Genomic DNA, 288,358 nt, shown 5'->3' with positions numbered 1-288,358 from the left:
ACAGAACTTCATTTAATGGAGCAATCTCCAGTTTATCAGTTATCCTGAACTTTTTTTGTAAGGTCTACACAGGAGATATTTCTTGTATAAATAAGCCACTGGTATTGCAAAAAAGGAAAGTAATTTGATTCTGCAGTATTGAAGTCAAAGGGAAAATTTTCCATCAAGTTGCTTGGAAAGAGAATGAAATGACAAATTTGCTTTATCATGTTTTCCACATTTTCTGCAAATAAGCCTAAGTAATAATAGACAAGGATGATGTTTTGTAGGACTGTTAAAGCTAATAGATTTGTAGTGACTGATCGTAATACCTGAGCTGCCATCTCTATGCTCAACTCAGGACATGCTGATCAAGAAAGACACAGTGTAATGAGATGTAATTTTCTGGAAAAAAAAATCTAATTTTAGGCTAATGTTTCTGTAATTATCTGTTTCTGGAGGGATTCCTTTTACTTGTATAAATAACACTGCTACACTGCTTCTCTGGGATAAAGCTTTTCTAATCACTGATTACTCAAAGGAGATTATGAATATGTTGGAAAAGAAGCATCATTGATTATGATTTCAAAGGCAATAATAAATTTGTGGGAAAAGCATCAAGAACTCTTAAAAAGGGAAGGAAAGGTGCTTAAAATTATTGATCCTATAATGATATTAAACACTTTACTGGTGTTACTTGGTGTAATGCAGGGATGTAAGAACAGACAGGAGTAAGGTCTGTAACGGCAGCAGATGGAATCAGGCTGTGAGCTGCAATGCTAGAGGCATGAGAAGCTGAGCTAAGAGGTGTAACAGCAGTCACAGTGACATCTACACTTTGGATTCTTTACACTACTTAAAACTGTCATGATCAGGATGAATTATACATGCTTTTGGAACAAGATCTTTTCAATTTGAAAAACCCACCTGCTTCTATATCAGTGACTGGCTGAGACATAGTAGTGGTTCATGAAGATCTAAACTGTGCTTTGCCTGTGGGCTACATACGTACCAGCTCATGCCAAGGAATCAGGACTAGCCCTGGTCCACAGGTTCGTTCATATGACATCTGTTGTTTCAAGAGTAGCATCCATATGCCTGCATTCCCCCTTAACACTGTGTATCTCATCGAGGCTATAAACAAAATGCACAGAAATAAAAGGTATTATGGAAATTACCATAATATTGTAGTTAATGCAAAACTTGACAGCATCTCAGTTTTAGATAATGAGTCAAATCCTATTTTCAGAGCAGTGCCAATCTACTGAATTAAATGCCAAACTGGCTACTAAAACTTGTGTTAGAAACATTCGTTCTCCTCACAAACTATGCAAAGAATAGCTTAAAAAACTTTTCTATTCACAAAGGTTATTAGAATTAATAGCCTAAGAAATACCCCCTAATTAATGTGCATGTGTGTGTCTGTCTTTGGCCATCTCCTGAGTCTGTGCATTTTCATCCAAGAATATGAGTCAATTTTTGGATAACACGAAGCTAAACATTGCCTTCTTTCCATGCAGGCCATACTATAGAACCATATTTCACTCTGAGACATCTGGATTCAAATTTTCTGAGTTTAATTTCTCTGTCAGACACACATCAAGAAAGAATTAGTTTCAAATCCACCAGACCTTAAAGTAATTAACTTGAGCAGAATTAGTACTACGGGTCCTTACAGAATTGTTAAAATCCCTGCACAATAAATTGTCTTTTATATTTTTTTAAAGGGTAATATTCCCTTGAACAACAATGAGGAACTAATCTGCTGGAAGGGTGAACCAATGAGTTTAAATGAAGTAAGAAACTGGATAAAGAATTATGTGCAAAGAACAGTCCTTGTAGCAGTGGAATGTAATGTATCCAAATAGCTTTGGATAAGGTTCTTTGCCCTAAAGTTATGGGCACAGTTCAGCCCCAGATTTAAGCCTGCATAAATTAGGCTCTGGAGATTTACTCCCAATAATTCTTGTCTAAATTCTTATTAAGGACAGCAGTGAAGGACATAGAAAACATATAAAGTAAGGCTGAATGCAAGAAAAGCCAGGGGTTCACTTAGGCTATATCTACGTTAGATCTGAATTTTTATCAAGAGTGTGATTTTGAAGCAAGTCCCTGGCTGACCCTTGTTCCTGTTCTTCAGTTCTTCCCACTCAGGGTGGGCCTGGGCTCTGCCTTCCAGCTGAGGCTGAGCTGGGGATATGATATGCTCCATAGTACACACCGTGTGCGGCAGCAGCTGATGGATATTCAGACTGGAGTGGGGTCAAGGTAAAACTGCTGGAAATGTGTGTATTGTAGAGTTTGGGTCCCCAGCACTAACTATTTGGTTTGACCAACCAGCTCCCTTTGTGCCATGCTACTTGGTCCCGTAACACAGCCAAAATGTAATTCTCGCCTGAAGGCAGGACGAAAACCATCATTTTAGAGCAGTAAGTAGTCAAAATCACAGTTTAAATAATTTGTTGAATTGGGCCAAAGTTAGGTCCCTTAGGATAAATGTGGGTACATGTTATACTAAGTAGAATAATTGCAGCAAGTTTTTGTTGCTGTGCTTGTTGTGAACAAGTATGCAGTCACTTAAGCCTTTGTTTACAGCTGATATTTCATTAGCCCATGTATCCCTCCTGAATGGCTTTGTTTGGGGTAATGAGTGTTACACTTGCAGTGGATCTGCCCTCATATCTCCTTTAGTGAGAGTAATGAGAAATAGTGAAATGAAAATTGAAAAATAAAGAAGCTTTTGCACAAATAATTTGTAACTTGCATCCTTATTCAGTTGATGACACTATTATTTGATGTGTAAAAATAACAGTAATCAGATATATCTAGCCCATTCCAGTCTTTTGTAATAAAAGCAGTTTCATAATAGTAATCTTAGAGTTCTGAAGTGGTAATTAGAGAGGAATTCATAAGAAAAACAGATTTGAGAAGTGCTTGCTTGAATCTCCCTATTAATCATCCCTGAAATTCACTTAGGAGTCTGGGCTAAAGAAACACATCTCAGTGGGAAATAATAGTGTTTAGCTTCTTGCATTGCTAGATTCACTTAATGAGTTATTAAAAGTCAAGACTTTTCATACCAAACTTTATTAATTACATACAATATAGATACAGCAAGAAACCCAGATACTATTTACTTTGAACTCATAATGGCTTGCAATAAGCTTACTTCTTCTCTGAAAAGTAATAATCAGCTGCAGCTGTGGGTCTGGGGTTTTTTTAAATGACAAATTTATTCCCTCTTTCCTTCACATGAATCATACAAATGCTGTAAAGATGCTTAGAAATAATGAACAGAATGGGAAATTATTCAAATTAACTTCTTTGTCAGCTATATAAAGAAATTCAAGTCTAGAAAGGACCTTTCTAGGTCAGTGTATTGCAGGCAATCACCGTGTAAAGATGACAGTCCTCTTAATGTCACGGAGCAGCAGGAATTTCATCATTATTGAAGTACTGCTTCTTTGAAAACACCCAATTTTATTTGCCTTTTGCTTAGTCCATGGTTTTCAGAGAATATTGATTGAAAAAAACCCCACCAAAACAAACAACAAACAAACACTTTTAATCTTAGATAACACTTAAAGAATCTAAACTTGCTGTATCAAATCAGTTCTGAGATTCTTTACCTGAACTTCGAAACTTCTGGTTTCATATAGTTATTTTCTTTACTAGCATTTTGGGGACAGAGAGCTGTTTCTGTAGGCATGTATGTGTATGCATGTACAGATGTACCCTTATTTTTCAGTCCAGGAACTGGAAATGTTTCAGATCACATTAAACACCATGACAGAAAAATGTTAATAAGGATAAGATGCTAGGCAGTATAAAATCAAATTCATGTAAAAATACCTTTCAGAAATAAATATGAGGAACCAACGGCCATGGAGGTCTGGCTGCTTTGCCAAGACTGCTGTCCAGAACTCAATCACCAAGTGAAAACTTCACTGAGTACTCACCTTACTTGGCAGCTGTTCACCAGAGTAGATATCACCTATCTAATTTTCCTGTTAATTAATAAAGCAATTCTACATTTTTATGACTTCAGTTTTAAAAATTCAGGACTTGGGAACTAAAATTTGATCAGTTCAGGCACCCAGTCTTTATTTGCAAGCCTCCCATTCATATGATTGTCCCAAATTCTCACATCATGTTGGTTTTCCTTCTCAAGGAATTTAAATACTGACCCTTGATAGGCATCCTTTGGATCCGAACAAAGGGCGGAATCAGCAGCAAAGGATGCCATTCTTTATACATCACCTCATTACTCATATGAGTCCATCTAACAGGTAAAGTGGGTTAGAAAAGCAAATATTTTAAAGACACATATTTAAAAGATCTTCACAGTAATTTATATGAATGGGAGTATTCTCATAAAGTACATCCACATGTACTAGTCTATGCTCTGTCAATCATTCTATTAATTTTGTAGGAATTAGTCATTACAAATACGGTAACCAGGTAAAGTTGCTTAAAAGCTCTTGCTGACTTGCTCACCTTGACAGAAAGAGATTAAAAGCAAATTCTGATGAAGATCTCCACGTACTTATGAGATCAATATATACTATTGAAATTTTAATGATACAGCACTTTTTTAAAGCTTGAGAATGACCTAATTTACGTGCCTTCAACCAGGAAATCTAAGCTCCATAAGTAAACAAAAGACAAAGATGAATTTAAGTACTCTAAAATGCCTTCCAGAGGTCAACTCTCTACTGACAACCAAGGACAACTAGACTACTCACCCATGTTATAGCTCTACAGCAAATGACGGTATGCACCATACTGAGAAGTAAAAACATAAATAGAAAAAGACACTCTCAAGTTCCCTGAGAGGCTGAAAACACTGTTCAATCCAATTGCTCTCACATACATCAAAAATCAGTGATGGTTTCTTGTAAACACACAGTCTACTGGAAAAATGACACACAAGTTATAATTAGAGTGTATTACATGGCTCGATTCCAGACTGCTTCCCTACTCTGTGTGTTTGCTTCCTGTGATGTGATATCTGAAAATTAACAGAGCCATCTTTGAGATTAATCTTCTTGCTTAATTTACCAGCAAAAATTATTTCTGGAGGGTAACTAAGAAGTAAAAAACCCAAATAATAATTAATTTTTATGACTGGAAGAACTCAGTCCCATCCTGACAATGTATATACGAAAAGAGTAAACTTTTCACTTTTTCAGTCAGCCCTAGCTGAGCTATACTGAGGTATATGGAAGATTTTTGAAGAAACCGCCAGTAAAGTGTTTGGAGCACTAAAAAAACAGGTAAAACATCCTCCAAGAAAATCCATGTTTAGCTCTTATTTTCTTTTTCTTTTTCCTTTTTTTATTTTATACACCCTTTCAGTTGTTAGCAGTCCCAGGGAACTTCATATTTTTGCTGATAAATGACTTCTGTTTTGTACACACCATTCTGATTTTCACACTATCCGAAATAATAGTATTCACATAATTGTCTACTTCCTAATAGATATCAGATTAAACTTAGTCTCCTAAGTTTCTAATACATGTACTCCTGCTCTGTTTATCCAATTTAGCTACATTGGCCCATATCCCACAAAAGACCAAAAGGTGACCTGGGGTTGGCCTTCTCATCAAGTGCATCTTCTTGCAAAGATAGTTGAGGAACGAAGGAGGGAAAGCTCGCCCTGGAGAATGTGGAATTGTGCAGGACTTGGGAATCTTTCTGGCAGGAAGAGGCAGCCCTGTGTTCGGTCCCAGCACTGTTCAGTTAGCAATGCTGAACTACGCTGATAATCTTTTGATCAACAAAATGTTTCCATACAAATGGGTGACCTCTACAACCAAGGTTTTAAAGCATTTCTTAAATAGCTACAAACTACTGACTCCAGTACTTTGGATACAAAGCTCGTTATCAACTTACTCCCAGGCTGTACTTGTTCAATTCTTTGAGAGAAGAGGCAAGAGCCCACTGAAGAGTCACGCTTCACTGTTTCAAACCAAGAAATTAGGATTTAATCAAATCCATGTGAAAATAAGCAGTAGCGTAAATTTACTTTCTGCTTCTCTGATGCATTACATGGGGTTTGTTCCAAAACATATTTAAAGAATTGGTAGTCTGTTACTTTTGGTTTAAACAGACAAAACAAGCTTCTTGAATTCCACATTAACTGATATTTTTTACATAGATGTCAACATAGTAGCAGTGAAAAAATGCTGTAGCCTTCTGTGCTCGCAGCTGGATTCTCATCAGACAATAAACAAATATTTTTTTCTGAAAGAAATTTCTGGGAGAGAGTTCTTGAAATTGAAGAGAAGGTGGATGTGACACGGGAGACTTTGGTATGAGTCCTTTTTCTGCTTTCTTTGCATTCAAACCCCAAGGAGACTATTTTGCCACTGATTAGCTGACTATCCACAAAGCTGGCAGTGAATCTTGATCCAAAGTTTTGAAAATGTTGTATTTGAAAGATGTTGAAAATTTGAGACCAGACTTCATGTTCCTAATTTTGTTTTTTACTCTGAGCTCTTTTGATAAATCTGATACATATTTTTTCCTTGGAAACTTCGAAGAGCACTACTCAGAAGACCAGCACATGAACCTGTTTTACTTAGCTAATGGAATCACTTGTCTGTGCTAAACAAGTGGAGTGCCTGTGTACTTTATCAAATTTTACAAGTTATTTTGCAAGATTTTTTTAATATAGAATCTATATATGTGCCTATATATAAAAAGAGAGAGAGAGCGCAAGAGCGCACACTATTTTTGAATGATACCAGATGTGTTTTAAGAGGCTGCTTGAATTTGAAAGCCAGGTTACCATGAATTGCCATTCATGAAATTAATTTTCCTGTTTATTCTATACTACTTTACATAAATGGTCTTCACTGTTTGCTTTTGTTCCTTCAGACATGCATGTATCTGTGCAGGTTGGAATCATAGTGACATTTACAGTATAATCGTCTATTTCCATATTCTTATTCTTCCATTTTTTTTCTCGCTGGGACTCGTTGAAAAACAGTAGAGTTCTATGGAGTTCCTTGAAGTTTCTTGGAACTTTCTTAAATATAAAATATATATAAAAAAAATAATCTGAGGCTTTTGTAAACCTACTGCCTCAAACAGTGAGAGTTTTGTGTTTTAAAACCTCTAAAAATCTCTTTATCAGGGAGTATATATGTTTCATCAGTTATGTCCATTGAATGGCACAAAGACATGACAAGAGACATCAAAGTCAGTATAACTCAGTGATATTTCTTTGGCAAGAAAAACTATGGGAGCTTTTCAGTTTATTGTCAAAAGTACAAACTTTCATTTGTAATTCAAGCATAACCTCATAACTTCAAGTGCTGTTTTTAACCTAGCTTTTTTTGCATAGCTATGCAATGTGTATCTCTGGAGTATAATGCAAAATTATATTTTTTCAGGTTAAAGCAATGCTGAAGAAAAAAAAAAATTGGAAGCCAAGACTTACAGTTATTTATAACAATTCATGCTTTAAAGAAGAGAAGTTGTGAGATTTCCTCAATCAGGAAGTATAATTGGAAGATTGCCTCAATTTGTCCTAGCCTTCACCTTGCAGTGTAGTAGAAAGCTGTTGAAAAACTATACCTCCCTTGTGTCTTGTTTTACAACTCTTGGCAGTAATATGAAAATAATTTGTGAAGTATGATCATGCATTTTCTATTTTATTCAAGCAAAACATTTGTGTATGTGTAAACATTGCTATGTGCATGTCTAATACTGGTGTCAGCTGTGGGTAACAATTCACCAACTGAAGCCCTGTGAGCAAATGTGTGATTACTACTCGAGAGCTCTGAGATCTGAACGGCAATTTGCAGAAGTCACTGGCCTTATTTCTTCTTTGTCATGGTGCTGCCTTCTGGCTCCACCAGTCCAGTTGTCTTTCACCTACCAAACTGAGAGCAAAACTAGACCAAAGGTGATATTTTGATGACATTCTTCCTCACCATACCATCTCCTCAGCTTTTAAAGAGTTACATTTTTTTAGAACTTGTACCTAAATTGCCTGTGCAGTTTCCAGTTTAAAGAATTTTTCATGAACATTAATTATATCAGCAGCAGTTGTGGTTGCAAAATACCAATTTCAGCTTGTTCTCATCTTGATAATTACTTTGCTCAGTCTTGTTTGTTGGGTTGCAATAATTGCATTATTAATATGCTTATGCTGATCCCTTATGCTGCTTAGTGAGCTGCCTTCTCTCCTCAGGCATGATTTATCTTAAAATCAATATATTGCCCTCAGACTGAAAAAGAGGAACTTCTTATTTGAAATTCAAATACAAAGTTCATGCTAACACACCTAGTGTTTTATGTCAAATTTGGAAAACTTTGGTACCAGTGAGTTAATTCCTCAGAGAAACTGCATATGCAGGAGTTGTCAGCCTTCTAAAATAACATGTGCACAAGCCAACTTATTTGTTCTTCTGAAAGTTTTGTCTTCATTTTCTAAACTTAAATAATAACTCAACTGAGATGAAGGTTGTTCTTGATTTTTTTTGGAGCAAGCTGCTCACGGGGTTTGCAAGCACAGGTTGCTCAGCACAACAAACCCAGCCGTCCAGCATAGGATTTTAGGGTTTGGCAACTAAACCTAACAGTCCCTCTTTATCCCAATGGTAAATTCAAAAGGAGTTGAAAACACAACAGATCTATGATGCCTGGAATTTCACGAGTCTGTTGTAACCAAAGCACTTGTGGCTGCCTTTCTGCTATACCTGGTCTGTGTGACAGCTCTAGATATGCTTGTGAGGTAGTAAGTGATTTGAGGACCAGGCAACTGGAAAGGGTTATTTTTCTAAAGAAGTACTTGACCTCCTTTTATAATCTTTGAAGTGGGCACTTAAGAAAAATATAGAACTATTGAGAAAATATTAATCATACCTATGAATGTCTATGTACTTTAGAATCTTGGTTCCTTTTAAGATCTGCTGACCTCCAAGGAAGTGGTCCTACTAAGTGTAGTGAGGTCTTGGGTCAGAGTTACCTAAGTAAGCATCTTCCCCTCTCGGTGTCATACTATGGAAATCAACAGACCTGCTCCCAGATAGCTGCTCACACAGATCCACTTAATCAAGCAGAGAGCTATTGGCAATACATTCCAACTAGGAGTACTTCAATTTTCTGGAATTATTTTGCCCTAGGTTTCTTAATCTTTTAATCTTACTTTCCTGGTAAAATGCAAGAGTGAGCTTTGGAAGTATAGTTAAAACAGTTTTACTGGGCCTGTTATGAAAAATTATTTATGGAGCAGGAGGAAGGGGGGAAGGGGAAGAGGAAAGAGAATGGTAAGGGGAAGGGAAAGGAAAAGGAAAAGGAAAAAAAGGATGGAGAGAGAGCTTGTAGGGATCCGTCTGCTGCATTTAAAATTGGTTAATGTGAGTCATCTTTTTAATCTCACTCCCTATGGAGAAGACATGATGTGAATGACCTGTAGAAGGACTGATTCTGTAACTAATACTATTTCATTTTTTAAAAATTACATTTATGTAATTTAAATTATTAAATTGCATTATATATTTTTAAAATTATATTATATATAAAGCATTATATTAGTTGATTTCTGCTCTGGGTCATGTAAGATACCAGAAATGGATCTTTCTGCTTATGCTTTTTAAAGTATGACAAGTTTATACAGTGATTCCTTTTATTAAATTTCTTTATGTATCTGAAGAAGGAAAAAGAGTCCAAAAAATAGCTTATATATCCTGTTACCACAGTTTTTCGAGTTCATCTGAACATTTCAGTCAGCTGCTAAAGAGACATGGAAAAGGCATAATAAAAATTTGTAGTTATTTTACTTAGTTGAATGTCCTTGAACATCAAAAATTGTGCAGTACTTTTGAAAGAGTTTTGTACAAGTTATTCATAGAAGATAAGATGGGTAACTTTATAGCTACTAAACAAACAAAACAAAAGTACTAGTGCATTTCTTCTTTATTAATTATCCATTTCTTTTAAATCTCCATGTTGCTAGAAAAGGGTTTTATATGATTCAGTTTAGAAAGACTGTTGAGCAAATCTCATCCCCTAGTTTGACTGAAAAATGTGTTGGTATAATACACCAACTCAATTTATTTTGAAAAGTATCTAGTCTACTAACTTGACAGCTCTCAGTGAAGTTCTATTGTTACATGTGGAAGCAGAATGAAGAAATTTTCCTGTATTTGACAGTCCAACATTTGGTGTCTCTCTGGGGCTTGGGCAAAGGAAAAGGAGACACTTAACCTGTAAAGTTAACTACTTTCCCCTACACTTGAATATTGGACCTCTTGTTAACTGATAATATAAATGGTTGTCATCCTTGTCTGGAAGCACAAAAAAGGGCTATGTAGAAAAAGAAAAAAAAAATGTCTTTTTGTAGGTAGAAGCAGACTAACTTCTGCAGACCGAGGAGCAGCTGCTATTGATTTTCCTTGTGAGTCTTTCTGAAATATAATTCAGGAGCAGTGGAAGCATTCTTAGTGAGTAGGAGAGGGAGGGGAAGATCCTAGCAGGAACTGTAGTGATGTTCTCTTTCAAAGCACGAGAGTGAAATGGCCTAAATGGAAGAGACAGTGACTTTTAGGACTTTTAGCAGTTTGATTTCTAGAAATTCAGAAAAATAATCATTATTGATACTGTTTAATTGACAGAACTATTCCAAAGAAGCTTAGTTACAACAAATTGCAGTTTCCTTGTTTAGACATTCACACAAATGCTGTGCTTTTGTCTATACTGAACAACTCTCCAAATCTTTGAAACAAAAGATGAAGCATGCAATTATGTATGTCATGGGTGTTTTTATCCTTATCTACTGACAGGAGTAAACTGTCAGCATCAAACAGCCTGAACACTCAGCATATCAAAAAAAGATCCCAAAACCAGTTTGATATCTGTGTATACTTCAGCCATTAATTCTGGATGTATCTCAGTTGTATGACATGCTGAAGGAACACTGTTAGAGATGTATTTTTCTGCAGCTTGATCACTTCAGAGTCAGCTCTGGTTTTCATCTCAAAATTCCCATGGCCACCTGCCTGCTTTATTTCCTTTTGAAATCAGAGCTGGGTCACGTGCCTAACTGCAGGTCAATAGGTTATCTGAACAGTTCCAGGTCTGACAGATAGATGACTTGTTTATCTAAAGGTATTGTCTAAGGTAGCCTTTGTCTTCAAAAGATGTAGCAATGCAAGTGTCAGACTGTACTTCCTCCTGCTGGTTTGTCTATGTCAAAAGTTTTATGTAAGTCAAGACAGCTATTACCAATGCTCACAGACAAAACATTTCTTTCTGGAAAAGTATTCCTGATGTATTTTAGCTGTGAACATTGTGCTATCACCTTCAAAGACAGATGGGATTTTCACTGCTTCCTTTCTACCAAGAAGCAAATATAGACGAAGACTAGAAGGGAGTGATACAGAAGTGTGGCAAGTTTATGGAGGAATTATGTTGCAGAAAAACCCAGGTAGCACATCTTAGCAAGACATTGCTTAAAGGTCCTTTCAAAAAAGGCTTTGAACAAAACCTTTGAAGATTTGAAGTAAAACTATGCAAATCTATTCTATTCATTATATAATGTAATAAACAAAAATACGGTTTCTGGACATCAGCTTTCCTTATGTTCCTATAAAAGGAACAGCAAAAAGGCCATGAGATTTCCCAGCAAGGGTGTGCTGGGTGAATTGTGCTGTACAGTCCTTCTTAGATGTGTTCAAGGAAAAAAACATCTTGTGCAACCTCCTACACTCGGAGTCTTCCTTATGAGAGATGACAGGATCTTTTATATGGTCCATGTTTTCATGGATTGCTGATGGCTGCCTGCGAGGATGCATGAGTGTCAAGACCAGCACTCTGCCTTCAGCCCTTAATGCACTGAAGTTAGGGCAAACTTTTTTAGTAGCTTCAGTGGTACACGGAACACCAGAAGCTTTGCTCAAAGTCTTTCACTCTTGCACCAAAACTTATCCATGGGTATCAAGCTAAAATTTTGCCCAGTGCCAAATTACCTGATGCTGAATTCTTTTTTCCTTCTCTGTATACTTGTCATCACACAACCAAGGCTGCAAAGTAATCCCTAAATCATATCATATTTTTCATTATTTCTATTGGTGTGTTTTTCCTACTACAGATCAAATCAGCAAGAAAAGAAGTCTTACCATGTACTATTCAACAGAGTGTACAAGGTAGCTGTTTCTCTGATAGCATCAGCTGCCTCGTGTTCAACAGTTGCAATTTCTTGTATAAAAAAAAATGAGTCTGAAAAAATTTTCCAACATGCTATTAATTAATATGCAATTGGTTAATTGCAGCACTATGTGAGCTGAAAAGTATTTAAGATGTAAAGCATGCAGGGATGATACTGTATTCTACAGATGTTCAAAGAAATTAGCTTTTGTAGAGGAAATGGCTTTATAAGGAACAGCACAGTTCTCATTCAAAATTGGAGTAATCTCATATGGTCTATGGCTCTTAATTTAATCTTGTTTATAACTTGAAATACCTGTAACAACTTGTTTTGTTTCCACAGAGCATTAAATCTTTGTCTTTTTTTTCCTTTGTTCATTGAAGATAACATTTGGGAAACAGTCAGAGGGTTTGTTCAAACCCTCAAGTACGTTAGAAGACTATACATTGATTGAAAGTGCCTGTAACAAAAACATTTCCTCTGAAGTCCTGATGGGAATTGCAGTAAAAGAAATCTTTTTTCTTTAGCTCCAGAGATATTATAAGGAAATCCATTGATAAATGATGGGGGACTTCTAAAAGAAATGTTACAAGATGAAGGATAATAAAATGGAAAACATTCTTCACACTAACATAATTTTTTTTTAAATGTTCTAACTGAAATAATAATTTTCACACAAACTAGCAGCCCTGGAATGTCTTTTTGTGTTCATATATATATGTGGATTGTCGTTTCTTTAGGAAGAATAATTTTTCTTTCAGAATGGCACTTAATGCTAGAAATAAACTCTTACTTTTAAAGCAAGCATCACTTAGTGCAATTACTATAACATTGTGAACCAGTAACATGTCATATGCCTGTATTATCTGGGAACTTCATGTTTCCAGAGCTATTTGCACCAAATTTTTTCTAGCTTTCAGGTGAAATCCCAGGGATTGGTCATGTTTGTTTGATAAAATAAGATTTCACTGTCTTACTTTCCTTTTGAATAAGGATAATATTTTTAACAGAATATTGTGGGGCTTAAGTTGGCTTTTCTATATAGTTATCCATGAATACTCTTTTTAAGGATTATTGGTATTAGAACCAGTTAAAAAACAATATTTTTTTTTCATAAAAAATTTAATGTCAATTTCTTTGTAAATGGAAGCAAAGCCAATTTTAAAAACACCTTTCTCACAAAAAGTATGACATATTTTCACCCAGTAGTTAAAAAAAATTAATTTAAAAAGAACCATTACACTTTTGATGTACTACTTTGTTATATTTCATACCATGCCATATTACCTACTGCTGTTCCAAATATCTTCATGAAAATTATACCATGTCATGCAATTCTACATGTCATCATTTAACATAAGAAAGTAATGAAATTTGTTTTGATAAAATTTTACAAGTTTTATAAAGCAAATACACTTTCATTCAACGAAGCACCATTTGTAATTTCTTTGTTGTTGTTTGTGGGAAATTTTGCCAAAACTGGTGTTATTTTTTTGCAGAAAATGACTTAATTGAAATGGCAAGTTCAGCCAAAGTCTGCTTGGAGAAGCTTTGCTGACAAGGTCAATTGCTATGCATGTTCTCTGACAGCATGGCTTGATGCTTTCCCCTCAGCTGCTGAGGGAAACACATGGTGCAGCACAGCAGGTCTGTGTGTATCTAGCAGATACGGAGTGTGTCAGGGCCCTGCAAGGCTGCTGATGGCAAGGCTGTTGCCCCTCTTTTATTTGTCAAATGCACAGTAAGTGCTATCATTTATAATGACCAACTGTTTATTTTATAATCCTTTTGCATCTTTTGCTACACAGTATTTGTATTTATTTAGCATGTGGCACCACAGCTCAAGGCTGAGTAAAGGTTGTTATTGCAGTTTAGCCGGTTTCCAAGCAAGGACGTCATGCTTTTTCCACATACTGAGCTTTGTTTGAAAGAAGTCAAGTGAATTCACACGTTCTGTAAGCACAAAGCACAAAGGCTAACATCCATTTTCAGAGTGTATCATCACAGAGAAGAACAACATGTTCTCTGTTTAATGTGACTCTACTGCTTGTACTAGAACATAAAACACTAAGTATTTCTTGGGAGCCAAAGCTCTATTAAAAGCATCATAAAGATAGCCCACATAATTTTATTCAAGTTACCAAGTATTTCAGGCATTACAAAAATCATTCAAGCTACAATGAAGATTATTTCTACATTGTTTAAAATCACCTGTTCCAGTTGTGAGTGAGGTTTGTAAGGCCTTTAGCTCCACAGATGTCACAGGAGGTGGATCAAGCTCCAGGTCTGTATCACATGAGACAGGAAACATCAAACAGGAGGGAGAAACTTTCCGCATCTGACACGACACATGCATGCAGGTTTATTCTGCAGAATAGTCACCTGCACATACCAGTGATAAAGAGAAATGGTGATGATTAATTTCTCTTCCAATAAAAAAATCGTTTCCCAGTGATTTTCCTAGAAGGTTTGCAAGACAGTTTATTTACAGCATCTGCTTTTGATGTTTATTTACTCCCAGGAAAGACAGAATTTTATCTAATGAAAGCAAATCTCCCATAGCTATGTTGAAGGGTTATGCACTGAATATTCCTGGGTAGTCTGCAGCCATAGCTTACAATCCTGAAATGGCCCACACAGAACAGTATTTTCTTACGCAGAATTCTTTCATCTGGGAATTTTTGGCCTGTTCCTAATGAAAGGGCAAATTCTTCCTGCCAGCTGCAAAATTATCCTCATTCCCAGGGTGATATAAACAGAGTGTCTCTTAGTATGTCTCCTTCAATAATGGAGAATAAAAGATTTGGTACAACATTAACTTCCCATTATTGCTCCTACTGCTGCCACAGTCTCTGCATTGCTTCTCTAATAAATCCCATGTGCAGTACAACTGCACTATTTCTTCTGCCTGAGAAATCCAATACCCCATGAATATGGGAAGGGTGGTGTTAGTATCAGTCAGTAGAAAAGTCTCTGATATCCTAGTGTTTTTCAACCTGCAAAAGTTCCCAGGTTTCTTTATTACTTAAAGAGGACATAGGAGTATTATATAGTCAAGAACAACATGCACCGAAGTGTGAAATTTGTATCTAAACCGGTGGACCCACAATTATTTTTGAGTCCTATGCTAAACCTGTGCCATGTCAGCATGAGTGTTTATGTGTTGATGTGCACAAACATATACTAGCCCTATATTTTGGTGGGTTTTTCTATATGTCAATAATAAGGCCATGCTCAGGCCAGGAAGGAGCTACAACATGTTCATCTATCATGGGTCAGTCCCAGTTCAGCCCAGATTTTTTTTTTTTTTTGTTAGTGTGCCCAGATGGGCTGTTGTATAGAGAACTGATGCAGAGAAGGAGAATGATGCTGAGCCAGACAAAGAGAATAGGGGTGGCTCTTGCCTTGGGAATAGTGGGGTCTAACCCAGCAGAACTTCATACATCTCACTGAAACCTTTAATCGTCATTCTGTCCTACTAGTAACAAGCATGTAGCAAAACAGAAGTTGTAACAAGGAGGAAACCTGCCTCAGCAAATGTAAGATGTCATAAGTTACAGTATGTACTAACATAGGTTTTTTGGTTTGGGTTGTTTGGTATTTTTTTCACTAGTGCTTCAATGCTTCATAGAGTTTTCACACATTTGCCCAAGTGCATAGTATCCTCTGTAGGGAACCTTCTGGCTATTCCCAAACTTTCAGAGATGAGCATGTGGCAATTCAGTCTTCATGTAAAAATTAGGGGCATATAGCAGAAAATTACAAGGTCTTTTACGAGGTAATGGCTATTTTCTCTGTTTTCTAAAGTGTAAAATCTAAGTCATCTTGTCTTCTTAGTATCATTGTGTTACTGTTAGGAATAACAATAACATACTGTTCCTGTTTTGTGCTGTGCTGTTCACTGAAATACCAGTTGTGTTACACATGCACGGATTTGTGCTTGTGCACAAATCTACTATTAAGTTTCCTGCTGAGACCTTCACCAGTCATAATGTGTTGGAGTTGCCACTGATGATGCTTCATACTAACTAGCCTCTAGTGAAACATCATTCTTTTCTTCTGTTAGAGTGGTTGATAGGAATATTTTTTTCATAGCCTCACTGAAAAACTTTTTTTTTTAGTTTTAGTTTTCTGTGTATACTATTTACACCTAAGAAGGTAACAAATCAGAAGGGCTAAAGTAAGGGCTGATGCCTACATCCAGTTTCTTAGTAGTTGCACACATCCTCTCATTGCCATCCTTCATGGTACAAAAGAGCAGGAGCAGGAAGTGTTCTGTTGGCAATCATATAATGAAGAAACCCAGCCCAGTATCAGGGAAATGGTCCAGTTTCTACACTGTAGCGGTGCAGATCAGCCGCTGCACCTATGTCATGGTTTAACCCCGGCCGGCAACCAAGCACCGCTCAGCCACTCGCTTGCTCCCCCTCACCCAGAGGAATGGGGAAGAGAATCAGAAAGGAATGTAAAACTCAAGGGTTGAGGTAAGAACAATTTAATAGGTGAAGAAAAAGCCAAGCATGCAAGCAAAGCAAAGCAAGAAATTCATTCACCACTTCCCATGGGCAGGCAGGTGTTTGGCCATCCCCAGGACAGCAGGGCTCCATCACGTGTAACAGTTACTCAGGAAGGCAAACTTTATAATGCCAGATGTGTCCCCCTTCCTTCTTCTTCCCCCAGTTTATATACTCAGCATGTCAGCATATGGTATGGAATATCCCTTTGGCTAGTTTGGGTCATCTGTCTTGGCTGTGCCCCCTCCCAATGTTCCGTGCCCCTCCAGCCCTCTTGCTGGCAGGCCCCAAGGAACCAAAGTATTTGACTTAGTATAAACATCACACAGCAACAACTAAAACCATCAGTGTGCTATCAACATTGTTCTCACACCAAATCCAAAACACAGCGACGCACCAGCTACTAAGAAGAAAATTAACTCTGTCCCAGCTGAAACCAGGACAACCTATAACGCAAGTACAAGGAACAATGAAAATGGCAGAAAGTCAGAGGAAAGGGAATACAGCCAGTGGGATTTCACATGGCAAATGTTACTAAATATGTGAGTTTAGTTGGCTGTGGTCATTACCCTCAGAGGCATTAATGGGTGACTTAGACTATACAGTGCCCTTCTGTCAATGGCAGATTGCAATTCAGCAACGTAGCCTTTATAGCAGACCGCAGAATAAAAGAAAAAGTATAACAAACATTAAGGAGAAAATGAAACACTTCAACAAACAGTGAGTGTTGTCCACAATGATCTCTTTTTTTCTGAACATGACAAAAATGTGTACCCAGAGACCCAGGCTTACGAGATGTCCAGTTTATTTTCTGTACAAGGATACTTACTACTTCTTGCCATAGCCTCTCCCTCATCCATCTGCCTCTTAGCCATCAGGACATACAGAGAGATACCATGTCATCAATTTGTAAAGTGCTGAAGTTCTAGCCTAGTGTTAATCACCCTTTACCTAAATTAGCAGACATTATAAGAGCCTTGTCTGTGACGGTTTTTCCCTCCAATAGTATTTGCTTTTGCTGACAACAATTATTTAAGCTGAATTTCTCCACTCAAGCATCCGTCTCAAGGGTAGAAGTTTGGGTAAGGGAAATTTCAGCCCAGGTGGTTAAGCTGCTTTTGAGAAGATGGAAACACTTGCTGTTAAAAATAAATCTGATCACCTCTCAGAATGGTGCCATTTCTATACCTGATCAGGAGATAAGAGGAAGATCTCTGGCCACTACAAGGCTTTCTGAACCCTAGTGACTTCACACTTGGAACAGGTACAGGCAATGAATAGGTTGATTTTACCTAAATCAAATGCATAAAAATTTCACGTTTTCATACCACAAGAGCTGACCCTGGCCTGTTCTACAAGTAGACTTGGTACGTGGCTTGAAGGGTCTTTTCTGGCATTCACTTAATCCAGCTCCTGTGCAAAATTAATTAAGAAATAAGAATAAAATAAGAATAAATAGATGTTCTGTCCTTTGCATTTGCAACTAAGTAACATGATTCCAACAGAAAATCACCTTACTCAAGAGGAAGTAGCAACAAGATGGTGGCACCAGTGGGCACCCGGGGGTGTCGCTGAGGGGGGGGGGGGGCACACTGAGACCCGCCGTGGGTGGTGGGCAGCAAGAAGGGGATGGAGAGACTGCAGCTCTGCAAGCAGAGGCACAGGCCATTGGGATCCCCATCGGGGCTTGTAAGGAAGGGATGAGGTGTGGGGACTGGGCTCTTCAGGCCTGCGACAGAGACTACCTCCTCCCACAGGGTCCCATGCCAGCACAGCTGGGTTGGGGCTGAGGTGGGAAACTCCTCACAGCTGTGGGGGCAGGACTGTGCCCCGGGCTGCCCGCAGGGGCTGAGCGCCAGCCCTGGAGTGACTGGGGGGCCAGTCCTGGAGCTAGGGGTGGGAAACATGGGCACTGCGGCACCAGGGTTTGGGTAGAAACACCGAGATGCCTCTGTGGGGGCAGCGACAGGATTTAAATGAGAAATGCTGAGGTAGAGCAGGTGTATCAGCAAGAACTGAGACATGATTTGTGTGAGAAACGTGGTGACCCCTCAGGAGGACACATCAAGGTGCCTCAGCAGTGACAGCCAGCCCCTGGTTTCCTCTTGTACCTTGTGTATACAGTGACTGTTGTCCTCGTCCTACTGTTCAGGTCTCTTCTTTTATGCTTCTTAATACTGCTCTCCAGATCTGGGGACCTTGTAAGCAGAGATGCTTAGCTTCACAGTTGTTTTCACTCCCACCAGCATTTCATTAGCTTAGGTGTCACCACTGTCCCCATCAGTCAGTCCCCAGTCCCACATCTAGTGGAGCTTTGCAGGCAGGACTTGAGCTTCCTCCTCCTGCTGTAGAAGACATGAGATTTTTGCTGTGAAAGAAAAGTAGGAGCTGACGAGTATAAAATTTCTTTAGTGGTGGCCTTGGCAAGAGTTAGATTTTACCCTGCTTCTACATATCAATGCTTACATTCTCATTCTACTGTACAATAGTTGGAAGACAACAGTTCTAGCTTTTCCCATCACAAAGTATTTGCTGTACAGTTACGTTATCAGGAATAAAGCACTGATTACTCAGTAAAATACTATGTCAATCTGCAAAGAATGCACTTCAAAATTCTGAGACCCAGTTCTGCTTTAACACATGCCAACAAAATTGCACCACACGTTCATGTTAACTTTGCACCAACCATTGGAGTGTTTCGGCGATTGCAGACCTAGCATGTTTTTGTTTCCCTGTACAGTTTATTGGCCTCCCGGCAGAAACGTGGAAGTCTTCATGCAGGAATTTTTAGATATGGAGTGTTATTGTAGGAGGAGTAATTTATTTTGTGATGGCTTCTCTTTGAGATGCAGTGGCAGGAAAGAAGGACACTAGTGGCAAGTGGTTATTTTTATAAGGGACAGTTCAGCACCACGTAGAAGGAAAAGTGGAGGATGCCTGAGCAGTGCAATGGGATAGCTGTGGAAAGCTAATGAGAAGGTGGGCTTCTGAAGGCAAGGAGCCTTCCAGACCTTCCCGGCTACCTCTGCCTCTTTTCTTCTGCAAACCAACCTGAGGGGATCAGTGCTGGAGTCTTTCCCACCACAACAAATAAACTGAAACAAGAGATTTAATAAAGAGGTGGGGAGGAGGAGTAGTAAACCTAAACTATATTCACCTGGGAGAAGGGTGGGGTCTTGAAACTGGGGGTAATCACACCAGAGCTGGATACCTGGGAAGAGAGGACTGGGTAGAGCATAGCTGCTAGTATGGTTGGGTTTTGTTTGGATGAGCTAAGCTGTAAATTATAATAAAGGTAGGAAGAGTGTAAATTTGATTTTACTGTAAATTAGAGCTGCATTTTTCAAGTTCAGAGTTAGCCTGGGTTCGTTGTTCAGGCCCCTTTTATTTAGTATCATGGTCAAGAGCCACTGTTAGCATAACAGCTAAACTGAAGTCTTTGCTTCGAGGCGGAAAATGTACCTAGGCACTAGTTTAAGAAAAGAAATCATGTTGATGGATTGCTGAACTTAGTATTTCTTTAAGTGCGTGAGGTCTTCAGTGCTTACTGACTAATAGATCCACAAACTTATTACTGTAAATCTGAAATAAAAGGAACTAGAAATAAAAGATAAAATAAAAGCACATAAGTAAGTGGTAAAATAATATATTATTTCTAGATTTTTGAAGCTGAGTAGTATTCCAGGTTTTTCTGCAGTCAGAGTGCCAAGTTGAAGTAGCATGGTAGTAGAAATGCTAAAAGAGATACAAGCTACTTGGGGCATAAGGAAGCTGACAATACTGGCCTGTTGCAAGGAATTGGTGGTTTGTGTAAGGAAGAAAACTACACTGACGGCATCTAGAACATGCAGGATATTGCTGTGCTGTCAAAGGTGATACACAGACATTATAAGCAATTTGCTATCAGTTTTAATGCTGATACTTTGATAACCGAAGTGAGAAATACTAAACCAGGTTCGAGTGTCAGCACAGACCTACTAACACTAGGTTACTTCTCTCCCTGCTTGGTCAAGGCATCTGTGGTATCCTTGAATTACCTGTCTGCAACTTTTTTGTTTAGAATCTCCCTGCTTTGTTCAATGAGTGTTTCTTAATACTAACACAAGTTATCTTGAAGGGAAATAATTTCTTTTGGAGTTAGAGAAAGTTTCTTTCTCTGGGAAGAGAAATGACTGCAGCTGTATAGTCACAGCTGTCTTGAATCACACAATTCCCCCAGCAAAGATAGAAGTCTGGCCTGTGTAATGATCTATAAAAAACATTAACATGTTCCTTGATTTCTGTGGAATTAGGGGACAGTCCTTGGGAGAATCAGCAGTGTCAGAAATAGGCAGATTTTTCAATGAGTAGCAGAGAAGTAGTATTGCTGGCCGTGCTCCTTTCCTAATTTTGTGTGAAAAGGGGGTTTTTTTGGTCTGTGCTTGTACATAGATCAGCCTGCATTCTCTGAGTTAAGGAAATCTGCTCAACTTCTTGGTTTACATTTTTACTATGTAGAATTATTTTGTGCCGTTGGTCTGTAAGGCTCAGTATCCCTCCTTTTACTGAGCTGTGAGTAGGATGTGAATATGAGATTTCTCCTGCCTACAGAAAGGAGCCCACAGAGCACCTCTTCATTAGCATTGGCCCTAACAAAGTACAAACAAATCCAAAGGGTTCAAAAGTCATTCAGCTAACACAGTGCAGTTAAAAAATGAACCAGTTAATGAAATTTTAAAGGTCTCATATGCCTAATTATTTGAAACTCTATCCTGCTTATAGACTGATACTGGAGGAAGTTGAACAAAGTTAATTAGCCTATATTTTGTAAGTCTGCTCAGTTTAATTCTCTTGCTGCATCCTGCTAGGTCAGAGTATTCAGAGGTTAATAATAAAAAAGCTTTGGAAAATTGTCTTGGCCAAGTGGCTGTACATCATGAGTAATTGCTCTTATACCCTTGCTGCATGTATTGTGAAGAGTAGATTTTGCTGTTAGAGGTGCAAGGGGACACTTACCAACATTGGTAAGGTCAGGAAATAGAAAGAACATTTTTTCTTGATTCAATTATTTAGAGAAAGCCACAATAAAGCCACAGGCTTCAGGTGGTACTCTGTTACTTGACTCACCTCAGACTCTTAAACTGAGGAGGTAGAGGTGCTTGCAATGACAGAATACCTATCAGGAGATGGCCCAGATCCTTGGGCCAGATCTGTGGTCCCAGATAGAATAATAGTGCTGAAATACTGGCTGAACAAGTCACAGGAGTGATTTCTCAGGGAAAATGGAGAGATCACAATTTGTATGCTTTACATATATGGTACTTGGAGCAGATAGCATATTTGGTAAAAAGAATTACTGTAAATCCAAAGTATGATCTTTTGGGGATCCAAAATCCATCTTTCTGTAGTACCAGGCTTCCAGGGACATGACTCCCGAATCAGAAACTTTCAGTAGCCTAAACAAGTAAGCTTACATTGTAAAAAGCCTGAAGCACCAGATAGGTTTGGTGCACATGGTTCGTCCATATTTCAGTTTTGTAAGTAAATGGTGTAGAGCTGTGCTTTTTCCAAACATGTATATCCATGCAGTGGGAGAGCTCCCCCAGACAACAGGTTCCCATGACCACACAGGTGTCACCAAATCCCTCTCTACTTTCCCACAGCAGCAAGCCAGGGGGCAGGAAGCTGTTGTTCTGTACCAGCAACATACGGCAGTTTCTGGACAAGTCCTTCACTCGCATGTTCTGTGTAAAGCCATGTTGTGCTTGCTTAAAATTTTTCTTTAACCCTGCTGGATAAAGAACTACACGTTTTACCAGTGATAGGTGGGTAGGGCCATGCTTTTACATCTCACCCAAAAGCCAAATAAAATTTGCTTTGGCCGATAGGACAATGTTTCCCATGGGACCAGCTGCTCAGAAGACAGCAGCCTTCCCCTCATGCAGCAGAAGGTTGTTCCTTCTCCTAACCTAACTTGCTTCTACCTCTCGCTTGCCCTTAACAGTGGCTGGCTATTCCAGATGCACAATGAAAACCAAAGCATCCTGCAGAAAGCTAAACCAATGGAAAAAATCCCTGATTTGCAATGCAACTTCATGCCCTGACAATATTGCACCAACTTCCAACTCTAGGGTCCAGTGGGGCAACTGCTTCTTGCAGGATGAAACACCCAGCACAGCAACTCCTGCAGTCTTTTTCATTAATACCAATGTTTTGTGCTGACTGTGCATCTGGCAACTCCGTGGGCTCTAGTGGAGCTGTGTTCTTTGTTCCAAGGAAATGTCCCTTCTGCTGTACATGCTTTTTATTTTCTTGTCAGATGGAAGTAGTTCCTACACGAGGGGCAATGGGGCTCCATTCCAACTGGAACTTTGCAGATCTCACTAAAACTTTTTCTGTCATTCTGTGTTAATGAACGTTGACATGCAGTGGCAACATAACACACTGTATGGAGGTAATGTGTAATTACAGAGATAACGTATAACAAGTTTTCATGTGTGTGTGTATATATAAATATAACTTTTCCTAATGCTTAAATGTGTCACAGAGTTCTCCTGCATTTCACTGCCTTCACTAGGGATTTTGCTATCCCCGAGCTTGCAGAAGGCAGGTGTATTGCAACTAGGGCTGATGAGGAAAAGGAACATGTGGGAGAAAGTCACAAGATGGCTGGTCTTTTACACATAAACAGCCTTTTTTTTTTCCTGTGTTCCAAAGCATAACAACTAATTAATTTAATTTGGTTAGTATTATCTTGATGATAAGTGACCCATACTGCTCTTATTTTCTATAATGTTCTCTCCAATCTCCATTATTTGCACACATATGCATGACTCTACTGCAAAAATGTATAAGATCAGGTAAAAAGTACTAGAACTGCTACCAGAGCAAATGAAATCTAGGCTGGCAAGGTGTTCAAATTTAAATTTTCTTGAAGTACTGATTAGTCTCACATTAAATTCCGGAAGTTAATTATTGTACTACATGCCTTTTGAGTGATGTACTGTATACAGAGAATAAGCATATCTTGGGGTCTGTGGTATGTTTTCTAAAAAAGTAAATATTGCATAGTACAATCTTTGGATCTGCATAATGTTACCAGAAACACCTGCAGATCTTCAGTTGCCTCTGATCTTACTACTTTCCTGACAGCTATAAACTGATGCCTCAAAATGCAACATTTACTGTAAGCAAAACATTTCTTCTCACCAAACAGAATTCCTCTGCTAGAGAAACAGTCCAGTGACAACAGTAGCAGTAAGCGAGGGTTTGTCCTGAAGAGGGAATGGAAATCATTCACAATTCTTGTTAAAGTTTCCAAGTCTCAAACCCCTACCGTGACCCTTCAGATATTAGTGGGATTTTCCCTTAAATCATCAAAAGTTCATGTCACTTGACTGAAACCTCTGAAGAGTTATTTTCCCTCTGCAGCTGACTCAAAAGCCAGAATGCAGTGAGAAGGTATCCACACTTCCACTGTTTTAACAATTTTTAAATCAGTTTCATGGTTTTAGGTGCTAGACAGGCAAGATTTGTTCTTTTTAGGATATTTGGGCTTCGCAATATTTTAATAATCAGAAAGCAGGTGCAGGCACAGTGCGATAGCCTGCTAGCCTTTCATCAGTACATGCTTGTATTTTTACACGTGGTTTGGAATGGCCACCAATGACTTCGGCTGGTTCAAGAACTGCTAATTCTGTAATGAGAAGAACAACTTGGATAAGTACTACCCAGTGGTGAGATGAAGTTTGCATACATATTCACAATAGATAACTTAAAGCTCTCTATTCTATTATGTACTGTAATCTAACATGACTTGTGTTATGCTTGTGTTTTCTGAGCCTCTTTCTTGCCTACTTTAATCAGAAGTGACATGTAGTTTCAGATATGATGTAGTGATGTGAACAGCTCCTGCTTCATGAAGCTGTTGTGTCGGTTGGCAAACAGAAAGGTTAAAGAGATTGCACTGCTTCACGATTAGTCCAGACTTTGAAAGGTTCCTATCTAGTCCCAGAACAAGAAGCTTTAAAGCATTGCATGCCATGCACAAGTCTGCTGAATCACTGGGCTGTCTCAGTCTGGTGAAACCATATACATCAGGTTTGTGATACAGGTGAAAGAATGAACAGAAGTTTGTACGTGGCTCTGTTACTTTCCAGAATATGTTAATTCACTGCTTTTAAATAAAAGGTGTTACACGTAGGAAAGCAAGTCTCCCTCTTTTGCCGACATCACCAGTTACTATTTCAGTCTCACAGTGCCAGTTCAGAGGCGCATCTCAGTGCACAGGCATTGCCTCCTGAGCGCAGCAGGAGCGTGTGTAACCCTATCAGCCAGGGGTTTGACTTTGCCTGGGAAATGTTCACGTGGTTGAAGCTCAGTAGCAGAGTCAGCTGGGTCTTGTCTGTGTCCTTACCTTCACCCTTTGTTCCTTGTACCAAAACACTGTGGCTTCTGACCAAAAAGACAAAATAGTAAAACTGACTTTTGGCATAACCCCATGTGACACAGTTATTTTGGAAGCAAAAGATTGTGGATTTGTTGTCACAGGTTTATTTTTGGTACTATAGCAGGTTGGGAAATAGCCATTAGCATTGTCAGAAGGATTATTTGACAAAGGCATGAAAAATATCTGGCCACCAGGCAATGAAGGTACCAGGAGAACCTGTAGAGAAGGAAAATCTCTGCAATCCAGACTGAATGGATCTACTGCTCTATAAACAAACCTTGACTACCTGATCTAAAGTTGTTTAAAGACACAAAAGCAGTGAAGAAAACCATGAAGATTTAAGACCATTCTATTCAATAATGGCTCTTAAGTGTGACTTCTTGCAACTTGTATCATTTTCAGGAATTTGAATACATTTTAATTTTATCTTGATGAATTCTGTTGGGCTAACCGTTATAATATTTGTTAACTAGAGGTTGGTTTAATTGAATCTAAGAAGAAACTGTGTCATTATATTAAATCTTTATCCATTGAAGTCAAGATTCTAGAAACACGTATAGAGAGGTTGCAACTGGTTTTAAGGGGTGGAATTAATGCTATGGGCTGAATCTTATGCAGGAGGTAAAACCAGATTATTGCAATAGTCATTGTCAGCCTTAGTCTTGAAAATTAGTCTTTCAGTCAATGTATAGTGAGACAGAGGTACAATTATATGTGAAAGGCAAGACATTAATTGGGCTGGAATTTGAAAATTCATCAACAAACCTTTAAAAATAATGCAGGTTGAACACATCCAGCAGATCAGAGGAAAACTGAAGTAGGATAAAACTGCTGAGTAAAGGTGCATACTAAAAGCTAGTTTTACAGTAAGTAGTTCAGTTCCCTGTAAGCAGTTCAAATGTTCTGAAGTTTGGTAGCACAGCTGCAACCATCCTCTGCAACACAAGGAAATGCACTTTCTGATACTTTCAGTCCCCATAAAAAGGTTGTTATTACATTGTCTAAACATTCCTTTGTGAGCAAAATGGATTCTGACCAGGCCACTGATTTGCAAGGTTCTAGGGAAAGGCAGCTAAAACCAAATGTATTTCAGAGGTTTGTCTTACATTTCAGAAGTGAAAGAACTCTTTCTACATTCAAGGGGAAGATGAGCAATAAGTATGGGAAGCCGAAGTATTTTCTGTATTTCTTTTATAACCTTTTTAAACTTATTTATCAGTGAGGATATCCTTTTCTTATCAGATGTAATGGCTAAAACTTGAAAACGTGAGAAGCAGATACCATGCACCATTGAAGAAGTCTAAATATACTTCAGTTCTGCTGATATAAATGGTGTTTATCTTCTGTGCTAGCAGCATAAAAAGATTGGTGGAAGAAAATGTTGGTTTATTTGAGAAGAAATTTTTATAGAATATATCAGGCCTGGATGTTCTATTAGATTAAATCTACAAATACCGTACTGTATATTCACACCCATAATTCAAGTGTAGACAGGCCTTTCTTCTAAATTCAGAGGCTGCTAGGTGCAGATGACAAACATGAAATAGTACAGTACTTGTTAAAAAATGTGAATGTGCTACTTCGAGGTAACATTATTTGACCTGCATGTGTTAGATAGCTGTTCTCTGATTTTTGAAACAAGTAAAAATTCATTCTGTGAACAAAAAGGCCTCTGTTACTTCCTGCTACTTCACTTGTCTGATCAAGTGAATTGTATTTGTCCGGTTTGGTATTGTGTTATATATAAGGTCCCAAAAATGTTGCAAATTTCATGCCATAGACGATTGCATCATTAATATAGTTCAAGCTGTAACTGTCATAAAGCCAATTTGTAGCTGCCATCCCTGTTGTGCATGACTGCAGTTATATTAATCTTGTCTCCGATTTCAGCAGTATAAACAGTTGTGGAATAAGAAGAGTTTTTATTTCTTGTAATCAAACATTAAGGCAAACTGCACTTCAGCTTTAGAAAATACAGGCTATGTAGTTACAGTGGGGCTTACAGTATCATCCTGCATTGAGGATAAGAGTTTTAATCTAAATTTAACACAGCTCACAGGGTAAGAGGTAGCCCTGGCCCAACCTGGGGCTGCACAGCAATGTCCATACCATGCATACTAACACTCAAGCTAAATTTTTGCATCTTTACTATCAAAACTCTGGGTGGATAACATTCATGCAGCTGACACTGGAATCCCTCTGGTTACCTTACTCCCTACCTTGTTGAGAGCTCCTTCTGACACAAACTGAGATCTATGTAAATGCAAAATCCCAAGAATAAATTCCTATAAGGGCGGAATCAAAATTTAAGGGACCGTCTTGCAGAAGAACTCTTTGCTTAAATCTAGATGCCATGCAACAGAGCTGCTTAAATCTTAATGCAGTAAAACCAAGTATGAAAACAAATCATATGTTCATATCCTCAAACTTAGAAAGTTTCCATTGGAAGAATGAGAATCTTCTTTTGTGCTGTAGGGGCACACATGCAAACTAATAATGTCATTGCAATACTGAAAAGCAAATGGAAAAGGCCTGCAACTTGTGATTTTAGGTCTATCTATAAGCTTTATTATAGTTCTTTCTCGCTTTTAGAAATGCAGGACTACAATTTTACATTCCTTGCTAAATTCTCTTATGCCCCTGCTCTACCAACAAACCCAAGAAGAACTTGGCTTTCTAGGCAAGAATATGACAATTATTAGATTTATTAGATTCTTTGAAACCAAGCTGCAGACATTTCAGACTGGGTATCTAATTGAATAGAAACTTCTGGTTTTAATTTTTGGCTGTATGTTTCTCTTCATGTATCAAGTGAGAGTAGTGGAACACTCTAGTGCCATGTTTACAAGCAGCCTAAAAGATTATGGGATTACGCAATTCTGTCTTCAGATCAGCATTTCTGCAGTTTAGGGTAAATATGATAAATAAGGCATAATAATTCATTACCTGCACATTGTGGGGAAAACAGAGCCAAAATACTTAATAGCTGTCTATCTATAAAATGCTACCCAGCTGTGTGCTGAATGAGGCAGGTGTCCCACTGAAGAATATTGTTCACTTCCACAGTTAAGAGAGTGGTGGCCCTTATCTTTGCATTTCTTAACTTTAGAAACGTTGACTTAATACCCTTCCTGTCTTTAGTTAGTTGGTTGCGTAAGTATTATGTATATTATGTATTCAAGTAATACTGAAGTTCTTGTAACGTGGTAAACAACAGTCAAGATAAACTTCACGTTTCCTTACTCAGCAGTCATAAAATAATGACTTCTTTCATGTCACCTAATAATGCTCCTAAAGGAAGACGTAAAAGGTAGAGGAAGGTTCATAAATGTCACAGGAAAGTTTAATAACTTTGCAGTGTTATAGCATTTTTCTATTTTTTTCCCTCTTTTTCTTCTTCCTGCTAACATTTCTTCAGACTCGGTCTTTCCTTCTTGTCCATCCTGTGCTGTCACTGCATTTCAGCACAGTTACTGCTGAAAATATGCATGAGAATGACTATTTCCAAATCCCTTTTTTATTTTGATATTACAATAAAAATATAATGAACTTGCAGCGAGTGATTCCAACATCAGAACTCTGATTTTCACTATGTAAAATGTACTCAAAAATGCCAAAACTTCACAAAAAATTTTAAAGGAAAATAAAGAAAATTTTAAAACTGTCCGAAAATCTATGCTGTACTAATATTTAGAAGGATGCTTTTCATTCTTACATTGCTATTTTTTAATTATTTTTTTTTTGTCAAGTTCTGTACTAAATCATTGCATTAATTCTGGCCAGTTAATTGCATATCTGCAATAAAATGGAAGAAAGTGTAAATCAGATGCAGTATGAATTACTAAGATAAAGTTAGTAATAGACATGCAAAGATGTATGTAAAATAAACTGTTATCTCTAGCAACAAGATCCTGAATTTTTTCTGTTCAAATTCAGAAGCAAGTGCAAGTATTGCTCTCAGGATTGAATTGTTACCCAAATTCTGAAAAAAAAAAAAATCTATGTAAAATTGCTCATATCCTAAAAAAATCAGTAATGTCTCTTTTATTAATTCTTGTTATGTTTTCAAGTAATTTCCTACTGTAAATTTAAATACTATACCATTCAGATGTGACAGCAATAACTGTTGTAACCTTCCCATAGATCAAAACTAAAAGTCTTATAACAGACAACTTGACAACATCATGAACATTTGTCATTAGTTTGTCAGCCAGGTTCCCCTCATTTCTGTGTTGTCATTGCTATACATTAAGTAGACTCATTCAATGCAGAGACAAAGGAAAAAGGTGTAGAGCTGCATGAATATTCTATTACTTGAAATTGTTTAAAGCTAATAAACAATTACCTCGCTTTAGAGGAATTTATGCCATATCTGCTAAAGATCATCATCTAACATATAATTAAATTGTCCTGTAAGTCTAATGTGTTAGCAATGCACAGTAGGTTTCCATGTTTTACACAGTTTATATTTGAATCTGTTCAATCTGCATAACACCGACAAGTTGCCACAGCGATGTCGGTTTTCCTGACATGGCAATGGCATGCCAAGGATAGTGCATGACCATCGGTGCAAGATAGAAAATTTGAGAGGATGAGACTTTAATAATGCCTGTATAGGTTGCTAGGGTTTTTTTCTTTTACTCAGGAAGAATAGTACCTTCACCACTGTTAAGCTGAGGTGCACCTTTCAGGATAGTGTGTACTAGCATTTTAATATTTTGCAGAACTGATGTTTCATTTGTCTTCATATGCCACCAAATAGCATAAAATTGTTTAAACCTTTGGAGAAAGGTTCAGTGGGTGTTTTGGATGGACAACGAGGTCCAGAAAAGGCATGCTGGCACTAGATGGCTCAGACAATAAAAGAATTATTTACTTTAAAGAAGAAGGAAAAAAAAAAAAGGAAGAAAAGGAAATATGTAAATATCTATAGCGGAAAAACAAGAAAGAATTTGAAAAACAGAGGATGTTACAAATAGTTAACAAGACATGGCCTTGGGAGAAGAAATAGACACCAGAAATACATCTAGGTGTGACATAACAAGATAAAGTCAAGGAGAACCAAATGGTTAATGAGACTAAACAGAAAATTAACTATGTGTGAAAGATCCTAATTAGCACACTAAAAGATCCACCCTCGAGCAAAGAAAGCAAGCAAGCCCCCCCCCCCCAACATGTGCTGTGAAAAAAAATAAATAAGCTGTACCTTTAAATGGAGATAAGGCTGGTAAGAACCAATGAGAATTAACTGAAACAACTCTTCAAAGTGTATAAGATGTTTTACTATGTGTTACGAGGTGTGCTAGCCAAAGCTACCACCTAGGACCCACCTCTGCGCAGGCATGCCATAAACAAATACCCGGCCTCTGCAGAACGCAGGTTCTGAATAACGCAGGGATGGTTCTGGAAGGCAGTGTGGAGTGGTAGGGAACTCGGGGACCTAGTGCCACAGCCGTGCTTCACAGCATTGCAAACTAATCCTTTTTTATGTCATTTGCCATTGCAGACATTTAAAACTGCAGTACTGATGTAGCAGGAGAAAATTGCTCATCATTTTTAATCTTGAAACAGAGGATTCATGAAAGAAATTTACTTCCTTGGCAGACATCAGGGATCTGTGAGGTTTCCGCTTGTGTTCCTCTTCCTTCCTGCTCAGACTGGGCCTTCTCAGCCTTTTCACAGGAATTACCCAAACGCTTTGGAGTTACATCTGCTAATGGAACATACATGCCTATGATGAAACCTACAGTCTCCCTAAGGTGTAACTCTGACAAGAACAATTGCTGAAGATTATTGTAGCAAAATGGTGTTGTCTTCACAATTCCTCCCTAAATCAGCTGTTGGGGGAAAGACCAGCAGGTCTCCAGGTTCTTCTGTCCAGAGGGTCCATGGTGAAAATTTATTGAATTGATTACTGTTTATGAAAAAGTCTTAGTCTTTAATTAAGAATCGTTTAACTTGGCCAGTGAGCTCAGGGAACTCAAGGACAACCTTAATGAGCAGGTGGTGTTTGCCTTGAGCCCCCGGAACAAGCACGGTATGAAGTAGGGCAGTGCAGACAATAAAGGCTGTGTGCAGCGGTGTCACGAGGGTAACCCCACCACACTCGGGCACCTGGCCAATGTCCCAGGTGTATGTGAACCTTATGAATCGTGAGATAGTGCACGCCTGCACTTAGCCAAAACTTAGAAGTTTTCATACAATAGGTGTGTAAACTATTTTGTTTTTCACTGAGTATAAAGGCGAGCAGGCTCCAGGACTGGGCCCTAAGCCTCACCAATGGGTGGACACACTGCGTAGGAATTTTCCCAGTTACCAAGAGACTCCTGGCACCAGCTGCAATGGGGCTTCCCAGCCAAAGTGTGGTCCTGGGTGAAGTTAAGGTGGCAATTGGTGGTGTATTCTTTTCTTAGTCTCTGTAACTCTTTGCAGTAATGATTTGATGCTTCGCTCCTATTGCTCTTTTATCATACTGTGCATAATAACAAGTACTATATCCTTTTATCATATTGCATGCTATTTTCCTTTATTATATCATAATAGGACAAATTGTATTTGTTCATCTATCTGATTTGGAATTCATTTTTGCTTGGTATCCAGTCAATCAGCAAAACAGGGTCCTCCTTTTTGTTATGGTTCGTTTAGTTTCCTGCTCTGGGGAAATGACTGACATTAAGGATAATGAATGTACTGACTCACACTTCTGTTAACAATTAAGTCATATTAAATATTCTCCCTCTGTGTGGGCAGAGGAAGCTGGGCCTCATTAAGGGTTCAGAAGGAAAGATCAATGTACTAATTAATGTGCTAGAAAATGAAAGCCAAGATCTCTGGATCTGATTTCAGGTTGTGTTCTAGCTGCAATATTTCATATGACACTTCTCCTAGATTTAGTCAGATTTCTTCCATTAGAAGACTGTTCATACTCACAAATTTGCATAGGATTTTCCATTGTTAAGTGTCAATATTAATAGCTCATATTCCTCCTAAGAAAAATAACTTCTGTCTGTTCATTACTGTGTATCATTGTCATGGCTCTAGTTAACTCAGTCAAAATTGAAGAAGAAACCCAGACAGAATTATTTCCCGTATTCTTGTAGTATTGTAGCCAAAATAGTGAAAAATGGAAATACTAAATTTATAGTGACTGTCTTTGTTCAGGAAAAGCTCATTATCATCTTTTGTGGCCCCCTAAATCATGGTAACTTAATAGGATAAGTAAGTTTGTAACTCCTGGCTCTGTAGCCAGACAAAAGCTGCTTTTTTTTATTACCAATTTTCAAAACCTTAAAAACATATATGCACGAAGATGCTATTTTTTGAACTGTGAAATTTCCTAACACATGATAAGTAATGCATGTATTAAGGATTGGGTTTGGATTTTGGATCCAGAAAATTATTGTTTATACAGGCAGCAAGAATACAGAAAGTTATGTGGCTATTAAAATCTACTATACTTAAAGCCTGGTGCATCTAAGCTATTATGTCAGGTAATTTTCAGTGTTGCAACAAGACCTTCTTCAAGATGGGCTATCTAACCCAGCTTGATTCATATTGTATTGTAAAAAAGTTTTCATCTTCCACTGAAACATTAGGAGGTGGGTAACAGAAAATACAGTAAAATACAGGCAATGGTAGGTGATCCAGCATTCCTCCTAGGTGCTCAGTTTATTTTCTGGTATTTGTTTTACATTCTGTCATTTTTCAGGGGTCAAATCACAGCCGACAGCTGCCAGCTAAAGGAACAAGAAAGGGTATCAGAAGCTACCTGGAGACTTTGCTGTATTCAGCCATTCTGTTGTTCAGCTTCTGTTGAGTGCTACTGACTTTGCTCCCTCTCCCCCAACCTTTCTATTTCTATGTTTCAATTGTTATCAAATACTGTTTTAATGCACAGGGTTTAACTTTCTGACTGGATAACGAATGATCAGAGTCCATAGAATATGGTAAATACAGTTGCCTTTCACTTGTTTTTGTTTGCTTGCTGTATCATCCATTTCTTGCCTTTCTATTATCTATTTAGATCATAAGTTCTTCCAGGCAAAGGCATTATATTTTTCCATATATTTGCTTGGTTCATTTTCTCTAGGTTCCCTTTAAATGCATTTTAACTGGTAATCCCCAACAAAAAAATTTATCGGTTGTACCTGTAGTTGTAACTTGTTTGTCAAATACTTAGTTTAATGTTTTTAGGAGTTTTTCCCTATGCATTTTTTTTTTGTCATATTAGAGAGTAACTGCTCAAACTGCTGCTTAGTCTTTGCAACCACTGACAGTCTGTCACGCCTTTTCAGATGTTGCTAAAATTCAATCTCATGTTTAATGATTCTCATTAGAAAAGGAATAATTTTTTAGATCCTTTAATTTAAAAGTACTTTGGCAAGAGCTGCTTATGACATACTTATTCATATTCTGTTCTCATTGATCATCTCTGAGTGACTGCAACTACCAGCAAATATTTTGGAACACATATAATTAATGAGAACCAGGAGAATGCTTGGTTAACTAAAAAATATGAAAGGAAGAATGAAATGTCCTCTGCTGAATAATACTCTTTAATCCAAGGAAAGGACAGCTGATGGGTCTGGATGGTGTTCACCTTACATAATTTAATTCCTTGCATTTGGAAGGGATCTTGCTTTTCGTGTTTGAGGCAGGAGGGGCAGAACATTTTGTTCTGTGGTGTGCCACTCAGGGTCCTTTCTTGTACTTGCTATCCGTTACAGTCAATTTTTTTTCCATCCTTCCCCTTCAACATTTCAGAGTATCACAAACAAGCAAGTAACCAAGGTCCTTGGTTGAAAAAATGGACACAAACTAGAAGTCTAAATTGTTCTGGATAAATTTCAGATGGAGAGAACTAAATTTCATACTGAGCCATTTTCTGTGTCTAAGTTGGACCAAGAGCCTCAGAAAATACACACCCATCCCTCTGTTCAGTAAAGGCAACTTGAGTTCTTACACTATTGTGTAAGGGGCCGGGGAAGGACATCCAGGCTGGCAGTGTCTCATGGTGCCACCCCATTACATTGCTGTTAAAAACAAATGTATTGTTTCAGCTTCTTCCCCACCAAGAGGAAAACACTGTGTGTAAACAAGACCAAGAAACTATTTGCATTGCTTGGGATGTTCCACTGCAGATAACTCTGGTGAAAAGGTGGGAGCACACGCAGGTGGGACCTGTGGTGGAATAGTATTATCTCTTCCAATGTTGCAGAAGAATTTATTTCTGCAATAACCTTATATTGGAGTGAAAGGGATATGTTAAATCATGGGTGAGTTTCCAGAGGAAGAAGAGATTTGGCCAGTATGCAACGTTTCTGTTGACACAAGTGGTCTTCTTTAAGGTTGTCTGTGCTTGCTTGTGTACCAGTCACACTGTGTTACTGGCAACAGCACAGAAGTGTAAACAGTTGAGGCAAGGTGAGCATTTTTTGACTTTGCTTCTTCTGTGCTCCGTTACATTAATATCTTATATTGATTTTAGTTTGATTAATGAGGCCACTTTTTGGATTTCCAGTATTTCACTGTTAGCTAGTCTACTAAGAGTGGTGAAGGCTGAACTTGTTATCACACATCTAAGAGGAAGTCTTAAGCTATTGAAGCAGATCATGACTCTCAGTGTAGTCATCACGTGCTTCAGAACAACATATTGGAAAAGTTTCCTAAAGTGAAAGTGTCAGAGTGCTGATTTGTTCCAAATCTTGTCCAGAAGGTTTGGCTAGAGCTTTGGTAACCTGCCACAGCTGGATGCCACTGGATGTAGTAATAGTAGTATGTTGACTACAGAAAGAAAAAAAAATAGATTAGGAGAAAGAAAAAAAATAGATTAGGATTATGCATATCTACCTAACAGAAAAAAAAAGACATTTTTTTTCTGTTGATCTATTTTGAAGACTAAAACCAGATGTTGTGCGCCAGACAGTAGAGAGTATACAATTTACGTGGGATAAATATCTTCAAAAAAAACCCAATACCTGTAATAGATCTTGCCTGTCATTTATTTCTTTACCTTTCCCTCCACTCTTCTAACAGTAGTATTGGAATTTTAAGAAAGAAATTCCATCACAGTTGTCAATAACTGCTCTCCACTAGCAGACTAGAGTTCTTCATGTAATAAGCATGCAGGCTTGCACTATCTTGTATTTTCCAGTTCATAAAGCATAAAGAATGGAGTGAGCTATTCTCTTATTGATGGCAGCTCCATGTCTTTCACTCTTCCATCTTCATAGATGCGCAAGCCACATACTAAGACAAAGATGCTAGTTTTTGACTGCTTTCTGGTGAAATGCATCTTTGCTCTATCCCTATTGTCTAGGACTTAAAATTAAGTGGGGAAACAATTTCTTGAAACCTCTTTAAATTTATCTGCTTTGTTCACAGAAAGTACTCAACCATATGCACTGTATGCTAAACATGGTGTAGGGATTGCTACCTCAGACTTGGATATTTCAGATGATGTAGCTTCAGGTGATATACAGGCAATCTAGCAATTGCCTTGGTCAATTTTGCTGTTTATGAAGATTGACTGACTCACGTTCCCTACACACACAGATTTGCTCAAGTTCCTTATTACACTTTAGCCAGTGTCCCACGGTGCCTTCTTCCTGATTTGAGGCATTAACCAACACTTAAGGATTATGTAAGGCATGATGTTTTCTCTTCACCACTGACCATGTCCCTCAGGGGCAATCTGCTTATAAAGAGACAGATGATTCTGTCTGTAAACTCATTTCTGTACAGAATATTATGCTTTTTTCAAGATCTGGGGACAGATATCAGTAGGCTGAAGGGAACTAATGAGGAATGGAGAAGCAGTTTAATAAAACACATAAAACAGATGAAGATGTGTTGTTTTCATGGTTTTAATTTTTCCCAAAATAGTTCTTGTGTAGTACTTTGATCTGTGAAATTTGGGTGAGATTAACTGAAGATTTCAGATGTGTGACCAGACTTTTTCCAAGTTGATAGACTGTTAGATCTGAGAGTTTTGTTTCAGTAAGATCCAGGTTTTCTGCAGCCACTGTCACAGATAGACTTTGTGGATTTAAGCGATTTCTTCTGTCTTTGCATCCATTTGCCTCTTCATTTGACTTGTCAACCTAGGCTAGCTTTTCTTCAGCATGATGGCCCTTACCTTGTTTTTTGGCTCTGCTGTTAAGACAAGCAAATATAATCTTGGCAGGATCTTGCAAGAAATGTTGTAATAATAATAATTAAAAATAAAATAACCAATATATACCTGGAGACAAAACATTGATTTAAATAATGATTACTTTGTTTTTATAAATTATTGTGGAACATAGAAACGTTAAAGAAAAAAACCTTTTCTTTTTGTTTCTGAGCATCAGAGACCTACACTAAAAGCCTATGCTTTCAGAGAGATACAGAAGTAAAGCTGAGTAAGAGGACAGAAGAGCAATTTCAGACTATGGACACCCATATCTGAAGATAAACACAAAGTGTAAATGTCAGATAAATACAGTAATTTTCCTATTTTGGTTTTGAATGAAACATCTTCTCCCCTCCCTTTGGAATTCATATCATTCCGCTGTTCAGAAAGGAGAAAACCCCTGAGGGAAGCAAGAGCAATGCACGGTAAAGCTTTAGGAAAGTAGCCTGCTGCATTGGAAGATGATATTGTAGGCTTACTGGTTCATGAAATGTTTATTCCTTTTCTCCTATATAGTTTTTCACTCAAAAGTTATTGAGCACCTTGTGGAGCATGTGGCTTTGTTCTATTTTTTAAAAGATTCTTTCAGCCTTTAATGTAGTGGAAACCAATAATGATACTGATGTTTTCCCTGCATGCCTCATATTTTACCATTGCTATCTCCTGATGTCTGTGGTATGAACCTTCCACCTGACTGGTGTGACTGAAATGTAGTCTGTTCTGTTACCCTCTGAGTATAGAAGCATGTACTATGGAGACAGTATTTTGTTGACATAACCCAGTATATAGATATTTTTAGATGAGCAACGTCACAGTCTTCCGGTTAGGTTAAATGCCACTCAAGCTCAATTATGGTAGAATGTAAATATAATCATTTATTCACAACAACCCAAACCATCACAGTTACAAATCATTACAAAATAAGATCTACATGCAGAAATGAAAGAAAAACTTGCCTAGTGTACTTTAAAAAAGGTTATGTAAGAAAAGTCTTTCTCCCTTATTCATGTAATACTATGTCTGTTTTGAGAAGTTATCATTTGGGCTTGGGTCTTTCCCTCCTGTCTCAGACTGCCTCTGCTTAGTAGTCTCCAGCTGAAACCTTGCTTGTTACAGCTTCTTTAACTTCCAACAGAGAAACACCCTCACAGTGCATCTTCAGGTAAGCTGACATCTCTGCCTGCTCCCCTTCCTACCCTTTGGTGGTGTGTTAGCTCCCCCCCGCTTCAGTCTTTCAAGGACACCCAGACAGACCTATTCTTTTGCTCCAAAACTCATGTTAATACATGCTTATGCAGGAGATAATCAGGCCATTCTTCTTAATGAAAACCAGAATTGTTTCCCCTCCTTCAATATGTGTATATTGCTTTGTTAGCCAAGGGGTTACTGCCTATATATAACTAGCTATCAGACAATACTTTCCTTCAGTGAGTAAAATTCTTTCCTCCTCTCTTTAGTGACTGCTTGCATTGTTTCAGTGTGGGATGTAGCTTTCACTGCACTTTATATTCTGTATCAATCTGTACATTAAAACCGTAGTTGAGATACTTACACCTAGGTGCTTGTCTGCATCCTACTGGCTGAGTACTGCCTGGACTGACAATGAGTTTTGGTGACTGATCTCCAACTTTCTGTGCCAAAGCATTCAATTGTACATACTAATGGTCTTAGGATAGCAAAGCTATAAGTGCAATTTGTTTTTTTAAGCATAAGAGCATGACTAGGAGATTAGGAGAGATTTAAGACTAACTTGTGCTTTTCAACACTATAACAATATAGTGACTTCTGTTCAGGTTAAAAAATATTGAAAACTTGAAATCTTCGTAAAAAGCTGCATTTTGAAGACTGGACAGACTGACTACCATCAAAACCACACTGAGCAGAGGTAATTCAATCTTGTATTTCAGATGTGGAAATGGTAGGTTTTCTCTGAGGTGATGCTGGTATTGTTGAATAACAGCTTAAGATAGGAAAACAGTGTTTGAGAGACAGAGCTGAAAGAATAATTTATACCAGGGACTCTGATGAACAGGAAGTGACATTAAACTTATCAAGTAGTTTCCATGATTTTCCAGTATTTGTTTAAGTATTCTAAGCAAATCTGGCTTGATCTTCTACCTAGTCAGTAGCATCTCAAAATTCATGCTTTTTGATGAGCCAGAAAACTGGTCACTGTGCAATCACTTGAGTATATACACTTACTAACCTTGATTCTTCCAAGCACCATTGATATCTAGCTTAGAACACGTGACAGAACCCACTGGAGTTGCTGTAAGGGTGTGTTTAAAGGTCTTTTGTGAGTAAAGATGGACAGAAATCTCATAGATCTGCTTTTCAGATATTGCGCCTTCTTTCCATCCTTCAAAAGTTAAAATACCCACGATTGTTTCAGCCCTCAAAGGGTTAAGAAGCACCAGAAGAAGCTTCATCTAGACAGTCTTTGCTTTTTTGGGGAACGTAAGTCCTCTACCTGAAGCATAATTTCTAGAAGAATTAAGCTCCTGACAGGATAAGTGGCTGAATGCAAATTTTAATTTTCTCCTGTCATTGCTGGGCAATCCACTATATATGCATAAGCCCTCCCAGCAGTGAAGAGAAAGGTTTGATTAATGGCTGGGTTTGTTAATTGCCTCTGTACCAGGGCTTTGACAAGGCTTAAAGAGCCCTATTCACTATTTCACTACCCTGAAAGGTCTCTTATCCAATATATATGCTGCCACAAAAATGAGTAACTGTACAAGCATTCCACTTTAGCCTTCTTTGCTCCTTGAGATACTTGTCCCAAACACTTATGACAGGAAGCCTCAACCAGTAATGTCTTTTTCTTCATGGGAACTCAACATAAACATAGAGAGAAATATGGAAAATTTAAGATGTTATATTTTTAAATTTGATTGAATGCATCCAGAAAGCATTGGCTATATTGACACAATTCCACTACCATCTTTTCATCTTATTCTGTACAAAGATCAAATTTAACAATTTCATGGATCTGGAGGAGGGAAAACAGTTTCATAATAGATAAAACTGATCTTCTGCATCAATATAGCTAATGGGCACATCAGGTACTAATTGTTATGCATGAACTTTGTGTGAGGCATCAAGATGATCACATTATCCTTTCCCAAATAATCTCTTTATTTCCTAATGACAGTTGTCTTCTTTTCGTTTAACAGTAGGAAAAATTATGGAAAATACCTGGTGTTTTTCCTCAATGAGACTCATTTTTCAAGAGCAAAAGGTAAATTACATTTTTTCTCAAATAAAAAAAAAATAATTTCAGAATATATCAAATTAAATGAGAATCTTCTATCTCTTGCCCCAGAAAAGTTTAACATCTACTCTTTTTACCTCTTTTCAGAGTAGTTCAATCTGAAGCCTGTTACAACTGAAAAGTTAATTATCAGCCTCAGCAGAAGCTAGACATTGAACCGGGCCACACAAGCTGGGGACTTAACTCAGAAATAGCCTTGAAATTGAATGACTGTGACAGTTTATGTGGAAGAAGACAGGTGGCAGTGCACATATATTAGATACTTTTCTAATATGGACAGACTACCCCACTTTTATAGACCTATTAGCACAGCACGTCTCTTGAGCAGTACATGCACATGTGTTAAAGGGTCTTGATAATACAGATCGTAGTACAAAAGGCAAATTCACCTATCCCAACACCTTATATAGTAAATAACTTTGCAACTAATGTCAGTGTTTTTTAATAGGAGTGCTTGTAAAAAAACTATATTTTTTTACACACCACATTAAGAAGTTGCAAGATTTAATCATAAAGTGAGATTTTTTCAAAGTACAGGCACGTAATAATGGTGCACTGTGTCACTAATTCTCAGTGTTACTGGATAAAGCAGAATTATTTATTGACTTTGTAATCTAATATTTAACACATGGATACAGAGAGAGAGAGAAATTTACAACATAGACTTTTCTTCCAAATTTAGTATTTTGCAAGAGAAATAATGCAGAATGTAAAATTGGAAAATATTAATCTATTATTGAAGAAACAGAAGACTTCATTAATAGACAGTGCTGAGTGAGAGACATGTAAAGTATCCATAAATATTAGTTGATGCTTGATATGTTTCATTTTAACCTAATATTTCACTTAAACAGAAGCCTTATGACAGAAGTTATCATTAAAATACTCTTCTCCCTACTTAATAAAATGGTTTCCAGCTTTTTTTGTAACTACTGTTATCATCCTGAATGAAATCTCTGACAGCAGGCTGGATGCCACACATAACAGAAAATTCAATTCCTCCCCCTGAAGAGCTTACACTCTGATTACGCTGACATTAAAATCAACGTAGATCTGTTCATTAACTTAAGGGAAAGGGACTGATTACATCGGCCCAGATTTAGAGTTAAGGATCACAGTCACATAGTGCTTTGAATAGGCAGCTTCAGTGCATCTAAGTGCAAGATGACATTCAGCAAGCTGTTCTTTGCAAGTGGAACACCCATCAAAGCACTTCTCTTCCCCCACTCAAAGATGCTTTCCACTGAAAAAGTGGGATGTTTTTCAGTGCTGCTCCCAGCACTCAGCACAAGTAGAAGAAAACACAAGATCTCAGTGAGGCTGGAGACATTCTGCTCAGCTTGTTAAGCCTTCAGAATCAGCAAAAGAGGCCCGATCGTGTAAGGAATCCTTTAATTTTTGCAGTTTAATTTCAACAAAGGAAGTGTGGAAACCTATTCTAGAAATACATTACTTCTTACATTTATTGACAGGTTTGAAAGACATGCATAAGATTTGCAAACAGCAATTTGAGTAATTTCTGTCTTGTTTGATGGGAAAAACAGGAGCTAACTAATAACTATGAACTAAATAGGTTTGCTCAATGTTAAAACAGATTTTTTCCCCCCATCCAGCTATAAATTAGATTGTATTGAAGCCCTTAGTTTGTGCCAAACCAGCAGTAAGTAGGCATTTTCATTAAAAATGTAGGTAGTACAGAATTCTTCAAAGATCTTCATGAACTACAATCCTGCAGCATAAGAAACAGATGTAGTCAAAAGGAAAAAAAAAAAACCACACGCTATAAGAGAAGTGTCCTAGCTGTAATAATGTTTATTAATGCCACGGTGAACTCAAGGCCTTTTTGTGTTAAATGCTGTTTTGAACAGGAAAGTAAAAGATGGTGACTATTAAAAAAGATTTTAATAGACAAGACAGCAGATGGACACAGGCAGATGGGAAGGAGTATAAGGAGGCAACAAATACTATCGGTCAGCTTGCCTGACAGTTCTCTCAGTACACCAAGAGCTTAACCACAGTCATGCTGCGGGTGGGTGTTTTTATTTGGGGAGGGGACTGTGTGTGGTTTTTGCATCGTTTGGTTTTTTTTTAATATATACATTATTGCAATTGAAGGCATTAAAGCAACTGGAAGGAGGATAAAGAGATAGCTCTGCAGATGTTTGCAGGGAGGATTAAGGGCACGGATAATCTCACAATGTCATCCCTACCTTGCCCTTTAAGGATTTGTGTCAGTTTTACCAGGTTATATACTCAATAAGCAAATAACTGCCTTCAGACCTTTTAACTTCATACTATAAACCTACCTTCATTTTGGTGAAGTTCAACTCTCCAAGAATTTTAATCTGAGATATTTGTAATGTGGGTGAGGTATATGTTACCTGTAAAACCAGATATTGTAATATATAGAGGTGTTCCATCTAAGGGTCTGTTATGGTATTAAATACGTGCCTGATTTAACTTGGATTGATGGGTCATTACTGTCATCAAAATCACATTTTCCCTTAATAGTCTTTCTACAGTAGAACACTTTAATATTCTTCACTCTGTAATATGTCCTTTCTGAAGACATCATTTTCTCATGCTGTGAAATACTGACACTTGATGTAAAAATTATGCACCAGCTATATTACTAATAAAAAATTACAACTATCTTCTGCTGTTCTGGATAGACTGGTGGTTCCACGACATGCTAATTTACAGTAATACTTTCACAAAACTTATCTTTCAACAAAGTTCAAAATAGAACAGTAAATCATGTTGATTTCCAAGTGTGGTGAATAAATTTTTTTTCTTATCATCTTAAAATGGCTATTTTAAAATTATTTTAGCGGTTTCTTATTGCATTCATTAATTCAAATATTGTTTAAAATATAACTAGAAAAACACTTTTTGTTTTGTTAACTTCTAAGATTTTTTTGAATTTTTCAGGTTTTCAATGAGCTTGATGGAAAATTGCGGAAGAGAAACCAGCCCATGGCCTACAATCACTCTTGTACCAAACCCAAAATTTAATGAAAGATATGCAATGGTTTATGACATGGGAAGGAAACATTACAGAAGGTAATCTGAAGACAACATATGTAGTGTTAGCATAGTAAGGATGACTGAAACTGAGCTATTTTCAGACAAAGACTTCCTTGGGATCAGGCTGAACCATAGATAAACCTGGTCTACAAAAAGCTTCTCACGTTGGCATTTTACTGGGATAGTTTCAGCCACTGGCAGCTGTTCAGCTGTGATTCATTTTTCCAATAATTTACAACTATCACTATATAATTATAAACTATAACTATAAATGTTGGCCTTCACAGGTTTATTAACTTACAAAGACTTTTCTGAACATATACACAGAACTGAATGCTCTGGGCTGAAACATCAAATTTTACTATTTTTATGAAATTATTAAAATATACTACAGTTTATGAATATACCCACGCTAATTCTAAACTCATTGACTCACTGAATTTGGCTGTTCCCCAGTGGAGGTGCTGATAGCAAATTTAAAAAATATCTTGATCTGTTTGTTTTCCAATTGCTTTGTTTCTTCTTGGAAATTCAGCTTTGTAATTCAGCCATCAATCAACTAGCATTTTTTTTCTCTTTTCCCTGTTAAGTATTTTTTTCCCTTGAAATGCCAAGTTTCTAGTTTACGTCATCTCTCTTGGTGATGCATCAAACTTCAGTCTTTCCACAGCTGGGTAAGCAGTACAACAACAGTATACTTCGCATTTTCTTCATTTTAGAAAAAGGGCATCCTTCTAAAACATTGAACACTAGATGTTTCATCCCAGTAACCAAAGACAGTACATAGTCAGTCATTTATGCAATATTTAAGTAGATAGTGTTGCTCCTTCAACATTGCTGTCACCCCTCTGCTTAACAGCATTCATTTACATACACAAACATCCTTGTTTTAGCTACAACTAGTACTGGAGCAGAGATAGCATAACTGTGCACAGTATTTTTTTTCCAATGCTTAGTCTTCACCTCATTTTGATTACCAGTTTTAAGAAAAATCTTCAAAAATCGGTTCTACTCAAGAAAAAAATGGTAGAAAGAAGACACTTAATCTGACAAATAGCTCCTTCAGCTAGTATAGCTAAAACCTTACCCTGGACTTGCATGAGAAATTTAACAAAAAGATTTCTTCCCAATATTTGATCTTACAGAAAACTTTGCCAGCTATTTGGGCCACTCAACATTGCCTCCGTACTGTCACAGCTGTAAGTACCAGTAGTAAGCTGGGGGCTCGCAGCATGGTTGCATTCCTTAATGCAGTGAGCACCACTGTGCCTTTTGATTAGTCCTCATCAGGATATTTTGAACTACCAAAAAGATCATTTGTGTCACTTTTATGGCATGCATGCCATCAGCACTGCAGATGTCAGAGTTTGAGAACTACAGAGGCATCAAGAAGCAGCCCCAGGGGAGATCATGGACTGTACCTGCGCATTGCTGCAGGCAGAACATGTCTGCGGCCACAGGAGCTCATTCTGGTACTTCACCCCATGCTTTTCAGTAGTGTTCCCCAACTCTAAACTCCTTTGCTGCAAACGAAATTACTGTCTTTCTGCCCTTACTTGTCCTGCTTAGAAAAATACTTTATACACAGGAGGATTTACAGGTTCACCCCCCAAGCTTCTCTGAGGAAGTGAATGGTGTAGTTGTACACCCCAGTCATTTCCTACAGTACTGCTGCCTATTCCCCATTTGTGTTAATACCTTTGTTCTCCCTTTCCTAAAGGCACTGCCCAGGAAAGTTTACAGTTTAATTTCTTCAAGTTTTTCATTTTCATTGTGTCCTATCAAATTACTTGCATCCTTTCTCAATTGGCATCCTCCACCTATTTTATGGGCATCCTTTTTATCTAGCTCATATTAAACAGGAAGGAATCCAGACATATAACTGTAGGGTGTGTCCCTGTTGAAACGCATCTGAGTCCCAAATCTTCCTTTGGTATCTACACATTCAATAATCCCCACTGATACCACACTGGATGTTGCTGAAGTGCACTGCTACTGCAGATCAGGTCATTTATGCAGGTGGCCTACAATGGACTAAAGAGCCCATTTTAAGCTCCTACTCTCAAAACCCCCTATTTAACTACTTGTGCCAATGACCATTATGTGAAGCAGTGGACATGTACAAATCGTAGTAGCTTATATGTAGAAGAAAACACCTCATTTAACTGGATTATGAAAAAAGTGAACTTGCATAAGCATAGCTCTTCCTCTTGCTCAGTCTGCAGTATAGAAAAGTTTAGGGTTTCTTCCTTGAAACAAATTTGCACCAACAAATACAGTCACTCTCTGCTTCACCAAGTCATAACTGTTAATTAGTCTCATAATATTAAAGTATTCTTAGCAAAAGCTGCAAAACTAGCTAATAATAAGTAAAGTTTTAAATTAGTCTATTTGTCAATGAACAGTAACAGTAGCTAAAAATCAGATACAGCTCATCTGACAAGATAAATCCAAGTAATCACTGGCAATTAATTATTTTTCCCACAGAATCAATTAACTCTGACCTATGAATTATTTTCATTGGCAATTATGCTCAAGCAAATCTTAATTCCATGGAATAGACACTAAGCCCTCTATCTTCTGTTACCTACTCAATTCAGTTGTCTCTGAATTAAGTGTTTTTTTTTAAATGTTTTATTTTCCTTCTCTTTTTTTGTGTTATATAACTTCTCTTTTTTAACTCTACCTCGTCTTACTGCCACCTTCCTTTGTACCACCCAGTTAATTTATTTTTTAATTTCCTATGTATTAATTTTTTTTCAGGGTAACTGTTAATGAAAATGAAGTTTTGTACTAGTAACTAGAGCTTATCAGGAATGGAGAAATTTACCAGGAATATGGTAGACTAGTGCTATCTCTGAGCTGCCTATTCATTTTCTTTCAAGAGGAAGCTTTAATATATAAGACAACTAAATATGAAGAAACTGTATGGTTTGCATCATGACAGAGATTATATAATCTCTTAAAAACTATACAATAGTATGTTTTGGGGAAAAGCTGGATACTTTCACTCCTGTTTCCAGACTGCATATATTTTTTTTTACAATACATTAATATCAAATATATTGTGAAATACCTGATAATTAGCAACAGAGAACATCATAGACACACCTTCAAGTATTGCTAGGTGGTCAACGCTACCCATTGGAAGACTCAGCTTTGACAATCTACCATTTTGCCAAATTTCCATTATTTGGGAAAAGAATTTATGTGGGCTATACCCTTAGACCACTCCAAAATATTTTTTGAACTATTTCTTATACTAGGATTGTACAGAAGGTTGTTTTCTGTATACAAAAACAAACAAGCAAACTTAGGTTTTGTGACATACATCTAAAAATCCACAAGGGTTAGTAGTATTTAGAATTTAGATCTACCATGCAGGTTAAAATGAGTATCTGGTAGCATTGGCCTATCATACCTTACATTTGTCTTGGCCTTGTCTTGGCCAAGAAATCAAAAGTTTGGCCTAGTCAGCTCCACAGTTGATCTGAGGTGAAGTTTTCAGTATTGGCTGTGGAGGCAAGATAGTAATTAACCTGCTCAAGCCCCTTTAAAACTTCCAGGATAGTCCTGTGTCATCTGAATGTTTGGAGGCCTTGGCTTCTCAAAGTTGAGTCTTGTTGCATTGTGACTGCAAAGAAAGCCTCCCGAAGACTGGTGTGTGGAAAAAAATCATACAAATAATAAGGGAATTGAAGACAATGCTATCCAATCTACCACTGTTCATGAAAACAAGGATTATTGAATATTATATCTGTTTTAACAGATTCAGACTTCTCCGTTGTTCTTATTTCCACAGCCTTTTTCATAGCCAGTCTAAATAGCAGTCTTTTATTATGGTTAAATTTATCAGGTGTATAAACCTGAAGCACTTTCTGATTGAGGTTTGAATCATCCTCCTATCCACCATCTCTGAATTTGCGATAAACTCTAGGATTAAGCAATGTGCAAAGGAATGAACTGCTACTGAAAGCCTCTTTCACTGCAGTGACACAAGACCCTGCCAGGGTATTGTATCTTCCTTTCCAAAAACAAACTTGCCAGGTGCAAATAATTTCCTTTTGTTGTACACCTTCAATTTGTTAACTTAAACACTCTACAAATGTAAAATTTGGGGGAGGGAATGTTACACATTGACAACTCCAGCTAAAGTCAGTAGCAGAACAAAGTTATGGGCAATTCATTAACAAGCATTGTAAGCATAGCTGATAGAATTCCCTCTTATTTACATTGCACTAGCTATTTAATCTGCTCCAGCTGAAAGAAAAGATAAGAGACTGGTTAGCACACTGCCATGTATGAGAGAGAAAAGTATTTCCCAGTGGAGAAAAAGAGAAGGCAGTGCAAGCAGGTACATGCCCTATAATTGTGCACTTTGCATAGATTTATACTGAAAACTGCTTGTTGTTTTCAAATCCCTCTAGACTATGCAAAACCAAACTAGAAAAAAAGGCATGATTTCCATGAAGCTGAAGCCCAGCTGCAAAATGTGATTGTTTTTGTAGTAGGAGAGGAAACAGTGAAAAGGGGAAGGCCCCAGTTCAGTTAGTAGAAATGTTTTCTGGTGTTTCTATGCTGATGCTGCCGCAGCTGTCTTCAGGCATTCTGGAGTATGTTTTACGTGTGCGACTGGTTGACTTCCTCTCATTGGAACCGCGCTGAACAGCAATAAAGCAGAGTTTTGTAGATGTCTGCCCACACAGGGACTGTAACTTCTCTCTTCAACAACAGCAGAAAACATAATGATGGCTACAATGTTTCAGATTTAAAGAATATGTTTTACTTAGTGTAAAACTGATCTGAGCACATATTAGATTCTCCTGTAAAGACACATCATATTTCATCTGCATTCCGTGGTTTAGTTTCAAAATGCCGTGAATTCAAGAGCCAGATGATCACAAATTTCATGTAATACAAATCTTAGACTTTTCAAATTTTCATTTCAAGAATTACACTGTAACAAACAAATTATATTGTCATATTATATCACATATTTTAATACATTGTTTATTTCCCTTATAAAAATGAATTTTTAAATTCAAATATAAGAATCTTATGATTATGTAAAGGATAACAAATAAGCTATTTCATTGTGCAAGCCAGGCAATCATTCTTACTGGTAAGTACACAAAATCCATTTTTATGTTCTAAAACCTGGTTTTTTCCAATTACTTTTTTTGGAAACTTTCAGCTGGAGACTTGTAATTCTTTTTTAAAAGAGAGCAAAAGCATTCTTCCTTTTTTTTATATGGAAAAATAAAAGGTCTTCCAAGTGGACAGCCCCACATGTAACATTTGTTTCCAAGTTCAGTGCAATAGGCAGTTGAGCTTTCATGCCTCTGGAATAAAGATGATTTATCCAAATGGCTCCCATAAACTGGCATTAGAAACAAATCAGCACTTCAACACACTACAGGTGCTGGATTCAGAAAATAGATATTGCAAATAGAGAGACAGACAGTCAGAACTTCCTCTGACACTGAGCTGCCCGAGGACTGCTAATTTAAAAACACTGAAACAGAGGAAGTGTGCTGGTCATCCCTCAGAGAAGCCTCAGTTCTGAAGAACATGCAGTGTAAGAGCCAAAGTGTAATATGTGGAAAAGGCAAAATGAGAACAGAGGTTTAAAGTAGGTAAAGTCCTGGATATATCCATTTCTGTCCCTCTTCAAGTTAGCTTTCCATCTGCCCACAGAAGCCTTTACCACACTGTATCATGGCTTAAGAAAAAAGGGATATACATGCATCATATGTATGTGTGCATGCATCTGTAAGTAATTAGCAAGAATACAGTCACTTTAATATGTGTAAGTGAAGAGGTATTTATACACAGACTTGTTTTCCATTTATTCATTTGTAAACTAACTGCACACATCAAGCATGTCTTCTCTACTGATTAAGTGCTAGTGAAAAACAGAAACATGCTTAATAGCACCTATACACACAAATATTTTCTACTAACTTTTCCATTAGTTGGAATGTTTGTGTCAGAAGAAGCCGAAGAGCAAAACCTCCTTTTTTGACCAATATTGCAGCAGAACATGGGATCTGTTTGAAATATCCTGTGAGATGATCAGTTTTACAGAAAACTGGGTTGTCAGAGGCAACGATTAGACAGAGATGAAAACCCTACAAAATGGAGAAAACGAGTTTTTAAGTCTGCTGTGTTCATCTTCACAGTCCTGTGCAACTACAACCATTTTTTGATCATTTTTTTAGCAAATAGGATATTGATGGTGTCATAAAAGTAATGCTAATCTCTTGAAAAATGCTTTAGAATTTGAAGATAAAATATTTAGGTAACAATTATGTACAACAATTCTTGTTTGATCATTGTTAGGTTATTTCTAGTCTAAAATGTAATATCACTCAGATCTTTAAATGCCAGTATTTCTGTAAACTATTTCTTTCTCATTCAGGCAAGGATATAACATACTATTTGCAAGGACTGTCAATATCTATTACATTGTCATTCATCCACTGCTGTCTTCATCCAGCAAGGAATCATAATTTACCAGGAGAAAGATTTTCTTTCCCATGAGTATTTACAATGAGGTCATATGCTTTAATACCCACAGGCAGTAAGAAACTATGAGTTCTGGCAAGATTTCTGGAGAGGATCTGTCCCCTTTTGGTTGAAGACCTCCTCGATTCTGAAGGTTCATTTAGAAAATAAGAATGCAGCTTTTTTAAGACTCAAAGGCTTCAGAAACAGTGGCTTTTTCAGTGCCCCTTTCATACATATTTGCTGAGGAAGGACATATTTTGAACCATTTTTTTAAATATTTGGCAGAGATCTACAGTTTAGCCACCACGACCATATCAGAAATTCTCTGCAACCAAGTCTGCTTTGGGATTCATCAGTTACTAACACATAGTTCCCAGTTTGTGAGACATCTCAGCACCTGCAGATAATGGTGTTCTGTTTGCCTACATACATAGTCTGAGATTACTCAGACAAGCACATTCTGAGATGATGCTCTTGGAGTCTTCTTGGAAGAAAAAGCATCAAGAACTCATTTTGATTCTGCTTATAAAAGTATAGTAAGCATTGTGTTGTTATTTTCAAGAATTCATACATAGTAAAAGCTTTTCTGAAATACAGCAATTTCATAAGTCTTTATAAGGAAGACTTGATTCTAAGACTTAAATGAAAGTTTTATCATCTGGAGTTCACTAAAGGTCCATTCATGAAAAATGTCACGAGTTCATAATTGGGTCTAGAGTATGTTTCCTCTGCAGGTAGGTCTTGCTGTTGTTAATCTTGCATCAGCAATCACTGCTGTCTGAATGATGGTTCCTCATTACAGCATTTTGCCGTTTGCCAGTTTCAGTTCTTGAGATTGAATAGCTGTTCTTAATTCAGTGGCATCCTGTGAATTTCAGTTAAATGATTCTTTGAGTTTGTATGACATTGGTCTGGTTACCCATGATGAGGCTTTCACACTCAAACCACAGTTTCCCTAATAAGTCTAACCTGTTGGCCAACCAGGTCAACTGTTTCTCATTAGGAATAATAAATAGCCAATTACAGTACAAAAGTACATATGAAATATTGTGCAAATTCTGCTTTCCTTCCATTCCCTTTCTCTGATTCGCATAAAGAAACACTTTATACTTGACTCATTTTTACTGGACAGTTAATTAATTGTCCAGCAATTTTTACTGGACAGTTAAATAAAAAAAATCAAGATCAATTTCCCTGTGTCATTTGTTTTCATACTGTTGTTCATTCAGGTAGAGCTCTTTACAGTGGCCCAAAGAGTAGGGGTGAAATAGTGTTTGTGTAATGTTTTAAAAAGAAGACAACATTTTTCTTTTCTCTAAGCAACAGGCAGCAAACAGAGGGAGAAATGATACTGGCTTTGCTGGCTTTGTAGACCTGAACTGGACACATTGCTGCTGAACATAAACACTTGCTTTCTTTGTGAAGAGTCTCCAGGAGCTGGCATTCATCAGTAGCAGAATTATAAGGGGCAAAGCAGAATGTCTACATTTCTAGGTACCAGTGCTGTCCAGTGATTCTAGTGTTTTTACAGAAGTTTAATTTTTTTGAGAATACATAAATGAATGTACTGACATCTGCCTACATATAAAAATCCTGAAACAATAAGGGAAGCTACATTGTTCAGCACATTGAAAGAGCTGATGCAGCTATGCCATATAATGCAGCTGTATGAAGGCAATAATATTTCCAATTCTTTTTTCCCCCACATACCTTATGGCCATTCACATTCTGCAGTTGTGACTCTCCTCACACCTTTAGGCCTCAAAACAGTAACTGTGCATAATTGTTTGTAGACACACACATACACAGAGGTATTTATATATATATATATAAAAATGTATAATTTATGTATCCACATCTGTATGCCAAGATATGTTCACAGTTTAAATATGTGACCTGCTGCCTGCAGGATAATTATTCTATCTCAAAGCTACACATAATATGAATAAAGTATGTAAACTTGGGGTTCTAGTCTCTTTAACATGATTTATTAATCTACATTCTGAGAGGGCAATCAGATGAGAATTTGCATCTAATTTTCCCCTGAGATTTTAAGCAAAAAAGGAAGAGATGACCACCTGAAGACTGAAAAAGTGTTGTCTTTTGAAGTTGATAAATATTGGTTTCTTTCTGTCACGCTTTGTATGAAAGTTACCATTTAAAAGTAAACACACACACAAAGCTTAACTATCAAACTCATTTAATGTGCTAATGTGCTCCTCAAATTTCCAAGAAAAGAAAGCGATCTCTTTTTGCCAGTGGAGTGTGAGGAAAGAGACTGATTCAAAGCAGTGTTTTCTGCATTCTTCATCTAAAATCTCCAGACTTTGAATTGCTCATAATGGCGATATTCCATTTATTCTTTTCCTCTGCAATACTTCCTTCCTTCTGTGATCTTTTTTAACTCACACTTCAGCATTTCATCTTCAGGTTTTAGCATGATGTACGGTAGGTAGTCTTCATACCTACAATAAAGACCCACACTACAAACTTGTCTCTTCCACCATAAAGAATTAATGGTAGGATGTTCCTTTCATAGGCTGGAAATATTTATCCAAATAACTGTTTAGCCATAAGAACATAGCATTTATAATCTGGCCCAAAATACTTTTCTGAAACCTCCTCCACCTTCAAAGATAAACAGCAACCCAAAAAAGACCATATGTATTGACGAAGTAATGGCTACCTGATGTAGTAACCCTCCATCTGTCGAGGTTTGAACATGAGATACACTTGACAGGTGCAACAGATAAACACAGTAATCACCAACGAACCTTCCAAATGAAGTGACTTCTTAAAAAAGCAGTCATCTATACATTTACTTCCTACTTTTGCGTTTTGGCCCTCATAAAAGCGAGCTGCCCCCCCGCCGCCCAGAATGTCCGATGAAATTCAAGAGACGGTTTCTCTTTGCTCTGAACCCCGAACAGCCCCTGCCCCGGGGTTCATGCTCTCAAACTTGCTCCCACGGAGGCGGCCGCAGTTCGCCTGCGTCTCACGCTAACGCGGTACCGAGTCGCGGGGCTGCGGGCGGCCGCTCCGTAGCCGCGGTTCCCGGTGGGACAGCGAGCTATGCCCCGGGGGGCGGGCTCTGCCCCGGCACGGCACGGGCGGCGGGTGCGTGGCTTTGGGTATATGTAGGAATATATTATATGTTATACAGGAAAGCTTTTCCTTCCCAGGAGTCGGGTGTCTTAACCCGCCCCAGGCCAAGTAATAGGGGCGAGCTACCGGCCCGCGGCAGGCAGGTTGCCACCGCTCGCCTCCGCTCGCCGGAGCCGTGGCCAAACCCGGCGCCCGTGGGCCAAACCCGCTCGCTTCCCTTACTCGGCAGGAGAGCGGTACCCGTCCGGCCCGGTAACGGGCTCTCGTGTCCCCCCTCGCCCTCGGGGGCCCCCGTCCTGCCGCCCCCGCCGGCGGGGTGCGGGGCAGGGCGGCTGCCCTCGCCGCTGCTGCTTCCTGGTGGGGGGCGGCTGCCGGGCGGCGCTGCAGCCGCCGGGGCGCACCTTCCGCGCAGGTACCGGGGGCCGCTGTGCTTTCACGGGGAGGGTCGGGGGCAGGAGAAAGCCAGGGAACAAACGGCACCGCGCCGACACCGAGCGGAGTCGGGGGAGCTCCGCGCTCGCCGGCGGGCGGAGGCAGCGCGGTGGGGCGGTGGCGGCCGGGACCCACGCGCGCTCCTCGCCGCGGGGGTTGTGTTCCCCCCCCCCCCCCGCTCCCGGCTCCGTCCCTGCCTCTCTCGGTGGGTGGCGGGGATCGGGGCGGGTGCTGCACTCTCGCACCCCGGCTGCCTCCGCTGCACGCAGCCCAGGAAGGACACGCCGGGTGCGTTGTGATTTACTGTTTTTATTATTTGGTGGTTTTTTCCCCCTTCTCTGCCGGCGGCTTCGCGGAGGGGAGCCGTGCGGGGAGGGGAGCGGGGCAGGCCGTGCGGGCCTGGCGGGCCTCCCCCCCCAGCGCCGCCGGCTCCGGGGCCGTGCACGCCCCGCACGCCGGGCTCCGCCGTGTTTGTTGTTGTTGTGCTCCGGGGAGGGAGGCGGTAGAGCCAGCGGCTCACCCGGGGCGGGGGCAGCGTTTCGACTCGCTTCTCTTCCTCTTCGCCGTGTGTGCCTCGCCTCCCCGCCGGCGGGACGGCCGCAGGGGGCTCGGCGAAGAGCGGGCGGCGCTGCGGGACACCTGGAGCAGGTGGCGCCAGCACGGACGGGCAGCGATAGGTAGCCCCTGGGCTCCCTTCTGCCCTTGATTCCGCCTCCGGGACAGGTAACTGCGGATAGGGCGAGCGGCGCTCGGGGCGGCCCGCCACCATCGGCGGGACAGCTGGGGAGGGGAAGGGGGGGCAGGGTAGAGCCGCCCGGCCCGGCCTCGCGGGGGGTCTCCTCCTCGTCGCCGCGGCGGAGGGGCGCGGGGCGCCCGGGGCGGCGCGTTACAGCCGGGGCGGTGCGGAGGGGCGGTGTGCGGCAGCGGCAGGCCCGCAGCGGGTACCGCGGGCTTCCGGTTTCACATCGTGGCCGTGCCCGGAGTTTTAAACAGAAACGGCCAACTTCTCCTTTTTCATTTTTCTTCGCCCCCCCCCGCCCCTTCTGTTTTTTACCTCATGGTGCGAAGAAGGCGGAGAGCTGGGGGAGCGGGGCAGGTGCTGCCCCGCCGCCCGGCTCCCGCCAGGCGTTCCCTTGGAAGTTGGTGTGAGGAAAGCGCGGCGCGCGCCCTGCGGGAACCGGGCGGCGGCTGCGGGGTGCCGCTGCGAGGCTTCCCGCCCCGGCTCCTGTCAGCGCCCCCGGGCCCGGCCTGCCCCGCGCCCCGCCGCCGGGGCCCGCCACCTGCGCCCCTCACCGGCCCGGCTCGGCTTGGAGCTGCCGTGCCGCTGGCGCCGTGTCACCGGCTGCGCGGGGCCGGGGGGGTGGCAGTGCTGACGGTGACCCGGGCAGTGTGCGGTGGGCTGAGGCGGCGGCAGTGCCAGGTCCTTCGTGTGCCCGTGGGGACTTCTGGAAAATCGCTGCACGATTTGTCTTGGGAAGAACGTAAACATGTATTTTTGTAATTTTAAGTAGGTCAGTCATGATAGTATTTCCTGTGGGCATCACATTTGTCCGTCGGTGTATCAGATGCTACGTTTGGGGTTTTTCCGTCAGTATATCAGAGGCTACTTTTGGGGTAATGTTGGTTTAAAAAAAATACATGCAGAAACTGTGAGAATAAAGGCTTTCTCGTTAAGAAGTTTCCCCCCTTTTCAGAATTGAGTCTGGGGTGGTCAGGAGCGACAGCATGTATATTTCACTGCTTTGTTTCTGTTAACCCCCCTAATTATTTTTGGAATGTTGAGATTAAGAAATATAATTTTGTGTCTGTGGAGTGCTGCTGGATCACAGATGCAGACAAGTTAACCTGTAGATTGAGGGGTGGTTATGTCTGAAGCCTTGAAATACCTGGCTGGAAGGATGATGAAGCTCCCTGTCAGTCAAGGTAAATAATAACAGAGTAAGAGAACAGTCCTCTTTTGTGTTAATGACTTGATTACTTTGGGCAGTTGAGTAGGAACCAGTTCTCTGAAGTCTTTAAATGGGCTTAGGGTAGTTAGTGGTAACTGGTTTGACTCTGTCAAAGCTCTTGGAGCTTCATGGATTGTATACTTTTTTGTGGTTTACATCAGCACTGCCTGTATGCATCCTGAATTATTCCAAGGAGCACCTATGAGAATATTAAAAACTCCATACCAGGATATACCAACATTTCTACTGGCAGCAGCCAAGAGCAGGTGCCTAGAGAGGACCACGATAGGGAAGGATTGCAGTGATGCTTCCCCAGAATACTCTCTCCAAGTAGCTATGGCTCAAGGATTCCCTTGGGTAGAAGCGCTCCCTTTGTGCTTGACAGACACAAAGATTGTTGATTTTTTTTATTTTGCTCTTACACGGTAGTTCTTGAAGCTATGTAGACTTTTACTAAGGTAATAGAAAGGTATCTGGGGACATACGTAACCAGGTGAAGAGTTTTACAGGTGTTAGTGATCACTAATAAGATGGTCAGAAGGAGATTTCTAGTTTGCGGAGGCTCGTGCATACATTAATTTTCCAAGCAATGTTCATGCACTATGCTCTGAGATAATCCACCTGAAATAAAGCTTGATATTTATAACATAACAAACAAAAAAAAAGGCAAAGAGTTGTTATGCTCTTCTAACGTATCCTAATGAAGTGGATTCAAATTCATTTTCACTGAGCTGGAAGAAAGGCATGAATAAGAAGTCATGTCTTGTCAGTTTCCCTGGATTTATAATAAGTAGAGAATTAAGAGTAGAAATTGAGAGTTTATGCCATACTGTGCAACTAAAGAATGTACACAAACTTTCAAAGCCCCTGTTTTACAATGATAATTACTATGATTAAGGTAGTGAATGTTATGGTCGTTATTGTAGTGATAAATTTTGGCCAACTACAGACCCTTTTCTTTGCGATAGAAATTGCAGCACATTACTTAAAAATAGTTTCGTATTTTTCGTTGCTAAATTGTGTGTGTTCATGAACATTCTCATGTCAGAATTGTTCTTGCATTAGATTTTATTCTCCAAAAGGTCAGCTCCCGTATGATACTTGGATTTCTAGCCAGCTAAGGCCTTAGATCCTTTTTAAAGACAAGTTTGTCAGAATTATAAAAATCATGGACTCAAAATACCCTGCACATGCAGAGAAGGATTAAATCTGTTTTCAAGGCATGACAACCACCAAAACATGACGTCAGTCACCCTGTGAATCAATGACATAATTGGGACATGCGTCCAGTTCTTTCCAGTTCTGAGAGTTTGAGAAGATGAATGTTAATGTTGTGTTGGATTACAAATGAAGGTACATGGAGTGGTAGTGGTAGGATCAGGCAAGAGATCAACCCATCCTAGGGGAATGACAGTGTTCTCTTTTGGTGTTGCCTTGAGAAACTTGGAATTTGGGAAATAGATGCTTGAGTCTCAGTACTGCTGAGCATGCACAAATTTCCTGTTCACTCTTTTTTTTGATGTTTTTATTCAGTACTCAATATAAATTACCCATATGGTTGAAATAGCCACTTCAGTTATTTATTCCATCAAATAGAACATATCATTATAGTTTAGGCTTTAATTACTCTGCTACGTGATTGTTAAGACTAAAGAAACACTTTCATTATAAACGGTTGAGAGAAGGCAGTTTAAACTGAAATCCACGTCTCATACTTACTTGCAGCATAAGTAGCAAAAGTTGTTAAGTGTTCAAAATGGTATGCTACCTGTTTTCTGTTAACTTCTTACCTGCGAAAAGGAATCGCTGTGAAAATAGATGAGTGCTCGTCTATTAGAACTTGGGCAGTTTGGTTCAGATTTTTATTTATCAGAACTACATTGATTTAATTGACATGAGAAAGTAACAAGTTTTGACAGTCAGCACAGTATATGGACTACTGTGCGTGAAATCTAGTATTCTTGGGCTAAAACACTGAAAGTGTAACCAGTGTTTAATGGGGAGAAGGCTGGAAAGTTTGCTGTTTAAGACTTTGGTGTTGCGTGCAGGTGGTTTGAAGTGTAAACTGCATCATGGATTAAAGAATAGCACAGTCTTCTGGATCATTGATAAAGTGCCCAGTCCTGTGGTGTTTAATTACCTGAATAATTTTTCTCTCAGGCAAGATGTCCCATTGAAGCTGTGATCTGTGTTTTCTGTGCTGAGGCTCTTACTTAAAGGACACCGGTGATGAAGAGCAGTAGGTCAGGAACTTCTAGATGCAGTTTTGAATATAGCCAGTTGGTAGTCTTTTGTAAAACAGATGTTTGTCTGATTTCTTTAAAATGCTCTGTTGAAGATGGAAAGGGAAAAAGCCATTACAGTTGTCCAGAATTGTTAGGTGCTTTTTTCCCAAGAAAAAATCAGTGGGACACTGTCATTTCTGAAGAAGCCTGAATTTATACATATTTTAAAAAGAAAGTTAACAATCAGTGGAAGAATAATCAGAAAAAGAATATGTACTTTAGAGCTTGACTGCTCGAATAACTTACACAACTGGAGTTTCAGACAGATAAAACTAGGCTCTGGTACTTTATTTGCATATTACTTGTGTTAATACCCATTTTCTGGGGCACCCAGCCTTCTGCACAAACTGCTTGATTTGGACCTAATTAGATAACCGGCATAAAATGAACAAGTTGATGTCTGAGAGACCGATCCAATTGCCAAAGGCAGTGGCTGACTTCAGTGGATATTACATTAGAGAGGTATTATTGTAGCCTTCAGTTGTACTTCTGGGTCTTGCTGTACTAATCAGTCTGCAGGCAGACTCTTCTCACCCCGATGAGAGGACACGCGAATGCTGCGTTCCAACTAAAGGAGCACAATATGGTGAAACTGACTAAGTTATAAATTAAAATGCCGACATTGTTATCTAGTTCTCTAGGGGGTTTGCCCACCTGAGAATTTAGAGAAAATGTTCTTAGGTATGCTAAGCATTGTAGAATTACCTGCGGTTGGAAAGAGTTGCATGAAATTTTATAGGTGGGTCTCACCCAGCGAGAGAATGATATTGTCTAATCTTACGTATTCCGTGACATTAAAGGCTATGTCACACTTAGTTTTAGATTTCTTTTTACTTAATAATCTCATTCTAACTTCTGTGGATTTTCTGTATTTGTTTCTCTGGTTAATTTCATGTAATAGTAGCACATGAAGAAAATTCTCTCTCCTACCATCTCATCACCACGCAAATATCAAATGTAATCCTGATTGAATCCTTGTGTCACGTGGCCTTTTGGGTAGTAGTAAATATATAGTAGTAAATAAACAGTCGTAAATAATTGTGAAGTTAGTTATGTCGATAATTAGAAACTTCATTAACTTCTGAAGAACAAATAGCACTTACTTAAATTTTCTGGCTTTGCCAGCTGTTTCCAAAGTTTGGGTTTTGTGTTTGGTTGTTGCTGGTTTGGGGTTTTTTTTAAAGAAATTTTCTTTTTGTCCAGGAAATATCAGTCACTCTCATCTCAGTTTTCTACGCCTCATCATCTCAGATGGTTGAAATGTTTGGAGAGACTGATCCTTTTGTAAAAGGTTGACCATCCTTGCTTTAACTTTTCTGCAGAGATTGACATACAACTTCCTACTGTTTTCTTTAAAGGATTCTGAATCTATTATGAACAATTTTATGCGGCTAAAAATTTGTGAATACCAGATACTTGTACAGTTCCTGACAACAGTGTTAGGATTTTAACGTTCTGGATTTCTCATATTAGGAAAAAAGCTTTATGCTTCTTAAAATGCTCAGTTAAAAATAATTGGAGAACTCTTTGGCTAATAGAAAGTGAGACTGTTCCTATGAGGATATTTGCATCAGTTGCAGTAACTGTGAAATCCCTGCACTGTTGCTTAGAATAGCTGTAAATCTTGGATGTATCCCAGGGAAGCCCACGCAAAGGGCAAGTGAGAGAAAACCAAAAAATAACAGGGAAGTTTTCAGCCAGGTTTTTTTCCTTCTGTCCTGAAGTGATTTGGAAGTAACTCACTAGGGAAGTTTAGTTTTCTAAATCTTTGCTGCACTATTGCTTTTTGTTTTCCCCTGAAGCTTTTGTAAGACCTTTCGAAGAGCAGAAGCAAGAAAAGTAATAAATCTGAGAAAATGGATCAAATCAGAGTTTATCTTTTGTTGTTGTTTTTTTAAATACACAGTGACTGAAGGTACAATAGTGATTATTTTTTTTAAATTTCAACAGTTTTTGATGAGTGTATCAGCTGTACTAGGTCTGTTTTGCACATTGGAAGGAAAGATTTTTTTTAAATCTTACTTTTTTGAATTTTGTTCCAACACTTGCAAAATTTATTAGTGTATAATTGCAATTCTTAGTATTTAGTTACTTAAACTTTTGGGAGAGCTTAAATATTTTGGAACGTTTAAAGTCAAGCCTTTCCAGATTGGTGAAATTAAGAACTGAGGTCATTTAGCATCTAACTGTTACAATTTGAAAGTGAGAGGGAAAGGAAAACCAAAGCAAATAAACATCAACATATATTCCTAAAATTAATTCAGGCATGTGGTGTATTTTTATACATTTACCTGGCATTACATTTGGCTACTGCTAAAGAGTTGAAATCTCTGGATCATAAGTGAAAATATGTGTGTTCTTAGATGCTTTCTTATTTAGAAGTCACAAAACTCAGGTAAAACAATGTAGTTGGACAAGTTACAGCTGTATTTGGAATTCAGACACTTGGAAAAAAAGGGCTTGGCAGCATGAGAGATCAGTACTAACAGACGCACATAAAGCTGTTCTGCAGAACATTTATGTATTGTTTACCCCGTATTACCTGGTCTTAATGTTTGCTTTTAATCCTTGACTTTCTGAAAGCAATTTTTCAAGAATACAGCAGACAGAACATTGTTGTCAAAGACACTGATAGGTGCATTGCACCTGGCTGCATTTTTCAGTTCTCTGGATTGTGATCTTGTGATTACATGCAAGACCATGAAAAATAATGGTTATATGCAATGGATTAGGTTTGTTCAAGGACTTGTATAGCACAACAGCAGCCTATCATCTCAATGGGAATATGTTTGTCCTCCAGAGATTCAGAAGGCCCTGAAATACAGCTATTCTGTAGTTGTCAGTGCCCTGCCAATTTTTTTGCAGTTATGAGTTGGGCCACGATAGCCTCCAGATTGGAAGGTAATTAAATATTCTGAGTATATATATATATATATATATATATTCTGTTGTGTCTAGGAATCTACTGTCAGCCCTTTTGGGGCATGGTATTGCTGAAGTGTGGTACGGTGAGAAGAGGCCAGCCATGAGGTAGGTTCACCTTTGGACATGAGGTGTTTCAGTAGTAAAACCATCACAGTAAAATCATAGTTTCCAATGTAACTGTAGCCTCAGGGCCCTAAGGACAGTTGTCATGTACCTTCTACTTAGTATTCACATTCCTAGTTTTCCTTCATAGATTTCAGACAGATGAATGGAAGTAAGGTAGAGTGACTTCAGGTTTGCAATACTTGTTGGGTGCATTAAGTAGTAGAGATGGTCTTTGCTGTCTCCTTAAATCTTCCTCAACAACCTAACAGTATCACTTTCACCTTGTCCACTACAACTGACCAAATCTCACAGATTCCTCGGGGTTTGCATAGGCTGAGTTAGTATCTTGAAGGTACAGCCTAGACTTGTTTTTTTAATGCAGCAATTCTGCAGATCCCAGTGACAGCTGTTATTGTCCTCTGGCCTTAAAATCTGTGCATAAACCTGAGTGTCACCAACATATCCCTAACTTACAGTCATTTTCTTCTGACTAATATATTTAATAACATCTATATTTAGAACTTCCGTTGGCTTCTCATAGTACCCACTCTCAGGAAGTGTTCTTGGAGTTCGTGACAAATTCCTTGAGTAACCGAGACTCTCAGCTCATCTTAAAGAGACTCATTAGCTTCTGGGATCACAGTTAAGTCTACAAGATGTCATAGTTAATAGTAAAACATCGCTTTATGATGTTCTGTAATGTATTGTAATGCTTTTCACTTACTGTTCTCCATCATTTTTATTTCCTAAATGTCAGCATTTCTGTTCTCTTCTAATTCTAAAAAACCCAAAAATCAGTCCTTAGTTAAACTCTCTTATCAAATCTTCTTAATACTCTGGATGAAAAGTAGTGTTGGAATATAGGCAGAGCTTGCAGTATTTAAAATAAAATCACGTACTTGTCCCTTTGAGTGTTAAGAAGGTACAGAAGGAATTATGATGGATTTGCACATCTGCTGTTTTTTTGATAGCTGTACAACTTTGTGTCCAGAAAGGACCTGTTACAGTGAAAACTATGGCAGCAAAGGGAGAAGCCACACCAAGGCTGATGTTTTCAGTAGATTTGTGGTATGGGATAAGATACTGATGAAACAATACAAAGCAGTAACTTTGGAGACTGGTGTGTACCTTGAAGCTTTGTCCATAAAGAACAGTATATCTGTCTTTGTAATAGGAAACTTTCTGACCCTTACTGTGTTGCATTGGTAGTGTTTTGACAGCTAAAATAGGAGCAAAACCCATATTCCCTCAAAATATTAAAATCCACTGTCAGGTTATATAGTGATCCCATTTTAGTTTGGCTCTTTAGTGAAATGGTCACTGAAAAGTAGTTAGCAATTCGATTTCAGGCATTTTCATCTTTATGTTGCTTGGTTCAGAGGAGAAAAACCACAGTACCTGAAAGAATGCCCAGAAGACAGTGGTGAACTGTTGTAGAAATAGTTGCCTGATGTGCTTCATATATTAGCAGAATTAGTGATAGCAAAGATGGGCAGAACCTTTTTGCATTTCTTAAGTCAGCCTTGAAGTTAATTCTTTTGGTTTTGTGAAAGTAGAAAGAAAACAAAACCATAGTGTTTTATTCATAGTTGTTTCTTAGCGTAATATACATGCTGAAATAATTGGGGCTGACTTAAAGGAAAACAATTGCAAATATCTTTTACTTTGGCTCCTGTTGGTCCTTTTTCTCTTAGACTTTCTCCAAATGGCGGAAGTTGCTATATCGAAGGACTTCTTACTAAACAGAGTTGCGTAGCTTCTACAAATAGAAACTCCCTGGCTTGGTTTTTCATAATCTTTTATCTGTACTACTACTTTGTCCTGACTTGTTTGTGGAAAAGAGGTAAGTATAAGCTCCTGCATAGCTTTCATCAGCGTAGTCTGACTTGGCAGTGTTCACCTGGAGGGTAGGCAATAATTTTGCTGTGTTTTTCAGAAAGATACCCTTGTCAAATGGGAAAGAATCCGTAATAGGCTCACAGGGAAAAGTTGTTTTAATGGAAATTTTAGTAGGTGCTTTAGAGCTGAATGCAGGACTGTTGGTGCTGAAAAGTTCATCTTAAATTTTGGCTGACTTGTAGAGTGGGGCTGGGAAATTACTCCTGTTGTAAAAAGCTTTGTATGTGGTTATTAGGTTTGGGTTTTTGTTTTGGGTTTTTTTTCCCCTCCCTTAATTCTAGCTCCTGAACACCACAACTTTCTTTATTAATGAAAGCACTATAGGAAGAATTTTGGTTCCAACTAAAGGCTGGAATCGTAGCCACAAGCAGTAATTCTTCACGCCCCTGGAAAACATGAGAAAGAAGTAATGAAAACTATTTTGCAACCTAATTGGCCTTGTATTTTAAATGGTTTGTACATTTCATCTCTGTGAGTAATATTTTGTCCAGTGGTTAGGCCTTTGTCAGGCCACAAACAGCACGTAGCAACAACGAAAGTACGCTACTTGACTTGGTGGTGTTACCTCGTACAATGCTGACTAGCATCATATTCAGGATTCTTAACTGCGGTTTATATTCTACCACTAGGGACTGTTGTATCAGCTATGAGGCGTATGCTGTACCTGTAGGCTCTTCTTATTTATAGTCAGCTTTTGGTTTTGGTGGCTTCCTCCCGCCCCCCCCTCCCCCCCCCCCCCAGCTTCAGTGCTACTAAGTGAATTAGGACTAATTGTGATTAAAGTTGTTTGGTCTTCCTAGCTCAGTGAGTCAAGTAGCTTCGTAGAGGCTTTTGACAGACATGTTCTGTGGGGACCTTGTCAGTCACATGACTCAATAAATACATGCATATGCAGTTCTTTTGATCTGCTTAAGTACATACAATTCAGAGAATAGTGAAGGCATTCTATTTACTGCACGTACATAGATGATTTATTTGTACAGCGTGTTTCAAGTACGCCTGAAGTTTCTTGTGTCTTGCTGGATGCATTGTGCCTAAATGCGCATGCTCTGCGTAATGTATGTACATGATTCCAACATAGATTCGTGCACTCATTCAGATCAGAAGAGACTTCAAGAGGTCTCCAGTCCATCCTTCTGTCCAAAGCAGGGTCATTCATAAGGTCAGACCAAGCAACTTAAGGTTTTTGTTTAGCTGTGTCTTGGAAAAGACCAAGGACAGAGATTCCACTGTGTTTCAGGGCGTCTGTTCCAATGCTTGATTATCCTCGTAGTGTATTTTTTCCCTTTATCTAATAAATATTTATAACTTCCCTGGTTTCAGTTGACATTGTTTTTCCCTCATGCGTCTTGGTGAAAAGCCTGGTTCTACCTTTTCAGTAATTTATTTTTAGATACTGGAAATTTGCTATTACGTGCTTCAGAGCTTTCTCCAGGCTGAACAATCGCAGTGTCTTTAGCCACTCCTCACAGGGCATGTGGTCCAGCTGCCAGATGTCATTGTGGCCTTTTCTCTTGCTTCAGTTGGCTGATGCTTCACACTGGGGATCCAAAAGTAGATCCAGTAGCCCAGATACCAGAGTGATGGATTGTGCTTGAAGCAGAACAGTTGCTTCCCTCAGTTCACTGGCTGTGCTTTTGTTGCCAAAGCCCAGGACACTGTTAGCTCTCATCGCTGCCAGGTGGGCTTCTGATTCATGTCTCGCCTCTCTTCAGGACCCCTTGGGTCATTTTCAGTGGAGCTGCTCACCAGTAAGTTAGTCTTCTGGCTGTGTTCTCATGTCAGCCCTATCTAAGTCACGCTGAATGGCAGCCTTCCAGTGTATCAGCTCCACCCCTAAGTCCAGTCATGTTTGCAGACTTATTGAATGTCCTGTACGCTCTGCCAGGTCACTGTTTAAGATATTAAGCAGGATAGGGTTCCTAACCTATCTGCTTGTAACCAGGTTATGAGCTGGTTGTGAACCATTAACAGTGACTGTTCAAGCCTTATGATAGAGATAGGGGGGTTTATCACCTAGGCTGTAACTTAGATCAGGTTAGGTAGAGAGATGCTGTGGGAGACATTGCTGAGGCTTGCTAAAATCAAGGTAGATGATACTACTGAACATTTTATGACAAAAGGCAATCATATTGTTTAGGCATGATTGAACCTTGGTAAATCCATGCTGGTGATTTCCAGTCACCACCTTCTCCTTCATATGCCCAGAAATGACATCCAGGTGGGCGTATGTCTGAGCATACTGTGGGAGTAAACTAACAGACAAGGAAAGTAGGCTGGACTGTGATGCTTGCTTTGCCAGTGATCCCAGGCCTGGTAACCTGGTGTAATCCCTTTCCTGCTGTTCTCTTCTGGATGCCCAGTTGTTGTCCATCTGTAGGTGACTTGAGTGCATGCTGGTCACAGGATGGAGCACCTGCCATCTTGGGAATGTGGTGATAAATGAGTGACTTCATGTGACCAGGGGTTAACAAGCTTGCTATGAACAGGTTGTCACTGCTTGAGTGATTCTGGCTCCCTGTGTGTGAGGAAGTTGCCAGAAAGGAGGGAGGCAACAAAAGTAACAGTAAGTTTAATAATGATATTGGTTTGATCATTGTATCTGCTTACAGCCGGTGGGCTTTGTCTTGGGTTCTCTTTTGTATTGATTTAGGTCCATAATCTTGCCATTAGCTTGATAATCAGAAGAAATCCATATGTAGGTGTCGGTGAGAGGGCATGTGAGAAACTGGTTTTGGGGGTTTTTTTTGCGTTCTAATATGCATTTAAAGCTTTTTGGTTTTGGTGTTTTGGTGATTATTGGTTTTTTGATTGTTGTTGTTGCTAATAGGCACTTAAAGCTTCTCCAGTCATGTGGTGGCTTTTTTTTCTTCTAATCACCATTTTTGTATTCCCTTATTACTAATAATTTTTTAGGTGGTATTTGGAAAACACCAGCAACCCTCAAATGCAGTAAGACCCACAGTAAAACTGAGGCTTCTTGATTTACATGTAGTAAGAAGCAAACAATTTTAACCTGATTTTATGGTGCCTGAGTGCTTAAGTTCACAATGACTTACTGGGGAATTCAGTATTTCTCAGGTCTTGTAATTGGCACCACATGCCTTACTGTTTCAGACATTTAATTTTCTAACTTTTTCTGTTATTGATGAATTACTCTGTGTGTGATTACTCTGTGTACTTAATCATGTATCAAAATGATTTTGTCATGTGATGATAGTTGTCCTTAGTTTCATGTAGTACAGAACTATACGTTATGTTTTAGGTATTTGTTTTTATTCACTGCATTATTATTTAGGATCTGGAAAACCTCTTGGGAGTAAGGTTATAAATAAACTTAGTGAAACATTTCTGCAGGGCCAGTAGCTGAACTGATTGTAAGAGTTTAATTCTACAGTTTAGAAATACTCTAGTAACAATGCTGTCAGCAGTGAACTAATCAGAAATACAGCTTTTAGAATATGTTTTGAATGGCATGTGTAATTGATGATTTTCCAATAGTGTTTAATTACAGTAAGATTTTAGTAGCTCAGGAAAAAAATCATAATAGATTGCAAATTGTTAGTACTTTAACTCAGTCTTGCATGTACCCCAAAATCATACCGATGCTTTCTAAATTGAGACTGAGAAATGCATAGGGGAAAAAGTCAGATGCTAAGAGGTAAATAGAACCTCCATAGTAAGTTTTAGGTACGTAAGTTCTTTTATCTCTAAGTCTCTCATATTTTAGGAATCTTTTTTTATGCTTTAATTATTTGTGAAGTGTAAAATCACATTTTCCTTTTGTCCACTTCAGTAAATTAATCACTGCAAATAAAAGAAGAGCATGCAAATATGAGATTGGTAGAATATTACAGTTGAAGATGGGCAAATGATTAAAGATAAAAATATCTCATAATCAGCCAGCTCTTTACTTTAACCTGAGAGAAAACCCCAGCACTTTGGAAAGAGGAGGAATTAAATAATTTTGTACTCACTCAAGCAGTACAGCAATAATACTGGCACACATAAGCATGAAAGCTGGTTTTGCAGCACCTTCCTGATGCAAAGCAATACGAATGTCTTCAGTGGGCTTGCTTGTATAAAAACAGACTGCCCAAATAAGTAAAATCAAATGAATGCAAGAAGATTTGAAGATGTTATTGTTTGTTGTCACACTGATTTTAAAAACATAATAAAGAGATAAAAAGGTTACTCTGCATATGTCTTTGTGGTATTGAATCAGCTTGTGATGATTTTTTTTATTGAGAGGGGCATTGACTTAGAGATTGTTGACTCAGTTCCAGCTTATGATTACATTTGGTTTATGTAAAAATTCTTCCTGTAGTGTCGGTTGAGTAAGTTGCCTGTCATTTACTGGTTTAAGCATTGTGCATATTCTCTATGTAAAGGTTGCTGCAGTTCAGGAATGTTTGAAGTTATTGTTATTTATATTTGGTTGGGAGCCCTGTGCTTTGAAGTTATTGAACAGATTTTAATCTTTGTTGTAAGTAAAACTGCCACTCTTAAGAGACCATATTTTTATAATAACTATTTATGATGTAGTGATCTGACTTTGCATAGAATACCAATTTTTATGAGGTCTGGTATCACTCAAGTTCCTGAAAATTAAGCTGTCATTAGATGGAACTGAAATATACACTTAAATTTTCACTTCAGCCCTTGTCGTAAAGAACAAGACTAGCTCCTCATTGGAGAGATTCTTCTGATTGCTGTCCTAACAGAAATTTGTAACAAAGAGCCTGAGGTAGGCAAGTCACAAAAGTAGTACCAGTTCACATGAAACAGAAAATAAAAATTACTGTCAGGGGAAACTGGGGCAAGAAATTAGAGTTCAGACTGAACAGAATGCTGAGTAGCATTGCTATGGGACATACATAGCATGTTTCTGCCCAAGAGAGATTTCCTTCTGCTTGCAGTACTGTATTTATGAGATCACATAGTTTTTTTCATGCTTCCCTGCCCCAGCCTATCTCCTTTGTGAAAAATGATATATTCTGGATTGTGTTTGGGTATGGGCAAGCTGCAGGGTGCAAAGGGTAAGCAAGTGATGAGCAAGATGCTGGTATTGAAGGAGTGCTAGGACTTGAAATGAGTGAAATACTAATCAGTACCAAAATTATTAGTCTCCCTTGTTTCTGCTATGTTGTGATACCATTCTTTTATCAACCTGTGCATGTGCCATTACCGCTGGGCCTGATATCACTGTGTGTCTGATTCCATGCTTGTACCTTTTCCCCGTGTGGCGTTTCAGAGAGCATTTGTGCTACGCCTGCAAACCTTCTCCATTCTAGGAGACAGCCAACATACAGTGTAATTTTAAGTGCTTTAGGACTGGCTATTCATGTGATGTAGTTGGCAAGATAAGGGAAATCTATGTCCATTACTAGCTGAATTTAAAAGTGAATATAAGTGAAGTCTGATGTATCCAAACTGATTAAATGTTTACATGCAGCCATGATTAAAAAAACGCAGAAGAATTGTGTTGGTAGTTGCTTTTCGCTTTGCTTAACTTCAGTCATACAAGGTTTGCAGTGCTTTTAGTATGTTTTTAAACATCCTTGCCAGATACTATGAAGTCTGTGGTTTGGGGGTGTAGCTTTGTTTTTGATCAGAGTGTTTTTTTCTGAGTACATTTTTTGTGCTTCAAGATAATAAATGGGGGAAACAATTTATTATATTTTTTTTTTCCTAGCATTGCTGTATTTTTGTTTTGGACATCGACATTAATTTTGGCAGATGCTCAAATACCAAATTGGGAGTGGATTTACTAACAGATACTTACTTACAAGTGGTAATGCATTAGACTTATTGGATGCATTAAAAGAAGATAGTGATTAAAACTGTAGCAATAGCTTAGTAAGGGCAAGTTTGGTCATTCAGAATTGTTGTAAGGTTTTAAAATGCCACAGACTAATTATTAAGGACTACAGCTGGGCAGTGTTGGCATAAAGAAGGGATGCAACATCTCTGATAATAACCACTATCTTAGAACAGCTGGATTTCCACTAAAAAGAAGAGTTATAAAACAGTTAAAAGCTGTCAGTGTATCTTAATTGCTTGCAAACAGATTGTTCCTTTATAATCTCAATAAAAGCTGGTTTAAGATGCTACATTAAATGAAATGCACGTTGTTTTCACTCATAGATAACTCACGTTACCAGACTCAAAACCTCTCATTTATAGTATAATTTGTACTTTGAAAGTAATTTGCATCAATGACTGCACTTTTAGTGCTATGAGTTGTTGTTGCTTGAGAGTGCTACAGGTGAATTAAGTTGATAGTAACAGGTTGGGTAGAAGTATTGTTTGAGGTGAGAAAGTAAGGAATTCAGCCAAACCAGCAGCCCAGTATCTATTTTTTGAAAGGTTTTAACTCTGTTAAGGAGTGGGATGAGAGGCATGTTTATTAATTGAATCGATGATGTGGTGCACACGGAAGTTTGAAATGTCTGTTGCTGGAGAGTTTGTTGTATGCATGTGATACAAAGTTTCAGTCCTAGACTCTGGAACTCTTACTCATTATTGCTTTCTCATAGTGGAGCATTTACTGCAGAGTGCTTGAGGAAGGGAGGGGATTTTATGGACTATTTTGAAACACAGTCTTGGAGGAAATTAATGAAAAGACCAGTTGGTTTGTAAATGATTTGGGAAGTAGGGGTTAAAGTGACTTGAAGAGCCTTGTATAAAGAATCTAGTCTATCCTGTGCTGAGAATTAGATTTCTCAGATTATTACCCAATGTAGCCAACAAGCTGAGCAGAAGGCTCCTTAAAGTCAGTATCCATCCAAACAAAGCATGTTCCCAGAGCTCCAGGGGGCAGAGGTGGGCTTTGTGTGTATCTCACAACCCTTTCCTGAAGGCAGGTGCCCACAAGCTTGCAGAAGAGCTGACTAGCCAAGACCCTAGTGTGCTGTGTTTGGGATGGAGATTAGCTCCATTGCTTCCCCAAAAGCTTCAGACCTGCATTTCCCACTCCAAGAAGCAGGCTGCAAAGGTGGAGGCTATGGAGGGCAGGAGTGATGCTCCATTTCTTCAGTAGATGTGTGTCTGTGCAGGAGACTTACAGTTTTCCTGTACTTTATACTGATCACTTACAGGATAAAATGGATGAACAGGAATTCATCAGTGAGCTCAGAGTGGGGAATAAAGTCTATTTGTCCAGTATCCTACACCCCAGTGAAACCCAGCTGGCTAAAACTAGCACATTTTATTTTTGCTGTCTCCTTCCAGGGTGTCACTGTTCTTGTGATATTATTTTGTTTGGGGGTTTGATTATTTACCTTTCTTTAAAGTCAGCTGTCAGTATATGAACATGTTCAGCCAAAGACAGTCCCTCTCTGCTCCTCCCTACCGTGCAATGCTCCAGGTACACCGTCTAGAAATGTGGATCGGAATATCCTCAGGCAGGAGTCCTCTGTGTCATTTGGGGCTCTTCTGCTGAACCACACCATTCATGCAGTCTCTGAAATACAGTGGTCAGACTTTTGGTTTCTGTCTTGAACATAGCTAGGTTTTCTACGCTCCTCTGTTTCTTCCAGAGCCCTGCTCTTCTGATGTTTAGAAACATTCTGACTTCAGCTTAGTGGCAACATGTATTTTCTCCTATTTGAACACTCATTCAGCTTTGCTTTACTTAGGCTTGACATGTCATGGGCTTTTAGTCTTATTCCTGTATAATAGGGCTGCTGTTACTCTCATCATCCTCGCATCTGTTGTAGTAAAAAATTCATGTTGTTAAATATGGCTGACCAGAGTTTTACCTTGTATTCAGCTGAAGTTATGCTAGTGGATTGTATGATGACATTAATTTTTCCCAATCTTGACTAGAAATATCCCTTCATGATACAACGTAGGTCGGTCAGCCTGTCTTTTCTTTAAATTTTCCCCTGCCAGATCACATTGGTGACTCATAGTTATCCTGTGATCAAGTCAGGCTGATCTTTCCCCTCAGTATCTTCTCAAACGATCCCTGGTTTCCCACATCCTGTATGAGTATGTTAATCACAAGCTTATTATCTAATGGTATGGATGACCTCCTACTATTGCTGTTTAAAGAAAGGCCGGGAGGGGGGTGTCACGGTGATTTCTGCTCTGTCTTGTGATAAGCCTGAGCCTGATGGTTAGCATTTTCTGTGTCTGAGAAAATCTGCTGAATTAAGACCTAGAATGGCAGAGGAATAACTTAATTGTATATTCATGGGGTTGTGGTGTAAAATCACGTGAAGCTGTCTGGCAGTGTCGTCGTGGCTGGAGTGTTATTTTGTATGACTGATGGCAGAATGTGAAGGCCATGAAGCACTGGTAAAATAGGAAAGGTGATGTCTGTTGTGGTTACAAACCCCAGCATTATGCAGTAGCTGAGAACAGGTTTTCAGAATTACTACTCTGGATTTAAGTTTCTAATCTCTGCCTAAGCTTCTCAAATGGGCCGTAAGTAATTTTTCACATACTGCCCTTAACTTATCTCCACCTTTGTTCTATATGTGTAATATGGGAGAAAGGTTTATCTCCTGCTGGTGTGATTTGTACACTTACGTTGCAAGACCTTTAGGGGAGCAACCTCTTTGCTGTCTTTGCATGCTGTCTGGAATGAACCACCCCCACCCCCCTTGGTTGAAGGCTGTGGACCCTGTAACAGTTTTAATGATAGTATTTGAAACATTTTCTTCTTTTAAAAATGTTCAGCTGACAGTAAAAGTAAAATAGTTTACAAATGCAACTTGTTCAAGAACAAGATGTTCTTGTGATGGGTGCTGTGAATATTATATTTAAGTTTACTTTTAATCATATAGTGGATTTGAGGTATATTTTGGTAATCATCTTTGAAAGTGAGCACACTGCTGGTCTCCTTATTAAAACACTGTTTTCTTACTCTGTTATTTTGAGATGTTGCCAGATTTTGCTGTCTTTTTTTTTTTTTTTTCTTTTGTACACTGATGTAAGTGGTGAACTGCATTGGAAAACTGTGTTGGAGAAATGAGTGTTTGGCCTGTCACATTCTTTTGTCCTCCTTTCAACATGAAATAAACAGTCTTGATTTTCTTTTTAATGAAAGGAGGGGAAATAATTGCCTTGTGTACATCTTGTACATTCTCATGTTCAAATAGAATTTTTTCCCTGGGTCTGTCATTGTTCTCTTCCATAGTAATTCAGTAATGACTGTTTCTACACTGTCTTTCTACATATCCTGGATAAAGGTTGGGGAAGCAACATTAGTGCATGAAATTTAGGATTTAGATAAATTGAGGCAATGTTCAAGTATGAGGCACAAGTACATGAAAGCATATTCGAAGAAGCACACAAGTACAATAATTGTATCAGGTGGTGTAAAGACTTAAGTAGTTTCTCATGCAGATTTCAGTGCCAGGGTTGCTGCTGTTACTCATTAATTATTTAAAATTCCAAGTGCAACAACTCACAGTTCAGTGACTGTAACCTCATGAGCCTCTGACCTAAACAACTAAAGTGCAAAATACCTGGACTGAAATTCCATTTGAAAAGGACATAGATTTATTTGTTTCTCAGATATACCATTATCCTTAGCAAAAAGTAATTTTGCTTTCTCTGTTCAGAAGGGAAAGTAAACCATTGTATCATTGCCAGAGAAAATCCCAAATTAATGTATTAGTATCTGTGTTTCTGGATAGGCATTTATGAGCACAGAAAAATTACTTCTTTACAGCTCTGTAAATCACTTTGTTCGTAAACATTTTTATTGGTTTAGGAGCAGAGGACTTCACAAATCCTTACTTAAGCTTTATGAGGTGTCACTTGCAATTTGTGTAGCAGACCAAGCTGGAGAACTGTCTTGTTTGTGTTTATGGTAGTGGCCTATGATAATGGTAACCTGTTAGGAGGCTGTCACATGAACTTTGAACCTTGTTACATGTCATAAGCACACTCACAAACGAAAATGCTGAGGACTAAGTTTCAATCAAATTACTTGAAAAAATACTTTAAGAGCATAATCTCATGTGTGAACCACCAGGAAATCAAGCTAGTAAAAGAGATGGCAAAAGAAATGAAAAATACATTGCACAAAAAGTGAGAAATATAAATATATAGTGAAGGATGCTTTTTTTTCATGTCAGACAAGTAAGACTGAGGTTTGTGCCTCTTTGGCAGTGTGTTTATGGGAAGGGAGGGACATGACTTTACAGCAGTGGATTGAGCCAAGAGGGAGTCAACTTGGAGTGTGGTGAGAGTTGGACCCTTTCGTAATATCAATATTTATGCCAAATGTAAGAGAGGAGCATTTACAGGAAACCTGTCTCCTGATTGATATGTTTACAGTATAGATTATTTAAGAAGTCGGAACACAGAGAGAGAGAGAGAAAGGTTGGGCAGAGAAAGGCTTTTTTTCCTCTTTTTTTTTTTTTTTCCCCCAAAAAAAAAGTTATTTAATTGAAAAGGATGTAGAGGTTCACTGTTTTCTCACAGCACAGTTAACCGTGTCTGGAGAAAGTGAATCATCTTCTTGTCCCATCTTCTCGTATTCAACAGACTGACAGATAAGAGCCAGCATACAATGCCTTTGATCATGTGCGTTTAGAACTGCACGTGTCCATTTTGTCATCAGTCTCTATAGTGTGTTAATGAAATGCTGATCATCAAAGTGGCCGTGTTCACTGGGAAGCTTAGATGACCTGCCTCACTTTAAAAAGGAGATTATACCGTTCAGCATTCAGAGAGGACTTTTTCTAAGCAGAGAACAGAAAAAAAATGTGAGTCTTCAAATATATCTTGCTTTTATTCTCATGATATTTTTCTGATTTTTATGTGAAAACAGATGTTAGGTCTTATCTGATTTCAGACTACCTTGCTCTCAAAACCTGAAAGTCTCCAAATAACAAATAATTACACTTGTCTCTGGTTTCTTGATTGCTCTGTGCTTTTACTCCTCTGGTACTGATAACATTATTACTTTGGCCTGAAATTCTCTATAATTTCAATTTGAATCTCAATCTTTTTTCTTTTTAATTTAATGCTGTACTTGTATTATATACTCTTGTGTGCTGGTTTATCTTTTAAAAAAATATTTTAATGTTTAGGATGAGTGTGTACTTTTAGTTGTTGACTCATTGAGGCCAAGAGGTGAAGTCCACAGCTGTGGAGGTGTATTCCTAGAGGAAATACAGTACTTCAGGAGCAATGACAGTGGAAACTGATGGTCTTAGGAGTATGCTGCATATTTTTACAATATAGAGAATTGAGGTTAAGACGTGTCTCTCTTCTTAACTATTCTGTCTATATCTTTCTCTGCCCCTTTTTTTTTTTTTTATTAGAGAATCTATTTTACTGTGATGTCAAATGATTTTGTTTCTGGAGCACACAAGTATTGGGAAAAAATCACCAATGATTATGTATCTGATCCTTTTCAGAGGGCTGGGAAAAACTGTTCCTTGCTTCTAGGTTTTGTATGCCATGCAGACCTAAATAGTCCTCCAATATGAAAAAATATGAAAAAAAATTAAAAATCAGCCTGACTTGTGGTGTTTTGTGTAAAACAGTATATAGCAAATTAAATAAACCTGTTGATATTAGTGACTGAGATAAAAATAGACAAATCAATCTTAATTTTATAGGAGGGCAACATTTCCTTTTAGGTATAGGTTCAAGGGATGTGTGTGTTAGACATACCTATGGTCCTCTCTGTTCCCTAAACTAGAAACAGCTGTAAGGCACAAGTATCTCAGCAAAGGCATGGAAGACATGCAAGGAAATCCAAGTTTTTTCAAGTCCCTGAGGTGTGAGTGCTGTGGCAGAAGTGCAACAGGCAGGAAGAATGGTGTGGCCAGGTGCTTGGATGTGCTGAGGGCATCTCTGCCTTGCCCCAGGTCTTTGGGATGGTACCCAGCTCCCCCATCAAATGCACTGGCCTCTCTTTTAAAGTGGAGGTGATTAAGAACACTTCCTTATGACCCTGCAGGTGGATTGACTTAGAGTTCTCAGGGCTCCACTAATAGTGTTTTGAAGACGAACAGTAAGCATGTGGCTAATGCCATTTGATTATAATTGTTGATTATTTGTGCTTATATAAGGGAGTATAGATATCAGTGTTTCCTAAGTGATATTAGGTGAGCATTTTTCTTGTTCATGGAGGGAAGCAGAAAAGTCCAGTTGAGAAATTTGTTTTAAAATTGTATCTTTTGTTTTTCTTAATGGGTGGCATGAGGCTGATGGTGTTCCATCAAGGAGTGTGGAGTTGATCGAAGGAAAAGAGAGAGAAACCCAAGCTACAAAAAAATAATATATAGTTTAGCAATTACATGATAATTGTTTTTACAGACTGTTGTCTATAATCAAGTTTGGACTATCCTTAGCTGTGGTGAGGTGAGATTCCTGAAAATCACGTGCTTATTTATTTTTTTTAAAAAAAAAAAAAGGCAACATCCTTCTTATTGGCAATAGATAGAGGGAAATTGTAATCAAAGCAGTTAAAAAAGATCTTAAACATCGGGTCCTGTCTGCTGTGCTTAACCCAATGGCAATTTTAGGAAATAGCTTGTAACAATGTACTTTCCAAGAACATATTCTGGCTTGGAGCCTTTTTCCTGTGTCATACTGTTTGCAGAAAATTGTAATGAAAATTAAATACTTTTGGTGTCCTTTACAATGGTGTGTGAGGTGTATGTAAATTATCGAGCAACTGTGCTAGCACTGAGGAGTAATTTCTCAGATAAGTAGTGTTTCAGAACTTGGCTTGTCTCTCAGAGGGGTGGTTTTCTAGGTCTGTGATCCTTGCTAAGGCACCTACAGTTGTCTGTAAACATGGAAATTGCTGTAATATCTACATAGGCCAGGAATGGCAGTACTGATATGCAAAATATACGCATGGTTAAATACACATATTGGTGCTAAATTCCTGGTGACTTCTCTGATTTAAAAATTATGGTCACCTCTGAAAGCTTGGCTTTGATTATTCATGATGGAAATATGTCTGGAATAATGTATTTTTCTTTCAGGAAGGGTTCCTCAGAGAATTATCTTTGTGGAAGTCAAAAATGAAATAAGGTTTGATCTAGCAAGGATCGCACACTTTCACGGGTAATAAAAAATTAAATCTGCATTAAATAATAATGAAATTTCTAAGAGATATAAGGCACTATATTTTACGAAATAATTTAACATTTGAGTTAAAATGGCAGGATTCCTAGGAAGACCTTTGCCCACGAGGCAGGTTACTTTTGTTACGTGGTTGCTCACATCTCTCTCTGAAGCATGTGACTATGGCTGCTGATGGAATTAGCTGCAGGGCACTCACCTGTGCCCGCTGGAGGTTTTCTTTCTTGGTGCATTGGAGCACTAGGTTACCTCGATGATAGAATTCTGAAGAAACAGATGATGCATGCCCAGTGTCTCAATCTGCGTTGAAAGAAGGCTGAAGTGAAGGGCTTCCTTCCAATGATGTATGTCACACTGAGAGCCTAAAAAAAATTCTCTCAAAGGTTTCCATCTAGCTGACAGCCAGTGCAGGGCATTGTGTCAGCTTTCTTCCCAGGAAGCTACGTAACCTAGACCTGACACTAGTAAAAAAAAAAAATCTTCTGCATGTCATTTTGCTGGGTAAGTTTGTAATTAAGGGTCTACATTAGAGAGCTACTAAAACTGGAGAGAAATTGCACATTTCTTAGAAATGATTACACTTTTTATTTTGTCTAATAAGATCTGACTATATTAGTAGAATTTAATACTTGAATAATAGTAGTCGTAAATGTAGCAGGAAGTTTTAAGTAAATTCCTCAAATACTTTTATATTCTATGGTTATCCTTCCCATGCATGAGTAAGGCTATGAGCACTTGCTAAACATATCTAGCATTGTAGCTCTGCACTATTATCCAGCATCAGTCTGCGGTGAATATGAATTCCTAGACAAGGTAATAATTATGTTCTGATACTTGTAAATATGTAAGCACTTGCATACCTTTATTATTATGTGTAGTTTGGTTGAGTCATAATTAAGTGTGTGGGAAGAGGTAAGATTGAGCCCTTATTTTACATAACTAAATTACTCTTCAAGGATCATCTCTAACAATCCATGTGCAGCAGCCTGTGATTTACATTGGGTAGTTTATGTATTTTAGTACAAAATAACCATTAGTTTTCAATAAAGGTGCTTCAGGTGCATTGGCTTACAGCCTTTTGTAACTCCTGAGTTACCGTTGGTGAGCTGTCACTGTAAATCAGCTCCTCTTGGGCTGAAGTTTGTCATTTGTAGTTAGCATGTACAAAAGTTATAATGTTCTGTGAGATATTACAGGGGAAGGACACTCTTTAGAATCTGACAATTACAAGGAGTGAAGTTTTCTTAGGCTCCCATGAGTGAGTAAGAAAATGTAACCAGCAGGAAGTGATACCATTGCATTTCTTGGTATGCTCAAAAAGTTTAGAGAAGTGTTTCTCTGCCTTTTAGTGAAAATTATAATTTAAACTTCTCTGTAGGACAGTGTATATATATGCAAAGATGATTAGAACCTCTTTTGTTAGCTATAAATATCCAATTAATTTCAACAGCAGACTAGAATGGGCTAAAAAAATGCTGATACATGTTTCTAAAAGGCTATTTTTAATCAACTGTTCAGATGAAGAGGAAAAAGTTACATGATCACAACATACGTGTATTTTTATAGGTATGTGATGTGTAGGACTGAGGTTTTGCATCCCTTTGTATATTTGTTTGGGTTCTATGTTTATCTTGTGTTTGGCAGACAGCAAGGAGAAGTTTCTCTCCTTGAGTAAGGCAGTGGCATTTCTGTAGTTGTTGCTAGTTGGAACGAGGCTTCCGTTTGCGAAGAAAGCAGGAAAGCAGCTTGGTCTAGGCTTCCATCAGGTTACCGTCTCGACTGACTCTGTAAGAAGGGAAATTGATGGGAGGAGACACTTTATTTCCCAAGGGATGTTCCCTGTGGTGATTTTGGAATTACTTGAAGCAGCCAGATAGCTGGAGTTATTTCTCTATCAGTCACTGATGGGAAGTGCCTGGTTCTTGGCAGCAGAGCTGGTTCAGCTCGGTACGTGGTTGCGGCGTAGTGCTGAGGTGACTGGGTGACTCTGCTGGTGGTGTCTGCAGCAGCACTTCACAGCTTCCTGCCGTAATTCACTCACTTCACTCAAAAAACTTGCTAGTTTAAAGCTGAAATGTTTTCAACTTTTAGTCTTATTAAATCACTTTGCTTGCATAACCCGTTGTTTCCTGAGCTTCTCAGGTGGCTTTAATATGCTGAAACCCATTGGCTTGATGTGGAGATTTATAGGGGAGCTGGTGATGTACTCCGATTGCTTGCAGACCTGCATAGTATCCCCTTTCATTTTGTGACTCAAGTTTGTGTGCAAAATCTTTAATCTCACAGGATTTAGGAAACTTGCAGAGTTTCACCAGGAAAGTTTCAGGCAAATGCTGTTGTGGTCATAAGCTCAACCTTGTGCTCAGGCCTATTTTGGTAGCTCATTGTTAGATGTGATTCACGTTGGATTCAAAGAAGGTTACTGCATTTCGGCAGTGCTTCTGGTTTTGCATTGTTTTGGAGCTTCGTGACTTTTCTTGTGACTGTTTATCAGTGGTAAAGCATGTACAGGCTCCTCTGCCAACAAGAATGTTGATCACTTGACTGACATTTGTTAGTAAGTGCAGGAAGCTGCTTCTTCGCTTTATAAAGAGCTGCTTAGTCTGATAACCTGTATGTTATGAAGGTGACTAAAAAGAAAATACAAATCTTTTTCCAGCCCAGATTTTTTGAATAGTTGCCTGCAAGTTCCTACAAAGATCATGCAATGAGTAATCCCGTTGAAGTCAGTGACTCAACTTGTTGCATAAAGATTCGTGCAGACAGAAACTGTGCAGCAGGGTCTCCTCAAGACAGTAAGAACCAGAATCAGTCTTCATCTTAACACTTCAGGATGCACTTGCACTTGCATCCTGAAGTGAAAATGACCCATGTGCTTTGTTTTTAACCAAGTAAGGCAGACTTCTGCATGAGGCTACAGTGAAAAATTACATCTTTTTGTTGCTGTAAATTGTTTTCATGTTTACAGACTTGTGTGTGTGTATGTTTTTGCTTCCTAATCAGATATCTACATAACAGCTGGCAGTATACATTTCCTTTCCTAATTAATTTCAAATTTTTTTAAAGCCTTTTTCCCCCAAAGGATTACTTGCAGTTTTCTCCATTCAATAGGTAGCATGAAGACTTCTGTGACTTCTAGGATACTGTTGCTACCCAGCTGGTTGTTTTTGTCCTTTTGGCTAAAAAGTACCTTTATCGCTGCATAAGGATTTTATAGCTGGTACCTATAGCTAACTAACTTTGAGTTTAAACATCTGTTCATTTATGCGTGAAAAAGATGAAGTAAAAGCTAGTTGTATTAGTGTTAGTTTCTGGACATGAGGGAAGAATAAGAAGGGGTTGATCATGTGAATTTAGGCCGTGTGCTGTCCCTCTGACACATTCAAAACAATAACGAAAACAGAACTGCAGATTTACAGGCTTAATCAATGTGATTAGTTTTCAGCTTTTAAGTCTGTTCCTGTAGAGAAACATAAAACTCTCAAACCACACTCATACTTTGAATAGCATTGTGCATTTCCATTTCTTCAAGCCTTTTTCTTCTTTTTTTATTCCCTTCCATGTGTAATTTTTAGCATCTAGCTGAAGGAATTATGCACGTGGGAATTAGGAGTGTGTTGATTATTTAATACACTTCTCCTTTTGCTTGGTTTTTGTTTTGTTTGCTTACTTTGTGCAGGCTTTTGAGCAGAAAACTAGCCTTACCATTTTCAGGTATTTATGGTGTGGCAGCATGGAAGCTTTTACTGCTTTTCTTTTCTTTGGCCAACAAACTATTTTTAAATACTTTTCTGGCTTAGTTTCACATCATAGCTCATCTGCATCTGTTATATTTTTCTACCTTGGCATTGCAGGAGTGGGACTCTGCTGTGATCAGTGTTTCAAGGGTACAGTGGTTGTTCCTGGAGCATTACTTCAAAGACAGCAGGGAGACTTGAGGCACGGGCAGGAGGACACTGATTAAGTTCTGATTTTGCAAGTCTTACCTTGGCTCCGTAATTTGTTTACTTAAATGTGTGTGTATTAGAGGTCAAATTTGAGAGCTAATCTTTCAATGAATGACTAGCAGAGTAATTCTTGGAACATTATGTCTGTATTCCACTGTAAGAAATGTCTACAATTTCTGCATTCCACTCTGTTATTCTTTATGTTGCAAAGTAGGTGATGAGAAGTGAGCTGCTGCTCATAATTTGTAGAGGAAAGGCCAGTTTGAGGTAGTCCAGCTTTGAAACCCAGTGTATATGAATTTATTTGCATTTTTCCTTGAAAATTTTCATAAACTCACAAAAATGTGAATTGGTTGTGCTGGTTTCACAATTTGAAAGGATGGATTTTTTTCCTTCAGTCTTCTATGCAGTAGATAGTGGCTGCTTAAAAAAAAAGTAATGTGTTTCCAGTTTGCCAATTAACTTTGCCTTGAGTACATCTGCTGAGTTTGGATGTTTTTTAGTTTTTTCTTTGTGAAAGCTTCAATGTCAATATTCATAAGGAGTTATTTAATTGCATGTGGTGATATGTGGCACTTTGATTTTAGAGTGAATGGAGTTCAGTGACTGGTCAGATGGGCACTGCAGACACTGTCTCATTTGAAAATTTATCACTGAGGTAGGCAAAATAAATCTATCGGTCTCTCCAAAAGTTGCAGTAGAGATGGAGGACAAGATTGCTTTTGATAAAGTACACATTTCTGTAGTGGAAAGTCAGGAGGAATCAAAGTTTCTGTCTGTAGAGTCCTTTGGTACACAAATCAGCGTGTGTCGCTGGGGTTATAACTATTTGTATGTTCTGAGTGTAACTGGTTGATAGCCTGTTGTTGTACTTCATGCATTTTCTATCATAGCAAAGGTCTTTTCTCCCAAGCCTTTTCATAAAGTTATGCTTAATTGAGCTAGCTTAGCCCTCTGATAGCAACAGCATTGTGCCAGGGTTTCTTATGCTAAGGTTTTATGGTATATACCTCTGTTTATTGCAGAGTAATGAAGTGTTACTGTTAGCACCAGAAACTGAACTTTATTCCTGAAAGTTCAATTCGTAATTCTGAGAGGAAAAAGTCCATTTGAAACTTCTTTTGCATGTACTTTATGATTTCAGGACTTTAAATGCTACCCTGCACTGCATTCAAATCGGCTGAAGGCAGCAGCTGCGTATAAAATCCTATACAAACACATGCTTCTATGGGAAGAAATATGTAGCAAAACCACAAGGGTACTCTAAAAGTTGAAATATGTGTTGTGGTTTAACCTACATAAGCTCTGTTAAAGCTGAGATACAACAGGATGAGCCAGAAAATACAAAGAGTTGGCATTCCTTTCTTATGTGCTTGTCATGACAGTGTGGGCTGTAAAGAACGTATCCATTCTCACCTCCACAGCAAATTGTTAGCAGTTTAGTTTGGTGCTTTTTTCAGTAATTGCTGTTTATATAATGGCAAATGTGAATCTGAAGGAACTTACTTGATCTTTTATGGAAATTTGTAGTTAAGATTATTTGATACATATTACACCATTTTGTTATTATGGAGATAATATCGGAAGACCCCCTACCTAATTTCTAATCTAGTCTTGTTTATGTGCAAATTTCACAATAAACACTTTATTCTACCTCCTCTGCTTATAGTGGTTGGTTTTTTTTAGAAGGAAAGCTTTTGGGTACTGCTTAGATTTGCAAATAAGACCAGATAAATATTTTATTTTTTTTAGGATCTTTCACAGGTCTTACCTTGGACTGTAAAAATGCTTATTGTATGAGAACAATCTCTTTATTCAGTGTCAGGTGAAAAATGAATTTGTATTTCAGTACAAATGTGTTGATTTCAAAATGTTCTTTTGGTTTTATCTTTTCAGAATTTGAAGTTCTGGTGATCCATCATGGGGAACCATGTAGGAAAAAGAGAACATAGCGCTGAAAAGTCAACCAAGGTAATTGTAGACAATTGAAGAGGCAAGGCCACTTCAGAAATGTGTATGTCATGAAATGAAATATATATATGTTTGTCGTACATTTGTGTGTTTACAAGATCACTTTCACCATTACTGTTCTGTAGTTGTCACTATAAAATGACCACCATTTTTAAAAAAGTTTCTATGAGATGTGGCCAAACTGGATTTTGCTATGCTGGATTTAATGAGAGGTGTGATATTTTTCTGTATCAGATCCACAACTGTTAAAAAGCTTCTCAGTCATGGTGGAAATGAATTAAATAAAGCCCTAGAAGCATGGTATTGTAGACATTTTTAAAGAGCCAGTGAATTGAATAATGTTCTCTGTGTTGACAGCTTTCCATTTGGGCAGTCATTGGCTTTATCCATAAGAAGCGATATAGAAACACATAAAATAAGAGAATTCTAAAGTAAAAGATTGTCAGTTTGAGAAGATACCGCTTTAAAAGTGTCTTTCCCAGAAAAAAATAATGGAACTGTCAAAATGTACTTTTTATGTGTATTTTGCACATAACATAGATTTCTGTTTGCCTTGTGATAATATCTTGTTTATTTTTCTTTCTACATTGTACCGGAAGAGCATTTACACGTATCTTAAAAAAAGACATCTCTTTAGACATAAAAAAACCCAAGATGCTTCTTGTTGCTAGCAATTGCTAACTTCCCTCCACCCATCCCCACCCAAAAATAACAGTTTACAGTCTGAGCCCACACTGTATAAAGCTATTGCCCTTTGCATTGGACAGATGATATAAACAGATAGTTCTGTGCTTTATCTGGAGGAATGTGGATGTTGTGCATTGCTGCGACAGATAAGCAGCTATCCCTAAAAGGTATACGAACTAGAATTCATGCAGTTATTAGTTCTTTGCTGTCTCCTTTAGGAAAATACATAAACACACTGGAAGGAATAGGGAGAAAACAGCAGGAAGAGAGGACAGCTGGCTACGTATGTTTTTGGCTTGTGTTTGTGCAGTATTTTGCAAAACAGTTTTGTGCCCCAAAGTTTCAGTTTCAGTACAAACAATAGTATGAGTCCCAAGCTGTGGTCTTCTGGACTTCCCCTCTAGAAAACTCTTGTTGTGCAGATCCAGCAAACTCAAATGCATGAAACAGATGCATGTATTTAGCCAAATATTTTGATCCTTTCTGACCAAGGGTGTGAGATCTTGCAGGTGTGACACAGCAGGCATGCAGAGGGTGGTGGGCTGTTCTGCATGTATCCCCTGCTTTGGTCTTTAAGGACAAAACTTTGTTACAAAAACGTATCCTAACTTTTCTCCTGCTGTGGGATTACATGTGTCTAATGCGTCTGGGTGGCAAGTGAGCGAGCTATTGAGCACATATTGGGCCTCCTCAAAATGTAAAAGATTCTTCAAACTGTAGCAGCCTGTGCAATAGGTGTGAGTTCTGCAGTGGTGGGCAAGAGCCAGGTGACTGCAGGTCTTACACTTAGTGTGCAAGACAGGTCTACAAGGAAGTGGATTGCTGCAAATTTTTATAATTCCTTCATTTTCCTAATCAGTTCATGGAGAATACTTGATTCTGCAATCAAAATAACATTCATTTACCTAAAATGCTTTTGAAAGGGGAATTTATTTCTGTAGTAATATCTTCTGTCCCTTACTTATCCTTCTACAGTGACAAAAAACCAAAACACCAAATCCCTAAACTTTAAAATAGGCAATGCTTGATCAAAATCTCCTTTTGTGCATGTCAGATAGTAATTATAAGGCGACAGATTTAAAATGAGGAAATATACATTTAAGGTGCTAGTACGTATTCCTCAAAATTAGTCAATCTTGATTCAGTTCTTACAGGGAGCATTAAAATTATTACTGGCAGTAGTAACCATATGTCATGCTTTTTTTCTTTTTGCTGTTGAATATAGCTGTAAATTAGAACTGGTTTCCCACCACCATTCTGGTGTGTGGTATGGGAGACAGCTTTGCTGAAGGTTTGCAGACTATAGTGGAAATGCTGCATTGCTGGTCCTTGCTCTTAGCAATAGAACTGGAATGAAAGAGGCTAACATCTGATTGAGGGTCTTTCTAAAATTCATTACTTGTAATTTAAGGGTATTTACTATTTCCTTTCCCAAAATTATAGTGGCAAAGAACAATATCATTTTAGGAAGCTTCTTTGAACCTGTGATGCCAAATTTGCTGCACAAACAATGGGCTCCTGAAGGATAGACTAGTTCTCCAAGTGGTTATTTTGTATGTAGTGACATTAGAGAAACTGTTGCTAAACTGTAGCAATCTTAATTCTTGGTTGTCCAATACATGTCCTGTATACTGCAACTACTACCGGTTGTAGTGTTGTTGACTTTGTTTTGTTTTTGTGGGGTTTTTTGAGTTGGCATCTAGCTTTGCTTAGCTTTCAGTATTTGAATTACGAAATTAGAAATGGAGATCTGGAAAGCAATTATTTCATCAGATGTCTAACATGACACCGAGATGCTTTCAAATCTGGAAATTTGCAAAAGACAAGATGGCTTCCCATGCTGTGATACTTCTATAATACTTCTTTCAAAGTATTGCTCTTCTCTTGATTTATAAATATGCCAAGCTACAGTGATTATGTAATAAATAAGGAGATACTGTGAAATTAATTGAATGCTTTGAAAAATAGTTGGTCTATTCGATCTAAATAATGCAGAAAGTAGTGACAAAACCCTCATGTTCTTCTCAGAGCAATAACATACTCAGTCTCATTTGTCAGATTTCTTTCTCTTCAATGGATCTGCATTTTTTAGTTTTGTAAGACAGATAAAAACTATTCAATGAACCCAGCAATTTATCTTCTTTTTTTTTACTTTGGATTATACCGGACTTTTCAGTCTGCTTAAAGTTTTAGTAAATTTGTAAGTATTCATTTTGTTTAACTTTGTTCTTAGTGTTAATACTTGCATTTAAATTTACATAAATACATCTAAGAACAATAAAAAACCACAGTGGGCTGTCCTTCATGCCCAGAGTTTCTTTAAATTCTCAGAGAGCTAAGTGTAGAGAAGTAGACAGACAACTGACGTTTAATTGGTCTTTGTTCGGGGTTGTAGTTGATCTGCGTTAGTCTGGCATCCTTAAGCTATGAAATGCCATGTGCTCTTTTGAAATGACTAAAGCTGCCTGTAAGTATTACAACAGCACAGTTCTCTGCTACTCTCCACTTTGTCTCCCTCAGAGAATTCTGCACAGCACATACACTGCCATCCCCAAATCTCTGAACTTTCTTGGTATCTGTCAAAACTGGCCCTTAACTTCATTGACTGGGAAGATGGGGTTGGAAGGAAGGTTTCCAGCATTGTCCCATTTATTCCACAGCAACTACCAAATGCACCAAGTCCGTAGAGCCTGATTTCCATGTATGTCACATCACTTCAGTACTGTGGGGAGCCAGAAACCAAGCTTGTGACCTATAATAAAACATCGAAACCCAATGCCCTGGCATGTCAAGGGACTGTTTGCTTGAGAAACTCATACAGACCTAGAACATGTTAGATTATTGGGTCATCAACCTGTTTGATGTCCTTGATATACTTGGGGTACCCTGTAAATAAATACCAAGGAACCCAATTGCTACCTCTGATATCTAACTCTGAACAACTTTGGCAAATGTAATTGCCACACTATATTGCTTTCTCACAGGCCAAAACTGAAAACAGTTGTAGTGATGATAAGGCACTCTGTCTACAATGATGTAATATAATTTTTATTAATCTAATGGGTTTTTTAATGTTTTGTTTGAATTAAATTTTATTTTTTCTTTAACTAAATGAAACAATATTTTTGTTTGAACTAAAAGCTATCTGTTAACATTGGCAAAGTCTTGCTGTGTAGTAAACTTATGAAAAATCTTGCCATTCATTGCCCTATGTATGAACCTAGAGCCTGTAATGTGTTTTGCAGTGGTTGATTTGATAATTTTAATGACTGGTTCTCGTAATTAGTTCAAGCTAAATTGCTACCATGAGCACGTATCAATAATTCAGTTGGTTTCTGTGCTGCTTCTGAGGAGATTCTGTTTTCTTTCCTATTTTTTTTCCCCAATTGTCTTGCTAATGTTCAGAAATGTGCCCCCTGTGCAGCCTTCCCCCGATAACATTGGCAGAAAGTTTTCTGGCTGTCCCTGATAAGAAGGAGCTGAAATTCTGAATATGGCCTGGCACAGGATGGTAGTGGTATTGTTCACCTCATAGATGCTCAACAATCTGGAAGCAAAAGGGTTTTCACACTGAACTTATCTGATGCCCTATCTCTCATGGTTGAGACTGATTACAGACCTGAGCCATAGATACGGTTTTTACCAGGTGCTTCCTCTCAGTATGCATCATAAAGTATCAAGAAAGGAAAAAAACAACAGATGAAGTAATTTTATTTGCTTTATTGATTGCTCTGAAGTGATATTTTTGTAATATAGAGATTTATTTGTAATACTTACACTTCTACATACATGACGTACGGACTATGTAGATTTTGAAGTCTAGGGTGTACTTTTCTGTAAAAAAACTCAAACAAAGAAAATTCAAATGTGGCATTTGATTTTATTACCTTTGAATAAATAGTCTTATTACCATAAGTTAATTAACATAAGTTAGAGTGCAACCTTTTCACTTTTCCCCCTAGCAAAGTTGTATAGCACTGCTTATTTTCTACTACAATTGTGTGTTCTCTCAGTCTTACCTTTTGTAAAGCAATAAAGATCACGGGGGCTATAGTGATGTATTCTCTGTAATTTTATAGATTGATTTAAACACTCTCTCTCAAGTCAATATCTTTCTGAAGGCAAAGAAAAGAGAGAGAAAAACTTTAAAATGTTGAGAGCGTCAGTGTTTTCTGTGAGAGATTTGATGCGCATTTTCCCCAGCCAGTTTTACAGGTTATGGACTGTAGACCATTCTTGTGACCAGCCAATGTCTGGTTAAGCTGGTACCTGATGCGAGGAAGTGCTGCTTTTGGAAGAGGCAAATCCTTTTCCAGGGCATGAAGGGAAGTTCTGGGCAGTCAGGTTAAGCAGGACCAGTTCAAATTGATAGATGTCTGTTTTCTTCAAATTCCAGCATCGACCTGGATTTGGCCTTGAGCAAATCCTTTGGTGCTCGCTCTGTCCTTCTACTGAATTTCTTGACCTTCATACTGTCTAACTGGATTGTTTGTTGGGATGGATGTAGTGTCATTCTGTATTAATAGTAGTGCTGGGTGACCCTGAGTGGAGCCTTCAGGGACTACTGTGCTTCAGCTACTGAGATGGTACCGTAGCAATACAGAAATGACTGTGCTGTTTGAAACCTCTGAGAATGTCAAGTCTGCAGTAGCTATGACGTCTGTTCTCAAAAATTAACCTTAAGACCATCGTTCAGTATGGTACTAGAAGTCTATGTCTGATGTTTAAGTAGGCTAGTATCTCTACTACAAAGTTAAAGGGAACAATTTATGTGTCAAAATCCAAGTCATGTGTTTAAATACTTGACTGTTCATTATACTCTTAAGATGCTGATTTTGATACGGTCAATTGTAGTTGTAATGTTTAATCTTCCTAATGTCTAAAATATTGTAAGCTCATTGTAAGTATGTGTGGAGGATAAACTGACCCTCAGTCAGAGCTGGTACTTGTTACACTTCCATGTTTCCCTTCATTGCATGTATGTGAAGGTACAATGCTGTGCTGTGCAGGGCGACTGGTAGAAGAGTTAAAGGTGTGAGGTAAGGCAGATGCAAGTAAGGAGCAAGCTCTAGTCGCTGCCACAGCGCCTGCTGCTAGTGTTTGAGGAGGTACCTGGATTGTATAATCCTGGTAGTATGTCACTAGATCTGCAATTTGGTAAAACCGTGAGTAAATGTGTAGGTAACAGTTACATGAGGTAAGTTGAGAGCATGTTTTTCTGTTGTGCACACAACTGCTAAATTCTAGTGTTTCTTGATTTTGTTCTTGAGCTGGTTGAACTTGCATGGGTGTAAAAGGAAGAGGTGCAGTTGCTGTGGTTTTGGCTGGGGAGGAGGTAGGGTCTTAGGCTTTGTTCTCCCACCCTCAGCCTGTAGAACTGACTAGAAGAGGGAAGTACACTGTACTTTCTAATGTCTTGTGCTTCAGATACCATGCTGTTGTGGTATAGTTTCTTATACTTCCCTTCTTGTTAGCTTTGATACACAACTGGATAAATGTCCTGTCAAATGAGTTTAATGACAGTACCACTTAAATTAGCAAGGAGTTGGAAGAACGGGGATGTGATGCACTAGCCGTCCTTGGTGGACTCCCTGTGAACTGTTCTAGTTGCTGAGATGACTTTTTCTAACAAGAGTCAGTTACTGGAGCCTGAGAACATGTTGTTCAATGCTTTAACATCTTCATGCTGGAAAAATGAAGGCAAAGTTGTTTGTATTTTTAATCTTGAGGAAGCAGTAAGTGACATGGACACCCTGAAAGGGAGAAATATCTTCCTTCCTCATATAATCTTTTTTGTGCTTTTACTGTTGTTGTTGGCCACAGATCAGCATACGACAGTATGTTTTATCACCTGCTCTGAAATCGGTTGAGATATGTCAAAGCAACAAACATTAGGTATATTTGAGAAGAGTCTAAAAAAACATTTGCAGTAACATATTACCTTAGAGTGCAGTTGTATCTGTAAAATCTGTTGCAGTGAAGTGTGTTCTCCCTGTTAGGTTGCCAGACTTTACCTATGGGTACCCAGGGCCAAGCCACAGCAGAATATCCAGTATCTAAGACAGTGACTAGTAAATCTGTCCTGTAGCACTTATCAAAGCATTAAACCCTGGTGAAAGTGCATTTTGAAATTTGTCCCCATCTTTTCCCCTAATGCTACTTCTGTGGTCTTTGACGCTGCTGGGAAGAAGAGCGCTGGAGCCGTGTTTTACTTGTCAGTTTCACACACCTGTATTTCTGGTAACGTAACTGCCTGTGCAGCTAGGTCAGTGTAACTGGTTGTAAGACACGGTTTTACATGATGCATCAGTATGAAGACAAAATCCCAGCTTTGATGCTAAATGTTTTTCCGTGAGAAAAGATGACTTCCATGTTGCTAAGGTGAGTTGATTCCAGCTCTCATTTATAAACTCAGCAAGTGTGAAGCGGACATCGGTATGAAGATGATCAGGGCTTTCCCATACGACATACCACTTTAACAGTAGTTTCTTTTTGCACTTCAGGGGCTGAAGATTAATTTATTACATAATTGCAGTTATTTGTACACTGAGTGAATTTAACTTGAGCTCATTTTTCCACTTTGAGCTAAAATGTCATGGAATGTTTTTCTTTTTTTACTTAACTTCCTCATACCCTCTGCTTTAAGTTGATGGAAATACTTTGGTAGCATTTGCCAGAGGGGAAAAAAAACCTTTTTTGCAACAGGAAATTGAAAAACTTTTAAGCAGAGTAATACGACTTTATTTTTGATTGCTGAGATAAGGTTTGCTCCTAAAACCAATCTGATATTTCAGTGCAGCATCTTGTGGATGTGGCCATAAAAATATCAAAACTTGCATAGAGCTGAAAGCCACAAGGATACATACCACTTTTCCTTGATAATTAGGGGGACTTCTGAACATCGGTTATAATCATGAAAAGGCAATAATGGAAATATTGCATTTTTGTCACAGTGCCGCAGAGTGACATTCAGGTTGGTGTAGCTGAACTTCGCTAGAACTTTAAGATTAATTTAGGGAGATGTGAGGGTACTTGGCTTGCTCATGATCGAAAAGACCTAAGAGCCAGAAATCATAAATCTTAGCAAGTCTATTGCTGATGAGATCTCTCCTTAAACACGTCAGTTATTATGAAAACAATAGCCACCATTTTGGGGTCCTCAGTTATTCCTGTTCTGTGTAAGAGCTTCAGGATTGGATTAACTGTCTGATAGTGCTGAGGTGAGTTATGGAAATCCCAATACATTGCAAACATCTTGGTTAAAAGATACTATCTGAAACGGTTACATTGAAATCTGAGTGGTTTTGTTTTTTGATTTTTTTGTTTGTTTGGTTTGGGGATTTTTTTGTTTTGTTTTGTCGTCATAACTGACTTAGGTCTAGCACATTTTCCCAGCCTTTCACACCCCCGCCCCCCCGCCTGCCTTCCTCCCTTTGTCTTCCTTCTTCTTTACACCCAGTTTCTTTCTGCACACTACTTTCTGCCAGCATCTCCATATCTCCATCTCTGGTGCAGTGTAAATTCAGTGCTGTGTTTTGATTTTTCTGAGGCATTAAATAATACTGAACTGCATATTCAGAAAGAGTGAAGAAATGGCCAGCTAACACAGTCTGATTTGGAAGGTGGGAACACCGTAGAAGAAAAGAGAGAAAATTCACATTTTTCTGACAACATGTATCCACCTGAAAAATGAGTTTCTCTTCCAGCCAGCTCTCTCCCTTCATGTTGACATATGACTTTCAGCAGCTATCCCAGACTACCACAGTACATTGCTTTACACAGAAATCCAGTAGTGCCATTGCCAGTGTTTTACAGCTGAAAATCAAAATGGTCTCCTGTTATTTTTATGACCAATTGTTGTTGTCATGTATATGTTGTTTTGTCATAAAGTTGTGTTTCTTTTTTTGCAGTTGTACCTTGTACCTGTTAAAGAATTTGTTTTGTGCAGGAACAGAGGAATTCCTGTTGAATTCCTTTGGGGAAATGTGGCTAAAATTTGTCTATGTGAAGTGGAACTGTGTACAAAAACTTTAAATCCCACTTTAATTCCTTGTGTGCATGCATATATATGTATGCACACATCCATATAAAAAAAAAGTACAAGTGTATATTTAAAAATAAATAATGTGCAAACGCAGGTTTACATTCAAGTATAGACACTCTGTTTATATCCCTGTATGGCTGCAAATGTTCTCACTATATGAGTTTCAAAAGGCAAGACCAGTAAGCCTTCCACTCTGGGGAGTCTGGCTATCCGTTCTGATCACCCTTGTCAACTACAGGCTGAATGTTTTCTTAACATTGAGCCAGAGCTTTCTACTGCAAATGAAATTTGCCTTACGGTGCACAGTGATAAAGCCTGAATAATCACGGTCTTTTTTTTTTTTATTATTAACCAAATGTCTGAAATTCCAGACAATCCTGGTTTTTTGAGACTTGGCAGATGAAAGGTTGGTGAATGTGTGACTGAGAATCTCAAGTCAGTGCCTGTAACAGTTGAGGAATGTTTATATCTCATTAAATAAATTAAAGGTATTTCTATATTTACTAATACTATGTATTGATTTAAAAAATTAACTATCTTTAATATATTTAACAAATACATAGTACCAATAAATATAAATATATCTTAATATTCTAGGAAAGATTTCAGAGCTCACAGTAGGTCAGACCCGCTGCATAAAGTAACAACTGTTTTGTCTTTGGTACACTGCCACACAGAAAACTCAGCATGTTCGGGGTGATTGATGTTACTTCTGAAGCTTGGTCACATGAGATGAGATTCTATGTCAAAGGCTGTACATAATGAAGACTAAAACTTATTTTTTTTTCATTGAAATAAGTGACTTCCTTTATGCTGCAGGACACTTGCTGATAGTAAGAGGTCCTTTCCTATGATGTTGTGCTAATCTTCAGTTTTTTCAGAACTGAATCTGTGTTAGGAGAAGTTACGTTCTATATTTTGTGATGGCTCTGAACCACTGTAATCCATTACATTCAAATTGACTTAAATGAAGCATGTTTATCTGTAGGTGCTGGCAATGTGGACCTAAACATTTAGCTTTAGGATTCTTGCAGATTCATTTACTTGACAAATTACTTCTAATGTTAATTTTTTTTTTTTCTGCAAATCAACATTTAAAGAAAACCCTAATTCTTAATAAAATGTGTTCCTTTATGTTTCCTTCCGCTCATTTCTTGCTTTACAAGTAAGGGTTTGGTAATTAGAAAAAAAATAGATGAAAATTCTACTTAAAACTAAGCTTTGACACATTTTCATGGTTTTGACCTCAGTGCTTTGTGTTTTACTTTCCTGCAGTTCTCTCAGGAGGAGAGGGAACATAATTGTATTCAGAAATTTCTTCAACGCACCTGTTCTGCCTGTTACACTCTTTTCCTTTCCTTTGGCATCTTGTTTGTGTTATGCCCTGTAAGGATCAATAAAACCATCTAAAAATGAAAGTTTTGTGGAACCTGGGGGAAAGGAGGCCAAAAGGTGCTTGTAAGTGGATGCATTCAGGTGGGATGGGGAGCCCTGAGTTCTGATACCCCCTGACCAGATTGTCCGGGTGACTGCCCTGGCCAGTGGTCCTTAACGCCAAGTACATGAACAGACAGGGGAGCGAGCGCTCTGTCTGCCTTTCAAAATCTGCTTTGAAAAAGTGATGCTGAGAACTTGCAGGCGTCAGACTGTGCCCTGGGATTTTGCAGAAAGCTTATAATGCAGTAGTATAATGCAGTTAATACTGTAATAACACTGTGTTGCAGCTGTTGAGTCACCTGATTATGGGAGAATAAAAGATTTGCGGCGTTTTGGAAGCCTATGGGGCTTGACACATAGACCTTGTATCAACTAAATTGCATGTCTTCAATAACTTCTGATTGAGCCTCCTGCTGGTATATGTAAGGGACAGGAGACCCTCTGAACATGTCTCACATGTAGCCCACAAGGCAGATGGCTCCACCAGGAGCAGGGGGCCTTGGCTTCGATCCCAGCTTTGGAGCAGGGATCTCAGCAGTTGACAAGTTGTTCTGTTTTTTGCCCTGATCAGCTCGGTTTAACCAATTAGGCTATGAGCTGTGGGCTGGTGGAGCAGGTGCTGAGCTGCTTTCTTCGTGCTGAGAGCCAGATGGCCAGTTAATTGTCCCAATCACTGAGTAAGACTTGGCCAAGTCTCCTGCCCAGTTCTCAATTCTGCTGCTGCTGCACTGCCAGGTTGGGTCTTGTGTCTTTAAAAAAAATGAGGACTTCAGGGACATCTCTAAGCATCTGGACTACTTAGTTGTGATTTAGCGGGGTTAGATTCAAACTCTGAAATGGTTCCTAGCTGACTTTCATTTTCTTAAAAGAAAAAAAAATGCCTAATGCTTACGAGGAGCAAAAACTTCTTGGTCTGAGTTAGAACATCTTGCTTGTTACAACTTTGTTGGTATCGAGGTATGGTTCTGACAGAGAAAAAACTTTCCCATATTTTAAAGAATTGATTCCCTGGGATTTTGCAAGGATAACTTATATCTGTGGAGTTACAGGACAAGAATTGTGGGAGGAATTTTGAGGGAAAGGTTATTTGGAGGGTATTTTAGTTTGCCAGAGTTTCCAGAGTCCTTTTCTAGGATAATTATTTTTCATTTTTAGGAAGAGATGGGAAATGATTATTTGAATTCTGTATTTAAAAAGATGTGCTAGACTGTAAGGGGTTTTAAACTTGCTAATAAAATTGCAAATGAAGTGTGTTTGCTTATCTATATGCTTATACTTAGTCACTCAGTGTAATAACTGCAACTATAGTTTACATGTAACCTCTTCATATGAATGTATTTGTGAAATGCAATATATGTGGCTCAGTCAGTTGCTTTTGTGTCAAGACAATCCACTTCTGTTACAATAAATAATGCTAGGAGATAAAACTATGGTGTGCTAGAGGCAAAGGATGGGGCAAAGCAGAGTAACGATATGTCCTTTGCAGTGGTGGGGAATTCAGTTACAAAGATGCCTAGGTATTTCCAGCAGGAAATTTTGTTCAATATTGAAAAGGCAGACTCTTGGTCTAAAGTGATTCTGAAGTCCCATGTTGATAGTTACTTAAGTGGCTTGAATAGGCTGTCAGTCAATTCACAAGTAGCCTGTATATGAGAAGGATCAAATATGCAAGTTGATACAATACAGCCTTTTTATTTATTTATTTATTTATTTACTTATTTAGAGTTGATGAATTCTAATCTGTTTTTCTGGGTTTGGGGGTGTTGGGTTTGGGTTTTTGTGTAGGTTTCCTTTTTTGTTTGTTTTGGTGTTCTTTCGGGTTTTTTTCTTTGCATCTGTCATGCTCCACCTGTTTTCTTCAGCCCTGGATCTGTTTTGCACAGCTTTTTTAAGTCACATTTTGACTGTGGCTCTGGTGGTGCCAGTTCTACCTAGAAGTTTCATAGCCAATTGATTATACTACCTCTAGGGGAGAAGGTGAAGAGCTTTGCATAGTCTGTTGTACTTATGTCTGAAGTCTCCACTGCACAGCGTATGAGCAATACCAGAAAGGCTGTCCCAGGTCTAACTTCTTTGAAGTTGTACCTGGTCTTTTTTTATAATGAAATATGAGCAAGAGAGCGGCGGTGGAAACACCTCCTTGTTCATGCACAGGTTTTCTCTCCCCAGTTAAATTCTCTGCCTAGAGAAGCAGTTGCACAGAGCTGATGCAAGTTTGATTTACAGTTTCCTGCATGACTCCATTAAGTCCTGCTTGCCTGTAGAATTGAGGCATGGATTTTAGCCTTCACAACACATATGCAGTAATGTAAAATTCTATTTATGTGCAGAGGGTTACTAAGTAACAGTTGCTGAGGGAAATGCAGTCTTTAACTGCATGACGTCTGTGCACTTAAAATTGCCAGCCAAGTAGTGCATTAACATAGATTTTGCACGTTAATGTAATGGGGTTTGCTGTGGGCTGTGTGTGAGCAAAACCTTGGGGAAAAACAATAGCAGTGTAGTCTGAAGAGCGTCCCTGCAGCACGGTCTTGCAGACAGGAGGTGAAAACCCAGTTTTCCCCTTCTACATAATCTTCTCCGTACCACACCACAGTTACAGACCATGATATATTTGTGTGTGTGTTTGTATTTATAACTATGTCTATCTATAGATAAAAAGGTTACCATGTGTAATCAGTAAGTTTTGCATGTGTATCTTCCTTCAGGGGAAGGAAGGTTGAGCGGCAAACAAACACAAAGGCCTTTGTGACTTGTGGATAGATTGGGTGTTGATAATACAAGAAGAAATTTGCCTTGAGCTGTGTCTCCTGTAGTAACCGTATTTACTTGTAATTTTGCACAGAGGTTATCAGAGGATTTGTTTTTTCTAAGGATTTAGTTTCAAGGAATGTTACTTTGGAAAGGTCATGTGTCTAACCTTGTTATGGAGCTTATGTATTGAAAAATGTTCTCCTTAAGTGATCAACCTTTCCTTTAAACCACAGCTAGTATAACTTAAACTAGACCTTTGAGCTGGAGACCTTTTATATGCTGATGAAAATGAACTGTGGAACTGTCATGAAGTTCTACAGCTTTTAATTCATTTCTCTGTTATAAAGCTCTTTGTCTGCATATACTTGGAAGATGGGGGCGGCGTGGGGTGTGTGTACATGAATAATTATTATGGTGGGAAGGTAACATGACCTCCCTAGCTGTGACTGTTTGTTTTAAACTGGTATGTTAGCCACAGCTTTTCCGCTGGGAAGCTGTCATCTCTGGTGACAGTATTGGCTCCAAGCAAAGTGTCTTTAAAGTCTGTAGAAGCAAAGCAGAACAAGGGGAGAAACGTTGTCAGCACAACTCTTAAGTGTGTATCCGCTTCATCCAACCCTTTTTTTTTTTTGTTGTCTCTATAGAGATAGGGGCTTGTGTGTCTTTTTATCTCAAATGTCAGAGTTGGGAGAACTGAGGTTAAGCCTTTTTACTAATAGTGCCTGCCTTTGTCATGTACTTCAGGAGCTGCTCATCAGTTCCGAACACCTGTAATACAGTCTTTTATAGTCACTTAACTAAAATGGATGCAAAAAATAAACAAAACCTTTTCTGCAAAGTTACTTTCTGGCCAGTTGGCCCCCAGCCAATCCTAGTGAATGGGATTATCACAGTTCAGATGCAAGGCTTTACATTTGCCTTTAACGAACTTCATGAGATTCTTGTCAGTTTATTTCTGTAGCCTGTCAAGGTCCCTCTGAGTAGCAGGTCTGCTTTTTGGTGTAGTGACAAGTCCCCCCAGTTTATTATTACCTGGGTCTTTAGTTAAGGCATTAAATGATATTGGTGTTAGTGATGATCCCTGAGGGATGGGGCTGCTGACTGACAGCCAGTTGGACTTTGTGCTGTTGATCACAATCCTCTGAGCCAGGTGATCCAACTAATTAGCCACACCTTGTATTCCACCTACCCAAACCTTATCTTCTCAGTTTGACTGTAAGGGTAGAGTGGCAGACTGTGGGAGGCTGGCACAGGCCACGCTGAAGTCGAGGGGTATGACATCATGCTTTTCCTCTCCACAGAACCAGTCATTTCATCACAGGAGGCGGTCAGGTTGGTCAGATACAATTTGCCTTTGGTAAATCTGATGAGGCTGTTCCCATGCATCGTCTAGCCATGGAGAACAATTGCTGTTAAAGCTGTTATGTCATCTGCCTTTTAATAAAAAAGATAAAAACAGCTAAGCATTTGAAATGCTGTGTATTAAGTGTGCTTCTCACTTTACCAATGCATTTTTGCTCTTTCGCTGTAGATGCAGAGTTTTCTGTTGAGCACAGAATGTACCCTACCTTTGACAGTCTTTTATACTTGAAATAAAGTATTGCACTTTGGGATAATGGACAAAAAAAAAAAAAACCAAACCCAACACCTGGACATGAGGCCTTTTTCTTTCAAGACAAATTGACATAAGGGAGAAGAGATATGAAGTGCACTTTGTAGTTGAATGATGATCCTTCCTTGCTTGCTTGAAACCTTGCTGGAAAGATGGACGCTGGTCACAGATTCACAAAGACTTGACAAATCAATATAGCAGCCTGTGTATGGTAACTCTACAGCACAGACTTGAGTGTTCACAGAAAAAAGGCAATGCTGGCTGGCTAAGTTAAAGGGTTTGTGTGTGTGTTGGGGTTTTTTTAGTTTTATTTTTTAAATAGCTAAAAAAGAGGAAGGATCTGAAAACTAGGCACTGAAGAAAAAGGTGGAGGTTGAAGAAGACAAGTGTTCCTGCCCCAGAGTTTGAGACAGACCCAGGCAATGAATAGACATGCTTGCTGGTAGTGCTTCATTCTCCCCCAAGAGCCTGTGACTTGCACACATGATGACTGTAAATGGTGCAAAAAAAGCAGTTATTTAAATAACTTTTTTTTAACATATAGCTCTTGAATGTAAACATGATACAGATATGCAGATATGCCTTTGTTCCTGCCCCCCGCCCTCCCCCCACCTCTTTTCTTCTCCTGAACGTGTGCAGGGCTTTTAGTAGAACCACATTAATTAATCAAACTGGTAAACTGAGTAATCTTTTTAAATGTCAGTTTCTATTTGCTTTTTGGCTCACTGAGTGATAAGGTGGCTGTTGGCGAGTTGTATTTCTGGTATTACCATTTCTCCTGTCTGTACATGCATGAGTCTTTCATTGTCATCACTTCTGATACTTCTTTATATTGGTAGTAGGGAAGATGGACATTTTTACAGTCCATCTTCTTTATTTTTTCAGTCATTTGGATGTTTCTATTGCTTGATCTTCCTCAGGTTTGGTTTCTTTGTTTGACTTTATATATTTGGAAAATGGTAACTACAGCTGCTTAAAAAATACTGTCTCTGTAAACTGTTCATTTTAAAAGACAACAACAAAACAAAAAGTGCTCCTGAAGAACGGGGTTGTGTGTAGTGCAGATGGCATCTCTCTTATTTAGCGATTAGATTATCTGTTCATGCTTTTCAAAAGGTATGAGAACAGCCTAATGAAACATTATGGAGCATGTATCTTATCATGTTGGACATCTGAAGACAGTTTTGATAAGTGCTTGCTGATTACAGCGGTGTACGTAAATGGAAGCAGTTAGCTCTACAGGAAAACCTCCACCTATTTCCAGGTGAGTAATAGTGTATATTTGCTGATGAATCAGGTGTCACCTGGGACTGAAGAAGCACTGAGTGTGAGATCTGAGTCATTTCCTCGGGCTCTCAAGGTTTATCTTACCACTGGCTTATTATGGTAAGCAGCAATAGTTAACTTGAGGTGACTATTTCTGAAAGTTAGGAATGTGTGAAGTTCTTGATAAATAGGAAGAAAATGTAATATTTTACTTGTACTCATTGAGTATGAAATCACCAAGACATGTTAGAGACTAGCCGCATCATCACTTTTCCAAGGTTTGGATAAACATTATTCAAATTGCATATGTAAGTAACCCCACCTGCACGTTACAGTCTGGACTGCATTGGAGTGTAAGTTGGCTCCAGAGGAGGGTACCAAAATCTGAAAGTGGCAGTGGAACTCCTGTAACAAACCTCTTGGTGGCCTGGTAGCCAGAACTCACTAAGGTCAGGCTCTGAGTGATAGCCCTTACAATGTCTAGAAGCCCCACTGAGATAGAGTGCTCTGATTTGGTTTAAAATATGCCCTTATATACTACATAACTACCTACACATTCTGATATTATGGCTGCTGAATGAAACAATGTATCCTCTATTTTCTTGTAGCTTACTTCTTGCTTTTGAGGGCCTTCATATACCAGTTGTGGGGCAACTTTTGAAATTGGCCTCTGCACTTCATTAACATAGGTAGTGCTTCAGGGTTTGGGGTTTTTTGTTGTTTTCCCCCTCACAGTGGTCGGTAGATTTGAATGCCGATTGAGAGATTTTAAACAGTCTGGACAGTTGCCTGAAAATAAACAATTAAAATGTCATCTGTCTGGACATGTTTGGGTAAACAATTTTGTATTATTTATTTTTTTTAAAAAAAGTTTTTCCTCTGAGACTCTGGTTTTCCCCTGATATGGGAAAGTTCAGCTATTAAACATAACATGCAGGTTAGCATTTCAGCTTGCTAGTTCATATGTTACAATGGTCCAGTTTCTTCTAATCACATTGGTGCAATTGTAATTCTGCACAGTAGTTTTTGTGAGAGTGCTTCTGTATTGACTTAAAGCATGGAGGAAAGCACTCTTCTCTTGTTTTACTTTTAGAAAACAAAATAACAGAATATGGAGCAAAATCATGGGAAGAGATATCTGTTTTTACAGAAATTGTTGACATAATACCAATTACACAGAGGCGGTTGACATTTTGGTTTGAAGGCATTCACCTTTGTGAAAAACTGAGCAGAGTTTAATGGTTTAGGAGAGTTCAGTAGAGCCTCTTGCTTGGAGTCTCTGGAGTTGCAATTCTCACTGTTAGCAGCGTCACAAAATTGTTTGCTTCTGAAGAGACTGTCAGAGAAGAAAATACTAAATTTTGTGCAATGTCAGATTTCCTGTCTCAGCATTCTTGCATGGCGAGTAATCTGTTTGGTAATCTCCAAATCTTGCTGCAGACTTGGAGAGAATATATACAATGTCTGAAGAACAACTGGCTTCCTAATGATTTTCTCTCTAAAAATAATAATGAAGAACAATGATCTTGTATAGTGAATATGACCGTTGTGAAATGGAAGTTACTGTCTCAGTAAGGTTCTGCTCCTCTATTCCTGGTAATGGATGCTGAAATCAAAGCAAGCAGTGAATGGGAGAAGTTTCTATTTGTGTTGGAGATATCACTGTGGAATTTTTTCCTTGCTGTTGGAGTAGATTATTTTTGGTTACCTTTTTTGAGGTTCTCTTGACTTGTGTTGTATTGCTTTAGTGTTAATCAGGTGTATTTTTAGTGTATAGTGTATGTATAGTGTTATTTATTGTATATTTTATGACAGTCTTTCTGGTTCAGTTTAGATAGTTTCTTGAAAACTGACTGACAGCTAGAATATTTCAGAAATCAGTTAATCTTCTCTTTTGATTTTGCATTTTGTGGTTGGTAAGGTAACTAGGGAAAGTGAAAAAGGGATCCTTCTGCTTCTACCTCAGGCAAAATGGTAAATTGATTATAACAGGTGTTCTGAAATTGCTTTCTTAAAAATATTCAGAAAAGTATTGTATACATTTCAGTGTTTATTCTTTGGCTTTAGGGTGACTTTTTTTTCTAAACATGAAAAAATTGTGGATATTGTTCTAGTAAGTAATTTTATTTATGCATCATTGACAACTCTGTATTAGTTAACATTTGGTTTATATGTGAGAGACTTGCAGTGGCCTGCTGAAAGGAAAGTCAGCCAGATTTGGGCCCATAGTTGGACATGAAGTGGACAAATCCCCTGGGATGATACTCTGGCTTTCTGAAAAGGTAGTTGTTCCTGCCATGTAATTTTCATGTCAAAATTTAGCATTTAGCTTTCTGTTCATTCCTGCTAACTGTCTTGCATAAGAATTGAAGTTGCGGAGAGTTCATGGGCAAAGTCTGTCTCTTAAAATGATGAATTTTAAAATGTATTTTAGTGGTAGTTCCAGAGGAATATGTTTGAATATTTATTTACTGGATTTCTTTGAAGGAGGGAAAGCCTTTTAAGCTACAAAAGTGTAAAACGTTTTGCAGGAACGATTATTGATGAACTGGTTCTTTACACTGAGTTGCAGCTTTCTGATTTACTGGAGCAGGGAAAGAAGATGGTACTTCAGGTCATGGTTTTCCTTTGCAACTTTTTGCAGTTCTGTATTCATGTAACTACTACCCAGAACCTCTGACACTGCTTCTTTATCAAAGAAAACCACAATAAATATACCTATTTGCCACCAGAGTTGTTTTAAAAATCTATTTATGCCTGCTGTTGTTTTGGAGCACAATCTACCTGCATATCTCCTTTTAAGAAATAGTTAATGATGAAAAGGTTTAAATCCAAATTCTTACACCACCATATTGTGTTGATATAGAAGTGGGAAAGCTCAATAGTTTCTTAATTTCTTAATTCTGGTTTTGTTCAAGATTTGCAAAGGTCACTAATACTTCTAAGGGTCTTCTTGCTATGTCTTTGGTGAGATATGGGAAAGGGAGGTAACTTCTGATTTTTTTTTTAAGCACATTGAGAACAAACACCTCTGTGTTTTAATAGGTTCTAAAAACTTAACATATACTTCCCAATTGTCCCTCCTTCCTGTCTTTTTAAATCGCAGGTCATTACTTAAACTGCAGATACATTTTTGTGCATGCTTTCTCTCTCTCTCTCTCTCTCACATACTTTCTCGTTTAGGAGAGAGATTTGGATCCATAGTGTTGGTGAGGCTGTTGGGGCTTGTTAAATCCTTGGACTATTACCCCTGTCATCTGCTCTTCCACATGGGCACCCTTGATACCCACAGAGGAGACCTGGAGCCTATCAAGCATGGTTATATGGCTCAGCGGTGGAGGAACAGGGGACATGGAGACCCTGAGTTTTCTCCTTATTCCTCCCAGTTGGGGGTGCAGGGCTTGAAGAATTGGATGGATCCTAGAGGTCAACAACCGGTTGCACAACTTATGTTGACAACAGGCATTTTGTTTTTACAACCATGGAGGCCCTCTCAACCATGGAGGCCCTCTTTCAGGATCAAGGACTGTTCAGAAGAGACTGAATCTAGCTGATGAAGTCTGGCAAAAGCATCTTTACCAACAGGCTGGCCAACCTGGTGAGGAGCGCTTTAAACTAGGAACAATGAGGGACCAAGATGACAACCCACAGACAAGTGAGAAAGTGATAGATGGACTGGATTGGCAAATAAAGGGCACAGGGTGATGTGGCCAAGAGAAACCTTGAAAACAACACAGCAGGGCTGAAGGCAGAAGTTGGTTCCATGGACTATGAAGGAAAATGATACTGATTTTTGCCTAGTGTCTAACATTCATGGTGAGTCTTCTTTAGACTCAAGGTTTCAGTAGTAATAGGACAAATATTAGCATCTAACATCTGTAGCAATTTTTGTATATAGTCTTATAGTGAGGAACTATTTTTGACACATTCGTATCTTGATGAAGCGATCCCTGATAAAATGGTCAATGTCTTTCCTTATCTTCACATATTGATAGTAAAGGTAACACTAATCTAGAATGTGTTAAAGCAAAGAAGTGTCCGTACTTTTGTGCCCATGCTTTCATGGATGGAGCTTTTAATCACCTGTGGTGTTTGCTGGCTGCACTTACTTTTCAAATACAACAGAGCAAATGAGACTGACTGCAGGAAATTATGTCTCTACTCTTGATAGTTACGCTTTCCTGATGACTGTTCTGTGCCGATGACTTAAGTTTCAGTTTCTGAGGTCTTCTACAAAACTATACACTTTTGAAGGGAATAGAGGATTTTGGTTTGGTGGTTGTTTTTTTTTTGTTTTTTTTTTTTATTTGCTTACATGGGAGTTAAAAGGTGTCATGCTAATGTTTTACAATCATGCAATCTATTTTGTGTCTTTATCATCTCCTTGTAACTAAAAAAAAAATTACTTCCATGCCAACTGCATTTCAAAACTCTTACTTGAAAAGAAATCTTTTGAAATTTTGAAAAGGGCAATCATCTGTTGAATATTTTCTAAATGTTACCCTCATAAATCTGGATGCTTGAAAATATTTTCTTTTAAGTGGTGTCTGTGCATTTATTTATGTGGCACATTTACACGACCTGTGATCATTCTGGGAGCACAGAATAATAAAAGTTTCTGTCAGGGTCATGTATTTAATATCGACTGATTTAAATCAAACAGGGAAGTGGAAAAGCGCCTATCATTCAGTTACAAAGTCCATAATTTTCTGTCTCGGGTGGATAGACAGGAGTATTCATAGAAAGACTTCATGCTGTGTCACTGGTGGTGAGTTCATGGTGGCATCCCCCATAACCAAATGTTAAGTAGCAAACCTTGTTTCTGCTGTTAAAACTGGGACAAGAGGAGAGAGAGGCTGTGTGTTGGATTGGATTTGAGAGCTGGTCTGGTTCAGTTCTCTCCCTCTCTCTCCCCTGCTGTTAGGAAGGATTCTTTTTCGCCCCTCTCCCACCCCTTTTTCAGCTCCTTGAGGGGCCAACAAGCATTGGGAGCAGCCCAGCTTGAGGGGGATGGTGAAGAGGGAGGACACAGGCCTGGGAATGGGGCAAGGCTGGGGCCATGGTGCAAGTGAGGAACCAAGGCATCTGGGTTAAAATACCTTGCTGCTTTTGAAAGACAAAGGTGTCTTTTTCTCAGCAACCCACCACCCCTCAAAAAACCCCAAACCCTCTTTGTACAAGGTTTAAGAAACGTTTGATGATTTTCTCTTATCACAGTGCAGGAACAAATGCATTGGTCAGTATTGTGGTCAAAATTTTCTTTGAACCTGTGGGTCTTGCAGGTAAATATATTTTAATATCAGACAACTAGGTAAAACTTTACTTAGCTTTGGCCTAGAAATATACTTCACAAAGCTAGAGACTGCCAAATGACCTAAAGCAGTGAAAACAGTCTTCCTTCCAAATCAGTATTTTGGAAAAACTTCCTTCTGAAATTAACTGCTTGGTGTGGAATTTAATTCTTCTTTTAATCCTTGGCAAATAAATGTAAGCATTGGTTTTTAAATGCTGAAAATGACTTGGTGGTTTTTAGGGCGTTGAAGGGATAAAATTTTAAATATAAAGTGTATTTACATAGCAGTTTGTGAGCTTTCTTTCCTCATGAGCTAGAAGCTTGAAAGTGAAAATTAAATTCAAGAAGTTGAAAGTCCATTTTTGGTGTTTCAGGGTGTGTTTCCTACCCATTAAGCTCAAAGGGGATTTGGATTAGTCTAGTATTTCACTGTGAGTAATATAGTGAGAAAGTCCTTTAAAGCTGTCTACCCTTTTTATACTTTTTTTTTTTCTTGTAGTACCCTCTTAGTACAGAGCTAGTAGTAAAAAGATAGACATTGAGTAAAGCCAGTCTTCAACCACGTATAGAAATGACCCACATACATGCTGGCATGTTTATTTTACATGCTGAAGGACTGGTTCTTGCACGTGCTGAAATTAAGAATGAAATACCAGAAGGGAAATTCTAGCCTCCCTGCAATCTGGTTTGCTGCTGGGGAAGTGGGCAAAGCTAAACTGTTGTTGGGTGCCCAGTTCCTTCTCTGTGTGGTAGTTGTGCTTCAGCTCTTTGTAGCCCACAGTCACATGTGTTCCACTTGGTTTCTGCAGGCCTGTGGAGTCAACACTTTGTACTGACAAGGGAAGCCTTATGTGTTTCCCCTTACCAAAGGTAGTGCTGGCTGCAGAATCAGGATGTCTGCTGTGTTGGGTTTTTGTCAAAAATACCTGTCCACTGTCAGCTGGAGTACTGCAGAAGCCAGAAAGTTTTCACAGCAGGTGGCCCAGAAAAGGTGTTTTGTTGCCTGTAAGGTGGCAGACTGGCTTGTTTCTAATAATCTTGAATCATTCTTAGCTTGATGCTTTCACAGTAAGTATTTCCGAGATGCTCTGTAATAACTTTCATTTTGGAATAATTTCACTCAAAATACCTTCTAGGTAATGGAAGGAAAAATGAAGAAAAATATTTAACTGAATATTTGATATTGGTTTTACTCATTTAAGGCACACTTGAGTATCTTCTTGTTCCTGGGCCACTGCAAGCATCCTTTTGTGTGATGAAGCAGCTTTGGACTTTGCTTCAGGTGTCTGAAAAAAATTTATTTTTTTTAGAACTCTTCCATAAGCAGCAGGCAAATGCACCATCATACAGCCAGTGCTTGGTAGGAGTCTGGGAAAGGGCTGTAGTTTCTCCTCTGAGTATCATGACATCATGTAACTTCAGAACTGAGTCATGGTTTGGAATCGTGAAATCTCCCAGACATACTCCTTTGTGACCAGCTATTTCTAGGTTGCCCCCAGGGAAGCGTTTGAAGAGCTTTTTCAGTGCCTTTGCTTTCTTTGCTGTTTAGTGCTGCTTTGTAAAAGTGCACACATGCCGCTGTGCAGCCCAGCACCCTGTGGAAACCCTCGCAGCGTTGCTTTGAGGCAGATTTGTAGTGCTGCTGAGTGCCATGCTGTACTGTTCATTACGGTGTGCTCCCCACAGAGAGCTGCCATCTCTTTTACCTCTTCTCTCATCCTGCTGGTAGAAGAGGCAAATCAACTGGTTTACTGCCATAGACCCCTAAGGAGCATTCAGGGCTGAGGATCTCTGATAATTCAGGCAGTGGAGTGTGTTTTGCTTTTTATCCATTACAAACTGCCAAACTCAAACCAGCAATATAAGAAGTGCAATGTACAATGCTGAAAGGCAACTTTTTCCTGAAAAAAGCTCAAAATATTTGTAATCCTTTCTCCATGACTAGTGGATTGTTATTTGCACTTTTTGAAATGGTCATAGTTTTGGGTTTTTTTTTCCCTATTAACTATTTTGTATCATTCTCGAACTAGTTGCTAGTTTTTTGCATCTCTTGTGCTTTTAGCATAGATTGAGTGAGTATTCAGATGCTTAGAGATGACCTTTTTTTATCTTTTTCTGGTATATCAGATATAGGAATTATTTTCATCTTTTTCAATGTGCTAGAATATAGAAATGGTTTCATTAGCAGAAGGAAACAGGATTGCTTTTGTATGCTTTTTTTATTATTACACTTCAGAAAGACCTCCAGTGGTGGCATTTGAAAATTATTACTCTGCTGGGTTTAGACACTGCCATTGTTCAATGTATTTATGAAGCCCTTTAGGAGATGCACTGAGACTTGAGGCTGCAGCATCAACATTGTGTTTATGACTTAAACCACATTCGAGAGTGAATTATTTGTAGTTGTTCAACACGTGGCTAAAATGAGTGCTTAAAGGAAAGTAAATTAGCGAACACTCAGTCTAGATAGGATAAAGGTGATGAATGGACTGTGAAAGCATTAGTATTAGTAGCTGTCACTCTTGAGACTGTTCTGGAAATCTGCTTAAACACCTTTTGTAAAAGAGATTTGCTATTGTGTTTGATGTCAAATGTACTTATTTTTGGGTTTGTTCATTGAGTGTTGTTATGGTTCCTCTTTGATTCATGAGGTCAAGAGCTGCATCCATCAATGTGCCTGCCAGATAACTGTTTGCAGTGGCACTGTAGAAAAACTGTCTGGGTTCAAAGCAGGCAGTGTGTGTACTTTAATAACTTCAGTTTCAGGTCAAGTGTTCTGGAGGCTGTCAAAACTCTGTGTGTTCCCAAGTGTAGTTTTTGGTCCTTATATTGATATTCACTGTTCTGTATTGTGTGTGCCACTGCGCTGCTGTAACAGCTGAGGTGGTGGTCGTTGTGCTGCTCTGTGGGACCAGGGTGGGATTTGTAGAGGAAACAAGTCATAGCTCTGTCCATACTTGTTTGAATTTCAGGTGATGCAGGTTTCCTGTGTACGGTTTCAGGATTAATGTGCACAGAGCAAAAGTCATATGACTGGATTCTTGCTTCAAATTGAAAATATTGACCCGTAGTGTATTTTTGTGTCTTAAGTAATTTTGCAAATTCCTTGCCGTTTTATGAGAATTCCTGATTCTGGCAGTGTCTTGGAGTACCTACAGAATAACAGGTCACTCACATAGCTTTTCTTCTCCCTCAGCCCCTATGTATAGGGGACATGAGTTTGGGTTTGTTGGGGTTTTTTTCAGTTCATGGTACTCATGGGAAAACCTTGATTCTTGCACAGGGTTGTCTGTCCTGGTTTTTATTTTTTTGTTTTGTTTTCCAAATGAACTCTGTCATTTTAGCACCTTTCTCCCAAATGTGATTAGCCTTTGTCAGTAGTATGGACACAGCAATGGGATCACTTGCGCTCCCTCCTCAGCACTGGGGGAATCCCTTATGGACTAGTGAAAGCTGACTAGCGGCATACTGTGGATCCATTAGTTGTCTCTATCTGTTATGTTCTGAAGGGAAGAAATTTTAGTTCAGTTATTAAATATGAGAACCCCATTGTGGTCATGAACCTTTTCTGAAAATGAAACAGAATTGCTATAAAGGCAAGATATCCTGTGTATTAACCCAATTTGTAAGAACGTCACGAACAGAAGTAGTTTTTAAATGCCTCTCATAAATGGAGGGAAACATATAGCAAAATAGTGTGGAACTGGTAATGGGAAATGTAGCAAATTTTTGAGTTGAAATTCAGTGTTTTGTACTACAACCCCTCAGTATCTAAAGGTTTTAAAAATAGACTGAATGCATTTCTTCAAAGACCCAGATAATGTGTTTGAAGCATCTCTAAACCTTTTTCAAAGGGCCTTTGTCTGCCTTAAGGGTTAGTGATGGGATCCTTTTGTTTGAAACTTCTTTTGAAATCCTCCATCGATGACATTAGCAGCAGTGGGACTGTACTGTTGGAACTGAGAGGAACAGAAAACTGTCCTTGGAAAACTCTAGTCCTCTCTCTTTCCATCACTGTCATTTTTTCCATTCTTTTACCTTAAATAAGATTTTGACATGTGCACAGGAACGTGAGACTAATTACTCTTTATATAGAAGTTACTGAGTAGATGATATTTTGAGTTCCATTTTAGAGACTGAATGTAAAGAATCTGTAGAAGTGAAAATTAAACTGAGAATATGCGGTATACCAGAAAACTGGAGATTATTCTGATTAGCTTGCTGTTTAAAGGAGTTATTTCATTTATCTGAAAATTAATGGGAAAATTTCAATCCTTTTCATGACTGCTGGGGACTGAAGAACTGATAGAGGAGTTCCTGGAACATTTGCAAGAGCTTGAAGCTGTAAAGATGAACTAAGCTTCAGTCTGGCATAACCCTATTCTGAATTACAGCAGTAGACTTGCTCAGGGAGTACAGATAACTGCTATGGCATTGCTAAAATTCACCATTCACATTCTGTGCAAGAAGCCTGGTGCTTGCTAGTATGAATTTCTGTATTATTGGAAAGGGGGTTGGAAAATCTCCACAATTTAAGAGGAATTAATGGATGATTTCAGGAAGATGCTTGAAGATACTCATTAATGCAGGTCCAAGAGATTTCTGCCCACCTGAATAGGCCCAGCTGCTATTTCATGAGTTCTTGCTGCTAATAAGGGTTGTTCACAACATCTCATCTGTTTGTGTTACGCTCTGCCTGTAAAACTCCTCACAATGGATGTGAGCTAAAAACTTTGAGGTTGATAGAGGTCTCTGAAAAGAAAATAACAAGGAATTTCTCCAGCTTTCATGAAAGCAACGCTGTTAGTACTTAATCTGGAGATGCAGAATACAAAAGCAACAAAGAATATGATCACTGTTAGAATGACATACATCCTGTCCTTACGATTGCAGCAGTATTTGGTATGTAGAGAAACACTCACGCATTTGGTGGACTTAGCGATACATGACCCTCAGTCATGTTACTGTCACATTTCTGAAGGAGCACATATCCATGACTTACAGATTTTTCTTAATTTTTTTTTCCTCTGAAACTCTGTGAAAGTTCAGTTATGTCTGAGAAGAGGCAACACATACAATGTCCTTAAGGTGAACTAGAACGTGAACATCATACACACATTTTGTGAATATTAAATGAAAGGTAGCCTTGCATGATAGAATTTAGGTGAATATCACTGCTGAGGTGGAAGTTCAGGAATGTTTTGCAGAGTTCTTCAGCCAAGTCTGGAGTTGCGTGATCTACTGCTATGGATACAGTTTAGATTGTCAAGATTGTTACTGCCTACAACAATTTACCCTTTTTCTGTTACTCAAAATGGAGGTTTATTGCAAGTCAGATCTGGTTTTATACACTAGAAACTCTTGTCTGTCTTTTGAGGTGGTGTCTGTTGCTTGTCTTAATTTTGTAAATGTAGCATAGAGAAAGAATCAAGTGTTTTACCGTGCCCCCAATTCTGCTAGGTGTTGTGGACTTAAGTGCAGGGAAGATAACATGCTATGGATAGGAAGGAATGAACAAATGAGAATGAGAGAAGGAACTGGAGAAATGGCTGTGTGGCCAAAGCTGCAGTTCATGCGCTCATGCTCTGTGTTGTTTTGCTGCAATTAGAACTTCTGATGTCAGTGTGGCACTTTTCTGAAGAAAAAAAAAAAAAAAAAGAAAGAAATTTCAGTCTGTTCTCATTTGTGCCATTGGGATGGAGCTAAACATACTAGCTAAGTATGTAAGAAAGCAGAGTAGATTGTATAAGGTAGGAATGACAGCACAGACGAGTCTCTGCTTCACCTTGGATTTATTTAATTCTGTTTAATTTATTTAATTTTAGACATAACAAGCCTTGAATAATTGGTTTCTGATGAGAAGTTTTGACTTTTCTGTGTGTTTTTGTCATTTGCAAAATGAAGTAATTGAGTAGCAGTCTTATGGTTAAAGGAAAAGAAATAATCCTTTCCTAACTAGTATGCAAAAATGACAAGGTAGTTAAAAAGCTGGCTTGAATGCTCCGGAGTACAACTTTCCATTTCCAAGTCCTATGTTTTCTTGAGGACATAGCTACTACAGTAGATGTGATATGCTTCACGGCACTTTTCAGCCTCGCCTGGTACTGTGGTGCCTGCAGAATACAGCTCGTTGTAACTCAGCATTTCTTAGTATTTCCCATTAGGTAAAGATCATCTAAATAGGACTGATAGCAGCAAAATACAAACAGCCTTGCTTCTTGCACTAGTGGTGTATATACAGTCAAAGCATGATTTTTGATATTGCTATTCATTTGTTGCAAATATTTTGATAGCTACCTGTTTGTATATTTACCTATCAAAGTTTTTAAAATGTTGTGTAACGTGGAGACTGTGGTGCTCACTTGGTGGATAATGAGGAAACAGGTGAACTGAATCACAAGGCATTGGTGAGCAGCTACAATGGGAAGCTGGGCCAAAAGTGTCTTGTAAAACTGGCAGATTACAATGCAATTTCTAATTTTTATCAGGGCTGAGTGAAGAGCAGCTATATATGTACATATTCACGTAGACACAGTTGCAGTATATGTGCGCATCTTGTTTTGTAACTACTTTATGAAATGATAGAAATATTTCTATTCTGTGGCCAGCTGTTACCATGAAGTAGGTGCTGGCATGCTACTTTAGTGTTGCATGGTATTTTGGAACACGAGTGGCCCAATTCATGTAAGAAATGTAACTCCAGTTTGCTTTGATTGTGATCTTGGTGCTCAGTGGTTTCTCTCCCAATGTCAGAACACCTGCAGGATGGGGGACGTTCTCCTCACTTGTTCTGAAGTACAGGTTGGAGGCCCTAGCTCAGAAGAGGGTCTAAGAACATTGAGAAAGCCTGTCTCATGTCAGGAAACTTGACTTGAGTTCCAGTTTATATGCTAATTTGTGGTGATCGAGGAAATGTTTTTTGGGGAGAGTGAGGGAGGATTTTTTTATTTAGGCCTATGTAATAATTGTTTCATGCTAAAATCAGGTGTAATCTATAGTTCTTAGGAACTGATGCTGTAAAATAAAACTATTTTGCCTATCACTTCTGAAATCGCACAGAGTCGTCGACCTGAAAGTAAGAGCTAGATAGAATTACATTTACTATGTTATGTACAAAGGGCCTTTATTGTATAACCACCCACAAGCACTTTATAACTGCAGGTAAAGAATCTCTCCTGGCACAGTGTGAGGGAATGTAGCTTTACTTCTGTTTATTGGTTGGAAGGATAGACACACTTATAATTTTTAGGACACTGGAAAACAGAATTAAGCAACTGGCTAAATCTTGTATTTTAAAATGCTCTTTCATAATGTAACTTGTTTTAGAGGATGTGGATCATTGTTCTTTTCAAGTGATCTTTCTTGTATTGTTTTTGTTAATACAGATATTAAGTATGCCGGTAATCATGTGTCATGTAAATTTTTAGTGCAAATAATAAGGAAATCTTTTTAAAGTTTGCATTTTGTTAAGAAGCCATGCCAAGTAAATTTATATCCAGCCGTGCACTGCCATGTTTTAGGCTGATGCCACACAACTTTTCCTGTCAGTATCTCAGAGCTGACATTTGTCAACATCAACATTGTGGCTTATCCAGGGAGCAGACAGCATAGCTTCTGTGCAGTTCTTCCCAGTGATTTAACTCGAATCAGAGTATGTCAGGGCTCTGTCTTTCTAATTTCCCTGAGACTGCCAAAAAACATGTTTTTAAAGTAAGGGATGCAGACAGCTTCCTAGTAAGGATTTGGATTGACAACTTGTTTTATAGACACCTCTGAGTATCTGTTGGGTAGTGTTTTGTTGCTGTTGCTCTTAATGCCTTTGCAGCAGGTGTCAGACTTCCAGCTGTTTCCAAAGAGGAACAGCAATCCCTCTCCTCATGCGCCACCAGCTTCACCATATGCTAAATACAATGGAATATATTTGAAAATGGAGCTAACAGGCACTATCTTTGCAAAACCTAGATGAATAGTTCTGATCAGTTCAGCTGTTCCCATCATCTGGGAAAGCCCTGAAACTGGTTTGATCATCTAATTGTATGAATTGTGTGTCATCCATCATGGCACAATTTTTAGTGGCGTTTTGCTTTGGGATTGGCTTATTCTGCTGTAGCAGGTGTTGTCTTTCCTTTTTTTCAGTGTTCAGGGCTGTTCTCCATCTCTTTCTACAAAGATGTAGTTGAGTTGCTTCTCACTATAGAGCAACTAAAATAGGTTGGTGAACCTGACCGCAACATGCAGCTTACTGAATCTCAGTGGCCTCTACATTCAAGTGGCTCTGTAAACCAGTACAGATGCTGTAGACTTTAGTATGTGTCCTACTGGGTGTGTGGAGAGCACCTAACACACTGCAAACTGGGTGGATCCACAACTTACAAATCATATCTGTGGGGACAAGGCTTAAGTAGTTGTGCTGATGACAAAGTTGTTTACCGAAAGCAAGTTGTCTCCCAGTATAGCCACTGCTGATTTCTGACTGGGTCCCTCCATCTTCCCAAGGGACACTAGTTAACCCAAACTGAGGTGAGCATCTGCTAAAACTGTCTTGTCTCCTCAGCTTTGAGAGATAGATAGCTGATGGGTTTTCTGCATGGGATGCTCGGGTTGGTGCCTTGAGGCAGTGCAGAATCCTTTCTTTTCTGCAGGTGTTTCTTCCTCTGAAACAGTTTCTCCTTTCTTTCCTGTTCTCTCTGCTTTCTCTAATTCTTGTCTGCTGCTGGGTGACACCAGTAGGCTCCTAGGTCTGTCTGTCTTTCATTTTTTTTCTTAACAAAGCTTACTGTCTTTCTTCAAAGTCTCTTGAGTTCATGTGCCTTAAGTTTGTACTCCTCTGTTCTGTAGGGAGGTTGATAGACTTAACTTACCTGTCATTTTTTATCTTCTATATGGTTGTTAAAAAGGGGAAATAAGAGACCACTTTACGAAGAGACCAGTTTGGAAGTGTGCTATGTTTCTGAGGGCAGAGCTGGTAATTTTCATGGAAAGATTGTATAGCAACATTTTCAAAACCTAAGTCAGAATTTATACATTGTACAAAGGTGATTGCTCCAAAACATCACACAAAGTCTTCTGAATGAGTATGTACTTGAACAGAATGATATCTGTCCTTTAAAAAGCATAGGCATACTGCATTTCTTTTTTTTTTCTTCCTCAACTCTTAGTCCAGTAATGTTTAATATTGCATCAGTCACTTCATATCCATTGCTCAACAGTTGACTGCATGTGAAATTTACTGTGTGCATTGCTGCAAGCATGCATGTACATTTCTCTTGAGTATCAAACTAAAATGTTTTGAAAACATCAGTTTGTTTATTTTTTTAGTAGCAATGTAAATATTTAAAACTCAGGGTTTCACAGGGTATGCTTTCTTCAGTCTTTTCTAGGTAGGGAGTGAAATGCTTTGACTTCTGGCAATTTAAGTGTTGAAACTGTTGACTTACCTCTGGGCCCTGTCTAACACCAGGTAGCTATTTGGCAGGTTTGTCTCAGAAAGAGAGAAGTACATGAGTTGGTTAAAGACTTGAAGATGGCTGCTTCTAAGCAATCTCTAGCTCACTTATCTTTGCTCTGTAAGGAGAAATATTTGTGCACTATCTTCTGATCTCTTGGTTCACTAAGTAAACAATGGAAGATGTCAATAGAAAGAAAAGGAAATATGAGGAGGAAAGGTGGAAACTTACAAGTTTTGACATGGTTTTTAAGATCTATCTCATTTAGATAGGGCTTTTCTAGCCCTCTTCTTATGTCCTCTAGTGAGTTTGAAACAGATTCAGAACCCCCCAAAATCTGTGTTTTCTGAGAGTATTTCCCTTTGATATTTTGCAAAACCACACATATATATAGATATCAAAACCCTCTGTGTTAATGATTCTGTATTCATTAAGAATGTAATGTGTGCATAATTAGAGAAATTTGAAGAATGTTTCTATTTGATAATTATTAAAAAAAAACCCTAATCTGAAAAGCTGTTTGTTTTACAGAATGCTGAAGTCAAGGTGGAGGAAGCAGCTAAAGAAAGTCCAAAAGCAGCCAGACTAACACAGCAGTCTTCAGAGGATAATGAAGTATTTGGTGAGTTACTTGGACATCTGGAAAATGTTATTTGATCTGTTAGTTCAGAAAAGAGAATTCCCACAAAATTCTTGTGATCTGCTTAATGTTGGTGTATAGCATTTGAGTGTGGGCCATACAGTTCCACAGAGACCTAGAAAGGTAGAGGAGAGGACCATGAAGAAAACAAATGGGCACCAAAGGTCTAAAATAAATCATCTCTGAAGAAGGACTTGCTGTTGGTTACCACAGAGAAGAAAGACTGAGTGCAAGTGTTCGATAAAATTAAAGATGTATGCAGTAAGAGGGAAAATAAACTTTTCTCAGTCCGTAATGGCTAGGACAAAGAGTGAATTCTTTAAATAGGAGAAAGAAAGATATGGTTAAATGTTGGGAAGGGGAATCCTAAAACAAATACTAAAATGTGGGGATGCATCATCTGGAAAGTGTGAAGATTCATCATTGTGGGCCTGTAAAAAAACAGGTTACACAACAGTCTAAACTGACGTAATGTAGTTCATCTTGTTGCAGACAGATAGACTAGATGACCTTTTAAGATACTTGGAGGCCTAGATTTTAAATAAACTCATTGTGATAGTTTTCTGTGAATCCCCCTCTGCCTATAGGTTTTGCTGGTAGTTTTATTATTTGATCTGAAATCTGTATTTGGCCTTTTCTTCTGCATTAAGATCTGGAAAATGGGCAGGGAAACCTTATAACTTTGTTGATTTTATGCTAGTAGAACTCCAATAAAAAAGCAATAGTCTAACATTAATGCAGGAGGGGTGAGGGCAAGACTGAAAGTTTATCAGTTGGTATAGTATTGTTTCCATGTATTTATTATGTTCTAGAATGGAAGCTCAATGTCTGTGGAAGACATGTGGATTTTATTAAGGCTGACTAGCTTGAAAACTTTTGGATGAGTCAAATATTTTTGAATACAGTAAAGATTTTTTTTTTATTTTAAGGTACAAAAGGAATGGAGTATGAATAATTAAATCCTTCTTACTATATATGGAAACAATGCTTGTGATCATTTAAACTAGTTTCAAATCAGCTTTCCTCAATGAGATAGTGTAGTGTGATTGGCACGTGAACCTGAATTCCTGGTGTGGATGATTCCAACACTGATCATATAATGCCAGTGTCTCAAGAATCCACAAGTGGACTTAAGAACTAGGTTTCAATTTCATTAATTCAGTAGTGAAGCTGTTACCTAATTTGCTCTACGACTGCTCCACTGGTTATTTGCATAGATCCAGTAGATCCAGTGTTACTGTTTATAGAGCCCCACAGCACTGTGTAATGTGCAGCTCAAAGCGTGTAATTTCCCAGTTCAGATCTCTGGTTTTCTTTCTGTGAGAAGGATGTAGACAGCAAAGCAAGGAGACCTCTGTCTGCCTCTTTCTACCAGAGAAATCTCAGGCTTTTAAACCTTCTCTGGTCTGTTCCCTAGCCCCATGTACCAGTGAGCTAAACCAGTAGTCAAGCCTGTGGTCCGTATGGGGACTGGGAACTTAAAAATGGGAATTAAAAACACTGAAGTTCACTGTTGGTAGGCTTAAAATCACTATCCTGTGATCCATACCCTCACTATAAATTCTTGTACTCATTTAAGAAGGTTGACATGCAGTGTACTGCATGTTCTTTAAAGCTAATGATTTACTAACAGATTGCTAAATATTTCCATGTTCCAAATCTGTAACTGAACTGCTTATCTAAGGTAAGCCAATGATCAGCCTTTGATAACTTGATGTTACAAGGAGGAAAATTTCTTTCCAACTCAAAACCACTCAGACTTTAGGGTCTTAAATCAACCCTTTTACCACTTTACAAATGAAAGTCTGGTTTGTTTGTTGTTTTTAAGATTAGGTCAAAATGGGGTGAAAAAAAAAAGGAAACATGGTGTAAATGGAGTCTGTAATCTTCTTTTTCACCCTGGTCAAGTGAGGAAATCAAAGTGGATTGAAGGTGCAAATGAAACCACCTTAGTGTGAGACTCCCTGAGAGTCGGGGGAAAAAATTTTGGCAGATAACAAATTTCATGGCTCTGAGAATGATGCTGTTGTAGGTACTTGCCTTTCCCTGCAGTTGTGGGCAATTTCTTAAGATGCTCAAATCCATCTTATAGGGGATAAATAGTAAGCTTGAAACAGTTTTCCCTAGGTGAGTTATTTGCTGTCCTGTGACTTCAGTGATTAGATTACAGACCCTGCTCAGTTATTCTCCCTCTGGGCTGATCTATTTCAAGCTATCCCTCATTTCTTTCTTTTTTCTTTTTCCCCAGTGATGCTAGTTATAATGAGCGCACCAGCAGTTGGTTAATTTATAGCTTCAGCTTTGACTGGAATCCCTCTTCTGAGTAATTCTAAATAGCCTCCAGTCTCTTTGAGTGGGTACAGCGCAGTGTTCCCTTTTCACATAGATCGCTATCTTCTGTGCCTTATTTACTTATTTTTCAGGAACATCACTGTCCCCAGCTTTCTCTGGACAATGCCACCCCCTACAGAAAGGTTAGCGCAGGCACCAGAGAAGTCAGTTCCTGCCCGATGCAGCCGCTGAGCCCTCTTCAGAAACGGGGGCAGCAACCCTTGCCTGCTGCCTGCCTGTTCTGTCTTGGTGCTGGGTGTGCAGCAGGCACTCGGAGGGGTGGTGTCCCCCTGCATGCACCGCCTGTCCCTCTTCGCTGAGCCACCCGGTGGCAGCAACTGCCAGTCCCTGGCAGCCACCAGAGTGCCTGGGTTGTCAGGTCAAAGGCTCTTGAGCAAAGGAGACAGAAATACCTTCCTTTGCTCTTGTGCCCCGCCCCCTCTCCAAGGTCAGTATTGTCTTGGACCAGGTGACAATATGATTTTTCAGGAAAAGGGAACTTTCTGTGCTGTGGACAGATTGGAATAGATGCGATTGCTAGAGATTGTTATACAGAAGGTATCTGAGGGAGCTGCAACATTTGAATACAGCAGTATTTCATTTGGAAATGTGGTTTCTGCATTCTCTATTGGTGGGGTACAGTTTTGGAGGCAAGCACATTATTATTGATTGAAAATGTTGCGGTACTAAGGAACCAAGTATGGATACCTCTTTCAAGTCTGCTAGACCCAATAGCATTCTTTGTAGATACAAGCAAGGATTGATCCACTACTGTGGAGAGCCACTTGTGAGCGAACATGAATGTCAGCTTTCTTCTTCTACTTCCTCTTCTTCGTATGGGTTGCATTTGGGAGTTAACGTTCTGGAGGTTTTTTTAAATTTCTCTTTAATATTTATTTTTATACTGGGGTATAGCTGAAATGTCCTTACCAACGATAAAGCTGTATTGTACCAGCTGCTTTAAAAACATACAAACAAGTCAGGTATGTCTTGTGTTTCAGAGAGCAAATTCTCAAAGGCGATGAACTTTTTATACGAGAGGATAGAGTGGAGAAATGGAGCATAAGGGTAAGGATATGGGAAAGAAAGGAAATCTAGTCTGCACAGTAATGGCATTTGTAACTGAAATTCTGAATTAACAAGAGTTAGTTTTGTTTGTCCTTTGAAAGGATTTTCTTGTGACACCCAACAGAGTTCTGTTGTCTGATATATACTGAATATGCATCTGTGATGTGCAACTAGAATGTCTTGCTTGCTACAAACTTCTGTTGAACTTGCACGTAGTCAACATGGTCTCTGTTGCAACCAGTATGTATTCAGAAAAGGATCATGAATGACATCTCAGTCCAAGCAAGAGAAGAAAATTGCTGGGTAGAGTGCTATGCATTTGAAGAAATGCATCAGAAGGTGACTTCCAGAGATTATTTTCAGAAGCCTATTAGATCCACTAGTACTCTACAACTGTGAGATGGAAACATGGGAGCAAACTGTCTGACCTTCCTCTGGTACAATCCCATATTGCATTAACTTGGAAAAGGACATAGGCAGATTTTTATTGATACTTTTTTTCCATAGGGTTGAACTAACGTAAAATTACAAGTAAGGAAAAATTCTCCATGGGGGAACTGTAGTATGTTGACAGAGTATTTCCCTTTCTGATAGGAGTGAATAGTCAAAGTGTACTAACTTTCCAAGATACAGTAAGTCTTGGTCTTCTCAAACAGGAAAGTTTTATTCCTATCTAGCAGATCAGGTCTGAAATTGTATCTGTGGATGTGGCCATGATTCTCCATGGCTTGGTGCTTTCCAGTCATTCGTGCTGGGACTGGAGTTGTATTGTGGAGCATCCGTTTTGGGTGGTGGTGGTGTTTGGGTTTGATGGTTTTTCTGGTGTGTTTTGTTTTTATGAAAAAGGTGAAATTAACTCTCTTTTTTCCTCTAAAAGAAAAGATCAGAATTACAGAGCTATACTTCTTTTTTCTTCCCCCTTCACTTAGGCAAGAGGTGAGCCAGCTGTGTTCCGAGCATGGCAAAGTGACACTAAATGCAGCTCTGTCTGTCATTATGCCATTCTAATTGCAGTACTGGGTACATCCTGAGGTATCTTTTTGTATGCAGCACTTAGAGATATAGCTAGAAACTGTACATTCAGCACAATTCCACGGCAACCCTGACTCACCCTGATTCAGTGCTTATGCTGACGCCTGCTGCTGTGCCCTACGCAGAATGCCCTGTGGATAGCTGTATAACCTCATGCAGGCTGAAGAACTTCTGTCTCCACGAGATTTCCATCTGTAATGGTTTGACCGATGTAGTCACGCTCACCATTAGCCTCCCTTAACATGGGAGGACAAGGGTAGCCACAGTTGTTGTAGGAATTTTTTGGATGCTGTGTATCAGCTACCAGTTTGGGGTGGGTTTTTTTTGTCCAGTTGGGGATTTAATGATGGTATATAAAGCCCATTCTCCTGAAATAATAGATAGTATCAATCTAGTGCAAATTAACATGTGGTCGTACAGAATATATTTACAAGGTGGGAATGTATATGATTGTGTGTTATATTTGCATGGATTTCACTCTTTTTCTTGTATACATTTTTGCTTTTTGATCCTTGTTTAAAAATCAGCGAGGGCAGAATGCAAAAGGAGGAAGCTGGAAGGCACTTAGCAGCTCTGGGCTGCACAATGCCTTTATCAGGAGGTGATGTGGTCCTGTCAGGAGCTTGCTAAAAGCTGAGGGTTATTGTAGTTCAGTGACCTTACTGGGAAGCTTCTCTCTTTGTAAACACAATCAATTGTGGGACACAAACTATGACTTTAATGCAAAATAATGGCAAGCTTACACACTCACAAAAAAAATCAATCTAGTGAGAAAGCAAATTGTCCTAAAATAGGTTATTACAACAATGCGGTTATTCCCTCTTGCATGAGAGGTAAATGGGGGAATTTAGTCTCCTGTAGTTTTTCATTATAAGCTAAGTAATTATTCTCTTTTTCCAACTGTCCACATATTTCCACTTTCCTTGACCAGCTCTTTCCTTTTCCCAATTTCTTGCAAGACTTTGCCTGTCTGCTTTCATCCAGAGATCACTGATTTATCAAAATTACAAGAGAAAATCTGGATTAACTTTCTGAGATAGAAAGAATAGGTTTACATTTTATTAAAAAAGTTTGGCATTTTTGTGCAGTTGTTGGATCTCAGAGGTGCTGCTCACAGCTTTGTCTTTTTAGTGTGTTTATGTCCATCTAAAGCTTCCTGCCCACCCCAGAAAAGAACTGAAACTCTGTTCTTGCAAGATCTTATGTATCATACAATGCTTTTTGCAAACTATGTGTAGTTTGTATATGGACAGGAGAAACCGAAGACTAGAGAACTGCTGTGGTGGAAAGAGATCCACGGGATTTCAGAGGCAGCAGTAGGCCAGCTGGTGGGATTTTTTGTTATTTTAGGTTTTGAAGCTTTTTCTCAAGTACAGATACTTGTATATGTTACGTTAATTCTGTGGTTGATTTGGTTATGGCTCATTTTAATGGATTTTCTTTTTTTAACAATAGCATTCAAATGTGTTTGTTTTTCTGGCAGCCATCTGATGCTTTAAACAGTAACAGTAGCTCTTGGACATTTAACTAGTTAATATGCCATTATAATTAAGGTACTGCTCTACAGTAGCATCTAAACCTTTAAGATTACTTTCAGCATGGCACTAACGTTTGCCACAAAATTAGTGCACAGTGTGCTTAAGGGTTTTTAACGAGTCTGATCTGGTATGATTTTTCTCATCTGTACCATATTCAAGCTACATGCATAACAGAGGTTTGGAGTTGTCTTCTTTCATAGGGGCTGGAGTTGTTAACTAGATTAGTTAGCATAGACATGGACCTGAGCCAGTGATGCCTGTTGTATTTTCAGCAGTGCAGGGTTGGTGGGCTGTGCTCGCTGTAATTAATCAGCATAATAGCAGTATAATAAATGACTTGTTTATTATTTTAATGCTTGCTATACAGTGTACAGTATGTGCTGCTTCCCCGCCCCCCCTTGTTTATTCAGTAAGAGTGAGTCTGTATGCGAGATGGGGGGAAGCACAATAGGCATTTACCATCCTATTGTTATCCAGAGCACACATTGTAGCTGATTGTAAAAGTGAGGATGGTTAAGGGTGGTCTAACATCACATGTTGCTGGGTGGTGATATGAGGCCTTTGGCTAATTAGCTGGCTATGAAAACAAGTTACTCCTTTCCTAGTGTATTTTGTTGTCTTTGTTCTGTTAGCAGGCTGTGGCCCAAGGGAGTATTCTGTTTGCACAGAAGAAATGATGCCAAAACGGCACAGAGTAACTGCTCAGAGACAAATTTTGTCTTTAAGCAGCAAAGGTATTTATTTCGTGCAATGTTGGGGAGCTAGCCAATTGCACCGGACAAACTAGCTCCGAAGTTTTCAGTGAAAAGTCAGGTAATTTATACAGTTTTTGTGAGAGGTTACACAACATCTTTACATACATATTCATTTGATTTCAACACCTAATCATTCTATTCATAATAGGTGGATCTAGGTGGAGTAAACCTTTCAACTGTCTTTGTTCAACGATTTCCTGATTCATGGTCTCCTCTCCTTCAGGTGCCCACCTTATCTTTTCTAATTATTCAGAGTACCTTCCTTTAACATCATCATCGGTGGAACCTTTTCTAATTATTCAGAGTACATTCCTTTCTCATTGTACCAAACTCATCCTGACTAATGTTTTTAAGACCTTGCTCTGTTTCAGAAACAGAGTCCTTAGTGTTCTCTGCCACTGATCCTTATGTACCATCCAGTTTGGTTAAGGCAAATTTTTATCTGTAAATGAATTAAAAGTGCTTCTGAAAGATCTTTATTTGGGGGAAAGTAGCTGGGATGTTGCTGTTGTCCCATTTCCAGTTTTGTTGAGGCTGAATAAATGCTCAGTTCTGGTTTGAGTGAAATAAGAAGTGAAATAGTCCTCCATGAGCCAACCACTCTTCTGTTGTGTTAGCTGAAACAGCTGTTGCCATTAAAGTTTCATTACAATATGACTCACATTTTAATGCAATGGCTAGAAGAGAGCCAGAATAAATTTTTGTACAATCTATTAGGACATGGAAACACCAGCTGAGATTGATAAGCCTTTTTGTATTAAATAAAATAAGAAAGTGACCTACTTTGACTTACTGCATAATAACAACTACAGAATTTCATTGGGTAATTCCTGGATCAAATCCATAATACTTCATTTAAGCCAGAATAATGTCCTGTTGCAAAAATTGTATAAACCCAATGGATTCTCCTCAGGCTTTCAGTGGTTGGTTGTCCTGGTTAAAAAGAGGCACTTTACTGATGGTCTAGCCCCCCTAATTACCTGTCCTCGTGCAACTGGGTTCCATTATGCGACCAGCACATCTCATGAGAGAGAGATCCTAACCCAGATTTTTTTCTTGTCTGAATGCAGAAGATAGAAACCAGGGGGAAGGGGTATACAGAGGTAAACGTCTTGCCCTCATAAGCACAATAGGTCACTGTGAAGTTGGTGCTTCCTATCCAGTGTGCTGATGATGGGGTGAAATTTCAGTTCCTTGACAAGGTCAGATGGGCCTATTAAACTCCGGCTTCGATTTTTTTTAGTGGTACTTTCCACTCACACCCCTATTTAAGCCTCGTTCTTTGGCGATATCGTAATTAGCTCTATTGACTTCAGCCAAACTGTAAAGATCATGAGTTGAGCTTAAAAATAAAAAATCCATCAACCTGTCCTTCCAGTATTAAAGGGGTGGACTGGACTATGAAAAATGGTGTGGGTTTTCTTATCTTCAAGCTGTTGCCTGAAGAGTGTGGAAGGGTGGCAAGAGATGCATTGTGGCTGCATCCTCTTGTCCAGCAGCAGTTCTTTTGTGCAAGTACCAGACTTGGTATGTTACGGGTAGAGCTCTGGAAGGGAAAGCCAAGCACCAATAAGCCCACTGTGAAAGGGTGAGAATGGATGAAGCATATTGTAAACACCACACACAAGCTGTTTTGGTGGTGACCCTGACAAAATATTTTTATTTCTATGCTGAGTTAATCTAAATTGTGCTTCAGCCTAATGTATGACATTTGCAATTGTGTCCGCAAGACTGAAAATGAATCTAATGATAGTGGAAAGTGAAAGCAAGGAGGAATGCAGAGCTTTTGAGTGAGTGAATTAAAATTTGCAGGACTTGGCATCTGTCAGCTTCCCCTGGGTTCTCCCATCTCTGTACCCTGGAGCTCTGTGAAACTGCACGGCTCCAGTACCATGTCAGGCAGCAAATCCAACCCTTACTTGAAGCTATGGCTTTCTGTTACACATTTGTTCAAGAAGACTGACTGTGGTTTGGCTTAACTCCTTCAAATGCAGCTTGGCAGCTCTCGTGCAATAGCTTAGTTTTATGGGCGTGACAGTGTCCCTTTAAGTGCTGACAAGGAGGCACAGAGCAGAAATTCACATCTGAGGTATCTATTTTTGATGAGGAAAATAGAAGTGAAAAGGACTAGTATTTACTGGTGTGCACACACTGGTACTTGTACAGAAACATCCTGGTGGCGACAAGACTGCAGTCGCTTACAAGCCTTGCAAGGAGCAGAGAACAGCCATGATAATGCTGCTCTTTATTTCCAGTGCTGTTCAGAGCGGGCTCTCTCTCTAGAGCCTTCCCTATGCTTCCCTTCTCTGTTGCCAATGAAAAGCTTGGCTTTCTTTAGGCCTTTTAAATATTTCCACTTAATTAGAAAGAACCATTTTTCTACTGGATACAAAGTATCTCCATCAAAATGGAACTTTAAGTTAGTCTGAGTGTTTTGTGGTAGCTATCATCCAATGTGATTCCCCCCCCCCCCTTTTTTTTTTTTACTGTAGCATCTTAATATTTCTGTTGCTGTTGTGCATGATACTAACCATGGAAAACTTAAAAATGTCGCTAATAGTGCTGATGAGGAGGACTGCAGCAGAAACCAGCACTTCAAAGACTAAAGTCAGTTGTTTAAACAAACACATGTATGGATGCTATTGCAAAAAGTACTCCTGAATCTCTGTTTATCTCAAGTGACTTCATTAGAAACTGGCTAGAGATAAAAGAAATTCACAAGAGTTCTCATTTCTGTTCTGAAAGATCTGTAATAGCATTTTCTTTTTAACCTTTGCTTGCGGAAAAAGTGATAGGTTTTGGACACCTAACTAAGCCACCACGCAACGTTACCATAAATAGACTTTGTTTCACTGAACTCAGCGGAGACAAAATAAAAAAATTGATGCTTCTAAAATAGGTACTTAACATTTGAGAAAGTATTCCTTCCTTGAAATAAGTGGGCTTCCTTGAATGTTTATCAGGATGTGCTGACTCTGTTTGCCTTGATTTATCTAGGCAGGACCTGCTGGTTTTCCAGCACAGTAACTCTACTGGTTTCAACAGAGCTATGCAGTGGTTATGCCTGAGTTCCTACCAAGGAAGATCCTGATCTTAGGTCCATGGTAACGTGAAGTTCTTGGCTTGACTAGCAGGCTTGAGGAAGCCATCTTTCACATCGAACATTCCGCATGCCACTGAGGCGGCTTCAGGCAGAAAGACATTGCCATTTTCTTGTCTGCAGGTGTCTTGCAATACAAAGTCAAATGGGAGAGGTAGAGAATTTTATTCTTGAATCGGAAGGCTAAGTTTTAAATGCAGTTCTGATATTTACTGTCATGAGTGAACTGAATTTTTTGCAAAGCCTTTTCAAGCAAGATTGGTTCTAGTCATGGTAAGTTTTTGCTGCTTCCCCTATTCATCAGGTCTAAAATGTTCCATTATTTCATTTTTGTAAGGTAAGGTTATGGTGTGAGCAGGAATTTACTACATCAGCAGCATTGTTCTGTTACCTTTTACTTTCTTTCAGGCTGTCCTTTGCTTTGTGTGTCATATTCCATCTTGTATATAAACTGGACATCCTTAAAATGACCACAAGATCCTCTTGTTTTGTCTCCAGATTTTATTGCTATGCTATCACATTCCTTCTGCACTCGTAAATACAGGAAAACTATTATAAAATAGGATGAAATGGAAAAGTTAAGACAGTGTGGACAGCAGTTATACAATACTAATTTAATTCTGAATCCCCTACTCAACATGAAATATAAATTCTGAAAGTTTACTTATTTCAGTTGATTTGCCAAAATTTCTTGCAATAATTTTACTGCTGTTTTAAAAATACCTAAGTCTGATATGAAGATTTGAAAGAAAATCTGTTTCAAGATCTATGCTGAAATAAAACCCTCAACCAGAAACTGTCAAGACCCCTGAATAAGAAAAGCTTCCATCTTATTTTTCCACCAAATTACTGTGCCCTTGCTGTGAGGAATCAGTGCTGGCCAACATCACTGTGAACTGCACAGCCTACAAAGGAGCAATGATAAATGGAACTAAACAGAGGAATTTCCCTAGATTTCAGCAGAAATGGGAATATGCTTTAACACTTTAAAATACTGTGCAGATTTTGACACAGTTATTTTGGTGGAACTTGGCTTAAAGGGAGAATCAGAAGATTGGGCAAAGTAACTGTTTTGCCCTTCTCCCTCTGTGATAAATCCCCCGGGCTCCAGCAGAGAGGTGTTATCTCTGTTTCCATATGCCAGCAACAATAAATCTGGCTTCTATTTCAAAATCATGCTCACCTGATTGTAGCAATTTGTGTTTAGTGGCCTCTTTTCAGAATGTGGATTGGAGCAATCAATGGGATTAAATCTAATTAATTGAATTTTCTGAAAGTGAGAAGCCCAGGAGGTGAGACTTTTAAATGCATGCATGCTTGGGAATTTTCTTTTTCCTTTTTAACTGCTCTAATTATTTTTATGGTGCGCATGATTTTTCTTCCTCTATTACTGAAGTACCATAATCCTAATGCAGACTAATTTCTAGCATTATTTCAGGTATTATTTATGCTGCAGAAGCACCTAGTTGAGGACTAGGACCTCGCTAAGACTACTGATTTATAAACGTAATGGGAAGATCGTAAGAAAGTTGCTCTGCACCCATTACAGCTGATTCCCGTTTCTCAGAGTAAGTACCTTCTCTGCCAGTCAGGCTACATTTGCACCAAGCGGTTTGTTGTGCTCTAACTGCAGTACAAGAATCAAATTGCTCTAGTTTTTGCAGAGGAACTCCAGTTTCCTGATAAAGCCTGTTGTGCTTGGGAAGATTCAGTGGCAGAATCACAACAGCATAATTACTCTGTTTAGAAGTGTGCTTCATTAGCACCCTCTCTACATGCCATTTCTGCTCTGGACAGAGTTACAGTTGCAGTGTCCTACCTGTACCGATATAGCTCTGCTAGGGACTGCTCCTTGAAGGCAAACTTTTCAGTTATTTCTTTTTCCAGCCCTTCTCATCAACAATCTTTTTATATTGACTTTCAATTCTAAATAAGTGACGGGGAAAATGTCTTTCTAGTTTCTAAGTTACACTTTTCCCACCTGTGTTATTGGTGCTTTTGTTTAACATACATGCTGATTACAAATGTCTCCTGCAGCAAAAATATGAGGCCTTTTCTAGTGTATTTTCTTAGTTCTCATGTAAAAGGACCCTTTTTACTTCTACCTAAAGTTAAGGTACCTATTATAGGATTTCTGAGTCTGACTGTTCTTGCAAATTATTTTCAAGAGTCCAGTAAAAAGAAAATAAGAAAGCAGGCGGAACTGCCCTTTCAAGAAAACAGAAGTGAATGTCTTGAAATCAGCGTGTTACTCAAAATCACACGCTGCTTTGGCTAGTCATTCTGACTCCCGACCTCTTTGTAATAATCACTACTGTCATATACAAATATTTGATTTTTCTAGTCGACTCCCTGTGTTTTTCAGGTATCATAATCATGCTCTTTATCAGGAGTGAAGTGTGGGAAAAGGCTGAATATAAGCTACTTGGAGATAGGGAGCTATTTAAAATTAGGGCATTTTCTCCATCATCTATGTTAGTCTGCTTATGTTGACATAGTTGTGATGCAGCACTGCAACATAAAGACTTGCCTTTTAAGGGCCAGATTCATAATTCAAATATTCTGATTTGAATAAAAATATAACCCCTTTAACAGATTTCATTGAGGAAGTATGACAACATTTGATCCTTATAGCAGTTTTATTTAGATGTTTTATTTGTTGTTTTGATTAGAGAATAAAAAGGGGTTTGATTTGGAGGTTCTCAGTCAGAATGTTGGAAAGGTGGCATTTTTTTGACCTATAATGTTAAAAGAAAAAACATCTGTGCCAAATAATGATATTTTCATCTGAGTGAAATATCCTAGTATTTCTTGGTTGTAGAACTTCTAATGAGGTCACATCTTTCTAAAAATTGCAGTTTATTTGCATGAAGTGTAGGTTTTCAGAATCATTCAGACCTACTTAAAATTTCATGGTTACAATAGTGCATTTATTTTAAGGGTATTATTTATACACTAAAATAAGGAATCATGCTAGTAAGCCATGTTTTCCAAGGGGGCAGGGAGACTACAACCCTGATTGGGGGAAGGAATTTAATAAGGCATATTTATAGCTTTCGTGTGCTGTACATGCATATGTCTAATTCCTAGTGGGGTCTAGGCTAGTTTGTGTGTTAATTCAGAGGACATTAATATGCACACAGTGGAGATGCATAAGCAATTTCCTCGTCTTTCTCAAGTGTAAGTTGAAAGTACATCAGTCTTCTGTAGATTTTAACATAAAGCATGAGTTCTTGCCTATTTGCTGCTTGGGCTAGGGATGGCATGAATCAGAGGTGTGGGTTTTTTTTTTTATTTATATATATATATGGGTAAGAGGCTTGGCATTTCATTTTTGAGATTATTGGTAAATTTAATGTTTTCAACAAAACAATTCAAGAATCATTAAAGTGCATCACAAAACTATCTTAGGGACTTGAATGGAATATTGTAAAAGAAATTCTAAAAGGTCAGAAATAAAAATACACATTCTTAGGAGATGGTAAAACAGGACAGCATGGAATAACCTTGTTCTTTGCTAATTACATTATCTTTGTGTGCAGCTAGTGTTTAGGTTGTACATGTAGGAGTTTTTCTTGTATTGGAAGGTGGTCAGGGTGGTGGGGGCTTTTGAAGGGGTTTTTTTGGTCTTGTGTGTTAATATCTGCTTGTGCTAAGAGCTTTGGATCAAATACACTTACAGGTATCTGTGGCTTTGGCGGTCAGACAGATGGATCTGGGATTAGAAACACATCTGTATCTATTTTGTCATTCTTCAAACTGCTTCAATATTCAACACACAAACTCTCAAGCTTGAAATCTTTAGTTAAAGGTTTGCTTGTATACATACACCTAAATTAGCCCAGTGGTCAGCAAATTCAACTGCTGTCCAAAAATGCAGAAGAGAAATTCTAGTTCTGTGAAAATCCTTCACTTAAAACTTCCTGCCAGCAGTTCTACCTCAGCCTCTATATGTGATAGCTGACATATCTCAGATGATCTCAACTCTCAGGGGAACATAAGAATAGGGGCATTCTCTGCATGCATGAGTGGTTAGAATAACACTGTGCTTAGTGATCAAATGAACAATCCCTTTGAGCTTTCGAGATAGTACCCCCTCTCACAGGGCATCGGAAAGCATTTCTTTAACAATTATGCAACAACAAAGCACAATAGGATCACTGGTTGCCATGATTTCTTTCCGAGGAGAAAAGTCAGAGTTTGTATGTTACCTTCTTGTTATGACCTCAAATTAAATCACTTCAGCAGTCAAGGAATGCAATGTAACCTGTTGCCAGATCCCTGGCTTTGGTGGAATAGGATGCTGCTTAAATAAGTGTTCACGATTTTTATCACGTGCCAGGTGCTTTTTTATTTCAATCCCTTTTCTGCCTACCCTGCTTTGCATTAATCAGTTTTAAAATGCTTCTGGTGTAAACAGAACCTGCACTACCAGCTATGCTTTTCTTACGCTCTGGGTGATTTCTCCAACCTAGTAATGTGCTTATGTACTGTGACTTATGCCCAGTGTGTGACTATGCTATTTTACTGCTCTTGCCTGCTTCTGCTTACCACCAGTGTTTTCCATGTGCTTTTCTCCCCATATTTTCTTCTCATTTACTGATCCATTTTGTTCTGCCAGACCTTCTTTAGCTTCACTTGCGTTGTTCCATCTGGCTGGTTTTGTTTCTTCATTACTCTGTTCTCTTCTTCATGATGTTCCTTTACTGCCAGGGGTCTAATAAACCTCAGCTGCTTTCTAGCAGCTACTATACCCACAAACACCCAAAATTCTCATTCTGGTGAGCTTCTTGATTATTAACCTGAATGTTACTACAATCATACTACACAGGATTAGGCAGTCCATCTCTCTTCTTGCATCCCTGAACATCAGAAAAAAAAGAAAAAATTCTGTATGTTGAGGGTCATTTTTAAAGTTACTTAGATTTTTCTTTTTTGATTTTTTTAAAAAGACAAATGCCTTTCCTTATAAGCTGATAGGATATATGCTGCATGAGTGACACAGCGAGCCATGTGCCAGCAAATATTCCAGCCTTGCAGTGATGAATACTGGTGAGATGACCTGGGTTAACAGCACTGCTCAGGACTGTTGTAGACATTCTGTTGTAATAACAAGTTCTAGTCGGGATTAGAAACATCTTCTGCAACAGGATGTCCTTGAAAAAGGAAGTTTCTCTGAAAAGTTTCTTCTAACAAATTATACTCTGTTTTGATAAAAGTCCTTGTAGTCAAACGAGATTTGGGCCTAAGATACACAGAGTCAGAATCAAGAGAAGTGTACTATCTTTGCAAACAGCAAAATAAGTTACAAATATGACTCCAGGTAAATGCTGTTACAAGTTGGTCACACTTTCCAGAACTTAAAATACTGTCATCACTGAATGGTTCGTTTGTTTTACAAATAGTAGAAATGTAAATCTTGGTTGAAATTGGAATCTGACCTATTGTCTGTAACCTGCTTACTAGACAGAGAGGGTTTATTTGTAGTTGCTTAGGTAGCAACAATTTTAAAGTAAAATTATGCCAGTGGGGAAAAAAAATACTTCTGCCATGGAAGTATTTGCGTGCTGAAGTACATTCTGTAAACCACAAATCCCTTGTACGTTGTAATGCAGAGATCTTAACTTATTATGATTGAGCCACCACAGTGGTTACTAATAAAGTGAACTAAGTTATTTTGGTTTTATGGTTATTAACAGAACTTTTATTAAATGGATTTAGCAAACGTGTGGCATCCCTGAAAAGCTGAAGCCTTAAGAAAGCAGTACTGGCTTGGTATTAGTCTCTTAAGCATGTAATAGACTTTGGCCAATGTACGATGATTGAATGTATGTATTTGAAAGGCAAAGGAATTGGCCAACCTAAGAACTTTAAAAAATGTTAATTAAATCAGTGCAGTTTTGGAATTCTTTTCTTTGAATCTGAAAACTAAAACCAAAGCCAATATTTTCTTATGTTGTGTATGCGTGTGTACAAACATGTATTTGTATGACATGCAACTGTTGCACAGCTACACAGCAAAATAAATACAAACATTGTCTATGTTTTGTGGTTTTTGATGTTCATATTACCTAATCTTTTCCTTCTAGATAAAGAAGAATAAAAGTAGATGATTGTAAACTACAGTTGTTTAAGATCAGGTGCTTACATTTTTTGCTGGTGCAGTGCCCATGCCCTATTAAAATCTAAAACAAGAAGGGGTATAATCTTAAGCAAAATTGCTAGTTCTCAGCTGCTGAAATGGGCCTTGACTTAATATCGATACACCTTGTGTTAGTTTTACTGGCTTCCCCCCCACCCCCCACCCCGCCCTGCTTCCTGCTAATTAGACCGATGCTGTCAGCTTACCATCTTCATACCAAGGAACATATTTTCACTTTTGTATTTACACTATTTATCTGTATTTCAGATTTGTCTGTACCCTTTAGGAAAGGAGATGCGTTTCAGTCTTAGCCTAGGTTTCAAATATGACCTATTATTGTGTCTGGAATCTGTCCTCACTAGCTGTTCCTACTGATGCTACTACTCCAAGAGAGTATTTTGCTTTGATTAGTAGTTTTAAAGGAACTTGTTTGTCACCAATATTTCTCTCTTAGTAGTTCAGAAAAATCCAATACCAGCTGTTAGTCCGCATGTACTCTGTACTATGTCCTGCTTTGCTTTAGAGTCCCTCGGTGCTGTTAAATCCAGCCAAATTAGGCTGACAGTTGCTTGCAGCTTCCTTTGTCTGAAATTGAGCTCTGTATAGATTGAGACATTTGTAGTCTGCACTTGGAGTGCAGTTGATTTAACGAGAACTTTGTTCAACTGCGTAAAGTTTAAACGTTTCTTCATGGAAAAGTAATTGCTGTGAATTTCCTGTGTTGTTTTATTTTGCTTAAAATTAAAATTGAAAACTAGGTTTTATTGAAGCAGTGTGTCTTGCAATGGAATTTTAGTAGGGTTTTTTTGTGGGTAAAGATGAAGATCAAGCCATTTTAATATATTGGTTTATATAGTGGCTTTGAGCTTAAGGTATTTTTACGCTTGGCTTTTTCATTTCTACTGCCTTGTGAGCAATTGTCTTCACCATTGTGCTCTTATTCTCAGTTGAGGCACCATCTTGCAGAATTCAAGGTTTTACTGTGCTCTGTTTGGGCTGGATTACTCTGCCCAACATCAAAGTTTTGAAGTAAAACTCCTGCTTTACTTTCAGTAAAAAGTATTTCTAACAAAGGCATCTTTAACAGAGACCAATCACACAGACGATACCATTGACCCTGTAGGACAGTCTGGTTGACATTCCTCTTCTGCCAGCTTATCCCAGTAGAATAGGCTACGATGGCTGGTTTTGAGCAGCTTATAATCGGGGAACACACAATTTGTTAGGTTTTGCATTTTTAGAGTGCCAGAGACGCAAGATGAGGGCATATGCATTTGATATTCTTTATACATTGTCACATGACCTTTTTTTCCCATCCACTTCATATTTATTTAACTTACAGGTCTATACATAGGTGCCCTTGACACTGAATTTTCAGGTTTTGCCTTGGAGGAATTTTAGAGACAGTAAAGCAAGTTTTGTACCGTTGTTGCCAGGTTTACTAATCACATGCTGAAGAGCCTACCACAAGCTGTGCTTAATGATTCCTGATGAGTAAAAGCTGCACGTGTTTCTCCCTTCTCAATCTTACTTTCTCCTGATGGAGCAAAACACACCTGATGAGTCCAAAAGCAAGTGGTTATTTACGTAGCAACAGAATGCTGCATAACTACAGTCCCAACGGGGAGGTGAGAAAGTTCTGGTTTTGTTTTATCTTGCAGAGGCTGTTTAGCACAGCCAGTTTTCTGAATATCCAGCTGCAATACTTTTTAGTACATAGACAAGTAGTTTTAATGTCTGAATCTACTGCTGATGGTTTTTCTTAATTATTTTGAGTCCTATGGGTTACTATTTTGCTTCAGATTTAAAATTTAAACAAAAAAACAGATGAAAATGCATGATAAATTGACAGCGTGCTACCCTATCTTTTATAGAGTATGGAACTGGTACAAAATAAAAAGCAGATGTAAAATTTTTAAGCAGGCAATTTCTATGCTGTGGGTGGATTTTCTTAAATACCTAAAGGGAATTTTTAAATACTCTGGAAAAATTATCAGAAAAATCATAAGCTGTATGTATTGTAAATAACAAAGAGCACTAAGCAGAGAGGTGAGATCTGCAGAATATCCTAAAGCATTTTCACATTCATGGCTCAGTCTCAAAGAAGAATATTGTAAATGGAAGGAAAGGACTAGAAAAATCTGGACCATGCAAGCATTAGTAATAAACACCCTGCAAATGTCATGTTCTGGGAACCTGGAGATGTAAAATAACTGTTGACATCTGCGAGTTTGTACCAGGTGTTTTTTTGAAGACTTGAGGGTCAAAATAATTGATGCCAGACTGCATGTGAGCTCTAACCTGACAGGTGAAATAGTGACACCACACCGCTCAACTTTTCCAGTTTTGCTTGCAGTAGGGTCCCTAACTGGGGACAGCCAAGTTGAAGTGGCTAAAAGGGTGCCTACTCTTGAACAGCAGCTGTTTGTAAGGTCCAGTTTCACTTGGCTACCCACTAATTTGATCTTTTGCTACTGTTTTTACTTTTTTAAATACATTGTACTGGAACAGTTGGTTAAGTTAGCTGTAATAGTCCTAAAGCAGAACTTGACAGCCACTGCTTTACTGCCAGCTCCTCCACACACAGCCCATTTCAAACAAAACCTATTTACAGGGTAGAGTGGTTAGACATTTGGCTCGTTTGTTTTTAATTTCCATTTGACTTTACTGCCAAAACAACCTGGCCATACTAGCGATAAAGCTGAAAGTTGGCCTGCTAACAGGTATCAATGTTTGCCTTAAAAGCAATTTGATGAAGAGCCATGCAGAAGCCCTCTCCAAAGAGGGGGGCATTTTAAGGCAGTAACTGCACAATAAAGATAATTTCACTTTTGGAGACCACTCATTTTTTAATTGCTCTGGGTGAATATATTCCATAGTATGTTGAAAGAAGAGACATAGCAGTTATTTGTTATGACTGCATGGAGCAGGAAGAGAAGGAAAGTAAAAGAATTGTACAGGTATGGAGAGTATATTTCGGCTGGTAGGGGAGCAGGATGTTTCCTTCTTCTGCAACTGGATCTCGGTCTGAAATTGTTTCACACACTGGCCATAATCATAGGTGGAAAGCTTTGAGCAATTGCTCGTTGCTGTGTTTTGGGCAGGTTCAATACCAGAGTTCACATTCTAAGTGGGATAGAAAAGTTGGCTGATAAAGCACATAACTGATCCTGGAATGTAAAGATTTATTTCTGTACTTTGAAATTCTTTCTCAGTAAATGATTTATTTTGTATGTATACCATTGCAAACAAAGAAGTGTTTCTCCCTTCTTTCAAAATTGAGAATAATGAGATACAAAGGATCTGTCTAAACTGAAGGACCCCAGGTACATTTTCCAGCTCTCTCTTGGGACTGGTTCCTGGTTTCTCCCTGTATTTGTGTGCACACAGTCCCTTCAGTCCCCCCTTCCACACCCCTGTGTCCGTGTTCCCATGTCAAAGAAACCTGAATGTGCAGGCTGGGTGACAGAGGATGTCAGAGCTCACTTCCTGATATGTAGCATGGGTGCGGGTGTCTAACCTGAATGCATCCAGTATGAACAAAGAGGACAGACTGTTTTCCTACAGTCAGGCCACTGCAAGTACAGCTAAGGCTGCCTCCTAATTCTTTAGAGATTTGCAGTGATTACTAGCCTTGGTCAGATTTCAGTTTGTGTAAAATAGGTGCAGGAAAAACTAAGGAATGCTTGGACAGTACAATGGATGTTTCCCAAGCATGCATCAGCTTAGTTCTGAATCATGATACTGTGTCATTCCTATATGAGAGATGAAGCATGTAGTCCCTGATACGTATGCTCGGTCAGAGGTAAAAAATGTTCACTCAGTTATTTTTTTTAAACTTTTTTACAGATCACATAGGGCAAACAGCCTTTCTGTAAAGGAGGAAAAGACATTACTTAGCTGCTTCTCTGGTATCATTGGCATCGTTGGCATCTCTCCAGTCAGCATTCAAGTGCAATGGTATTCATCAAGTGCTATGTTTTTCTGAAGCAGAGCCTCTTGCTCTATTTCAGTTGGCGTTACAAAACTTGAAAAGTCTCTTTGAATAAATTTCCCTCTTTCAATCACCAAGTCTTTTAAAAGTATTTCGGGTTTTTTCATTTTGATTCCTTTTCTGGCTACCATTCAAGGCATATTTGAACTAGTCAGCTAACCCTTCTGCAGGCTTAATGCTGCTGGTACTTCTTGGTTAGAAATGCTCATGTTTGTGTAGGTGCTGCCAGAGAAGCTGTGTATGCCCACCATGAGAAGCTTCACTGGCAGAAGGTAACCTCAGGTATGTGGTGCCTCTGTATTGGAGCACATCCACCCTTGCCTTTTGCTGACATTATCCATTTATTTACAGTTTATGCTTATTAAGGGAATTGCCTTTTTTCAGGTAGCAGGTAGGCTGGCATTTGCTAATGTATGTGTATATGCACGATATTGCTGACAAAAGGATTCTGCTTACAAAACTTAGTCCTTTTTGGTACATAAAATAGGTCTCAGTTGTCTGTGAGTCTATGCTGACTTCAAGCTGTACAGGTGCAAATGGTTTTTTCACAGCATGGCTCAATAGAGTTGAGACTTGTGGTAGTATACAAGATACATCTTGGATATACAAGGCTGTACATCTATCCATTTATGTTAAAGTGGCTGTGAACTGGACTGGGTGTAATAGATCCTGCCACTTGCATGAGCTCAAGTGGCTTGTAATGACTTGAATACCAGTCAAAATAATCTTAAAGGAAATAAGGAGATCGCAGTGCAAGCAGAAGAGTGGCTGAAAATTATGCAGTGTTTCTGCTGGTTAGTGGTGGTGGTGATGATAGGTAGCACTTAGCTAGCCCCATACAACTTCCAAGGACCACACAAAGCATGCACGAGTTAAATGTGAACTACCGCTTCAGTTCACTGTTAACTGTGTTCAGGAAGCTTGAAGCCTTTTATTATGTGGCAGACCAGGCAATGAAAAAAAGATGTAACCAGCATGACTTCAGCTTGCAATCATCTAGTCAAACGGTAGCAAATCATAAATTAGATTTGTATGAAAAAGAATACATGTCCAGATAATGGCATGATACAACTCCAAATCAAGTTATCCTGTATCTTCTTCTCATTTTCTACATGCATTGCAACATGCTGCTTGTACCATTATAGAAGTCTAGGATAATTTGATAATTGCTGATTTCAGCCAAGTTGTGTCAGCCACCTGCAAAGAATACAGGCCTTCATTTTATTCCTTTCAGGTATACAAAACCATATTTTCCTTGCTTGAGTAGAAAACTGGGAATTCAGAAATGGGGGGGATATTCTTCTATTCCAAATATTAGGTCTCTTCTAGTTTATTTGTTGCTTGATAGACCTATCTTACTTAATGTCACAGAAAGAATTGTCAGCAGGAGATGTGGGTAGAGAGGAGGGGATTTGTTTCAGTAAATGCTTCTTTATGACACTTTCTGAAAGGCAGGCAGGCAGAGCTGGAGGCTGTTGCAAGTGCAAGTTATTGTTCTAATTATGAACTACTTATTTTCTTTTTTTGTAAAATGTATTTAGGTTTGCTCATCAGTATGTGATTGCTTTGTTTGCACATTTGTTTCTCTGGCAATACTGTACTTGGTGGGCTTCTTTGCTGCTGGAAGGGATATCCTTGACATTCCACCCCTCTGTGTCTAATTTTGTTTAGTTAGTTGGGATAATTCAGGGTGTACTGGAGGCAGTTCTGTAAATTGACGTGGAGATGGAAACGAGGTGGAACCCTCTGTTTTTCTGCTCATCAGATTGAGCAGATTGGTTATCTTTTAGTGATTTTTGAAGGCTGAAGATAATAAACTGGTACTCAATTTAATGTAATTGTTTTTCGCATTTTGATGCTTTCAGGCTGTCAAGGGAGCAGCAGGAGTGGCCTGCCCAGCACAAGGGGCAGGCTGGGACCCAGGGTGACAGCAAGGCAGGCAGGGCAGGCACCTGAGGTACCCAAACAAGGGCACCAGGGTGGCACCAGGGACGGCTGTTGGAGCGAGGTGCCTGCCAGGCAAATCTCAGTGACCTGGCAGGTCCCACCTCAGTGACACAAGGCTGGGCACAGACAGTGTCACACAGGCCAGGCCACCTTGGAAGGCTTCTTGCAGATCATTCTATTAACTGAGCTGCTTCCCAGCAGTCTGAGCCTGGGCTACAGCCACCCTGTAGCAGAGCTGACCTTGAACATGGGTATGTAAGCTCCCAGTGTGGGTGGGAAAAGGCTGCAGAGCCTGCTGGTGCACTCAGGACACTGGCAAGGTAACCTTAAGCCATGTTCTTTCCAAACTATTCTTCACAGTTACTAAAGACAGAATTAACTTTTTTCCTGCCTCTTATTATACCATTCTTTCTTGATTTCAGTATTTCAGGCTTTCAGTGGGGAAGACAAATGAGACCCTCGTCAGTAATCTATGAACACAAATCTGGAGGTACACGGGCAATTTTCCTGTACATCCTCCAGCACCTACGGTCTGTGGCACTCCCTTGGCAGGCTGGTTTCTCAGGATAACTAAAGTCCATGCTTCACTACGATGGACTACGTCCTAAATTGAGAACTGAACCAAACTTAAAGGGCTTTATAAATAGATTGCATTATTTACATATTTCAAAAGGATGCTAAATAACTTTGTGGGATAGCACAGACTGTGAATAGGAAAGACTATTTTGCCAAACTATCATGATTTGTGGCTACGGAAATGTTTTTAAAGCATTTACCTGGGAAATAAATGACCTTTTATTTTCAGAGATAAGATTAACACAGCTTTTTTCTGTCTATGGAGCATTTTTACCTTTCGTGAGTTGTCCGCACAGCTTCCTAGGAGGTAGAAAAATGAAAACCTCGCTGAGAAAATCAAGGTAGAGTTGCTTTCTTAAATTAAGAAACACATGGTGGCTTGCACATAGTGCTCCTGCACACACAGGCGCCCACACATGTTTCTTGTCGTGCAAGCACAAATGGAGCATAGTTTAGAACTGCTAATTGTTCAGCCTTTTGCAGGCAGGCACACGTCTGCTGCACCTGAGGAACTGCCAGCTGGAGGCTGCGAATCCAGGTTATTGCACCACCAAGCCCACTGCAGGCATCAGCCAGGTTTGTTGGCTGGGATGAGTGTGGTGCTGACAACTGTGACATGACTTCTGCTGTCTGTGGAGCAATCTCTGCCTGCAAAAGGCAGGCAGGGTATCGCCTGTCTTCTTGGGGTTGCATCTTCAGTCAGGGTAACCAGGAATGTGTGACATTGTGCGCCTTTTGTATACAGGTGCTGCCTTGTGATATGCCTTCTGGTGTAACCTGTTGAATCACTCTCATACTCTCCGTAGATTCTTCTAGAAGTGGTGGGTTTACTCATTCTTATACTTGGTGGGTGGATTGAGAGGAACATACCCAAATTACATTGGGAAAATTGTGTTTATAGAGTTTGTTATCCATTAAAATATTTCAGATCACATGTAGCTCGATCGTACTATCATTTTAGTCTAAGGAACTAGTAGTTCTTTTTGTTGAATGTGTCCTTCGTCACATAAAAAGTAACTTTATACATACTCAAATAGTAACATAAAGTTTTTGAATTCTTTTTCTTTTCCTTCTTATTTTAATAGCAGTAACTCCCACGAACTGGTACAAGGCTTGGTACTGTGCAAGCAGTTTTTTCACTCTTAGAATGCTGCTACTGAAAAGCAGATATTGTGTAAAGTACCATCGATCACTGCCGCGGTTTTATACAGTTTGTCACCATTGTTCTTCATATAGCATTGAGTCACATTTAGAACTATGGTACAGCTCACAAGTGTTCAGCAGCAAAAAGAAAAAGTGTTGGGTTTTTTTCTCTTTAAAAAAACCCTTATTATTTATAATCTAATATCTGTGATTTGCTAGTGTATAGAAAATATGTCTAATGTGGCCTAGTCTAGATGAGAACAGGTTTGTTAATAAACTTAGAAGTGGTTTGTAATGGTGGAGAGTGGGATGGAGTTTCTGTGAAGACCTAGAATAGCTGAGGTTGGATACTAAAATATTAAAGCAGAAATCTAAATGGCTATTCTGACAGATGGTTAGTTCAGATGCAGAAATGGACTTTTGTTGTATGTCTAGATTTACTCTAACAGCTTTGGGATTTCCTAATAATTTCCTGGATTTTTTTCTGACTAAAAGCATACTGTATCTCAGATAAAATCCAACTGAAATTATTTATATATATGTTTGTGTGTGGGTGTATTTTTCATTAAAGGGATGAATTGCATAAATTTTCTTGGTTTTTTTAATAGAGACTGGTATTCCCCCAGTGCCACAGAGTTTGTTGTGCTGCCTGAATGTGTTGCTAGGACCCATTACCTTCTGCTTTTGCCAACTAAGAATCTTAAGTCTACTGCAGGATTCAGATTTTTCCTGAGATATTATTTATTTCTTCTAATAGAGCATTGATTTAAACAAACTGATTCCCTATGAATGTGCTTTAGTGATTCCACCAGGAATTCTGTTTTCATTTGGCAGATTTTTCTGGCTGCATTGATGGCCATGCTAATTGACACTACCATCATTGCCACTTACCGCAGTAGTTAGCACAGTAAATGCTTTTCTCTATGCTGAGCTTGCTTCGGTCTACTGTAATGTGTATATATATAAACAGATCTCTGTACATTCATTGCTATAACCTGTGTTCTGGGGTGAGGAAAGATAGGACTAAGATTCTAAGAAATGTTTCTTCTGAAGGTGAAACAGCCTGAAAAATTGATGGTTGGAAACTTCTAGCACTTACTGGAGGTTGGAGTGGTTTAGTTTTGCAGAGAGGGAACAACACATTTGTGTGAGTTTTCTAACTAATTTTTATCTTTAAAAAACCCCTGCAGATTGACAGCAATTGTCACTTTGCATGAAGAAATCGTATTGATTCAATTTAATTTGTTAAAGGTAATTTTCCTCGTGCATGTTTGTACCTGGAAATTCAGCAAAGGAAAACATATATTCTGAAGACTTTATTTTACATATTGTAGGCAAAAAAAAAATCACATAAGGCAAAAGAAGTAAGACAAATTAAATCAAGTGCTATACTGAAGACCACTGAATGCTTAGCAGGAAGATTGGTCTACAGCAGCCTGTGGCTTTTGCGTTCAACCGTGGTGGTTGAACCCCAGTTCAACTCCAGTTCAGGCTGCCCAGAGAGGTTGTGGAGTTTCCTTCTCTGGAGATATTCAAAACCTGCCTGGATGTGATCCTGTGCAACCTCTTTAGGTGAACCTGCTTTAGCAGGGGATTGGGCTAGGTGATCTCCAGAGGTCCATTCCAACCACAACCGTTTTGTGGTCCGGAGAGTATTGGCCTGAGGAAGAAGAGATTAAAACTTGCCTCCCTATGTACAGAAGGAAGTTTGGTATCAGGGTAAAGTACTACAGTAAGGTGAAAAGTTTGTACCGTTTCTGCAAGCGGAGCTGAGAAAGATGACTTAAAGTATCTACCTTGAAACAAGCAGAAGTGAACATGGGAAGGTGAAAAGGATAGGGAATTTTAATTTTTTTGCTTTCACTTAGTATACAATAAGGACATAAAATTTGCATATAAATAGTATGTTATAAAAGTATGCTGTCCTTATTGATAAACTTTACAGTGTAAAATTCAGTCATGCACTAGTTTTACAAATAATTGTAGCAAAGAACAGTAGGTGAGCTGCACTTAAATATTTAAAAATAGTGAAAGATGACCACCACTGTGCTAAGTTCATCTGTTTTTCCTTTGATCTTCTAGCAGAAAAATGTTGAGTTAGTGATTGCCCATGCTGTGTACTGGAGATTAATCCATGGAAAGAACCTGAAACAAGTCTATGCACTGCACTTTTGTCCAGTTCAGGCATGCTGTGAAACTTGGAGCTTGAGTGCTTTGTATTTTGCAGCCAGAGGGAAGCCACGTTAGCACTGTGCTAAGCTTCAGCTAGTTGTCAGGAACTCTTCTGATTGAACTGCTTATGCCTTGTACCTTAGAGAAGCTGTACAACTTTCAGTTGGCCTCAAGTGCATGGAAACAAAATGACGTTGAATTGATCGTAGAATCATAGAACGCCTTGGGTTGGAAGCGACCTTAAAGACCATCTAGTTCCAACCCCTCTGCCATGGGAAGGGACACCTTCCATGAGACCAGGTTGCTCAAAGCCACACGGGCAGAGTACATTTGCTCTCAATCTAGCAAACATCATGTACACATGTCTTTTAGAAATGGAGAGGTTTCATGCTGCACAGGTGGTACGCATGGCCCAGGCTGCTTTGGAAAACTTGTAATTTTGCCAGCCAGAATAGAAGCGTTTTGGTTTCCTTTCATGCACTACCTGTATAGATGAGCCTGTAACATGAAATGAGGAGAAACCTCTTTGTAATTGAGACACAGAGGAGGCAGCACCGTATGATCTTCGTGTTAGTGCAGCCATTTAAATCCCTCTGGGAAGGGTGAGACATGAGGTATTTCTTCTTTCAGTGCAGAAAGGACAGACTTCCAAACCTGGATCGATCTGTGGCACCACCCAGGTGACAGTTAAGGCTGGGTAAGAGAACTGTGGGCAGATGTTGATCCAGCAGTGCTCCATTAGCAGAGCTCTAGAGGGTTGATGGGGTGCTGCTGGAAAGATGTTTGTGAAATGTGTTGTGAAATGACCTTGAAAGCTCTTAGTTAGGGCAGACGAATGTCAGTAATCCAGAGTAGCAGAAGGATTTGAGAAAGGGCAAAAGCCCATGCAGTATTTATTTTTCCAAGTCGGAACCCTTTGAATTTAGACATTTTGTGTTAACTCCAAGTGTCATAAGATGTACATGGGTTTTAAGCATTTGACAGGGTAAGTTAGGAGAGATGGTGCTTTAGTCTTGTGACTCTTCTAATTGATTTAGAAATGAGTATGTGTGCTCTCCTTGTACTAGCTTCTGACCGCTCTGACTGGTATTGGGCAGGTAGGCTTTACAGCCAGGAGAGGTTTCAGAGGTGAATTGCTGTGCAGAGATGACTGGAACTTGGTCCAGAAGAAGCCTGCTAAAGCCTGCAGCAGTATGGTGAGGGATTGCAATGTCCGTGGAGGTGGAGCTTGTGGAAGTGGGATAGGTGGCACAGCAGAGCGGTTCGGGCAGCAGCTTTGGTCCAGGAGCTTAGTGAAGAGGAGGTGGGAGGAAGGACTGGCAACTGGTGGCAGGGCACAGAGGGAGAGGGTGCTTGACGTGCGAGAGCAGCAAGATGGTGTGACAAATCAGAAGTGCAAATACCGTTCTTTCCCTCAGGGCTGGAAGACTTAAATCCAGATATTTAAGGCTGTGGATTCCGTGGTTCACTGTGGAGTGTATGGTCTTGCCATGTGACTTCTTGTAACATGTTTCTTTATTCCCTGCTAAATGCTGGCCATTGCTTGCAGGATAGACAGACAGGGTGATTTGTATCTGGCTGTAAAGGTCTGAGCTCACCTTTCTTGTTAACCTCTTCATCATCAAAAGAAACACTTATCTCTTTCTTTCTGGTATCTGTCTTCCAAACATCTTATTCTTAGCTCTCTGCCAATATTTTATGTTCTTTCTGTGGAATAATCTCTCTGCTCTAAGACCCTGTGCCAATTCAGTCAGTGCAGACTGCTTTAGTCCTTTGTATTCATTGTTACATTTGCTGGAACTTCCCATTTGGTTCAAGTATTCTTTATTCTGGTTTTAGGACTGCAGTTAAGGCTATTATGAAGAAGATATTGCCTCCTGTAAACCCTATAATAAGTTCTGGAGATAAGGTTTCATCCTAATGTGTCTTTTTTTGCCAGGCTGGCAGACATTTAATTAAATCTCATATCAATTGTTCAGGCATATATTAGACTTTCCTTCTGAAAAATATTTCTTTGGATATCAAATTTCTTCACTGAGGAAATCACTTCACTGAGAAGGCTCTGAAGAGTTTATGGTTGCTGTATGATCCAACCTACCTCTAAAACTCTTGGGTTTTAAATTATATAAATTAGAAAAATACAAAGACCTTGAACTCATTTTTGCTAATTGTTTAAGAAATGGTAGTTTTTTGCATGTGTTACAATATTTTTATACTCTCCATTTGTTCTGTCACGGCAATTCCATGGCTCTGCTCCTAGGTCTGTGCTGACATCCTCCATTATGCAGCTTCCAGACAAAGCTGTTGTGACAAGAAGGCAGAGCATGGTGGCAAAAATTCTGTTTCTTCCCTTCATGGTAGTCAGCAGGATGCATCATCCCTGGGTACTGTGTTCCTTGTGCCAGGGCCTGCAGAGAGTTTGAACTGCAAGACCAGCCAAACGCAGCCTCGGGAGTTTGTTCCTCAGCAGCGTCCTTGTCACAGTTCTCAAGTGTGGTTTCTCAACATGACTTTGGATATGGCATGTGGAATTAGTCCTCTGATTATCTCTCTGGCTTTTGGGTTCATCTTCAGAGTTCAGAGCAATCATTTTGAATGTCACCCTCTAGAATCCCATATTATTATATGAATACATTTAAAAAATCTGTTTAGAGTAAGCATTGTCAGACAGGCAAAGACTAAAATCTGAAATGCTGAACATCCCTCAAGTGACACATCTGCGAAGCGTTTACTGTGTTTTTAAAATCAGCAGTTAGCTGCCAATCTTGTAGGCAGAATTACTTTCTCACTGTCCCTACCAAAGGCAGAGCTGGAGCTGCAGATGACCACTACACACAGTGTCCATATTGGACAGGGATCTTGAACTGGAGCTGAAGCTCATGACCTAGTCCTCCGCTTCCCCAAAGGGCACACAGGTGCTCCAGTCTTCCACCTCATGGATGCAGCTGCTGGTGTGGCTCTTGTCACCGCAGAGTCGTGAGCTTATTCCACTGCTAATGTCTTGGGGTGAGCTGGAGGTGTGTTATAACATGGTCGTTGCTTTGTCCCAGAACCCAGAGGAACTCATGGCTTTTCCCTCCTGGACACAGCTGGAGATGCAGGTCACAACATGGGTCTCTGCACCTGCATAGGGCAGGGAGCTGCTGTCTGTTGGCATGGTGGGCAGAGTGGGTGGGAGGTGGGGGTCACCAGCTGGGCTTCTGCCTCCCACAGGGTATAGCGGTACTTACGTCTTTTTTACAGTAATCCATCAGCTTCTGGGATGTGACAAGCTTCGTGAACAAAACTCTGTGCAGCTGGAAGAAACTCCTGCTCTCTTTTGCTCCTCTGACCTTTCACCACAGATGTAAGGTGCAAATTAATTCTGAAGTGAAGATAGTGTCAGACAGATACAGTGTCTAACATTTGGGTACTTGTTCTGAGTGTAGAAAACTCAGCAGCCTTGAACATCCCCCTACAGCCTCTTCTTGGCTTTTTTGAGTATTTTTTGTCTGTGTTCTATGGAGCCAGATCTTGAATTTTGTTTTACGTGTGCAAGAGTGCAACACAATGGGGAATGGTCTGTACGCTTATCTGTGCCTGGGTATTTCGGGTATTTTTAGAAATGTTAGGAAATATATACTTCATACTCCAAATGTGTCATTTATAGGACTGTAGTGTGTCTTGGAAGTTTCTGGAAAAATTTTTCTTCTAAAAACTATCAAAGTAACTCCCTTTACTGCAAATTCTATAATGATGGTGATTCCCTGACATCAAGTGGTCTTTTTAAAGCTTCAGTTCAGAATACATTAGCAGGGCAAAAGAAAGAAATCCAGAGATATGCAATGTACACCTGAAGGTTGCATGAAAATTTCAAACATACTGAGTACAGCATCCTGCAGGTAATTCACAGCTACCACATACCCAGCTTGCATTGTGTGCTGTGCTCTCTAGGACTGCCACATTCTTGTAATTTGCTTGTAATTTTGGAAATAAAACTTTGATGTTCTGTCTCCAAAACTGCAGATCGTTGCTTTATATTTGGGGGAGTTACAAACATTCATGTTGTCTTTTTTTTGGTCTTCTTTTTTTAACATGAAGAACTCGTATACAGTACTTTAGGCTATATTCAGTACTGTAAAGTGTTTTGTTGGGGTTAGATTTTGGTAGTTGATCTTGGGAAACTTAATACACATGAACAGTATTAGTCTGTGGGACTAAAATGCTGTTCATATAAATAGGGGTTTGTAGCCTCATGCTGTAAGCAGTTTCCCTGTGGTTACAATCAAAGTGTGTTTCTTAAAGTTAGCATATTTGCTTAACTTACTACAGCTGTATTTTACTCTGCAGTTTATACTTCCTAAAAAATAATCTATCACTTGGACACTTTCACCCCGGTCAAGAAAAAACAGCAATGGTGTCAAGTCCAAGCCCTGTTTTGGAGAGGCTACATGGTGGATTTTAACAGAAAATATTTTACAGCTATTTGTGCTGCTTGTGCTCTGAGCAACTTCCTTTGAACCAGCTGGTTCAGTCACTATCCTCACCTCACTCGTTTCACCAACATTTCTTGTTCTGCTGATTTTTAAGGCCCCGTTTCTCTATGGCGTTCTGAAAGTAATCTAACTGTAATATTGTATATTCAGTTTCACTGGCCAGAACAGGTTATTTTTCAGGAAAACATAACTGGAAAATACCAGAGATAGTGGATGTTGTTGTGAAATCTGATGTAAGCATAGTCATTTTGTTGTGCTAATACTTTGGGAGGGGGTGGGATAGTACAGATTTTGCAACCTAATGATTATTTAGCCTCAATGACTGGAGCAGAAAAGAGAAATAATCAAGCAATGCTTGTTTAATACTAGTCAGTTGCACAATTTTTAAAGACATTTTTAAATGCTGGTGGATCAAACAGGTGATTTAAGTATACTTATTTTAAGTATGTGAGATTGCTAGTTACAAACGATTCCCCGGCTCACTTCGCTGTGGGAGGGTCCTTTGTGAGATACTCAAGGTTAAAACAAACCTATATGTTCTAGTAACACAAAGGAACATTTTTATTTGAAACTGGTGGGTGGTTGAAATTCTTCGGTTTAGTTTTTAAAAACTCCCTGCGGGCTGTGTGGAGAATTGCCACATGCTTCTCATAGATTCCAAATTTCTGCCATAGCAAGTCCCACTGGTTTCAACCACAGGCTTTTTTGTTTTCTGTACTCTTCTTTGTAACCCTCAGCAAATGGAGCCAATGCCTGAAGTTCGGGAAAACAAGAGAGAGAGGCTGCAAGCCAGGCCTACACTGCTGCATTCCTCTGCAAGGGCAGGCCACCGTGTGGGCTTCGTTTCAGCTCTTCATTGTAAATCAGTGGCACAGATAACTGAGTGAGCAACTCTATGAAAACACGCAGAGTGCAAGGCAGTTCGTGCAGCTAAGTGGATTGGTTTTAATTACAATGAAAAATTGTTTTCCCACAGGGGATATTTTTAACTTTTTGAACACCCCTTTTTACTTGCATATTTCTTTACTTAAATGTGCTGACAAGCATACAGCACCTTCACACCCCCGTGAGGCAAATAAGAGTGCAAAGCTGTTTTATTTTTGCAGTGGTTTGTGCCATGTATTCCCAATGAGGTGGCTTTCTTTACATGTAGCTGGTCAATGTCGATAGGTAAAGGCAGCAGATGGCCCAGTAGAAGGCAAGACCTCAAAAGTTAGGAGTAAATGGTAACTTTTTACAAAGATGCATCGTGGAATTGCAGAAATACATATATAGCCTGTACTACAAAACCCCGTTAGAACAGGAGAAGAGGAAGAAATTAAGCTCAGCGCAGCAACAAGACAATGTGTAACTTAGGCCCCCCAGCTGGTTTCTTGCACATTGAATGTGGTGTGACTTTCAGAGTAGGCTTAAGAAAAAAAGGCCTGCTGTACCTCTAGTTTTAAGCTTCAGCATCATCTATAACAGGAGAACACATGGAGTTGGTATGCAATTACTGCTACAATTCCTATGGTTTGAAATGCGTTGCTGACTGGCTGGCTTTGATCTCTTCCCTTTGACTTGGCCAGAACGAGCATGGCTGTTTCAGCTGCTGCCACTACTCATTGTGCTGCTTTAATTGAGCATCTGTGTGAAAGGCTAAGTTTCTTCGGTGAGAACTGAGAGGAAAGAGGATACTTAGATAATACAGGGTATGCAATTCTGGGGAAGGTATGACATTGTTTTTCTCTATCAAGTCTAAAACCTGGCTCCCAGAGAGCAGCCCTTCACAGTGGGTAATGGGATATTAATGCATTTCAGACCACAGTAACCACACGTGCTTCCTATTAATATCCAGGCTTTGGGCACAAACTGCAACATTGGGATATTACTGCACAGACTACAAGTGTTTTTCACATCTCTGACATGTGGATGCCAGGAGTTGGGTGTGCCTTGGTGAAAAGCCTGACAGTACAGAAGGGTTTTCCAGCAAGAGGACTCCTGGTGATGGTGTATCAAAAATCTCTGACTCAGCCAGTATTACTGCTTTTTACACTGTGATACTGTAAAACTTAGTTGCCTTCAGTGGGATAATAATGCTGAACGCAAGCTGTAATGATTATACAGTGTATTTTTTGTTTTTATATGTTTCATAGAACCAACCCTCTTAAATCATGATTAGTCAGCAAAACTTAAGAATTATGTGTTGTTTGCTAATTCATGAGATAAGACTTGGGCATGTTTATTAGAATGTCACTATTCCAGCAAGATGTCATGTTCCTGTGTGTTTTCACCTGGTCATTGATTGGTTGTGTCATGGTTTTAGCAGGTAAATTGAAAAAGTCAGTATAGTTACCCTACCAAAAGAGACACCACAGCAACAACTCCCCACAGTGCCAGTACCACATGTTACAGGGATCCATCTTCCAAAGGCTGTTAAGTGACAAGTACAACTTCGTTACCTTTACTACAGAATGATGCTTAAGAGATTCATTTATCACAAAACCAGTGTTTTTGTAACAAGTGATGGTTCACAGTAAATATTAAACGCTTTGTCTGGGACAATAGTCTAGCAGACTTTAGGGGAAGGAAAAAATAATCTGGCTGTTGATTACCTTAACGATCATGCAAAATTAATACTTCTTACTGTTTATCATTCCATAATCCAGCACTAATTTTATAGATTAAATACGTGTGTATTGACTTCTACGTTGCGTTCATCACCTAGCTTTTAAGCATTGGGACCCTGAAATGAAAGAGGCAAATACAGGAAAGCAGATGATATTTGCTGTTAAAGGATGTAATTTACTGGTTGTGTTGCATGTAATTTAATGGTTTGCCTCAGTATAAATATGACCTTGAAACAGTTGCTGCCCATATTGAAAGAATTATTTATTTTAAGAAGATTCTGTGTGACCCGTGCAAACTGGTACTGTTTGTACAAACATTGCATATATTAGGCCCCGTATTTAAAATCTTAAAAGTCCTTTCTTGTCCCTCAAGCAGGGTGTTGATGACTTTGATTATACAGATCAACAGCAACTGTGTGTAGTAGAGAATGTTTCTGGCAGATTACCTCTCTTACACTGGCAACCTTCAGGATAAACTACTTCATGGATAGATTTTCTTTCCAGCTCTGCTTCCTGCTTGAGCTCTGAGAAGTCTTTTCCATGTAGCTGAGGGAGGTCCTGAAAATGGTACATCTCAGGATGACAACAAGACCTAGTGTCTGCTGTGCTGAGGCAACTGAGAAGAAACTGTCAGGTCAGCTTGGAAGGCTTATTTCTGCCGGTGTCAAAAGAACAGCACTAGTGTTACAGACACCTTTGGCAGCCAGCAAGTTTTTAATCGACTGGCCCCTTGGAAACAAGGTTGTTAGTCATTTCAGGAGGGATTTTACTGGGTCTTTTACCTAGTAAAACAGCTACTTGTGAATTGATGCTGAAGTATGTCAAGTGTTTGAGGTTTTTTTTCAGCAGATCTGGAATATATTTTAGGTTAGTATCAGAAATTAAGTGAGAAGAATTGTGTTTGTTTTTTCATACGTAGTAAGTAGTATCTGAAGGAACTGTCGTTCTCCTATGCAATTGTAATTTTTTTCCTACAGCATAGTTTTAGGCTAAAAAGTACAAATTCCTTTTCTACCTGAGTGGATGCAGTATTTATTTCCTTCAAAATATGAGCATAAAAAATACAGACGTAGCGTCACTCCTTTCTTCTGCTAAACCTGCAAAGACAGGCATTTCCATAATAGGATGTGAACTGGCACTTCCCTTCTCTCTACAAAACATTTCTGTGTTTTCGAGCGAGCTCTGCTGCAAGGCCAGGCTCTGCTCCTCAGTGGCTGCTCTTCAGCGGGAGGCTGCCGAGGAGGGCTTGGAGAGATGAGATCTTTCATGGGTCTGAAAGCAACTGTGCCAAGGCTTTGGCATTAGGGAGGGTCTTGCAGTTATAGATCCTGTTTGACCTGTTGTTTTTCAGTCTGGCAGTAGCTCTCAAGGGGCATAACGCTGCCTGCAGAGAACAGCTGAGAACTGATATTCCAACAAGGTATCAGGGATTCAGGGAAAGCAGTAATCGTTAGGCTCCTCTTGTACAATTTTAAGTGGAAGTTTCATTCATCTGGCCACAGCAATGCGGTCTCTAAATGTCAGCTCTAACGATGTGTGGTGCCTTTACCAAGAGCAGCGTGATCCTTTCCAGCAGGATTAGCCAGTGATCTTTACTGAGCCAAGATGTAGTACAGAACTAAACTTGGTCTTTTATTCAGCTTAGTTCAACAGAAGTAAATACAACTCTGTAGTAACAGGTATTCAGGAGTCTATAGTGGGTCGAGTGGGGTTTTCCACTTTTTACTGTATTTTTAGTACTATGGATGATTGTAAGGAAAATTGTGCCATGACAGACCCCTTGTTAACTGCTTCATCAGATCAGTGTAGAAGTGTACTCAGCTCAGTGGAATGGAAACACCCTTACAACCTTTATTCTTGTCTGTAACAGCCTTATATGCTCTGTAAGGTCTAATGTATGCAGTGAGGGAAGAAAGTCAAAGGAGTGCATGTTATGCTTAGCAGATGGCTGCTCATTTTTGTGGCGGCGGTTTGGTCTACAGCTTCGTTAGCCCATAGGAAAAGCTGAGTGTCTTGTGCAGAAAAATACTCTTCCTTCGGTTACTCTGGAGCTATAGAGAAAATTTGCCTTTGGGTGGAATTTTTTCCCTGAAAGTTATAAGCTTTGGCAAGGAGGAAGGAGGGCAGTGGGCTGTAGTGGAAGCAAACTCTTGGCTAACTGCAGTAGAAGTGTTAAACGCATGTGAATCTGTATTATGAGACACACTGGCATTTCTCTCTGCATTCGTTCTGTTAGCAAATGGGAAAAATCTTTGTGTAAAGGCTAAATGCACCGGCAGATTGGTTCTAGTTGTGTTCAGAGCTATGACCAACTGTTTGTTTCACAATTATGCTGCATGCCATCGATTCCAAACAGAAATATTTGTTCAAAATTCATTTCCAACAGTTTGACAAGCATCAGACAAACCCAGTAATTAGATCTGTGAAGTGAAATGTCTGATGGCATATTGCCTTCTAACCATATTAGTGAAGTTAGGCTGAGCACCACTTTTTGTCTGCAATCTCTTAGCATAATGAGGATAAATAAAGATTTGCAGTTCAGATTTAACAATGCAGACATAATTCTTTCCTCCCTCTCTCCAAATACTTCTGTAGTGAAGCCTAATGGCTGTAGACAGTCCATTCTACTGTGAGCTGCGCTGCAGTGCAAGTCCAAGCCAGGAACTGGGTCGTACCTCTCGCTGGTGCTCAAGGGAGGCAGTGGAACCTCCTCAAGCATGTTGATTGGAAACTCCTGTAGTTTTTAAAGCCACTTGGCAAATGACCAGGAGATCCGCAGCCTTGTTTGCTGAACCTTTCTGCGCACCAGTTTACTGGTTTGCACCCATTCTCTCATCCCCTTTTCTCCTTTCCGTCTGATCAGTGGGTGCTCCCGCTGCATGCTGAGCCGTGCAGCACTCCTGGGTGCAGCGGCAGGGCTCTGGCTGGAAGTCAGGGCTGGCCTTGCTGTTTCTGGTTGGATGACCAGCACCAGCCTGCAGGATGAACAGTTTTTGCAGCACTTTGCCTTTGATACTTGACACAGTTGAGCACCAAATAGTTGGATCCTTTTTCCAAGGAAATTCAGTGTTAAATTGGCCTGATTTTTATTTGATCCTGGCTCTTGTAGTAGGTTAGCGTGTAATTACTGCTGCATGTTCTGTCTCCTCATTTACATGTGCATCCAAAGCTCCATTGTCCCATCTACTCCAGAATGTTAGTTTGGGGTGAGGTGTGTGATAGTGCAGCAGAAGTGGAAGTGTGGCTTTGTGACAGTATCCAAAGACAGAGCTGAATTAGGGCTCCCAGCGGTGCCTTATGCTGTACTTCCTGCAAAACAATTCCTTAAAGGTCCTGTTTATGGAGAACTTCACCTCATGAAAAGGAAAGGCAAAATGTTGGGCAACAGTAGAGTTGGAACCCAGATATCCTCAACTGCAGCTTATATGTAAGTAATGATGGATGTGCTTTTTCTGACCTTTTCATTCTTTCAAATGTCCCGATATTGCCACAAATGTTACTAAAAGCCACATGTTGCAGAATAGTGGTTTTCAGCCTCTTAGATAATGCAGGGCAAACTGTTCCTGATACACTGCACATACACCTTGCTACTACAGCTTACTGAAGATCTTGAAATCTTAGGTGTTACAAAGCTGCGTAATTTTTAGGCGTGTCCTTTTGTTGTTCAAGTGACTAAACCCAGGTAAATCAGTACAAAATTCCAGATGTTTTACTTAATATTACCAGCATTTCCAGTAAACATACTGAAATACAGTTGACTCAGAATTGAGAACTTTACTGTATGATATCTAACTATCCAGTTGTCATCTTATAGAAGAGAAAGGACAAAAAAAATAGAAAAGGACAAATACAAGTTGTATTTCAAATACTGAAGAGCACTGCTTTATGAAGATGCATGACTTAATCTAAAATGAAAAGTTGACTCAAAAGGTCCCTAAAGTTAAGCGAAATAATTTTCATCTTTATACCCTAAGGCAGCCAAGAAAAAGGAAATCAGTGATTCGTCACAGCTGTCTTAGTTATGATAAAACATATTAAATATTTGGTGTTATAAATTTGATTAGTGTACTTTATGGTGTTTGTAACAAGTAAGTAACATTTAATTCTTAAGATTTTGTACAAATATTTAAGCTGCTCTTATGTACTATTACAATCATATTTTGCAGTACGCTGTGACTCTGTTGAACTGAGCCTCTCTTGAGAAGCCACGGAAGGGAAACATGCTTCAGCTTTTATCAGCTTCATTTTCCTCATTTATTTTACAGCATTTGTAGAGGGAGCAGCAGTAAGAATGTGAGAGGAATTACAAGTATCTGCAAGAAAGCAAGACTGGGAAGGAGTGGGAGGAGATGAAAAACTTGTAGTCCTTTTTTTAATTTTATTTTAACACATTAAAACTCTTGAACAACCTCTTTCCAGGTTGTCCTTTGCATGGAAGATGACTACAGGCTTTATATACAAGGAGGGGCTACCACAGTGACCAGTGAGAAATGGGCGGGTTGGGTTTAATATTGTTTCATTAACGACTGTTAAGAATTTTTAGTCCACCTATATTCCTTCATTTTGGGAGCCACTGTGTATAGAGGGAACAAATGGCTTGTTCACTCTGACCAACATGCACAGGGAAAATCGTGCCAGCAGCAGGCTCCGGAGCTGCACAGGGCGAGGGGAAGTGGAAAGGTGGCGTTGCCTTTGGCAGTGGCCCTCAGCCACGCCTGCAGTGCCAAATCCCTGCATGGCATCTGGCTCCCTCCTGCTGCTTTTGGGTTAATGTGAGGATGTGCTTTTCTCATGGTCTCACTTGCACAGCTTTCAGTGACTTTACTCACTTAAATATGAATAGACAATGCTTTAATAGCCTTCTGCTAATGCCTATGGCAATGCGTTCTGCTGTACTGACTCTTCAACACATTTTAGAAGGGTTTAAAAAAAATAATGCCTGAAGACCTCTTCCTCCCTGGGCAGCTTTTTTTTAAATTAATTAACGACAGCGCTTCATCTTGCAGGGAGAAACAACAACAAAAAAAAGCATATTGGTATCATATGGACAGCATTTATAATGGTTTTTAATAGAAGTTGTCTAAATACTTCTTTTTTAAATGAACAAATAAGCATATGTTTACACGCGCCATTAATTCTGGATATCCTTAAGACATTATTTAAAGTGATCTGTCTCGCTAGATGCACTTGAAGACTTTGAGTAGTTAGCTCAAATATTAACATCTCTCTGTTACATATTTTTAAGTATTAGAGAAGACTAGAGCATGCAGAAAATCCAGAGGAAAACTGAGATGTGTGCTTTCATTACTGAAATAAATCATACAGAAAGATTTCTACTTTATAGCTCACTGCGTGTGCATTGGGAGAAGCTACTTTTGTGGCACAAATACCCTTCTTTGCTGCTCACCAATACCCGTATTCACTGACACAAAGAACAACTGTTGTAAAAAATATTAGTATGCAGATGCTCTGGTGTTTTGTTAATGCATTTAATTATATACAATAGCTCTTTTGTTTGTTTTTCTTTTTCTGTCCTTGAATGGATTTGTATTATGGTATAGAATCTAGGTTTAGAGTTGCTGTTTAAAATCTTTTGCAGTATTAGAATGCTCATATATATCCATCTTAGTTTCTCTTTTGTTTGATTAAGAAAATAATTTTGGGACTTGAATAGTTTTTGATAAGTTTGAAACTATCTTTTCAGGAAAACCCCAATCCTGAAGCTGCCAAGAAGTATTTTCCTTTTCCATGCTGATGAGGTCTTCAGTGACCATTACCATAGGTTAAATCATTGCATTCCCAAGAAATACTTTCAGATGTCTTAACTGAAGAAAATTTTCTTGAAGTTCCTCAACATTTTCTAGGTAGTTTATACAGAAGAAAGAAAAAAAGTTACACAGCAAAACTGCACATTACATTATTCTATGAAAAACTGTAGCAGACTGACTGATTACAACAAATTGTAACCTAATTACCAGTATATATTTGCTGAGGCCATCATTGCTGTCTTGTGTCATTATCCATAAAATTATTTCAGATTTATTCTCAGCCTGAAAAAAGGTTTCTTTAGTGCCCTGTGGGTGGGCGAAATCATAAAATGACTACGTCAAGTCGAAAATTGCTCTGGTGAATCAGCAAAATACTTGAACCCAGAGTACTTTGAAAACGTAGGTCTTTGCCAGATCCTATCCCTCCCACGGCAACAAGGACCAAATCGAATGGGGATGTAATGAGGTAACTAGAGGACCCTAAAGGTAACATCTGACTAAGTGCTACTTGTGAAATTTTTGAGCCCAGTTAACTGCAAAAGACATTTCTGACAGAGAGTGAGTGTGTGGGAGGTGTCTGCTCTGAAGGTTGCTTCTCAGGCAATGACCTAGTAATATTCTTTTGGTATTTTGTGGAGATAAGACATATTCCTCAGTGGGCGCAGTTTCCATTAGAACAGTACGAGTAATAGTATAGACTAATAAAACCCTCCATAAATCTTTTTGTCACTGATAGAAGGAGCTACTACAGGTTCGGTGTTAAAGTGTGCTGCAGCTGATTCTTTTCAGGTATTTTACTGTGGGCTTCAGAACACAACTGTGGAGAAAGCAGCAGACATCTCACACCATAGAGGTCTGTCTCTGCACCTTTCTTGCCTAAAAGCTCATCGGTTTCTGATAATTGTTTTTGTCAAGATCTCACAAGCACTAAATGCAAATCAGACAGTTTTGCTATAGGCCTTCAGCATCAGTGCTAGGACGTCGTGTGCCGAGTTTCAGGACCGTATATGGAGAAAAACTGTCATGGGAGGCCAAGCAGAAATTGCAGTTTAGTGTTCTTTGCCTTTTTTAAAGTGAATACAATTTAAACAGTGAAAAAAGCCTCCCCTCGTTTAACTTCAATATCAATCAATCAAGTGTGAGTAAGGGATTCCAGATGGGGACTAAACCTTCAGGTACAAAAGCTCTGACATTATGGAGAGGGAGCCTGCACTTCAGAAGGCACAGTCCTGCAGTGTCGCTGTAGTTATTTATTGGGTGGTTTTTCCTGTTTTGGAGAAAAATGGCACCATTTTAGAGTTGTAGTCCTCAAGGGAAAGTACGGGAATTCTGACTGTTCACTGAAAGCCTCCTCATCAGTGAGACTCCCATGCAAATAAAGTTAGATCAATAGGTTGTTCGAAGCACAACTGAAACTATTTAGAAATGTGCTCAATGAAAAAACCACCTAGAACTACTGCAAATTTTGTGTGAGAACATCATCCTGGTTTCAGTTCCAAGATAGCTTAATGTTCTTAAAGGCTGGTAGAGAACATAGTTTCATTACAACTGCACATATTACGGGTTTTGTATGAAATGAGCATCTCAAGGCAAGGGAATGAAAGCAGCATTGTTCCAGGGCTGTTTTTCACAGGCCTGTATTCATATCTCATCCTTGTTGTTTGCAGGAGAGGCAGATGTGAACCAGAACAATGGGACCTCCACGAAGAGCCCAGCGGTGACAGACTCCAAAGGCACAGCAGACCCGAAGAATGCCTGGCCTGAGGCCAACCCAGCTGACACAACTGGCCGCCCCCACTTGATCCGCCTCTTTTCCCGAGATGCCCCAGGAAGAGAGGACAACACCTTCAAAGATCGGCCCTCAGAGTCAGACGAGCTACAGACCATCCAAGAGGACAGTGCAGCAGCTTCAGAGAATTCGGATTTGATGGCTTCACAAAAACGCTCCTCTTTCCGGCACGGATCAAAAATGGCATCTGCAAGCACTACAGACCATGCTAGACACGGATCGCCAAGGCACAGAGACTCGGGTCTACTTGACTCGCTGGGCAGATTCTTTGGAGGTGAAAGACATGTTCCCCGGCGGGGCTCGGGCAAGGTGAGCTCTGAGGAGTAGAGAACTGCACAGCTACAGCAAAATAAAGTACAATTAAAAAGGAAGGGGGGGGGGGACACGACTAAAACTGCTACAATGCAAGAGTTGACTTAGCCAGCAAGATAGTACTTGCAGATGTGTAACTTAATGTTTGGCTTTAAACTGAAAACAACAACAAAAAAACCAAGTGGAGCTATTCTGGGTAGTAACAAGGAGTATTAGAAATCCAGGTGGCTTTAGAAATGTTACTGAGAGAAATTTTTATGAACATTTAATATGGTACATTGTATGCATTTGTATGCTGTGCCATTTAGAGAAACTTCAGTCTGCTTTTGTGTGTTCTTAAATATCTGCAAAATGGAGCTGGATGACAGCACTAAATGCAAGACAATCTCCATGTAGTTTGGGGGATGGACAGACTTGGAAATAGATGTTAGGGGTGAAAAAAACCCCACAACTGTGGCCAGATTCTCAGCCTGCTGGCGCAAGAGCATGTTTTAAGGTGGGCAATAGCATTGCTGAGGAGATGGCTTGACAGATAGCTTCTGAACTCCAGGTGTACAAAACAGTCCAGCTGCTTTTACTCTGGCAAGAAGCGAGGATTTATATTCCGAGCATTTCATGTTAGAAATTGTGTAACAAGCCATTTATTCATTATGAATTGAAAACAAGGTATTGACGAAAGACTATTACTTGAATTCTTTCCTTTTCCAGGATTAACCTGCCGCCTCTGACGGCATGTTAGTTCAGTGCTGTGAGTGGCAAAGTTTGAGATATTTTTACTGTCCCCTTTGCCATGTAACGATAAGTGGAATCTTGTGTTTGTGTGTTCGCACACTACATAAGCATTTGAACGGAACTACCCTAGGGGCTGTAAAACCTTTGTTTTTGCTGAATATGTTGTCTGATCCAGTTGCTCAAGTTGTGCGTTGCAAAAAAAAAAAAAAAAAAAAATGGTCATAGTTGCTGACTAGGCCCAAATTTTTCACTAACCTTTGACAACCTTTGCCGTCTGTTCAGTAGCTCTAGCTTTGACAACCTTTGCTGTCTGTGCAGTAGCTCTAGCTTGTGATACCTGCCAGGATGGGTCATCAGGTACAGCTTTCCCAAATCGGCTGTCTCATAGTGTTGCACTCTGTGTGGTTTAACAATGATTTATCATCTATATGACAGCTGCAGAGCTGTGAAGTACACTGACAGCCTGTACCTGGAAGCACAGTGTATAATAGGCCTTCCCTAAAGAGTTGTAATATATAGACCAGTGGGTGAAAAATACTCTAGAAACTAAAAGCAGAAGCCAGTACTATGCAAGCTGTGTATTTTGGTCTTTTTGTTTCTCACATTTACAAACTGGGGCCTGTAATGCTTATGACAAAGATTTAGCAATTATGCAGTTGTTTTTGTAAGTAATGTTCATACGTGCAACAAACAGTTGCTGTGAGAATGAAGAAAACCACTTTTCTGCAAATACCACAGACTGTTCCCAGCACTGCTATTTTCTGGAATCTGGTTGGCCAGCTCAACTCTTGCTGTTTTATTCATATACTATGTTACTCAATGAAAAATGGTATATGAAATGCTCTTTATACACCAAGGAAACAATACCAAAAACTTAAGATTCTGCATACAGAATATAGAGAGGTATGTAAATTCTTGCTTAGCAATAAAATAAACCAACCAACTCATTTTTTAGTAGAGATGACTTAAAAAATGACTGCAAGTTGTACAGATTCTGTATTTCATCCTTTGGCATGAACACAATCGCTATGATTCGAAGATCTCTATGTAATTATGTATGCGAAGACAGGATATCATCTGTCTTACCTCTGCTGTTCAGTAAACTTATTTCGAAGCACTTAAATGTCTGCAAAACAGTACAGAATTATGGACAATACTAACTTTTTTTTTTAACCTAGCACAAGTAGTATTTTTAAGAACAGCTAGATACAATGCTACAGAGTCTTGACTTGCAGATCTCAGCTGGAAGCACAGAGAAGTTTCTATTACCTTGGCAAAACTCAGTCATATCGGCCCTAGAAGTCCTAAAGCATCTCTAGCACTATTTCACACAATGATAATACTGATGCATGAAAAATGTCCTAGGAAGCTCTCTTGTAGGAGGGCTTCAGTGCAGAAAATATTGAACAAGTGGCACAGACAGTTATTTCAACTATTATTTATTTAACCTTTGAATCAATGCCTTCAGGTTTCCTGTATCAAGGAAGGCTTGTGGTGTCATTTATTTATACATGTGTATACAGAGGAAGTGTAGATGGCTAATAGTCTTATTTGTGCTTAAACCCTAAACACCTGTCACTTGCTGAATTTTGTAGAGCGTCAAGAGTACTGATAATGAAGGTGTTAATGGGTGAGCTGAAATAAAGTCCCTTTGCAGTTTTCCAGACTCCACTAAGTAAACAAGTCTTAGCTAAATGAGATACCATGAAAAGCACCTTAAACGATGAAATTCATAAGGCTTGAAATTGAAAAGTTCCTAGAGCTGCAGTTTTCATTAGCTTGCACTTGTTTCTGATCATTTTTTGAAGCATTTCAAAGCAATTCTGCAGCTGCCTCTCTTGCAATCTTCCTTTTTCAGCCAGCCTGTGCCCCAGTGGGAGCGTCCATCTCATCTACCCACACCAGCAAGCACTGGAATGCAAGGACAACACTTGCTCTTTGTACAGATTTAGGGCTGACATTCAAGCAAAACACATTATAAATTCTTTGTGGAGGCATTTTCATCTTGCATCCATAGCTGAAAAGTACATTAATGAATAATACTCACTGTTGTGCAGGGAAAGGTAGGGTAGGAACAAAGCAGGGACTGTTTCATCGCCTCCTTTTCTCCTGTGGAGCAGGTTCTTCCTTACCCTGGAATTCTAAAGTTACATTAAAAGTGTATGGGAGTCCCACGGGAGTAAATAAAAATAGAAATACTGGCATATACAGAAATACTCCTCCTCCTCTAAGAGGGCAGCAAATGCATTTGCCATTGTTCCCCCAACCCCTGCCCCATCAAGATTTGAGATAACTGAAACTCAAATGAAAGACAGCTTGAATTTTGTACCTTTAAGGATTTTTTTAAGGTAGAATATTCCAAACAAAGCTAGTGTTGTGCACAGCATAAACTTTACGGTATTAAGAATTTAAAAGGGTGACAGAAACTGCACTGCAGACATTTTAAAAAGCATGCAAGAGTGTAGTGTAACTATAAATTATTCCCTTTCTAATCTTACATTTATCTAAACATTTGTAAAGCATGTAAGAAAGTTTGTTAAAACGATCGAGTCTTTCTTATGCCTCCTAGATATTAATCTGTATTCAATTTCAAAATGTACCGAGTGCTGTTTTGTTTCTTTTATGCAGTTGTTTATGCTTTTGTAATTCTTTTGGTTATATTTTTTTTTTCTACTAAAGTTTGCACTGTGAAACAAAAACTTTCCAGTCCTGGTTTAACATCATGCATTAACGTACTAAACTTTAAACTACATTTGTGACACACATGCAACAAATCAAAACATTGTGAGTGACAGTAAATAGGCTGAGGCCAGACTTGGTGAAAGAAAGTTTTTCTTTTACATTTTGCTTCAGTTTTGTATGCAGTCTTCTCATGTTCTCCTGTTGCCTGTATGAAGCCTTGCTCCTGTATTTCTTTCCCAATATATAAGTGTTTGGGTACAAGAAATATGGAAGGTGGACACAGGGCTTCTCCTTCCTACAGACAGGTACAAGGTGTGAGCAGTACTGGGCTGAAGTTCTTCTCAAGTTGAGCAGAACCATGGTTTAGGATCAGCATTTCTGAAAAAAAGCAGTTCTAAACTCACCCCAGAGTTAAGCAGTTCTGTAACGGGGACCAACAAAAAGGGTTGTGATAAACATGCACAGGCAATGCATTTAGGGACCACGGTTTTAAATAACAACATAGTCAGATAACATTAATCAGAATATCCAGGCATCTTTTTTCTTTTTGCACTTGAACTCTATTCACGTTTCTTGTGCAAGCTTTAATGTATACTACAGCACCGTGGAGACTTTGAAAAGTAGTTAAATCAATGGTAGTCTTGACTAGTATACGATGTGATTTAAGTAAATACTTACTGTGATTTTTATTTCCAAGTCTTAGTTTTCAGGGAGTGGTATTGCTCGTGATAAATTGTTTTATAAAACCTGCTGTCCAAGCAATATGCTTGTAAAATTTTTTTTATATGGTTTATGGTGATTGTAACAATAATTTTGTTTTAATCTTTTGCTTTATATGTGCTTTATGTATTCATTAAACTGTTTACATCACAAAACCGGTGTACTAATGCTTTAATTTGTTTTCAGTACTTTAATCCATTAACAGAAGTTGCAACAAACTACTTGGTAGTACATGATGGGGTTTCAGATCATTAAAGGAGGCTGTATGTCCTTCTGCAAAGTTCAGTTAGAACAGTTTACTGGACAGAAATCAATAAAGCTTGCCTTCTGTAAGGGAATGACTAGGTTTTCAATAATGAAGCCACTGCATCTGGTGTTCTTGCTTTATGATAATGGAAACTGGACCTAGCCCCAATCGTTCATAGCAGGTAGTAATGAACGACCTAAAAATTAATTTGTGTATCAACTGCCAGTTTGATTAAAGCTCATTTCATTTGTATGGTAGGCCTCTGAGCGCTTTAGATTTGACTGTATTAAAAAACAGTAAATTGTGCAAAACAAGCAAGTATCAACAGGTGAGTACCACATAGCACATCCCAAGTAGAGGGCTTAGGAGCCAACATTATACAGGACTGATTTTAATATGTTCATTTCACACACGTATGACCATATACGTGTTATACATCCTTAATAATTGACATAGTATTAGTTCCATTGCATTATCTCTTGCATTTTCAAGGAAATTACTCCTTGAAGCAATTATTACAAACTATAAGAGGAAGGAATTCGGAACTCAGACTGGGGTAAACGCTCTGTAAGTGACGCTTAGAAGAGCAAGTTAACATCACTGTGTTAGTGATGCTTTGTGCTCAGCCCAGCAGCAGCGGCACGGCAGGAGGGCTTGTTCAGAAATGGGATGAAATAGTTGGGGGTCACGGATTTGTATTGGAAGTTGAAGAATCATGACCGGGTAGACAGGAAAAACCTATGTGCCCCACTGCTTTTGCTGTCTTATATGGTGTCTTTTTGCCGCTGAAGTTGAGAAATTTATTTAGTAACATGTTTAGGCTAAAATACTAATTAATCAACTGAAGCATTTTAAAGATCACTTTTTCTAATCGGTCTATAGCAAAGAAGATTTCCCCTTTTCATTAAACTTCTAGAAGTATCTTCCTGTTCAGTCTTTGCTACACTATTTCTAGATTCTTCTATCCACCAGTATACTGGTGGATATATATATATATAATATGGATATATAATAATAATCTGTTTAAGAAAGACCTAAGAGCGCGCTCTGAGGAGGAGCTCCAAGGATTCTCCGGAGCGCTTGGTGAAGTTGCAGGCTCGCCCATAGGCTTTGCCTGTGCCTCGGCACAGGGGCAGCACAGAGCCACGGCCACGGGAGAGGCAGCGGCAGCAGCTCTGGGGTCTTTTGGAGGGAGCCGACCTTGGCTGTTCGGCAGCAATTCCTCCGTTTTTCAACTGCCCAGTACCACAGCCCAGCTGAGAATAAGGTCTGGATTTAATTTTACTATGCTGCACCCCAGGGGGGTGTTTGTTTAAACAAGTGGGAGGGGCAGGCAGGAACCCCCAAACTCACGTAACGGTCAAATGGATGTATTAAAAATTTAGCATGAGGATTTTCTCTACCTAACATCAGATTTTTCTCATTGTATTTATACAAACCAAACTTAACAATAAGGAATAGCTTTCTATTAAAATCTGTTAAGGGGGGGTGGTGGTGTTTCCCATCACATAAATTAGCTCCTTGCAAATGAACTGCATTATCCTTAGCACTTTCCATCCTAAAATGCCACAATTAATGACTTTCATCTTCAGCCGTTCTGAGACTGCCCAATGGTAAATGCTGCCCAATGGAAAATTGAGGCAAAAGTTAATAGATTTTTTCCTGACCTTGTCTTGTACCCTCCATCACATACCATTAGCGACAACTGCTGGATTGCATCTTATGTACTGACGCAAAATACCTCACACCTTGCTGAAATGGCCTCCAGTTAGACTAGGCAGGTTCCGTTACTCATTTCACTCTGAATAGTTACTTGGGTTTATTTCTGAGCTACACAAGAAATCCCCCGCTGCCATTTTCAGGTGCTTTTACTGAATTTCTTACAAAGCAATTTCAAAAAATGTTTAAAAAATGTTTATAAAATGTACTGAGTTACTGCTGCAGACCCACTATGAGCCTTAGCTATGGTTCACCTTTTGCTTATCACGGATCTACTTTTTCACATCTGATGTACCATACAATTCACATGCCTTGGCAACTGTACAAGCCCAGGCTTTGGGTGGTCCATCTGCTCCCATGTTATACTGACTACGTTACTAGAAATTTTACCTCCGAGGGATAGTATTTGGTTCAAAGAAATAAGCTATTAACCATGCCATGTCTAATTACTTTCTAATGGTAAACTCTCCTTACTATTCTGCTCTCCCCAAGTTATGCTGATGTAGGCAATAGTACTTTCAGCAATTTGTACGAGTTCAGCTGGGCATCTGCTTACCTATTAAAGGCAGAAAAGCAAGAAAATTGTGCCAATCCCTTCAAAGATGAGAACTGATAAAATGGTTTGCAGGTGGGTGAGTGTGTGCAACCTGGGAGAAGAAATGTGTGTTTCGCAGAAATTAAAGAGGAGAAAAGCATTGCTACAACCTTATTTCTGGCCAGCAGCTGTAAAGCAATAGTGTACATCTGGAATTTATAGTTTTGTGTTCCAAATAATTTAAATTATTATTACAAATTATATATTAATATAATTAATATTATAATTATTGTATGAGCTTCTTGACTATGTGAAAACGGTAGGAAACAGGCCTTTTTATAATTTTTAAAAATTTTTGCTTTCTTACTAGTAGCCATACACACAATGTTACGTTCTGTTGCTGTAGCAGCACCCACAGCTGCATCTCCACCAAACACACAGACTATCAGAAATTCATAATTTTGAATATTAGTCTATCACGGCTTTCATTCTTGGGCATGTGCAATTAAATCATAAAGGCTATGAATCTGTTGGTAGCAGAAGCTACCCCGGAAACTACCCTGAGAATACCTACTAGCCAAAAATCTGTTTTTGGCTGGGGTGATCACTGTCAAAACAAAACCAACCCAAAATGCCAAAGGCTTGCACTGGGTTTCTGTGGTGGATGTCTATGGTGATACCAACTTCATAAAATGGCACAGAGGACAACACCGAATATGCACCAGAGACTGTGTCCAAGCATGTGAAGAACCTCTGACATGAAGAATATTCTAATAAAGTGATGAATGCTAGGCAGAAAAATGCTTCAGAAAAGCAAAGCTAAATTAAAGCATCAGGTTTTGCCCCTGAAACCATTTATCAAGCACCACAACAACAGAATAAATTGGACACAGAGAAAAACCCACAGTGTGATGGCACCAGTGTCTCAGTGGGACCCATCATAAAACAGAACTACCCTGAACAACTGCCCTGATTCTTCTTCCCCTCAGTAATTTTTTCCTCTCACCTTTTAGTTTGTGAACCCTAATTATCAAGGCACAACTAAGGAGTAAGGGGATTATGGACAAATGTGGTTCTGGATTATCATTACCACTTGCCTCTCGTGATAGTCAGTGTTCTCCATTGTTTCCTTCTTCATCTTCTCATCTTTCTTGGGTTTCTTACGTTTCAGTCATCTCTAGTCTTTCTTCCCATGTTTTTTATTCCCATCTTTCTGCTAAGATGTTCATCTGTTTTCCTGCTTTTTGTTCACCACCTGTTTCTAGACAAAGATTGTATTAATGATCTCAACACAACAGCAGAAGGCAAAATCTCTTGCAGAATCGCCTGGACTCCACAGCTCTCTTCCTGCCAATTCTCCTCTGCAACTCTGAGCAAGTATTTTCATTTCTGTTTTAATTTACACATTAGTAAAAATGAGCAGTACCGTTACAAGGATGTGTGGTTCATCCTTTTTGAAGTGATTAGAAAGGCCTGCTGAATTACCTAATGAATTATAATGTCACCATCAGCCCACCATAAGGGGAAGAGGTCAGCATTCCCATCGCTTTCCGAAACAGATTTGGAAGTTGTGAACAGCTTGGAACAAACACCATCGCGGAGAGCAAATCAGTGCTTGGGCTGTACATGAATGAAAATGGAAGCAGTGACACCAGTATAACACAGCTCTGGCTTAGCAGTGCGTGTTTACAGGAGGTATATTACTACTAGAACAAGCATGGAGAAACACATCCGCACATGACACGTGCTATATATATCCTGCCACTGCCTGGTGAGACAGACGTTGGGTAACAGCGCTGAAAGGCTCTGATGCAGCGGCAGCTACACCCAGGAGCACAAAGCCCCACGCACAAAGCATCTCCAAATCCCCAGATGAAGCAATTACTGTATCCAAACGCCCATCAGATTTCCCATAATCACTCCAGTCAAACTGTATATAAAGAATTTCCTCTTGTTTTAAAAAAAACCCAGTGTATATATTCACTGAAAGGATGCATCTCAATTTCTGTTTGGCATACTGCTCTGAAAACGAACTACAGAAAATTTCAACCCGCGTAGGAATTTCCATAAAGTTTGGATTCAGAGTCCATTTCAAGGACTAACACAAAATCAGCTGAGTGGCTTACAAACTGCCTGCTGCTCTTTCATCTTGCTCTTCCCACAAACAGTATGCATCGCTCAAAGGCTAATTTTAGCCTACCAGTACGGCTGCAAATTTCTCAGTGGGGGTTAAGCGTAACATCCTGTAGGGTGGGGAACAGTTTGGTTTTCTAAGGCAATCTGAATGTACTTCTCATATCAATATGAATTTCAAATTTGTAGTTTTTGTGTAATTTGTTTTGAATGCACGCACAGGGACTCACTAGGTACCTTGTGAAGACAACCCACTGGAAACCACGAAACCCACTGAACCCATGAAAAAGTCCACTGTTTTTCATTCTTGCTAAGGTAAACATACTTACTTAGTTCAACTGCATTTTAAATCAGCTGCTTCCATATTTCATATCAATTTGCATTTTGCCATTACAGACATGACACTTTTCAGATTTTCATTTCACATCCTAAAGTAGACAACAAAACTACATATTACTGATACTGAAAGGAATTGGCAAAAGCCATAAATTCAGTACTCCAAACCAAAAATAAGTTATTACTATTATTGTCACTAATGCATAGCACCTACTAATTGGTGATTAGAGCTTTGAGTTTATATTTGTGTGCATATGTGATCAGTTGTAAGCAATCCTCTTGTGGAAGATGACAGCTCTCAGCGAGAGCTTATAATAAGGCATTTTAAAGTCCCTTTAACCCAGCGCAGCCGGTGACTGCCCTCAACGCTTACGAAGCGCCGCAGAAAACACCAGGAGACGGGGTTCTGCCTGCTGTCACAGAACACCGAAAAGCAAATGCTCAGGTATCTCCACCTCAAATGGAAATGTAATTATCGTGCACAAAACCCCAGACGGAGCACATACTGAATTACATATGGATTCTTCTTCCTGCATTAAGAGAAGCAGCAATTTCCTGCCCCCCCTCCCCAAACAGCTCTTTCACAACATTAAATTTACTGACACAACCTGTATTAATTAGTTTGTTGTGGAAGTACACGGCTAACACAGAATGCAATGCCAGTGCATAGCTACTGTTAAGACAAAATACCTGTATGTTGTCTTTGCACTATATTAAACGTTAGTCTCTTTTTCTTTTGCCATAGTGGCCAACAGATGTAAGGTAGGTGGCACAGTAAAACAATGCAACTGTCCTGTGTGCGTCACCAGAAAGAGCTGCAAAGCATTCCAATACTGAACCACTCCCCACTACAGGATAACTGTGGGTATTTTGAATACATTTTTAAGTGTTCTTATTTACATTATTGATCCTTAGAACTATTCATTTCACAGTGAAGCTGAAAATTGCATCTGTGTCATCAGATCTCCCAGGCACTGCTTAGATTTCCAGTACTGGCAAACATTTTCTAATAATTAAGATTATTCAGCTTAAGGGATCTTTCCTTTTTGGCTTTTTTGAATGTAGAGCAGGGCTGACTTGGTAGGGATCCTTAATTAAGGTCAAACGTAAACTTAACCAGGAACGGAAAAAGCGGAGTGTCCTCTGCCCTTTCTGGTTTGGCGGTTTTGGTTGGTTGTTTTTTGTTTGTTTGTTTGTTTTGTTTTTTTTTAAAGAAAGACTGTGTATGACTACAAACTACTCAGTTACTCTAGAACTATTTTTTAAAATTTGTTTTTAAGGGCACAAACAGAGGCACCTCTGTTTTAAATGACACACTACCCAAGGGCTCTGAATTCAGGATTATACTTTGCAAGTACATTTCCTAATATACATATGGAAGACGAGGTTGCCTTTTGCTGGCAATGGTCTTAAGACAGAAATTTATGACAATGTTGCAAGAGGTGTGGGAGAGCTCACCGCAGCTGATGGGCAGTAGAAACAAGTAAATTCCCCCCTTCCTAAAACATGGTTGCTCTACTTTATTCCTATCAGGTTTTAATAAGAATATTATTTAAGGCCAAGTGCTTAAAGCGTATTTAAAGATAAACAGTGGTCTTCTGAATGTATTGGTGAAACATGCAATGACTACTAGACGAGCTCATTCAAAAAAATCCAATTATAAAACACCACCTCAGTAGCCCATCCTAGCAGGATAAACCAGATTTGTTTTTCATTCAGCAAAGAATTGTCTGAATCCATTCAAATTTAACTTTTAACACCTAACCATATCAGTTATTACTCTTTGGGAAATGATTTTCAGAAATCACGAAGGTGAGCAATCTCGGGGGGGAGGGGGGGAAGAAAAAAAAAAAAAAAAAGTGGATTTTGTTCCCTGCCCCTAGGAGTCCAAAAATGGAAAGAACAAACTACAAGACTACGCTGACATGCGGCACCACAGACAGAATAAACTTTGTATTTACTACATGATAACCTTTTCAATAAGCCTAATTATTTGCACCTAATGATTTTTTAGAATGCTAAAATTCAGGAAACTCAACCTCATCTACGTTGTAAAAACCTATTACCCCAGCTTTTCCCTGTGCCTGGTGGCAATCCATACCCCACTGCAGAGTTGCAGGCTACATGCAATCAAATCTGATTTAAAAGTTTTCTGCTTCACGTACTGTAACGGTTTTCAGTTAGATGATGACCAGTTTACGCTGCTAATGATGGACATTTAGATCTACAATGCCCTGATATTTATTATGTTATTTATCCTAAAGACAAGGCAGACAGCTGGTTCAGATGCAACGCAAGGCTTCATTTGATCCAACATAGATTAAAAAGACAAACACATGGCTGAAGCAACTTGTTCTAAACGCACGTTGATACCTTACTGGCTCCCTCTTCCTAATCATGGCAACAGAGGATATTTTGGCGAGATATTTGGGACTAGTGATAAAGTAGGAACTGCTGCTGAAGCATAAACAGGACTGACTGCTTGACACTGCCAATTTCACAGACCCACTAAAATTAAAAAATTCCTGCTTTTTAAAAAGTTCATCTCTATATATCACCAGCATGCAAAGAAATTATGCTGATAAATACCAGCTGAACTTCTCTGTATTGGCTTATTTTTTTCCTAAGGAAATTAGTCTCATAAACAATGTATCTGAATTTCATTTCTCCTCAGAATTATGTAACTTAAAAGGCCAGTCATGAAGATGGATACTTTTACTTTCATTTTGAATGATCCAACACAATATAAATCCATTTCGTTCATGTAAGATCACAAGATCTGACTCCACTCAAAAATAAAACTTCCACGTAGCAGCTTTGAGCAGTAGCACGAGATGGTTTCATGGGAAAGTCTTAGAACTTCAAAAGTCTTGGAAGATGTAAATCTCTGCGCAGCCATGTTCAGCAGTATCAGCTGGAGGCAGTCGGGGTCATTCTGAAGGCTATTGGTGGCATGAGATTTCAGTTGAAGTGCAAAGAGACTCTTCAAATCTTTGAAAGCCTATAGATATTAGCTTACTTGAAGTCAGGAGTCCCGCTCCAACAGTGACACTAAGCTTTTCCCCAGGCAAGCTGACCAACTATTTTCTGTATGTGATGAAAACAAAGTCTGTTTATTTTAAATAACTGTTCATACTGTTTTACAGTCAAATGTTCACTCAGTTTGTACTGCTAAGGAACTCCTTATGTGATTTACTGTCTTGCTAGGGATTTCCATTTCATCTTTAGAGGCCAATGAAATTTTTAGTATCTGCATGGTATTGATATCACCATTGTAATCTCAGGGAATTCATTACATTAAAAGAGTCACTGTGGCACTGTTGTTACTACTTTCTTTCTCTCCTACCTTCTGTGTTCCCCACTGAACATACGTCAGATCTGTTGCACTGCACATAAAGCCTTGTGCCTCTACATTTGCAACAATGTGCAGATGCCTGTGATTGGGTCAGTCATTGGGCAACAGTTCTTTAAACGCTGTCATACTGCATCCAGACAGCGGGAAGTACACTGAATTTTTGACACTAATTTTCACTGCAACAGATGCATCACGCTCTGAGTACCGGTCAAGGTATTCACTATTCAAAATGTGTTATTTTTATTACTTATTTTACCTTTGCTTGCTGGACTTTTGTGTTGCTCAGGAAGCCCTACTGGAAATAGGAAGTATCCCCAGTCTCATTTGGTTTCCTCATTTTAGAAAAAAACATAACACTGGCGAACTGCCGAAGCAATGTAGTCTCTGGGAACTAAGAAGTGATACACGATCCATTATGGCTCTTGCATGGAGAATGACCCAACATAATTATAAGTTTTTCTCCATTTCAGGTTTCATTTCCAAAATTACATTCTATGATCTTACTTACGAAAGGAGGAAAGTTACAAAGTTTCTGTTATCAGAACCTTCAAGTAACAGATTTAATTCCACACTGGGCCACGATGTTAAAAACACACACACACACACACATATATATGCACAACATATGTCCATATACATACTCTGTGTTTGCCATCGCATGAAAAAAATGTTCCTTCACAGCACTTACGTTTTTAGGTTGCAGTCTCTGTAGGTTTCCAAGGCATTTTTCTCCTCACTCCTGGTGAAAATGACTCTTCTCTTTGTACAGTCATCGATTATTTTTCCTTCCTAGCTGACCTGGCAATATGCCTATTCTGCTTTTCAGGATATACATGCAGCCAGGGCTAGCCACCACGTAGGGTCCATCCCCCCGAGATCTCAGCATGGCCGGCCTGGTGATGACAACCCTGTAGTCCACTTCTTCAAGAACATTGTAAGTCTCCTCGCTTCTTGTTATGCACTAAAATGAAATATTTTCTTTAGGACCCACCAGTAACCAAACACTCCCCAAGCATTAGCCATTATTTTAAGCCTTGTGAATTGTACCGTGCCTTTGAGCTCGTTCAAATACAGAAATGATTTTTACCTGGAAACATGAGCAATGCTGAAATGCTACACAAAAAGTGGGCGAGCCCTCCGTCACCGTAGTCAAATTTCAACAACCATTATTACAATTATACAGCTTCAGCATTTACAGGTTTTGTCCTTGCACCTTCACCATTGCCTGTATGAAGGAATATTTTCTGTCTAAAAACGGGCAAAAATCCTGTGTGTTCTAGGCAAAGCCTGAGATGGAAGAGTAGCTTCTCAGTGCAATGGCTCAGATAGCACTTAATCCTACAAACTCACAGATAGTATGAAAAAGGCTTGATAACTCCCTACATTTATTTCTGCCTTGGTTTTACAACTTTCTTGTGTTGCTTTTTAGGTCTCACCCCGTACACCTCCCCCAATGCAAGCAAAGGTAAGCATTTTCAGAGGCTGCAACACTGTCCAAGATCTTTTGTGGGCTAATTTTATAGCAATTCAACCGCTAGCCTGATTCATTTTCTTCAATGGCACCAAGTAAAAATCTGGAGCTATCACTGGGAAAATTTGAAGTAAGGGACTAAGACAGAAAAGCCGTGGTTCTCTTCCTCAAATACTTCCTGACTTGCTGCATGACAAATTAAAGCCACTCACAGGGATTTTTAGATCCAATTTATATTGTGATTGCTTTATGTAATAAACTAATAATAGGTAATGCTTTCAATCGAGCCTCACCCACCAGGAACTGTCCTTACATTAACCAGGCTCAGCTGGCTTCTGAAGTACATTACACTGACAAGCCATGGCTAGTGAAGTCAGTTCTTGTTATTGTAATGAAGAATTTTTCCTTTTTTGTTTCATGGAATGACTGAACATTGTTGGTTTCCATTCCTGCCTCATTATCCGGCCAGTATTTAATTGGTTTTACTGCATTTTCATCTTCTTCTGTATATGGTACACCCCAGTGCTATCTTCTATAGTGATCATCATGTCATTATTTCTATTTCTTACATGTACAGGGAAGAGGATTATCCCTCACCAGATTTAGCTGGGTAGGTGATGAATGCGCTTTCAGTAACAGCCATTTTATTTACCAGGCCAAAGTGTATCTTGCTCCATTGCCTCAAGCTGCTGCAGCAACATGATAATTTTGTTTTGTCTCAGTTTTGCTATTTTGCTTTTCCTGTTGACTTTCCTCCCTCCTCCCACAGCACTTTAAGATGGTAATTTTGTTGCTTGCTCTCATCCAGCAACTTGACAGCCTTGCAGTGGTAATTTCTTTTGCTTCAGCACAAAGAGAGCAAAATCCACTGCATGGCAAAGCTCTCTTGCCTTAAAGACTCCTGGAAGACTTACCTGCTGCATTTTTCTTTTCCTGGGAAGGTCAAAAATGGGAGGGAGGGCTGGGATGAGAGGGGCACTTATTCCACAGCTCTTAAAACAGTAAAGTCTGCAAAACTAACGCTGTCACTAATTCAAGTATTTTGTCCCACCTTTCCTTGCAACCTCGTTCAGTAAGAAGCGATCTGCCTTAACGGTTATTAGACAAGTTCTTCCCACAGTTATTTCACAACTAATTAAATTCTACTTCTCTACCACAGGTTTGATTTTATATGAGATGGACATGTAAATTGCTTGCATTTTAAGGCAAAATATTAAAGCCCTGAAGCCATCAAGCATTTATTTCACGATCAGAACACAAATTAGCCAACATGTTTGACATCTTAGAACTCCTGAAATTGAAACACTTAAGTTTTGCCACACAGGTTAACCTTCTGAATATCCATTTTTGGATTATTAATTCGTCTTTTACAGACTGGTGCTTCCCTCAGATTTGAGTGCATTCAGACAATATCCTAGCATCTTCCTTCATCCTTGCTTGTTACATAAAAGATGATTTTACTCCAATACTGCATTTAAGTGTTACATTTCAATAACAGCAAAGATTACAATGTGCATATGATAATTTGAATGTGGTAATTTGCAATATATAGCTGAAAATCTATCTTTGCAGGGTGGTGAAGGACACAAGCCAGGATATGGAGGAAGCGGAAAATTCTATGAGCATAAATCTGCTCACAAGGGACACAAGGGATCCTATCATGAGGGCCAGGGCACTCTTTCCAGAATCTTTAAACTGGTAAAGTACAATTCAACTTACCGTAAGTACAAAAATTGAGTCCCAGAAAAAGAATCCAAACCTCTCCAGAACCTGCCATGTTTGAAAGAACTGCATTTCCTTAAGGCTTCTGAAGGAACTAAATTTGCACGGATAAACCAGAAGGTTATCTCATGGCCTAGTAACTACTTACTTTGATAGGAGTCAAAGGTAAAAACCACACAGTCACTTACCATCAGGAGAGGAGGTAAGTCCACAAAGCCCCATAAAGACCTGCACCAGGATCTGCCTTGTTCCTAAATTCACAAATGACCCAGAACACAGAAGATGCGTGAGGTGACACTGCTGCTGCTGCCGCTAGATTATTTAGAACAGTGATAATGAAAGCCAACTGGTAAGCTGCAGAATGGTGCCACAGGGCAGGGCTGGACATGCATCTGGTTGAGACGCAGTAACAACTTCAACAGTCCCTGCTTGGTCCCACCCCAGTGGGAGAGCTGCTATCAAGTCAAGTGCAGTGAGCTGTGACAGCACATCGTCACGCAAATTAGAAAACTGCATCGTATGAAAAAGAAACATTTGGTCAAATTATCATTACTCTGGTTCAGTCCACCATTTCGAGTCATGGCACTTCCAGCTCCCTGCCCCAGCTTACAAGTGAAAACAGAACAGGAAAAAAAGGTCAGTTGTGAGGGTTTTTCATCTTCTATGTCAGGAAAAAGACAAATGGAAAGCACATCATATCCACTAGCAGTTACTTTAAATAAGACTGTATTTTGCTCAAAGGTAGCGAAGCACTCACTCGTAGCAGATCAGTTAGTATACCATTCGCACGTGAAGAACACAATCGGCAGTAATCTTAACCTTTGGGCAGAAGGTCTGAGGTCCCATTAGCAGAGCTGATCACCTCAGACACTTACTGCTCTTCTCTGTGACAGGAGACATAACAGCACCTTCACCTGTAGCAAAAATACATTTTTGTCTCATACATGCTTTAGGGTATCTGTCTCTCATTGTAGAGCTCTTTTTAAAACATATTGCAGCACCAAGTGACGGCTTGAAAACTTGAAGAAGGTAGTAAGAATTCTTATGTTGCAATTTAAGAAAAGGAATGAGCTCTTCAGAGGCCCAGGTGGAAATCACACATTTACCTTGTAAGTCTAGTTTTCACACTGCGCACTTGCAGCTTTTTAGTGGAGTTCAGATTCATCAACAATACCATGGCTATATACTGACAATATTGGTAAAATTTCTTTTAAACATCTCAAAATATCTGACAATAATCTCCCCAAAAATTTAACAGCGTCTTCTTAACATAAGCATCACAACTATTTTAGCTTGCATTTATATATATATCTGATGGTATACATATACCAGTTCTACTTTTGAGATAGCCTTTTCTGAGCCATTGTAACTTCTGGAACTCGTATCAGATTTATTCAGGCCCGTTTCATTTAGACTCATTGTTTATAGCAAGATACATTAGTAACTATTTCTTTATACCTTTTACAGTCTTTCACAATAAAAAAAGTTATCCATTCTTTAAGATAACTTTGAAAGAAAAAAAGCCAATTACCTCATGGATTACACTAAATCTTCCTTGAAACAGCTCACTAAAACTAAGGAGGGAGATACATGACAAGAATATAAAGAAAACAAAATCCAAAAGTACACCCCCAAAGTACACCCATGCTTAATTTTTTTGAAGTGAACAGTTCAGTCATCAGCTGATTACAGTAACAATTAGCACACCATCTCACATTTGTAGTCATTAAACATGTCGTTCAAGTTCCTTAGAGAGTTGCTAAAGCTATGGGAAAAGATGCCCAGCGAGCCTCAGCTGAACTAAAAATGAAGCACCAGAATTTCAGTCTGGATCATCTTTGCTATAAAACTGCTGTAGGGCTTTCCTTAATTGCAGGTTTAGGAACAGTCACCAAGTGGGGTTTTTTCCTAGTTTGATGTTTTCTTATTATTTGTAAAAATAGGAGAGGTTTCAGCCCTTCATCTTAGGGTTTGTTTGTATTTGCGCCTGAGCTTTCCATACAAGACTCATGTTGATATAACACATTAACAATTTACCCTAATAAATATTACAGAATACAATTACTGTATTTCAGTTCTTTCAGATGTGAGGCTATTGCAACTTGTGTGCAAGGTCTGGAGGTTTTGGTTTTGGTGTTCATTTGGTTTATTTGAAGCATACACAGTTTTCAGGGGTAGCCATAAAAATGAAAATTTCCAAGCTGTCCAAGCAAATAAATTGCTTTCATTAGGAAGGCCTGAATTAGAACATGTACCTTCAAATAATTCATGACACTCTAGCCCAGTATGAGAGATTTAACGAGGGTAAATTAATCCCGTATGAAAATACATGAAAAGCGACCATCTCCTTGAAGTGAAAATTCCAGTAATATTTAGCAATACACTAGAGGCCACTGCAAGCCATCCTCACTAGGTAACGTTTACAATTTTTTCATACTACAGATTGATGTTTTTTGATTTATAGCCCCAAATTATACAGTACCTTTTCATTAACTTAACTCTCTTTTTCCCTCCACAGGGAGGCTCTGGGTCCCGACCTGGATCGCGGTCTGGTTCACCAGTCGCTAGGCGCTGAAGCTCTAAGACGTCATCGAGGATCATGTACTCTGCTTCATAATGTAACTGCCTTAAAATTAATAACAGCTGCAACAATTATCTAGATAGATGCAATCCATTACTTAATGCCAATTAGGTTCTGCATGCAGTAGATTATACAAACTTCTATTGGCAATCCCTGACCAACAGTTGAATGAAAGGAACACAAAAAGTAGCTTTACTAGATGTTTTCCTTATTTTATGTGAAGTAACAAGATCTCTGACTTAACTCATTCCTCTTCAGGATACCCTAACTTGTATGCTGGACTTCGTTATCTCTCCCAAGCACCTAATCTGAGCTCAAGTCTTCTGGTTTCGTTTTAGTGAATATCAGAACTACAAATAAAGAGCTAATGTCTTGGATACTGAGCACTGCTGTTAATGGATTTCTGAGACACTGCTGCTAAAAAAAATAATCTACCATGTGCAGAAGTTGTAAGGACTGTTTATCCAAATACTTTTTTTTTGTTTGTTTGTTTTGTTTTAATCTTCCTTCTCTCACTCACAGAATAATTTATTTTCATAACAGGATTAGGCAGTCATGGAAAGGTTTACCAAACATTGGGAGTTCAAGGTACGTGAAGTGTGGGAGGGGGCAGATGTTGTAGAATCAATACGGAGCGGAGCGATAGTAATAAGGAAATTCTTTCCATACCATGAATTGCTCATCGCATCCAAACCATTAGAATTACGAGCAGATGAGGGAGAGAAAGAGGATTTCAAATCTGATTAGACTAATGTTAAGAAACAAGGGATATTCCCAGAGAAGAAACATCTAAGATTGCACAAGTGACCACTGGACGTCACTGGTGCTTCACACAAACTCTGCTGCAACAGCATTAACTTTGCAGTACAATAAGCAAGTAAAAAAATATATAAACAAGTAAGTCTAATTTCTGAAAGAGAGCCCTTCAGTATTGATATCTCAGATAGTCCTGCACATCTCAGGTTAGCATTTCAGATCTTTCTCTTGGTATTGCAGCAGCGTTATTTTTGATCAGCTCATCTTTTGCCCAAGTAGCATCTGGATACCTATTAAGGGCAGTGCACCAAACTCATAGTAAACTACTGTGAACATTTAACTGTTGTACTGTAGTTGCCTTATAGAAATAAATTAGAGCTGAGTTAGACTTAGATATTAATTGTTCACAAATTACTAAAATGAATGTGTGGCAATGGTATTTTCAACCACACTTAGGGAAATAAAATGCTCTTCTGAATTGCACTGTTTTGTTACTTAAACTTACTGTTTCTTCAAGCTGTCATCTAAGTGTCTGATTAATTATTTTTTTTTTTTTTTTAGTTTTAGCCCATGCATTGTAGACTACAGTTAATGCTTCCCAGGTTGAAACTGCATTCCTAATAAGTACCCAGTAAAAGTTACCTATAAATATGTATGTTAATTGCATTTCACATCTAAATCTATTGTAGGTTTAAATCAGTGTCCATTAATATGAAGCAATGGAAGATGAGAGGATAGAAACTACATAGAAACTAAAGAAAACAAAACCACCAAAATTATTAGGCATACACACGTGTATTACATCTTCTATTACCTATATTGGTTGCTATGTTTATTTTTCTATTGTAGCTTCATTCAGATGTATACTCTGCAACGTAATAGTTGATTTAATTTGAATACATATTGTTCTTATAGGAACACAGCTCTTAAAAATATTCATTATTGAAATAAAGTAATCAACTTGAAATGAAACTTGGACCAGTTTTGTCTTTTACAGCAGAGATCATATTGATGAGGTTCTGTGGTGGTGGGTGCTTTCCCCCCACGATTTAAGAACTATGTTGTGATACTAGAAAATGACACTGTAGGACCCAGTTGCCTGCACACAGGCTTCTAGTGACATTGCTGGTGACTTAGTATGGCCCCCAAGGCTGAAAATATGATGCAAGATTTATGGGAAGCCAGTGTCTTTGTGGAGTGGCAGCTAAAAGCCAGGGGGATATTGAAAGGCATATGTACAGACAACAAAATCCTGCACTTCATAAACAAGTATAGCACAAAGTATCTTCTTTGAACAGATTATGTAAAAATCAAGTTTTTTAAAGCAGCCTTCAAAAATAGAAAGAATATTTAATATTAAAAAAAAATATCGAGAAATACATTTTTCAAACTACCGCACTGCAGAACTACAGAACTTATTCAAAGCTTCTTCCTCTCCTTCATCACTCAGCTTTCCCCCCAGTCATCTTTTCCACAGGCTGGAAGTGGCTTTTTTGGATTTACTTCCTATAGAAGAAAATGTATGGTACTTTAAAGCATTATTTTACCAACACAGTTCTCTCAAAAGAGATTAAAACTTAAGATTGAAATTTATTCTTTTAATTAGTTACTAGTAGCTTTGCTGGAAAACAGCAGCTTAAATGGGTATTTAATTCGTAAGCACAGGAATTTTCCTGAAACAAGAATGCATGAGTACTAGGAGCACAACCAGTACTAGGAGTGCTATTTCTTGTACTGAAGGAATGGACATAAACCGAAAGAAATACTTGAGTCCACACAAGTCAAAAAGCCCGAAGCCAGCATAAGCCTACTAGTGCATCAAACCAGAAAGAACAGAGGCGTTCCTAAGCACCATTCACTTACCCACTGTACAGTGTGATTCTTCAAACAGGCCTTAGAACAAAAGTTCTTTCTGCTTCCTAAAAAAATGCATCTAGTGGTATTTTGGGAATATCAACCCATCGGACACAGTTTCTGTATTTGTACCGAACATCAACAGATACACTGCTTTGAAAACCCCCAACTCAATCTTACCAAGGAACATAAGCTATGAAAACTTCTATGTCAGTATACTCCAGAATGAATTCTTGAAGTTTGTGGTGGAGGAGGATGCAGGGAAGCAAATCCAATACTGTGTTACAAAAGAGTTTTTTAAAAGTCTACTTACTGTAACTGACAGGACTCCAAGTGCTGGAGGAGTAGCAAACTGAATTCAGGGAAAACGGCCGTTGGCTCTGTAACTCGTACCGCTTATTTAACACTTCCAAGACTTACAACACACACTCATTGCCTCTAATCAAGACATAACACTTTGAGAAGTGACCATCTCAAAACAGCATCGTTTTACTCATGAGATCTGCTTTTAGCACGTGCTCATTAAGTTATCAACCACCAGTTTTTATTTGCTGGTAAAGCAATCACAGCTAGAGCAGACTGAACGCTTTAAAACATTCAGGAATCATGTTCCCGTCATGAAGGATGGATTTGCAACTGGATCTGACCAGCTGTAAATCATCTTCGGTCACACTTGATTTGGCAACCTCTGCGAAGTGTCATCCCCTATACAGCAAATAATTTTGCTGTGCATTTATAGGTATTCTCCTAAAGAACAGGGAAAAGGTTTCATACATGGTACATGCAACACAGCACATTTTACTATGGACTTATGCCACGGGGCCAGTATGCCTTCAGACAATTGTAAAATGTAATGACTTTCTTAAAGAGCTGAAACACTAATAGCCTGTCTGGAAGGAAAGGCACTGCTTGAAGGACTTCATATACATTCTTTAGATATAATATTGAGTCACGCACTTCTGGCAAAGTTTTTAGAATTTCCTAGAATCCACGATCAAATGCTTAAAAAATACACGAAACAGAACTTGGAAAAAAGTAATATTATTTAACATGTTTTTGAATTAAATATTCCACATAACAAAAGTGTTATTTTCATGTCACCAACTCTTTTACTTATATACATATGCCAAAGAGTTAACAAAAGAATTAAGAGATGCCCTATCAAAACCAACAGTGATTTCTTGCTTCAGCAACCTGAAAGAACTAGTTTGTATCATAGACAAAGTATAGACAAAATTTACAGAAAAGGGCTTTTTGGATCTGAGAGCAATTATCTTTCAGAAGGTAAATTAAAATCCAGCTCTGTATTATAGTAAACAAATCCACCACTGACCTAGAAGTACTTGCGGCAAACTGAAAAGATGAACTTCCTGCAACTGGGATTAGTATTTACAAAATATACTGATCAGCCACACAGAGGCTCATATAACTTTAAATATATATATACATATACAAGCACACATATATATATCTATATATATGTAACATATAAATAAAATTCAAAAGAACAAGGTAAAAATAAGAAAAAAGCTTCTGTCTTTGGAATGTCTAAAAGATGACTATGTTTTTACTCCAGTGTTTCTTTGTTATGAATAAACAAGTGGCACCTTTCAAAGCATTACTTGGTCAACTAGGTAGTTTTGCTGAAACAATGATTTATACAACAACAAATAAAAGTAACATATATCCAAAATTCACAAAGAAAATATTGAGGAATTTACTCATTTGAAATAACTGCTTACAGCACTGGGGAATATTGTATAATATAGGTGACCTAGTGTGCATCTAACTTTCTCATCGCTAACACAAAATTGTATGTTTACTTCCCAGATTTAGTATATGGCTGCGTTTTCCACAGATACCGAGATATGTACCTGCTGACCCAATACAGCAAACAAGAGGCTTTCACTGGAACCTCTTGTAGTTTGGATTCTCTTTAAATAATTCATTGCTGAGTTTAAAACTCCAGACTTTTAATGTAAAAACTAGCAAATAGCCTCTGTGGCTGGAATGGAAATGAACATGCTCCCTCTCTCAAGAGTTTAACTCAAGAAAAGCCATAAGCTCATGGCATTTTATTTTTTTCAACAAATTCTCAAGTGTACTAAAAAAAAGCTTACAACAGAAATACAACATTTTCCTGTGCCTTGTAAAAAAAAACCCCAAACCCCAAACTATTTCATACTGCATGCATCTGCTCTGTAACAATTTGTTGCCAACTTCAATTATTTTTTTAAACACATAAAAAAAAAGCTGACCAACAGTTTCATGGTTTTCCCATGAAGTTATTCCTCACCTCCTTTAAAAATGGGAATCATTGTATTCTGATATAAAGTTCCAGTTTATTTTTCAAATAGATATACTGGCTGTGAATTAGAAGATGAAACTGTACACAGTATTACCTGAGTTCACTGATTCACAGACAACTTAGCACAGATTAAATGATGTTTTCCCAATATTCTACAAGCTTAAAAAAAAGAACGATTGTTTTAGGTATTTTTCTGTAAATAATTAAAAACCCTATAATATATTATTCTATTGTTAATATTTTCAATGCTTCAAGCTTTAACTGTAAGATCCATCTTTTACTTTTCTGAAAACTTGTTTTGAGAAATTTGAGTCCCAGAAACATTTTTATCTTTCAAATTTTAAGGTGTCATCGAAAAACATTGCCTATACTTTGCCATTCATTTGAAGATTCTTGTACCACTTCTTCTAAATTCAGAGCACGACTAATATCTTCCCCTTCTTGTTCTTGATGACTAGTAGGCTCTTGTACAGGACCTATCAAAGTACAAGACAAAAAGATGAGTGAGAATGACTTGACGTATAGTGTAAGAAAAATGCAAATATAGCACTTGGGAATAAAGGAAGCATACTGAGAAAGGTATTACACAGCTACTTCAGATTCTGCAAATTCATTAGACGCTCTTTGAAAAGTTAACCCCCCCCAACATAATTGTTTGCCTGTAATAGGTTTTGAACTTTGTATTTCTATACTACAGAGCTCCACGTAAAAAACAAGGAACCATAAACAATAACCAAGCTCTGTCTCAACCTGCTTTTTGGGTTGCATGTGCTCATCGACTCTGGTCTTTGGCTATTAGTCCCTAATTGCTCAATAACTTAAAGGAGGTGTTTTGTGCTTTCTAGTAAAGCATATGGCTTCCTGCACTCACCATTACTATCATTATGCTACATACCAGTGAAACCATGAGCCCGTTTCATATGCAGCTTCATATTGCTTTTCTGTGTAAATCCCATTGCACAGTAATCACATTTATAAGGCCTCTCTCCTGTGTGCTTTTTCATGTGGACTTGAAGAGCACTCTTCTGGTTAAAAGCCTTTTCGCATAGTGTACACTGAAATGGCCGCTCCCCTTATGGAAGAGAAGAATGTATTTAATTATTTGTCACTTCAATGTGAAAACATAGTTCATAATTCAGTAAAAATCATCAAGATTACCTAGAAATTAAGTAGACATGAACTTTTTCTTTGAGACCTTCTCAAAACAGTGCTGTGGCTCCTCATCATCATCAGAACCTCCCAAATTAAATTTCAGAATACTTATGTAAGTCCTAAACCTCTGATATTGCTATCTTTCCTACCCAATTTATTACCTAAGTAAAATATATGAGGTGCAGAAAATTAGTTTACCAGTTTGACTTTTCTGCTCAAGGGAACCATGACCTTTTTACACCTTTGAGAATAACTCAGACAGGGAATGTTCTAGAATTAACAAAGCTAATGTCTGTGAGAAACTAGGAATTCAAATGTGTTAAGAGTAAAAGTTCTGGTAATTCTATATGGGACTTGTGGCCTCCTATGCCAATAGCTACTAGTGATTCCCATATCTTACCAAAGCAGGCATATCCTTCCAAATCTGCCAGAAAATTACTGATTTCTAAATATAAACTCAAAAACATATTCATTATAAAAATACTTCACAATTTTAAAATACATACTTTGCAAAACCAGACCTTTACTTCAACACTCTACACCACAACCTCGAACATAACACAAGACACATTGCTGTATGTCATTAAGGACTTCTAAAAGCACCTTCTGAACTTAAAAATACACTTTGCTATTTAGTTAGCACAGTAACACACAAGCAGCAGTACAAATACTTTTCCACTGTTTTCCTTAAAGGACCAATTTCTCTCTTCCTTCATTACGTATATATTAGTGTCCCCATATGCACCATAGCTTCCATGCTAAGTGCAACTTCTCAGGCAATTAATAAAAGGTCCTTTAAATCACAGAAGTGTTCTACTTTTGTTAACAATGAACTAGTTTAAAGTAAATTCTACATTTCCTCAGATACTTTTGACTCCAGGTTTCTATTCTGTTAAGATGAACACTTTTTTGGTGGTGTGTAATGCATTACCACATGGCGCTTTGTTAGGACTAGAAGCACTTTCTACCCTCTAATTTCGGCAACATTTCTTCAAACTGCTTTTCACTAATAAATCTGAATTTACTAGGTATTTAGAGCTATTCAGAGGTTTATTCAGTGTGTTTACCTTCTGGCCACTGATTCAGTAGTTATTGCCCATTAGAAATCATCAAAAATGTTTAATCAACATAGAAATCACACTTTCTCACAATGATCATACCATTAAGAAAGCAAATCAGTTTAGATTTCTTATTTTATGTAAGCCTTTCTTATCATATTTTATGTAACAGCACCCATCTAAAAACTTCTATGCAGCACATTTTCACTCCTTTGACCTTAAGGGACTTCTTTTAAAAGAATATTATCTTCTGAAAGAATGGCTATCATACAGATTGACTTGCTGTTTCAACATCAGACAACGGTAATATAAAATTAATTTAGCAAGGACTGTTACAGTTTGTGGGCATTCCTAGCACATGAGCACCCAAGTACAAGACACCCAAAAATATCTGAGGATTTACTGAGTAAATTACAAGTCATTCCAAAACAGAAAGAATTTTTCCTACGATGGTGCGGATTCATGAGAAACTTACACATAAAGGGACTCTGCTCCGTTCCCAGCCTTCCTGAAGTGCTCTGCGCCTATTATAAAGGGCAGCATGAATCAAAGCAGGAAAAAGGAAAACTGCCCTTCTTTCCTGCTTTTGGATTATTTTGTGACACTCTTAACTAGAACATTGCTTTTTTTTTTTAAAGTCTGTATTATTTAAGTCAGTTATGCAGAAAGCAAGTTATTGGGGAATTGTAAATACTTTTGATCTCCCTGGATTGCAATTCCTGCCTCTCTTTTCCTGCCCCAAGTACGACCAGAATATTCCTTTCTACCACAAAGCAGAATAACCACAAAGCAGCTCTGCTGTTTGCCTTCTTCAGTTTTACTCTCGGGAAGAGCAGTCACTATTTCTCTTGAGGCAGGGGGTGAAGGGAAGATAAACAGTCATCCTGTTAGATGAGGATACACAGGTCAGCAGAGAGCCCTAACACTCAAAACCAGCTCTAGTATATCCGATTAGGTTCCTCCCATACTCAGGTAAGAAACTACCTTCAAGAACCCCTTACAGAACACGCTTACACACACCCATAGTACAGTACTTGCAACTAGCAGCAATCGATCAACAATGAATGCTGCTAGCTGACAATCAGCTGCAAATACCCATTACCCTTATCAAGAGTTATTGCTTATTTACAAGAACTTAAGTTTTGCTGAAAGTCGATGGCCCAGCCACTAGTATTAAAGTCTATCCTATCACACTTGCACTGAAAACTTTCCCTCCTGTTGCAATACTCTCGTTGCCACAGCCAATACGTATCAACCACATTGCGGTATTTCACAACTTGATACACAAGGATCTTAACCCTTCGCAGCAATACGATCATCCACATTCACCTGCTTTTTATGCCCCGTAATGTCTCCTACCTATCCATGCCTTCCCATTGCAACTCTAAACCTGCTCTTAGGATTCCCAAATCTCCCAATTTGCTTAGCAAAAGAACTCAAACTATGAATTTACCAAGTTCATGAATCCTCTCTATCCAATCGCCTATCCTTTCCTGCTAGAGTTGTCAGCAACTAAATGAAATGTGGGGGAAAAAAAAGTCAGGGCAATGACCTGAGACCTCTCTGGCTTTCAGCTGCCTAGCAAACCCTAGTGCCTCAAAGCTCAAATGCTCATGTGTAAATCAGGTGCAACAGCTCTTGCAATTACTGCTCCTACTTGACCTCTGACAGTGAACAAACTATGTGCCAAATTAGGCAACTGAAATGAGCCAAATTCATTTTACCAGAACAAATAAAAAAATGCCACAGTAGGCTGCACCTTGTATAGGCATGATCCAATTAATCTACAAACATTTGGAATCACTGATTATTCTCCAATTCTTCTTTTTTTCCATGATAAATCAATTATCAGACTACATTAATTCCTTTGCAAAACTCATGATACACTGCAAAAGCCAGTGAGAAAGCACAGACAGAAAAAGCATGACCTTATCTTGACTAGTTATGTTCCAGAATCTGCTTATGTGCAGTGGTAAGTACCAACTACCTTAAGCCTAATGGAAGACAGCGTCATCCATCACCTAACAATGACTCTTCTATATGGCCACTGCTATACGGGAAGTTCAAGCGGTTTCCTAGCCCGTGGCAATCTTAACATGTTTTTAGTTTCATCTACTTTTTCCCCCCCATCTTCCCCAGAAACCCTTTTTATCATTTACTATTGGTAACATCACAGTACACAGCGTTAGAGATCGACTGACACTCCACCATATTAACTGCTTCATGAAAAAAAAAGCAAAGACACAGACCCTACCTTTAAGAACTCGCCATAAACGTCACGTAAGAGAAAAGAAGTTAACAGATGGACAAGTATATAGGGACACATTAAGATAATGTACATTATCAATACTGGCAGTGGTCCCAAGACATCAACAGCCTACCAGATGTCATACAGACACATAAAAAGAATTCAAAGATACCACTGAACAAACATTTACATCCCTTTCATACATATGAAACAGCATGGTAGAAAGCATGTGAGAGTGTGTGTGTGTTTATATAAGATTGCATTTGTCAAAGCCAGAGAAAAGGAAGTTCTGATGCACAAAATGCCAGCATGCACTAGATGCTCGGATATACAGGCAAGTCTGTACCTCAGAGATGCAATACTAAAAACTACAACACTGAATCCGAGGGTGTAATGTGAAGGTCCATTCAAAAATGAAATTCAAACTACCATTGCAAGACCAGCAAGTGACACTAACCAAGGAGTAATGACAGGGTTAACAAGATAACTGAAAGGAAGAGATTAGGAACTTTGCACAAAAAGCAATCAAAAGCTAACCACCAGAAGCTGACACTGGGGAAAGAGAAAGCTTTGGGAGTCTTACACTATAGCACATCCAGTCAAATTCCTTGGTCCGCTACAGCTTACCATCAACACAGATAACTTTCCCCTGTCCTTTTTAACTCTAGCGGCCATGACAGCTCTTTATTGGTAGTGGTATGGAAAAGAGAGAAGTTATTTCGGAGAACTGACTCCTATATTTAGAACTCACGTTCTTCAGAACACTGTTCTTAACTAAGATACAAAAGGGAAAGGGGGAGGCAGCTGGGTTATCCTATGTACAGTTCTTAACTTGTAGTACGGCAGAAGCTGCAACCTGAAAAGCACTTTTATCACAGAAAACGTGTGCTCCCTAGAAGTCAGTATAGTCTTTTTATAAAATGACAGTTGAAGAAAATAATCAAGCAGAAAAGGCCACAACAAATCAAAAGCTCTGGTACTAGAAACAAATGAACAAATTAGTTCAATGGCAATGAAGCACTGCATACAGCTGTCAGTATCAGCACTTGACTGTCCCTTAATTAATGTCATTGAGCACACCCACTCATTTGCACATTCTCCTATATCCACCTCCTAAAACAATCATACTCAGCCTCTTAACACCACTTTACACAATGCTTTAAAATATCCTATCGTTAATCTGTTTCAAAGACTGACAAACTTAAATTCAAGCTCATGCGATCACATTACTGTTGCAGTCAGTATTGCCAGTCCCAAAATACGGAGAAGCTTAGTGAAGCATGATGTTCTGGCTTTAAAGAGTTTCTCACAGTTTCTGACATCTCTGCTGTTCCTCATTTTAATTTCTAAACAATTTGGGTTAGAAATTTACTTGGGTTTTTTAAAGCTTAAGTTGACACTTAAATGCAGTTACCCAAACCCACAAACAAGGACTCCAAAAATAACACCTACATATTCATGATAAAATCTTGCAAGATAAAAATAGTATCTAGTGTTACCTGTGTGAATGCGACTATGTCTCTCCAGCTGACTCGGCTTAGCAAAAGCTTTTTCACAAGTATCACACTTAAACACTCTAGGCTTCTGGGAACTCAGTGAAGGTCCAGCCTGATGGGTTTGCATGTGTTCCTAAGCCAGTACAGAAAACAGGTTATCAGACCATGTAAAAAAACTTCAGTATTGAACATAGAAATGCAATCACACTTGGAGACGAAAGCAGAGAATCTCAGTAATTAGCAGATAAGCTGGAAGAAGATGGAAGCCTGCTTTTTCATTTAAATGAGAGACTATCTTTCTATATAAACTCTTTGTAAGGCTGAAGCAGTGCTATCCTTACATTTCTCAAAACCTCTGTCAGTAACTCTATGCATTACTTTTTTTTGCATTAATTAGTCCCTCCACTAATTATCTGAAGCAAAACCAAAAAAAAAACCCAAACCCCAGCTCTCTTGAAATGCTTTGTTCACTTACAAACATTCATTCTGGACAACTCTTTATTCTAAGTTAATATTTGATTTCTTCCCTCCCGTCTACAGTATCCACCTCCCCACCTCGCCTGACACAGTTAATCCTACTCAGCACCCAAGTTAAGTATCGTTGTAAAACTGTAGAGGCCTCAAAGAGGGGACTATCAAAACATACACACACAGAGCTGCACTATGTCAACGTGCAATCAGAACCACTTCACAATGAACTCTTAAATTAATAAAAAAAAATTTAAAAAGAACGACTAAGGTCCTGACAGGTAAAAAAGCAGAGTGAGGGTATCGCACGTTTTGTCTTTATGAAGAAACATTAATAACAGTTCTAACTTCAGTGTTTTTAATTCACTGATGCTGGACACATCAGTTCTGCAAATTTAAAGGAGTATCCTATGTTATCTATTAACTTCTTCATTTAAATCTCTTTATTAATACCAACATACAATTCAGATTACAAAAGAAAGCAAATACAAACATATTTAATTTAAAAATCTAATCACAAACTGTATGCGAAACAGTACTGTGAGTACTTGTTCACTTTCTGAGAGGCATGTGAACGTTCTTTTCTAGTCTATTTATTACAGACCAGACTATTAATTAGTCTTTACCACGCCTAAACAACAAGTCTTCTTGATGTCTATGAAGTCCTACTCCTCACTCCATGAACTGAAGCAAACTGTGTCTGCAGGATCTGTTTTCACTGGAAAATCAGCGACACAGTAACAGGGAAGAATATTACTATCATAGTAATTATAATAATATGGTATTGTAGCAAAAAAATAAAATGTATTCTCAGAAAAGCACAGAGAGATCCACAAACCACAGCCTAGCTGAAGACAATCTTTTGCTTTTATCTTTTTAGTTACCTCCTGAAGCACTGAAATGGAGGAAGCATGCTATGACCTACTCTAGACAAATTATGTGAAACTGACTGCTTCTTTCTGTCCACCACAAAAAAATCCAACCCAAAACAACCAACCCCAACCCCAAAATCCCAACAATCCCCATGCCCCATTTTCTACTTGAAAGGAAACAGGAGTGCATCCAGATAGCTGCTGTAAAACTTCCTGAGTCACCTCTCTCTGAAGAAACAGTCTGTGGTGCAATTCTGTTCCACTGATCTGCCAGTCCCTTATACTTTCGCTATAAAATACACGCTTTTGAAAACTGTTCATGGGAATACAATGCTCTGAAGTGCAAGCACTTCTTTATAGACACACTTAAATGTATTTCTTTGATTGTTCACATTTTAAAAGTTTGTGTAATTTTCGTATTTTTCAGATAGAAATTATCTTGAGGTCCCAAATGAGCATTATCTAATCAGAAGATAAGAATAGGAGGTCTTCTATGAAAAGGCTCTTTACCCCTGCTTCTCGTGCATTGGTATGCAAAACTCTTTCAAATCTCGAAACATTAATTGTAACCACCTCTGAAAGTACGGCAATAAAGAGTCTGTTTCATTCCGTTGTTTTAATAATATCAAAACCTTATTCTATTTTCATCTTGGAATGATGTCCATGCTTTATTTACTATCTACAGTCACCCTGCAGGTACTTCCATTATCTAACAACACAGAATCAGACAGTTTAGTTGCTCTGTATGTCTTAGGATTCTCCTCTACGAAGATGTAACACTAGGGCAGTCTCCAACACCAGAAGGGGAACCAAAGACACTGGACCGAAAATTTTTTACATTGCGGGTAATTACAAAATCGCTGGTGCTGATGCCTTTTGAAAAAACAAATACAATTAAGTACCAGCACCTAAACATTGGTATACCTTTACCTCTTACCGTTGTTTTTTTTTCTGGAAAGCCTGAAGTTTGGCAGCGTTCTTAATAGTTTTGGTGATTTCCCAAATACCATCAGTACAAAATGAAGCCATTAAGAGATCACTGAACTCTTCCCAAAATCCTAAGCCAATACCTGTGGTTTCATTTATCTTTACAAAACTTCCTGTTAAAGCTGCCCACAACTGATGTTATGGAACACCTTAATGAGGACTTTGATGAAGAGGCAGAAATTGTTTTAAGACAATTGATGGCCAAAGAGTAAATTAAACTTCCTTTTCTCTTTAAAACATCCTATCCTCCTCCTCACAAAAAGTAAACAAAAATGGCAATTTGGTAGATTCATTTTGACTTTCATCATCAGAAATCATGGATTTGGTTTGTACAGGATATAGAGAAAATCTTCAAGCCAGGATGCTATTGGCCTTCTTGGCCAGCTGGGCACACTGCACGCTCATATTCAGCCAGCTGTCAACCAGCACCCCCAGGTCATTCTCTGCTGGCTCTTCTTGTTGAACCTCATACAATTGGCCCCAGCCCATCGGTCCAGCCTGTCCAGCTGTCTCTGCAGAGCCTTCCTGTCCTCAAGGAGATCAACACTTCTGCCCAGCTTGGTGTCATCTGCAAACTTACCGAGGATGCATGCAATCCTCTCATCCAGATCACTGATAAAGACATTAAACAGAACTGGCCCCAGCACTGAGCCCCGAGGAACACCACCTGTGACTGACCACCAGCTGGATGTAACTCCATTCACCACCACTCTTCGGGCCTGGCCAGCCAGTTCACTCAGGCCAGTGAGCAGCACACCTGTACAAGCCATGAACAGCCAGCTTCCCCAGGAGAATGCTGTGGGAAATGGTGTCAAAGCTCTACTGAAGATTAGGTAGACAACCTTTCCACTGCCTTTCCCTCCTCCACTAAGCAGGTCACAGGAGATCAGGCTAGTCAAGCAGGACCTGCCTTTCATAAACCCACGCTGACTGGGCCTGGTCACTGGGTTGTCCTCTATGTGCCACATGATGGCACCCAAGATGATCTGCTCCATAACCTTCCCTGGCACTGAGGTCAGACTGACAGGGCTGTAGTTCCCCAGATCCTCCTTCCAGCCCTTCTTGTAGATGGGTGTCATGTTTTGATAATCTCCAGTCAACTGGGACTCTGTGGTTGGCCAGACTGCTGTTAAATGGTTGAAGGTGGCTCTGTGACCACTTACTTCCACCAGCTCCCTCAGTACCCTTGGGTGGCCCATCTGGCCCCATAGACTTCTGTGTGTCTAAGTAGTGCAACAAGCTGTTAACCATTTCTCCTTGGATTATGGGGGTTTTGTTCTGCTCCCCATCCCTGTTTTCCATCTCAGGGGGCTGGGTATCCCAAGAACACCTGGTCTTACTATTGAGCCCTGAGGCAAAGAAGGCATTGAAGTACCTCGGCCTTTTCTTCAAGCTTTGTCGCTACCTTTCCCCCCACATCCAATAAAGGATAGAGATTCTCCTTAGCTCTCCTTTTCTTACTAATGCGTTTATAGCAACAGTTTTTATTGTCTTTTACTGCTGTAGCCAGATTAAGTTCTAGTTGGGCTTTGGCCATTTTCTCCCTGCATAACTTCACGACATCTTTGTAGTCCTCCTGAGTTGCCAGCCCCTTCTTCCAAAGGTCATAAACTCTTTTTTTTTTTTTTTTCCCCGAGTTCCAGCCATAGCTCTCCATTCCCAAGAATCAAAAATGATTTAGAAGACTCTATTCCCAAGAATCAAAAACTCTATCATTTCATGCTTGCTATGCCCAAGACAACCTCGAACCATCACATCACCCTCCAGTCCCTCTCTGCTCACAAACAGCAGGTCCAGCAGGGTGCCTTCCCTAGCTGGCTCACTGACCAGCTGTGTCAGGAAGTTATCTTCCACACACTCCGGGAACCTCTTAGGCTGTTCCCTCTCCACTGTATTTTATTTCCAGCAGACATCTGGGAAGCTGGAGTCCCCCATGAGAACAAGGGCTAGCAATCACAAGACTTGTCCCAGCTGCTTACAGTCTATTTCATCTGTCTTTTCATCCTGGCTGGCTGGTCTATAACAGACTCCCACCACTGTATCTGCCTTGTTGGACACCCGGATTCCTACCAATAAACACTCAGAATCACAGAATGGTCACGGCTGGAAGGGACTTCTGGAGATCATCTAGTCCAGCTCCCTACTAAAGCAGATCCACCCAGAGCAGGTTGCACAGAATTGCATCCAGGCAGATTTTTAATATCTCCAGAGAAGGAGACTGCACAACCTCTCTGGGCAGCCCGTTCCAGTGCTCCATCACGCTCAAAATAATGAAGTTTTTCCTCATATTCAGATGGAACTTCCTGTGTTGTGGTTTGTGCCCGTTGTCCCTTGCCCTGTTGCTGGGCACCGCTGGAAAGAGTCTGGCCCCATCCTCTTCACAGTCACACTTATGGTATTTGTATATATTGGTAAGATCCCCTCTCAGTCTTCTCCAAGCTAAACCAGACCCAGCTTTCCCAGGCTCTCCTCATAAGGGAGATGGTCTGGTCCCCTCATCACATTCATATCCCTCCACAGGGAGATGGTCTGGTCACCTCACCTTTAGTTCCTTGCCCTTCTTGAACTGGGGAGCCCAGAATAGGATGCAGCACTCCAGATGTGGCCTCACTGAGGTGGAGTCTCAGCCCTCAGCCTGCTGGCCACTCTCCTCATATTGTACCCCAGGATCATCTTGGCCTTCTTGGCCACCAGGGCACCCTGCTGGCTCATGGGCAATGTGCTGCCCACCAGCAATCCCAGGTCCCTCTCTGCAGAGCCGCCTCCCAGCAGGTCAGCCCCAGCCTGTGCTGGTGCGTGGGGTTGTCCCTCCCCAGGTGCAGGACCCTGCACGTGCCTTTGTTGAACTTGATCAGGTTCCTCTCTACCCAAACTCCCTAGCCTGTCCAGGTCTGGCTGAGTGGCAGCATAGCCTTCTGGTGTACCAGCCAGTCCTCACAGTTTTCTATCATCAGGAAACTTGTTGTGGGCATGCTCTGTTCCTTCATCCAGGCCACTGATGAGTAAGTTGAACTCGAGCCTTTCATTCCCACCACCAAGCTCTGGACAGTCAAAACACTCCCTCACATACAGGGCTACCCCACTGCCTCTCCTTCCTTGCCTGTCCCTTCTGAAGAGTTTATAGCCATCCATTGCAGCACTCCAGTTGTGCAAGTCACCCACCATGTTTCTGTGATGGCAACTATGTCGCATCTTCCTGCTGCACAATGGGTTCCAGCTCCTGTTTGTTTCCCATGCTGTATGCATTGGTGTAGATGCACTTCAGTTCTGCTATTGATCCTGCCACCTTTCTGGGACAAGAAACCCTAATTCCTATATGATGGTACAGAGGTGCTTCCATGGTTTTGGACACATCAACAACCCTTGTGTCCTTGCTGCCACATGGATCTCCATCTTCTACCTCCCCTGAGACGGCTAGGGAGCTGCGCACATTAGTATAGGGACATTTGAAATGTGCTCCAGTGTACTCAGCACATATGGAGAACACCGAAGGACCTCACTAGCACACCAGCCCTCAAACATCGGCATGCTGCCCTCAGGCATATCTCTAGTAAGTGTGGGTTTATCCTTTTCCCCCTTCAAATCTAGTTTAAAGCTCTTTCAATGAGCTCCGCTAACTCCTTGTGCAAAGATCCTTTTCCCACTTTGAGACAGGTGTAACCCATCTGTTGCTAGCAGGCCTGGTGTCTCGTAGACTAACCTGTGATCAAAAACCCCACAATGTTGCTGGTGACACCAATCTCAGAGACAGTTATGATCTCCTGGCTCTTCCTGTTTCTTGCCTCATCATTCCCTGCAACTGGGAGGATAGAGAACACTACTTGTGCTCTTGATTCCTTAACCAGTCATCCCAAGGTCCTGAAGTCTCTTTAGGTTGCCCTTGCACTTCTTATTGCAACTTCACTGCTGCCTGTGTGAAAAAGCAACAACGGGTAATAATCTGAAAGCCATGCCAGGGTAAGAAGTTACCTCATCATATCTTTAATTTGGGCCCAGTATATAACCGAAGCCAAGATTTAATTATGAAAAAAATGTAACACCAGCCAGTTCTAGGAAAATAAACTGAAGAGAGACTGGCATTTGTGGCTTTTTTATCATTACTTAAGGAAAACAAGTCTCAATACTGTATTTTTTTTTCTTTTCTGGAAGACATCTCCTAAACCAGAGACTGAGTCTCACACCACCACATTTTATGAGAGTTTCCCCAAGGACCAATAGTCTGGCTGACACACATGATCACTCCCATGGGAGTAAACTTCACAGACAGGATATATTTCCTTAAAACATGATACTAAAGTGAAAGAAAAGTTCTCCTAGGATCTATTTAATATAAAGACATTGGTTTTGGCTCCAGAAACTTCCTGCTATAAATTCTGGGAAGCTGGCAAAATTCTGGGCAAGTTATATGTTTGCTCTTTTCATAAAGCACTTCTTCAAATCACTGCCTTTTAGTATCTCTCTGAGATAGGAATGCTGGCCTGGACATACCACTCATCTAGTATAGCCCAGTATTCCTAAGAGGAACATTCTATAATTAGAACTTAAACACACCAGAGACCTGGAAGTAACAGGTTGTTCATAATCTAGAGAAAGCTACATAGAAAATGCCACTAGACAAAAGCAGTAGTATAAGGATATTTTAAAACAAATGCTTCCTCTGCAGATGACAAGCTAACAAGACAAAGCATCCAAGAAAATCAAATGACACAGTGCAAAGCAAATAGCTTCCTATGACTCCAAAAGCTTATCTGGAAATCGAGATTAGCAGTGACACATATAAACAAATAAAGTAAGGGAAATCTTTTTCTGGCACTATTATTTGCACAACAGGAATTCACATTTTTCATTCTGTAGTCAATATATGCATTAAAATCCAATCCATGCTTTAGGAAAGAGCTCTCTATCTGTGTATACATTATCACTTAGACTCTCTCTCTCAGATGCATGTCCCACACTGAAAAAGGAAAGGAAAGGTAAAGCAATTAATAGTACCTTTCAGTAATATCGCAAAAAGTCCAAAACAAATGAAGGAGTTAACAGAGGAGTTAACAGAACAATCAACTGTTATTACCAAATACCTTGAGATGCGTTGCCCGCTTAAAAGCTTTATTGCAGACATGGCAAACATGTATTCTTTCCTTGCCATGAACCTCTTTACTATGGTGCATCAACATGGTGGCTGAAGAAAAGGTCTGACTACACTCAAAACACTGGTGGACACGACCTTCTTTTTCCGCTTGACTGCTTTTTGTCACATTAGGAGAAACCTCTGTCACCTACAACAATTTACAAAAACACTATCAAATAATTTCATAGGCACATGCACAGCAGTGGTTTATTTTTCAAAATCTACCTCAACGTGACCTATTTTTGGACAGCACTTGCAAGCAACTTAGCTATACAAAAGAAGTTGTATCTAAATACGAACTTGTATTTCATTGCTCTTCAGAATGACTCATGGATTTTAAGAACACAGAAAGACTACAATAACTATGACCAAATTAATTTACGTGTTATAAACAGAATGTGTTTGTATCAGTATTGTCCTATATTCAGTTTTATATTCCTGAGCGTCTCACATTCCTCAGCCAAACAAAATTCAAAGCCAAAAACACTTCAGACAAAAAAGAAAGTCTCTCTGATTTTACAGGGGAAGAATACCAACTATCTGTTTAATTTCTTCATTAGGTACTCTGATTTTCATAAGGAAGTAAAGCTCTGAGCTACCAAAACAAACTTACAGAAGTACTGAAACACAATGAAAAGCTGATAAATTTGGATGAGGTTGTGCTGCATTTTTGATTTGTTCTATTCAAATAAAATAACACAAAATGCTTTCAACTTTATAGATAGATAAGAAGCTTAAATACAGTAACTTACAGAAAGCAAAATGAAGATGAAGAAAAGATAAAAGCAGTAGTACTCTCAATGAATTATTCAGGATGAACTAAACTTGAAGAGATACAGAACCTAGTAGGATATTATCCATGCTAGAAAGCAAAGATGCTATATAAAACATGGAAGAAATGACAAGAAGTCCTGTGAGTGGATGTGTGTGTGTGTGTTTCCAGCTAGCTGGAAACTCTCAGGAAAAAGATGAAACATTGAAAAGTCAATCAATGTAGTCACAGTGATTAAATACAATGCACATTACAGGGAATGACAGAAAACTAGTTTAACATTAGATTACATTTTGAGTTATTATAATAGTGCTACTCAGACAGTCATACTTCACAAGTGACATTATAATAAGCCTTATGAAATGGCACCCTGATTTATGAAAGCTTATATACTGAAAGACACAAAAAGCTATTATTAACTCCAGAAGAGTAAGAAAGTATGTTCAAGTTTTAAAACATCCGTCTTCAGCGTATTTGAACACTAAAATTGTTAAGAACTCACACTCATAAGCATATACAAATGTAAAAATCGTACGCACAAGATGTTATTAGAAACACAGAATAGTTGAAGTTGGAAGGGATGGCTTGGGATTGTCTAACCCAACGTCCCTACAGCCGTGTCCAGACATGTTTTGAATGTTATCAAGGATGGAGACACTACAACCTCTCTAGACAACCTTTTCCAGGGTTCAACCACCCTCATGACAAAACAGGGTTTCTTTGTGCTCTGACGGAATTATTTTAATTTGTGCCCATTGCCTCCTGTCCTTTCACTGAGTATTGCTGAGAATAGCCTGGCTCTATCTGCTTTACTCCTTTCCATCAGGCATTTATGCACATTGTTAAGAACCCCCAACCCAGAGCCTGCTCTCTTCCACGCCAAAGAGTCCCAGCTCCCTCAGCCGCTCCTCCTGTGTTGGATACTCCAGTCCCATAATCAACTTTGTAGACCTCCACTGCACTCAGTCCTGTATACCCGTACCTCTCATACCAGGGGGCCTGGGACCAGACACAGCATTCCACATGATGTGTTCTTACTGAGAAGAGGAGAGGATCAACCCTCTTGACCAGCTGGCAACACTCTTCTTAATGCATCTCAGGATGGTGCTGGCCTCCTTTGCCGCACTGCTGGCTCATGGTCAACTACCTGTCCACCAGTACCCCCTGGTCCTTCTTTGGAAAGTTTCTTTCCTGCTGCCCTCAGTTCGTACTAGTGCATGGGGTTGTCCTCCAGGGTCAGGACTTTGCACTCCCATTTGCTGATCCTTGATGAGGTTCCTGTTGGTTCAGCTCTCCAGCCTGAAGAGGTCCCTCTGCATGGCAGCCAATCCATTCAGTCTGTTAATGACTCATTCCAGTTTTCTATTACCTGTAAACCTGCAAAACATCACTCCTCTATCATGCACCTCGCTAATGAAGAACATTAATGAGCAGTACTAGCCCCAGTATTTGAGCCTGCGGGAACACCACTAATAACTGGCCTTGAGACAGACTTGGTTCTACAGATCACAACCCTTTTGAGAGCAGCAGTTCAGCTAGTTTTCAAGCCACCACACTGTTCCATTTAGCTAGCCCGTACTTCATCAGCTTGTCTATGAGGAAGTTATGGAAGACAATGTCAAAAACCTTACTAGAGTCAAGTACACATCCAGTTACCCTCATCCACCAAGCCAGTCATCTCACTATGGAAGGCTTTCAGGTCGGTTAGGCTTGGTTTTCCCTCCAGAAATCCCTGCTGACTACTCCTAATCATCTTCTTGTGTTTTGGAAATGCTTTCCAGAATTATTTGCTCTATCGCTCTCCCAGTGACTGAGCTGAGGGTCACCGACTTGCACTTCCCCAGAGTCTCCACCCTGCCTTTGTTGAAGGGAGGAGTTTGCTTTCTCCCAGTCCTCAGGAACCTCTCCGGAATTCCATGACCTTTCAAAGATACTAGACAGTGGTCTCATGACATCAGCAGCCAGCTCCCTCAGCACTCACGAGTGTAACCCATCACCAATGGATTTGTGTATGACCCTCCTCTATTGAGGGTACGTATTCAATGCTCCACCCTTTACCACTGATCATTTCAGTCACAGGCAAAACAAACTCAGAATTGTTTCGGGATTGCAGAAGACAAATCTTATCAGTAAAAATTAAGCTAAAAGAGACTCAGAACATCAGCCTTTTCCAAATCTTCTGTCATCAGATCCCCTGAACCAATCAGTAGCAGGCCAATTCATCTTCCCTTTGCTGCTGATATACCTGTAAAAGGCTGTCTTGTTACATTTTATGTCCCTTTCAGATTCAACTCCACTTCAGCCCGGGCTTTCCCAAACTCACCCCTATCTCCTTGAATGGTGTCTCTGTACTCCTTCAAGGTCACCTGATTCTGCTTCCACTTATGTGTTCTTTTTTGTCTTAATTTTGTCAGGGGCTTCTTGTTCCTCCATGTTGGCCTCCTGTCACCTTTGACTTCCTATATGCTGGAACTGATGATTTTTGAGCTTTGAGGACAACACTTAAAATCAACCAGCTCTCCTGGTCCTCCTCCTCTCCAGGTCTGCTTGCCATATGATTATTCCAAGCTGTATTGTGTTTGCATGGCAAGATTTTGGTAGAGGGAGGGCTACAAGGGTGGCTTCTGTGAGAAGATGCTGGAAGGTTCCCCAAAGTCCAACAGAGCTATGCCAGCCAGCTCCAAGACAGACCTGCCACTGGCTAAGGCCAAGCCCATCGTCAACATGGTAGCACCTCTGGGATAGTGTATTTAAGGAGAAAAAATTACTGTGCAATAGCAACTGCAGTGCAAGACAGGAGTGAGAATATGTGACAGCAACAACTCTGCAGACGCCAACATCAGTGCAGAAGGAGGAGGAAGAGGTGCTCCCCTGCAGATTCCCAGAGATTCCCCTGCAGCCCCTGGTGAAGGCCATGGTGAGGCAGGCTGTCCCCCTGCAGCCCATGGGGGTCACAGTAGAGGAGATATCACCTGCAGTCCCTGGAGGACCCCACACAAGAGCAGGGGGATGCCTGAAAGAGGCTGTGACCCCCTGGGAAGGCCATGCTGGAGCAGGGGCCTGGAAGGAGCTATGGACCCCATGGAGCGAGGAGCCCAGGCTGCAGCAGGTTTGCTGGCAGGACCTGTGACCCCATGGGGAACCCACCCTGGAGCAGTCTGCTCCTGAAGAGCTGCACCCTGTGGGAGGGACCCACGCTGGAGCAGTTTGTGAAGAACTGCAGCCCATGGGAAGGACTCACGTTGGAGAAGTTCATGGAGGACTGTGTCCCGTGGGAGGGACCCCACGCTGGAGCAGGGGAAGAGTGTGAGGAGTCCTTCCCCTGAGGAATAAGAAGTGGCAGAGACAGACAATGTGTGATGCACTGAGCTCAACCCCCATTCCCTCCCTGCACCGCTGGCAAGGAGGAGGTAGAGAAATTGGGAGTAAAGTTAAGCCCAGAAAGAAGGGAGGGGTGGGAGGGAAGGTGTTTTTAAGATTTAGTTTTTACTTTTCATTATCCTACTCTGATTAATAAGTTAATTTTCCCAAGTAGAGTTTGTTTTGCCTGTGACTAATTGGTGAATAATCTCTCCCTGTCCTTATCTCTACCCACAAGCTTTTTGTGTTGTGTTTTCTCTCCCTGGCCCTGCTGAGGAGGGCAAGTAATAAAGCAGCTTTGGTGGACACCTGGCATCCAGCCAGGGCCAACCCACGACACAAACCGGTCCCTGCACAGGCTCAAGTCTGCTCTCCTGATGCCCAGGGTTGTGACCCTGCTATTTGCCTTACTTCCTTCCCCCTGGATCCGGAGCTCCACAATCTCATGGTCACTGCAACGAAGTACGTCCCTGACCTTCACAGTCCCAATCAGTTCTTCCTTGTCTGCAATTATCAGGCCCAAAAGAACACCTTTGCTTGCTGGCTTCTCAGTCATCTGTGTCAGGAAGGTATGATCAATTGCCCAGATTCCTTGTGCCCTGCTTGTTGCCCTTCCAGCAGATCTTCGGCAGGTTGAAGGAACCCACATGAACCTTGGACTGGAAATCACAGATTCGTTTAGGTTGGAAAGGACCTCTTGAGATCACCTAGTCCAGCTCTTCTACTCAAGAAGGGTCAGCTAGGGCAGGTTGCCCAAGACGAAGATAAAATCCTCATCACCTACTATTCCTGATTAGGCAATCTGTAGCAGATGGCTAGTATTCATGACAGCGTCACCCACACTGGTCAGCTGGCTAATCCTTACCCATAAGGTCTCAGTTGGCTCACCACCCAAGCAGAGCTCCACAATTCCCACTGCTGTCTTGCCAATTTGTCCTTCCTAAAGATCATGAATCAAGCAATGGCAGCACTTCAGTTGTGTGAGCTGTAGCACCTTCTCTCTCCGATTCCTGTGAGATCGCAGCACTGCAACTGCATGCAGACCTCTAATTCCTCTGTTTGTTCCCCATGCTGCATGCAACAGTGTACCAGCACTTCAGAGACACCCAGTTGTGAAAAGTTTTCCAAGAAGTGTTTAAGTTTCCTCTATTATGCTGTCATCTCAGCACCTTTATTAACACACATGCAGCGGAGGTGGGCCCCCTCCCTTCAGTCCTCCTTATTTTTGAAGTTTCTTGTGCCCGTATCAGCCACAACTTGTCCACACCTTGCCCTTTGCTTGCCCGTCCAGTCCATCACTTCTTCACTTTGTTGTGGGTCACCATCTGCCTCACCCATTTTTCTGATGTTAGAACTTGCATTACCAGGTTGGTTGAAAACATTCGATTTGCCTTCAACAAGAGAAGTCTGAACTACTTTTTCCAACATTAATACTGTATTACATATGTAAAAGTTTCTATTGAAATTCAAATACAAAAGAAGTTGAAAAGGCTTTACATGGCACCACCATTAAAGCAGTTTGATTATAAAAAGAGAATGGAAAAGGTGTAGCAATAGGTGCTATTTTTTTTTTACACAGGTCTCAACTTTGTCTATTTTTATTATCTAACTACAAACTTATTTGGAAATTTTTGGAGCAGTCTGTGTTGAAACAATGGTTATGTAATTTGTAGGAAGAAACACATTATTAATTGCACTTCTGTTTTGTATACAAAAAAATGGTTTTAAATCAAAACTTAAAATGGAATCTGGGTGACTAGGAAGTCACAACGAACCTCTTCCCAATACTCTTTATTTGGGAAGGACATCAGCCTTCCTGCTTCAGGATATAGAGAAATCAGTCCCATATTTTTATTAAATTACCCACAAAAGATAAAGAAATATATTGTATCTACCTGATACGTTATTTCGTCAGAGTTTGCAGATGCTGAATGGGGTGTATGGCTCACCAGTATGACTTGCTGTGAGCCTGACCCACTTTGGCTAGCAAGACTGGAATCTGTGAGTATAGCAGGGAACTGCTGACCCTGTCAAAAGAGGGGAAAGGACAAAAAAAAAAAAAAAAAAAAAAAAAAAAAACCACAGGCAGAATAACTACATTTAAACAGCTAACTGTAGTTACATATATTATTTTTACACCTCAAAACTACTTTTTTTTTTTCCTTGAAAAAGACCATTCCAGAATCCTATCTGAACAAATGTTAATTTCCTCTCCTTTTTTTCCTTCCATTTTAAGTCTAACAATTTAAGGGTAACAACACCTAGAAGTCTGTAAGAGTAGAGATTCAGTTTTGATTATTTTTCACAGCCTTGCATCAACTGCTAAATGTTTCAGATTTCCCTTGTCCTTGTCTCTTCAGCCGACACTTTCTTTAACACCTATATTCTGCTTTCCTGCATGGTCTTTCCACAGTATTTTCCTTTTTTAAAAATCTCGTTGGTTAAACCTACTTCCAAACTACATCAAATCAAGGTACAAATTCATTAAAGATAGACAATTACTAAAATCATACTGCTACTATTTCTACATTACTGTTAAAGACTTTTTGGTTTCCCCAGGAAATGCAGTGCCCTTACATACTACATGTCTGTTCATCACTATTCCTGCAACACAGACTGTGTTCACATAGCGCCCAAAACAATGTTTCATTTTTATTTATGCCTGCCTTAATATCAGACATAGCATCTTTATTAATAAACATCAACACTGCCAAATGTAATTGCTTGATTTATTACATCTGAAATGAAATCACGTTGCTTTGTTACTCTGTGATGCCAGAAATCACAACTGTGTCATAAGAACTATTTAAGACACTTCCTACCCTACCAGGAGCAAAACTGCAGAGGAAAGCGTATAAGCATCCTTACAGACTTTGCCTCACCAGGTTTAATCACACCATACGCTAGATAAATAGCACTCTTTCATTTATATGCATTTACACATTCCGTAATTCAGATCAGAAGGTAAGTAAAAAACAACTTAAACCTAGTTAAGCCAAGAAAGTAGAATAGCTCAAGTTTTCACAGGTAAAATCTACACTGAAATACCAATCACACGATGACCCTAAATTTTCACTTTCTAGTCTTTTAATATTATTTATTTTTTTTCCCCCCCCACTCTATACATTCCACTTGTAAACATGTCTTTGGCTCTTGATGACACCACAAAAATCTTATATTACAATAAAAATGAAACTAATGCTAAAGCTACTGGGAAGATGATAGTCCATACAGCGCTGCTATTATAAAATTTCTTATAACACTACCTATTGTTAAAAACTGCCAATTTAATATAGATTCTATCCTGTTATTTGCTGTGAAAGGAGTTGTTGCAACTGCTCTTCAACTCTTATGTTCACAAGGAGGAACAGAAAAATTAATCATAGTAAACAATAAAAAGTTTAGGAACACTAAGCTGTACTACTGAATAGTGATGAAGAAGTACAGTTTGTCACTAAAAACTGATCTCAATCATTTGAAACAGCAGAACAGATCTATTCATTGCAAAAAAAACCCAAAATCCTGCAAAATTTACCCATATTTCTGTTTCAATAGTTTATGTTTCTACATGCCAGTATGCACACAATGCTGGCAGAAAGAAGGAAAGTTAACTGAATTTTCAATTACTAGGTATTTACAGGACAAGAATATTTCCTAAGCAAAATCTCTAGTTCCTGCTCTGTAAGACAGTAACATTAGTTTATTCATCAGTTCAGAAAAGCATTTCTTACCTGTGAAGTGATATTAAGTGTAACTGCATCAAGACCACCAGACAACATTCCCTGAGTGTCAGCAAGAGTCAAGGTGACACTACCATCTCCTCCAACTCCTGATGAAGACATTACCAAATTCTGGGCAGAAACTGTAGACTGAGATATGGGTGTTGTTGAAGGAAGGTTTGTTCCACCTGTTGTATTAAGTTCTGGAATATATGCAAAATAGTAAAAAACCAAATAATCTGTTACATACATGAACTCTTAGCTGCAAACATTTTATTTGAACTTAATTTCTATTTCTCACTTGCTAGTCCTTTCTATTTTGGAAAGAAATAAATCAGTTAAACAGCTATCACATGTCAAAAGTTGTCAGATTGTCAGACGATAAAAGTAGGATATATTACACTTAAATGTAACTTGATGGACATCACACTGCAAAGCCGTAATTTTGTAACATGGTGCGTGGGAAATGACCCACTGCCAAAAAGACACTTGAAGAATTTTCAGGTTACACGTTTCTGTAGTCTTAACACTTTCAGAATTCTCAATGAAATACACTTTGACTCACAGCAGTAAAACAAAAATCTGGTAACTGCAACCCAGCACTGTCACCCTATCCTTGCAATGTGGTTGATAATCCGTAATAGCAAAAAAGGCCAGTTTATTATTAATAGGTATTTCCTAACAGTTTGATGTAACAGCTGCATAATAGTATATTATAGATTCTCCAACATGAGACTAGAGGCCTCACTGATTTCAGTTTATGATAAACCTGAGAAGATGACAGAGACGGTATAATACAATTGTCTGTTTTTACTACTTCATTTACTAATTCATTATACAAAAGCACGCCTTAAACTCCAAATCCTACAGCATACTCTGGGACAGGCTTCCCCCTGTACGACATTCAAGCAGATTTGCTTTATTGATGTATATGCAAACTAAAGAAAGCTATGAAAGGCAATGGACAAAGGAAAAGGAAGGTAGAAAAAATGTAAGCATGCATATGAGTAAAGAAAATTACTTACATGTTAGTAATGTCTGTATTAACACAACCTGCTGCAACCAATAAGTGCAACCTATTAACCAGCACAGCAGGTTGCAAGTATGACCAACTATATATATGCACATATGTTTGCATGTATATATAAACAGATATAAGTAGAAACTCATATACATAAAATCTCAAAATTTGAATACTAGAGCAATTTGGTATGAAGGATATTTTATGATTTGTCTGCAGCAAATGTGTTAGGTTTCTTCATCCTCTAATTTATAGAAATTGTCCTTCAATATTGCTGTAACTGCCTCAAAGTACTAATTTTAGGTAAGTCTTTTTGTTTTCTTTTTCTTCTTGCTACGCAAAGTTCATTTAAACTGGCATAAAAATTTAAACCTAGTGAGAAAACACACAAAGCCATGTAGTTCCAGAATCACAATGTGTAAGATTATACCATTTTGTATTAAGTTAACCTGGTCTAATATTTATTTTTAAAATAAAAATTTATATTAAAATTTAAATATTTATTTTTTATTATTTTTAATTAGAAAATCACTGTATGCATACCTGCAGCATTTAGTGAAGTGCCCTGAGAAAGAAGCTGGTCATTGCTTATGGTCAACGTAGCACCTGTAGTCTGACTGTTGATGGTTGGCGCTGTCAGCCTTAAGCCACTATTCAGATCGCTGCTTCCAGAATTATGCTGAATAAGATCTTGACCTAAATAGAAATTAATCCTGTTATAACTGGAAATGTCTCAACGTTATTCTGCTACTGTACTTAGAACTATAAACAAGTGATCCTAAAATAACAGAAGTAGAAAATACAACCAAACCACAAAATAAATTTCTACAGATGCAGATTTTTATGCAGAGGTTCGACAAGTTTTTTATACAGATGTGATTATGCATGTCTAGATACTAACAAGTAGAGAATATCTGTATTAATATTAGAAAAATATGGATCTTACTTATCTAGATTCAAGGCACCAACTTCATGAAACTATAAAAAACTAGCAACCTAATGGCTAATGGTTAAATTGTAATTTTTTCAATCCACTGTATGGATAACGAAGTGCATTGAACGTGCTCTTTCGTAAAAACACAACTTCACATGGTGATAATTTTGTGGAACGGTTAATAAGCATAGAACAACCAGAAACAGAAAGCACATTCTCTCAGTTGTTGGACATCTATACTCCATTTTTCTTAGATGAGTGAACATCCATTAACAAGCAGAAAAACATAGGTGGGAGACCCTGACACCTTCACACAGACATCATTGTCATGACATTTAAAATAACTAAACAGTGTTACAGAAAATGGAAAAAGAGAACAGAAAAAGAGAAAAGGAAAAGAAAGAAAAAAGAAAGAAAAGAGGAAAGCACTAAATATTATACTGAATTTATTAAAGAAACATCACGATACAAAATACAAACGGTCTTGGGGGGAAATAGAAAGATATGTATAGTATATATAGGATCAGCCTCTTAGACATAGTAAAAAAGTCAGTCTAAATTTATTCAGGAAGACCTAAACTATTAACTACATATTACAGAGATTGAATAGTACACCTCAAAGAGTGATCAAAACATCTATTAGAACATTGGTCCACAGGCATTTAAAGAAAACTAGATGAAACAAACTCATCCCCAATACCTGTCCTGCTTCTTCCCATCCCAGTGCTACCCAGGAGTTGCACTGCTTCAAGTGAGGTGCAGCAAAGAAATAAGAACTGGTTATATGGGCTTTGTCACAGAGATAATCTGTTGACCCAAGGCTGTGAATAACATAGGAATCAATCTAACATATGTCCTCAAAGCAAATATATTTGGTTTTCAAAAGATTTGGGGGTATCCTTTAAAGCTGATGAATATAAAAAACACCTCACAGGAAAGCTGTGGACTGTGAAATTATCCTCAAATGCTACTTCATAGCTACCTTATAAAATGGAGATCTGGTACCATTAAAGATCATTAAAATTACCAACCAGATATGGTAAGAGTGATTTCTTGAGGACTTCCTGACGAGCTTGTAGTAGTAGAACCCGAAGCATGAGCTAGAACTTGACTCAAACTGGAATTATTTATGGTCAACATTATCTCATGTTGTCCATTTGAAGATGATACCATACCCTGTGAAGTCATGACTTGAGAGATGTCCTGCGCGCCTAAATGTAAGTGGGTAGAACAAAAAAATTTCCATTAAGATCCTTTCTTTATAATACAACACAACAGTAAGATGCAACTTTTTAAAGCAATTAATATATTATTTTCTGAACTACTATAAAAAATGTAGCCAAGATTAGAGTACAAGTTCTAACATCTTAAGAATAAATTGGTTTTGTATGCAATTTATTCCTCTGTAGGCTAATGACTATAAACATTCTTCAATATTTTCATTATATACTCCAACTTCTGAAAAAATTATATTCAAAACCAGTTAACACAAAGTTGGAAAACTTGCTGAAGCTGCTCATACGAAAACCAGTATGTTTATTTTATTAAATGAGGTATTTAGCAGGAGTGAGGGTAGTGGGATTTTCTCACTGTGGTAATACCATAACTAAGAAATTCAAAGCACAATAAAACTGTCGACGCTGCTTACCACTAGCGTTGGTTGTCAGCACAGACTCTTGCTCAGATAGGGATCCTATCGTCATGTTAGCAGATGATGTTACTGTGGGCTGCAACGACAGGCCTGATATAGGCTGAATAACCACATTAGCTGGCACTGCATTTTCCGTTGCCTGGAGGGAAGGATTCTGCGGAGCCATATTGGGATCTCCAGTTAGCTGCTGAGCAAGTAAATTACTCTGCTGTAGAATACTTGGATCGATCTGAAAAGCAAGTTTTCAATCTGAATTTAACAAATACAGGTTAAGTCAATATTCTTAACATAGACCTGGAATTCATATTTATTGCATACAGAGTCTATATAATATGTAAACTTTATAATCAACCATTTTAAACTTAGATTTATTTTTCAAGTGTCTGTATATAGCCAGTCTTGAAAGTCACTACGTAAACAGCTTCACCTGTGGTTTCTTCCCTCCCTCCCCTCAGCAAAATGTTTGGGGAATCGTGATCATAGTCACATATAAGCGTGCTGGGCACCGGGTACCCACACTGTCTGTACTGTCTTATTGCTGCATGTAACTCTAACCACTGCCTTCAGGTCTTTGAAAGTGAAAAGGCATGGAGCAGAGAGAAAACTGGTATCAGAAATTATCTATTTTTTCTGCTCCTAGGGCTCATTAAGGTCCCAATTCACAGTCAAACAGATGTTCTTGATAGTTTAAGATAGGCATTTTACTCTCAGGGATATTCGGAGATCGGGAGAAACAAAAATAAAATACAGTTTTCTTTGTTTTACACTGAAAACTTCTTGAGTAGAGACTCTGAGCAACCTAATATAACACTGTCTCTTCCCTGACCTTGAGGTTGCACCTGGCGACCTCCAGTGCAACCTCCAACCGCTATGATTCTGTGAAACTGATCAAACACAACCAAGTTTATGAAAATCATTCTTTCACATAATTTAAAATATAAATTTTTAAATGTAATCACCTCATCTTTTCCTGTCATTCATTTTATAAGCTCAACAGGAATTTAAATCATTATTCTAAATATTAAAAGCTTGCTAAATGATGCAAGTGCGTTATGCTAAGCAAAAGAACTTTTCGTGCAATAACTTGGGTGGGTTGGTTTGTTTCGGGGGTGGGGGGGAGCCTAAAATGCTTTTGAAGTGAAAAGACAAAATGTAATTAAAAGAAAAAAAAAAAAAAGATTTTAAAGCAATCTGCCAAAATCCCAGAGGGGTGAAAAAAACCTGAAAAAACTGAAAAACAAAGAAACCAAACCAGAAAAAAACCCACTGCAGCTATTCTAGAAGTCTTCTAACATAGCACAACTGATACATTATGGTATTGCAGCACGCCTTGTTCAACTCAAAGGAACTCTTCCAGAATTAGGTATGCTCCTTAAACTTCCTTCAGCCCTCAAAGTGACTCTATAAAATTAAAAGCAAGCAACTCCGAGCAACCTACCTGTAATGTTATGTTGTTAATACTGGTGGCATCTATTCCAGAAATTTGAACATTTTGTCCAACCAGATTAGCAGCAAGTTGTAACTGTATTCCTTCAAGAGTGGCCAAGCTACCATCTGTCAAGGACACAGTTAAGTCACCTCCAGCTACCAAAGAAAACAGTTATATTATAATGTTTTTCTTTATCATTACTGACTGCCTCTTTCAGATTATTTAATTTATAAAAATAATCAAATACAAAAGCTATACACACACACATTTATGCCAAGAAAAATAATTTGAAGTAGATGATTGCCTATCTTAAAGCTTCATAAATGCTATGTAATTTAGAGATTGTTATTATTTAAGCATCAGCTAGCATGTTACAAAAGAACCACCACTCCAGAGTAGCTTTGGAAACCTGGAGAAATTGATATAAATTTCCTTGGAGAGTGTGCCATGCCTACATAAAAGTAGCCCTCACACGTGATATGTACCTTCTGACTCTGAACATGAAAGCTCCTGCCACATTTTTGTACAGCACAAACACTGTTCGAGGTGTCAAAGGTCATCCTATGTACTCATGTGAATGGAAATAAAGGTACATTAGCGTATGCAATCTGAAACCTTCAGAACTTAGAAAACTCCTAATGTCAAAAGTTGAACAGACCAAGACACCTTGTGTTTGACACACCTTTTTCTCCAAACATTCTCAGTATGACCAACCAGTTTCCTCTGGCTGATGTTTTAAAGCTATCTATCTTTCCCTCTACAAAATCCTTTAGTATAAGTCTGCTTTACAACGCACCCAAGAAATACCTGCTCTGAGCAAAATTCGCATCACTAATTTCAATTTAAGAAGGTTCCTGCCTCTTTCTAGGACATCTAAACATGCTAAAGACTCCTTTTCATTGAGTGTACTCAAAAAACCAACCAAACATCAGATAGCTTTTAATCACGAACTTATCACTTCACTGTGCCTGTCAAAATTTACTAGTATCTTCTGAACAATGGTTTTGGGCAACAGTTTAGGTCAAATGAGATAAACTGGAAAGGCTACAGTTAATGAGACTGATACATTACTGTGAATTGGTAAGCATACTTTCAGAATCACAGATATGTACTGAAAGAAGCGCCAAAGCAGCACAGAAAATCAAAGTCTTACTTTCAGAAGTGACAGACAGACAGTCCAAGGCCCACAACTTAAGCAGTACATTTAACAGTACCAGGGAACATTTTCAGACACCTGAACACTGTTCTGCTCTTAAAACTGTCCCTGTTCCAACTTCACCAGAGGCCAGCTAGCACTTACACAAACAATTCCTGAAAGCAATTTAGAAGTTGCGAGGATCGTCCTCAAAAGGTCATTTTCTTGCAGCATGAAGCTTGTTGGGTATTCTGTGCCAGCTGGCCTTGGAGTCAAAGAATGGTCTATGGCACATTTAATGTTCTAATACAGCTGTAGCCACTGTCAATCAGTAAGACTTCATATCCTAGACATTTAATTTTTTAACATACATGCCTACAGTAGTAGGTTTTTTTGCATCCCTAAAGATTTTTCTTCTTTTGTTTTTTGGGAGTGTGTGTTTTCTTCTTTTTATTTTGGACTTTTAACTACACATGTACAGCATATCACTTAATCTTCATTATTCATGCAAATAACTAATGTAGATAAACTTTTCTTTGCTCTATAATCTAATGCTTGAATACAAAATAAATCTTAAGGATTCGAAAGCTTACAGAATAATTGTTTTGCTTCTCTCATTTTAAGGAAAGGCAACGGAGTATTACCAAAAAGAACACAAGTACTCCAGCTACTTGTTATTTTCTTCCTTTCTGCAGTGTAACACCACAGCAGAACTGAAGAGATCTTTTAAGTGAACTGCATGTATTTTCCCTTTCATTCTTAAATAAATACAGTTCTATTTATGTCACCACTGTGCATTGAATCATGAATTCAGCACAACTCTTACCTGTTTGGAAGTAGTGTTTGGCATAATTTTCTGAACTCTAATAGAAAGCAAAGTTCAGTACTTGATCTCAACACCACCACCAAAAAGTCATCCATTTTTACCTGACACTGAAGCAGGCAGGATAGCCTGGCCCACAAGTCCTTGTTGAAGTAAATTTTGATCAAACTGACTCGTCAAAACAGAGTTATTCATGATGAAAACATTCGGGTCTGTAGAGGATGAATTAAGAAGACTGACTGGTTGTAATCCCTCAGCTGAAGTACGGGAGACAGGTTTCCTAACCTTCTTTGTCTCTGGTTTATAATGACACTGTATGTGGGTTTTTCTGCGCCCTGAAGTACGAAATCGTAAATCACAGTGTGGACATTTAAAGGGTTTTGCTCCTGTATGCAGACGCATGTGGACTTTTAGACTCCCTTTTGTAGAAAAAGAATTACTGCATACATGACAACTGAAGAGCTTCTGGCCTGGAAAAGTTTCAAAAACAGAATAGTAAGTGATAGAACCTCTAAAAATCAACAGCATTGTACCAACAATTCAAAAAAATACAGATTCTAAACTAATGCGAACAGAATAAATCTGAAATAGCTAGACTTTTTCTTTATAATTTTGGCTGATTTTCTAAAGAATTAAGGATCTCAGTGAAGGGTGTCTTAATTTTCTCACATTTCTAAAACTTGATGTGCTGGTTAAAACTTTCATGCAGAATCTTAATTTGGTCACATTGATGTCTCTGTCCTCCACATCATCTCACCTTCCTGACTAATCAAGTTGTTTCAACTACACAGCCCATAAAATTGCAGAATTAGAAGTTTCATCTTGACCTCTTCAGCATTTGGCTTCTCCTTACCTAGTCACTAATTCCTTTTTTTTTTTTAATTTCCTTTTTAATTCCAGCAGCATTATTCTTCTGTTTCAGCCTTTACCTCAATACTGACTAGTATTAATGGATTACAAGTAGAAAACAAATAAAATTTATAAGTGACATAATATTGTAAAACAGAGTATCAAAAACCTCAAAGTAATCTAGAGGTCCAAAAATTTGGTCTAGACAGTCCTCTTTCTTTTCTCTCCTTTCAGATTCCGTAATATTTGAAAAAAATCCTTGGTCTCAACTAGAATTTTTAAAGTACTACAAATAACAACAGTTAACTATGGAGTTTATTTCATTTAACCATATGCACAATTGTACAATTCACAAAAAGCACAATGTAAACATCTGGCAGAAAAGATGCCACTGCATCTGAAAATCTACTAGAGCTCCTGAAATTCGCAGGTCTTCCAGCACAATATTCCTTCCTAGCTAAACAAGGGAAAGAAATCAATGTATTTTACATAGCTGCCTTACCAAAGAATAAAATCAAGGCTTCTCTATTGCTGTGACAGAAAAATAATTAAAAAAAAAAAAAGTAGTAAATATGACTATGCTATCCTTTTTACCTGGCAAACCATTAGATCAACCCCAAAACAAAGCTGACGACTTCCACATCAGAACACACTATTATATTCCAGTGATGTTAGTCATTTATAGTTGGTAAAGAAGTCATAAAACCAATGTGTGCCTATGATTCCTGCTAATGAGTTCTAGTTTCCATTTACACAGAAGTGTCTCTCATCAAATTCCTGAATTACAATTCAACCTGTTTCCGATTACAGATTTAAGATTACAGAACCCTAACATTGTTGTCACTTTTTGTTCAACAAAACTAAGTAAACCTCTTACAATGTTCTGTTTCAAATAATAGAGAGAAGCCCAAGAATAACATGAGCCAGTCCGACAATGGGGATCTGGACTGAAGCAAAGCTGTCTACCACATTCAGAGTACCACAAAGAAAACCATCGGACAGTCTTTCCCACTAAAAAAAAAACAAACCAAAAACCATCGGGAGAAAGGAGGGAGAGAGAGAGGGGGAAGTTAAAATAAAAAATAAGCAGGGAAGAAAACACTGAACATCTGAAGTCCTGTTTAAACAGAACATTAAAATATTCAATCAGACTATGATGTGACTCTTGGGCTTCTTGTATAATTTTTTGTATAGTATTTTATTTTTAAAATAATTTCTATAACAAAAATTATATGCACGTATAGTATATATTATATACATACAAATTATATTAAAATTATACAATATATAGAAATGTATAATAAGAATAAAAATAAAATAATATAAAATAATTTGTATAATAATAGTAATAATAATAAAAAAATATGTTCTGGATGAACCAGAACATAAAGCTATCCATGGACAGGGAGGTAGTGGCCACAAGAGAAACCTGGAGGGAAGATGATCACGAATCGGGATGAGGAATCATACAGGAATGGCAAATGCCAAATTGTCATCGCTTCTATGCATACTACTGGCTACCCAAGTTAAATGTTAACAAGACCTGTCATATATACAGGAAATTAGAAAAGCAACAAAATGCGTGACTTCATTTATCCCACTGTATGCTGTATCAGGATACAGAAACTAAGCGTTCAGCTCTGAAAAACTTCCAGCCCAACTGCTGGTCTGAAAAGTGGTGATACAATAGAAGCTCCAGTAAAACCCCAAACTAATTCTTTGCATCAATGTTTTTTTGCAGATAAAGTCAGGCAGATTCCTATCCAGGCAACTTTCTTTTACAGATGAAGAGCAGAGTAGCTTTTCAAACTCAATTGTTGTTAGGGAAGTTCCAGACAATCACACTAATAGTTTTTTTTATTGTTCAGTTAAATAAGCATGGCTCATCATATAACCAACGAATGACTAGCTGTAGGTGTTGCCCAGAGATTAAAAAACAGCCCTCTGAAAAGGGATCCAAGCTCAAATGCAGAAGCTACACACCACTTAAACTTCATGATCATCCAACACGAGCTGTCCCAATTACAACGCAGAATGGAAAAAACCCCATAGTTTCAAATTAATTGTAACACAGGAATGTTGATGTAGCATTTGTAGAGAAAATTACACTTCACAAATCTGTCAGAGGTCTTTGAAGGAGGCCAGATTTTCACTAACAAGACTGTGTCTGGACTTTTGGAGTTTTACAGTTTTTTTAGAAAAAGGATCTCAGAAAACACTGCTGTCACAGGATGAAAGGGCAGAGTCCTTTCATAAATTAAAGAAAAATAGTTCTGAGGCTAAAACCAAAAAGTAGGACTACATGGACAATTTTCACAAGGCTGGAAGTCGACAAGAGAGTTCTTTAAGCACTTGAGTGAGGACTCAAGCTGGTCAAACTTGCACTATAAATAACATGAAAGAGAGAATGAAAAACAGCTTGGAAGAATCTGTTACGGATATGAAAACAATAATTTACAAAGTTATGTTTTGTATTATTAAAACGTTTGTAAAAATCAGCAAAAGCTTGAAAAAAGGAAAAAGGGGAAAAATTTCTTATTATTTCTCAAACAAAAGAACTAGTGGGCTTAGGAACAAAATCATCAGATGGCATGCTGAAAACCAGATTTGAATCAATGATCTTATTACTACTGGATGTACTGGACCATTTGTTTTCAGCCAGTTTTTCTGGGTTCAGAAAGCAATTGGCTAAAACTAATGTAAAATATTCCATTAAAGGCAGTGAGCAAAAAGATACAATCTCTAGTTCAGAGTCCCAGAACTTGCAGACTGCTTGAACCTAGAGGACCATAATCAAATCCTGCTTTGCTCTTTTCATTACCCTTAGCACCTGCTACTGTCTGAGACAAGTTACTAAATTTACACAGGGATTTGGTGTAACACACAAGAGTAGTATTTCTTACTAAACAGTAGAAAGTATAAATACACTAAATATAAGCTTTTTTTTTTGCATTTTTGAAAAAAGCTTATAATGCACCTCAGCAAAACTGTAGCCAGTTTTAGAAATCAATTAGTTTAGGGCTGGGTTTATTACAGAAGGTCGATGGTAAGAAGAAAACTAGCATGAGAGAGATACATATAAAGTTTTTTAATTTACACAGAATTGGTATTTAAAAATACTGCTATTAAAATCAGACCTCTTTCAGGGATACAAAGAAAATGACTATAAAAATCTAAATATTACAGAAATTAGGTTTATATTCAACTTGCATGATTAAAATACCTGAATGCTTGAATCTTCTGTACTCTTATTTTTCAATCAACTTCGCAGCACAAACTAATGTTTATCTTTTTTTTTCTTTAACTTAATTCTATAAAATCCTCCAACTCCACCTGTCTCATTCAGGAAAATCATTCTACCCTTGAAATGCTACAGCAGGTTTGAAATTAAAATATTATAGATATAGACATAGTTTTTCCCATGAGCTACGACTATGACTTTAGGCTTTATAAGCCTAAATACAGAAGGCTGTAATGATATGGTTTATTCAAAATATGGTAATGTGATTCATCTGATGATGCTGTAAGTACCAAATTTCACCTAGCACTTTCATTCATAACGCCATTCTTCAGATCATAATGAAACATACCATTCCTTGCAAAACCTTTAGTTAAAACAGTCAGTTTGAACTTAGTTTGAACTAAGACATTCAAAATCTTACTGACCTGTGTGCGTTTTAACATGGCAATCCAGAGTGGATTTTACAGTGAAACTCTTTCCACATTCTTCACACTTATACGGCTTCTCTCCAGTATGGATACGAACATGCCTAAGAATTCCAGAATACATGTATATGTGAAGTTCTACTTTTATGTCAGTATGTAGAAATATTTATTTTGTATCTTACTGATTTTAGAATAATTGAGTACTTGTATTAAATTAAGCAGAACTAGTAAAGAAGACAATTTAAGCATTTGCCTTTTTTTCAAACTGGTTTTTATATGCAAGTCCTACAGGAAGAAAAATATAATTTATTCTAAAACTTCATAATAATAAATATAATACCACAGGGAAAGAAATATGAAAAGGCTGGTTTAGTCACATTCAGGATATCTAATATTTTGACACATTTTTAAACTGTTCTGAAAAATAAAAAATGTATGTAAATATGAGTCAAACTTTAGCTTAGACATAAAAAAATTATACGAAACTCTTACTGCTAAGTTTCTGGTGAACAATTTAGAAAATTGCAAAATTTTCACATTCCTTACCTGACTAAATCACTGGGTTTTTTAAAGCTTTTGGGGCAATAACTACAACAGTTGGCATATTTGGGCTCCGCTTCCAGTTCTGCTTGCTTATCTTTGATCTCGCTAATTCTGTCTTTCTCCGCAGCAGACTGGACAAGAACTTTTTCTGAGACAGTGGCACTTTCTCGAGGCCTAATCTTTGCCAGTTCTGCTGTTTCTTCTTCTGTAAAAGTTATGACACCAGGACGAGATTTCCTGGAAGTTCTTTCAGAGTTTTCATCATCATCTTCAACACATGCAACTATTAAAAAAAAACACCAAAAACTATTACATATGTCTGTTTATTTTAAATAATCTGTCAGCTGAAATCACAAAAATAGAAGGGTTTATTATTAAACCCATGGCCACTACCTCACATGCTTGGATTTAAATCTCTTTCAGAGGTCTAACTACTCATGTCTGCAATCCTTTTAAATAAAGCTGTATTTATAATTATTATTTTTACAATCATTAAATACAGATAAAAGTAATTTAGGACAAAAAATGTTCTATTTTAGTGACACACTAACTATGTAACATACAATACCTTTAATATACTGGACAGGCTCCTGAAAAACTGATTTCTTTAAACAATTTAGATAACAGAGCAATTTCAGCAGCTCTGGACATCAGACATCATGCATGCTGGAAGGCTAATTTATAACATTACTCTTACAGCATTCATGTAATCCACTGAAACATCTGTACTTGCTATGTTGTAATGACTAGAAGAGTAAAAACGAAATAATTTACCTCCCCCTCCTGTTTCAGTAGCTGCTGCTACAGCTGAGACTGCCTGATGTTTTTTCATATGTTTTTTGCAGTGAACAGTTGTTCGAAAGCTTTCATCACAGAATGGGCACTTGTAAGGCTTCATGCTCATGTGAGTTGCCATGTGCCTGGTAAGGCTGCCATTAGTTGTGAAGGAGGTATTGCAAATGCTACAGCTGAATGCTTTAACTCCTTAAAGTAACAGAAACAAATAAGTAGCATGCCATTTGTTTAAATTGACTTACACAAGACATTTATGAAACCCAAGCATGAGTTAAGCTAATATTGAACTGGTATACTCTATTACCTGTATGAGTCTTCTCATGTGACTTAAGAACTCCTGAGGAAACAAAGCCACGGCCACAGAGTTGGCATTTATAAGGTTTCTCACCAGTATGTGATCGTATGTGCTGTTTCAAATGGCTGGATTTCTTAAAACCCTTGTTGCAATATTCACATCTATTAGAAGAAAATGGTTTTCATTAGTTGCATATAATTACTAGCTGTTAGCTGTAAAAGATTCAGGAAGTTCTGTGACAGAACCTAAAAGTATAACCAACCTATACGAACGTCTGCTTTGATCTTCATTATCCTCAAGAAAATGAGGCCGCTGGGTATGCAATTCAAGTTCTTCTTGTGATGACTGATCTTGTATCAAGCGAGTAGTCTAGAAATCAAAGTCTCAAGTAAATTTCAATAACACAGTACTGAAATAGTCACACAAATAGGCAAGAAAAAGATTACAGCATTTCTAGACAACACAAGTAATCAATTTTATCATTTCATATATTTTTGACCAGAAATTAAGAGTGCAATTGATACCTCACTCCTTCATAGTGAGAAAGAAAGCAGCAAAGTGTGCACCTGCTGAATCAGAATAAGCAGACAACGTGCTGCACTTCCACCTCCCTGTGAATCTAGACAAAAACATGTGAGTCTTGTATATTTTGTTGGTGTTTGAAGGGTTAAAGTTAATACTAAAGCAGCCATTTTAAACAGTATGGGCCCCACACTGAGTAGCAAGATGCAATGTTGCCAACAGACTTCACTACTTCTTGAACAGCTTTTTCCTCTAACCAAAAACAACCACAGAAAAATCCTTGAGAATGACAACATGTTTTAAGATTTGAAGAGAAGAAAACTCCAAAGCCTGTATGCTGAAATCACTCAAACTGTTCCAGATCCTAAAACCCACCTCAGTTCTCTGACCGACACTGGCCCTTTGCAAACAAGCATGAAGGGACAATAATGATGCAGGTCATCATGGTAAACACATTACTACAGATAGTCTTCATTCTAGGTACTGCTACCATCATAAGAAGTTATATTTAAACTTTATTTTTAGCAATTAAACTCTTTTACAAATTTAACCAGATGAGAACCACAAAACCACATCATACATTACAATATGCAAGCTCCATGAATCATCACTACATGTTTGTGATGTTATTTTTACTGCTTAATTATATCTATATCCATAGAAATTAAAGACTTAGGACAGAATACAGTGCAATAATGTAGAAGTGTTTTATAACATTAGGTCCTTTTCTTTGTTTTAGACTTAATCCAACTGTATAGCATTAGATCCTTTTTCAAGCATCAAAAAGTACAACTTTTTTTTAGAAACATGTGGCCAGGTCACTTATCCTCCACTCACCTTTTTATTTTCCAGTTGTTAAACACAAGCAATCTAGAAAGAAATCATGAACCTTTTCCGACTGCTCAGTTTATCTAATCATCAATGAAATAGTTCAAAGAAACTCATCACTGAACACAGAACAATGAATTTTGCCTTCTGGCAGTACTTACTACATTAATAGTGTCTGTATTTGGAACCTGAAGAATTGCAGATGGTGGATGGTAACTGGTTGAAAGAGCCTGAGATTCAAGTGTGCTTGAATCCTGCAGTTGTTGTACAGCTGGAAATTGAGACTGTTGATTGTAGCTGTCATTCACAGTAAAACCTGCCAGAAATTAAACAGTCACAAACCTAGAAAATACATGGAATTGGACTCTGAATAACACCACACCTTTTTTGAAGACTACCTTTGAAAGAGTTTAAGCGGTATTACCATACAACAATACTCATTTTATACTCTTCACTGTTGAGTGTCAAAATACACAAATGTTTCTGGCATCTATGTAATATGCATAATAGGGTTACTTACCATGAGCTGGAATTCTATTGGAAAATCTCCTCCACAGAAAAACACTGCTTGAAGTTTCTTCAAAGTGCCAAAATTACCTTAGAGCCATTGAAATTTTGAATTTCTTGTACGTAAGCATGCATGTGTCAAACAGGTTGACCCATCTCCCTTTATCCACGTTGGTACCACGCTCCCTTAACTACACTGGAAGCCGATCACAAGGATGCAAAGCTCAGTGGGGAGGATGGCGGGTGAGTGGAGGAGATGACCCAATAGGAGAACTCCAGTTTCTGATAAAGTAACCCCATTTTCTCCTACTTTGGATCTCCTCCACATATTCCCACTCTTTAGATAATAGTAAAGTAGAGCCTCTCAAAGGCAAACTGCAAAGTAAAAAATAAACATTTTTATTCACATTTCCAGTATGAAGACCTAGATTTGTTTTTCAGTTTTGTTGTTCTGAAATATCAGATCTTAATCACCTCCTTTTCTAAATGAATGAATGAAATGACAGTATCAATGATTCAGAGCCAGGGAAGTACAGCTCAGATTGCAGGGGTTTTCAATGCTATCAGAGATGCCCTTTTATCAACCCCTCTAAGCCTTCTAATATATAAAAAAAATAATCAATGTTATGTGGAAAAAAATGAAACCACAAGTACCAGTAATTAAATTAAGGGCAGCAATTTTACTATTTCTGTGCAGTTTGCCTTTAGTGGACAAAAAGGGTGAAGATTATGAAAACAGGGTAGAAACAAACCCGTGTCAGATGATCACAGCATCAAAGGCCAAAAAGCAATGCTTAAAGAACGTTCAGAATTACAGTGTATCAAAAACTGTGATATGTTAAGTTTAAGCAGAAATTTTCCCAAAAGACACTTTTCACAGCAGAATACTGTTATCAATAGAAGAAAAAAACCTATTTGTATGCTATTGCTTACACCATAGAGCAAAAACTAATACATGTAAACAAATTTTGAAAGCATTGTCAGATTGTAACTTCTCACCAAACCTAATGCTGCAATTTGTATATTATTCTCTCTCCTAGAACTACCAAGATTAAAAGAAAAAAAAATTCAATAAGCTGAACCTTGCACCTCAATAACTCTTTTATTGAAATGACAAAATAAAAAAAAAGTAGCCTGAAGAACAGCAATGCAAAGCTCTACGGTGATAAGAGGGCTGCTAATTTCTATTTTCAAATTCATTTTAAAAGCACCTTTATGGAAAAACTGGTATTCCCACTACACTTGATGAGAACACACCAAAAACAAGCCTCAAGAAACTGAAGCAAAAGCAATGCCACTTCCATGCCCTACAAAAAAACCAAAAAAAAACCCCCAAAAAAACCCAACGGAACTATGAAATGTACAAAGAAACAGCTATCTAAAAAAACCTGCAACTTTTTTTGAAACTGTAAGTATTTTTTACTAGGTAAGAAAGATAAAAGAATTTACCATACCATGACACACTTCATAGTGTTTTAATAAAAGTAATTATTGACATCCTGAAAAATTTCCCAGGACCAAGCAACAAAACACTCAGGAAGAAGAGTTCTGAATTTAGAGGTATTTGGGGACCAACTGAAGGAAGAAATACTACTCCTGAAAGTAGTTCTGGAATAGATACAAATCAATGCTGTACAAGAACATACATGATGTGTCCCCATTTTGCTCAATACCCTAGTATGAAGGACAATTTCCACTCAAAACTTTAAAAAGATTTAACAATTCTGAGCATGTTAAAGGCATTTGCTATCACCATACTATTTCTACAGAACAGCGTTACAAACAAAAACAAACCAAGCACCAAACCCCAGATGTTCAGTCTGAGAGACAAATAAATTTCAGAACCTTTTTTTCTGCTCTCGTTGTCATCATTAGAAATTGTTTCCCAGAAGCTTTTGCTTAATCTTCAAAGAACAAGAGTATCCTAAACTCTGTACAATAAGGGGAGCCTCATACTACAAAGTCCTCTAAACTTGGATTTTGTGTTATTGCAGTACAAATTTTTTCTTGGCATTATGACACCACCCAACCTATTCTCTTCTACATTAACAAAACATACTGAAAAAACAGAATATGCTAGAAGTCAGTTTACTAGTGGAAAGATATATGTCTTGCATATGAGAATGAGAAAACAACAGTAGGATAGTTCATAGCAAATACAGTATTTTAGTTGAGGCACAACTTGAATTCTTTACTGATCATCTGAATTCTAACATTACAAACATATCTACGCGCACATGTGCATCTCAGTGCAGGTCAGTGACTAACAAACGTTCTGCAGGTTTGCTTCCTAGGTAACTTTTGGACTAGCTGAACAGTATTGACTAGAATCAATGTGTAAATAGTTACTGAAAGAATCAGAATTCCAAGTCCTAAGATTGCTCATCAACTACTCAGGAAAACAAAACAGCAGTCTGGTGGCAAGTGTGTATTTGTATGGACTACAGAATAACAGTATTCGAACTTCTGTAGTTTTTCAAATCATTCTCCTATCACCACTAATTGAGTTATTAACATTCAACCATGCTTACAGGGAGACTTAAAGGAAGAAAAGGTGATAATCTATATGAAAACACATTTGGCGACAGAAGATATTCAATAATCCAAAGACATTTTCTCATAAAGATCCATCTGGCTGTTCTGACCTCACTAAGAAGTCTTCAAATGAAGATGCCTGAATATGTAAACTACAAAGAACACAAGTGCTTTTTCTCAGTCTTCAAAACTAGCTCAAATAAATAACAGATCATGATACACCCTCATAAGATCTGCACTTCTTTACAAGCCTGAACGTATTAAGAAGAAAATCTATCTGAAACCAGAAGTTCTGTAGAAGCATTACAAACAGAGAAAGAATAAACAAAGTACTGACAGGTCTGTGCAGACCTAGAGATCGGCCTCATCTGTCTGGAATGCAAAGATTTTCTTTTTTCTTTAAAAAAAGAGAAAAAAATCAAAAACCCACCAAAGATTTTTTTAAAACTCCTACATCGTTTTATTAATAAACACTGAGCCAAAATATTTTAACAAGAATACAGCCTACAGATATCAAAGATAAAAAAAGACATGTTTTAAGCTTGAATATTCTGCCTAGCTGATAGGAAAAAGAAATTAGGAGCATGAAGCACAGATGCAGACATAGGGAGAGGGTCGACCAATTTAACGCATGCATCCGCGCAAATGCTTACCTACCTGAAATTCAAAAATTTTGAAGGGCTCCAGGATCTTCAAGGAAACTTCAAAGATTTGGGAATCTGTGGATGAGATTCCAAGTAGAATAGGAGAGATCTTATACAAATGAGACTTAAAAAAAGCCCAAAAAAACCACACCACAAACGTTCCGATTCTCTGTACCAATTTTATAAATGTACCGATGATCAGCCTAGGTTTCTGATGATGGAAGAATTGCTTCGTGAGATCTAGAAGAGTCTCCCCCTTCCTCAAGAAATCACTTAGTAGTCAATATTTATTTAATGGAGAAGATACAGTTACAAAGAAACTGAAGTCTAAATGAGATAACAAAACAAGGTTTATGTATTGGATTTTCAAATTCAAACAAAAACCACCGACACTCTTGAAAGTAACACAGAGTGAAAGGCTGCACTTTTTCTCTCTAGTCTATTTTCATTCATTTGGAAACAGGTAACCAATGAAAATAATCCATAGGGTTTTAACAGAACCTGGTTCAGTCTTGTTTAATAAAGGTGGAGACTGTAAATTTCTTTTCAGTTACACACAAAGCAGCACAACCTACAGAATTAAAACCTGCAACAAATTATACTACTTCTTCATAGTGTCATGCAACTTAGCACAGTCAATCACACTTTTACTGCTGCTATATAATTAAACAGGGAATGAAATGAAGAACAGAGAAGTTTAAGCAGATGGAAATACCAATTACTGGTTACAAGTTATATAAATATGAAGTTATTTCCTGGAGTCTGAAACAAGGAGGAAGACATCAACTCGTCAGCCAGTGAGGTATCCTTCCCAACCAATGAAAACCCCTTGAACATACCCACCTTCCCTGCCCACCCCAAAAAACCCCACCAAACCAAAACCAAACTAGCTGTTTCATATCAAGCAACAACTCAAGAAATTCAGCTGTGAAAAGCAAATGAACACAGTCATTACTTCATTCTCTGCAGGCTACATAAGCCTCACACATATTTCTCAGTATTTAGAGGGAGGAAGGGTTCCAAATGTTTACAATTTCTTGATTTGTTACTTACATAGCTTTATAAAAAACAAAAGGGGGCAAACTGTGTAAACTGTCTACTGCAACAGCGATTTCAAACACAAACAAGGAAAGAATATGAAATGCCTGACCATAAACCCCATAATGACTACACATCAGCTCATAAAAGCAAAATCTATTCATATTTAAGTACTCAAAATATTCTACCAAATAAGAGTTTCAAAACAGTAATTTAAGAACAAGTTTTTGCAAGTTCTCTGCATTGCAGTTACTTTGACTGTGGATGCTCACTTCTGAAATGCTTTATGATAACTATGCTGTAAAGCCAGATTTATAAAAATCACTTTAAAAACCTTTATTACTAACCTTGTGACAAGCCCTGTTGATCAAATGACTGCTGTGTTATAGCTGCTTGTTCAAATTGAGTGATGTTCTCCTGTAAAGCATGCTGGGATGTCACAAACCTATCTGAAAAGGGGAAAGAAAGAGGAGGAAGAAAAGGAACAAACAAGAAGAGAAAAAAATATCAAGAAAAGATGATGTAATTAACTGGATAATTCAGTTGTTCCCAAAACCCCACATTTTACAGTCATCTAAATTTTTACTGCACTAAAAATAAATAAAAAACTATTAGCTGAATAGGTATTTAAATCTTTGCTATTTTTATGTAGGCTATACTCCTCTGTAATACTTGCTAACTCATTACACTACGAAAAAGAGCAAATAAGGAAAACTAAAATACTCTGTTCCACTATTACTGATAGAATAAGTACATGAAATATGTTGCATCCTCCCACCTCAAAACACAGGTATTACTTCTTAAGCAGACTACATAGCTGTGCTTTTTATTAATAATAGAGGTGCTGTGGTAAAGTTTTGTGCACATAGTATTATTTTTCTGTGTATTTGCTTAGTAGATTTTATTGATACAACTAAATGGCACAAACCTTAATCAATCATTTTATATTTTTAACAGTAAACTAAACACCAATGAATGAAAAAAAAAGTACAATACACAATTAGTTAGCTTTTACTCCATGTGTTTTTCTAGTTGTTTACTTGCATTATCTTGAAACTCAAATCATTGACATGTGTAAAGAAGTTATTTGAGAGCCTGCAAACTTAGCTCATTATAAACCTTACCATACTTCAAACACTCACCCTCATCTTGCTCTAAAGGCTGATCAGCCAATTGTTGCTCTAGTGCTGTTTCTTCTGGGCCTACTACTGGCTGCTGGTCTAACTCTAAAATAGCCTGCTGATCTGTTGCAACAGCTTCTGACTGCTGTAGCTCATCACTTTCAATCTCCACTTGCATCTGTGTAGAAACATGAATGCTCTGCTGATCTACTGTAGAATCATCTATTGAAGCAGACTGCTGATGCTGCTGAAGTTGCTGTGCAAGTTCATATCTGCAATGGAAGGTAAGGCCTTTTTATGGCTTCTGTTAGACAATTATACTAACCATTTGCATAAACAATTTTTCACTTTACTATACATCATAACTTACTGCATGCTTTCAGAGCAACCTAAGTGTTTGCTACCTATAAACATCCTTATTCAATTATGAGCATTTGCTACACAGCAAAGCTGCCTTTCCAAGTATCTTTAAGAAAGGGTTACTGAAATACATTGAAGGATTCATGTAAAAATTGTAAACATACCTATGAGTCTTCATGTGTTTTTTACAGTTTAGTGATGTTTTGAATGTTTTCTGACAATACGGACACATATATGGTCGAAGGTCATTATGGATCCCCATATGTCGCCTTAGGCTACCACCAGTAGTAAAGGCCCCGTTGCATATAAGACACTTAAAAGCTTTCAATCCAGTGTGTGTTCTAATATGTGCCTTCAGAACTCCAGCTGACACAAAACCTCTTCCACACTGTGAGCACTTAAATGGCTTTTCACCAGTATGTGACCTTTTTAAGAGAAAGCAGAAGGTAAAGTAGATTTAACAGTGTGATTTACGAAGTTATTAAATGACTATATTTTAAAATTAGCAAAATAAACCAAACTAAGGTGACTGCTATACGGAAGGAAATGGCCTCAGTTAAGAATATCCAAAATGTAAAGCTTTAAATAATCTGCATGTCATCGCTGGCAGGGCTAGAAGCAATATAGTCTTGACAGTCTTAGTTATGTTCTACAGTCCAATCTCCTTTAATGATCATATTTTGCCTCAATTAAAACATCTGGGTTGAATTTTTCCATGCCAGATAACATACCAGTTCTTCAGACTACTGTAGTATCATTCACATGTCTTTTCCTCAATTCAGCTAAAACAATGTTCAGAAAAGTTTAGAGAAAAATATATGGTCCTCCTCATAGAATATCCTACTGCTACCACATTTAATAATGAAACTTTCAGGAAGAGAACTGTGTCCATCCTGAATACCCCCTAAACGAGGCACAGTACAACTAGTCTTGCAGACTGCTATATGAAAACAATATTCAAGTGGGGAAACTCTCTCACCTATACTATCAATGTGTCCCACTCACTATATCTTTCCTTTCAGAGGTGCTGGAGGACGTCCCCTTTATGACTACATCGAGATATAAAACAGACTGAAGGTCAGGTTAGGAAATGGAGTGCAACAAAAATTTTAAAGGCTACGACTGTAGCATCCCAGGACTGAGAACCAAGAGGAAGGCCATGTAAATGCTAGGAAACAGAAGATAAAGGAAGCAGGGTTTAATATAATTGAGAAAAGTTAGGGATGTCTTAGGATTTACAGTAGCCTTGACCACCACATCAGACGCCATACTAAAGTAGTATGACATAACATGATGACTGTTTTGCTACCAATATATGTGTATGGAAGTCAGTGGTAGGGTACACCAACCCTTTCTTGGTGTGCCTGTGGGAGAATCTGACACATTATCCAGTCAGAGCTCTATTGAATATACCTGTAATACAAATTTCCCTCTGTTTCAGAGAGGGAAACAAGCTTTCTAAGCAGTGATCAGCACCATTCCGTGAAGACAGACTGACCACCTAAGTGTCAAGTTTAGTAGTTTAGGTATAGCAATGCCATTTTACGAAGAACAAACATGGAAAAAGAAGTTTCTAATTCCTCCACAAAACCCCTAATAAAGCCAAGCTAACCCTCACTCAGTACTCAACGTACACGAATACCACCTGCAAACATCAATCAGAAAGAAGCACAGTGGCAAGCAGTTGGTACTTTGCATTTTCAGTATGGCAGAAGAAAAAGAAAGATGCACATAATAAGAGGCTTTTAAAGCTAGTTTATACTGAGGCTGGAGTAAATGTATACCCAACAGCAGACTGAATTCAAGCACAGGCATTTGAAGAACAGAACTTTCAAACTCAAAACGTATTCTGACCAAAATAAAAAAAAATATTAGAAAATAATTGAGTATTCAGCGCATGTAAACCAATTGTTTAAGTCACAAGCTGTTCATGTTCTGTGTGATTAAAACACTTAATTATCAAAGAATCTTGACAGAACTTGAAAAAAGAAAAATTAACTAGGTAAATCAGTCAACTACATTTCTCTAACACAAAGAAAAAATTAAAAACTATGAATATAAATAAAACTGTAAACTACATAAATGCTTCAGTAAAATATGCATAAATTTAGCTTATCGTTAGGCCCTCTTTAGGCAGACAATGTCCTCATTAGTGGCAACTAACATTTTAATGGTAACTAGTCATTGACCGCTACTGAAACTGAGACGTGTGAAAAAATTAAAATCAAACTATTTCAATGAAGGACTTTGAAGGTGGTAACGATGCAAACCAGCAACACTTACTATTTAAAATTATTTTGATTTAAATGAGTCCAGCTTGATCATGTCTACAAAAGACATTGAGAAATCTTGACAGGATATTACAAAAGGAAAAGATAAGACATTGCAAGGCTACCCCCATCCTGTTAAGACAGCATATAGAAACCAAGAACTGTTTCAAGCCAGCCTGAGAACCTACTACTACAGAACTTGTAAGGAGAACATGAGGAACTCGTCATGATTTCAATTAGAGAAAGTGAGAAAGCAGTACAGAGCTTACATTGCAGAAACAAGCATACTGCCACCTGCTTGTACGGAATCTTTCCTTAGATCCTAGTAATCATCTTCAGGTTTTGGGTTTTTTTCGTATTTTCTCCTCCACTTATTCATACTTTATAAATCAGTGAGCAATATTTGTTAACTAAACATCAAAGCTTACTGCCTATAAAAGTACAACCCAACCTAACTTTGAAGCTACTCTTTCATTTGAAAACAATTTGGATTAGTTACCTCCGACTGGTTCCCCTCCAACCTAAATTCTTCTGTGACTCCATGACCTCGTGGTTGTAAGAAACACCCACTATATGGAACCTGAACTGAACTCCAAGCAACAAAATGATCCTCCCAAGAAGATTTACTCAACATTTACTCCCAAGAACTCCTTACTCAATCAGAGTAACTCCAAGTTCTTTTAAGTTTAGTAAACAGAAAACAGCACACAGAATAAAAAGCTAATTTCCTTCTTCAAAAATAGGAGTTACACACAAAGCAGATGACCTGGAATATGCAATTACAAAATTTAAACAAGAATGCACATGCAATGCTTGCTATTATTTATATATAGTTTAGGAAAAAAAAGAGGCTGAATGTTAATACTGCTAAACTACACACTAAATACAAGCACTTACACTACTAGGACTGCACATAGGTATGAGTTAGTCCAAAGCCTCCTCCAACTTAACCAGAAAAATCAGTTATCACCAGTTCACTACTTAAGAAATAGTAAAATATCAAGTCTTTTCAGTGAATACTATATAAATCTCATGATTTTCCATAGATTTGTTATTACATACATTTCCTTTCTTTTTATTTTACCTGATGTGTTGTTTAAGATGACAAGATTTTTTATAGGCTCGATGGCAATAAAAACATTTGTATGGTCTGTCTGCATCATTCACAAAATTATTGTTAAAATAATTTTGGAAGAACTGGCTATTCCTTGGGATTGGCTGGATAAGACCTGCACACATAAACACACACACACAAAAAGGAAAAATTAGTTCGTAAAGTTATTCCAAAGTTGCAGTAGTCTGAAGAGCTACTATTTGGAAAAAAAAGTGACCAAACTTTTAGTATATGAGAATATAAAGAAAATGTGCATGTTGACAGCACTTATTTAAAACTATGCATGCATCTGTTTAGCATTATATATATTATATTGCACATTCTATCCATTTTAGTGATAGCTCTTCTTTTATCCATAGGTCCACCCCATCACATTAAGACTCATTTATGTCCTAAATAAGCATTAACTTTAAAAAAATACTCTAATCAAATAATATTTTTCTCTCCCAATTGCTACCTTAACCAAATGACATCTAATCAATGTACCCCAGATATATAACTCAACAAATATTTAAAACTCAATTTGTGAAAAGTACAAAACATGATGATATGCACGTGCCTTTAAAGACATGCATTTGCCTTTGACTGGCTAATCAGTCTTGCTAATTCTCTGCATATCTTCAAAAATTTATAGGGAAAACCACACCAAAAGCCCAAACCAACTTATTTAAACAAATGCTCTTTATACACTGGTCCCTGAAGTCAGTCAAGTGTCATTTTGGAAAACTTGGTTAAAAGTTCCTGCTACTAAAGGTCCAACTGCTAATGCAGGAGTACGCTGTCTCAGAAGCGGCCAACAGAATGGTATCATCCCAAACACTGTGACAGAATGGGAACAGCAGCAGAGTTCTCAAGTAAACAAACTCATCCTCATTCACACATCTGTGAAGTCAAAAGCACTCATCACAATACTAGTAACATAAGGCTGAGTGATGAAAAGTTTCAACAAATATGCAAAAGATCCCTTCATGGTCCTAAATGTTCACACAGAAGCCTTGTACGCCATCTTTTCCTTCTTCAGACTGCTTCATCTAGCTGATATGTTTCATATTCAGAAAGGAAAGCCCAAAGGGTCTCTGCTGACTTCCAAATGAAATTGAAAAGAGCAGAAGACAAGGAGAGGGAATTCTCTCAATTTTGAGAGCAGATGGCAACAATGAGAAAAGAACAAGTTTCTTGTGTCAGACTTGAAAAAGTATATTGTATATACATGTATGTTATATACATATATTTATAAATCCATATATGCCAAAACTTCCTTCATCTTCCCAACTCGCTCAGTTGGTCTAGGAAAAACATTTTTTCTTCAAAAAAAACCCAAACCAAAAACCACAATGCAACCAAAAACCCCAAAATCCCAAACCAAACCAAACACCCCACCAAAATGAAACCTACAACCCTACTTTCTCAATTCCTTCTCTCATTCATCTGCTATTGTAATTAGTAGTAGTGTACAGATGACAAGTCTTCCAATTACAAGAGAAGGAATTTCGTATGACAAGTATTTGCTCCCAATTATTTTTGATCAAACAAAAACATAGTAATTCAGTTAATTAATGAATGACAGATGAGTAACTTGTGAGCATATCCCAGGTTACAATGGTTCTGGTCTGCAGAAGCACTACAGAAATTCCTAACAACATACTTAAGAGAACAGAATCAACAGAAATTCCTAATAAAACACTTCCAAACTATTTACTCAACCTGTTCAACTCTGATAAATCAAACATTTCTCCAGACTGTTAGAACAGTTAAAAGTGGCTCTACACTGGATATAGCAAGTCAGTAAATAGTTCTGAGTGGAAACATTCTAGAAAAACGGTATTTTCTCCCATTGGTTCCATCTTTGTAACGACAGCACACACACAAAAAGTTAGAACAAATTTTTTTTGCATTTCCTAGTCAATAAATACTATCAACTAATGCAATAAAATGAAACAAACTGTTACAGGTAAAGAACAGTTTGTAGACTACTTAAATAGTTTTAGAATAATTCAGACTTTTTTAAAAAAGCAAAATGTATCTCAACTTGTTTTATTTTTCCCATCAAATGTGCCACTCAAAGATTTTACCACTATTACAGAGCAACAATACTAGTTTCTTGTCAACTCTAAAAGAAGTATTTTTTTTTTCTGGGAACCATGGACATATTGTCAGTAGGTTGAAAAAACATGACACCTTCTAGACAAATGGTGGAACTTCTCATTTTTGCATTGAACATTCCAGTATCAGATGACTTCATGTGTTACCAGTACTTTTAGGAAACAACTTTTATAGTATTTCTTCTATGTTTTTCTTCCCAAAAAACCTGGAATTTCACTGCACAGATCTAAAGTGCTTTTTTCTTTAAAAATGAAGAAATAGGACTGTACCTATTCAGAGTTCACTTAAAGAAATACTGTGTGATCTGAATAGCTAAAGCTGTCAGCTAAGTTTTGTTGCTACCCTGAAAATTTGAATGTCTTATACCCAATACCAAAATAACACCTGCATACAGTAATTTTTGGAAGCAGTGAAAGCAAAAGGGTTTTTAAAGTATGATAAAGATTTTATCATTAGAAGTTAAAGATACTACCAATATAAGATTCTGCTATGTAAAGTTGACTCCGCAACAGACAAGGCAGGGGGGGTTAGCAGGCTGGTGGTGAGTCAAACAGGGAAGAGTAAATGCCTTGCCCACTACATTGACAACAATATATATTTTCTTGATTGAGCTATAACAGAAACTGACCTTCTTTGAAAAGGTGGTTTTATGTAATACTGTAACCATTATTCTACAACGAATTAAAATAACTGTATGAATTCTCTATAGCATGTTCCAGAATTATTCTGCCCTTTTTTGAAATATTACCACTAATAATTACCACTAATCCAGTTGAGGTCACAATTATAAGAAATACACTAAAACTATACAACATACCAACACATTAATGTATGTAATTTTAACAAACAGGATTATCTTAAGAAGAATCTAGGTCATAAACTGTCTGTCATTTTTTCTATACCCACAGTCTAACAATATTTAAATTATACTCCTCTCCTAATGCAATGTGAAAATGCACACACTTTTTTCTGGTAAGGATTATGCAACTTCTCTGTAAATAAAAATATTCTTCTTAACTAATTCTAGTGCAAGCAAACTATAAAGTATGGCACTTTTCTGAAGTCTGATTATTTCTGATGACTTATTTCAAAGTGCATCTTTCTGAGTAAACTCTGAACATGTTTGCCTAATTAAACTGTGACCTCTATTTTCTAGTGAAATCCAAATTTCAAGAAAGTTTGGATTTACTTGCTCTTTACCTAGATCAGTTATGAGTATGGGCTCTTGCAAAGGGATGTCTGGTACTGGAACAGTCGTCTTTCCTACTCGAACTTTTGCAGGTTTACGTTGATGTCGCAGCTTTCTTAGTTCGGTATGTTTAAAATGGGAAGCAATATGAGTTTTCCGGTGGCCTGATGTTCTAAACTTTTTGTCACAGTGAGGACAAGCAAAAGGCCTAACACCTGCGAAAGATTAAAAAAAAAAATTAGTTTGTGATTTTATTTCCACCACTCTAAAAATGTAGCTTTGAAATACAGATTCTCTTTTCTGCATTTTCTCTGTTTTCTATCAGTGTTCACTATTAAATAGGTTTTCAAGAGATCCATAAAATCACATCAAAAGTAAATACGAAATTGCTGAACTACTAACTGGCTGCAGCATTTATCACTTCAAGCAAGCTCGTTATCGGGAAACTGGATGATGCAAAATTTCAAAGGGTTCCAGAAGCTACCCTAAGAATTGCAGATAGTGGGTCAAGTGTCCTTCCAAAACAAACTGTTAAAAAATTGTGAGAAAAAAGAATGAGCAAACACACAGAAAAATTATATCTAATAGGATAAAGAAGAGGAACAGTGATGTGACAAAGTTTAAAGAAATTCCAGGTTGGTGTCTGAAAATGTCAGCGCTGTTTGATGGCAGTCAAAAAAGCACACCAACAGGAATTAATCAAGAAAGACATTTGCAATGCAAAATCTGGTAGAAAATCTCTCATTGGAATGGATACCGGAGATCTTGGTAAATTACAAAGGCAAACAGAGCTGGTGAACTTTCAGCTTTTGCTCAAGGGGAAATCTTGGATTTAGAAGGCTAGGAAACATGACTGGGTATCATCAAGAAAGCTCTATAAAAATTGTAGGTAGAAAAAACGCACAGGAAATAAGAATGAACCATGCTTCACAATACAGTAACTTAAACATCATATGAAACCACCAAGCAGAATCAACAGAAAGTACTTTACTCAACATGTAGCTCAACATTTGGATTCATTAGTTAGGTTGTTATAGTACTAAGTTCATATGGGTTCAGTATCAATTTGTTTGCTAAGTGCGGAGGTACAGCCTGCTTCATAAAGCCCTCAACCCAAAGATTACTGGAAGCTAGCTGTACACTGCTAAACAGCATTAATGCAGGCTTCCCCTTTTCCACACACGGCCATCACAGATGGCATATGGGGGCTAGATGAACCTCTAACCTGACCCAGTAAGCCTAACCTGCTAAAGAGAGGAAGAAAACACATCAGACAGGAAAAACAGGCGTGCTGAACAATGGCTAAATACATGCTGGAGTTCCACGAACACTGGACTACCTATTTTTCAAGCCACCTAGTGCTTTTGCAACTTTGAACAAGTCTGACTTCTTTATAAATAAAGGTTGACTTTAAAGTAACAGCAAAAATACTGCTTTACAAGTTTACAGAAAAGAAAGTTAAAAACTTTCTGCAGATGAATCCAACATCGATATTTCATGGATTAAAGTCATCTGACTATAAAACATATTGAACACCCAACACACATAGCAGCTAATGAATGATACTTTTGCATAATGTAAATACAGAAACAGGAGTGAAATGAAAGAACAGCACATTTTTACAAGCTTATCTTGCTGAAAATTTACTTACCTGCAAAGAACAAAGAAAGAAAAGAAAAGAAAAGTGGAAAACAACCAGGTAGTCCACCAAGAGTAGAAAATTAATTTTTCTCTATACAGAGGATAGAAGTTCAGCCACAGAAAAACAGGTATTGAAGACATCACATATGATGTGAACAAGGACCATAAGAACAGAGGAGTTTTAGGATATGCAGTGTAAGATATTGAAAGCAGGTAAGTTGGTGAAAACACGAAGTACACGTTACTGCTGAAGATAAAATGGGAAGTAACGAAATAGTCCTGAGTGATACAGTGAAATTATCAAAAACTGTGTGGAATGGGAGGGCAGCAAAGATGCAGAATAATTACAAAAGGTAACTGGGGATAAGTAAAATCAGAACTCAAATTCTAAGAGCATGAGTCTTTAGAAAGCACAATTAAATACATTCACAATAGCGGTATTAAAAAGGAGCGACAGCTGACTCATCAGCAGAAAATTAAATGTCCATATTTTTTCTAAGAGCCCCAAGTTTCAAAGCCATGAAATGCTAAAACAAAAATATAAAAGTTCATCATGTAAGACACTAAAAACAGTTCATTCTTTAATAGATGTCAATGACATGATAGACATCTCTACAATTTAAGTGCTTCACATTGTCGTTTTTCATCCAAGGTCTCATCCACATCCTAGAAAATACAACAGCAGTTTTGAGGCCTTACCTGTATGTAGACGAATGTGAACTTTTAAACTCCCTGAGGTGGAAAAGCATTTCATACAAAATTGGCACTTGAAAGCTTTAATGCCAGTATGTGTTTTTATGTGTGCTGTCAGAGTACTCTTAACAGCAAAGGCGCGGAAACACTGGGGACACTTGAATGGCTTCTCATGAGTATGAATGCGAATGTGACGCACTAGATCACTTGGTTTTTTAAATTCTTTAGAGCAATACGGACAAACATGCCACCTTATTCCATTTTCTTCACGTACAGAACCTAAAATAAAGAACATCAAAATGAATATGTCACAAAAACATTTTGCAAAATAGATGCCATTACAACGCATTTTTGTGAACAATTAACTTCTCTACCAGATACTGTCTACTTCACAAAAACAATGATGGGCTGGAATGAGAAAAACAAAACCCAAGAGAATCCTGTTGAAATTCAAACATTTTTATGCTACTGAAAATGAAGAAGATAAAAAAAAAACCCTTAAAAATGTCTGACTACAGAGAACAGAACAAATGCAATGTGCACACCACTTAGAAATACGGAATGTAGTTTTAATGCAATATAATATACCAGGTAACTTATAAATACCATTTCTAACACAAAATTACACAACAATTAATATAACTCCTCAACCATAACCACACCAAACTATTTCAAGCACTAAAGAGTTATCTAACTGGAAGAGATATTTTATATGGCACTCTCTTCTGCAAATTCAGACAAATTAGACTTTATAAATTTTTAAAGGAGTAAAAACTCCATAAGAAGTCTGAAAGATTTACAATTTAAGGCCACTTTTTCACAAAAGTTGTTTTATGATCCAAGAACCCTAAGCTCTGTCCTAAAGCAACAGCATAGCTTTTCTCAACAAAAATGGCAAAAGAATCTTCTAAATCCTACTGGGTTTTTAATTCATATAAGTTGTTCAATCAGATATTTGCTCATTTACATCTGTTCATGCAGTGGTTTTCTTCTGTAAACCACATCAACAAAACTGATTTTATCAAAAAATAAAGGCGGCTGTGTTTGACTGTACAGCAGTAAACTTTTATTTTTATTTGCAGAGTTAAAAATGTTGTTACTGTTACACACCAGGAACAAAATAGTTATTAGTACCAGAGCTAAGAATTAATGCTGATTTTTAGTAGAGTTATGCTGGACAAGATGAGTTTTCAACTTTAATCAATTTCTACACCCCTTGCAAAGGAAAAAGCAATATCAATGTATCTATGAAGATACTACAGCCAGAGCTCAATGACTGCTTATTATAGCACTGTCTCCACCAGGCCAGCCATTAAAGTATGATGGCTATACTTGGAACAAACCACTTCTAACAACCTTCAAGCTTGAGCTACCTTAACACTAAAGTTGCATTTAAGCACACAGAGACAAAATCCAGGCTTGCATACGCACAATACAGTATGGAGGTGGAACGTTAACATGTATTTATGGTGACAATATCACATCAGTAGTGTGATTCCAGAGGTGCCACGAAGTATCTTCGACAATGCCAACCTTCATCCTTCCTTACACGGCCTAGATCAGTGAAGATCTGCATGAGGCAGCAGTACTGCACTTCTGCCTCTGCGAGGCCTCACTTCCAAAGACAAAGAGCAGTGCTTGCGAGAACTCTGCTCTGGGACACACTGTGAAAACTCAGTCCTTCTCAGAGAAGGATGATTGGAAAAAAAGGAAAAAAAGATTCACATTCTTTCTGTTTAGTCCTCTTCCAAAAACTCCACTGATCTAAACTCAGAAGATTTAACAGTGTAATTTCACTTAATGCCATTCCAACATGTTTTTGTATCAGTATAAGGAAAGTTAAAAATACTACTAATCATAACTTATACACATGCTGTGTTTTAGACAAGAGTAAATTAAGTTCATAACTAGTACACAATACATTTTGGATATCCCTTTGTAAAGCCATCAACACACTCATAAATACTACAGTCCTTAAAGCACAAAATGTAGCAAGCAGTGGCCACATTACCAGGTAAAAACGATGATTTTTTCTTAATAACCTTTTTTTCTTTTTTATCCAGTTTATCTGTACTCTCTTGCTCTTTATCTTGTTCTGTATTATTAGAATCAGCTTGATTATTTGAGTGAGTCTGGATGTCTGGGTTCTGATCCTGGGCTCCAGGAGTCTTAGTCTGGCTGCAGTCAGTAGAATGTGCAGAGACGGGAATGGAAGACAACCCACTGTTCTCTAAAGCTTGCTAAAAGAGAATGAAAAACTTACAGATTACAAAAGAAACATTCCACAGTTTACCCAACTTTTCTCAAACAACTATTTAAAACATATCATGCAAATATAATTAAAGGAATTATATGTCTCACCCTCCCAGAATTCCAGCTGGATTTCAAACTTCCAAACACATTCTTACACAACACCGAGTTCTGATTGTCTGTGAGATTTTAAGTTGCATTTCTTGCACTAATACATGTGCCAACAGCTACCTTTCAGAAAAGCGTCAATTATTTCTACAGAATCATTTGCCAGGAATATATAGCCACCTCTTACGACTACTACATGAGAGAATATATCGCCACAAAGTCACATTTGAAGCCCATCAGCTTCTGGAAAAGCCATAGATGGTATAAAGAAAAATGAAGGACGTTAAACCAAAGAAAGGCTTGGAAGAGCTCAAAAGCCTCTGTAACAAATCACCAATAACCACCTGACTGAAACAAGAGCTATGCACCCTTTTTCATGTACACCCAGAAGGGACTGGAGTGCAGGCACCTTTATGGATACTATTGTGCCCAAAAAGGTTCTGGATCAAGGACTTCAAACACACATTTCAGTAGGAATGTGTAGATATTTGATTGCTCAGAAGAAAACTCCGTTCTGTTTAGTTTGTACAACAATAAGATTAGTGATTAAATGCTCATACAGTAACTTAAGAACCAACCCACTTTTTTTTAAATAGCTATCAAGATAATAGTAGTATTTCATGTTGTAATTTGCTGCAACTACACATCACCTTCCAGACGTCAGAGAACTCATCACAGATAACATGGTAAACCTGCACATAGCTACAAGTAACATCTGAAGTCCTCCAAAAGGAAATGGAAATGGTACTCAAAAAACTAGATATGAAAAAAATAGCTTAAAGGTTAGCAGGCTACCGTCAGTAGTAAAGAATAATATTCTCTGCCCTGTTCCATCCTGTTTATGCCTTTATGCAGTGGAGGCTACAGAACAAGCATAGAAAGTTGAATTACTGCCCTGCATATCTTCTGCTACATTGCATCTCCTACTGCCAGTATCAAGGACAGAATAATGGGTTAGAAAAAGCATTGGTCAACCTAGGAAGGAATTTTCTTGCACAGCTGGGAAATACTCAAATAGCCCTTTTTAATTAGAACAGGATAAAGGCCCCATATACATTCTTATTTTTTAACCAGATAGAAGCATTTTTCCCCTCTTAAATGTCATCAAGTTTTAAGCATGGCATAACTTTAGGACATGTGACAAGCTCCATCTTAGGCAACAGGAAAATAAGCCAAAGTTATCCATAAAATGTCCAGGTATACATCTGTACACTTAAAGCTTTCTTCTAGGTCATATAATCAATATTTATAATCTTGCTTTTGTAATATTATACAGAAAAGATACTTGGTCAGGTGATTAAAGAATTCTTTCTTGACTGATAAATCACTTAGAAATGCAGAAGAAATGCTATCATTGAAAATATCAAGAACAAATAAACAAGACAGAACAAAATAAAAGCAAGAAAGATACCACTGAAATGTAGTTATTCTAACATAGAGCTCTTACCTGCAAAATATCTCTATTGATTCCCACTGCAATGTTGAGTTGTTGACCAGGTTGTTGAGGCTGGTTATTTTCTACAGGACCTGGTTCTGATAATTCAAGAAGCTGCTGGATGACATCAGTTACAGCCTGCTGACCCTGATGAGCAGCAGCTGAGGACACCTGGTTTTCTGTCTGTTGAAGAAGTGGAGACCGAAAATGTGTGGCCTGAAATATATAGCAGTACATTTGTAAAGGAAGATGAAAAGTATGTATGAACTCACCTGTTCGGCTCCCTTATCTGAAAGGTGTTAACTGTCTACCACAAGGATGTCCACTTGTTTAAGACATAAAGATTATACAGAGCTGTCATTCAAGACCTGCTCATTCCACTAAGGAGTTGTTTCTGTATATCCCTTTTCTGGAGTTCTAAGCTGTGAAAACTGTTAAGCTTGCAGCTTGAATTAAGTTTATTTTAACTACTGAACCTTCAACCAGTTTACAAAACACAGGATCAATTACTGAATTCCGCATGCAGAGGCTACAAGAAAAGTAATTCCAAACCAAATAAACAGCACTAACATGGTCATCTTTTTGAAGTTCACATTTAACAAATGCAAGTCCTTTGGAAAAATAAGCTTTTATTAGCTGAGATTTTTTTGCATGAAATTGTGTTGTTACATCAAAACCTTTCAGAAACAAACTACTAACTTCTCCCCTTCAACTTCAAATATTCTGTATCTCTTAGCTTTAAAATAATTTCCTTATACTTTACAAATTTAAATACCCACGGAGCTCTGCCAACATATGAAAAAAACCTTAAAGTCTAAAAGTCAAACCTCTATCTTTGATTTGATAATTCTATCTTAGGCTACCTTAAAAACAAATATGAAGAAAAAAGTGATAAAAAGCCTTGGAATTTTTTTTAAATCAGAAATAAAGATCAAATAAGTATACCATTACTGAAATCACTGCTTGCATTCACTTACTTCACTGCAGAAGAGAAATATATATTTATATAATAGCTAGCCCCATAATTCTGTTTTGTAGAACACAATGGATACTTGCTTCTAATGTTCACTGCTGTTCTCTAAAAGTAATCACTTCCAGGTATTTATGTGCACTCACACAAACACACACACACATATATATATATAAAATGCTATCTTCTTTCAGATCATTTTTAACAAAGAATAATCTTAGGCTTCACATTTGTAATATTTCTCCCAATCTGAAAAATCCTCTGAGATTTTCTTTATACTGACACACTACACTGGACAGTTAAAATGACACTGTCACCATATTCAAGGATGGTTACAAAAAAACATATTAAGAAAAATTGTCTTGACTCAAGTTATGTCGTGCAAATGTGATGAAGTGTTCTTAATGCTGTCTCATGAGATTATATAAAACAAACCCTTACTTCATTTCTCCGACATGCCTGTGAGAACAGCACTTGCTATTTTGCCAATTTAACCATTAGTTTGTCTTTTTTCACCTCACCAGTGGGACAGATGGAAAGACTCCATCCCTTCAGATTCCAATTTAGCAAAAGTGCTATAAACATTTCAGTACGTATTTTACAAAATAAAACACACTATATGCCATCTTCATTGCAATAAACAGGAATTGAAGCAAAGCATGTAGCAGCTCTTTATAGGGTTCATTCATTTTCTTGGAATGGAATGCAGAGAACTCTTCAGTAAAGCAGGAAGCCTACACTAAAAGGCTATAAAATTCTCCCAGGCTTTACAAAGAGAAAGAAAAGAATTGTTAATGAAGGAACTGCTCAGTATCATTGACATGAAAATTACAGTAGTACATGTATTTAGCCAGTGTGTTCACATATTATACTGCAGTTTACATACAGTCTCATGGAGCTTATCTTTTTTGAAAAAGAATATAAACATACGCACATTTGTTACCATTACTATAAAGATACCCTTTTCATTATAAAAAATTTCAGATTTTAAAAATAGCATGGAGAATGAAGCATTTTACTACCTCATAATTCCACATTTGTTCAGTTAGAATAGCGGACCTTGTAATCACCCTTAGTCTGTCTGATCTGCTGTTTAACACAGGCTGCGTGACTGCTCTGAATGAATTACTCCTTCAATTAAAATAACTGTACAGAAATTAGAGCAGTTCTTTAAATCAAGTAATTTATTGTGGTAACTTTTTCTGTTGCCATCCAACTTCAACAAGCTGCCACAACAGTAAATTATCCACACTAAAATTCCATACTTTATTTCAAAGTGTGAATTCGTCTGGCTTCAACCCTCAGAACTTTTCTTTTCTATTAGAGAGATTACAGATTTTTCCCTTTTCTTCAAAACAGCAGATCAAGTCATCCTTCAGTATTTTATTTGACGGGCAAAAATAGGAAATGCACCTTGAATCTCTTCAATAATAAAACACATCATATAATACATCAGGAATTCTGATGGCTCCGATTCCTCCTATATCTTTGAACACAAGTTCATGAATAGTGAACACTATAAACAGCCAAATGACAAAAGCAAAAATTGCCAGAATGAAATACACAGGACATAAAACGTTTTTGTTTCTATGCAGTTTCTTTTCTAAATAAAAAGACCAATACTAGTCTTTCCAGGCAAGGAAAACCTAACTTTCAGCTGATGTATCTATTATTACCTCTTTCATGCCTATTTATAAGGGGAATTCAAAATCCTTGAGAACTCCTGTGCTGTGAATGTGGCCTACTTTTCCTGTTTTTCTGTATGTGATTTTATTCTTAGCTATATTAGGAAATAAATTGCTTGTTGCACCCAGCTCACCAAGAAATCCAGATCACTCTGTATCAGTGATTTGTCCTCTTTATAAATTACCTCAATCTTTGTATCACTTTGATCAGTGATGATTTTTTATTTTCTTCCAGGTCATTGATAAAGCATTAAGTCAAGATTTAATCCCCCAGGGACCCCATCAGAAACACAGTCACGACAGTGATTCCCCAAGTCCCTCTTTTACAAGTTCTCTCAGTTTTACTCATGGTGCCTCACAATTTTAGTACACCATTCTATGTGAAAATATAAAACAACCATACTTTTTATCACCTCCATTACAAGGGGGAAAACGAAGAACCATTAAAGATGCAACTAGCTCTACTAAACATTAAACATAAATATCTGAACATTTATCCTAGTTCAACAGATGACAGCAACTGCACGTCAAGAAGCAGGCTGTGCATCTGCAGGCACAGAAACAAGCAGACAGTGTATCAAGGGAAGAATATCTGAAAACATGTAAAAAAGTTGCTGATGATTCACTTTAGCATTGAGGTTTGTCTGCATTAGCTTTGAGGTGATGCCACGCACTCCTTTTCCACAGGATTCCCACACCTCTTACAGTATAGTTACTACTGTAAAAAGAGGAGGTACTCTAGCAAGCAGAAGGAGGTTTCTGCTCTAACTGCTAGACTAGAAAGCCAGGCTTCTCCTTGCTTCATTTCCTAAATCCACCACATGGAGACTGAAGTTGACATTGTAAAGGTTCACACTTAAACTGCTTGGCGGCTCAGCAGTTACTAAGTCATTCTCTGGAAAAGAAACAAGTTTGAAGATGCTAAGACTAAGGATGGAACTGGACCATTTTTATCACTTGGTAAGCAAGAGCACCAGCCAATTCCGGGAGAAGGAGGCAATGGGATCCATTGCTCTGAACTGGCACCTCCCACTAAGGAAAAAAAACCATGGCACTCTGCATCAAGTACAGGGAACCACACGATATGACATCCTGACACAGGAGCCTAATTTCAACATTCAGATTCAATGAAAAAAGACAAAAACATCCTCTTGACTCTTAAGAAGGCGGCACACCATCAGTTTCTCTCTGGAAGTTTATTTGCTGGAGAGCTTTTGAATACAAACCACCCTACATGAAACAAAGTCAATTTACAGGAGAGTAGGGGTAGAGAAATGGGGGAGACGCTATGCAAGACTTGAACTTTAATATCTTTTTTTTTTTTAAGTGACTTCTACAATACCAATATGAATAGACAGACTACATTCTAGGCAATTTTCACATTCCTTTTCTGGAAAATAAATCTGGCATAACTATATGCAGACTGTAATTTTGTAAAATTTCAGTATTTAGGAATATCACAGAGCATAATCATAGAACGATTTAGGTTGGAAAAGACCTGTGAGGTCATCAAGTCCAACTGTTAACCAGGACTGCCAAGTCCATCACTAAACCATGTCACCAAGCACCACATCTACACGACTTACTTAAATGCCTCCAGGGGTGGTGATTCCAGCACCACCTCCCCGGGCAGCCTGTTCCAATGCTTGATCACCCTTTTGGTGAAGGAATTTTTCCTAATACCCAATCTAAACCTCCCCTGGTTTCCTCTTGTCCTGTTGCTTGTTACCTGGGAGAAGAGACTGACACCCACCCCTCTACACCCTCCTTTCAGGCAGTTGTAGAGAGCAATAAGGCCTCCCCTAAGCCTCCAGGCTGAACAACCTCGGTTCCCTCAGCTGCTCCATCTAAGACGTGTGCTCCAGACCCTTCACCAGCTTCGCTGCCCTTCTCTGGACACGCTCCAGCACCCCAATGTCCCTCTTGCAGTGAGGGGCCCAGAACTAAACATGGGATTCGAGGTGGGGCCTCACCAGTGCCCAGTACAGGGGGTTGACCACTTCCCTTGTCCTGCTGGCCACACTGCTTCAGATACCGGCCAGGATGCTGTTGGCCTTCTTGGCCCCCTGGGCACACTGCTGGCTCGTGTTCAGCCAGCTGTCCACCCCCACCCCCAGGTCCTTTCCCCCCAGGCAGCTTTCCAGCCACCCTTCCCCAAGCCTGTAGCGTTGCATGGGGTTGTTGTGACGCAGGTGCAGGACCCGGCATTTCTCCTTGTTGAACCTCACACAACTGGCCTTGGCCCATCGGTCCAGCCTGTCCAGACCCCTCTGCAGTGCCTCCTACCCTCAAACAGATCAGCACTCCCTCCCCGACTTGGTGTCACCTGCAAACTTACTGAGAGTGCGCTCGATCCCCTCATCCAGATCGTTGATGAAGACATTAAACAGAGCTGGACCCAGTACTGCACCCTGGGGAACACCACTAGTGACTGGCCACCAGCCAGAGGTAACCCCATTTGCTGCCACTCTTTGGACTCAGCCAGCCAGATTTTCATCCAGCGTAGAGTACACCCATTCAAGCCATTAGCAGCCAGTTTCTCCAGGAGAATGCTGTGGGAGACTGTCAAAATCGTTACTAAGGTGCAGGCCAACAACATCCACAGCCTTTCCCTCATCCACCAGGCCGGTCACCTTGGCATAGAAGGAGATCAGGTCAGTCAAGCAGGACCTGCCTTTCGTAACTCCATGCTGGCTGAGCCTGATCCCCAGGCTGTCCTGCACATGCCACGTGATGACACTCAGGATAATCTGCTTCATAATGTTCCCTAGCATATGTAATATGGTACATTTAATCCAGTATATTTTCAATGAAGTGTATCCTAATGGATGATGATGTTCTTTTTAGGCCTGTGCTTTCACACACAGAGCCTCCCTAAAAACCAGGCATCACTTCTGATACCAGTCTTTACCAAAGAAAATAGTTTCAATTGGTTAAAAAGAAAATGAAACATTACTTTAAATAAACTACTTTTGAAGAACAGCCATTTTTAATATTCTGTAAAGTCTTGCAAGAAACACAGTATAACTATTTATCTAATACAGCAAATATTAGTAATCAATTAGTTCATATAGTTCTGCTCTAAGTTAACTGGTCTTGGAACACTGAATTCACACTACAAGATAAAAAGAAAAGTGGACAGACTGGTTATGGTGACTTCAAAGCAATACTGCCACATTTCCTAGTCCTTGGTTTTGTGGATTCTAGTACACAAAACTATGATCAGTGGCTGAAGTTGGAAAGGGGAGGACTTAAGTCAAATTATTCTGTCACTAAGACACCGTGCTGCAACCTACTGCTGACAAACAATATGCTACATGGTCGCAACAAAACATGCTACTACTCTCACTGTGACTCGCACATGAATCAACGCTGCTTGCTACTGGGTTCCAGAAAGCTAGCCCTGCATCATCCTTCTCCAGCTCCACGGGCCTTTCCTGAGTTCCATGGGTCCACTGCTGCCTCAATTCCAACCAGCTCAACCAAAATGAACACAGGTCTCTCCCTCCCCACCCAAACCACGGTATCCCTGTGAAGTCAGACAGGCAGGATAACCCAGTATTTTTAAGAGTCCTTACTGTCCCCTGGTCTTTTTATACACAAGAGTATTTGTCTCCATTTTGAGGAACTAATGAACAGAATTACATGCAAAATCATGCGCATATAACACAGGAGGGAATATATAATCCATTCAAGACCTGTTCTGTTTCTAAATAAGTTTCTTCATTCACCAAGAAGCTTGCCTTCACGTATTAGTTGAACAACTTATCACAGAGGACCATTGCATACCCTTTTTCATCAGTTCAATGAAAGTTTACAACACTGTAAAGTTTCTCCCACTTTCAGCCTTGACACAAAGATATGACAGAAACTCTAGACTTACATTCTTCCACTTGTTATCAACAGGTTGCAAAAGATTAGCAGGGGATGTTGTTAAAGGCTGCGTGACAGAGTCCTACAAAGAAATGAAAAGGAAGTACTTTAAGCCTTTGTACAAAAAGAAGAAAAACATTGCTAATATCACACAGAAAGGTAGCACTGTTCATTTTCCCACAATATGGAGACTAGGAAATGAGCCCGTGGGAGAGATACAAATGTACACTGAATCAGTAACATTGCTTCATAGCTTATCTATGTTGAAATAACACAAGTTACAGAAACCAACAACTTGGTTATAAGCACTGATTCAGCAAAAGACAAATAACAGCCTTACAGTAAGCATATTTTACGAGATGTACTCATGTATCACACTACTATTCGGCAGCACAGCACTTCAGGAAACTTCAGCTTTTGGAACATGTATTTGTTAAGGACATAATCATTGTTCATCCCCAGGTAATAACGAGGGATGACAGAGACTGATCATAAACTTCAGAACAGAATTATTATACTGGTCATTTGTTGTTAAAGCAGCTATGCAAGTTTTGAGCAGAGTGAACAAGTTGGTACTAATCTAGGAATGCTAGTGCTGATCTAAGAACGTGGCATCTTTCTATAGCAATAAAAAAAATAATCATTATGTATCTGCAGTTTCAGATATAAAAATAAAAAAGCATAACACTTAGTATGAAATTGACTTGTCAGTTTTCTTTGTTCTTCCTTGTTAAAATTCTAGGCATCTGTTTTTAGAAAAAAAAAATTCTCCCATTTTGCTTATATATTGTATGGAGGTATTTACTTTTCCCCACTTTCATGCAAGCAGAGAAGTATGCATCATGCAGCAAAGATAATACCAGCACACTGCTGTATGCAATGTAAATGCAAAATACCTAAGCAAACCAAAACAAGAAAAAACAGAGCTGGCCAGAGAAAGCAAACATGAGGTAGTACAAAGGAATTCTTTTCCATCCTGCTTTTAAGATTAGGCTTGTGAATGTAGAAATGTACAAAACCAGAGATTATATGTACTTGCAAGCAAACAGGACACAATAGTCTTTTTTTTAAAAAAAATTAATTAACCTGAAGAGACAAACAGCATCTGCCATAAAAAAAAAAAATATCAAATATAAAAAAAAATTCAAAATGGTTCTCCAAACACTACTAGACACTTGTTTTCAACAAGATATAGCTGCACAATGGAGTTAAGACTTTAAATTTTAACCCTCCTCTTCAAAGTCTGGTGTTACTTGTCATTCATTGAACATTAAAGCATGAAAGTTGGAAGTTATGCAAAACAGAGCAGAATAAAGGTAGAAAAGGTAGTTCTATCCAAAGACCCAAAAAAAGTACTACAATATATCAAATATGCACTGGTTCAAAAAAATAAAAATAAAAATCTTAGGAATCCAGAAGCACTTTCTGAACTTTAGCTCCTTCTTGTACCTTGGTAAAGAAAGAAAAATATTTAGTGCTTCCAATACAGCTAACATTTTTCCCTTATCATCTGTCATATAAGAAGCTAACAGTTAAAATCAGTTATAAGAAATACTCAGAAGAAGAATAATCCACTATGTGCTTATAGGGACTAGAATTACATGAACAATTTCTGAAAATTAGTTGAAATCAATATATATAATATGAATAGTTCTAAACTTCATTGTTCCTGTAAAACTTCTCGATTATTTTTATGTTATCTGGAGAGGAAACCTTTCCTACCCACACAATCTGTCAGCACTTTAACTATAGTTTACTTAGTTGTAGAATTCAATTGTATTTTCAACCAAACCCTCAAATTCTAAACCCTTTTTTGCATATACTTGGCCAATTTACATACTGCCAATATGTAATCATGCAAATCAATTCCAGAAATTGCACAAAATGTAAAATTACAAGAGACAGCTACAGGTCTTTTAGTTCTAACCTATCTGAAGAATTACTGGAATGAAGATCTACACCCAATTAAACTCTTAAAAGCATTTTCACAATATACTGAGCAAAGCTTACCGCTGTAACATGAGACACATCTGCTGAAGAGCTCGCAGAATTCTGTGGACCAGCCATGTGCATCTTGCTGATATGTGTATTTAAACTACCCAGGCTTTTGAAGACGCAGCTACATTCTGTACAGTTGTATGTAGGGCCATTCTTCACCTTCAGTAAAACAAAAGTAACTAAGTAAATTTTGCCTACATCTACCAAATACTATGTTTTTCTTTATTTATCCACATAACAAATACACTATGGGATTATGGGAAGTAAAATAGTGTATTTTTCCTTTTTAGGAAATATTTACTGATACCCAGTTATGGATCTATCTGGTGTCTCTTGGATATCAAGTCAACTGTCATCTACATGCGTGACTGTCATCTCCTATTACCACTCCTCAATATCAGGAAGCACCAGAATGCAAAACAAATGTCATCTGTCAAATGAGGCCTCAGACTTTTCCCTCCTTATACTTTCCTACTGTTACATGCTTAGAAAGAAAACCAAAATGCAACTTTGTCAATTAAGATGTGTCTGAAGATGTTAACATCATACATAATACAAACAGAAATGTGGAAACACAAAGAGAAAAAATGTAGATAGTTTATCTTCAAATTTTGGCTCTTCTGTTTACTTTTGCAAATTTCCAAGAAAAAAAAAATCCACTTTTCAGGTCAAAGAAGAATGAAGGCAAGACAGACTGGGCCATAGGGACTCCATGAAAAAAACCAAAACCAAACCACCAAAAAAACCCAACATGGTGAAGGGCAGGGATGTTTAATATATAGTTTGTACTTAATTTAAACATGCAGGATGAGAAAGTGATCAGCAGCAATTTGCTTGGGTGCTTCAGGCCAAGGGGTTGAGGTAATTAAAGCAGAACAACCCTCACTTCCCCGGCTTCCTCTGCCTATCCCACAGAAGTAAGATCCAGGGCAGTACTTTCAATATATAGGGAACAACAGTGTCTTCAAAAGGAAACATGCTGCATTGCTTGCAATATAGCATGGACTTTTTTATTTTCTGACATTAACTTAAACTGGTACCGAGACTTTCAGAAGAGGCACTAACTAATAAAACACTGGTACAACTAAACGGTGAATAGGAAGTGAGAATCAAGCTGGTTCATTATCACCTGTAATGTTATTTTGTGACTGTCTCAGGCTAAAATAAAGAAAACAGAGTTCTGCATGCACTCTTGGAGGAAACACAGTGACAGCAAGAAAGAAAAAAAATATCTATAAAGGATCCAAAGCAGTAACTAAAATATAGGTTCAGGATCATGAAACACTGCAAAGGATGTAATTAAGAGACAACATTTCAAGTCCCTTATCACACACCTACCTTCCCCCTGCCCGCCCCCCCCCCCCCCAGCTTCTCACGAAAAAAAGAGTAACATGAGAAAAAAGTGGAAAATATTTTTGGCTTGATCCCCAACAATCTTGTAGTATTGAAAAAAAATCAGTGTAAATTATGAAATTCATGTTGGTGCATTTTTTTACGTAGCAAAAGCTATCACATATAGGGACCTGTGAACAGTGAGGAAGACTAGTCACAAAGTTATATAAAATGTAAACATATGATATATAATTATGCATAACACAAACCACTAAAACACATTAATATGCTAAGACACATCCTAAAAGTAAAAAACTAACATGCTAAAAGGGTCCTTAGTAAAAAAAGAATCCAATAAATAAGATCTATCGTTGAACACAAAATGGAAAACAAGAAAGCAAATCTCAGAGTTAGGGGAAAGAGTGAAAGCAGAGATGATATTCTGCATGCAGGAAAAAAAAAAAAAAGAGAAAAAAGCTGCCTCTGTCACTTCATACTTTCCAAATCAAAACTAGGTCTCTTTCTACTGGCATTTCCAACCACAAATCACTAGAGTCAGCAAGGAATTGCTGAACAAAGTTGCACAGCCAATGTTGCTCAAAGGATCATATTACATTAGCATAGCAGTACCTTTCAAATCTTAAAATTGTCTGTCACAAAGAAGAAAAAATCAGCATGAAGAGGTCAGAGACAACAATGTTTTTTTATCTCATTTTGTAATTTTTTTCTACCTATAACTGAAAAACCTCTGAAAAAGGGAGCAATATATATACTTCAAAGACAATTTGCAAGTATGCTCTATGATGGAGCTTGTGGGTTGCTGTCTGGCCTTGAAATTTTTCACCATTTTCTGCTTTGCTGCTTTTGGCTTACTTTCATCTGATTCTAGCCCTCATTCTCCCAAGACTGACATAGGTACATTTTTATACACCTGAAATCACTAAACATTTATTAATCTATCAATGTTCTGAAATGACAATGGTAAATGAAGGTTTTGCTAATTATCCTAAGTACACATTTATTCAGATTAAGCTATTTTAGAAAAGCCCACAGGTAAAACCAATAAACTGAAACCTATACTACAGCAGTAAACCTACACTGGCTACAGAAAGCACCAGAGAACATAGGAATAGCAAACAGGACAATTTAAATACTGAAAATGAAATAAGCAGTATATTAGCACCAACCACTTTATGAATAATTGTATTTACCTCTGAATGAACTCTCTGTATGTGTGACTGAAGATTGCCTTTCTGAGAAAAGGCTGCAGGACAAAAGGCACAAGCATGGGGTTTTTCACCAGTGTGCTTGATCATGTGGGTCTGCAATGCCCCCTTCTGGTTAAAGGCTTTTCCACATTCACTGCATTTGAAAGGTCTTTCACCTGAAAGGAAAGAGGAGGAAGAGGTGGGATAAGGGGCTTTACATAAGCATTAACAGTTTCCTGTATTTCCATGAAAAATTGTATCAGCTAAAATAAAATATTGCATATAGAGATCTGTACATACACACACACAAACATACGTTATTCGGTGTTTTGACAATGACATTGTTTACCTTGACCATCTTGGCATCTACTCTGATGAAGCTTAGCGAAAAACTTTTACAACCTAGTTGATGATTATCAGTTAAAAGGGGTAAAATAAATGAAATCTGTATGAAACAACTATCTAGAACAGCTTCCCTCAACTCGTGGTTTGCCAGATCAAATTGTTACTCAAAACCACTGGAGGAAAAGAAAAAAGGGAAAACAAAACGAAAACTACACATGCCATTCTTTCACACCAAATCCCATAAAATGCATATATACCTGCACAGAAACAAACAGGGGACCAGAGGGTGGAATGGACAGTAATAAATAACTAACAGTTAAAAATTTAACCTTTTATTTAGTCTAAAATCAAAAAGTCTCACAGCAACACTTCAAAAATGGCCAATGGTTCCCACTCCCCAATAAATATTAAGAGCCATTCATTCTTTACAACCACCTACTGAAAATACGCAATAAAATAACGTTTCTATTATATGAGATATTGTACAGCCCTGCTCAGAAAACAATTTAAGTAGAATGTTCATATTACTACTGAATGTTAAAGAAAAACTAGGCAATAATGTTACAGGAATGCTCTGTCACTATTTCCTGATTCTGGTGTTCTCAGTACTGTGAATACTTAACAGTTATTTGTACAGTAATGAATTAAGCATGAAAAACTCCCCAGAAATTCTAAGTGACAAAACATAATAGAACTGCATACACATATTACAAAGCTATTTACTTTAAACACACAGATACTAAGAACGAAGTTCAGTTTCTTATAACCATGTGTCTTAAATGACTACTGGAAATCTCCACTGTGAACTCAGTATTAATCTTTTTTTTTTTTCTTTTCATGAAATAATTCAGCTGTGACAACTCCAGGACCTCGAAAACATTTAACACTTTGCCTCTGCACCTTTCTATAGCAAAAACACAATGAGAATGCTGTACATTGTGTGCTCCACCAGTATTAATGCGTGCTAAATACTATGCACACTAAAGCAGTTTTCATCAGTGTTTTTATATAACTTCTAATTATATAGCTGTAATTACATCTAGTTTAGAATGATTAGTTCTTAATTAAATTCACTTTAAAATGAAAGCAGCTATTTTCAGAAATAGATTACAAGCATGTAACTCACATAGTATGAACTCTGAAGGAATGTATATTTTCTATTCTGCTACTTCTGGATTTTGAAGATCCTTTAAGGTCTGCAGGTCTTAACTGTATGTTTTTTAATGAAGATTAAAATACAGAACACTGACTCAGATCATCTTGGAATAAAATGATAAAATTCCTATTGGGTTTTCATAGGTAAAAAGTTTAGCTTCCACCAATAGCTGCTGGTGGACACATACAAGTATAGCTTCAGGTTAAGTTTGCCTATTTAAGTAAAACTCATTATAAAAACTGTATCTTATAGTGTGGAAACATGGAATTTCTGTGTTTCTCAAGTATAACAATAAAATACAGATTTGGGAGGGGAAATGGGGAGTTCATTACTTAGTTATTAATATGGGAGTTGCAAACCCTGAGACTGAAAATTTTTTCCCAAAGCATGTAAGTGCTAGAAACTAATAGCTATGAACAAAAGAAGTATTGCAATTAAGACACTAATGTAATGCAGTACAAGTAGCACAGACATGCTCTTTTAACAATTAAAGACTTAAGCATTCTAAATTCTTTAAAGAAGAGTTCTTTTTTTCTACATGTTTTACAGTACCTCAAGCAATTGGATGCCAGACAGATTGTCTGCAGATTCAGAGTCATAATACACTTCACAGATCAAATGACTATTTGCTAGCTACTTGGAACTTAAGATGACCTACCATCATGTGCAGATTGGGACTACATTTTCCATCTCTGGTCTCCCCACAGCAAATGTCTTTTTATTCTTAAAAAGAACTATAAATGTTCTTGATCTTTTTAAAGCTTAAAAAAAAAGTCCTCAACCAACTATAGTCTTGTTTCATTCTGACCAGAATAAGCTAAAATAACGTATCAAGTAGAGAATAGATGCGAAGTTAATTTTCAATTACTTTCTTTGGATATTACTTTGAGGAAAAATTCAGAGCAGGTACAAGGGTGACATCTTGTGTTACTATTCTCTAACTAGATCTATAAAAGTTAAAAAGTTTCCCAAGAAAGTCATGCAATGGAATTTAGATTTCTGTCTTGGTAAACAAGGTCATTCTTGTAAACAGCAACTCATCCTATCACTGTCTGAACAGACTGCTAATACAAACAACATTACATGCTTACATAATTGACTAGTTCAATTAGCTATAAACTAGTCAATTATGTAAGCAATTTACTCACAGGATGGAAAATACATACATATTGCACATCACTGGAGCACCTTCAACGAAGGTTTCATTTAAAGCCAAACTCCTGCTATATTATGTATAGCTGGTTAAAACCTAAAAACTGTTCTTATAGTCCCCTGTGCACTTCAAAAACTTGCATATTATTTTATGCTTGGCATTTTTCAGTTATTTCAATTGCTTAAGGGTTAAACATGCACATATTTATTTACAGTAATTTAGCAAAAAACATTTACTATTCAATTCTGGCCAGTCACATGCACTTCTCCAAGTATCAAAATTGCAATCTAAGTTCATCACCTCCCAAGTTCACTTTGGATATCCCAGAAATGGCAGTTACAGTAAGTACAGAAAATATATGGCAGTAACTTTAAATAAATAAATCTAAAACCAAAAGCCACTATGTTAGTGGCATTGTTCATTCTCATATACATCTATGCTTTTGGGGATTTTAAATTTTAGAACCTATTCTCTGGAGTATGTAAGATCTTAATTTGGAGCAGCTGACTGGCCCTTTTCTAATGATTCTGATTTTAGGCCCTGCTGAAACTTTAAGTACCAAAACTGGTATTCTGTAACAAATGAAACCTATGAAGTACTCCAAAGAAAAAAAAAAAAAAAAAAAAGGTAACTGTTTCTAATGAGATACCTCTGGAAATTTAAAAAGCATACAGGTTTCCTAAGCAAAGGAATTACATACAGGTTGTTTTAAATCAGCAGGTAACAGCATCTAATAAGCCAAATGTATTAATGCTATTTCAAGTCCCAACAGGGCAAAAAATATTTAGCATTTGACAGGTTAACTGAATTTTGTAAAACAGATGCAAACTAAAATAGCTACTTCCACAGCCTTACCTGTGTGTATTCTAACATGTCGTGTTAACTGACTCGGTTTCTGGAACGTCTTTCCACAGTGAGGACAGGAATAGGTAAACCCACTTCTGTCAATGTTTCTATTATAAGATCTCGTATTCGATACCCTGTCATTTAAAAAAAATATTAGTAATTTAAATAAAATAATCTTAATATTAAACATTACTTTGAAGAAGCTTATTTTACCTCATAATTTTTAACAGTGTAAATCTGATAACAATATATAGTATCAGCTGCAACAGTAAAAAAGCAAACAATTTTAATGATACTGAAAGAACAATGAAAACAGCACCTTTCTAAGTACCTACAAGCACCAATAATTGTAGTTATTTCTGTAATAAAATCAATACATCTTAGAGGTTCTCTAAAGACATTTTCACTATGAATTCTTCCAGAACTATACAGTGACTTCACAGATATTATTTTGGTGGGGACGTTCAACTCTGTGCATCTCCATTTCTTTTGCTTGAACATAGCAAGACTTTAATTCTTAACTTGAGTATGAAGATCTCATTAACTAGAGTACCAATGCAGTTGCTGAAGTCTAACATGAATAGGTTAAGAATGTAATGCCTCAAATATTCACCACTGCCCCTCAAATACAAACCACACTCTCCACAGAGACACAGTTAACAGTTGATACAAATTCCCAAAATTCATTTCTTTACAAAGCAGATTAATTAGTTTAAATGACTGCTGAAGAACATCAATAGCAATGTGGAAAATCAACAACTGATTTTATGTTGGAAAAAAAGGAAAAACAAAACCCTAGATCTTACAGGCCATCACAACTCAGCTAAACAAGCGGAAACCAGAAGGCAGTGGACAAACCAATACAGTATATAGAGTACTCCACATTTTCCACAGTGCCCCAGTATCTACACTTATACAGTAATCCAACTTGTCAGTACTGCTTAAAGCTAACTGAAATTACACAAAGGTAAGTACCTGGTATTTTTTCTGATCTGAAAGAATTAGCTAACGTGCAGCAGATGTGCAAAACACCACCACCACCTTTGAAACACAAGTTGGTGTACCAATGTAAAAGATATGCATGAACTGTTACTTCCCTGCTAACACAGGAAATCATTAAACTTCTGCTCAAATGCTGTGCTTTCTACTCTAAGAGAACATAGATATTCAGTATATTTAAAGAAAAGCACATTTCCCTTCCAATTACTTCAAACAAGTATTACATGCATTTTTAAACTCTTTTTATGATCTTGCAGAGTGAGCACAGAATGCGGGTAATATATTTTACTTCCACATATTAATTTTATCTACAAAAACTTACTGAAGTACTCAGAGTAAAGCTGACTGAAGATTGAAGAGGAGGAGAAATAACATGTGACAGATGTTACAACCTCTTCTTTCCATCTCAGAGCAGATCTAGACCAGCCTGATTGTCAGAATACACTCTTTGATAAGCAACGTCTGTTTCAACTACAGCTGCAGCACTTTACTAAAGGAAATAATATTCAATTTGGAGGAAATTGTAGGGACAACCCTTAAAGATCTGATCACCTTTAAAGAATTTCATCATTTAGGGTCGTAATGACCATTTGCTTTTTAGCAAAAGGCAGATACTAAATTTGAATTAGAACTTCGGAATAGTTTTCCATTCAAATGATTCAGAGACCAAACAAATACCTTTTTGGGAAGGGGGAGTGCAACCACTCTATGAAAAAAACCTAAGGGAGCAAGGCTCTTTATATTTTTAAATCCTAAAAATATTGTGAAGCTGAAAAGCAGGAATGAAACTGACTTATGTCTTTGAACTTTAAATATACTGTACAGTCAAACAAATTAGATCAAACTAACTTTTAATAATCCATCAATTCATCTTTTCCTGTTTAACAGTATGAGAAGAATATGTTAAATAACAAAAAAAAACAAAATCAGAATTTCCTTGTTTTTCCTTTCAAAATCATTTCTATTGAAATACAGAAGTTCTGAGCTACATTAGCTTTGTGATGAAATGGAGGGGAAACACAATTCATTAACCTGGCTCACATACGTGGGTTATATTGGTACTGCTGGTGAAAGGACAGTAAACACCATTATGGACAGCAGTTTATCAAATTCAAATGCAACATGTTTCTACATCTGAACTGATAAATAAGGCGAATCTCACATAAGGAAGCTATGAATCCAGAAATAATCCACATTTAGGAAAATAAACAAATCATCATGGAGCACTTATATTTCATTTATGTCAAAATGTAGCATGCACAATACTCTCTCAAAATCACAGCCATCAGACTGCATTCACTCCTCTAATCTTTATTGATTCATTCTAACTTACACGAGATGTCTGTAAAAAGAATGCTTTTGTGTGTAATGTAATGCACTTATATAACCCAATACAAACATAACTTTATACTTCAAACCCTCAATTTTCAGCTTGCAAATGGAAATCACAACTACAGTTCTTTAAACCTTATGGAACACAACTAGTAAGATCTTACAACCTCTATCATCTGCTAATGAAAATAATTGGAAATCGCCAATACTTCTCATTTTTAAAAATGTATTTTCTTGTCTTTTTTGTAAAAACAGAGTGAAGATTGAAAGAGAAATAATCTATCAAAACTTCAGGCTTTCTTAAGGTATAAACTTCATCAGGAGAAGTAAGTTTTCTTTCTTATAACTTAAAGGAATTTTCACCCTCCTAAAACTGAAGCTAAACTAGAGAGCTGAAATAAAGGACAAAACAAACATTCACCGAAAATAAGAACAGCATTTATTAAGCCTCTTCTTCCCTTTATTTTGTGCTTTTTCAGATTTACAAGAAAGTCATAGCAGGTTGTGATGAGGACCACTTGCAAAAGATGATTAAACTTCAAGGAACAACTTATGTCTTTGCAGAAGGTAAGCATCAGGACTTTTGCAATTACAATAAATGCCATGTAAAATTAGTGTACGTTTGCTTCAATGTACTGCCATTAGCCTTTAAAATCGTGAATGAACACACTTCAAAAATCACTTTGTATCAAGAAAACTTAACCTGTATTTACAAATAGCTAGTAGATGGAACTATGGATTAGTATGGGTGCCTAAATACAAAAACAGAAGGAAGGGGGAAAAAAAAGCCTCCAAAAATAACCACCTAGTTTAACAAGGTTTTAAAAACCTAATGCCATTTCATAACAGCATACCAGAGAAAAGAAATTATCTGCATAGATCATGATAGTTTGCTGACTGGAAATACTACTCCTGCCTTCCCCAGCTATCACCATAAAAGTAACATCTGCTCATTTTGTCACAATCCCACAATTGTCACCTTATTTTATAGTGAGTTTTCATATGCTCCTTTAGCTGTGAGGAAGTTTCAAATTCCTTTTTGCAAGACTTGCAGCTGTGGATCCTACTGCCTGCCAGTTCTTGACGATGTTCTTCCATGTGTATGGACAGCTGACTCTGTAAAGTAAATTCATCTCCACACTCTGAACAGATAAGATTCTGAAAGAAATAATAGAGACTGATTTTTCAAAAGATTCCCAAGCAGCAATACACACGCACAAGCTTTGCTCAAGTAGATGAACGTATCCTTCTATGGACATTGGCAGCTGCAAGCAAGCAGCAGCAAAAGTACACAAGCAAAAAAGTTTATGAGCCCCATAATATAAATCATGAACAGTAATCACTGCAAGCTTATGGCAATATTTATATTTTAAGAAACTCCACTGAAAATTAGTTCTGAAATAGTTCATATGGTAGCAGAAACAAGCAGTTCAGTACCATCATCACCACTTTGTACTTTCTTGGTATGCTAGTTCAAGACACACACAGAAACCTACACCAGTGTCATTACACTATGGTCTACATAAACTTTATAAAAAATACTTTCTAACCAAAACCATCTTAACTGTAGACTCAGAGATTTTACACTTTTACTGGTTAAAGTGATTCAGACTGTCACTTTTTAACATTGATCCCCCCAGAGTTACTACTGACTTTAACATAGCTTCACAAAAAAGACAACAGAAATAAATAGGGACTCATACTGTTTTTGACAGATACCTCTTCAACCAATTAATGTTACAGCAGTGTTAAACACCACTTTCCAGTTATATGAGTATTCCACGTTATTTAGAATGGAGATTATACGTGTAATGTTTCATGCAAAAGCACTGCCATTTCTCTAAAATACAGAAGAATCAAAGTCAAATACTGTTTCAATGAAAACTAAAAGATCTGCCTTTATTTGACTTCCTTTTGCTTTTCAAAGCCATTTATTTCTCAATGTATTTTTATTTTACAAAATCTAAGCAGAGTGTTAAGATTACATGTCTAAAAATATTCACCATCTCTTTGGCAACACATCTTGTTACATATTCCTTACTGGTATGCCTAAGAAACTTCAGACAGTTTTTGTCTCAGTTCATTTTTCAGTAATAGTGATTATCACTGCAAATGGAACTGTTTTTTATCCTCCTCCCTTTTCTCTTCTTGAATTATCAACAGGAGAAAAAAAAACAACCCAGTGTGCATTTAAAAAAAGATACTGACAAGAATGTTTTAATCAAGAGAAACAAAGATATGCCGTACTATTTTTAAAATGCTATGACAATAAATTCGCGCCCTAAGCCTGAAAAAAAACCCCAAAATTCTGTGGTATCACCAGATGACGTTTCATGGAATCATAGAATGGTTTGGGTTGGAAGGGAACTTAAACATCACTGAATTCCAACCCCCTGCCATGGGCAGGGACACCTTCCACTAGATCAGGTTGCTCAAAGCGCCATCCAGCCTGGCCCGGAACACTTCCAGGGATGGGGCATCCACAGCTTCTCTGGGCAACCTGTTCCAGTGTCTCACCAACCTCACAGTAAAGAATTTCTTCCTAATACCTAACCTAAATCTACCCTCTTCCAGTTTAAAGCCATTACCCCTTGTCCTATAACTACACAAGAAGTTAACTTAAAAATCTGAAGTCCTTTAATGAAATTAAATGAAATTTAATGAAATTAATGACCTCAAAAATTACTTGTTTAATCTAACCTAGAGATCATTATTACTGGACTCAAGTTACAGTGTAGGACAATAAATAAATACTACTTTCTTCTCCAGGACCTACACTCAAATCTGAAAAAAAATCCTTCTTATTGAAAAATACTGTTCTTATGCAAGTTTGGTTTATGATGATTCTTTCATACAAATGGGGGAGAATTATCTGAAGAGAATCTTACAGTGCACATACTATACCAAGCTCATGGACCCTCTCAGAATTGAGAGGTTTTCAATTGCTTCCCAGCATCTTTCAGACACACATATCTATAACATTAAGTTACTATTGCACGTATCATATTAAGCAACTTACACACACACAAAAAAATAACAGCCTAAGAAATATTTGAGACAACACAATTCCACGTATTTTTATTCGTTACTGTGGAATTTGCTGTAGGAAAGCAAGGTAATGGTAAACCAGAACTGTACAGAGCAATCTATCACGTCAAATAGCCTCTCTGGAATAGGCAGTACCAGATTTATTTCATTTGTCCCTCAAGCAAACAAAAAAATTCACACACAGAACAAGTAATTGCACATTGCTAACCTCAGTGTGGTTAAACCCACCTTCTAACATTAAACAAAAGGGGCTGATCATACATTGTTAGATAATACTTAAAATTCCCAAACTCAGAAATAATTTTATAACACTTTATGCATATGCATTTAATTCTGCCTGTATTAACTATCTTTGTCTTATCAGATGCAATATCTGAAGGTACCCTTTAATACTCATGATATTCACCTGTTTAGTGTCACTGAATCTACCTGAAAAAAAGATTTTCATTTGCACTTTTTCAGACCATTGCTCCCCAATCATAAGTCAGGACAAATCAAATACAGCAAACACTCTTCACAAAAAAAAAAAAAAAAAAAAAAACAAAAAAAAAAAAAAAAAAACAAACAAAAAAAAAAAAACACACACACACCAAAAAAACCCCAACACCTACCGCAACCCCCGCCCCCCCCCTGGATTTTATAACAAGAGAATTTTCACTTCATATCCACCAAGCATCAGTTTTAACTTTTTCAACACACTAAAGTTTTCCTAAAGCCCAAGAAAACCTCATGGTCATGGAGAAAGACAACATATTAGCAGTTTTAATGTAATAAATCAGAATTTTTCAGGTTTTAATTTAGCATTCCGGTCTCACCAGGTCAAAAAGTAGCCATGGGTACCACTGTCCACTTCCACTGAAGAAATGGACAAAACCAAGAATCATCTATAAGGTTGGGCATATTTATACAAGGTATGCTCTTTATGGCTTCTTAGAAGAAAGCTACCTGAAAGTGAGGAATTTCAAATATTTTTTCCTGTTACCTAGTTCATCACACATAAATCACCACAGAATGTGAAGAGAAAAGTTAGGTCTCTTGCAAGTTTGATTTCAATAGCCTAGGAAATTGCTTCTATCTGGAACCTCTAACAGGAGCAACTGATTATGAAAATCTGCATTTCAACAGACAGACATGCTCTCCCAAATGTAATTGGAGAGCTCAAGAAGCTAATCACACTAGTTTCTTATTATTGCCCTTCTGCACTCAGCTGTAGATAAAGCTGGCTGATGCAGCACAAAGCAAGGCTAAAGTTACTCAAACTTCAGCTTCGTACAGCAAGCTCCTCAATCGCTATGTTCTCGTATGTGTCTTTGCCGTTTGCAAATTTTCAACCCTTTGAACAACAAAAGCAGGAATAGCAAACAGGACAGAGAATGCACTCCACTGGTAACTTCTTACCCTGCACATTACGAAAAATTCCTGAATGACAGCTACTGCCATCGTCAAGACCCTCTGCGTCACGTTCAAATTCCAGCTCTCCTACAGTCCCTCTGCATAACTACTGGGAAAGTCATTCCTGCAATTCTCTGTGAATTGTTATGTTCATCTCTGTTTTATCACTGAATTACAGGGCATTATAAGAATATATTCATTAGCAATTGAAAGGTGTTCATATTTTTATAAACAATTTTCAAGCTGCAGACTGAATTTTAAATTGGAAGGCATCACACAACCTATTCTTCTGACATCTGCACCAAGCATCAATATCAGAGCTGCTGAAGTGGATAAAAAGTCACTTTGTGATAGAAATGAATACTAAAAATCACTCTTAGGCATCTTTCTTGATGCTCAGCTTCCTTACTCCGATGTTTTTAGTAATTCATAAATCAAGTTTCCTCAATAAATAGCCATTACGCGATGTACCACTATAGATATATCAACATGCAAGAGAATTGTATTCAGGTCCTCTCATCACTTAGATGTGTATGTGGTAATATGTGAAGTGATAGCAAGATTACAGAAGAACATTCTTAGACAACATTCTCTACAGATGGCATTCTCTGCCTGGTTTAGGGGAAAATGCAGACAGGCCTATCACTCCAAAGCTACTGGTCAAAACTGCTGCAAGCTGTCTGCAGTTGGCATGGAGAAACATACAGTTGTTATGTGTATGATTAGAAGTCTGGCAATAAAAGTGCATACTTGACTCAGCTCCAGTTCTCCAACAAACTGCAATTTTAAAAAAGGCTTTACATGGGGAAGAGATAATTACATGAATGAAAACTTGGTATTTTGGGCTGTACAATCAACTCTGGCAACAGCAGTAATGCAGTTAATGACTATAAAGTGTGCAAAATACTACTATGCATTGTTTCTAAGAATTTAACCCACGCCTTATAAAAATGGAAAATTAAACTGTGAGAGGGAAAGGAATAAAGAGTCTTCTCAAGTGAACTACCACTCAAAAAAAGGGGTGGGAGCTCTAGATAAGGGAACAGCTTCATGATGCAAGAAAGAAGATGGCAAGAATGCTTCACTATGACATCTATCATCAAAAATGATCACCCAAACTATTACGTGTCGGCTTATCAATCTACCTGAAGTCACAGAAATTGCTCAAAATAAAAGTATATGTAAATAACTGATCAGTTAATGTTCGCGTATGATCTGGTTATCTATTAAACATGCACAGATTCTCTTTGTTAGTAAAGACAGGATAAGAACATTTGCTTATATTAATTTCTGCTGCTATTATTAAAACAGACTCGCCACTAGAAATTTTATATTTCTTCTGAATGAGACCATTTATTCAGTCCTCCAATTTAAAGCATATAGGGAAGGGATGGAGCATAGCCATTATGACATGTCTTCTCAAAATTTAAATTATGAGGTTCAATGAATTACCTCTTCCTTCTCATGTAGCATTATATGAGCTTTCAGACTGGCTACTCTGGAGAATTTCTTGTTGCACACAGGACACGTAGGATCTTCACCATTGTGAGTACATTTATGAAGTGTCAAGTTGAATTCAACATTAAATGACATTGGACACTGGTCACATCGGTGAGGCTGTTAAAACCACAAAAATAAAGACAAAACTCAATCTCCCCTTAAATACATATACCCTAGGTGACACATATGACCATACAAATAAAAATGTTTGAAATAAAAATGAGCAACTCAACTACCTACATATGATAATGATCCTTAGTAATACTAGTCTTGGTTATTTTCTCTTCTATGCATCTCACTACTGAAAATGCCTACGTAGCATTTCAAAACCATTGGTGAAAGAAGGCAGGGGAACTAAAGCAAGCAGACCCAAAACAGACTGTCTGAGGAGATGGAAGTTAGCAGAAGAGAAGAATGAGCAAGAGACTGGAATAAATTTTCTTACTTCAACAGAGACTGTGATTGAGATTCCCTTAAGCAAAATTAATAATTGAACCAGCAAAGCAAACAGCTTAGTTTATGCTAGGATTGGCTGCTCTTCAAGTGGTAACCGCACCATCAGTTTTCATTCTTTAAGAGCACCTTCACTTTTAGATATAATGGTTCCTCCACAAGTGTGCAATAGAATGGTTTTAACAGTATCAACCTCCATTTTTTATATCTCAACTTTACTTAAGTAGTTAATAGTATACATGAATTACCATCCCAAAGTCCTACATTTTGTACCTACAATCTGTACCTACAGCTACCTCAAACAGTAATAAAATTATTTTTCACACACGTGTAAAGGAGTTTTAGCTTTGTGAAACAAAAAGCAATGAACAGAAATAAAATACTTCAGAATACAGATGAAACCTGTGGCAAAAACTGCGTTTAAAGTCAGCCTAGTCTCAATCACATATCTCTGTTTTTCTCATTCTTTCCCAAATTTTATTTGTAAGCGGCTAGAGTAGTGATATTAATCTACTGGCTAATACATATCTACTAGATTAGGTTGCTCAACATTATAGAAAACAGCTATAAGAGTCCAGCAGGGTCTAGTTATTCAATACAACCATTATTTTCTTTTTATTGTTAATGTGTAGTATCAGTTTGAACATTAAAGAAATCTCATCTACCTGAATATTTTAAAAATGAAAGAAAATGGCTAAAATTAGAAACTACTGAACTGGAAACAACAATCTAAATAAATGGCATCAAAGTAAGGTCCTGTCTCAAAGGAAACATAAGGAAGCATGAAAGAGAAACTTCATAGAACTCTGATGTCCCCAAATAGTAATTACTAGTGATGTGAGTAAAAAAAAAAAAAAAAAAAAAAAATTTCTGTCTTGTGTTACTTTTACTTGTCAGTATAGAAAAGATCAATATGCACTAGTATTTTCTAAGTTTACACCTACTACAATTCATACCTTGTCATTTTGCTCATGATCCCTCATATGGCGCTGGAACTGGGTCTCTTTTGGAAAGGACAGCAAACAGATCTCACACTTATGGAAGTTAGGTACCTGGTAGGGAAAATTACTGTTCTCTGTATTTGGTGTCAGAACATCATCTACAAAACAAGCATCAAAACATTTGTAAGAAGTCACATTGTAATTTATTATAAAACCCAGAAACTATTCAAACTCGTGTAAGATTTTGTCTTATACAGGATTCATGGGATCTTGAAGATATGGGGCATAAACATTACTGCTTCCATTGGCACAAGATCAACAGCATACTTCCATCTCTCCAACTGCCAGTCACTAAGGAGATAAATATCACCTTTTCCTAGTAATATGAAATACATTATTTCTGTGCTTCATAAACACCCATCAAGTTTGCAACAAAATAAAATATTGCAAAATACACTAGGTATAAGACAGACACTGCTGGGGTTACTTTTAATATTACATTACACATTTCTAAAAAGACCTTTATCACACAACACAGTCAACAGTTCTGTCTACATTGGTTTTCTGTCCCCTCTGTCCTGTTTTGTCCCCCTGTCCATCCCCCCCACACCTCTTTTTAAGAAAAATTTAGGCATCTTTTCTTTTTTCTGCTTCTGGCAATGTAACCCCCTTACTGGTTACCTTTGCAGTTGTAAAACCAACACTAATGTTGCAAATAGCTGACAGAGATGCAATAAACTGCAAGCCAAAGTGTGTACACATGAATTCAACAGAGGAAAAATTTTTTTTAAATAGACCCACTCTATGCCCATACAGTTTTCTTCTTTTGAACTCCTACAGTCACACAACTTCTGATACACAATTTGCAAGCTTCTATATCCTCTGTCTCAAATCGCTGAAGTCAGTCCTATAAATATTCAGGATATATGGAAAATATTAATTCAAGTAAGTTAAACACATCTTACACTTGAAAAGATACTGTATTACTAAGGAAATTATCCTTTTGTAAGAAAACCTTTAAGAACAGCAATTGGCAGCAGGGGTTAAAATATGTAAGATCATTCAAAGCAGTATTAATAAAACGAAAATAAAAATCTATTTACTCATGCTGCAGATAAAAGACAATAAAGAGAAAAAAATCCACAGAATTCAGTTTCAAACACTGTCACAACTCAAAGTGCGTCAAAACAACAGAATGCAACAGGATGCAAAAAAGGGAATGTTGATTTTATTATCTAGACACACAAGGGCTGATGTTTCCCTTTAAGAAAGTCTATACTTCTTACCACGTATGTAAGAATTCAGCATAGGAAGTAACAACACAACTAGAAGTTTACAGCATCCTGTTTACATTTCCTGTGAGGAAACCGAAGATTACAATGCATATAGTACTTCTGCTCAGTACTTTACCCATCTCAACATACTGTCTCACTCAACACACCACTTACAGAGGAAACAAAACAAACAACAAAGAAAACCAGACACACAAAAGAAACAACCAACACCTTTCGTCCTGACCACCTTTTTTTCCTGCTAAAACTCTCATAAACAAATTCTAAAAGCTTGTACTTGAGAAAGCTCTAGAAAACATTTCAGTACATGATAATCTGAGTGAGAAATCACAACCAAAACAACGTCCTGGGAACTTACGCTTCCCACCTCTGGACTAAGTCACACAATTAACTTCTGCTTTGCAAAGTTTAGCTACATATCTTTCTGTTAGAGAGAAATACTTTACGTAAGTATCACAAATCTTTTAACATGTATAAAACCTACTGCATCCTTTAAAGGGCTCTCGGTTATAAGTTCACAGTATATGCAGACAGTACCAATAACATCCCTGAAATGGTCACATTTCTTCAAAAGCCGAAAAGCACAGCTTTAATTACAAAGTCACTGTCCTTTAAGCAACCTTGTGATAAATATACCCGAGTAGAATAAAGGGCACAAAATCAATTTCTGTAAATACTGGCATGACAAGAAACGGTGAACAAAAACCTACTCCAATACTTGGACCATATGAAAATGTAATGCAAGCAGCTTTCCTTTCCCCTAGAAAAAGTGGTAATTGTTCAACCCCAGGAAGGCCTGACCTCTCGCTTTAAAATGGCAACTGAAAATTTATACAATCCATGACTTCAGAAAGGCCTTTAAGCCCTCTCCATGAACCGAAGAGATTACTATCTTTAAACACTCACTCTTGAGATCAAAGGCACTGGACAACATACAAAAACAATGCTTAAGTGGTTGAAGTAGCAAAAGTGTAAGGTGCTAACTTCTCTACAATGTGAAACACAGAAAAAGCAACATGCTCACTGGCATCTGAATAATACTACCAAAGGACTTACTCGTAGGTCAATAACGTTTCTATATATAATGTTTATTAAATGTGTATCATGCCAGTATCAACCACAATACTGATTAATTGACAAGCTATGAATTTTCCTCTGGAATTCAAAAAGGAGTTTAACTGTATTTTAATGAACAATTAAAAATCTTGGTAATGTTCCAATAGAATTTGATGACTGCAAGTGTATGAAATCATACCACCTGATGCAAAAACATACCAGAAGAAGATACTTCAGTTTTTGCTTTACAAATAAGGAAATGATCACCAGTAAAACAAACAGAAAGGGGTAACAACAGCATAACCTTAAAATACTTCATAGGTAAACACAGAAAATCAGCCACAGCTTTGGGAAATGAATGGTTGAGCACATCACACCCTGTGTTGAAGTATCACGAACTTCTCCAAACTAGTTCATGGGTGACCATAAACCCTGCACTGCCTGCAAGCATTTTCACCTTCCTCAAGGCCCTCAGACCCCAAGGAAGAAGAAATAGAAAGCACACATTTAGAAAATTCATTGCTTATGTCTGTAACATTGTAAGACTTACTCATTCAAAGAAAATCTAACTCTTTCCAAAGCCAAATCTTACGCTTTTTTGGTACTATATTTCATATTGCTAAAGAGCAAAGGAAAGACATTTCAGAACCAAAACTGGACTCTACAATAAGCAACTGGACTGTAAACTCCAGCTTGACTTGGCAGAGGATGCTTACTGCAGAAATCCTTAAAGGATAAGGCATAGCAAATAAATTTTTATCAGATTCCAGAATTCTTCAAAGGCTCAACTACTGGAAGATCAGGCTGAAGACTTGAAGACTGCTCTAAGTAGTTACAGCCAGCATGAATAGAAAGACAGTCTAGTTTGGATTTAAAAGAACTCTGAAAGTTCAGTTATTTCACTCAAAGTGCAGGACTGAGATCTAACGGAGATTAAAATAAAAATATTCATTAACGCTATGTCTGAAGTAGCTTAAGGGAAACATGAGGCTATAACAACCTTTTTTCACTTGTACTCTCACTTTGGTCCTCACAAAATACTTTGGTCCTCAATTACCAGCCAAATACTGGGTATTGCTGAGAGTTGCACAGCTTCCTTTCATAGAAGATGCAGGAAGTGACTTTTTATTTTATTCTTCCAGTAACAGGGAGAGTATTCAGATTAATATCCCTACTGAAACCAAGCAATTGGATAACAGCAAGGACTAAACTGTTATGTTGTGTTTAGAACTGGAAAAGACAGAAAAACAGGAAAGACACTGTCAATTAAAAAAGTAACAAGCAAGTGAGCTGTATTTTGACTTTTCAGGCAGGCATCACAGGCTTATAAAGTATGACTTGGGTCTGTCTTAGTTTCAATGTAAAAATGAAGTAACAGTTTGACAAGAGTTTTTTTTAGAAGAATTAATAACCAGATGAAGACATTATTTACACTGATACCTCTACATCATAGTAAGTCAAAGTAATAACCTACATTACCATATTTCAGGGAAATCAGCACTAAAACTCAGTTATGCAATCTTCTTTCCTCATATCAGAGAAAAAATGCTTTTAGATGCATCAGCTTGGATCACGGAACAAGCCAAACACTACAAAATACTGAACCTATCTGAAAGGCTAATATTGTTGAACACCCAAAAGCATGCAGATGATGCTAATTCAAGGAATTGGCAGTTGGGTGTGAATCCTGTACTTTTAAATGCTCTGAGGAATTTGTTGATTTTAAAACAACAACAACAAAAACAAAAAAAAAAACCAAACAAAAAAACCCCCCACCACAACCCTAAACACTCCCTGTGTAAAAAGGCAAATAAAATAAAATTATTGATATGTGACATAGCATTTGATGGTCACAATTCATCATGTATCAGATTAGCAACCCTATCATAAATATCTAGTCGTGTCTATGCTCTCAGAAAAATATAAATATTAGGTACACAGATTAAACAGTCTACTTATTGTCAGATACACTGTCCAGATGGAAACACAAGTCTGCTGTTAACGAACTAAAGAATGCTATTCAAGTCAACAACAGAGAAATAAAAGTGTGATTTTTTTGTTAGAGAAGACATTAATTGGTTAAGCATATAATGTCAACACAATCACATGAAAAAACGGTGCTCTTACTAGAAAGAAGCTACTTCTTGATGACCATAAACATAGATTAAACACAAAATTAGTCTTAAAGTAAAAAATCCCCTGAAAAATAAGGGATTTGTTCAGGTCTGCATACTACAACAAATGATAAACCTCACTAACAGCTGCAAAGTTTAAAACACTGCCATTAATTAATATTAACTGCATGGAAACAATGCAACAGCTACTGTCATTTTTTTTCAACTTGCATGTTTGTCTAATTGCAACATAAATCAACCCTATTCCATCACAGCTTGAGACAGTCAAGTATCAATACAATTAAACTAAACAGGGAACACTTAGCTCATTATGCAATGTCAAACATGCATTTGTCTGTATTCTTAGTTTGTCCAAAGTGCCCCAAAACACCAGAATCAGATTTGCAAAGTACCCACAATAATAAACTTTCAGTTTAACAATGGACTTATTTAAATACTCTTAATGTTACAAAGTTATTTTCAAATTAATTGTCCCTCACAGAGCAGCAGCAATCCAGCTTCGGGTCAACTCAGATTTCTGAAAACTTGACCTCGGGAGTTGAGTCAGCGAGCAGGTGCTCTCTGCTGTAAGCCACTGCTGACAACTCAATGTAGAAGGAGGAAGACTGAATTAGAGCGCTCCCAACCATTCCTTCCTTATGTAAGCAGCACGGTGCCTCATGGCAGCCTGTAGTCCTCTCTGCAAGGCGCAGATGGGCTCATTCAGCTGTAAATGCAGCACAGCCTTATTAGATCTCTAATAGCCTGCTCACATCCAACCGAGAGGACACTGCGAATACAACACTCAAGCTTGCGGAATTCATGGATGAAAACTTGTCACTGAAGTTAAATGGCAGCTGGCAAGTCTAGGGACAGAAGGGTCTGACCCTATCAAAACCTATTTACTAATTTATGAGTGGAAAGTGGTAGGACAAGAGAAAAAAAAAAAAAAGATGGCAATACTGATGTTTTCTCATACTACAGTTGGAGTCATGGAACACAAATTACAATGAATCATTAAAACATTTTGCTTAGTTCTGCAACCATAGAAGAATCAGGTTAGTTTAACTCAGCACTCTCACCAAACAAAAACAGCAGTCACTCCTCATGACTTCTCATGAGAGCAGCAGGGCAAAGACTCAGCTCTCAGTCCACATTATCAGACCAAAATCCAAAAATCAGTCGAGACTTGCTCATATAAGACAAGTACTTTTATTACATTTCGGTCAATATCCAATCTGCAATTTAAAGTGGCACCAGTCCAGACACTTAGCTTCCAGGAGCACACTGCTGGAATGGATGTCCAGGTGCCAGTTGCTCAGCATCTGCCAACACAAAGCAGGCGTACTACTTTCACTACCACAGATGACTCCAGAAGTGGCACAGCCACACTGATACACTGCAGGCAGCAGAGAAGCCTGACAGGACAGAGAACTGATAGCTCCACTGTAGCTGGTTAGATGCTAAATAGACTGTACTGGGTCTGGCTGGGATGGAGTTAACTTCGCAGCAGCCCCTATGGCGCTCTGTTTTAAATTTGTGACTAAAACAATGCCAATAACACACCAATGTTTAGCTATCGTGGTGTTTGTACAGTGTGAAGGCCACCTCTGTTTCTCACTCTGACACCACAATGAGTAGCCTGAGGGTGGGAGAGAGGCTGGAGGGGACAGCTGACAGGAATTAACCACAGGGATATTCTATGCCATACATCATGCTCAGCAATACAAACTTGGAGGTGGTCTTTCTGAGGTAGTCTTTGCTCAGAGACTGACTGGGTATCAGCCTGCTTATGAGAGGTGGTGCATGTTTCCCTTTGTACCAGCTGACTGGGAGTTTTTGCTGGTTTTGTTTGGGTTTGTTGTTCTTTTTTACTTTCTCCCTTCGTTGATTAAACTGTCTTCATCTCAACCCGCAAGGTTTTTCTTGCTTTTGCTACTCCAGTTCCTCCTCCCACCCTACTGCAGAAGGAAGTGAGCAAGGGGCTGGAGAGTGCTTAACTGCTGGCCAGTGTCAACGCACCACATAGATATACCATCCACATCACCCCCATCTACACAGGTAACTTCAAATTTGTATTTCCTTAACCAACTCTGATAGCTTCATCTGACATTCGGGTAAATAATGCTGTATCTATTGCTAAATATTCCCAAACAGGAGTTACACTTCTTTGACAGCTGCATATGAATATACTAAACTAGCTTTTTTCAGCTGTTTGTTTTTACACGACTTGGATGTCCCATGCTTGCGACCTCAACCTTTACTTACCCAAGCCCAGCCACTACAAAATCAACAGAAACTTCAGAATGAACTAAATGATTTCCTACATGATCTTCCCGCTCCCCAAGAGGGAACACAATCTCACTACAGCAGAAAAACTCAAAGGAAAAAGACATGAGAGGTCTCCAATAGAAATTTAATTATAACTGGAAGAACTTAATATATAGGAATTAATGAGGTATGAAGGTATGAGCACAACTGTAATAGGGAATAAAATAATGAGGACCTGCAAGTGGCAGAAAGCTAAGGAGAAGGGACAAAACAAGGGCTGAAGTTATCACACAGCCAGAACTTAAACCAAGTTATTTAACTCCACAATTTACTGGGGAAAAGTCATAAACAAATTCCAAGTATAGTGACTGTAATATGGAATTAAAAGTATGCCAGTGCAATCAAAGTCTATCTTCTACTCACTGAGACCCAACATAATCCTCATACATGAAATTACATTTTGTTACTGCAAAACAGTGAGATGACCAAACAGAACTGTCACTTTTAAAACCTAAAGATTATCTTTTCTAAGGCAAAAGTTTGAGCAGTTTGTCCCTCCTATATGTTTTTAAAAGGAATTGCCTATACCTATTGTATTCAAATGGTTTAGCCCACACCACAGAAGCAGTACACCACCTCTTCATTCTTGCCTGCATGACATCACTCACCTATTCCTCTCGTCAGAGGTCACTATAGAAAATCATAGTGCACAGCTACTAAAATTATCTACATAATATAAATTCAGGAAATACTTAACCAGGGAGTTCAAGTTGCATTCTTCTTCAATAGAATATTGGAATGTAAAGCCTCAGAACTGACTTTCCCCTAATTCAATATACCCACACCTTAACTGATGCTAGAGGACTGACATGACAGGCAGCAAACAAAACACAGCCAGCTCCGCAGAGGCAGACTTAAAGCTACATCACTTTCTCTGCATTTCTTATATTTATTTAATATTTACCACTCTTCATATGGGACTTCTGTTAAAATTCAGACCCTCTGAAAGTAAAAATACTCAAGTTTTAACTGCACTCACAAAGGAATTCAGTTTATACGTGTAAAAGTAGCCTTTCCGTTTAAATACAGGACATATACTCTAGGCTTAAAAACTGCTTCAGGACACCCCGCAAGTATTTCACTTTGCTGTTCAAAGAATTCCTCTTTTGCTATTTGAAAATGATCAGACAGTTGTAGAAGTCAAATTTGCTCATTTTATGTTGCTGCTACTCAGTGACAAGCAGCACTGGTACAAATGGAAAGGACTTTTACGATCAGGAAGGAAAATTTAGGGGAAGAAAAGAAGAATGATTGTGCAAGACAGTAACAGAGTCCTCAAAATCCTTCTCCTACACCTGAAATAACAGACATAGCAAAGCAGTGACTACCCATGCATGCATGGTAACAACTAGACCTTTATTGGGACAAAATGGAAACTCACAAATTAGCAGAAAGAACCAGTGACAAAGTCTCAAGTTTTCACCTAAGTTTTCACAGGACCTAGCCATAAGCACTCAAAATATTACTCTGTATCTATAACAAATATGTCTTCAAACATAGTCTTTTCATTAGCTAAGTGAACAGTAAAAGCCTGGTATTTATTTCAATTCCAACTTAATAGCAACTCTTCATTGCTAAATTCTAATTGAAACAAGGAGTTGAGTAAGATATTTCAAAATCACACCCTTACAATATAGGCCTACCATATTTTTAAAAAAATTTCTCACTGCAAAATCATATAGCACCTTCCAAAATACTTGTGTGTTTCACGGCTTTTTCTTTTCAATTTTCAGGCACTTCTGTCAAGCTCCTAAAATATTTAAAACAAGAATCTTCTATTACACTAATATCTTAAAAAAAACACACAAAGAATGTTTTATGCAAAGTCAGTAAAACTAAAAGTAAAGGTAACAGTTTGAGGGATTGTCTTGCTAACATATCCAAGCTTAAATGAGAGAATAACTATGTTCAGAAAGGGACATGACAAAACACATACCAGTATAAATAGAACACAATAAATGTCCCTCTGCATGTTTTCTTTGTGCTGCCTTAGCTGCACAATAGCAGTGGAAATCACTTTCTAGTGTTTTAGAGACTCCTAAGGAACAGAGTAAACAGAACTGCCCCTCAGCCAGTGATTCTCAAATGAATGCTGGCAACAATGCACAGCAGACTACAGAAGATTCATATGGCCTAAAACTCTGGCAGTTCAAATACTGTAACGCAAGTTACTTAGAATCACAGCAGCCAGACTGGAAACGCTGAAGCCACACACGAATAATTCTTTTTTAACTTCCTTTCAGGTTAGAGGCTATGTCATGAAAACCTGTGTAACTGTGTTATTAGTGTGTTAACACCAATTATGTGTTAAGAGCTGCTTTTCCTTTTCTTTCTTTAAAAACATCTGGAGTAGCATTTTTTTTAATGCATTCTTCTTGCTTCATATATATTCAAGGTCTCACCCTGAAATTTTCCAAAAGACAAGAGCTAAAGACCTACCACACCTCTGTAAAATGATCTGATATACAACCACTGCTAAGCAGCCAGAACAAGAATCAAGGAGCAGCAAAACCCCAAATCACAGAAGATTAGCTTTTTCAAGCTTTTTGAGACTCATACCCCATACTTCATCCACCTCAAAGGAGAATCACAGAATGATGGGAAGGTTGGAAGGGACTTCTGAAGGTCACTTTGTCCAACCCCTCTGCTCAAGCAGAGCCACCTAGAGCCAGCTGCCCAGGATTGCATACAGATGGGTTTTTATTACCTCTACAGAAGGAAACTCCAGAAGTTCCCTGTGTAACCAATGCCAGTGCTCAGTCACCCCCACAGTAAAAAAAAGTGTTTCCTTATGCCCACGCAGAGTCTCCTGTGTTTCAGTTTGTGCCCACCAGAGAGGTCAATTTGAACAGTTCAAATTTTAAAAAGAGAGATAATTGCAAGATGGTTTTGGGAAAACACTACCAATGCAAAAAAAATTCTCTTAGAATAGCAGCCATTGAGGCCAAGACATTGTTTTGACTATTGCCATCTAGAGTTCAGTTTTTTAACATGCAAGGTGGTGAAAGTCATCTAAGGAACCTGCACAACAAAACATTGCCAATTCACCTGTATTTTCTTCCAAATAAAGCTGTATTACCATAAACATACAGACTGTACAATTACAGAGAGCAACACTTCTCTTTCATGAAAGCCATTAGCGTGCAGGGTTGTAGGAATCCTGGAGACCTGAAAAGGCACAAAACCTAAAACCATACCATTTCCTAAGCAAAGGATATGAAATTTATTTTTGTGTGAACAGCTATTTTCTAAATAAAATTCCTCCTGCTAAAAGTGAACCCTGTGGAATTCAAGTTTTCAAAGTCTGTCAGCCTGTATATGAATGGGACAAACAGCCAACTGTCCTGAGACCATAAATTTCCCAGAGTCAAGTTGTCCTGCTCAGCCAGAACTTCTTGATTCATGACCTTCTTTTAGCCACATGTAAGTGTAGAAGAAAGAGTGACACTCGCCAACACTGACTTTGCTGCTTTTCTGAACTGCTGAAATCTCAAGGACTAGACTCTAGAACCCACAGTATTTGCTTACACAGGGCAGAATCCTTGCAGCTGCAGACTGCAGAAATCTCTGAATCCCTGCAGTAGCCCTACACCCTGTAATTGTAAACTGCTGTCTGTTTCATGGAGGTAGCTTGACTGCAATTTCATAAGTTAACAAATTTATTTTTAAAAAACTTTAAAATTTTAAATACATGAAAAATACGAACAAACTTACAGTAAATTCTGTCAGCCACACCTCACCATAGGAAGGGTCTAAGATCACTGTCCAACTATAAGCACTAGGGATATGGCTACTAGACATGTTTTCTGGACAGCTTATCTCTTGATCTTTTTCTCATTCATACATCGTGCCATTATTACAGGTGCTTACACACATATGATACATGTGTACCCTTGCAAGAACTACTAGAGAATTAAGTAAAGATTTAAAAAAAAAAAAACCCTCAGCTACCAAAACTGGTAATAGCCAAAGCTCTTTGGGTTATATACTTAATACCTGGTGGTCAAAAGCTGAGATCAATGGCTCCAAAAGCAAAACAAACCAACCAAACAAAAAAACCCAATAAAAACTTCTGGTAGGAAACTATGGCCCATTTGGCTTTCCCTACCGGAGAAAACATTTTACCCGACTTCCCAACACTCATTTAACAGTACAGGTTTGGGGGGTTTCGTGGGGTTTTTTTTTGGCCTGCCAAGACATTTCAATTCTACAAAAAGTATTAGACAGAAGACTCATCAACACATTCCTCTTCAAGAGCCAGAAAACCAGATATTCTAAATATATACTGAAAATATTAATTAGTTGTGTTTTCATGACTGAAATAACCGTGGTATTTTTAGGAATAGTGTTTTAGGAAATCTCTCCCCATTCTATCTGTTACAAAGAATCCACTGCTACATGCTTGCACTGAAAGTCATTGATGAGGCTTTCAGGTCTACCCAAAACACGCGATTTTTGCAGTTTGTGGGCTTTATTCAGATACTACTCACGGATTGCCAGTAACATCAGCAGGAATGTACACAAAAGAGCCACAAAACTCACTCACTTCAAACTGCTGTCAAATAAACCAAAGCCCAGCAAAGCAACGCTGCCCTATAGTATTTTCTAGTCATGAAACGACGCTAAAATGCAAGCAAAAATTTGAAGTGTGAGACAGACTCATACATGCTTGGGAAAGAAACCCAGCTCTTTCATATATATATATATATATACACTCACAAAGAAAACGACTACAAGGGTGCCTTTTAAAGCCTCAAACAAAGCAAGCCCTTCGTCTTGTAATCTGAGAGATGGAAGAGTTGGGTCTTAATTTCACTCGTTTAGCACCCTTTATTGGAAGCTCTCATTAATTTGGCCAGGGGGGAGGGAGGCAGTGCGAGGGGAAGGGGAAAAGCGGCGGAAGGACTCGGCAGCCTTCCTGTCCTGCCCGCCGCCAGCCTGCCCGGGCTCTTCCTCCAGCCCGCACCAGCTCCAGCCGGCCCGGCGCCAGAACCGCGCTGGCGGCGCCCGCACCGCGGCCGGAGGCGGCAGGCAAGGCCGCTGGCCCGGGCCGAGAGACCCCTCTCCGCCGGCCCGCGACGGGGCCGCAAGCGAAGGCAAGCGGCCGCGCCGCGACCAGTTCCGCCCGCACGCTCTGCGGGCGAGGGGCCATGAGAGCCGCCGCCGCCGCTCGCCCAGGGGGAGGCGAGGGGCTGCAGGCAGAGGCTGCGGGGCTCGGCGGCCAGCCTGCCTCCCGCGCCGTGTGGGGCGGCGGAGCGGCCCGCTCGGTATCATTCCGCAGGGCCGGGCCAGGCTCCCTCCCCTCCCCTCCGCCCTCTCGCCTATACACTCACACAATAGACCCGGCCTTCCTCCCCCATATCCGGGGACTATATGCGGAGACCGCGGAGGCTTTTCGCCTTCTCGCGGCTCCCGCGCTTCCACCCCCGGGCGCGTATCGCGCTCGCCCGGCCGCGCAGTTTACCTGACTCGGTGCCGGCCTTGCTACTCTCCCTGCTGGGTTTGGGAGGCCGCCCCCTCGGCATGGCTGCCCCCTCCCTCCCCCCCCCCCCCCCCCCCCAGCGCGCACACACACACACACTTGGCAACGGCGGAGGAAGCGGCGGTTGGTGAAGGGGTGACGAGGGGGCGGGGACGAGAGAGCGAACCCGGCCCTATACACGGGCCGCCACGGGCTCGGCGCTGCGGGAGCGCAGCAGGCGGGGGCTGGCGCAGGCGCACACGGGCCCACCGGGGCAGGGAAGGGGGCGGGGGGAGAAGAGCGAGCGGGGAAGAGGCAAACTCACGGCAGGGCCAGGCGGCGCAGGCGCACTGAGCGCACACCGCCGCCGCGGGCGGGGGGCGCACGGCGGCCCGGTGGGGGGGGCGGAGGGGCGGTGGCAGGGCCGCTCGGCTGCGCATGCGCCGGGAGCCGCGCCGGGGGGCCCTGCGCGTGCCTGCGTGCCCCGGGCGGCGGCTGGCACGTACGGGCAGGGCGGCGCATGCGCCGCGCAGCGGGCAGCGGGCGGGGCCGGGCGCGGGGGGTCATGGCGGGGGTGGGGTAACGCCTGGCCCGGCCGAGCTTGTTGGCTGCGGGGGCCGGTATGGCGGGGCTGGTACGGTGGGGCTGCGCCGTGTCGCTGCGGCAGGGGGGCTGGCGTAGAAACAGGCGGGGCGGCCTCGGGCCGGGCAGGGCCTCAGCCGCGCCCCGGTCCCTGGGGGCGATCGTTCCCTGCCTTCCCTTCCGGCGCCCCCCGTGCGTGCAGCCTCTCGCCTGAGCCGTGCAGGACGTGGGCGCGGGGCTCGCCAGCCCCCGGGCGGCCTTTGCCCGCCGCGCCGGGCCCCCTGAGCCCTGCCGCCCGCGCCGCCTGCTGCCGGGGGGGGGGATCCCGAGGAGGTGCTAAAAGACCACTGCGTCGTTTGACAGCAATTTCGGGGTATTATAAGCCGTAATGTTTAGTTCTGCCACCTGTGATTTGTGTGCAGGGGAAGCGTGCCCTCTGGGAAAGGATCGGTAAAGATGGAGATGTGTTTATTGATAGCTTGTTCCAGCGCTTCATGGCTTTCATCGCCTCCCGAGACGCTGCTGTATGTCATCTTGGAATTCATAGGCTTCAGCCTCTGAGATGAGATTTTTATTACACCTCTTTCTTGCTAAATAAAACCTCTAATACAAAACACTCGTTTTTGATGGGTGACTTGATGATTCTTTTTTCATAACCTCAGTAGTTTGGCCTGTTTAAGATCCTAAAGTGTTTTCAGAGTTACATTTTCTTTCTGCGTCTTTTAATTTTTTAATTTTAAAATTTAATTTTTTTAATTTTAAAAAAGGGTCTATTTCTATACAAAGGGAACTGCTATGAGAATACTGCCTACGGTGATGAAACTACCTACCTACTTCCCATTGAACCTGGTTGCTGAACTGTTAACAATGTTCAAGTTATTGCTTTCCTGGATATCCCTTTTCTTCTCCCCTTATCCAATATGGCCAGCATCTGGCTGTATTCTTTATTTCTGGCCAGTTCTGTTTTGTTTATTATATACTGTTTCAGTAGCCTGTATTAAAATGGTATTATTAAAATTGCGATGTAGCCATAGTTAAGCAAGCTGCATGACCCTGTCCTTCGTTACGTTTATTACTTAAAAGTCCCTTTCTGCAGTCTCTGCAAATATTATTAAGCAGGTACTTCAGAACACTGATAAAAAAAAAAATACGGCAGGCTGGGTACAGATACTTGTAAACTATAGTAGCAAAACATTACTTAATAGTTTTCTCATCATTGAATGTTAATTGTCACTTAGTTAATTCATTTATCTTGTTCTGTTACACGTGTGGAGCTACTTTTTTTATCAGTTCCAAGTTAAATGCCTTTCAGATACCTAATTAAATTACATCTGAAAACTTGCCTTTAGCTACTGAATTTAATCATATCCAAGAATGAAATCAGGCTTTTGGAATGCAAGGTTTCATTTCTTCCTGAAGGCTACGGTTGGGTAAGCAATGTGTAGATGATTTCTTATTCTATCTCCTAGTAAAAAGTGTAGTGTATTTAATTTTCTCTGCAGAAGTGCAGCACCGGAGCATAAATACAGAAAGGCGGACTGAGGCTGCTGTGATCCTCGCCTGGAGCTCCTGCGAGCTCACTAGAGCCCAGCTACAGGCAGGGAAAAGGCAAAGAACAGCAGTGGCCTCTGGTGGTTATACGCTAGTTCTGTGCTGAAAATTAAAGTTGCCAGTTCTCTCAGCAGTGAACGACAACCTACAAGTACATGAGAGAAGGTGGCAGCTGTTCAGATGGTTTCAGTTTAGACCCTAGGGAGAGGACTCAAAACCAAAGAACCCCAACCAAATCAGTATCTAGAAAAACTTTGCAGAACCATGTTATTTTAACTACTTCTGATTTTGTCCTAACTTTGTTAGCAGTATTATCTGTATTATCATTTTTTTGAGGTGCTGCTTCTGCTTTATGATTAAGGACTTTGAATGTTGAGGTTTGCTTCAGTTTTGAAAAAAACTGATGTACATTTTACAGGACTGTAAGTGGGATTGTATGTGCAGGCAACTTTGATGGTAATGAAAATTGCACCTCATTTTTCAAGTCTAATGCAAAAGCCAACTTTTATTTGTGTTTTAGCTTTTCAATATTATTGTTCCCTGCATGCCTTTCAGTGTTCGGCAGCAATACATGGCAGTCTTAGTTCATTTTATACTGCAAAAGTCTGTGCATCATCTGTTTCAAATTTATGTGACATGTTTGTCGCCTATCAGTCTTCTAACACTTCTGCATCACTCTCTCATTCTGTACAAAACTGGTTCTGCATAAAAGTAGAAAAGACATCATATTTTGCTTCAGATCCTCAAGGAGCCTGTGGTACTGGGAGACGAATAACAGTTTATCAAGAGTATGTGGAATAAATGTTGAAGAGCATATAAAAATAACTTTTTCTTAATAAGGAAGCCCAGTGGTAAATCATATGCTCAAAATACTGTCTTACTTTACAGCCATTTTCAGTCTAGTGAAGCTGTTTAATATCTGTGTAATTCCCCTTCTTTGTCTATGTGATTGACATATTTTTCACCTGCATGTTGCAGCTCCTGGAAGAAAGGCACTGCAAGCATACCTAAACCCGTTGCTCTACTTGTTAGTGAACCCATTGTCTGCATTTGCAGAGATACTGATATTTCAAAATGATTTGTTGTATTTTTTAAATAATAAAATAACCTATTACAGTCTTTCTCTAAAGTCTCCGGCATTACTCTAGAGGTGCTACACAGGAAAATTCTCCGTTTTGGGGTGTGCCCTAGCATTGCAACCCAGTGCCTCCTCAGGTGAGACCCTAGCAGACCATTACTCATGCTCTGCTGTTCATGCAAAGGAAACGTGGGTCTGTTTCCCAGATGGAATCAGTAATGTAATACAGAGTGCTAGATGGTTGGCCTTTAACTCCTTCTATCATTAATTTTATTTAGTATCAGTAACTTCTAGGAAGAAAAGTAGCTATAGCGTCAGCCCTTAAAATATGCAGTGTTAAAAGTTATGCTTGTTTTTTATCTACAGATGAATAATATAGCAACAGGGAGGGTAAGGTTCACATAATGCCACAGAACAAATTGAAATCTAGGCTTTACTACCAGCTAGCGGTACTAGATGTGCTACTGAATTTCAAGGCAAATTAGTGAAATCTGGTGAACCATTTCAGTAAAGCTACTTACTAAGTAGGGTACTATTTACTGTTACAGTTGTCAGACCCTTACTGTTGTAAGATACTATTTTTAGTTGCATATGTCTTTGCCACACTTGAACTGTTTGGACTAAAATTCCCATGCCAGCTGTCTAACTAGTTTGGATTTGGTTGATATGAACAGACTGCTTCTATTTGTCAGATTATGTCTCAACCTTTTTTCAACCTTTTTTTTTTTTTTTTTTAAGAGGGCACATAAAATTATTTGCTGCATTCAACCAGCAAAACCAGTGATTGAAAATTTTGATGATAGCATGAATTTTTAGTCGGGATGAATCCATTACTCTCTCCAATAAAACTTCAAATTTATCCTTTTTATGTGTTTTAAAGAATTCATGAGAATGTGCTCAATAATTTTTTTCCTCACCCCCCCTTTTCATTTTAAGGAACTGGGTCATGTAACAGCTCTCTGTCCATGTTTTCCAAGCTGGGTCAGTTAAACCCATAGGTGTGTAGTACTCCAGGTTGGCAAATCCCTCCACGATTTCCTTAAAATAATGACATTTAAATAAGTATAATGACATTTGAATTCTCGTATTTTAGCTCTTGCATGTCTGAATGCTTGTGAACTGGAAACAAACATACTTCTAATGAATGTATTTTTGTACCATGGTTTGACTTTAGGCAACGGCATTTTAAGAAAAAAAACATCACAATTTTCCAGCATGATGGAAATACTGATATAACAAAGTAGATCTGTGTTCAGCCAGAGGTGAAAGAAATAAAGGACATCACTATACCATACATACACAGTACAGCTGGGCCTCTATAGAAGGGTGTTTTGATAGCTATACCAGCACATTGGCCTACTGTAGGCACAAAACCACAAATACACTTAGAACTTGACTTATACCTGTTGCCAAAATGAAATAAGTTGTACCAGAAAGAGCAACTGTATGCTTATAGGACATAACCTGAACTAGACCCTGCAGTAATGTGGAATTGTCAATAAAAGCAGCAGTTCTCTCTCACATTACTATAATAGCAAAAGCTAGAATAGACCTGTTGCCTATTTAGCATGTATGCAATTGTTAAAATTATATGCTGTGGGAACTGCAGTATACATTTTGTATGAAGGATTTCACTAAAGTAGTAGTTTTCCAATGTTAATATATTAATTTCCAGGGAAAGATACATGTTTTCTGCTTTGTTGGATTGGTTTGTTCATTTATTAAAGAAAGGGTGCCTCCTGTTCTTTCTTGATTTGCTTTTGTGCAGCTAAAGGACTTAGGTTTCCAGCCCTGACAGATAGCTTGCTTCTAAAGATGCTATTCCAGTGGAAAACAGTACTTTAGTGAAAAACTAATACTCTGTAAAAATCTAATATTTACACTTGTTACAAAAAGCATTTAATGAAAATTGAAAAGGTAAATTAAAATACTTGGTAGCCACTTGAATAATACCCATCAAATTCTCATTGGCAGCCATAAGGCTGCATGTATAGTTCAGTATTTTAGGAGAAAATTCAGCATAGTAAGGTAGTAAACTGGTGTACTATAGTATATTGAGATAGTACGACTGTATTAAAGGTGAAATCTTTGTGTATTTTGAGACCAAGATGGCTACTCCAAGAACAACACTGAGTCTAGCAGCTTCTTTTAATATATGCTACTGAACTTGGTATGTCACGTCTGTGTGATTTTCCCCTGCTACCAGCTAGGCCCTAACTCAAACGGATCATCTTACGGATAGAAATCACATTTGTTGTCAGTGTTGGAGTTCTAATTGGATTGCTATGAATTCCTACAAAACTGTTACTGAGGTTGGCTCCTACACTGGGATTTAAAGGCTCATTCCACTTTTGAAACTGAACACAGATATCCCAATTTTCTTGTGCAGCTTTCCTAAATATACAGTAATTTCTATCACATTGATCAGTCTGAGGCTCTATGATTAGAGCTGTGTCTTTTCTATTGCATTTGATTCTCCCATTTTTCTTCTGTGTCTGTAATGTATACCCTGTGGTGCAGGTACTCCACAGCTGAACTGTATTTTGTTTGCGGATGTAACATGCCTGGCAGACGTTCCAGTTGTTCACATACAACCTGCTAATCTTCCAGCAGCTTTGCTGCAGGGATGCTGTAGTGTATTATCTGCAAAACAGTATGGGGTGTTGGGTTTGCTTTGCGTTTGAATCTGTTTAAATCACTTGTCAGAAATTTACTCTAATAAAGTTTCATGATTTCTTCTAGTGAGGTTAGTTTCTGTGTTGTCTGTACTACTTGAAATTGCAGTTTCTGAGCTTTCTCTGTACGTTTTCTTTGTGCATCCTTTTTTGGGGGTTATTACATGATCCTTCTGTTTTTATGATCATACATTGTATAATTTTAATCTGTCTTTCTATGGTTGCAATTTTGCTCTCTATTGTCAAGTAATAATACAGGAGTCTTCATAATCTACTAGGTTCACTGATGCCTTACTGTTGTATTTGGCATTTAATTTCCTGATTGTATGCTGCCTTGTCTTGGTGTCTTACAATAGGCTGAGATTTTTTTTCTGGTTTATGTTGCCTTTTTTTTCCCCCCTCCTCCTTCCTCCTCTTTCCTCTCCTCTTCCCTCTCCTTTCTCCTTTTCCCTTGTCTACAAGTTTTGGCATGATTTCTTCCGCTACAAGTGTGTGACCTCAAACAGAAGGTCCATCCATCATCTTATGTTTTCTTCATAGTACACCATGAGTGATTTTACCTGATCTTGTAGTTTGCTTGTCTTCTCTTCTGTGTATTGCTTTTTGATGGTTTCTAGTTTTGGGGGTGGGTTCTCAGGCAGGCTTTTTGCTGTGTTTCTGTTCTTTTCCTATGTTACGTGCCAAATTATTTCTGAGACTGCTCTGTTGGAGAGTTGCTGTCCATATTGCACATGTCTGTATCTCTTTGTAATCTTAACACGGAGCTTTTACATATTTTCATTCAGTCTCCTGAAGCTTCATTCCTATTTCTAATTTATGAGGATTTTAATCTGAGAATTACAGAATGCAGCTTTCTTACATAATTCAGAAATGTACTGGTCTGTTGCTTCCCCAGATTCTTGACTGCAGTTGTGTTTTTTTTAAAAAAACACAACCCTTTCATTAGTTCTTGAGAGAATGTAAAATCCTAGAAGTCCTCTAAAAGCATGAACTTCCCTGCTCTTCCCTTGGTATATCCAGATGCTGTTGGAATATGTAGTAGTCTTTACAAGTAATGACCAAGATCTGTCTTTTCAAATGCATTCCTATGTCCATTTTGTTGTAAAGAATGCCCGGCTACTAAATATATTATCTTTGTGCCTACAAGTTTCTGATTTCATGTACGTGCAAGAGTAAGCTTGTTTCTGACACATGCATGTTTCATATGTTGAAAGAAAAGAGTACAGGCTCAGGACTTCATTCTGCCCACCACATATAAAGACCTCTCCTGCAAAGCAGTTTCTGAAATAAGGCTTTCAGTTCATAGAAATTACACTTTACGTACTTTTTTTCACCATGAAGACTATGTTTGGTAAATTGGTCTTTTCATGTGAAAGATTTTTTTTAATAGGGGAAAAAAAAATCCTTGTATTTGGACACCTTGTATTTGTCCAAATATATTGGATTTGCTTGTATTTGGACACACTACTGAGCCCTGGTATCTGGATGCTGCATAGGCTGTAGTTTGACAAGAAGTTTGACAAGACAACTCAAGTGCACAGGAACAGTTTTCCTCAAAAAGTTTTCCATGGAAACAAACTTACAGACTTTAGAACTAGACTTTAGGCTAAATACTTTGATCCTGAGGAAGAAAAAATAAAGTTTTCCAACTTCATTCAGGAGGGGGGAGATCTTAGCTGCTATAACCCGTGCTAATCCGTGCTTTATTTAGATAGGTAGCTAAGGGATTTTTATAACTTCACAAGCATATATTTTTCCTACTGGTTGATGGGAGCCTTTCACACTGTATCACACACACAATTATTTATTAATATAAATGAGCCCACAGTGAGAAAGCATAAAAAGAAGTGAGTATATGCTTGCAGGGAATATAAGGGTAAGAAAATAAGCCATTATTTTCCTTGAAGTCAGAGAAAAATCAAATAGGCTGCCTGTTAAAGAAAAAACCATGGCAGAAACAAGTGCTTGAAATCTAAGATCCAGGGTGAGGGAAGCAAGTCTAGCCCTGACTGAAAGAAGCGGCATAGTACACATATCAAAAGCTTGACAAAAGGGAGATAAACCACAGCAGATTGTAACATCAAAACAAAAAATTTGGTGATGAAGGTGAAAGATGAAGTAGGTCTTCTTGGTGGTGAGGTAGTGTTATGTATTTTTAAAAAATTACAATCTAATGAAGAAACTCCCCACTTCATCAAGGAATTATGAGTCCACATGGACTGAGATTTGAAGCCTAAATCAAAAAAAAAAAAATTATCATTGGCTTTGTATAACCGCCCAGCAAAGCTGATGGTGTTGGTGGCAGTATCCTAAGGCCATCAAAGGAGCAGCCAAAGCAGGAAATGGAATAATCATGGGCCGCCTCAGTTACGCACAGCAATCGGGCAAATACTACATCAGACCATAACACAGAGGTCACCATCAGCAGCCGTGTCATGGGCAGCTGGTTAGGGAGAGCCCAGGAGGGGCTGCAGCCCGTGAGCTGGTCCACAGCAGCACCCAAGGGCTGCCTGAGGGCAACACAGCTCCAGGGATGCTCTACTGCTTGGCTGCATAATTTTCTGGGAACAACTCTCAAAAAGGGTGTAAAAGAAGCACCTTTTCAAAAAAGGTTGGCTAAGCTAATTAAATCCTCTTAGTTCAGCTGGAATTTATTTAGGTCATCTCCATGTTGGAAGCACAAGGCCAGCACACCCCGCTTATGAAGAAAAGTGTGGGAAAAGGCAAAGGAAAACCCACATAGCTAAGGAGCAAGTGACAAGCATCATGAAAGCAAGGATGACTCTTCAAAAAGCTGACGTCCATATTAAAAACATAGAAAGGGTCATAAATTCTGGCAGGTAACATGTAAAAGCACAGTAACATGAGACAAGAAGAATTCTGAGGAATCTAGCAGAAGGATCCACAGGTAACAATAAATCTTTGTTCAAATACATCAAAAGAGGGAAGTAAGTCAGAGTTTGAAGGGCCAGGATGGCAACTGTGATATAAAGAGAGCACTCAAGGGAGGGTTAGGCCATTGCAAAGGGGCTATATTAATTACTTGCGTCAGCATTTACTGCACAAGAAATTGGGCAGGTTCTGATCTAAAGTCTTCTTTGTGAGATACTCCTCAGAGGACCTGCGTGGAGAGATGGTTATAGAAGACAACATATGGAGCAAATGGAGGACCAAAAGAACAGCACATCACTAGGGCAAGGTGGTGTTCACAAGAGTTTTAAAGGAATTCAGTTTAAAATAGTTGAATAGCTCCTCAAACATGACAGTGGTGAGTTCTTGCACAAACCTGCCTTGGCACCCACAGACCAAGGACAGTAAAAAAAGTTTTAAGAAGAGGCCTGGGAAACTACAAAGCTTTTAAGCATGGCATCTGTACTGTGCAGTTGAGCCAGCAGGAACAGAGTTACTGAATATCTTGACAAAGCCTTATCAACAGTTAGGTGGGTAACAGTGATGTAGTTCACATAGCTTGCTTGGTTTTTCCATAAGGCTTTTGACAAGTGTCTTATTAGAGGCTTTTAGGGAAACTTAGCACCACGTCATGAAAGGGGAGATCCTTATATGGTTCAATGGTTGGAAGTCAGGAATAAATGGTCAGGTTTTGCAGTGGAAGGTTGTGGCAGATGAGGTTCCATAAGATCTATGCTAGGGCCTTTGCTGTTCAACATGCTCATAAATTACTTTTAAAAGCACATTAGTGGTGAGGTAATCAAGTTTGATTATATTAATTTATTCAGGGTAGTAAAACTTAGTGACTGAGCAATAAAATGACAGCTGAAATTCAGTGTAGATAAATGTATAATGATGTACATGAGGGGAAGAAATCCTAATTTCACTTACAAGAGCTCTGAGCTGACTGGAGTGAGAGCTGGGAGTTATGGTAGATAGTCACACAGAAACATCACTCAGTGCTTGGTAGTGATCAGAAGAGTAAAATATTAGGAGCCATTAGGAGAAGAATGAAGAACAAAGAGATAATGTCACTCTGCCGTGACGTAAATCTGTGGTTTCACTGTATCACTGACATGTTGTGCTGGCTTTGTCCTTCCCTGATACCTCAAAAACATACAAGGAACTGGAGAAGATTTAGTCAAGGTCAAGAAGGATGATCAGTGATACAGAATAACTTCCATAGGAGAAATTACTTAATTACAACTGTTTAGGCTGAAAGCACATGTTTTCAATGACAAGGGACAAGCTACAGAAAAAGGAACCAGGAAGAAACTAAATTATCATTAGGGGCAACAGATAATCATTAGAATAATTAAACACACCCCCCCCCAAAAAAAAAAAAAAAAAAAAAAGTTGAAGGAAAAGTCAAAAGGCAAAAATCATAAAAATAGGGAAATGGGGAAACTAAGATACTAAGCAGAATACCTTTTAATAGCACCCGTTAGTCCCTGAGGGCATCCAGAGATTTCAGGAATGCTGCCCAGCAGTTCTGTGCACAAAGACTTTGCAAGATGCGTGACCACAACTGAATGCAAGATACTAGACTGAATATTTTTTTTAACCAAATACAATTATTTCAATACTCATTTACATTTAGTTTTCAACTGTTGTATGGTTTTTTTTCTCTCTTTTAACTATTTTGTTGAAATGTAGATTATAAACACATATCTTTTGATATACTTTAGAGTCCAACTCCACATGAAGCTTTTGGATGACCTTCTGGGACTCAAAACTAAACAAAACCCATGATAAATTCCAATTGACATCAGAAGGGCAGCTATTTGAATGAATTTTTCTTTATAATATTTATCAGTATTTGAAAAATACACCAGCTCAAAAATACATGTCAGCATCATAACAAATCTTTATTTTAATATTCTTCCTTATTTAAATAAGGAAAAGAAACAAATTGTTCATCTATTTTCTACCTTAAAACACCATAGGACTGAGACAACCAGATAGTTTCCAACCAGTTAATGACTGCTGGCCTGATGTGGACCATTAGTGGCTAAATTACTATGGACTGTGGTTAAAATCACTGCAGGTGTTCTACTTAATGAAGTTTTAGTTAGGTGGCAGATGACTGTAAAATGTTGGGGTTGTGAGTCATCAGTACAGGAGAAAGAAAAGGTAAATGCCAAGCTGTGTTACATCAAAGACAGACATGGAGGATTGCCCTTTACTGATGTAAGTTGTAGTCTTTGTTACATTCAGTGTTTGCTGACCTGGGCCAAAATGTAGTTGCCGATGTATATGTGGAAAGCTCTGTAAATTGGTGGTAGATTACATACGTTCCTATCTATTTTATAGACACTGTAGACAGCAAAGGCAGATGAGTTTACTGAATTTTCAAAAGCCATACAGAAAACTAGGGGTAAAGTAAGGGTTAAACCCCCCATCTTCCTGATTCCAAATTCTCCAAGAGGTGATGAGGAGAAGAATAAAGTGTGAAAACATCCTAATAAAACAGCAAACAATAATTTTGTATGTAGGTCTTAGGAGATGAGCACTCAACACTAACAATTTTAGGGATGCCAGTAATTTAAAACATCATTACTTTTATGAAGGGTGTTTCAGAACTGTCGCCTTAGTTGGTCCCTACATAACATGAATCGGGTAATATCACTTTTATGAGAAGAACAAATGATTTCGTAATAGCATATGCCTGGACTCAGTTTCCAGGTATGCAGTCAACTGCACAGAAACCTGATGCGACTTTCCTGGGGGGAGGTTAAAACAATGGCGTGCTCATCTTCCATGTGAGTTACCTGCCTGGGCTGACTAGGTCATTGGCACAGAACTTCGTCATTATTTTATTACCAAAGAAGTAAAAGAAATGGGTTATCATTATTGTGGACACATGAATAAAAAGAGATGGAAAATTACAACAGCTTGTCTCTGAATTATTTACTGAAGAGCAGAGGAACATCAAGACTTTGGAGCTGTGATTTAAATATTACATCATTTAAACACCCGTTGCCTCCTCCCCTCCTCCCCAGTATTTCCTTCTTTTTTAAACTGTTAACATTTGTTGGTTTTTTCAGTGTTCACTGGCATTCCATGTCTTACTGAACTTGTTTATTATTCTTCTGTTTCATACAACCCACTGCTACACCTCTGTCCACATCATTCTACCTACTTTGTTGGTGTTTGCCTTCCCCAGCTGTCTTTTTTCACTCCTGGCAATTTGTCAGAGGTAAAAGCAAGTGAAATCTTTAAAGACGTTGGATACAAAATTGTAATACCCTTCCCCTTACCTCAGTGTGTATTGCCTGATTTTTCTGGGGCTTGTAGCTTGGCCAAGTATGGATACCTTTCTAGGGAACTTCAGCAAGTGAGCCTGCTGATTTTCAAGTTCTTGTTTCAAAGATGTACATAACTCATTTTTTAAAATGAAGTAGCTGAGCCATATGAAGTGAGCTGTTATCCCCCATGTAATTCTTGAAAATCACAAAAACATTTCATCTGAAACATTGACTGTCTCTTTTTTCCTTTTATTTAAATCTGAAGATGACACATTCCAGAAAAGATCAGCCCACACAGTTAAATTGGCAATGAAATTGAAAATGGTCTTATAATGGGAAAAATGAGGCAGTCTTAACAGCAGGTGTCAGTGTGAACTCTGCCTGCGTAATTAGAGGTGAAAACAATCTGATTAAGAAGTTTCAGTGCCATCACTTGAGATCGTCAGTTGTGGATCTTAAAAGCTCCTTTATTACTCAGAAGTAGTTTCCAATATTGTTGTTTCACATGTCTGATATATATCAAATAGTTACAATATCATAATCAGGCTATATTTCTGTCTTGCCAGCAATTTTCACTAGCAGCAGCACCATAATGAAAACTTTGAAATCACACCTCTGAAAGCAGCAACCGTATATGTAAATATTTGATGTTATATAATATTATATTTGCTTTATAGAAGAATGTGCTAAACAAGTGATAAGGTTGGTTGAAAAGACAGACTTAACTCTGAAAAGACAGAAACAAATAAAATATAATTTTGAAGAGATTTGAAGAGTTGTATAGTCAGTGAGAAAAAAGAATCTAGTGTAGAAAGTCACTGAGGCATGTAGTAATAAAAATCAATTGTCTGCAGAGCTGGCTGAGCAAGTTGTAAGAAGTTAATGAAATGAATTAAATTAGAAACACCTGGTAACTAGTAAAGTAGGGGGGGTCAGGGCAGAAGAAATGAACACTTACTTTTATCTTGAAATCCGTTTAGGTATTCCCTCTTTTCTTCTGCTTTTAGCCAATACATTCATCCACGTTTCTGTGCTAGGTGGAAAAAGAGTTTTTCTGTTACCGCAGATCTTTGGAGTGCCTACCTATATGTCTTCTCCAGTACAGGTATTCCAGCCATTACACTGTTGGGATATTTAGTTTCCTTTTTTTCTGAGAAGAGGCATAGAAATTTTTGTTAACATGATTGCTTAACCATCTGGTTTACGGGAAAGCTGAGGGTAATCACAGATCAGGCAGCTGCAGGTTTATTCTATACTAGACTAGATATGAGATAAGAATCTTAGTCAAACTAGAAGACATATGGAAGATAATTATTCTTTTAAAATTTCTGCTGTACATATATACATACATATATATATATCTGTACATGCAGTGGAGCAAGGCTGGAAGGCAGCCAGGTTCTCCCAGCTGAGAATTCCCCTGGCACTGGGGGACTCAGCTGGCATCCAGCCTGCTTTGCTGGCTCCTGCCCTGCTCCACTTCTGTGCCACAGAGCTGCAAGTACCTCGTCCTTCAGCTATATTCAGCTGGTGCACATAAAGAAGCTTTCACCAGGATTTTGGGGCAGTGTGAGTTGGCCCTGAGAATCAGTGATCCATAACTGCTCCACTGTTCAGCCCCCTCAGCACCACCAAAGATGTTTCACCTTTTTGGCTGCACGTTTTGTATGACTCCCATGGTCTATTGCCTGAGCGACTCCAAAATGGGAATGTGTTATCCTCCTGATCCCTGCAAGGTAGAAAAGTTCTGATCCTCCCCATATTACACTTGGGAAATTAAGGCAGTGCTTTGTTTCTGCCGACTTTGAAATCTGTGTTTGAATTCAAAGAGCTAAATGGCTTGAGCTATGTCTGTATGGCCTGGAGGAGCAGGAGATCAGGTACGAGCCAGTCCTGCTGTCTGCGCAGATTTCTTGTTTGGAGAGGCACCTTGATTTTCCAGATGAGAATCAAAGTGATAGTCAACATGCAGGCAGCCCCAGGGTGCTTTGGCTTTGGCCCCAAGTAACAAGACAGCGTAAATACAGCAGAGATCTGAAAGCGGGAGCTATTACAGCAATTAGATGGCCATAACTTCAGCATGGCACAGCTACATTTTATGAGATTGGGACTCAAGAGTGGAATCCAAAGCCTGAAATTTGGGAGCTAGACAAAGTGAGGATAACCCAAACGTGTCATGTTCTGAGGAGCCACTTGAAATTATCCCAGAGGTACTGGTAATATGTAGGGCTGTCTGAAAACTCATTCTGTATGGGACTTGCATATCTGTATCAAGACTGCAAGGTAAGAATCTAGATTTCCTGAGAGTAAGTAGTTACAAGTAGGAAGGGAGCAAGTAAACTTTGGTTGTACTGTACCTTCTATCCTAATGGCTAGAGCGTTCAGCCTGCAAACGGGAGACACTGGCCCTTCCATTTTGTCTCTCTTCAGATGGAATAATTTAAAATCAGCAGCTCTTTAGGACTACCTTAACCATTGGGGTACTTGATCTGCTTTGGGGCGTCATCATCTTCTTGCAGGTTTAAATGGGTTGTATTGGAGGCAGAGAGGAAGCAGAATCCTGTATCCTAACAGTTTAGATGTTATGGACTGGGCTGAAAACAGTTTGCCCAACACAAGATAGGAACTCTGTGAAGGAGCGAGAATTAATGCTCTGCTGTCTTGGCTCCCAGGACAGTACTTGAAGTGGGGAGGCACTCATTTCTGATTACTTAGAATACGGAATATTGACATATTCTGCCTTTAAGTGTAGCTCCAGCCAAACATACTGCCTGGGTTTAATCAACATACAGAAGAAACAACCTGCAGCTCAAACTGTTTCAGACTTCAGCTGAACGCTGTGTCGCCTTTGTTGCAGTAGGATTAAAATAACAGGGGAAGGTGGCTTGTTAAAAAAAAAAAAAAGGAAACAAAACCCCATCCTTACGGATCTGGCTAACAAAAGTGATTCCAACTGAATGAAACTTTGCTGATTTTGTCTTTACTTTCCTGAAGCCTCCTACTTGTCCTCAGCACTGGTGGGAAAGGGATAGGTGTATGTCTATACTAGCAAATAACCTGTTCCCAAGGATATTCCCAGGCACAGAAGCCAACTGGCATGGGCTGACTCACAAGTACACCAGTAAACAAACACAGCCAGCCTCCAGAACATGGTGGCTGGATGCAAATCCTTGGGTGGTAATGATCCCTGGGATGTTCTAACTCCCAGACCATGCCTGGGAATTGCTTGGGAGACTGCTAGTTGGTACAGGCCAAAAGCATGCCAGAGACTGCTCTAATAATTTCACAGCAGTCATATTCCAGTGTCTGGGAATGCTCACAAGCACTGTTTAATTCACTACCATAGACATAGCCTTAGGTTCACCAGCGTATTCCACAAACTCTTTTCAACAGTGCAAAAATTATAAAGGCTGGTGATTATTGGTGAAGAAACATTTAAAATTAAATCCTGTCTCAAATACCTTTTTTGTTGAGAACCTTTTCACTCTTGAGAGATACAAATTTATAGTTTGGTTCTGGGTTTCTGGTCTTGTGGTATTTATCATGTTAGTGCAGCCAACCTTTTAATGACTCAGTAACATAAACAATCTTGAAGATGTCTACAGGTTTTGGAATTAATTCTGTGACCTTTAGCGCAAATTTAGGAGTAGATGACTAAATTTAAAGTGTTTTGTGTTGTTCTTAATATTCAGAAGTCGTCTTCTGTGCAATCTTCTCTCTCCAACACCTATTGTTGTCTTTGAATCCAGTTACTTATTTAGAAGACGTTACAATTTTTAAACTGTCATTACAGGGGCTTAATTTTGGGCACTGGATAGCATATTATCTATAGCTGTCATTAATACCTGTAGCTAAAATGCATAATTTGTTATTAAATGGTACTAGGCTGGCAGAGACTCCCAGAAAATAGTTTTTAAAGACTTTCGGGTTTTGCAAAATATTGCTTAGTTTTCTTGTGCAATTAGCTGTGCTTATTATATAGGAATTGAGTGAAATTATAATCATGTTCCACATTAACATGATACAGAAAAACTGAGGCAATAAGGTGTGAACAGAGATTGCCTATTAGTATTATCTTAATTTGTTAATTATCACAGTTTAAAGTCTTATAATTCCTACTTCCTACTGCTCACTAAATTTGTTTGTTGTGCCCTATGTTAGATTAGCTAAAAAGGAGCAGATAATCCCCCATAAATTTTAAAATCTATTTGTAAGCACCTAACATATGAAAAATAACTGATTAGCCTTTACATTGAATTTAACTTCTTTTCATGATTCTTCCTTCTTCTTACAGTCCTTTGGTTGCAAATTTTGTATGAGAGAAAAAAGGTGGGGGTTTTATGCCATCAAATATTCTTTTCACTTGGAAAAGAAGATCAACTCAGCATAAAGAAAGCATAAAGAATTCAGCTTTAACCTGAATAAAATGGTTCCTTTTTTCTCCAAGTTATTTATTCATTCAAGTATCTTTATCTGAATTGCTCTTTACTTACAGAACTAATTTAAATCCTCTGAGCCCACAAAAGGTCAGACAAAAGCTTCTGTCACAGCCTTAACGCCCTTCATGAGTCATTTTGTATTTTTATGTAAGTTTTTTCAAATCATGATGATAAAGGAGCAAGGCCCTAAGAGGATCACACTGAGGATCCCGTTGTTGGCACAATTATCCATTATATTAAGGATATTGTTTTACTTTTTATGATGAAATTATTTTTCAGTGTTTCAAAGACAAGATGTACAGAAAACTAGCTCATAAAATTGAGGTAAGGCAACATAAAGAAGTCAGAACAGAAAGAAAATGGCAGCTTTTATTACAGCATATTTTTAAAAGGCCTGTTGGTATCCAACTGTTGGAACAAGTCTGCAGCATTGAATCGGATGGTGTCATTGTTTGTGCAGGTTTGCATTTATTAACGCACAAAAAGGTTGGAGTAAATATGAATTCATACAAGCATTTTCATTATAAAAGTGAAGCTAAATAAGCAAGCAATAAAATATTATTCTTCAGTTATGCCATATCCTACCATCAGCTGAAAAAATGTGTTTTTAGAACTTTTCCTTCCTCTCTGTTTCAGTATTACTAATTCATTTAAATCCTTCCTGCTTCTACAGATAGCATAGTCTCCATGTTGTGACATGATATTCTAGTGCTATTCCAAAATATTCCAAGGGTATTAATATAAAGGTAGTGAAAAGAAATGTAAAATTATGTAGCAAACAAAACTAGGAATAATGGTTAGAAGACTCCATTTTTAGCTATTTTATCTAGCTATTAATTATCATTGAACCACCTATTAAAAAAAAAAGTCATAAATATGGGTTGGGACAATGCGATGCATGAATTTTTTGTATTTTATTTTATTGTGTTAAGCATATTATGCATAAATCAAGTATTACCATTACCAGTTTTCATGAGCAAAGCAGTTCAATAAATAGATCCTTAGGACTGGGAGTGACTGAAGGTAAATAGATTTGTTTAAAGTACACTATGAACAGAAGACTGCAGTCAGTGTCCTCAGCGTGTAAAATCTGTGAAGTTTGGTGTTTTCTTGTAGTCTCATGACTCTAGAAGCTGGTATATTAAAGAAAATCACCAAATACCATGAGAAGCATGACATAGCAATGAGTTCTCAGCACTAGAAATTTGTGTCACTTACTCAACCTTCAGTAAAGCTCAAATTTGCGATGTTGTTGCATCTCAAACCAGCTGTATTGGTTCTAGCTACCTGGTCGCATTAAATCTCCTCAGTTTAGGGAACTTCAACTAACACCAAAAGTTGTGACATCTTCTCTCAGTTTCCCACTTTTATTGTTTTCCCAATTCCCAGTTTCATTGATTTCAAATCAAGGATGAGGTTGCAGTGCGTGGTGGTGGTTTGCTTGGTTAGCCTGTGGGATCTGTGGTTTGCTGCGGTTTGTAGTTTACCGTCTTTTCCAGGGGAGCTGAGTAACACAGAGTGCAGCTGAGCCAGCTGAAGCTTTCTGCTTTTAATCACAGCTGATGGACAGTTAACTGCTGAGATTTAACAATGGAAGTAGCCAATGTTAAGGAAAGTCCAGGGACTATAAAAGTGAAGAAAAAAAGAGCATTAAAAAAATTATTTTTACAGGGTGAGATGAAGGAAGTACAATTTTCTCTTCAAATTTAGGGAAATTTGCTCTGAATTGATCTATCTCTTACTCACAGAACTAATTTAAACACCACATGTCTTTAAAAGGTAAGGCAAAATCATCTTTCACAAACTTCATGGTCTTTGTAAGTTACTGTATGTTTTCATGTCCATGCAGATTGTTGTTGACTCAATATGAGACATCCAAAAAAACCCCCACAGTCTATTAAAAACAGGCAAGGCAGAGAAATACAGTTTCTTTAATGCATAAAATCTGACTAAAAATGGAAAAGGCATGAAAAGGACTTGATGCAGAAGCTGTAGGATGTTTTCTAATCTTGAATAGGTACCTGATGGAAATTACCTACTGATGAAGTGCTGCCAGACAGAAGAAAAGATCTGAGGATTAGCGCTGCAGCTGGAGGATTCATGAAAGAGCGATATGAAAATAGAGGGTAAAGGAGGGGAGAGAGGAGGCTCTGCAGGCATTTGAAATTCATAGACACCTATTAAATGAGATGACATAGAGAAGAGATACTTGAATGAGTTAGATGACCCTCAAAACCTATGTCAACAGGTCCAAATGGAGGAAGAGATCACTAATGGAGGAGAAATAGAGCTGAAAAACAGGTTTAATCACTGAAAAGAATGGGCAAAGAACAGACAGAAGTATAAAACTTGTTTTCTGGAAAGAACAGGACTTACCTCTCTAGAAAAGGGGGAAAATGGAGATAGCCAAGGAACACAACAGGAGAGATAATGAGGTAATATAGGAGACTGTGAATTACAGAAATATAAACTTGTTTGTTGGAGAGACCACTCAAAATCACCCAGTCCACCTCCCTCACTGAAGGAGGACTTTTCAACAGCTGATCATGTAAGCAATGGCTTTGTCTAGCTGAGTCTTGAAAACCTCGGAGGATGGAGCCTGTCCCAGTGCTGCACCACACTCTTAATGAAGACGGTGTTTTTAATGTCCAGTTTAATTTCTTACATTGCACATCACCACTATTGCCCCTTGCAAAACTACCTGCAACTACCACAAAAAATTTCTGTGATATCCGTATTTCCCCTTCAAATAGTTGCATGTCACTGTTTGCTCACACCATATTTTCTTCTTCACCAAACCAGATTTCTGCCCACATATGTGAGGAGCTATGCCCATGGCTCCTTTCCATCTTCATAACACTTTGCTGGACTCAGGTTTCTCAAGATCCCTCTGAGCCAGCAAGTGGTTGAAGCAGGACATTACGTTCCAGGTACGGCCTCACTAACACCAATCAAAGGGGAATAACAACTTGCCTTTATCTTCTGGCCACTCACCCACTAATACAGCCCAGTATGCTGTTTGTTTTATTTCTGATGAGAGCATACTGTTGTCTCTTCTGTGGAGGCAGCTTGGCGTCCTATGTCACCCTCAGATGACATCTTACAGAGTAACCTAGAATCTGGAAGGAAAGGGCTGCAGATTAATACTAACACCAGGGCGAGGAAGGTTGACAAAAGTGAAGTTTCCTATTTAACACACAAGAGCCGCAAGAGAGGGCCTGGGAAAAACAAACACCATTCCCCAAGAGGAAAGATATAAGATGCTAGGAGGGATGAATCTCTTCATCTTTTAGAACAAATAACACTAGTAGACTCTTAGATTTCCAAAGGCTTACAAAGGCAAGGTAAAGTTGGAAACTCAGATTATGTTAGAATCACAGACTAATTTAGATTGGAAGTGACCTCTGGAGGCCATCTGGTCCATCCTCTGCTCAAAGCAGGGCCAGCTTTGAAGTTAGATCTGGCTTGGAAGTTAGATCAGGCTTCTCAGGACCTTGTCCAGTCAAGTTCTGAATAGCTTCAAAGATGGAGATTCCACAAGTTGCATGTGCAACCTTGTTTCAGTGTTTGACCATTCTCCCAATGAAAGCATTTTTTCTAAGATTCGATCAAAATTTCTGTTGTTGTCACTTAGGACCATTGCCTCTTGTGTTTTCATTCTGTACCAAGAAGAAACTGCCCCTGTCATCTTATAACAGCCAAAGAGCTCCCATTAGACTTCCTTCATATAGGCTGAACAAACAGGGCTCCTCCTCGTGTGTGATGTGCTCCAGCCTCCTAGTCATCTTGGTGGCCCTCCAGTGGGTTCATTCTGGTATGTCCATGTCCTTATTTTACTGGGAAGCCTTCAACTGAACATAGTACATCAGATGTGGTCTCATGATAACAAAACAAATGAGAAAACCCACTTCATTTGACTTGCTGGCTATTTTCCCAATACAGCACAAGATGTGGTTAGCCTGCACCACCACAAGAACATGGGGAAATCTCTGGTTTTTTGAGAGAAAAGGCAATGACATGTGTGAAAGTGACAAATCTCAAACAGATTCTAAAGGCTGGTTTTGGAGGACAATTTTGGTTACGAGGGCTCGGAAACAGTTACCGAGAGTTTTTTTATGAGAAGAGGAATCTCTGAACAGGGACTCCACTTAACTGTTGGAGTGTTGTTGTCCCGCTCAGCTAGGAGGACTTTTAAAAGAAAAGCTTTAAACTGTTCTTATATTTACAATGCTGTTTAAAATGTGGTGTAGCTGTACATAAATTACTTCACATCTTGAAAGCAGCCTGGCTGCAGCAGTATGAAGCACAAGGTAGGTTTGCTTATGCAGTTCAACCTGGTGTTTAGAAATTGCTTGCACAGCAGGAGAAGACTGACATGGAGATTCATGTTAATTTCCACACTTGGCAAAAGTACAGAGGAAGAAAATTAGTAAAATAAAAGCCCTGTAGTAGTTAGAAGAACTAAAATTAAATCACAACATCTTCATCCAATATCCTTCCATCCCATTTTCAGCAGATTTAAAGTATTTAATTTTACTGTAATACTGGAACTGCATGGGGAATTAAAAAATAAAACACAGATTGAGGTTAAACAAATAAATGTCTCAGAAAAATGGGTTCTTCATTACCTTATCATCCAGTCCTCCTCTGCACTCCCTTTAGATTTGAAGCGTTTGAGTGCCGCTATGGGATGGCAGAGATACTCCGTTATCTCTGCAGTGCCTTTCACAATGTGTTCTGGGTTCCCTTTGCTTATTGGT

At 38.5% G+C, this 288,358-nt stretch overlaps 2 protein-coding genes and 2 long non-coding RNA genes across 15 annotated transcripts; 2 read left to right on the top strand and 2 right to left on the bottom strand.

Annotated features, from left to right (window-relative positions):
* Positions 1–52,495: 52,495 nt before the first annotated feature.
* Positions 52,496–172,642, top strand: LOC119144420 (myelin basic protein). 3 transcript variants are annotated; one of them, XM_037379806.1, is made up of 9 exons: positions 52,496–52,582; positions 80,677–80,751; positions 111,822–111,912; positions 152,248–152,678; positions 165,967–166,074; positions 166,570–166,605; positions 167,189–167,221; positions 168,184–168,309; positions 170,852–172,642. In XM_037379806.1, exons 2-9 carry the CDS (start codon positions 80,701–80,703, stop codon positions 170,906–170,908), a joined length of 933 nt encoding a protein of 310 aa, XP_037235703.1. In that variant the 5' UTR covers positions 52,496–52,582; positions 80,677–80,700; the 3' UTR covers positions 170,909–172,642. The 3 variants fall into 3 exon arrangements, with proteins under 3 accessions (XP_037235703.1, XP_037235704.1, XP_037235702.1); XM_037379805.1 differs by lacking the exon at positions 52,496–52,582 and adding an exon at positions 53,151–53,325; XM_037379807.1 differs by lacking the exons at positions 52,496–52,582; positions 167,189–167,221 and adding an exon at positions 53,142–53,325.
* LOC119144421 lies at positions 153,583–156,973 on the bottom strand. Its single transcript, XR_005103124.1, has 2 exons — positions 153,715–156,973; positions 153,583–153,678 (listed from the first exon to the last, which is right to left on the bottom strand). It is a non-coding gene; the product is annotated as an uncharacterized LOC119144421 (long non-coding RNA).
* A 1,907-nt stretch (positions 172,643–174,549) lies between the features above and the next one.
* On the bottom strand, positions 174,550–267,621 carry ZNF236 (zinc finger protein 236). 9 transcript variants are annotated; one of them, XR_005103033.1, is made up of 33 exons: positions 267,402–267,621; positions 254,838–254,980; positions 253,381–253,545; positions 248,468–248,646; positions 245,167–245,291; positions 241,661–241,833; positions 239,130–239,276; positions 237,130–237,201; positions 230,604–230,807; positions 228,810–229,038; positions 226,805–227,077; positions 224,476–224,679; positions 221,143–221,287; positions 217,953–218,213; positions 217,450–217,700; positions 216,655–216,756; positions 211,745–211,899; positions 210,496–210,602; positions 210,243–210,394; positions 209,918–210,127; positions 209,147–209,426; positions 208,601–208,704; positions 204,190–204,555; positions 202,137–202,282; positions 200,696–200,927; positions 200,079–200,258; positions 198,657–198,809; positions 197,105–197,295; positions 195,269–195,400; positions 189,185–189,389; positions 181,790–181,919; positions 176,728–176,904; positions 174,550–176,308 (listed from the first exon to the last, which is right to left on the bottom strand). XR_005103033.1 is itself a non-coding variant. In XM_037379381.1 (33 exons), exons 1-33 carry the CDS (start codon positions 267,514–267,516, stop codon positions 176,181–176,183), a joined length of 5,829 nt encoding a protein of 1,942 aa, XP_037235278.1. In that variant the 5' UTR covers positions 267,517–267,621; the 3' UTR covers positions 174,550–176,180. The 9 variants fall into 9 exon arrangements, 8 of the variants coding, with proteins under 8 accessions (XP_037235278.1, XP_037235279.1, XP_037235280.1 ...); XM_037379381.1 differs by having other exon boundaries at positions 189,192–189,389; XM_037379382.1 differs by having other exon boundaries at positions 189,192–189,389; positions 202,137–202,252.
* Positions 267,109–268,274, top strand: LOC119144267. Of its 2 annotated transcripts, none has more exons than XR_005103035.1 (2): positions 267,109–267,220; positions 268,081–268,274. It is a non-coding gene; the product is annotated as an uncharacterized LOC119144267 (long non-coding RNA). The 2 variants fall into 2 exon arrangements; XR_005103034.1 differs by lacking the exon at positions 267,109–267,220 and adding an exon at positions 267,610–267,696.
* The last annotated feature ends 20,084 nt before the right edge of the window (positions 268,275–288,358 follow it).

The sequence above is a fragment of the Falco rusticolus genome, chromosome 3, assembly GCF_015220075.1.
Source record: "Falco rusticolus isolate bFalRus1 chromosome 3, bFalRus1.pri, whole genome shotgun sequence".
NCBI lineage: Eukaryota > Metazoa > Chordata > Aves > Falconiformes > Falconidae > Falco > Falco rusticolus.
The sequence above is the reverse complement of the archived record's forward strand: the minus strand, read 5'-3'. Positions and strand labels throughout refer to the sequence as shown.

Excerpts from the sequence above, each read along its gene's own strand:
- LOC119144420 (XM_037379806.1), top strand. The coding sequence starts at position 80,701 with ATGGGGAACCATGTAGGAAAAAGAGAACATAGCGCTGAAAAGTCAACC. Across the intron at positions 111,913-152,247 it reads AGAGGATAATGAAGTATTTG|GAGAGGCAGATGTGAACCAG; the intron begins GTGAGTTACTTG and ends TGTTGTTTGCAG. Across the intron at positions 166,075-166,569 it reads TCCACTTCTTCAAGAACATT|GTCTCACCCCGTACACCTCC; the intron begins GTAAGTCTCCTC and ends GTTGCTTTTTAG.
- ZNF236 (XM_037379381.1), bottom strand. The coding sequence starts at position 267,516 with ATGCGCAGCCGAGCGGCCCTGCCACCGCCCCTCCGCCCCCCCCACCGG. Across the intron at positions 254,981-267,401 it reads CTGCGCCGCCTGGCCCTGCC|ATGATGTTCTGACACCAAAT; the intron begins GTGAGTTTGCCT and ends CTTGTTTTGTAG. Across the intron at positions 216,757-217,449 it reads GCCTTTAGAGCAAGATGAGG|ATAGGTTTGTGACATCCCAG; the intron begins GTGAGTGTTTGA and ends TCCCCTTTTCAG.